At 49.4% G+C, this 239,018-nt stretch overlaps 7 protein-coding genes across 23 annotated transcripts; 3 read left to right on the forward strand and 4 right to left on the reverse strand.

Annotated features, from left to right (window-relative positions):
• Positions 1-11,641: 11,641 nt before the first annotated feature.
• Positions 11,642-13,646, reverse strand: LOC118906632 (cytochrome b-c1 complex subunit 9). The gene is made up of 2 exons (XM_036874142.1): positions 13,444-13,646; positions 11,642-11,907 (listed from the first exon to the last, which is right to left on the reverse strand). Exons 1-2 carry the CDS (start codon positions 13,591-13,593, stop codon positions 11,863-11,865), a joined length of 195 nt encoding a protein of 64 aa, XP_036730037.1. The 5' UTR covers positions 13,594-13,646; the 3' UTR covers positions 11,642-11,862.
• A 300-nt stretch (positions 13,647-13,946) lies between these two features.
• ZMAT5 (zinc finger matrin-type 5) lies at positions 13,947-39,809 on the forward strand. Of its 2 annotated transcripts, none has more exons than XM_036824105.1 (6): positions 13,947-14,036; positions 25,217-25,383; positions 30,182-30,244; positions 32,267-32,347; positions 33,636-33,747; positions 39,407-39,809. In XM_036824105.1, exons 2-6 carry the CDS (start codon positions 25,257-25,259, stop codon positions 39,534-39,536), a joined length of 513 nt encoding a protein of 170 aa, XP_036680000.1. In that variant the 5' UTR covers positions 13,947-14,036; positions 25,217-25,256; the 3' UTR covers positions 39,537-39,809. The 2 variants fall into 2 exon arrangements, with proteins under 2 accessions (XP_036680000.1, XP_036680001.1); XM_036824106.1 differs by having other exon boundaries at positions 13,992-14,035; positions 25,222-25,383.
• Positions 39,810-39,899: 90 nt separating this feature from the next.
• Positions 39,900-50,421, reverse strand: CABP7 (calcium binding protein 7). The gene is made up of 5 exons (XM_036824104.1): positions 50,261-50,421; positions 42,899-43,042; positions 41,968-42,080; positions 41,503-41,656; positions 39,900-41,278 (listed from the first exon to the last, which is right to left on the reverse strand). The coding sequence occupies exons 1-5, from the start codon at positions 50,367-50,369 to the stop codon at positions 41,151-41,153; spliced, it is 648 nt and encodes a 215-aa protein (XP_036679999.1). The 5' UTR covers positions 50,370-50,421; the 3' UTR covers positions 39,900-41,150.
• A 22,380-nt stretch (positions 50,422-72,801) lies between these two features.
• NF2 (neurofibromin 2) lies at positions 72,802-153,999 on the reverse strand. 4 transcript variants are annotated; one of them, XM_036822831.1, is made up of 17 exons: positions 153,406-153,998; positions 123,529-123,654; positions 121,474-121,596; positions 119,412-119,495; positions 110,257-110,325; positions 109,330-109,412; positions 101,446-101,521; positions 98,910-99,044; positions 93,919-93,993; positions 92,134-92,247; positions 89,454-89,576; positions 88,567-88,784; positions 87,262-87,367; positions 86,650-86,777; positions 84,746-84,911; positions 83,305-83,349; positions 72,802-73,113 (listed from the first exon to the last, which is right to left on the reverse strand). In XM_036822831.1, the coding sequence occupies exons 1-16, from the start codon at positions 153,517-153,519 to the stop codon at positions 83,314-83,316; spliced, it is 1,776 nt and encodes a 591-aa protein (XP_036678726.1). In that variant the 5' UTR covers positions 153,520-153,998; the 3' UTR covers positions 72,802-73,113; positions 83,305-83,313. The 4 variants fall into 4 exon arrangements, with proteins under 4 accessions (XP_036678726.1, XP_036678725.1, XP_036678727.1 ...); XM_036822832.1 differs by lacking the exon at positions 72,802-73,113 and adding an exon at positions 80,896-81,211; XM_036822830.1 differs by lacking the exon at positions 83,305-83,349.
• Positions 154,000-164,175: 10,176 nt separating this feature from the next.
• Positions 164,176-181,210, forward strand: NIPSNAP1 (nipsnap homolog 1). Its single transcript, XM_036874135.1, has 10 exons — positions 164,176-164,310; positions 172,521-172,648; positions 172,848-172,893; positions 173,145-173,239; positions 176,381-176,451; positions 176,597-176,737; positions 177,041-177,072; positions 177,424-177,518; positions 178,819-178,902; positions 180,874-181,210. The coding sequence occupies exons 1-10, from the start codon at positions 164,213-164,215 to the stop codon at positions 180,936-180,938; spliced, it is 855 nt and encodes a 284-aa protein (XP_036730030.1). The 5' UTR covers positions 164,176-164,212; the 3' UTR covers positions 180,939-181,210.
• Positions 181,211-182,836: 1,626 nt separating this feature from the next.
• On the forward strand, positions 182,837-216,743 carry THOC5 (THO complex 5). 7 transcript variants are annotated; one of them, XM_036823472.1, is made up of 24 exons: positions 182,837-182,920; positions 183,598-183,710; positions 184,914-185,045; positions 187,106-187,136; positions 187,405-187,548; positions 188,460-188,573; positions 188,722-188,819; positions 190,471-190,617; positions 192,018-192,132; positions 195,752-195,884; positions 196,607-196,639; positions 197,899-197,976; positions 198,650-198,690; positions 198,920-199,019; positions 202,341-202,449; positions 206,090-206,191; positions 206,747-206,843; positions 207,392-207,506; positions 209,518-209,621; positions 209,766-209,853; positions 210,173-210,391; positions 212,402-212,517; positions 213,525-213,715; positions 216,543-216,743. In XM_036823472.1, exons 3-24 carry the CDS (start codon positions 184,999-185,001, stop codon positions 216,604-216,606), a joined length of 2,286 nt encoding a protein of 761 aa, XP_036679367.1. In that variant the 5' UTR covers positions 182,837-182,920; positions 183,598-183,710; positions 184,914-184,998; the 3' UTR covers positions 216,607-216,743. The 7 variants fall into 7 exon arrangements, with proteins under 7 accessions (XP_036679367.1, XP_036679365.1, XP_036679368.1 ...); XM_036823470.1 differs by lacking the exon at positions 187,106-187,136; XM_036823471.1 differs by lacking the exon at positions 187,106-187,136 and having other exon boundaries at positions 182,884-182,920; positions 183,636-183,710.
• Positions 216,744-230,071: 13,328 nt separating this feature from the next.
• On the reverse strand, positions 230,072-238,439 carry NEFH (neurofilament heavy). 7 transcript variants are annotated; one of them, XM_036874164.1, is made up of 6 exons: positions 237,511-238,439; positions 235,420-235,619; positions 234,319-234,443; positions 231,825-232,695; positions 231,705-231,746; positions 230,072-231,662 (listed from the first exon to the last, which is right to left on the reverse strand). In XM_036874164.1, the coding sequence occupies exons 1-6, from the start codon at positions 238,385-238,387 to the stop codon at positions 230,655-230,657; spliced, it is 3,123 nt and encodes a 1,040-aa protein (XP_036730059.1). In that variant the 5' UTR covers positions 238,388-238,439; the 3' UTR covers positions 230,072-230,654. The 7 variants fall into 7 exon arrangements, with proteins under 7 accessions (XP_036730059.1, XP_036730061.1, XP_036730060.1 ...); XM_036874166.1 differs by having other exon boundaries at positions 230,072-231,986; positions 232,257-232,695; XM_036874165.1 differs by having other exon boundaries at positions 230,072-232,028; positions 232,215-232,695.
• Between the last annotated feature and the right edge of the window lie 579 nt (positions 238,440-239,018).

A 239,018-nucleotide genomic window follows, 5' to 3' on the forward strand; every position in this document is an offset into this window, starting at 1 on the left:
CCTTTCCTCTGTGTGTCCAGTCTGCCATTAAGCCCACTGAATGATTCTTCATTTTTGTGTCCAGTCTCTCTAAGGCTGGAGGCTAAGATGGGGCGAGCAGAGGCTGGGGAGCACTGAGACCTGGGAGGGGGCCAGGAGGTGGGAAAGTCAAGGGATCCAGGGTGAATGTGGAAGGGGGGCAGAGGAGAGAGAATGCAGTGTTAGGCCGCAGTCTAGAGGTCAAGCAGGCTAAGACAATGGGGCTCACTGCCCAGCTTTTCCAGGAAGTCGTGGGGAGATAGCCAGTGGGAAGAATGGGAAATGAGGAAGAGGAGGCAGGAGAGTGGGCCCACCTAAGAAGGAACTTGATATCAAAGAGAAGGAAGAGGGGGCTCAGAGGTGAGGAGAGTGTTGGCATCCAGAGCATGTTTATGGGATCTTTAGAAGGAGCGGGGGAGGTGCCTAGGGGACCCACCTTGGGGAGGCTAGTCCCCAGGGAGGGGAAGGGTGGAGCCAGGGCCCCCGTGGAGCTCTCAGGTCAGCCCAGTGGAGCGAGGGGCAGCCTGGCATCAGCTCTTACCTAGATCTCTGTGCCAGGGCAGCAGGGAGGGGCCTTGACCTCAGTCAGAAGCTATTGCAATTCTGCATGCTGAACCGAGATGAAAAATTCAGTCTAAAGGTTACCATCTCCAGCCCTATGTGTGTGTGTGATGAGGGGTGGAGGGATTGTAAAATGAGCATTAAATTCCAACTTCACATCATACTAGAAATTCTCTTTCAACAATCGATAATCATCAAGAGAATTTTACACAGACTGGCAGAACTGGAGAGCCTTAAAGGGCGTTTAGTCCAGAGTTTTTCAACCTATTTAAAACCCTAACCTGCCTCAATCTCAGGCCCTGGGATTTCAGATTCCACCTCCTCCCCCAGGGATGGGGAAGTTTGCCCTGCTTAAGAATTCACTGGGGTGCTGGGGGTCTCTCCCAGCCCTGGAGGTGGTGTGGAGCTTCACTTGCTTTGGTCTGAATTACAAAAACAACGGGTCCTTAATTCTAGTTCTCCACATATGAAAGTACGACATTGAATATGCTTTGTCTGGCTGCATGAGCCCACCCTCAGCAATCTGACATGTCCCTTAAGTGTTCTGCCATCCCGAGGGGGTAATTATGGTTTTCTCCTCCTTAAAGTAGTTTTCATAGAAGAGCCTGGCAGAAAAAGAGCCTCCAGTGGGATGAGCACCAATCATTCCTGTACACTTAGGAATTTTATTTACAGAGATTACACGCAGGCACCCACCCTGTCTCCCATCTCATGGTCTGATCTACTTAGCGTTCTTTCACATGCACGTTCCCAGGCCTCACGTGTCCATCCTTTTTATTTTTTTTATTTTTATTTTTTTTTAAATTAATTTATTTTTGGCTCACGGGCCCAGTTGCTCCCCGGCATGTGGGATCTTCCCCAACCAGGGCTCGAACCTGTGTCCCCTGCATTGGCAGGCAGATTCTCAACCACTGTGCCACCAGGGAAGCCCCCATCCTTTTTATTTTTAATTTGCTACTAAAGGTGGCCAGGGGTGGTGAAAAAAAGCACTGGATGGAGGGTCAGGAGGCTGGGGCCCAGGTTCTAGACTTTCAATAAGCTGTGTGACCTTATGTCAGTCACTCGGACTCTCTGGGCCTTGATTTCTTCTTGTGCGAAACAGGGATGATCATTCTCTAAGCCCTCTTGCATCGTGGGGACCAGTAACTGTGAGGGTCAGATGAGGTCACAACTGGGGGACACTCTGAGAGCCGTGAACTTGTTCAGTTGGGAGAGAAGAAAACTGGTGGGCAGCCCTGTCCACTCTGCATTTGTCCAGCCCTGCATTACTCTGCTCTCTTTTAATCACCCTGCCGCAAACCTCTTTGCACAAATCACCTGTTATTTCCAGGGGGGGCACATTTCTAAACGTGGGATTCTGGGGTCCCAGGGCCACGAACAGCTTTAGAGCTGCCTCTATCTGTATTTTTCCTGACAGCTCCCACCAGGAGGACAGAATCGGGGATGGCTTTTACCTCCGTGGGCAAGTTCTGTCATGAAACAGCCTTCCCCACAGGCCCCTGCCTCTAGGGAGCCTCGGGAACAGTCGAGCTGAGACCCCTTCGGATGGGAGTTTGATTAGTAGCAGGTGAGGCTGCCGTCTGTTCCTGTGACAGGCTCACCAGGTCCACATGACGATGGGCAGAGCCCCGCCCCCAGGTCCAGTCAGCCTGTTACAGGAGAGGCGCAACAGGTGAGGACAAGCTCGGTGACCTGCTAAAGGGGATGCATGTGGCTTGTTACACCTGGAAAACCAGACTCCCCCGCTCAGGAGGGGTCTGCACAAAAAGGCATTGGTTCCTCCCCGAGAGTCGTAACTCAGAGTAACATGCAATGGCCAGGCCAGAACTTTTCCTTGGGGATCTGGGGCTTCTGAATGGTCAGTGGCCTATTTCGCTTTTGCCATTCAGAGCAGGGGCCAGGCTCTGGGGTCAGAAGCCAGCTGGTCTCAGCCACTGTCTGTCTGTGTGACTCTGAGCAAGGTGGCCTCACCTCTCTGAGCCACAGTTGTCTTGTCTGTAAATTGGAGGTGCTGGCAGGATGGCTGGGATAAGGCGTGTACAGTCGTGGCCTGCTGTGAGGTGGCCAGTGAACTCGCAGGGCCTTGCTCACAGGGAGCCAGGTGAGGGGTGGCGGGTGCCTCCCACCAATGCTCCAGCCAGCTTTCTGGGCACCCCACGTCTCACCCCCTCAGCACAGCTGCCCTGACTCGTCCAGGGCAGTCTTCCCAGAGGCCTCTGGGCTCAGGATGACCTAGACACACAGGAGCCAGAGAGAGAAGAAGACAGGCACAAGTCAGCCTGGTAAGTATGTGCTGGGTGCCCTGGGAGCCCAGAGGAGGTGCCCAGGGGACTGTAAACTACCTTACTAAATCCTTGAAACAAAGCCAGTGATAGGTGTGATTATAAGCCTCATTTAGCAGGTTAGTCGCTTGATCATGGCTAAGTCAGGATTCAAACCCAGGTTTGCCAGCCTCCAAAGTCCCTATTTTCGGCCTCTTGGTTTTCCTACCTCTCTATAGCTTGGCACTTGAACCGGAAGCCACAATACTCTAAATGCGGTTGGCTTAGCATGAAAAAGAGGACCTATCACCTCCTTCGTTCTAAACACCATACTTCTGTTGATACAACCCCTCTAATAGAGCCATTCCATTGACAGAGGGGCAGGGGAAAGGAGAGGAGAGTAGAAAGCCGGGCAGGACCTATTTTCCAAATCCCCACTCTGCCACAGTCTCCCCTGTCTGCCAGTGGAAGGAAAGGATGATCATTGGAGGGCGCAGTTTGAAGGAGGGGTTTCATAAGGAAAGCTTAGTGAACCAAGGAGACAAGGCATCTCGTGGAATTTCAGCCCCAGGGCAGGAAGTGGCTTCTCTGTTGGAAGCCTATACAGGAGGGAGACAGAAGTCTGCTTCGACATCAGGAAGGAAGGAAGATGGACGGAAGCAGAAGACTCTGTTACACAGTGAAAGGTGTGGGGAAGAGATAAGGTCTGCCTGAGGAAGACACAAGGCCGCTGGGTTTACAACAGTGTTAGAGACACTGAAAACAAGATTGTCAAGGGACACAGAGGGGAACACAGAAAGCGATCCGTCCTCAGAGGGATGGAAAGGAGGTAGGGAACATGGTTTTAAAGCAGCTGGGACAACGGCGGTGTCAGGGAGGGCTCACTTCGATGATTCAGCTGTACAGTCATCCCCAAAGCTCTCAGCCATCATTTTGTGGACTGAATATGCTAATTAGGTCCTGGTCCCTGGAGACTGTGCAGGGAGCCTCCCCCCCCCCCCCCCCCCCCCCCCCCCCCCCCCCCCCCCGCCGTTAACTTGCTCGCTGAAGCAATGTAACAAAACTACCCCTGACAGGCCTGTGCTAAGCACAGCACAAGTCTTATCTCCCATGTCTTCCCAAGCACCCTGTGAGGTCTCATTATCGTTATCCCATTCTCCACATGAGGAAACTGAGGCTCACAGAGGAGAAGCAACCCACCCAAAGTCGCCTGGCTGTAGAGGCGCAGAGCTGGAGTTCAAACTCGGGCATGTTCTGTTTCCATAATCCATGTGTTTTTGTTGGTGGTGGTGGTGGTCATACCGCGCAGCTCGCGGGATCTTGGTTCCCCGACCAGGGATTGAACCCGTGCCCTCGGCAGTGAAAGCGCAAAGTCCTGGTTAGGACTAGACCACCAGAGAATCCCCATAATCCATGTTTAAGCACAAGATGAGAGAGCAAAGGGCCCTATTTGGAAGGTGTATTAAGTGAGGTTTGAAGTAGCCTGGATCTTAAATGTCAGGCTGAGGAATTTGAACTTGATCTTATAGGTAGTGGGGAGCTATTAAAGGCGTTTGAGCAGGGGAGTTGACCTGGCAGCCTTCTGAGGGTTCAGTGGAGAGGAAGTGTCCAGAGCAGTCGAGGAAGTTTCCATGCAGGAGTCCTGAAGGCAGGATAAGCCAGGAGCAGCAGGAAGGCGGTCAGCACCGTTGTACTCACAGACTGTCGATGGAAGAGCTCCCAGCCGACGCTCTCTGCATTCCATCATTGCCTTGTCCTTGATTCCGGCTGGAGCCTGCCCTTGGCTTTCAGTCTGTGCATAAATCCAAGCATATCAGGCCAAGGCCTCAGTGAAAAGAGAAAAATGATTTTTACACGGTGTGGAGTAGTGGATATGAGCTCTGGAGCCAACTGCCCTGTTTTTGAACCTCTGCTCCACTCTCACTAGCTGTGTTACCCTAGGCAAGACACTTAACCTCTCTGAGCCTCATTTTCCACCTGTAAAATGGGATGGAGAGCAGTGCCCACCTCGGACTGAGGATCCAGTGATACAGGGCATGTTAACGGCAGGGGGCCCAGGCCTGGTCCTGGGTGAATGCCTGGAAAAGGCAGCTTTGCGCGCGCGCGCGTGCGCGCGCGCGCATGTGTGTGTGTGTGTGTGTGTGTATGTTTGTGTGTGTGTTTGTGTGTGTGTGTGTGTGATCTTCCGAGTGGGCCAATGCCTGCCCCTGGTACAGAGTGTTGATCCTTTCCTAACACTCAAGAAGCTGCCATTACCTCCATCTTGCCTGGGGAATTTGTATTCCCTCCAACTTTGCACATTGCTCAGACATTTATTTTATTTTATTTATTTATTTATTTATTTATTTATTTATTTATTTATTAACATCTTTATTGGAGTATAATCACTTTACAATGTTGTGTTAGTTTCTGCTGTATAACAAAGTGAATCAGCTATATGTATACATATATCCCCATATCCCCTCACTCTTGCGTCTCCCTCCCACCCTCCCTATCCCACCCCTCTAGGTGGTCACAAAGCACAGAACTGATCTCTCCTCCCCGTGCAATACAGCTGCTTCCCACTAGCTATTTTACATTTGGTAGTGTATAGATGTCAATGCTACTCTCTCACTTCGTCCCAGCTTACCCTTCCCCCTCTCCATGTCCTCAAGTCCATTCTCTACGTGCTCAGACATTTTAAATTCATTGATTTCTGTCCCTTCCTCAGAAGACTTCAAGCTCATCTGTAGGACAGTTCTTGTTCCTTGTTGTTGCAAGGGCTGGCTGCGTTACTGGATGGAATCTATTTCTTTTTAGTAACTTACATTGGCCCCCCCTCTACCTTCTTACAAAAGCAGTAACATGCTTGGTGTGGGTCACACAAATAAGCAAAGAAAGAAAAACCAGCAGAAATAATCGCTGTTAGGATTTTAGTTCTCATCCTTCTAGCATTATTTTAGAAAAAGGAATATAAATATTGGTTTTCTACAAAAATGAGATCACTCGACACATGCTGTTCTCACCATTTTTTCAGTTAATAAGACATTGTGAACAGTTTTCCAGTTCTCGTCTGCATCCTTTAACAGGCAAAAAGCATGTCTAGTTATCTTTATTTTGCAAATTGGATCTTGCAGAGCCCCAGGGAGTGGATGCAGGTATACAGGGCCTGAGGCCACCATTAAGACAGCATTTACATCTGGCTTCTCCCTCTGGTGGCCCTATTTCCTATCCTTCCTTTGTCAACCTGAAGGATATTGACCCCAAGGGCACTCCTTAATAAACCTCCTGCACCCTAACTTCCAGCCCAGAGTCTGCTTCCCAGGGAACCCAGCCTGTGATAGGCGGCATTCTTGTGTTTACCGTGGACTAGCCTAGAATGTTCTGAGGGCTGGGCCTTCCTTCTTTCTTTGAGCTGCCAGGATAAATTGGACTCCAGCCAGAGCTGAAAAGTTTTGAGCCTTGGCAGGCTGCCCTGGAGTGCCAGAAGTTTCCAGGGTAGCCCCTAGCTGGGTTAATTAAGCAGACAGCTGGGTGAGGATTTACTGTACAGTAATCTTTACTCCCCTTGACACCCCTCCAAGATGACAACATCTCCAGAAATAATAAGAATCATAGCTATCATTGTGAATATCACGGTGAGTATTTTACAGATGAGGAAATGAACTCAGAGAGGGTGAGTAACTTGGCTGAGTTTACACAGCCAGTGAGTGGTGGGGCTTGAATTCTAACGCAGGACTGTCCATTCTAAAATTAGTGCTCTTTACACTTCACTAGAGCTATTCAATAGGAATAATATCAATAATATGACCTTTTGGATTGTTGTTATTGTTCAAATTAAATGACATGTGAACTGCTGAGCACTGAGTACAATGCCTGGCTCATAGTAAATGATTGATAAATGTAAATCATTAATCAGAACCCCACCCCCACCCCAGGGGCTTCCCTTTCTTCTTAGAATGAAATCCAGGATTTTCCTGGTGGCGCAGTGGTTAAGAATCTGCCTGCCAATGCAGGGAACACGGGTTCAAGCCCTGGTCCGGGAAGATCCCACATGCCGCGGAGCAACTAAGCCCGTGTTCCACAACTACTGAGCCTGCGCTCTAGAGCCCGTGAGCCACAACTACTGAAGCCCGCACGCCTAGAGCCCGTGCTCCACAACAAGAGAAGTCACGGCAATGAGAAGCCCGTGCACCGCAACGAAGAGTAGTCCCCGCTCTCTGCACTTAGAGAAAGCCCACGTGCACCAACAAAGACCCAATGCAGCCAAAAATAAACAAATAAATATATTTATTAAAGAAACAAACAAAAAAGAATGAAATCCAAACTCTTTTAGTGTGGCCTACAAGACCGCACAGCATCTGACCCTATCATTCCCTCTCTTCCTTCAGTACAGTGACTAAACCAAACTCACATCTACCTCAGGGCCTTCGCACTTGCTGTTCTCATTTACTGGAATGCTCTTACTCTGGGTCTTTACCTGACTGAGATTTCTATTCAAATCGCAGCTCAAATGTCATCTCCATAGAGAAGACTTCCTTGACCATTTAATGTTGCTCTTCAAACCTGAGTCACTCCCTATATGTTACCCAGTTTTATTTTCTTCATAGCCCTTAACATGAGCTATAATTCTTATTTACTTTCTTGTTTACTGTCTGTCTCACCTACTAGAATGCTTAAGCTCCAAGAGGGTAGGGGTCTTTCTGGTTCTCCACTATTTGCCCAAGGTCTAGGACAGTGCCAGGAAGAACAGGCACTCAACAGAGATGTATTGGTTGAATGAATGGTTTCTACCAGTTTGGAGAGATGTTTCCGAATGCAAGAGAGAAGCTAGAGGAATAGGACATCAGCATAAAACTCTTTGCCCAGAGAGCAGTCCTACTTGCTCAGAGCTATACCAGATGCTAACTTCTGAAGACAATTTCAGAGACCTTCTGGAACTTGCTTTATGAGGCACCTAAGCAATTAGCTTTTCCTGACGCCTGTGCAAGGGGACCAGGTGCAGAGTCCTTGGGGCTTTCTAACTGTAAAGACAGCTCTCGTCTCCAGAACACGCCTCCGGCTGAGCTTGGGACAGAGGTGAATTTTTTTCCAGCAATAAACAGCTTCTCTGTGTCAGTCTGAGGAGGGTGCTAATCCTCACTTCCCCCACCTGCTGGCAGACCCACCCAGCCCTGAGTAGGTCCAGCTCCCATTTGGCAGTGCCAGTCAAGGACAAGTGCCCACTGGGACCTCAGGAAGAGGAGCCCTGGGCCACCCAGCAGCCGGGTTCCAGGCCTGGAGCCAGGGTTGGGGGCTCACATTTTTCGTCTCTCTGTGATCAAGCTCTCTCCCCCTTTTACTTATACTCCCCCATTATGAAGAGAGTACATGCTTGATGCAGAAAACTTAGAAATCATGGGGAAATACAATGGAAAAGAAAATAGTTCAGCCAGTTCACCACTGTGAACAATTTGGTGTGAGCATTTCCTTTTTTTTTTGGCCACACCTCACTGCTTGAGGGATCTTAGTTCCCCAACCAGGGATTGAACCCAGGCCCACGGCAGTGAAAGCGCTGAGTCTTAAAAAATGTATCATGCTTGGGCTTCCCTGGTGGCGTAGTGGTTAAGAATCCGCCTGCCAATGCAGGGGACACGGGTTCGAGCCCTGGTCCGGGAAGATCCCACATGCTGCGGAGCAACTAAGCCCGTGCGCCACAACTACTGAGCCTGCACTCTGGAGCCTGCAAGCCACAACTACTGAGCCCGCGTGCCACAACTACTGAAGCCCGCGCGCCTAGAGCCCGTGCTCTGCAACAAGAGAAGCCACGACAATGAGAAGTCCACGCACTGCAACAAAGAGTAGCCCCCGTTCGTCACAACTAGAGAAAGCCCGCGCACAGCAACGAAGACCCAACGCAGCCAAAAATAAAAACAAATAAATTAATTTAAAAAATGTATCATGCTTTATAGGAATTTGTGACCTTTTTTTTACTCAGCTTTATATTTTGACTGTTTTATCTGAGCATTTGCCTTAAACATTTTTTACTGAATTGCTTTCTTTGCTATAAAATATTTTTATTAGAACATCAATATCTGCTTGTTGCAAGAAAAAGTCAATCACTGTTGCACAAAGTGAAGGTTGTTTGAAATCCTAGCCCTCAGGTGTGTGTTTTCCCAGGAAAATTTAGTGCACATCCTGCAGTACTCTGTGTGTACCCTTATCAATGTGCGTGTGTCTACATAAGTGATATCAAACTAAACAACTAAACATACCGTTTTGCAGCTTGATTTCGTTTTCACTTTATTTTTCTTTTCAACTACACGCTGAGTCACCTCAGTCTTTTTTTTTATTGTCTGCATAGATTTCTGTGGTATGAATCTACCTTGTATTTAACCACTCCCCTATTGAAGGGCGTTTTTCTTGTTTTTTAATTCCAAACAATGCTCCAATGACTTTTTGTGTGGGTTCATGTGCACATGGGATTCTGGAGATATTTTTCTAGATGTGGAAGATCAAGGTCAAAAGGAACAAATAAAATAAAATAGGAATAAATAAAATAGATATCGACAAAGTACCCTCCAAAATCACTGTCCCAATGCCTGTGGGCAGTGCCTGCTTCTTCACTAAACTACTGGTGCTGCTAATCTTTTCCATCTTTGTTCATCTGATGCGCAAAAAATGGTATTTCATTTTGTTTATTAGTGAAACTGGGCATCTTCTCATGTTTGTGGCCATTTGTATTCCTTAATTGCCTATTCCTGTCATTCACCCCAGCTTCTACTTAGTCTTATGGATTTGGAAGACTGCTTCATATTAGTGAGGTTGGATGTGCCATGTTTGTTGGATATTTCCTTCATATTGAGGTTGGATATGCCATGTTTGTTAGATATTGTCTCCCAGTTAAAACTTGGTTTCAAATGACTGCATATTTCACCTCAATAGTAATTCCTATTTGGATATTTCATCCCCCCCTCCCCGCCCATTATAAACAACATGATGAACATCTCTTGTGGACCTTCTTTTTTTTTTTTTTTAGGAAAAGTTACTAGAAGTGGAATTTATTGGATCAAGGGTATGTATATTAAGGATCTTAATACATATGTACAAAATAACCTCCAGGAAATGGTACCACTTCACACACTCTTTCCGGTAGTGCATCTGTATCAATTTTCCATATCATTTCTTTTGGCTGCGCCATGCAGCATATGGGATCTTAGTCCCCTCACCCAGGGATCGAACCCGTGCCCCCTGCAGTGGAAGCGCGGAGTCGTAACCACTGGACCGCCAGGGAATTCCCCCTCTGGTCTTTAGGGAAGAATCCTTCCTTGTCCCTTTCCTTGCTTCTGGTGGTTGCTGGCAATCTCTGGCACTCCTTGGCCTGTGAAAGCTCAACTCCAATCTCTGTTGCTGTCTTCACATGGCCTTCTTAAAAGGACACCAGTCATTGGATTTAGGGCCCACCCCAACCTATTACGACCTCATCTTAATTTAACTAATTACATCTGCAAAGACCCTAGTTCCAAATAAGGTCACATTCTGAGGTTCTGGGTGGAAAATATTCAATCCCCTAAAATAAGTAAAACGGCGCTTATTATTTTAATGTTTGGCTCTTATTGAAAGGAAATACACACACACACACAACCTCAACAGCCCAGAAATGCAGATGACAAATAATGGGGCATCTTTTTTTTTTTTGGCTGGGCCGCACTGCATGCAGGATCTTCCCCGACCAGGGATTGAACCCGCATCCCCTGCAGTGGGAGCACGGAGCCTTAACCACTGGACCACCAGGGAAGTCCAATAAAGGGGCATCTTAATGTAGAATGGCTTAGGAATACGCTTGCTGCTTGGGCTGAATGTGCCCCGAGACAAGTGATCAACTAAGTTCATTCTAACTCTGCTGCTCTGAGCTCGTCATCAGGTGCTCAAGAATAATGTAGAATAACTGTTCGAGAATGCTCCCTGCTTTATTGTTTTTCACCAGCACGTTGCCCCCAAATCGTTGGGAACAGTGTAAAGTAAGTGGCAATCTTCAACCCCCAGAGTGTTCCTCTATTAATGCTGAAATCATTCTTAGAATCAGTCTTAGAATGAACCTCTACTTTGGTTCAGGTCTTGATTTGGCCCCCAGAGCTGTACTACCTTTGGCAGGTCATGATTTCTCGAGGGCTTGACTTCATCTTCATTAAGATATGCCTCAGGTAGGGCAAACTGGGCAATTCCTAGGTTCTCTCCTACCCCTGTGTTTCCCGACCTGACTCTTCCCCATTAGTTGCTGGTGGTTGATCCAGCTCTGGCCCAATCATGCCAAGCTCCAGGTGAAATATGGCGGACAGGTGAGTCACTCATCTTCCCAGGCCAGTTACCAAACAGAACTGCTCTACTCCTGTTCAGCACATCCCAGTGCTCTCCATGGCTGCTCCCAGCCATGCTGCATGTTTTCCAACGTCCCTTACAGCCATCAGAAGATGAGCGGTGGCCCAGAGAGGTATGCCAGCTTACCCAAAGATACTCAGCAAGTTAAAGGCAGAATGGAGACTAAACCCTCAGGCCATGGTTTGTTCCCCCTCTGGATCCACAGCGCTTCCCTAGGGCCAAGCCAGTTAGCTATCCTCTGCCTGACTTAAGAATGGAGTTATTGGTTTAGAAGCCAAAGCTGAAGATAACATCACCAACTCTAGCTCATGGTTTGAAAACTAGAATTCTTCTTTGGAAGTTAATGGGAAACCCAAAATAATGGAATCTGCCCTTCAGATGTTCGCAGAGGACTTTGAAGTGGTGTCAAGTAACTGTTAAGTGAAGATCAGGTAGTTAAAAAGCACCCGATGCAGAAGCAGGTCTCAAGGACAATTTATATTTATTTGTTGATGACTCTGACTAAACATACTTCAAACATAGCAGAAGTTAAAGAGTCTGTCAGGTGACGTCATCTCCTGCCAACAGCTAAAGGTGGCCCGTGGAGAGTGACATGAGCTTCATCTTCAAGCTGAGGCCCTGACTCTGGGCAAACAGCTGGTGGGTGGACCTGGTCCTTCTGGCCTGGACTGGGGCCTCCGAGGAACTACTCCTTGTTCTCATACTTGTGCTTGATGTGTTTCCATAGCTTCTGTATTTTAAAGACAAGAACCACAAACTTAGTTTTGCCTCTCACATTTTATAACTCCTCCCACTGCCCTGGTCTCTATAACAAACCTGAGAGAAACATGTACCACATCCTGACAGTTTGCAGTGGGCAAACTGGAAGCAGTACTAGGCTTGATGTACATTCCTAACATTTACAGAATGTTCTGATGCTCTCAATCAGTGTGTGAAGTAAGTGGGAAGGCATGATCTCACTTTACAGGAAACTGAGGTAGAAAGACTGAGGGACCTACCCCCAGAGCACACAATTATTAAGGAACAGAGGCTGGAAAATGTCTCATTTCTTCAACTCCCAGGTATTACTCAAGAGGTCCTAAGTGCATGGTCCCCAAATACTTCACATTGAGCCATTTAAAAAATTTCCTCAGACCTATGATCCTTGGGTCAGGAACTAGCTGGATTCTCATTCCTAAAAGCACCAAAGATGGGTGGGTTATGACAACATCCTGAGATGCCTTCCCCACACACTGGAAACGGCCAGAGGAACTGCTTGAAGATGAACAGTAGCAGCACTTTCATAAGGGCAGAAAATTGCCCTGGCCACAGGCAGTACATCAGTGGACAGAGCCTGCCTGGGCTGTAGGCCCAGACAGCTTCAAGTTAAAAACAGAGTGAGTGGTGGCACAGGCCTTATTTGTCCAAGACCTTCCCCAGTATGAGCCACAATTTAACGACGGAAAGCAGGCAAGGCATCCAGCACAGTGCCTGGCACACAGTGAGTCTAAAAAGTGTTGTTATTCTCTATCTCATGCTTCCACTTTCTCATGAGGAATGTAACAAATGCCATTTTTTGAGAGTACCACCTACCAGGTACTGTGGCACCTTGCCTGCATCTCATATAATCCTCACAATAATTCCCTGAGATACTTACTATTATTATCATTTCAATTCCACAGATAAAAATGAAGCTCAGACAGGTTAAGAAACTCGCCCACCTTAATGCCACAGTTATTAATTGATAAGGCCCAGTGTTCCCATCCAGGGCTCTCTGATTTCATACCCACCCTACTCTTAACCATTATTAATACCACCGTTGACAGCATGGAAAGACTTTGGAACTGAAAAGTGCTATCTGAAAAGGCCAGTCACGGTATCTACAGAGTTGTTCTTTTCACGACCGTCGCCCACTCAAATCTGCCCTTGAAACCTTCAGACGAGATAGGGGGTCCCGGGTCCAGCCCTGACTTGCCTCTAACTCCCTGGTGATGTGGCCCTAACAAGTCCTTTGCTCTCAGTAGGTTAGTGTTCGCTTCTGCAAATGGACAAGTAGGTGTATGGGGCGGGAGACAGCAATATTTAAAACCCCTGCAAAGTGGGATCTATTGACCCCGTTTAACGTTTTAGGATTCACACCGGGCGGAGCGGACAGACGGCAGTCTGCAGACAGAAGACACCCAGGGATCCCCCCCTCCTCGTAAAGGTAGACTGAATCCCGCCCCACCTCCACTCTCACTGTCACCCCTCAGAGGGGCCCAAGGTCAGGGACGGCCCAGGCCCTCACCCCTTCGTTGATGTGTTCGTAGATCGCGTCCGCGCCTTGATCGAAGGCGCGCTCGAAGAACAGGGCGCCCACGGCTATGGTGAGGGCAAAGGTAGAGGTCCTGCGGAACAGCAGGGAGTACAATCTCGCAGTCAACGTTGGGCCCGCCATGTTTGTCCGCTGCCGAACTAGCGCCACCGCGCACGCACCGCGACCGAGCTTTCTCTCCAAAGGTCCTCAACGTGTAACGCTTTATGGGATTTGTAGTTCTTCTGGATCTCAGCGCTCGTCGTTTTGAACTATGGAAGTAACTGATGGCTTGCGCGTGATTCAGATCTCCTAAAATCCAGATCACGGCAGCCCAAATAGTTGGTAAAATGTATTACCGAATTTTTCTCCTCAATCATTTCTTGCTGATTGAATATTTTAAACTACGACACCCAGAAGCCCTCGCGCTTCCTCCACGTCCTCCTGCGCGGTCTCAGCTTTGATTCGCAAAGGTTTCTGGGAAGGGTGGACCGATACCCAAGGAAGGACTACGAATCCCAGCAAGCAGTTCGTGGCGTGAGGGCGCAGGAGGAGGAGCTCAGAGCCGTTGGGCCCCGCGGAGCCAGGTACTTTCTTTGGCGGGACGTCGAGGGCCAGTGTCCTTACCCCCACGGGAGGGCTTGGGCTCTTCCATCTAAGTCCGCGAGCCTCGCAGCGGACCACACTATTAAACGGAATGCGGAGTGGATAGGGGGGCGAGGCCTGGGTGCCCGGTCCCAGGCTTGTCCCCCATCCTGTCTCCTCTGTCAGCCCCAAGTCCAGGGCTAGAGTTGGAGCCTGTGGCACAAGTCGGGTCCTGGGGGCTGAATCCCTCTGCCCAGCCTCAGGGGAAGTGGCGATTCTGCCCATGCTTCATGTTCCCCTCATCCCTGGGTTTCACAGCTGACAATCCTGTCTTGGAAGGCAGGAGACCTAGATCCACTCATTCCTTCTTGGGAATAGAAATAGCAAGGACTTTGGAGGACTAGGGCCGTCCAGCACATGTTTTCTAAGTGCCTCTGGGCCTTGGGCTGGGGACCCAGCGGTGAACAAGTCCCTGCCTTCATGGAACGCCCATTCTACTGTGTATGGGTAGATGGGTAGGTGCAGTAATGACAAGTAATGCTTTGAAGAGCTGAAGAAAGGTTGATTGGTGAGGGGGTGGTGGTGGTAATATTTTAGACAAGGTGGGCCTCAGGGCGACACTTAACCCTAGACCTGAGTGAATAGTAGCCGTTCACACAGGAAAACGTTGGTGCAAAGGCCTTGAGGCTGCTCTATCCTGGGGTGTTTTAGGGGGAAAAAAGTAGAGTGGACTATGAAGTAGGCTCAGGTCAGCTCATATCTGGCCTTGTAACCCGTGGTAAAGAGTCTTATTTTTTTCTAATTGCACTAGGAAGCCAATGAAGGGTTTTAAGCTGGGGTGTGACATGATCTAATTTACATTTTAATGTCATTATTTCTGGCTGCTCTGGAGAGCAGACTGAAGAGGGGACGTTGCTGTGGTGGGTCAATTGAGGCAGGGTGGTAATTTAGATTAGGGTGTGGATTAGAGAAGTGATCAGATTTGGGATGTATTTTTGGAGGTGGGACAAACAGAACAAACTGACAGATGCGTGTAGGGCGTACAGGAAAGTGGACTCAAGAATGGCATCAAAGTTTTGACCTCAGCAACTTAAAATCAACAGGATGATCTTAAGTTCTGTTTGGCCACATTAAGTTTGAGCTGCCCCTTAGGCATCAAATGGAGAGGTCCAGAGGCTAATGGGGATTTGGATCTGGAGTTCAGAGGAGAGGCCTGAGCCAGAGATAAAAGTCATTGGCGTACGTGTGGCATTGAAAACCAGTGACTGGATTCGAGACCTGGATCTGCCTCTGACTTGTAAAGCAACAGTAATGCCTCGTTTGGGGACTGGGAGGAAAAACGTGAAATGCTCTATATCCACGATGCGGTTGTTTTCTATTTGCAAAGTGTCCTGGTAGCCCTTTCGGGCAGGAAGTTGTGAAGCTTCTGGGAAAGAATACTTATATCTTGCTGACAACTTCCCAGATGAGAAGTTCAGAGAAGGCAGGAATTATTTTAGGTGAGATGGGTAGGGAAGACCACAGGGAGTTAAGGTGGGGCTTGTTTTATTTTTTTTTGCCATTTTAGTTAATTCTCATTTTGGAGCAACAATTTTTTAAAAATCTAATTTTCTTTAGGCCATCGATTTCAACTTAGAAATTATTATTCTATACATAAATCTAGAAAAATAAGAAAAATGACCTTAACTTTCCCTTTGATTAATGTTTGAACTCCACTTGAACAAACTAAATTCCTTTAAACATTCAGCCCTATCTTCAGCTCAGTTATATTCCCTTACACATTTAATTCCACTTATACGTTTAATATATTTGATTTTCTTTTTAAGTACTTCAGATATATAACCTAACAAGCATAATTTCCCCAGAATACTTAAACAGTTACTAGAAAATCTAATAAAATTAACCTTATAAATGTAATAAATTTTAATACTTTTCAGTACTTTTAACAAACTTAGTCAAATTCTGTTTTGTCACTTGTTCTCAGTCGGGGGATTCAAAAAATACAGGCTCCATCTCTGACAAGAAATTAGGATATGGCGGGCACCCGTAGTAGCTTTTATAGCACCCCAGTGATTTTAATGTGCAGCAGTGTTTCCAACCATTGCTAACCCCTCAACTTAGAATCACAAGTCTCATATCAATTACTGACAGATACTTTATCAATTACCTAACTACATATTTTAACTTTTATATTTTAAATTGGAATCACAGTGCTTTTCTGTTACATACTCAACATGTCAAATTCTTTTCAATGTGATACTTTTAAGCACCAGGTAGACACTGATTATTAATAAACTTAGGACAGGAACATTAGTACAATAATTGATTTAGTCTACTACCTCTGTTTTCAATTTTAAGCTTTCCTGGAGTGTGACAGGATGCTTAGCCAGTAAGAAAACACTTTTATCCACTCTAACAAATTGTGCTTAGTGTTCTCATCAAGTTCCAGTTCACCTTACTGAGGTGGTTCATAGTCCGACCAGTTTCTGACTGGGACACAGATTTGCGGGCTGTGTCTACCCAGAGTGACTGCCTTCAGCAAAGGCTGCCTTTGGGATGCAGGGGATGAAGAGGTCAATGAACAGTGGAAGCTCAATTCTCCAGGCTTTTATTTCTTGGGGGTACCTACTGGGGGTGGATAGAGTCCCTGGTTAAAATGCAAATTTCTGGGCCCCTCTCCAGATCTGCTGAGTCAGAATTCCTGAGGATCTGATTCAGGAGACTTCATTTTTAATAAGCTCCTCACCAGGAGCAATGGAAAATTTTGAGGAGTTGTTTTGAGAGGGTTGATCTGATGCTGCCAAGGGTGGGCTGAACTAAGGAGGCTGGTCCAGATGTGAAGGGGTGAGACCTGACTTGGGCAGTGGTAACAGAGAGTCACATGGTATTTGGAGCCCAGACTTGGTGGTGGGGGGAGAAGGGAAAGGCAGAGGTGTTTATATGAGTCAGGGTATATGGTTCAAGAGCCTCTTTCAGACTATTTTTGCCTTTCCTATTTGGAAACTCTGGCCTCTTGGGACCTCTAACTGTCTGGTGAGAAACTGTCTCCATCCTGAAGCTCCTGGAGCCCAGATTTGGGTTCAGCTGACCTTCACTGGGCCAGGTCCACTTGGAATCAGGGCTTGTCCTACCAACCGTCAGCCTGGACTGAGGGAAATGTTTACGCTAGATCCTTTCAACACCACCCCTGGCCGGTTCATCCAGGTGAACTGGGTCACTGGAACCATCCATGGCAGCCTCCTAAGGAAGAAGGAATAGGGTTTATCCCTGCCTGACAAATTTCCCACTTTTTTGAAGGGAATTTTTTGGGAAAATTTTAAAACTATACATGCCAAAAGTCGAAACTTAGAAAAACAGAAAAACACAAAATGAAAAAAAAAAAAATCCCGCACATAGTAATTTTATTCTCTAGACATAACTACAGTAAATATTTTGTGTCTGCTCCAGTCTTTGTATGTGTGTCTGTGTGTATATGTGTGTGTTGAGGCGGGAGGTTCTTTCTCCTTAAAAAAGTGGTATCATTTTGTACATACTGTTGTGACAATGAGTCATTTTTCATTTACAATAGGGGATGAACATTTTATCCTTGTAGGGAATTGTTCCCTTTGACTGATTTTTCTTTAACTGAAGTATAGTTGATGTATTACTTTGACTTGATTTTTAATGGCACCATTGAATAGGTTGGCTCACACCCTACTCTTGCTCCTTGCCAGTTGTGGTCTCCCTCTACCCAAAGTTATTTTTAGGGTAAAATGAGGATGGTAGGTTTTGTGCATCATCATTGAACCCCTTCCCCCACTCTACACAGGACCCTGAGCAGTCTGCCTGGCATGTGGTGAGCAATGGATAACTGTCAGCTCTTTTTACTCTTGGACATTTGGAGTTTGGTTTCAGGACAAGCTACATTGCAGTGCTCACCTTGGTACCTAGATCTTCGAGATGATCTCTGATCATTTCCTTGGAGGAAGTCCCTGTTGGATGTAGGCGCCCCTCCTTGGGACCCCCGGCACAGAGCTTGTTACCTATGACTGTTACTGGGGGCACATCTGTCGGCCACCCATCCCCAGCACATACTCAGCTCACGTTCTCGTGAGAGCATGAAGCGTTCTCTGTGTCATGAAGTGTGAACCCGAGTCTGGCAGAGAGGAAGTGCTCAGTGTGTTTGGCTGGTGAATGAATGACTGAAAAGGGAACCGTGGAACTTTAGGGTTGTGCATATGCAAGTGGGAGGGGGACCCTCCTTTCACTTGACTCAGGAGAGTTTTGGGTTGTGGGGCACTTTGTACCTGTGGCCATCACAAATTGTAAAGTGATTTAGTTTCTCCATTCATTTATTTCACTGTATTAGTTAGCTGTTGCTGCATAACAAATTGTCCTAGAACTTAGTGACTTACCACAACAAACATTATCTGATACGGTTTCCGATGGTTGGGAACTTGGGAGTGGCGTAGCTGGGTGGTTCTGGCTCAGAGTCTCCCACAAGGTTGCAGTCAAGCTGTCAGCCAGGGCTGCCCTCCTCTGAAGGCTTGACTGGGGCTGGAGGGTCTGCTTCCAAGCTCACTCACTTGGCTGTTAGCAGGAGGTCTCAGTTCCTTGCCACATGGGCCTCCCTACCGGGCTGCTCACAGTATGGTAGCTGGCTTCCCCCCCCAGAACAAGTGATCAGAGAAAGGGAGACACCAGGATGGAAACCACGTTGTCTTATAACCTGATCTTGGGAGTGACATACCATCCCTCTGCTCTCTTCTCTTAGTCACAGAGACCAACCCTGATACGCTTTGGAACGGGAGACACAAAGTGCAGACACCAGGAGGTGGGGTCATTGGGTGCCACAGAAGCTGGCTGCCACGTCCACAGATGTGCATTGAGCAGCACTGGCTTGCCAGACACTCTGCCAAGCACCTAGCATGCATGACTCAATCCTCACAGTACTCTTGTGAAAAGTATTATTACCCCCGACTTCCAGATGAGGCTCAGGGGTAGGTAGTTTGACGAGAGTATCACAGCCCATGGGTGGCAGGGTTGGGATTCAGGCCTGGGTGGGTGGCTACAGTAAGGACTGGCTTGTGTGGCCTGTGTGACTTCAGGCAAACTCCCTCCTTCTCTGTTCCTCAGTCCGTCATCTCCCACCTTAGACCAGCATTTCTCCAAGTGTGGTCTGTGGACTCTGCATCAGGACCTCCTTAGACCCTACCCCTGTCCCAGACCTGCTGAGTTAAGAAATCGCTGTGGGTGGAGTCCCCACTGCCTTATATTGGTGGGAGTGGATGATACACTTTACTTCAAGAAGTAAACACGTGAACGAGGTCAGGATGAGAAAGCTGAGTGGTTGCTACAAAACCCTGGGGCATCTGAGGGAGACCCTTTACATATCAGGGCTCCTATCAGGGGAGACATCTGGATCTTCTTGGCACTTCTGTTGGAGCTGGGTCCTGAGCAGGCAGCCTGCAGGCCACCTGCATGGGCCGGGTCCAGTGCCGCCGACTCCAGACGGCGGGCATATGTGGCACTGGGACATTGCCATGCTCCTAGTGGGCGTGCAGTAAAGCCATCCTCTGGCTGAGGTTTGCTCTTCACCTGGGGTCTGGTGGTGCCATAATTAGAAGAAATGACAGGTAAGCTCGAGGGCAGCATGTGGTGAGCACAAGTCCTGGATAATTACAGCGTGCATCCCAGCCCCTGGCCACGGCCGAGCTGTTGGCTTATTTTAGCCTTGTGCCAAAGCCAGCTCTGTACCTGAGACACACGTGATGAAAGCAACCAAGAATATCAGTGAAGCACAGATGTCTGCCTTGAGCCAGCCTCACGGTGGAGCGGTGGGGTGGGGAGAGAATGGGTCCCGGGTCAGCCAGGCCCCAGTGTGAATGCTGGCTCCGGTGTGCCTTGGCACGCCTGGTGAGGGCTCCACAGGAGGTGCACGGGGGCCCTCAGCACCGCTGGCCCACCCGCAGCACTCAGGTTGATGAGAAATCTTCCTTATCAGTGTCTCTCCCAGTCGTGGCTTTGAGCAAAATAGGAGTGAGTGTTTCTGAACCTGTTTCCTCATCTGCGAAATGGATGCCTTGATATCTACTCCAAGGGTCTGTGAGGATTAAATAAGAGAATGCCTAGCACACAGGAGTCAAATCTGATTCTCCTTTCTTCCTTCTTCCACCCCACAGCGTCTCAACTCGTTGGTCATCTTTTCCTTGAGCCCGGAGGCCTGCAGTCAGGTTCCGTGGGCTCGCCGGGTGTGGTCTAAGTCGGTAGTGGGGGCCCTGCTGGAGACAGGAGCCCTGCAGGGAGGGCGGGGGTGGCAGAGACCTGCTTTTGGGGGCCTTACATGTCTCTCTTCTCATCCTCGTCCCTGTCCCCAGATTCAAGCTTGTGGAGAAGAGGGTTGGTGAGCAAAGGGCGGGAGGCCTTGGGCTCCGCGGGTGGCTCCCTCGCTCGTTCCAACAGCAGTTCTGCGTTTGATCCTCTGTTCCGGGTGCCACAGTTGGACAGACGGACAGAACTCTCTGCCCTTGTGGAGCCTGTATTCTAGTGGGGAGGCAGCTCTTGTGACAGTAAATCACTGTGTGAGACGAGCTATGGAAAACAGAGCAGGTGGTGAGGGGGCAGACGTGTTTGCCGCTGTGACTTTGGCTGCAATTTTTAAAATTTATTTATTTTTATTATTTATTTTTCGCTGTATTGGGTCTTCGTTTCTGTGTGAAGGCTTTCTCTAGATGCGGCAAGTGGGGGCCACTCTTCATCGCGATGCGCGGGCCTCTCACTATCGCGGCCTCTCTTGTTGCGGAGCACAGGCTCCAGACGCGCAGGCTCAGTAGTTGTGGCTCACGGGCCTAGCTGCTCCGCGGCATGTGGGATCTTCCCAGACCAGGGCTCGAACCCGTGTGCCCTGCATTGGCAGGCAGATTCTCAACGACTGCGCCACCAGGGAAGCCCCTTTGGCTGCAATTTTAAATGAAGTGGTCAGGACATGCTGGGGGTAGGAGGGGAGTGAGCCTCCTGGGGGATGATGGCAACAGCAGTAACAGCCTCCGTTCTCTACGGTGGTAAATTCACAGCAGCGACGGGGTCCCTGTTTTATAGCTAAGGACAGACTCCGGGAGATGAAATAACTTTCTAGTGGTGGAGCTAGTATTTGAACCCAGGCCTGTGTGACCTCAGAGAGTGGTCCCACTAGCCTTGCCCTCTGTCCCATGCCCATGAGGAGCCACCCTGTCACCTGGCAAAGCTCCAGGGATCCAGCAGATGCTGTCGCCACCGTGGACCTGGTCTCTGGGAGTGGGTGGGTGGCACTGCCTGTGTTCCTGGTGAGGGGGTGGGGCCGGATGGTCCTGTGTTCCGGACAGGACCTCGCTCACACACTGCAGAGCGCGCCAGCCTCAGAGGACGAGGATGAATCACGGCAGAGAGGGCCAGCTTAGTCAGCACCCCATGCTGGTGTCTGGGCGCCGTAGAGACGTCCGGCTGTCCCCATTCCCCCTTCCCTGACCTCCCACTCAGGGCTGCCAAGTGCGGTGGTGCAGGTTGTGCCTTGTGCAAGGACACCTGGCTGCGAGGTGAGGCAGAGTGAAATACACTCTGCTTGCCAAGTTGTGTGTCTGGCCCGGCGCTGTATCTGTCCAGAGGATTCTGCAGCCGCATCTTTTGCTAATGTGCGCCAGGGCACTGGAGCGGGAGGGAGTTGGGTCAGGAGCTCTGGAACTTCACACCTGGGCGATGCCTGGGTGAGGTCACCTTGCTGGAGGCCAGCTCCTAACCAGGGACAGGGCCTCTGCTTCCATGGGGTCAGGCGTGTGAAGGAGGCAGGAAGCGCTGGCCCCTCTAAAGCCGCTCTGCTCCCTTGACACTGTTCCCGGGCAGTGGGGGCTCTGCAGAGCTGCTGTGCGGACAGAGGTCTTAGCCTGCCAAAGGGGCTGAGGTTCAGTCCCACCCCTGCCTTGTGCTGTGTGCTTTGGACAACTCAGTTCCCCTTTCCTGGCCTCCCTTGCCTCATCTGTAATATGGAGCAGATGACCACAGAGGTCACTTGGGCACTGATATCCTGTTCCTTGTTCTGAGTCTCAGTTTTCTGAAATACAGGCTTTTGGAGGCTAATAATAATGATGGTGATGACAGCCAACGTTTCTGGAGGGCCTCCTGTGGGCCAGGCTCTGTGCTAAGTGACACACGTGTGTGTGTGTGCCCTTAGAGATCACCTGGTCTAGCTGCCTGCTTCCCACTTCATATGTGGGGAAACCGAGGCCTAGAGAGGGCAAGTGACAGAGCCACATCCTCACCTGGCAGAGCTGAGACTAGACACAAGGTCCATTGACCTGTCCCGGACGGCTGAGCACTTCCCTTGTGCCAGATGAGGGGTGGCCAGGGTGGGCAGAGGGAGACATGGGTGGGCCGCGCTGCCACGATGGCCCTCAGCGGAGGCTGGTGTGCCCCCCATGGTTTGTGCATGTGAGAGAGAGGGGAAAACACGAATACACACGCTCACACAGACACACACAGCCCAGCCCCGAGGGGCTCATCATTTGAATCAGTGTTGCTGAGCAGGTTGGGAGAGGGGCATGTGATCTTCATTTCCTGGTGGTTTGGTGGGAGACCTGCTTTGCCCTTCCTGGATGTGTGATCTGGGGCACCTCACAGCACCTCTCTGGGCCTGAGTTTCCTCAATCGTAAATGAGGTTGTAATACATACCTCTTGGGGTTTGAAGGGGCTGTGTGGTCCTGGGGGTGTAGTGAGTAAAGGAAAGCTGTCAACAGTATGATTTGTTGGGAGGTGACTTTCATAAGTGATTAGGAGTGTGGGCTCTAGAGCCATCCTGCCTGTGTTCTAAGCCCAGCTCGGCTGCTTTCTAGCAGCATGATCTTGGCTAAGTCACTTCACTTCTTGGAGCCTCAGTGCCCTCATCTGAAACCTCACAGGTTGTCCTGAGGATTAAGTGAGGTGATGCATTATAAAGCTTTTAGCCCAGTGCTGGCACATAGTAGGTGCTTAGTGCATCAAATATTACATAACATTTATTGTACACTTGCTCAATGCCAGACATTATTAGTGTCATTTGTATTGCTGTTACTCTTTTATTAATAATTCATTTGGATTCAAACTTCTGTGTGCTGCTCCCTAAGCAATCAGCCAACCCGTTGAACCCACTGCCCCATATTCCTACAGTGAAAGTAGAGGCCTGGAGAGGTCCAAGGTCACACAGCTGGCTTCCCAGTGCCCTGTGTGGTTTTGCCCAGCTAAGTCTGCCGCAGAGCCACTGTTCCTTATCTGTCTCCTGGAGGAACGCCCCTCCCACTGCCCCTCCCCTCCCCTCCCCTCCCCTCCCCTTTATGCTCCAGAGCCAGCGGCTCCTCTGAGCTTCAGCCTTCGTGAATGGCTTAGTTAAGCACTAGGCCGTTAAACGTTCATCTCTTACAATTTCAGTCCAATTCCTATAAGTTTATTGGCAAGACGGGGTGTATTAGAGCTGCCAAATTTAATATATCAAGTCCGCGTGTCTGGGATGCGGTTTCTCAGCAGTAATGGGAGAAGAGAGGTTTTATACGTTTTCATTTTGAATGACTGTTCCTGATCCCATTACAGCCCTTGACTTAATGGCTGCTGTCTCTGCCGCAGGAGCGTCTTTCTCCATCCCTCGCCTGGCTGCCTGGACTGTCCAGGGGCTTGTTTGTCTCTGTGTCTCTCCCCGTTTTCTTTTTCCCAACATGTATTCCCCCATCTATCTGCCCTGTGGGTCAGGTCTCAGCTTTAACTTTATTTGCCAGATTCTGAGAGTCTGGGGCTTTTGCAGCTGGCCTGGGCTGCTACCTCTTGACCTTGGGGAAGTCACTTTTCTTCCTCCTCTTGGCCTCAGGAACCTGCTCTGGGAAATGAGGGGTCAGACTATAGGACCTGAAAGGTGAGAGGCTATTCTGGGCTCAGCCTTTGCAGATCCCACCTGGTGGCCCTGAGTGGACCCATTTGTCCTCTGGTCTTGTGACACCAAATGGGGACCCAAGGGCTGGCCTTGAGTCATGGCTGCAGATCTCCTGGGTCAGGAGTGGCAGCTGTGGTCACCAGGGCTGAGGGATCTTAAGTGTCTGAAGACCCTGAAACGTTCTCATTTCCCTCTGTGATTGCCACCTAAGTGTTTAGCTGATCTCCTTGGGAAGCTGTGTGCATTTCTGCCTGAGCCCTCTGGCTTCTCTAAGCCTTAAGCTGGCTGTGGAAGAGAGGACACCAGCAGCGGGATCTTAGGGCACCTGGGTTTGCCTTCTGCTTACCAGCTGTGTGACCTTGGGCAAATCGCTTCCTCTCTCTGAACCCCAGTTGTCCCATAAGGAAAATGGGAATTAACTCATTGCTGAATAACAAATATTTGGTTGCCTGCTCTGTACTGTGCACCACTTTGGGGGCTGGGCCTTTATAAATTTTATGTAGAAAAACAAAGTGTGAGTGTCCTAAAAACAACAACAACAACAAAAGAAACACAAAAATATCCCAGCCCACATGGATTTATATTCCTGTTGAAGGAAAGAAAAATATAATAAACATAACAAGTAACTTATTACTTCAAAGGTGATAAAAGTGAAGCAGGGAATGGGGAAAGCTAAGTGGAGCGTTCTGCAATTTTAAATAAAGTGGTCATGGGAGATTACTGAGAAGGTAGTATTTGAGCAAAGATCCAAGGAGTCAAGTGAGCAAGAGGGGCAGGTGTGCGGGGGGAGCAGAGGGAACAGCAGGTGCAAACAGCGGGAGGTGGGCGTGTGCCTGGCGTTGCCTGGAGCGTGTGAGGCGCAGAGAGGGGGGCTGTGCGGCCAGCATGGAGGAACAGGAGAGGGGAGGTGAGAGGTGGGGGGTGGGTGCTGTCCAGAGTGGGTGAGGTGGTGGTTCTCCAGCCTGGCTGCAGATGAGAATTCCCTGGGGCGCATTAAAACACGCTGACGCCCAGGCCTCACCCACTGTGTTTCTGCTTTAACCGACCTGGGGTGGAAGCTGGGCGTCAGAACTGTTAAAAGACCCCTCTGGAATGAGGCCTCTCGGGCCATAAGCATCTGCCCGGGTAGCCCCTCACGGGCTGTTGCGGAGTTCATACAAGCTGGTGTGGGTAAGTAGAGCCTTCCCGACGGGGCGCAGGCCTGGCCCCCGGGGCGTGCTCAGGCAGGGTGGTGGCGTTTCCTCTGCGCTCTGACCCAGCGCTCTGCGACTTCCCAGGCGGCGGCGGCGGCAGCGGCAGCACCCGGCGGGGGTGACCATGGGGAAGCGTTACTTCTGCGACTACTGCGACCGCTCCTTCCAGGACAACCTCCACAACCGCAAGAAGCACCTGAACGGGCTGCAGCACCTCAAGGCCAAGAAGCTCTGGTACGACATGTTCCGAGGTGGGTGCTGCCGGCCTGGCGGCCGGGCTGATGGAGCCCTGTTCTCCAGTCTTTCTTATCATCAGACAGGGAAACGCTGCGGGCCAGTGACAGTGCTGGTCTGGGCTCTTTGAGGAGCAAAAGAGAGGAGGCCTGGGTTGCTGGCCCCTGGGGCAGACGGGCCCTCAGAGGGGCAGGTGGAAGGCGAGCTCCTTTCCCCGCAATCCTGACTGAGGGCTCCATTCTCAGACGCCTTGCCAGGCTCTGGGGACACTGTGGCCACGAAGAAGGCCTCTCTAAGGAGCTAATGTCTGGGCCCACAGCTGAAAGGTAGGGAAAAGCCAGTGCTCCATCCTGGGCAGAGGGCAAAGCGCCAGCTGCTCTCGGAGCCGAAGAGAGGATGAGAAGGAGCATGGTAAGGGTCGAGGCTGGCCACAGGGCCGGGGCCAGATCGTGCAGGCCTGCGGAGGCCACGGTAAGGGGGATGGGCAGAGGGCAGCCTTTGAAGGGCTGTGGGCAATAGCCACCATGACCGGAGCTACATTTGATGGCGATGGCCGACTGCTGCCTGAGCAGGGGGCGCAGTAAATGGCTGTCGAATGACTGAGCTGCTTCTGGGAAAGGCTTATGGGGCAAGGGAATTAAGGCCATAAGCACCTGGCACCCAGGAGCATTCGCTGGAGGGGAGCTGCTGCCGCTCTGCTGTCTTTAGACACACACTGAGCAGTAGTGAGAGAGGCGCCAGGAGCTGGACAAATGGAGGGGGACTGTGGCAGTGGGGTGGGGTGACCAGGAGCTCCTGGAATGAGCCGGGGCAGGGCCGGTGCTCCATGAGCTGGGGAGCAGGATTCCAGGACAGGGCCCAGAGGCTGGAAGGAAGGAGCTGAGTCCCAGCAGCTCAGAAGGGGAGACAGAGAGAGTTCCCTGGTCTGTGACTCAGATTCAGGTCACTCACATTTTACTGAGTGCCTGCTGTATGCCAGGTGCCTTCCATGGTTTGTCATTTGCTTTTCTCAGTAACTCTGTAAGGCAGCAGATCTAATCCCTTTGAGTTAGGATCACCTAGAGACTTTAAAATAAAAAACACTGATCCCCTGACCCCCATCCCCAGAGGCAGGTTTGGGCTGGGGTCTAGGCTTGGGTGAGGGAGGGTGGCCAAGCCACTCAGCAGACCAGGCGTGGCTATGGTTGCAAGGGGCTGGGAGTGGGGGCAGAGGGGAATTCAGGGGCGGAGGGGTCTCTCAGGTGCCTCAGAGGCCTCTGAACCTGGTGTCAGGCAGAGGCTCCCTATACCCCAAATCCAGTAGGGGCTGTGATCTGGCGTGGAGCTAGGCCTCAAGGTTATCCTGGTGTTTGCTCCTAGTCCCAGACTTTCAGCCAAGAACAGCTGGGCCCGTGGGTACAGGGTTGATTGGAAGAGAGCTATAGAAAAGATGAAACAGTGGGTGCCACGAGCCCCTTCTCAGGGTTCCCAGCATTCGCTCACATCCCCAGCTACATCCAGTCCTTAAAACAGCACTTCGAGGGAAGCTGGGCAGGCCAGGGAGCCCCATTTACAGGTGGTGACTTAGAAATCCAGAGCAGTGGATCACCTCACCCTGGTCCCCAAGCTGACATATGAGCTCTTTCCCCTTCCTTGGGAGGCTTCCCCAGGGCTCCATCTCACCTGCGCAACTGCACAGCATAGTCTCTGCAAGGGCACAGGGTACCCCGCCTCAGCTAGGACTCGAGACCTGCTCTGCTCCCAGCTTCATGGCCTTGGACAAGTCCCTTAACCCTCAGAGGGATGATGATCCATCTGCCTTGGTCAGGACAGGCGTGGGCCCTGGAGCTGGGCTGCCTGATGTCAGTCCCAACGTGTCACTCACTAGCACTGTAGCCCTAATTTTGCCATGTGTAAAACAGCTGTAATAGCCATACTCCCCCTTCCAGGGATGTGACAGGGCTCAGTAATCTCCTGATGACTGTATGGCACGTAAGGACTTACTAAGTAAGAACGATGCTTATGGGTCCACAAAAGGATTGGCCTTGGACCCTTTATCTCATGGCTCATTCATTCAGCCAACACTTGGTGAGCACTTAGCGTGTCCTTGGCTCCCAGAGAGGCTCTGAAGACTTAAAGGTGAATAAAACAGGGCCCCTCTCCTGTGTAACCTCACACCCCATTACAACAGTGTGTTCTGGGTGGAAACCCTGTCCCACCCAGGCCCCCAAGCCCTGCTGACCTGTTCCTCCAAGCTCCAGCCACACTGACCACCACAAGTACTGTCCCCTCTGCAGGCATGCCTTTCCTGCTGTCCTCCCCACCCCAGACAGTCCTCCGGGACGCCCTCTCCAACCCCTGGGCCAGGTCAGGTCATTTGGCTGCGTGCTGGCTGTTTACCCCGTTTATATCCACATGGATTAGTGTGACTATTGGAGTGGAAGGAAGGACCAGGTCTGACTTGTTCTCCACTAAATCCTCATCCTGGCGTGGCGCCTGGCACACAGGATGTGCTCAGTAAATGTTTGTTAGATGAATATCTCAATGAACGAGCAAACAAACCCAGGGCAGCAGGGCAGTTGTTAATTTGGGGAGCTGAAGCGAGAAGGACCAATGGGGTCAGATCATGAGGAGCCTTGAACGCCAGGTGGAGGAGCAGGGCCTGCAGCTGGGGGTTCTCAATCCTGGGTGCACTTCAGAATCACTAAGGAGCTTTTAACAATTCTCATGCCCTCCCCTTAGATGAATTACAACAGAACCTGAGAAAGATGGGCTTGGGCTGTGTATACTTTAAAGGCTGCCTAGTGATTTGCCGTGTGGCTAGAGTTGAGAACCACCAGCCAGATGCTGGGCAGCCTGGAACTCTTCTCCCATACTGAGTCACCCCACCAGGGCCCCTTGTCTAAGACTCAGACTCAGCCCCATTTCCAGTTTAGCGGTCCTACCCCAGGAGGGCCCTGGGCAATGTCCACATGCCCTCCACCAGCCCTCCTCCCCAGGGAAAGCCTCTGGCACCAGCTGGGTGGGCTGAGTCTGACAAGTCCAGTGCTGACCCCCTCCCCACGCTGCTGGCCCCACCCACGCTCCTGCAGGCCGCCCCGGGAGTGAGTCCTCTGATAGCTAACTCTCGATCCCAGCAGCCCAGCCCTGAGAAAGTGAGGAGACCCCCTCAGAGTCGGCTACTAACCAGCCACCAGGAAATCAGCAACCACACAGGAAAGGATGGGGGCTTGAGACGCACAGGCCAGGGTTCAAACCTGGCACTGCCACTTCCTATGTGTGTGCCCCCTTTCCCTGTGTGAACCTCAGTTTTTCCGTCTGCTAAATGGGGATGTTCATGTAAATGGTGGGTTTATGAGGAGGAAATGGAGTAAGAACTGCTCCCGTTTGTTGAGTATCCACTTCAGAGGCTCTCAGCCCTGGCTGCACGTTAGCATCACCCGGGGACCGTGGTGCTGAAGCCGTTCCCAGCCCCACTTTCCCACAATTCTAACGTGGGACATCCTCTGCCCAGTGCTCTCCCCATCCATTATCTTATTAAATGTTGACAGCAGCCCTACCAGGTGAGAATTTTCCTCCCATTTTACGTATGGGGAAACTGAGACTTGGAGAGAGTTCACCTACCAGTCAGGGCTCGTTAATGGGAAGCCCACCTAACCCCTCACTCCATTTGGACGTGGCCTGGAGAGTATTCAATTGGAAATGCTTGGCACCTGCCCCAGCTGGGAAGTCTGATTTGAGGGCTAAGTAGGAATTTAGTGGTGAGGTCTCCATCTTGGAGTAACCAGCAGAGATGTGTTTGATTTCCGAATAAATTTAGGAGAGAAACAAGAAAGTGTAACAGAAAATCTAAACAAAGAAGAGCAGAGGACCCAGGGGGCTCTTAGAGTGAAGGTCAGAAACACCAGGGGAACTATTTTGACTCGGTGACTTTGGAATCCAGTGAAAAGGAATGGCTAACACCATGAAATGAAACATAGAAGTCAGAAGTCAGGTGGGATAAGGCTTCCAACAGCCATTAGACTTCTGAGGTGGAGGTCATGGTGACATTTGGAGGATGTGGTCCTGTGTACCTGGACTCAGAAGCCCATGGTCTTTCCTTTACCCCAGCTGCCTCTAGAAAAGGCAACAGATGGATGGGGAAAGTGCACAGCCCAGACCTGGCCTCTCCTTCCTCCAGGACGACATGAGGGCCTCTGAGTCAGGGCACCTTCCTCACTCGTCTCATTCACTTACAGATTTTGACTGATTGATTCCTTGCCTACCAAGGAGCATACAAGATTTAAACTGTACCTATATGATGAAAATAAAAGTAGAAAAAATCGGAGGAAACCGGGGTTAAGGTTCATATCCAGAAAGATTGCCGGGAAGTCCTGTTGAGGCCGGTGGCTAGTGTGAGAGGGGAACGGAGGGAGGTGGGGTACAGCCTTGGCCATGGAGCGATGCCTGGGCCCTGGGGTTTACTGGTGGGCTTTTTAGGTTTTTATTTTGAAATAATTAGAGAGTCTCAGGAAGTTGCAAAGACACTACAGAGAAGTCTTCTTCTGGTACCAGGACTTAAAAAAAAAAAACCACAAAAAAACCTCCCAATATGATCCACTGTGCAAAGTTGAGAGTCTCTGACCTCAAACCTGGTCCTGGCCTTTGGCTGGGTCTGGGTGGGGTGGGTGGGGCTGAGGTCACCTGAAGCTCAGATCCCTCTGCCCAGCATCCCTACCTGTGGTCATCCCCTCTTACACTCCTCCGTGGATGAGGAGCTCTTTCCTTCCCTGATCTCGGTGGTAGGAAGTGCCTGTGTGCAGCTAAAGTCTGAACCCGGCTCCTCTCTCCTCGCAGATGCAGCTGCCATCTTGCTGGATGAACAGAACAAGCGGCCCTGCAGGAAGTTTCTACTGACAGGTAAAGTGTTCTGCTCCGTTCAGGTCCCCCTAGGGACCAGCATGCCCTGTCTGGTCTGCTTGGACTTCTGCACAGCCTCCCCCCACCCTCCCGCCTGAGCCCGCTTTGTGGCCTTGGTGCGTCAGCTGACTTGACACAGTCAACAGGGGCTTCCCAGGGGTTGTGCCTTATGACATCCAGGGCTTGGTCCTCAGCTCTTCAGACCTAGAATGTGATTTTATCAGCTTACCCAGAACAAGCAAGGGCTGGGAGATTGCAAGTAAATCCAGGAGATACTAACGGGTGTAATAGACTGGCTGATTAAGTTAGCCTGGGAGCCTGACCTCCACTGTGTCCTCCCTCCCAGCAGGCAGGGCTGGAGACAGGAACAGGCCTGACAATGCAGAGAAGCTTCAGGGTTAGAACAAAGGACGCTGGATGTTGATTTCACTGCTCAGTACCCAGCTAATAAAGATGCATACAGTTCAAAGAGACAAAAACCTCAGTAAGTGAAGGAGCCAAAGGCAGATGAAAATAAGGGTAGGAAAAATAAGACAAGGCCAGGAGAATGCTTAGTCTCCTCCATGCTTGCCTTGAGGTCCTGTGTACTCTAAGGGTTTGGCCTTGAGTTTCCTAGCAGCTAAGGCAAAGAGGAAAACCATGATGATTAACATGGTGTAAAAGGGAGCTTAGCACCAGGGAGAGGTACTGCTGTTGGCCTAGGAGAGCGGGGTGAATGGCTGTGCTCCCCTCAGGAGACCATGCTGCCCCTAGAATGGGCACCAGGCCTGCGAATCAGGGGCTGCCATTCCCCATGGGCTGCACCTTGATGTGAACATGCTGCTGGTAGGCAAGGCTGTCTTAGGACACCTCTAGTCTCCTATTATTTTTTTTTTTTAATTAATTAATTAATTTATTTTTGGCTGCTTTGGGTCTTTGTTGCTGTGCGTGGGCTTTCTCTAGTTGCGGCGAGCGGGGGCTACTCTTTCATTGTGGTGCGCAGGCTTCTCATTGCGGTGGCTTCTCTTGTTGCAGAGCACGGGCTGTAGGCACACGGGCTTCAGTAGTTGTGGCATGTGGGCTCAGTAGTTGTGGCTCACGGGCTCTAGAGCGCAGGCTCAGTAGTTGTGGCGCACGGGATTAGTTGCTCTGCGGCATGTGGGATCTTCCCGGACCAGGGCTTGAACCCATGTCCCCTGCACTGGCAGGCGGATTCTTAACCACTGCACCACCAGGGAAGCCCTATTTTTTTTGTAATTTTTATTGGAGTGTAGTTGATTTACAGTGTTGTGTTAGTCCAGGTGTACAACAAAGTGAATCAGTTACACATATACATATATCCACTCTTTTTTTTTTTTTAGATTCTTTTCCCATATAGGCCATTACAGAGTATTGAGTAGAGTTCCCTGTGCTATACAGCAGGTTCTTATTAGTTATTTATTTTATATATAGTAGTGTGTATATGTCAGTCCCAATCTCCCAATTTATCCCTCCTCCGCCTAGTCTCCTGTTATTTTGAGAAACATTTTGGTTTCACCAGTTGAGATTTGGAAAGCCAACCTGGACTTTGGTACCTCCTTGACAAAGCTGCCAGTAAAGCCTTTCTGGGGCACAGTCCAGCTACTTGTGCCCTCCCCCCCTCCCCCCACTATGGGCAGTGGACACCAAGGGGAGGGCGTGAGGAAGCAGAACCCTCTCAGGGACCCACCCATAGTTAGTCGGGGCTGCAGGCCAGGGCAAGGGGAGGTAACAGGAGACAAACCTGCAGAGGCTTATGGAACCCAATCATGAAAGGCTTCAGTGGACTTTGGTCCCCGGTCAGGGAAGGGCTGTGAGCAGGGCCTAGTGGACCAGACAGGCCGCGCCGGCTGCTCTTATGGCTGGGCCAGAGAGAGTCCAGCTTCTTCCTCAGGGCTGGAGTTGCTACTCCTTAGTCCCTAACACCCTGCCCCTAAAACTCTGGTGGCCCCTCATCAGGCTGCCCCTCAGCTCAATGGTAGGAGTCCATCCCAGGCAGCAAGTGACTCTCTCCTCCCGTTGCAGGCCAGTGCGACTTTGGCTCCAACTGCAGATTTTCCCACATGTCAGAGCGAGACCTGCAGGAGCTGAGTATGCAGGTGGAGGGTGCGTTTCACTGGGACCCTGGGCTGGGCAGGGGTGGGTGCTGGGGGGATGTAGGGGTGAGTGCTGGGGGGATGTAGGGGAATGCTGCCCTGTGTCTTCCCCCTTCCCCCTCTTTTGTGGCTGCCATGTTGGGTAGGCTGAGGGCTATCCAGGGTGTCAGGAACTGCCTTCAGACCACCCCAGGCATGAGTGGGGAAGGAGCCAGGGAGCCCCCATCCATGTGTCCGGCTGGGTTTAAAGTGACATGCATGGCTTCCTGTCCAGGAGTCCCGAGGGTGTGCCTCAGCCCCACCTGGGCCCTGCTAGCCTGGCATTCATTCATGTACACCCACCCGCCCTTCCTCAATCAGGCAACGTGTTTGGAGCCCCTATTCGGCCCCTGGCAGATCCCCCACTGCGCTCTGGGGACAAGGGGATAAAGAGAGCACCTTCCCTGCCCTCAGGATGCTCAGGCCTGAGGACAACAGGGAAGGGCAAGTTCAGCTTCCGTCTGGAAACTGGCATGTCTGCCTTTGGGAAATTCACTTCTTACTGCTCCAATTAGAGATAAGGAAATTCTCACTTAGATGGTCTTTATCAATCTTCGCATGCAGCCCCTCGTTGAATGGATGGAGACACTGAGCCTCACGTGAGCCCCCGTCCAGTGCGGCTTCTCTGTCCACGTGGCCTCGGGCAGCCAGTGAGCGTCTGGGGTGGCCTGGCCTTGGCCCTCATCCACCAGTAGGCCTCACTCCCCTCCGACCAGTCAGACCCTGTGGGCAGTGCCCTGCCCTGGGGATCTGATGACAGTGTAGCCGCAGCCCTGCCACAAACACAGGTTTCTAGGAGCTTTCCCAGGGCGGAAGTGAGGCCTTATGGGCCAGGCCAGCGAGTCCTGGTGGCAGCTGTATCTCCAGCTCTTCACCAGCCATGGTCTCTCAGAGCCGTTGGCCCGTGGCGGGAGAGCGCAGGCTTTGCCCTGTTCTGCAGCCCACGCTGCCTCCCTGACCCCAGGTTTGGACCCCTCCTGAGGACCAGGCTCTCAACCTGCACTGTCCTGTGTCCCACTCCAAAAACCTTGGGAGGCAGCCAGTGTTTTGTCTTCACTTCATGGGGAAGCAGAGTGAGGCCCAGAGGGGCTACCTGGGGAGGTGGCTGCAGGATGGGGACAGGCCAGAGGCCCTGCTCCTGGCCTCCCAGCCTGTGCCCTCCCCCCCCGCCTCTGGAAGGTTCCAGCTGCTTTGTGAGAGTGTGGGGTTCAGATGGGGGTGAGTATGCCCCTCAGTTGCCTGTCTCTCTACCCCCACAGAGGAGAGGCGGGCCAGGGAGTGGCCACTAGACGTCACCGAGCTCCCTGAGGTCCACGTGGAGGACTGGCTGGAGAAGAGAGCCCAGCGGCTGAGCTCGGCCCCAAGCAGCAGGTACAGGCCCTGTGGGTCCCCTCCTCCCCCCAGCCAGCTTGCCTTTGTCTCCACGAACTGCCCAGGGACCAGACACGGGCGCCCCCAAAGGACTCCTCAGGTGGAGGCCACATCGGGGGCTCTTGGGTCCCCAGGCCCTGGCCAGAGGCTGAAGGGCACTTGCCTGAAGGTTCCTGTGCCTAGGCCTCATCCCCTGCCTTAGTGGAGTCTGCAGTGGCTGAAGGGGGCAGGTGGCCAAGCCAGCTTGACTCCACATCACCAAGTCCATTGCCAGAGGGAGAGGCCTGACTGTCGTTACTGAGGCCCCAGAAAGCCAGTCACCACACTGTCCCCTCTAGGCCCTGCCAGATAGGCATGGTTGCTCCGACCCTGCAGAAGGGGAAGTGAGGCTCATGGGATGGTGTGACTTGTCCAAGGGCACACAGCTCAGAGCAGGCACAGCTGGGATTGCACAGGTGTGTGACAGGCTCTTTGTCATTGTCCCACTACCTCCTCGAGGAGGGGGCTGGGGTGGGGCTGGCCCAGCTGCTGCCTGGGCCCAGCACTCAGGATGCTCAGAAGTGGACGGGGTGCCCTTTACCCCTTGTATGGGGAGCACCCTGGGTCAGGAGCCCGCAGGTGTGTGCTGCATGCCGTCCCAGGTTCTCCTCTTCAAGGTCACAGCCAAGACCAAAGCCAGGGCTCCTGGGGTCTTCTACCAGGTATTGAAAGAGAGAGAAGGGAGGAAAAGGGCTAAAGGATGTGCCTGTGAGCTGCCTGATTTGGTAAAGTCACCCCGTGCCGGGCTGCCTCCCTTCCCGTCCTGCACTGGGGCTTCGGACCCGGTGATCTCTGTGGTGTGGCCTAGTGGGACAGCAGCCTGGCTGGGACAGTCTGTGGGGTGAGGCCTTCCCTTGAGGCTCCGCCAGGAGATGAGGGCCAAGCTTCTTGCCTTCTCCGTGCCTCAGTGAGGAGAGCTCGTTAAGCTATTTTAAAATTAACTTTAATTGTTTTTAAATCTGTGCCCAGTTTGTCCTCCAACCTTGAAAATATATAGTACAGTCATGACTCCTGTGTTAGAGTGTGACGTCCCTTCCGTCTGGTCCTGTCAGAAGTGATTGTGATCTTGGTAGTGTGGGCGCCCCCCTCGGGACTGGTCCAGGGACCCATGTCCTGCACCCCAGGCTTGGGGCTGAGGCCACTCAGAGAACTCTGGGGGCTTCCCCGCTCCCCCGCTCCCTGGACCCAGCCGCCTCCCCGCTCCGCCTCCGTGGTTCCTCTGCTGGGAGTGAGCCCCAGAGGCCTGAGCACCCCCTGGGCTTGTGCTGAGGGCTCAGGGAGACCCTGTGGCTGGGCTGAGGGGGCGTGGGGCTGGGTAGAGATGGGTGCCCTGAAGTCCCTTCCTAGGAACAGATGTGTCCCTGTGCTAAGGCAGCGTGCCTGTGACCATGAGACTCAGAGGACTAGGGGACAAGATGGAGAAACTGAGACTGAATGACGGGCCCAGAGTCGCAGGAAGTGTGGTGACCACATGATAATCAGGTGTGTTGGTGCCGTGGTGTGTCCGGCATTCAGCCCCGGCCTTTAGGAGGATTGGTCCCCCCAGTTTGTAGCTGAGGAATCTCTACCCCTCCAGGAGGTTGTGACTGCCTTGGTCACACACCTGCTACCCTTAGCAGCACTCAGCTGTCACTTGAGAGAGAGCTTAGGTCCCTGCCCTGGCTTTGGACCCTGGGCCACTTCTGTTACCAGGTCTAGGGCTGGCCAAGGGCCAGTGCAGTGGTTGGCCACTGCATCCGGAAGTCTGCAGTGGTAGTGGCAGTAGCCGGCTGCTGGGATGGCAGTGACTGTTTCTGGAATAGAGCCTGCCGCTGGGGACCACCCTAGGCTGAACCCTATCCCCCGGGCTCCCCTCCCACTGACCACCCAACCTGGCCCCTTCCAGGGGACCTGCTTTTCCACTTGTTCTCTGTGCCTTTGCACCTGTCCACCTGCCTCCTGAGGGCTTGGAGCCAAAATGAATTACTCTCTGGGCAGAGCAGGCCAGTCCAGCCTTGAGAAAAGGAGGTTGTTAGGAGGGAGGTGACCATTTATCATTGCTTTTGCCATCACAGCCTTGGTCTTCCTCAGCCCTCTCCCCTCAGGTTGGTCTCATGAAAAATGATACCCACACCCTGAGGCCCACAGGCTTTGGGCTCTGCCCTTGCGTCCCTGGCCCCCACTCTGCGGGGTCAGGGAGGTGGATTCCAGCCAGCAGGCTGCCTCTCTCTGTTCCCTGCGTATCCTACCATCAAGGCAGCCCTGTGGCAACAGTGCCCTCTCTGCCCTTCGCCCGCCCTGGCTCTCCTAGACATCACGGCAGCCCCTCCTGGTCTCCTACCCGCCTCTGCTCCTCCAGTGCATCCTCCACACAACAGCCCCAACCAGCTTCTATTAAATTGTATTTGTTTATTTATTTTTGGCTGAGTTGGGTCTTTGTTGCTGGGTGCCGTCTTTCTCTGGTTGCCGCGAGCGGGGGGCTACTCTTGTTGCGGTGCGCGGGCTTCTCATTGTGGTGTCTTCTCTTGTTGCGGAGCACGGGGCTCTAGGCGCACGAGTTTCAGTAGTTGTGGCACGTGGGCTCCAGAGCGCAGGCTAAGTAGTTGTGGCACACAGGCTTAGTTGCTCCACGTTATGTGGGATCTTCCCGGACCAGGGATCGAACCCGTGTCCCCTGCATTGGCAGGCGGATTCTCAACCACTGCGCCACCAGGGAAGTCCCCAACCAGATTCTAAAACACTCCTTGGCCCCGGCCCTGCTGAAACCCTCCTGGGCTTCCTCCCCGTCGGGGGGACCCGGACTCTGCAGCCCAGCTTGCAGGCCCCGGAGAACTTCCCTGCCACCTCCACGGCCCTTGGGGGTCACCTTCTCACCTCTCCCATCTGGCCTCTTTGTCAATCCCGCCGGACGCTTGGCAGCTGGTTAGGTGTGGTGGGCGTTTCTGATTTCGGGGCACCTTGTACACACTATTTCCTCTGCCTGGAACTGCCCCCCCACCATGTCTGCCTGGCAAAGTCAGACTCATCCTTCAAGCTTTAGCTGAGACATCTCCCCTTTCTCCCCTTCCACCCCCGGGCCTCCCCCTCACGGCCCTGAGCTCACACTGTCATCAGCCTGGCGCAGACCCAGGACATGTGGGCTGCATGAGAGAGCATTTGGGGGAGCAGGGTCCCGGCCTGGAGGACTATTCCTGAGTATTAGTGCCATGGGCGCCTCGTGGGGACGGGTCTGGTGGCTCCTCTTCCTCTCTGGGTGTCTGTGTCCTCCCCCCAGGACACAGGGTAGAGATGGCTGCCTGGCCCACCTGGGGCCACCCAGACCCGAGGGCTCTGACCTCACAGGCTGAGTGGAGCCCTCAAGGTGAGCCGGGCCAACCGTCCTTGTAAAGGGGAGATGGAGGCTGGATGGGGCCCCAGCCTGGTGCATTGTCCCACCCCCGTGCCCCAGCAGACTGACCCTGAGGCACCTGCTGGGAGCAGACAGTAGGGGGAGGGATGGTCCAGCCTCAGGTGAGCAGGCTGATCCCCGCGAGGCCAGTGCTCGCCCCTGCTTTCCACTGTTGGCTCTTCAGATTGTGACTTTATCCGTCTTAATCTTCCCCTTTGCACCCCTCTCAGGGCTGGTGCTACTGTTCTGGCCCAGGCGCCTCCCTAAGACTCTCCTTCTAATTAGGACCATGGCTGGGGACAGGTGAAAGAGAGCTGCCCTGTCCCTGTGGCGGGGCAGACAGGCCGAGAGAGAAGCCACGAGCAGAGTCCTGTGCACCTGTGTCCCCGTCTGCTCTGTGCAGGCTGGAGGGGTGTGCTCCAGGGGCTCGGGGCCCGCGTGTCTGAGGCCCGGGGAACGCGCCCTTCTCCTGGCGGGAGGCCTCAGCTGCCCAGGAGTCTGCCTCGTGTCCTAGAGGAAGGGCCTGAGGCTCACAAGAAGGGGCTCCCCGATGGATCACACCCTCTCTGAGGAGAACTGCGGTCACCCCAGCCCCACAGGGAGCCAGGGCTTGGCTGGCAGCCGGGGCTCTCCCTTCCAGCAACTGCGGAGCCTCCTCCATTCCCACCCTTCTCTGCGCCTGGTGGAGTTTATAAAATCTCCCTGGCACCATAAATCATGCTGGGAGCCGCTTTCTGTGCTTTCCAGTGGGCAGCAAGCAGCCGAGCAGGGATTCCCCTGTCCTCACGCTACGGGAGGCCCCAGAGGCTGCACCAGGGCTGCCTGAAGCCCTTGCTCTGAGTCCGACAGCAGGTCAGGCCCAGGAGGGGTGGCTGGTCAAGCCTTCAAACCTCTCTCAGCGGGCCTGGGACGCTCCCTTCCTGCAGAGGCCTGGCCACTGGGCCCCTGAGCCTGCCAGGGCCTCACCTTCACTGAAAGTGGGGCCTGGGGGTGGGCTGGGCTGGGGGCAGAAGCATGAGGGGCCAACATCTGGGGCCCACGTGTAGGTGGCATTCCGGCCTCTCACCCCCCATTCTAGACTGTGTCACTTGGGCCCATGACTGATTCCATGCACCTCAGTTGCCTCATCTATAAAATGGGGTTCAGTAAGGATTCTTGAGGTTCCTCTCAGCCGTGGTGTCTGGCCCAGAGTAGTGTCCAGGCAGTAATAGCGCTCAGCATGGCTGTTTTCATCAGCAAACGTTCACTGGGTGGCTCCCTGTGCCAGGCCCGGCTCTGGGCACTGCGGGAGCAGATGGACGCCACCCCATCCCCTGGTCTCTCCCCCTTGGAGAGCTCCAGCCCTACAGGGGCGACGTGAGCTCCCAAGTGAGTTCAAGGTAGCCTGAGGGGCAGAGCAGCCCTGGAGCAGCAGTCTGAGTGGGGGTCGAGTCCAGAAGGATCGGAATGTGGAGCAGTTGGTGGGGAGGCTGCCTTTGTGCCTCAGTGGCTCCCTTAGGACAGGGCCACCCCGGGCTGAGCACACAGGGTGGGTGCTTCAGATAGGCCCCGGGTCTTAGGAGGTGGCTCCAGGGGCGGTGGACCTTAAGGGGAAGGGGAATGAGTAGCATGAGAAATGAGGCTTTTAAAAAAATTTTAGACAATATTTTTTTCTCATTTCAAAGGCTTGCGTGCTTGAAAAACTTTCTTGAAAAGTATAAAGAAGTAAAAAAAAATCACCCATAATTGCACCACTCAGATAGAACCACTGTTAACATTTTGCTGTGTCTTCCAGGTTTTTTTTTATGCATTTATATATGCTATATATCTTTAAACAAAAATAGTATCATGCTATATACATTATTTTATAAGCTGCTTTTTCTCCCTACTCACACAGTAGTACATCATGACACCTTTCCTCGTCAGTGCATATAAGTTTGCCTTAATTCTCACGCAGGCTGCATAGCATTCTCTGCTGTGGACGTGCATATATATTTAATCAGTCCCCCACAGGTGGACACTTAGGTTATTTCCATTTCTTATAGCTCAGTCTCTGCCCACAGCCCCCCTATTTCCTTGGGCTCAATCCTAGAGGTGAGGTGGCTGGCTCAAAGGGTCTGCGTGTTTCTGAGACTCTGCCTTCCAGAAAGGTGATACAGGCAGCTGCCCCTGCCCACAGCTTGGGTGGTGGGGAGGGTGAGCTGGAGGCGGGTGCCCCCACCTGGGCCTGGGCTGTGCTCCACACTAATTCTCTGTTCTTCTCTTTCCCTCTAGGGCTGAACCCATCAGAGCCACTGTCTTCCAGTACCCAGTGGGCTGGCCACCAGTCCAGGAGCTTCCTCCATCCCTGCGGGCACCCCCACCTGGGGGCTGGCCCCTGCAGCCCAGCGTCCAGTGGGGCTGAGTCCCTTATCCCTGCCTAGTCAGCCCTCCAATCAGCCACAATCAAGATAAGGGCTTGTACGGGGGACACCCAGGCCCCCTCCTGCTGCACCCCATGGAGCATCTGAAACTAAAGACTGGGCCTGGCCTGGCCTCTCTGAGGCCTAAGCTTCCTCCCCAACCAGGTGCAGCCCTGGTCCTGGCTCTGAGCCAGGCAGCTCCACCACCCCCACCCCAACAGGACATCTTGAGAAGACTTCCTTCCAGATGTTTATAAAGAAAGTCTGTCACCACCGTTGTGCGGCTGCTCTTGCCCCTTGCCTGGCGCCCTCAGCTCTGTGCTCTGGCCCTGGGTCAGATGATGGGCAGGGCTGGAGTGAGGTGAGGTCCTCTCTAGGGTGACCGGTGCTTGCTGCCCTTCTCCCTTGGGGGCCGGCAGAGGCTCAGCACAGCTGGGCAGGGGGCAGCCAGCGTGGCTGTGACTTGCCCAGGCGAGCAGTAGCCCCGGATCTGGGGAGGGGAACTGAGGACTCAGTCTGCCGTCCTGGCCCCCACATCAGCCCGTGCTGAGCTGGTGCCCGACCGTGAGATGGCACAGCTTGGCCAGGGATGGGAGCTGGGTCTCCGGCCTGGATGGTGTGGAGAAGTGGGCGACCCAGGAGGACGGGCCCTGAGCTTGGGAGAGTGGCCTGGCTGAGCTTCCTGGCACTGACACCAGGGGTGGCTTCTGCCCTGGAGGAGCCCCCCAGTCGGTAGGGAGACCACATGGGCTGCTCAGGGGATTCGCAGCCTCTGGGCCCCAGCTCTGCTTCCTGCCTCCACTGCACTCCACTGTGCTGGGGTGCTGGTGGGCGATGTGGCCCTCAGGTCACTGGGCCTCTGGTGGGGGGCCCAATGGGTGAGGTGGCAGCTGGGCCACCTCAGATGCTCCATCTTCCGTGAGCTTCTGCCCTGCTTAAAAATCACCATTGATGGGGGAACTGAGGCCAAATCTGAGAGCCCTCTGAGCCTCAGGGTCCTCATCTTTGAAATGGGCTGATTCTCTAGCCCTAGTGGGTGTGTGGAGGAGGGCTGGGTTTGAGTCTAAGGAAGGTCAGAGGAAGGGACTCAGCAGAAGCCCAGGGGCTTCCTCAGGCCATGCCAGGGAGAAGGGCCCAGGAGACCCCAGCCTCATGTTGCCCTCCAGGAGGAGGCTTTCTGTCCCCTGCACTCCCCTCCATGGCCCTGGGCAGACCTGAGGGACCAGGGTTGGGTTGGCTGTGTGACCCTGGGCACACAGTGCCTCCTCCTGCCCAAGGGACCTGCAGCTACTGGGCCCTGTATAAATTCCTCCTTAATTTCCCAGGAGCCCCTGCACAGCGGGAAAAGTTAGTGCTACATACAGGCCAGGGTGGGGCACGGGCAGGGTGCAGGCAGGGCCAGGGCCATCCTCAGAGCCACCACCAGGCCCTCTGCAGCTGGGCCACAGCTCCATGCAAGGCCTGTGGGGCGGGCGGGGTGGTGCCGCTGGACGCCCAGGCCCTGAAGTACACGCGGTGGTGGCCCAGGGAGTCGGTGGAGGGAGAGGACTGCGGGCGGCGGTGGGTGTGGAGGGGGCTCCACGCACCGTGCGCCCCACAGGGCACCCAGGTGGCGCCTATTTCATGCCGCTGCGCAGCACCTGGTTGGCTGCGATGAGCATGACGCTGATGATGAAGGCGATGGCGAAGGCGCAGATCAGGCTCTTGCGCACGCACGTCTGACGGATCTGCTGGTTGGAGCAGGCTGTGGCCGCCCGCCGCCGGGGAGCACCAGAGAGAGAAGGGGACAGCCAAGCGATGGACTCAGGAGCCGCCTGCACTTCTGCACATGGGCTCGTCCCGCGGGGCACACGGGGACGCAAGGTTTGGGGCAGGCAAGGAGGCCCCCAGCTCCCCTCTGCAAGCCCCTGGTTCCTCCCCTGCCCGAGCAGTCGGCCCGCCCGTGGGGTCCCGGGGTGGGTCACTCACTCTCCACGTCCACGGGGCACTCCTCCGCCGTGCCTAGGTGGCTCTCCTCCTCCGTCATGATGATGTTCTCGATGTCCTTCATGGACAGGTGCTCACAGAAGGTGTCGTAGAGCAGCCGCTTCAGCTCGTCCACGGTCAGCTTTTGCATGTCACACTTGGATTGGGGGAGACACAGCGCTCTGGCCACCAGCACCACCACGGTCCCCACCCAGCACCTGCAGCCACACAAGCCAGCGACAAGCCTCCAGATTCTGGAGGGCTGGGAACCACTCACTCCATTCTCTGAGTCCTCGACCAACACCAGCCTCCCCAGGGAACCCCATGGCCCGCTGGGAGACAAGACGTCCAGTGGACAGAGCCTGGGGGTGTCATCCCCCCCTTTATGGTGTGGGCCTGACCCTTCGCTGGCCCAGTACAGCCCTTCACTGTGCACACAGCCCTGGGTCCCAGTCAGCCAGGGAGTACCTTCCAGAAGACGGTGTCGAAGTCAGTGCCGTGGAATTTCTCTGGGATCCCCGAGGTGGAGAGCTTGGGTCCCAGGAGGGTCACAAACTCCTCGAAGTCCACTTGGCCATCACCTAGAGCGGGCACAGTTCCAGTCAGCTGGTGAGGCTGCACCTGGGCACCTTGGGCCACCATGGGACCTCAGGCAGGTCCTCTCCTCAGAGCCTGATGTGCCAGTCTCTGGGCTGATGCTGAAGCCACCGAGTGTGCTGAGGCCCCACCTGACAAGGTTGGGGGTGGTGGTGGCACGCAGCAGGTGGGCCCTGAGCAGGCCTTGCGTGTGGGAGACACATTTCCCTCTGAACCCTACATGGCTTCGCAGCACCCTGCTGCTGTCCCGGAGCAGGTGTGGGGCCGGACTTCCTCCCCACCACACAGACAGGAAATGAAGCTCAGGATGGGGGACTGCCTGCCCAGGTCATCACCTGCTCTCTGGGTGGAGATGAGGTGGGGGAGGCAGCCAGAGGAGGATGAGCGGAGGGCACTGGGCATTACTGGTTCTTATGAGTCTTTCCTTGATTAAATGCCAGGTGGCAAATATTTACAACTAAATTGATTTTTTATTTTTGGTGATGGGAAGTGGGGTATTTAGTATATCCGTTTTACTTTAAAAATTTGTACTTTAAAAATTTCTTGGAACACAGAGTGAGAGGGGCAGAATCTCCAACCTTTGGGTATGGCTGGGGCTGTCATACTCTCTCTAGCCTCAATTCTCCAGGCTGAGAAATGGGGCCAGACCTGGCTGCAAACCCAAGCCATGGGCTTGGAAGGCTGGCTGGGAGTGGGGAGAGTGAGAGGCCCCCCATGGGCTCAGTCTCGGTGGCTCAGGCCCCAGACTTGGCCCCCCCCCACCAGGTGAGGGGTGAGGAAACAGGCAGGGGGCAGGGCTCACCGTCCATGTCCAGCCGCTGGATGATAACCTCCAGCTCCACCTCGTTGGGCATGTATCCCAGGGAGCGCATGGCCGTGCCCAGCTCCTGCTTGGAGATGAAGCCATTGCCATCGCGGTCGAAGACTTTGAAGGCCTCTCGGATCTCTGTGGGAAGAGCAGAGCAGGTCAAGACCTCTCTCCTGTCCCCGACAGCCCACTCCCCAGACCTCCAGGATCCCAGACGCCACAGCCTGAGCCCGGGATGGAGAATCCCCCCTTCCCCTCTAGAGCCCGAAGGTCTGGTCAGAGACAATTGGCAGGTGGCTCAAGAGTCCACTACAGCGCTGCCTCCCTGGAGCTCAGGGCAGGCCAAGCAGGCAGCAAAGGTGCCCAGGCCCCGCGGCAGTGACAAGACGGCCCGGGGGTCTCCGGCTCCGCGCGCCAGGCTCCCAACAGCCTCTCCAGGCGTGCTCACGACGACCCCGTGTGGCCGGTACCACGGGTCCCACGGTGCAGGGGAGGACGCCGGGCTAGGCAGCCGGTCCTCTGTGATCAGCCAAAGGCTTCCCTGCCCACCCCCCCTTCCATCCCCCGTCCCTTCATCCCCATTGCACTTCCTCCCCAGGCTCAGCTCCTTAACACTGGCCAACACTCATTAATGGCGGCCACGTGAGGCAGCCGCGGCTCCGAGCTAATGGGCTGACAGCTCAGTGCAGACTGCCTCCCAGACGGAGCCCAAGGTTTGGGGGAAGACAGAGGATGGATGGAGCAGCCCCAGGCCAGCTCAGGTGCGGGGGGGGTCACTCCCCCCACCCATTGTATGGAGGGGGAGACAGGCCTGAGGACCTGGGTGACTCAGGGGTGGGGAGCAAGGCACTGGGCTGGGAGCCTGGGAACAAGCAACCCCGTGAGTGGCCTTGGGCCAGCCTCAGTCTTACCCACAGTAAAATGGGCGGTAACGGTGTAAGGATGAAAGGGTTTTACCAAGGACATCCAGGAACTGTTGAGGGTTGAAGGGTCCTAACCTCTCCCCGTTCACCCTTTTTTTTAACCTCTGTTTCTCTGTTTGCTGTCCCTTCATTGTTACTCAGCCCAAGAAGGGTCCTACAGAACATTTCCCGTTGGTGGGGAGTGAATCTCAATCCACTCCCACCCTCTCTGCTCCAGCTCCCCGGGGGTCTCCTTGTTCAATTCGCGGGCAGAGGTGAGCTCATGTGCGTGCGTGCGAGTGTGCGTGTGTGCATGCGAGCGTGCATTTGGAAGGAGAGACAGATGAGATGCTCCACACTGCCCGCCTGGAAAGTGAGGCTGAGAGGCTAGGTGGCCGGTGTGGGGTCAGGGCTGTTTCTGGTGAGGGCAGGAGTTAGGCTGGCCCAGGCCTGGCCTAGAGGGTCTGTGAGCCCCTGAAACTGTGGGATCCTGCACCTTGGGGTCATCCCCTGATTCTGCTGGACCCACTGTAGCCCAGAGAGGGTGGCCATGTGTCCCAAGCCACACGGCAAGGTGGCTTGGGCTGAAGCCACAAACTTCATCAGGCTCCTCCCACCTGGCATCTACAGCCAATGCCTGGAGGTTCCAGTTGACATGCAGGCCAAGACAGAGTCAGTGAGCCACACCTGAGCTGCCTAGGCCCCCAGACCCTCTGATTCTGGACCACCCCCTACCCATCCCAGGCAGGGCCTGAGAACCTGGTCTCCTAACCAGTGGCCCCTTGGCCAGGAGAGCAGCTGGGAAGGGAGATCTGGGCCAGGCCCAGGGGCTTCTGTAAACCCTGGACTCTGGGAACTCCAGGCCAACTCCCACCTGAATTTTCCAGGGCCACGGAGGAGGTAGTGAGCTCCCCATCCCCAGAGGTGTGTGAGCAGAGGCCCAGCAGTTAAGGAGGCTGCTAAGGGAATTCCAATCACCTGGGAGTCTTTGGGTTCAGAGGAAGGCACTGACCATGCAGCCAGGCACACCCTCTGCCCAGCCCTCCACACACACACATGTTTCTGGCTGGCACTGTTGGCCTCCTGACCCAGCCACGGGCTCTGCCCACCTCAGGTGTCCTGAACTCCAGCCCTAGGGGCCCTTTCAGTCATGGTGGGCACCAGGGCTGCTCCACCTCCAGGCCTTTGAATATGAGGCTCCTTTTGCTTGGAATGCTCTTCCCCTCACCATGGTGAATTCTGATACATCCCTGGTTCCCAGCGTGGATGGCATCACCTCCCTGGAGCCCTCCCTGCCCCCCCAGCTGACTCTGGCCCTCCTCTGGGCTCCCACAGACCCCACTCTTCCCCCAAGGATTCCTTCCTGACCACACCAGATTGTGAACTATGAGGCGCCATGAGAGCAGGAGCCAGGTCAGTCTTGTTCACCGCTGTGTCCCCGCTACCTGGAACAGTGCCTGTCATTCAAGCATAACCATTTGCTAATAAGTGGTTAAGTGAATGAATGACTGATTCAGGGAGCCCACCCATCTGGAGCACACACACAAAGGAGCTGACCAGAAGTTCATGCTCCACTTGGTGTGGGGTCATCACTCAGAGCCCATTTACTCTTAGTTTACAAATGATGCTAGTAAGGGCAAGCGTTTGCTTTCTACTCCCCAAGCAGGCAAGAAGCAGGAAGGGAGGCTGAGGATGCTGCTTGTCCCCTTGTGCAGTCCCTAAGGACCCCCTCACTCCATGGGCCACCCAGAGGAGGGGGATCAAGCCGAAGTCAGGGGTGGGGGAACCATCCTCAGACCCCCCGAGGTCAGGGGCTGGTTTGGGGAGCCCAAGGCAGGCACCCCATCCTTCTGGGTCCTTGGTCGGGAGAGCTCAGGGTGGGATGGCAAAACCCTGGACCCACAGTGGGGCTGCAGTGGGTGCTGGCTCTCTCCCCTGCAATGAATTGGGGTCCAGGCTGTCCCTCCCACACTGACAGGGGCCAAGTGTGGCTCCCAGAGCCCAGGGCTGCTCCAATTGGAGCCCCTGATCTCCTTCTAAAAGTCCTGAGAAAACGCACAGGAGACAGTGGAGGGCAGGTGAATCTTGGGGTCCGCGGGCAAGCGACAGGCCCAGGGTCAGCCCTTTCTCAGGCAGGACTAACCTTCCAAGACCACTAGATCAATCCAAAGACCGCCACCTCCTCATTCAAGTGTCGCCTCAGCCACTCCTCCCTGGCACGCCTGGCTCACACCTCAGTCTTACTCTGTGTCCTCGCCCTTGCTCAGAGCTGTGACCCAGCACCAGCTGATTTCTGAGGCCAAGTTCAGGGATTACCTTCTCGGCCAGAGAATCAGCACTAAGTCACACAGATTCAGGGTCAGATCCCAGCTCTCCCGCATCCTGGTCTGGTGCCCTTGAGTGGGTGTTTGCTCACCTGTACAATGGGGCTGCGGAAATGACTAAATAAGAAAATCAAGCATGTAAGTGCTTGGCTGGGGCTGGGCCTGGCTCAGAACAGGATGCTATAAATCAGAACATCCCAGACGTTCTGGCAGAGCCGGAAGGAGAGGGAGGACTAGAGGAGCTTCAAGCACCAGGCCGGCCTTCCTGGTTGCTTGTGCCAGGACTTGGGGGCCCGGGCTTGGAGTCTGGCTTTGCCACTCAGCAGCCGAGTGACCTGGGCAAGGCACCTCCCTCTCTGAACCTCAAGAGCCTCGCCTTTGAGATGGGAACGTGACTCTTGCCCCATCTCTGAAGGCTGGACTCTGCTGGGGGCTCCCAGAGTGGGGTGGGTGTCATGGCTTTCCTGTTGCTGCTGCCGCCATCGGCACATCCCAGCTGGGCATGTTTTCCCGAAAGCCTCGCTCTGTTCGCTCCCCATGAGGCCAGGGGAAGCCTGCTGTGCTCCATCTTGGCATGGGGAAGCCTGGCCCAGGGAAGGGCTGGCAGGGCCTCTGGGTTTCCGGGCCGACACTGGTCCCTACCTGCCACCTCCAGCCTGACGCCCTCAATCCCCTCCCCGGTCGGAGGAGCTGCGTCAGGGCCTGAGTCCCCAACCGCCCCCAAGGGATGCCAGCACTGTCAGGGAGCCAGAGTCCAGAGAGGGAGTGCGTGGGCTGGAGGTCACTTTGAGGGGGGCAGTGTCTGTCCTCTGCAGCGACGGCCACTCTCCGCGGCATTGGCCCCGCGCCCCAGCACTTTGGCCTCCCCGAGATTCCAGCCTGACAGAGGCGGCTGCTGGGCTTGCAGAGAAGAGGGGCAGGAAAAGGGACTCCTCTGCACCCCCGTACCCCGAACGCCCCCGTTTGGCCACTCTCATTGCAGGCTCCACCATCTGACTGAGCAGGTCAAGTGCCAAGCCCAGACCTCTGCCCTGGTGGTTGTCTGCCTGTCTGTCTGTCTTCCTTCTCCTCTCTCAGAGGGAGGGCCAGGCTAGGGCTTGCAGCTGCCCCAATTCCCACCCTCAGGTGCTCAAGCCTGTCGACGCCACTGGGGTCAGCCTCAGCACTGCCACAGGCCAGGGGGGCTCTGTTGTGTGCATCTCAGGGAGAATCTGGGAGATCCTGTACCTCCGCCTCAAGGGAGGCTGGGGGACCCAGACCAGCTCTGCCCAGCCACGTCTACCCGGCCAACTGCCATCCAGGGGTCCCCAGGTGCCTCTGCCAGAACTTCAAGGCTCTTTCCACCCACCCTCTCCCCCAGCCTGCCTTTCTGGCCTGGCCCCCCTGCATACCCTGTGTTCCTTCCTCACGGGCCTTCCCCGACCCCCACCCCTCAGCCTCCCTGCTGCTGCGTCCCAGTCCCCGAGTCCCCACTGCATGCCAGCCCCTGTGCTGAGCACTTCCATCACATCCTCTGTCACTGGCAGCCCTGGGGAGGGGCAATGTCAACCCCCTTTTACAGATGGGGAAACCGAGGCAAGAAAGGCAAGTGGTTGCCCAAGGTCACTCCATAAATTGAAGGAGCAGAGAACTTGAATCCACCGCTGCTTGGCTAGGAAGCCCTCACCTTAACCCGGTGCTCTCCACCTCCCTTCCTAGTCCTCCTCCCCCTCGGACTAACCACCCCCTGGATTTCTGCAGGCAGGCACGTACTGTCTGTAGCATTTCATCCCAAGCTGCCGGGCTCCCTCTCCTCGGCACGTGTGGCTCACCCAGTGATGGGCATCCTCCCAGCAAAGAGCCTGGGTCTTACCCACACTACCCTGGGGCAGGAGCACTGATGAGGCACTGGGGAGGTGGAGGGGGCAGAGGGGGATCTGTGCCATGGATGGTCACCCTTCCCACCCAGCCCTGGCACTCAAGGCCCACTGGGGCCTGCAGAGACTTGGTCTCCTAGGAGAAGGGCTTCCAGAGTGCCTGCAGCCAAGAAGGGGGCCGATCACAGAGGACTTCCTGTCCTCATCCATGGCTGCCCGCAGGCCAGGAGATGGGCTGGGGCCACCAGGCATCTGTTGGCTCCATGATGCCCCATCCCGCCCACCCCAGGGAGGGCTCTGCCCTTCAGATGCCCCCTGTGCCAGGTCCTCCTGCTTCACAGGGCCCAGGAGAAGTGGACAGGAGAGAAGCAGGGAGAGCGTTTTGGTGTGGCTGGTGACTAACGTTCCTGGGCTCCTGCCAGCATGTCCGCCATGCGATCCAACGGGAGCCTGCGGCCTCTTTGCCCCTGCACTGCCCGCCCTGTGCCCTGCTCACCCCTGCACCCCAGCCTCCTCAGCTTCTCCCCTTCTTTGAGGTCTGCACTCCAGAGCTGGGAGATCAGGAGAGGAGGGACCAGTGAGGCCCATAGCAGGGCTGCCAGGGTCATGGTGGGGTGCTGGGAGCAAGAGGAGGGAATGAGGGGAAAGCTGCCTGGTGTAGGGGGACAATGTTTACCCCTGCCCGCGTGGCCAGGAGGAAGGTGTGGATGAGGGTCTGTGGAGGGGAAACTGGTTAAGAGGTTTGCAGTGGCCCAGGGCAGGAGAAGACAGTGTTAGGGAAGAGACAGCCTATGCCCCATCCCCTGCCCTCTTGTCCCTCATCATACTCCCTCCTTTTCCCAGGCCCTGGATGAGACTTTTTGTTCCTGGGCTTCGGCCCAGACAGGGCAGGGACTTGGGCTTTGGAATTCAAGGCCAGAGACCCAGTAGCGGCACTCATCCATCTGTCCTGCCCGCCTCAAACATCAGGCTCCATTTCCATGGCTCTCCCAACCTCTGGAGGCTTTTGGGGGGACTTGGTGAGAAGCAGGCGGCTCACAGTCTGTGGTGCAGTGCGGGGGTGGGGGTGGGGTGGGGGTAGCTGCCTTCTCCCCTTGATCTTCCCCCTGATCCCGTCTGACTCCCCCAGGATCTGCTCCCTCCAGCGCTGGGGGATGAGGCTGGATCTCTCTCCATGGCTGGTGCTCCCATCATCCCTGACTGCGCTGGTGTCTCAGCTGCACCTCCTAAAGGCCCTGTTGAGCCCCAGATCGCAGAGACCCCTGGACCTAAAGTACCTGAAGAGAGGCCCAGCTTCAGGGTGATCGCAGCCCCTCCCCCAACAGCAGACAAGCAGATCCCAGGGGGCCAAGACTCCCATCAGCCCAGAGCCCCTCACTCCACTCCATATGGGACCCCAGGAGGTCTGGGGGGAGGGAAAACCTGAGCACCTGTCCCCAGCCCAGAAGGGAAAGAACTCGCAGGCCCCAGGGGTCTCATCGCTCCTCAGAAGCCTCTGTCCAGGGACCCTGGCCTCTGCCATCTGCTCTGATCTCGCCTAGCCTGCTGCCTAAGGTCCCCATTCATGTCCAGAGGTGGAGGGACTCCAGGGGGACAGATTTAGGTCCCGGCCTCTCTGCCTGTCCCTACCAGGCTTGGTTATCTCAACCAAGCCGCCCAATCTGGCCACTTGTTGTCGCCACCACCTCCCGGGCCGCCTTTCTGGCGCTCCAGGCTGGGGGTCCCCGCAGGGCTGTGGGGAAGGGGCTATGGCCGCAAGAGGGGCTGCGGGCAGCCCCGGAGCCGGCAGGAGCAGGGCAGTCGCCCTCTCCCCTTCTCTCGCTGCCCGAGCAGATTGGATTTTAAAAGCGACACGAGCGGAATGTCAATGCCAGCGCAGAGCCGCGGGCGGGCGCCACGAAGGGGATCAAGATGCGGGTGCTCTGGCCGGGCCGGCGGAGGGGGCACAGCTCGGACCCCCAACCCAATCCGCCGCGTTGCCGCACCGTCACCGCGGATTGCGCGGCCCCGTGACCCCGCTGCGGGGCCCGGCAAGTTTCCGCAGCGCGGGGGACCAGGCGGGCAGGGGCTGGGCCGCCCCTCCGCCTTGGCGACCCCCACCGCGGCGCCCAGGGGTGCGAACTCGTCCTGCCTCCCCGCGCAGCCGTTCGCTGGAGTGCCCACCTGGCAGGCGGCACCTGCAGACAGCCCCCAGCCCCTGCGCCCCTAGACCGCGCTTCACCTGGGCGCACAGGTAGGAGGGCCGGCGGGCGGGGGTCCCGGCGGGGCACTCACCCTCGAGCTCGTCCTCAGGGATGTCCACGGGGCGCTGCTCCGACAGCAGGTTGGGCACGGTGTAGATGCCCCGGTACATCAACGCCGCCGTCACCGGGTGGAACGGCATCTTGGAGGCTCCGCGCCCGCCCGCCCGCCGCAAACTTTGAGGTCGGGGCTCATGGGCCGGCGGCGGCCCCGGGGGCGGCTGGAGCGGGCAGGGCGCGCGGCTGCGGAGGGCGGCCCGGCGGCGGCAGTGGCGGCGAGGCGGGGGGCGCCCCTCCGGGGGCCTAGCGCCCCCGCGCCCCGGGCCGCCGGTCCATGCCGTCCCCTCCCTCGTCGGGCTCCCGGCGGGGGCCCCGCAGGGGCCGCGGGGGCGGCGCCGCTCGGGCCTCTCCGCTCGGGCCGCTGCGCGCTGCGCCCGCCGCTCCCGCTCCTCGGTGCTCCGCGCGCTCCGCGCTGCGCGCTGCTCGCCGCCCGCTGGTCCGCTCGCCGGCGCGGCCGCCCGGCCCGCCGCTCCGGTTCTCGCCGCCTCCCCTGCTCGCTCGCTCGCTCTGTGCCGCGCTGGCTGCGCTCCCCGCCTCCCCCGCCCGCCTCCCGCCCCCTTCACGCTCCCCCCCCACCCCGCCCGCCCCTTCCCGCCGCCGGCCCCTGTGCGGCCGCCCCTCGCCCGCCGAGGGTTCCTTCTCCCCTTTGCCCCGGGCTCCCCTTTCTCCCTGAGGAGGATCACTCTCCCCCCCAACGCCCATACAAACCAAGTCCGCAGCCACCAGGATTACATTAAGGTGGGGGTGGGGCCCTTCCTTCCAGCCCCTTGGCTGGCCCCCACCCCCATGAACAGAGAGCCAGGAACTGAGGACCAGATACCTGGCAGCGAGGGGAGGTCTGCCCCAGGCACCTGGGTCCTCGAAGAGAATCACCGAGTGTTGGTGCCAGGAGAGGCTCCAAAGTGGGGAAACTGAGGCTGAGAGAGAAGGGCGTTGACCAAGGTCATGGGGCAGGGCCGGCAGGCAGGAGCTGAGGACAGCTCTGGGGCAGGCTTCCCTGCCCTGTGGCTGAGACCTCGCACCTGACCTTGCCTCCAACAGTGGAGCCTCCTTCCCAAGCCCTCACCACCGCTCAGCCTGCAGAGAGGGAGCCAGGCCCCAGAGGCAGTGGGGGACAGAGAGGTGGCTGGGTGCCTGTAGGGACTGGTGTGAGGCTTTGTCAGTTCACGTAGCTCCAGATTAGACCCAATACTTGTGCAGGGCTCTCCCAGGCCCCAGAGCATGTGTGCGCGTGGAGTGAGGGGGCAGGTGTTCGTGGGAGCAGTATGCGTGTGCATGTATCCGTTATCCATGAGGGTGCGTACATGTGTTTTCGAGTCCACACGCAGATGAACGCATGTTGGGAGTGTGTGTGGACACCTGTGTGTGCCAAGGTTGTAAGCTGGGAGGGGAGGGCAGAAACCCGTGGGCGGGTGGGGGGCAGCGTGCAGCCCCTAGGTGTGGGCCTGTGTTCGCAGACGTCCATGCATATTTATGGAGGAGGGATTGACCCTCTGGCCTCGCCATGGCCCCAGCTGCGGACCCCGCCCCTTGAGGCCCCATCGGAACCACCTCCCTGCCCCCTTTGGTCCAATCAGCCCTTGGCCCCAGGGGGACAGCTGATTGCCACGGCCCTCCACGGCCCTGCCCTTCCCAGGCTGATTACATTTTTCTGCTTTTGTCGCTGATTAATCACAGCCCTGTCTCATGGCCTGGGGAGAGGGGCTCAGGGAGAGATGCCAGCCTTGGCTGAGCTGGGCTGGGCCAGGCCTGGGCCCCAGCACTTCTTGGACTTGGCTGTGGACACGGCTCCCAGCAGCATCTACAACCTGCAGAGAAGCCAGGAAGGACCCCAGCTGTTTGTCTGTCTGTCTCCCCAGCCTCTATGGGCCAGCTGGGTGCCCATTAGGACCTGGGGCTGGGGGCTGTGTGAGGCCCCAGAAAAGCCCCTCCCGAAGCCCTCCTAGTCCACCTGTCCCGGGTCTGACATTCCACCCTTAGAGCTGAGTGCTTTGAGCTCCCTCGGGTCTTCTGCTGGAGCAGAGGAATGGGGAAGAAAGAACCTGGACCTCAGAGCCAGACAGACCTGGGGCTGCTGCCGTGGGACCTTAGTCACCTCCCTTAACCTCCTGGGCCCTCGGTTTCCCTCATGAAGTGAGGGTGGCAGTGCTACCTCCCGGGCAGTGTGAAGATGAAGAGATGTAACATATGAGAGGTGCCTGGCAGGGCCTCCCTGTGTCTCTTGGGAGTTTACTATTAGCATGAAAATCCCCCCCCCCCGAGGAATATGCAATAATAATAATTATAGCTGCAACGTACTGATGGGGAGCGTGAATGACAGCAGCTCAATCCTTTGGTGTTTACTGAGTGGCTAGCCAGTTCTAAATCAGGACCCCCACGTCTGGGGAAGGTGGGCTGGAACCTGCTGAGGGGCTGGTGGGAAACCCAGCTCCTGGTGACTTTCCAAGAGGCTGCCACACAACATGTTGGCGCTCGCCAGACGGAGCTCCCACTGCATCACCTGTGGCTCCCGGCCGTGCTGTCCAGGCAGAGAATCTTCAAAGGACGGGCAGAAACAGTCCCCGAGTAAATCAAGCAAAAATCAATTGTGTGGGTCTGACTAGCACTACCTGCAGGTCTGTGCTGAGGGAAGGTGTGGGTGTCTGCTAAGACATGGGCCCTCCTCCTGGCCTCAGCCTTGGTCTGTGACCATCTTGTGACCAGGCTGCTCCTTGGGACAGGTTCCCACCAGGCCAAAGGGACAGGACCCTCCAGGTTTACAGCACCAAGGGATTATAGCACCAAGGTCATGGTGCACCCCACCGCTTGGGTCATTCTTGACCTCAGGCCAGTTGCTCTCATCTCCCCTGGTGCAAAGTCATGGCCCATGGAGCTGGCTGTGTCCAGGGAGCTTCCACATGCCACCAGGGCTACACCTGGGCTGTGCACATGACCTGCACAGAGTCCCCTAAGACTCTGAAGGCAGTTTGGCCACACCCCACTCATGGTCAAGGGCACCCCCATTCAGGGAGCTGAAGGGACCAGGTTGTGTCATGCAGCGTTATGAGATAGAGCTGGGGTTCAAGCTCAAGGCAGGAGCTGGGTAGAGATGGGACGGGAATCCAGGCTCTGGGCCATGCTGCTCTCTCCCTGTCCTTTCAGGGTCAGAGGAACACCGCCTCCTCTGGGAACTTCATCGACCTCCTCGGCCCTCCGGTGGGCAGCCCCTGGGTGCCAGGTCCTGCGAGCAAGCCAGGCTGGGAGTCAGAGGATAAGGGGGAGCTGCTTGTACCTGGGGCTCACAGAGCAAGCACCAGAGGGCTGGGCAGCATGGCTAAGGCCGAAGCTCATTGCCTGCTGAAGGGCAGGTGGCGGGGGGGGGGCAGTTTTTACAGAGGAAGGACATGGAAACAGGGCTTTCGGTTGAGGAGGCAGTGCCATGAGCAGTAAGAGTTCTGCATGGAGAACACAGAGCTGGACATGTGCCTTTGGGTGTCTCTGAACCTCAGTTTACTCACCTGTTAAATAGGAACACAGCCAGCCCCCAGAGTGAATGCTTAGTTCCTGCACGCGAAGTGCTCAGGCACGGAACATGGTGGCTCTTACTGTGAGTCAAGGGAACTCCAGGAGGAGGAGCAAGGGTGGGCAAAAGCTCAGAGGTGTGCGAGGACCTCACTCAGCTCTGGAGGCCAGGGTCCGGGTCCGCACCCCCCAGATCCGAGTGCCTGGCACAGGACTGGGCTGGGCTTGGGAAAGTGGCAGGGGCTGGATGAACATCTGCTGAAAGAATGAATGAGAGAATGAATGGATGAATGAAGGATCACACACCAGCCCACCCGCCCTTCGGCGTTGCAGCCCCGTCCTCTCCTCTGCACGTCACAGGGGAGCAGATGGTGAGATCACAGGGTGTGAATTATGTCTGTCACTCCCCCATCTGGGGAAGGTGCCGCTGCCATCACACTGCACTCCCTGGGGTGCCACCAGGAGACTCGTGGGCCCTCCAGAGAGGGGTCTCCACAGACTTCCCCCACTAGTCCTTGGCTCAGGGTGCTGGAAACCTGGGGAGAGGTGACCCATCTGTGACTCTGGGAGAATCCACCAAGTGGTAGGGAGGCAAGAGGAGAGGAGTGGGGACTACCCTGTCCAGAGGCTGGCTGCCTCCCTGCCAGAGACTGGAGCCCTCTCCTCTCAAAACCAGCATGTTCCCCAGCATCCTGTCACCACCCACATTCAGCACCAGGGAGAGCTACTGGCAGAGCCCAGGGCCAGGCCATACCGGGTAAAGTTGTGGAAGGATCCAGGAGGGCCTGACAGGCAATACATGAACCCATTATCCGGAAGAGGATATCAAAATGGCGGGAGGGCAAGCACCAAGCTCAAGGTTTTGCCGGGGCTGCTGACCGCAGCCCTGCCCAAACTTGGGGACTGCTGGGGGAGGCAGGGAGGTGCTGGTGGGGGAAGGGCACATCCAGGGAGGGCAGAGGCTCTGGCCTCTGCTCCTTGGCTAGGGAACAATATTGTTCCAAGAACCCTCTGGGGACAGTGTGTGGAGATGAATAAAATATTCATCGTCCGGGAAAACTCACACAGTCACTTGATGAATAATGGAATTTATAGACCCGCAGAGGCAGACCCAGCCGTGAGGGGTGCGGGCCAGGACCCAGAGGCCCCTGTCTGCTCTGATCTTGCCTTGCCCTGAGCACCCTCTCTGAGCCCTTAGATGCCCAGCTCCCACAGGTGACAGGGGTAGACAGGACAGAGCAGGAGGCAGAGTCCATTAGAGGGAAACAGGGTGAAAGGGACAAGTCCTTGAATTTGTTACTCCTTGAGAATCAGCTTGGTGGTAGAAAAAGAGCACTGAACTTGGAGTCCATTGTGGCTGGGATGAAACCTGGCTGCTGTTACCAGTTCTGTGCCCTGGGTGTGACACCCAGTCCTGCCTCAGTTTCCTCCTCTGTAAGATAGGGTTGACACTGCCACTACCCAACCAGGGTTGCTGGGATCTGATGAGATGACAAAGGTGACAGTGCCTGGTACCTCTGTCCCTGGCACACACAGTGCTGGGACACGTTGCTGAGAGGCTGGACCTTTAGAGCCTCCCTTTCTGGCTCTCACACTACCCTGAGCCCAGAAATGGTCTGGAAGGCAGAGGGAGGCATGGCCATAGGAGCAGAGAAGCTTCTAGTCCTCGGGGCAGGGTTTGATGTCAATAAGTGCAAAAAACCTGGCCTGGGAGAGACAGACACAGGCACTCACCCAGGCCCCCCCACCCCAGAGAGTCGGCTTGGCTGCGGCCTGGGCAAGGGCACTTTTAAAAAGCTTCCCAGGAGCTTCCAAGGGTTAGAACCACTGCTCCAGGGAAGAAGGCTTGGTCGGGGAAACTGAGTCTGGGCAGGGGCGAGAAGAACTTGGTGGTGTCCCACCCAGGAAATGACAGTGATCCCTGCCCCTGGTCCCGTTTGGGCCTCGGTCTCCCCCTTTGGGCAGGCTGCTGACTGGCTGGGGCATCAGGGGCCCAGCCCCTGCTCCAGGCCCACTTCCTGAGTGACAGCTGTGGCAGCTGGCAGGAGACAGGCGCGAGGCAGCTCCTAATTGCTCTGGGCTCCCAGATCCCTGCCTCAGTCTGTCGCCTCTGATGAGATGCTTGACCGATTTGCCCAGGGCAGCCGCTCCTCCAGAAGAGGCCCCAAGTCCTGCCGGCCCGGGCATCGGCCAAGGGTGGGGGTGGGAGGAAGTTGCCTCTCCTTGCGGGCTCTGGCCATCTCTGGAGTGGGACGAGAGTGCCTCTCCTCTCTGCATTTCTTTGTGTGACATAAAGAGCTTGTGCATAAACTTCCATTTGAACAAGGAGCTGCACAGGTGCTGAAATGTGCAGACCTTGCGGGTGGGCTCTGCAGCCTCATCTGGCACACGGCATGTCCTCTGGGATCAGACCTGACAGAGAAACAGTGTGACCTCGGGCAAGTTGTTGGACTTCAGAGTCTTGGTGCCTCACCTGGGAATAAGTGTACCCATTTCTCAGGATGAGCACAGGAGGAGGATGACAGGGAAGGCACTGAGCCCGGGGTCCAGGGCAGAGCACAAACGTTCACCGTCACTGCTCCTGTGGTGTCTCAGAGGGGTCCTTGTGATGCCGGGGACCGGCAGCCTTTAGCACACCAGGCTGAGTTCTCAGGCTGGTGCCTACCTCCCTGTCTCCAGCTTCCCCGGGCCCTTCCCTCCCGCCCCCTCCCCTGCCCCTGCCCCTCCCCTGTTGTGGAAGCACCTCCAGGGCAAGGGCTGGAGATCAGACAACTGAACCCTCTGGCCCTCCCAAAGGGGTTCTCAGATCCTGACATCTCAAATTCTTTCTCAGGAGAAGCAAATTACTTACCTGGCTTCAATCATCCAGCCCAACATTTACCTATCTCCATGTGTGAGCTTCTGCCTCCACCTGCCACCATGCGGCCTGGGTGCTGCTTGTGTTTGCACACCTCCAGGGATGGGGAGCTCACTCCCCCCACCGCCAGGCAGGGCAAGCACTTGCTTATTCCCTGGCCTCTGGCTTTGTGCTCCAAGATCTCCCCTGTGCTGAGACAAGGCACTGAGGGCCCCCCAAAGGAGCACCTGCTTGTCACCTGGGAGATGGACAGTGCTGACCTGTGAGTAGCTCATCAGAGTGGTGCCCCCAGCACAGTGGGGATAGCGTGTAAGGATGGCACCTCGAGGCTGTGGGCAGAGGGCACTGTGGTAGCAGAGAGAGGGGGCAGGGGATGTGGGGGCCAGGCTTTTAGATGAGTGCTTACGGCCCCTAGTCCTGGGACTCAGCTGTGCAGGTTGGCCTGGCACTGAAACACGGGGCCATGAAACAGTGAGTCTGACGAGGGGAACGTGGGGGAGGTCCAGACTGGAGGCGCTGCCCAGGTAGAGGCTGGTTTTGCCGAAGTCCCTCCTCCCCTGCCCGCTTCCGATTCCGTAGGGAACAGGGCTATGATCTTTTGGAGTCCCTGATGTTGGGGACAGCGCACTAGGACGCCAGGGGTGGTGGGTGGAGGGACTTCCTTCTGAGCTGCTGAGTTAGGCCCCCAGCCCTGGCCCTGGTCAGACCCCACTCAAGGGGCCGCTAATGGGCCTCTGTGGCCTGAAGTGCCCTGGTCGTGTCGAGCCTAAGTGATGATAAAATCGACAGCAGTTTAATTGGTAATTTTAATCCTGGACAGAGCAGTAATGGCGTTACTAATTGGATTGTTAGAGATTTGTGCTTTATGGCTATGTAATTAGAAGAGCTATGGAGGGCCAGGGTGAACTGGGGGGCCATGCAGGGCCAGGGGCAGGGAGCAGCAGGTGGGGGGCACCCTTCCCTGGCTGGCGTTGGGTCACCACTGGGACCTCCTGCTCTTCTGCCGCTCCTTCCAAGCAGGGCTCCTGGGGCAGCTGAGTGGGGCGGGGGCAGCCAGGGTCTACACATGCCCCTCTCAGACCTGGGGTTCCATCGTGTCAAGAGGAGAGGAGGAGGCCTTGGCGAGCACGACACGAGGGGACCTATAAGTTCAAAGCTCAGTTCCCTATAGAACGGGGTAGAGGGGCTCCCTCAAGCCCAGCCCCTCCCTGTGCTCCCAGGGCTCTGGGGAATCAGAAAGAGGTCTTAGGTCCTCTCTCCCTGTTCAGTTCCCAGATGGGGAAACTGAGGCCCAGGGAGGGGAGGGGACAGCCTGTGTGTGCTCCACGCTGGCCTCATATGTGTGTCTGAGACTCACCAGCCCTGGAAACCGGCATTTGGTGGCTTTTCTGCACACACATCGCTGCCATTCTGCACCTGTGTGAGGGACACACGGGCTGACATCTGGAGCATGGAGAGGGGCGGAGGGGGGTCCAGCCCCACCCCAGGCATATGGGGCAGATGTTGTGAGGTGTCTTGTCAGGGGGGCAGGGTGGAGAATCCTTTGGATTGAGTTCACAAGAGGCTACAACGATTTCTGGCACTCAATAAACATTTGCTGGATTAATTAAGGAAATGAAGGGAAAAAAAGAAAAAAGAAAAGGGAGGGAGGGAGGACAGACAGACCATGGACAGAGGGCCTCTGTCCAATGTTAGGCCCTCCCATTGGTCCGCTAAACTACCACTGGTCACTTTCCTAACCTAGGCGTGGTTCCCTCCACCTTCTTCCAAAGGAGCACAATGTACCTCTCTCCTCACCTCTCTGCCCTCGACTCTTCCCCTTGCTTACCTGCTCCAGCTGCCTCACCTGGCAGAGTGCCAGGCACACTCCTGCCCCAGGGCCTTTGCACTTGCTGTGTTGTCTGCTAGAAATGCTCTCCCCCTAGACATCTTCATCGCTCACTCCTTCAGGTCTTTACTCAAAAGTCACCTTCCTGATGGGCTTTCCTTGGCCACACACTTGCTTAAAAAAACAAAGCAAAACACAAAGACAAACCACACCTATTCTCCCACTGCCCTGCTTTATTGTCCTGGCTTGCATTTACCACAACGTAACACACCGTGGACTTTCTTTTCTTGCCTGTTGCTGGATTTTGTTCACGGCTGCATCCCTAGTGTTGTGACATAGAGCAGATGCTCATACATAGTTGTTGAATGAATGAATAAATGAATGAATGAATGCAAAGTTGGAGGCTCCCTACTGAGGCAGCCCTGGGAGGTGAGGGCAGGTTGTGTGGGGGTGTGTTGTGCAGGTTGAGGGGGGCAGGAGGCTGACGTGGGGTGGGGTGGTGACTGAGACCTCCCAACTGTGAGCCTTCCCTCTGGCTCCCCACCCCCCAGCATGGCTCCATAAGGAGCAGTGCCCCAGCGACCTACATCAGCAAATTACTCGGCAGATGGGGGCTGGGGAGATAAAAATCTCCATCCTCCTGCCAAGTGCTCCACCTTGGTTCCCTCCACTTGCACGGCCATCAGCCTGACCCACACTCCCTTTCGGGTCACCCCATGGCCTCCAGCTGCCACTTTCGTGCTCCTCCCACTGGAATCGGCTACCTCTGGGGTGGGCTTTGGGACTCCAAGGAGACCCCTCCTCTGCTGGCCGCAGCTCCCTGTTCACAGGCAAGAGTCAGTGCCTGAAACCCCACCATCAGCACCAGGGTGGGTCCCTCCAGGGCGAGCGCCAGCCCACCTGCCTGGCCAGGCTGCCTCAGGCTTCTTCGTTGGGTGATGTATGGCTCAGTGGCCCTGCCAGGAAGCGACAGCAGATGGATGGGCAGTGCCGAGGGGTGGGCTCAGAGCCAGGAGTGGAGCGGGCAGTGGGGAGGCGCCTGGCTCTGGAGAAAGCCATTCCCGGAATGCCACCCTCCCTGACCTCGGGCAGGACAGGGAGTGCGGAGGGAGTTGTCTCCCGCCTGACTCACACTGTGGCCCTCGGTGTGGGGAAGTGCAGAGAGCTGGGGGGCCCTTGGCTCCTCCTGGCATCTCTCCAGGCCTCAGTTTCCTCCTCTGTAAAATGGCAATGAAGCACCCACTCGGAGGTTGCAGGGAGGATTACCTGAGAGAATGCTCCACGCACAGCCCCCGGACTCAGGGGCGCTCCCACTCCCAACCCTGTTAGGCCTGGTGCTGGGCCAGGAGGGGTTATCCCTAAAAGTCTGCTTCCTCCTCCCTGTGTCTCCCCCGACCCCCTCCCCCACCTTCCCTCTCCTGGCCTTTGGGAGAATTGCACAGCCAGAGATGTACAAGACCTTGGCAAATGTCTAGTTCAACCTCCCTCCAATTTTCCAGAGGGGAAAACTGAGGTCTTGAAGGAGGCAGGACCTGCCCAAGGTCAGGTGGGAGGGCTTGGGAGACCCCCTCATGAGGCAGGACCTGCCCAAGGTCAGGTGGGAGGGCTTGGGAGACCCCTCGTGGTGATTCCTGAAAGAAGTCGCCTCTCCACCCCGGGAGGGTGGGGCGCGAGGGGCTGGTGCCACTGCCCAGCAGGTGGGGAAGGACGGGCAGGACAGCGCTGGGCACAGGGAAGGGGGCCGGGAGGGCTGGTGCAGTTGCTGCGGCCGAGTCAGGATGCGCCAGACACCTCCGTGGGATCTGTCTGCATCCAAGGAGACCAGGACACTGGGCGGACGGACGGCGCGTCCTTGCTGGCTGGGCCTGGAGGAGGGCTGGGGAGTGGGGGGGTCATTCTGGGAACCAGGCTGCCTGTGGAGCCAGGTGGCATCTCCCGGCATCTGTTCACCTGCCCCGCTCCCCAGAGGAGCCCGGACTCCACGTGGGGCTCCTGACGGCTGTGGGTACGTGACATAGATGTACGTGGACAGGTCTGCTGGACGCATGAGGGATGTGGGCCTGCGCATGTGCGTCTGTAGCCAAGTGTGTGTGCACACGTGTGTGCCAGGGTGGATAGGCACGTGCAGGGGTCTGAGCACCTGGGCCCCTAGAAGCCAGGGCTGGGGCCCACATCACACGCGTCTGGGTGTGCAATGCACTTTGCATGTGTGGGCCTCTCTGGACACGCAAGCATGGATGAGGTGTGGGAGTACACAGGTGGGCGTGGGGAGAGACAGGTGTTCACTCGGCACCCACCAGGCCCCGCACAATTCGGCCTCAGCTTTGGTCCAAAGGAATTGTCAAATGGGGAAACTGAGGGCAGCAGCCTGCCTAAGGCCCCCAGGATTCCTGCCTGTAAATCCAGGAGAACCACCCGTGCCCCATCCTCCTCACAAGATGGGGCTCAGACAAGAAAGTGCACCCCCCAAGGTGAGAGATGGGAAAGGCTCTGCAGCAGATCATGGCAGCACTCTGGAATGTGACTCTTACTTTGGACTTGTTCTTCTGAGCAGAACCCCAGGGTTGGATGTGGCCTTTGAGGTCACCTGGGGAGCCCCTGCTGTTAAGTCGGGGGGGGTGGGGGGGCTGACAGCCGGGACCCTTGCAGAGGAGGGAGCCCCTGCTGGAGGGTCTCGTCCCCTCTCCGAGCCTCTATTTCCCCACTTGTAGAATGGAGAGGACCCCTCCTCCCGGGTCCCTGCTGGAGGGCTGGAGACCCAAGTCATCTCAGGGGCGAGGCAGTGGTCCTGCCATGCTCTCCTGCCGGTCTGGGAGGGGTGATGAGCCCAGGGTGGGGGAGGAGGGGGCTGAGGGATATGAGGCAGGGAGGCAGGCCTTCCAGTTCAGTTAGTGAAGGGATTTGTCATTTTAATGATGCGATATTTCTTGCCTGGCTCCTGTCTGTGGCAGCACGAAGGGGACAGCTGCCTCCCTGAATAAGTTGGTGTCCGTGCCAGTGGGGGCTGCCCTCGGACTCCCTCACCAAGCCAGGCTGAGGCTGGGGTCGAGGCTCAGATGCCAAGGTTCAAGGGGCCAGTGGCTCCCACACAACCTCGCCCCCAGCCCAGCTCTGCTTCTCCCTCTCTGTGTGACCTTGGGCAGGTCCTGTCCCGTCTCCAAGGCTTGGTTTCCTCATCTATAAAATGGAGCTAACGCGATCACCCCCCTGGCTTCTGCCACTGACCACTATTGGCTCCAGAATCTTTCACTCCCTCCCCTTTGCTGCCCCCTCCAGTCCCACCTGCCAGGGCCTGCTTCTGCTCCTGAATTTCTACAGACCCTCGGCAGGCCGCCCTCCCCCAGGAGCAGCGGGGTCTTTTTGAAGCGCCAACCTGGCTCTGGCTCCCCCTCATCCAGAGGCGAGCCCAAGCTGGCCTCGCCCCAGTCCCCAGCCTCCCTGGGCCCCCGCCCCATCCCGTCACCACGCCTGTCATTCTGAACCTGTCACAGCTGTGGGACCATCCCTTGCTTTTCTCACTTCTGGCCCTTTGTACAAGTTGCTCCTTCTGCCCTAGTCAGACCCATCACCCTGGTCCCTCGGGTCAGAGGCCTCCTCTGGCTTTCACAACTGCCCTCTATTTGCCCTGTGACCACACTTGTTACACTGGAGGGTGACAACTGGTTTCCTAATCTGTCTTGCCTGCTCTGTGTTCCAGCACATAGTAGGCCCTTGATAAACATGTGTTTGTTGAATGACTGAATGAGGGGCTGCGGAGCTGCCCTCCTGACCCTGGAGCACAGCTACAAGGATGTGGGTGGCAGCCACAGCGAGGGTGGCCCGGTGGGCGGCCCATCCATCAGGCTGGCGCGGTGCCTGACCAGATGGAGCCGAGCCCCTGGGGAGGGGAGAGGAGGAAGAGATCCATCACCCAACGGTCAGCCCGCGGGTGTGTGGGCGTGTTGCACCTGCCCCTCCACGGGACCCTCATCCATCACGCTGTCCCTGGGATGCTGGGATGGGGTGAGCAGGCTTGGCGGGGCTGGAGCCTGCAGGAAGTCTGCAGCTCTCTTAGCACTGGGGAGACGCCTGGATAAGGGCGGCAGAAGTAAAAAGTGGGGACCCTGGAGCCAGACCAATCTGCGTTTGAGTGACAGCTCCGGGCCTCACTTGTATGACCTTGGGCAAGTCTCTGGCCTCTGGGAGCCAATGTCCTCATCTGTAAAATGGGGACACAGCAGTGCCCCCTGACCCAGAAGAGGAGAGGATTCACAGAGATGAGGCACCGTGCTTGCCTCGCACCCCCCAGTCCTACCCCCGACCCCCAGCCCGGCCCCTGGCGGAGGAGGGGCAAAGCAGTGGTGGTGGCTTTGAGTGGCAGGGCCATCAGATTCAGGCAGAACTGGCTAACTGTCTGGGCCATCAGGGCGAAGGAGACGTTGATGGATGCTCCTCTGGGACAGAAGGGCTGGGGGTGGGGGTGGCTGAGTGACGACCAGGCCCCACAGTAAGTACAGCTCAGTTGACCCAACCAGCTGGCCGGGGGACATCGTGGCCTGGACTCTCCCAGCCCTCACCCGGTTTGCTGGGAGGTCACTGCCTCCCTCCCCCTCCTCCTCAGCATATTAATTATCAAAACAAATGCTTTCTGAGCCGTCATTTCACCTGAATTGCACAACGGCCTAGGGAGTGGGGCGAGATCCTTGGGCATTAAGAGCCTCATTCTAGGGACTTTCCTGGTGATCCAGTGGGTAAGACTCCACACTCCCAATACAGGGGTCCTGGGTGCGATCCCTGGTTGGGGAACTAGATCCCGCATGCATGTAGCAGCTAAGAGTTTGCATGCTGCAACTAAGACCCAGCGCAGCCTAAATAAATAAATAAATATTTGAAAAAAGAAAAGATCTTCATTTCACAGATGGGGGTGCCTGAGACCCATTCACCCAGCAGTTAAGTACTGAGCACCCACTCTGGGCCAGGCTCTGTGCTGGGCGCCAGGGAATCAGACAAGAAGGCTTCGGCCACATGCTTGCCCCACGCACCCTGGAAGTTACAGGACTGGGTTTTGCATCCCTCATGCTAGATACTGGGAATGCGGCAGACAGCATTCCGCTGTGGCGTGTGCTCCCTGGCAGCGATGGCACCCTCGGTGCCAGGCACAGTCTGCACTTAAAGTGCGTTCTCATTTAGTCATCCAAGGCAGACATCGGTGACCCTGTTTTCCAGCTTCGAAAACTGGAGCTCAGAGGGGTGACCTGACTTGCCTAGGCCCCCCCAGCTGGGAGGAGGAGGAGGGAGGCGCCCACATCTGCGCCTCAGACCTGCACTCACTCCATGTGGCCAGGGCCACACCGCGGCCCAGGGACAGGCTCAACGAGGAGAGCCTGGCGGGGGGGGCTCGTGAAAGAACCCGTGCCCCCCAACAGCACCGAGCTCAACCCTGCATCCCCAGCTCCTCCCCTGCTGTGGGGGTGAGGGCCAGCACCAGGACCCCCCTCCCAGAATCCAGCCCCAACCCGACAGCCCCTCCCAAAACGTTCCTGCCCCCGGGGCTTGTCCCCCTGCTGAGCCCCCTCAGGGGCTGGTGGCCACACCCAGGTCACATGAGGGCAGGACTTCTGTCCCACCCGCCTCTGGGCTGGGCCCGAGGGAGAGCCTCTCCTGGGAAGCTGAGCAGAACAGCCCAGGCGGAGGTAGAACGGGGTTTGCACCCCAGCTCCAAGTCACGTGGCCTCTCCGAGCCTCACTCTCCTACTGTCCCACAGGGGAGCGATGGTGACAGCACAGGGCTCTCATGCGGCCTCAAGACGCAGCCAGGACCGAAGCGGGAGCTGCTGCCATGAACTGGGCCTGGTGTGTAGGGTGGTGAACGTGTCCCTGCTGGGACGGCTGAGGATTAGAGACAGGCCAGGTGTGCCAAGGCCAACACGGATCACTGTTGTAGTAAATCTCATCTTCCTCGGGGCCTGGCCAGAGCAGACAGGGTCGGTGCTGGGGCGGGGGGGTGGGCCGGGCCTGCTCCCCTGACCCAGGCAGTGGGGCTGGACCGGCTGGGAGGAGCTGGAGGGCTGGGGAGGCGGGGCTGTGCTTGGCTTGTGCCGACCTACCCAGTGGAGCAGAGCCGGCTCTAATGAAGTGGGCCAGCCCCAGGCCGGCCCTGATTTCATGTCTCAGTGGCCACTTCCCAGCTGGTAAATGTCACTGGAGAGAGTAGATGTGGCACCTGGCATGGACCCAGTCTTGGGTGGGGGCGGGCAGTCTGCCGGAGGGGCCAGGGATGCCCATGGAATGCTGATGCTGGCCCAGGGCTCCCAGACCCTCCAGGCTCCCCCAAGTCCCAAAGGCTGTGCCCAGGCAGCTGCAGCTGTCACCCACTCAAGGATATTTGCAACCACCAGCCCCTCTCCTGCTGTCAACCCGTGAGGGCCCCAGCTTCAGGGCAGGGAGGGTTCTCTGTGGCTGGTCACACCCTGCCCCTCTCTTCATGGGAGGGGGGCAGTTCAGGGTGGTCTGGAGAGGGGCACAGCTGCCCAGGGCTCAGGAGTGGGAGCAGAGCTGTGGGAGAAGCCCTCCCTGCCCACAACAGCCCCTGCTGCCCTGAGCTGTCTCCTTTGATACCTGAATTAGGACGAGCTAATAGTGAAGAGCTATAACCACACAGCGGCAGGCCTTGTTTAATAAACTCTCGCTGTGGCAGGTGCTGGCTCAGAACCTGCTACCCATGATGACCCTGTGGTGGGCTGGGAACTGAATCGATCCTGCGGAAGAGGAATGTGGAGCTCGAAAGGCCAAGCCCTCTCCTCCGAGCAGCACTGTCCCCCACCAGCCCTGAGGTGCCACCCCCGGTCCTCGTGGGACCCTCTCTCTGCCCTGCTCCCCAACCCAGAGGGGATGGGGCCTGGCCCCCCCACCCCCCATCTGCCCTACATCCTCCTCCCCTCCCCATCGCCTGGGATCGCCAGGAGGCGGGAGGTGGGGTGGGGGTGGCCTGGGGTCAGGGGGTGTTGCTTTTCCCCTGTTCATCATGGGACTCTCAGCCCCCCTCAGCTTCCCGGCCCATGGGAGCCAGAGTGGGGGAGACGGGGGCGCACATCCTCTCCAGGTTTGGGAGGAGGAGCTGGGCCTCTTGGAGGACTGGAAAGCACGAGGGGCCGAGGGCGGGTGTTTCCCTGTGCACCGTTCCCTCCCCTGCCCTCCTCCCTTTTCTCTCCTTTTAGATCCTCCATCTCCAGGTCTGAGACCTGATAACCATGCCCAACCACCCCCCGCCTAGACCCCATAGTTCCTGGGTGCGAACACTCTTAAGTTGCCTCCGTGACAGGACGGGAGAGTGGGCTGGCGCCGGTTCTGCCACCGGAGGGTCAGACCCACCTGGAATGCTGTGACTTCCACGTCGTCGTCACTGCCGGGGGCCCCTCCGCCCAGCGGGAGCCACCCCTGAGTTATCCGCATCACCCGGCCCCCTTCCCTGACGAAGGACACCTCGGGGTGGGGCTCTGGCTCCCAGACTGCTGCCTTGCTGGGCCTCTCTACCCGACGCCCAGTACGAACTGGTTACAGCAGAGCTTGGCAAATGAGGGCACTGGGGTGGGGGCGACCCCTGGAGCCTAACGGCTTCCTGGAGGGGGGGAGCGGGGGGGGGCACAGCTCACGAATGCACCTCAAGGGGAGCACGCCTGCGCCCCCTGAGAGCTGCTCCCTGCTCCCCCTTCTCGCGTTTCCGGGGACCTTCCTACGTGGAGCGGGGAGCCTTGGCATCCCCAGCCACTCTCCCCTTTCCAGGGGAAAAAAGGGGGGGAGGAGAAAAAGCTGTATGGATACTTCGCCGCGTGTGCAGCTCAGAATAGTAATGTGCTTTCTCAAGGCAAACAGAACTCCCCAGGTGTTAATGCAAATTCACTCCAGTTAAGATGAAAGAGGGCCATTTCCCCCTTTGCCGGCTAATATGAAGGACTTAATAGATTCTGCCTCAGGAGCTCGGCTGGGAGCGGAAGGCTGGGGGAGGGGTGTGGGCGTGGACAAAGAAGGCGGGGTCCCCGTGGGTTTTAGAGCAGAGCACCTGTCACAGCAGGCCTGGCCGACGCTCACTCGGCTGCCCCAGCCACCACCTGGGCTGTCAGGAGCTGGACCTGCTGCCGGGCAGGAGGCTGCGGGGAAGCCCAGGTGGCAGTGCCAGGCCCCTGCAATGGTGCCCACTGCCCTTCACATTAACTCGGGGGCTGGCACCAGAACTGCCACTCCCCAGTTTGTGCCAGAGGAGACTGGAGCTGGGAGAGAGGATGGGGTGAGGCTGGCTGGCCCTGCAGGGTGCCTGGTTCAAGACCCGCTGCGCCGCGGGCTGTCCCTGTGGTATCCTGGGTCTGTCTTTTTTCAGCTCCCTGGAGGGTGAAACAGACCAGCCTGAGGAATTCTTTTAGAAATATGACATTCGTAGATGGCTGGAACTGGAAGGGGTCTGGGTTCCTCTGGTCCAAACTTGACCTACAGCCGAGGACAAGAGCGGAAGGGACCTTCTCAAGGCCACACGGCTGGAAGCAGGGAGCTGCTCTCCTGAAGCGCAGACTGGACCCCGACAGGCCAGGGTGGGACAATCAGTCTGGGTGGCTCTGCCAGCCACGGGCCCCTTCCTCCCATGGAGGGGAGCCCTTCTCCAGCCCAGACAATCCCAGACCACTCCAATTCTGCACACGCATTTCCCTCGGAATCACCCTCCCCTGGAAACTATGCAGGGCCAAGCTGGGCTGTTGCTGGGGAGGGTGGGGGGACTGGAAGGTGTCTCTGGATGAAGGGAGCTCCAAGGGGAGGGTGGGCGGCAGAGAGGCTGTCCCCACCAGTCCACTTCACTTGTTCTGGATTTAACTCCAATCCACTCTCGGGTAAATGGCACAGCAGGTGCCTACAAGGAGACACCTCCGCAGCCTTCTTCACTTTCGTTTACTGACTTAATTCCTTTGGATCAAAGGCTGCCCCTTCCTCCCTGAGCAGGCAGGCGGGGGAATTACATTATTTATATTGAAAATGGGCAAGATTCCATGGGGACTTCTTCCTTATGCCTGATAAGAGAAAATTAGGTCACCGCCGTGCCTGTCGCCGCCCCCGCCAACCCCGGCCCCAACCCCCGGCGTCTGCAGTGGGTTTTTATGGTCCAGGTGCCCACGGGCTCAGGGAGCTGCTCCAGGTGCAGGGCCAAGGGCTGCCCACCCAGCCACTCTCCCACCCTGAGCCTCCAGTAAATTATTGACCTGAGCAGCAGGTATTAATGTGACAAAGCCAGAACATCCTTTCCAGGCAGCCCCAGCCTGGGTTATCTATCATCTCCTGGGCTTTGCAGCTGGCACTGGGCAAACACAGTGAGGACAAATAGGCCAGATGCAGGTAATTAAGCTCCTGGTACAGGTGGAGGGATGGGGCCCATGTGGGGGCCACAGGTGGGCCTTGTCCCTCTTGACCTGGGGCTTCCTCTGGGTGTCCACTTGCTCTTTTTTCTGCTTCCTCCTGTAAGCCCCCCACCCCTCCAAAGGAAGCATCCAGAGAAAGAGTCACCTTCCCCTTGTGGCACTAGGCTTAGAGATTCCCAGGCATGATCGATCCCCACAAAACCCTATAAAACTCCCCTTTTAGATGAAGAGATTGCAGTGCCCAAAACTTAGGTAATTTGCCTAGACCACATGGCCGCTAAGTGACTGAAACCAGGTCTTTCTGAGTTCCAAGCTGGGGGCCCTGAGCCCCTCAGCTGTGTAGTTTCCTTAGCCCTCTGCATGGCTGGGTGTAAAGAAAAGATTTCATGTTTCTTTGTGTGTCCTGCTTCTGTTACTTGTAAATAACGGTGGTACTGCTACACATCCTCATCTCTTTTTCCTTAGAAATCTGAGTGTTTTTTGTGTCTGTTCTTCACGTTATCCTGACAACATCTCAGAGGTACCCAGAGGCGTCACTGCCAACCCTCGTTACAGAGGGGGAGCCAGGAGGCACAGAGCAAGCGTGCAGCTCCGGCTGCGGACCTCTCCAGGAGATGTCTTGATTTCTTTGGCTCAGAGGCAACATGCCAGGTGCTATTCTGGGGCTACTACCCCAGTGGGAAATGGGCATCAAGTGGGAACTGGGAGGGGACCCGGTGGGGGTTCCTCTGAGTCACAGCTCAGGTCCTGGCAGTGCTGAACGGCCCTGAGCCTTCTCCGTGTAAGCGAGCTCTGGACTCCCTACCAGCGCCGGGACTGTGGCCGCAGCATCCTGCTGTAATGCAGTAATGACAGGCTGCCAGGGAGTCCCGCCGCGGCCCAGGAGGGGAGAGGAGCCCTTGGCCTCTCTCAGCTGCCTGGGCTGTCTGAGACGGAGACGGAGAACACACAGACGGCTCGACTCTCTTCTCCAGACGCTCAAGAGATTAGATTAGACATGGTTGCAGCAATCTTCTCACCGATACCTTTCCCCCCAGAGCCTGGCTGCCAACTCGTCGTTATACGTGGGTGGCTCCCGACCCGCTCCTCCAAAGCGAAGGCTTCTGCGGTGGGCAGCCCTGGGGACGTCTGCCAGGTGCTCAGCTCAGGCAAGGACGACAGAAAAGGATGAAGTGCTGGCAGGAATGCCACTAAGGGACCCCATGGGGCTGGGCTGCAAATGCCACAATTAAATACCCAGGTCCGGCCTGCAGCTTTGGGTTTACAGCATGGTCAAAACAAACTAAAAACAAACCAAAAAAAGCAGAGGAGAATTCAACCTGTCTCCCCAATACCCAAATATCAGTATTATTAATTCTAACCCCACTGAATGGAGCCCTTGGGATCTGTGAGAGCCTTACTATCTTTTGGGGGTCAGGAGTTGGCTTTTTAAAAAAAAGTCAGGTAAAAATATTGTCTGGACAGCTTCAAATGACCAGTATTTATACAGTATTTTCTCTAGCTTGGACTACGTAGGAAATAAAACTATTTCCAATCACTGAAAATAACATAACCTACATTTAAGAAATGCAGCAGTTTCTGCACACCTGAAACTAACACAACATTGTAAATCAACAATACTTCAACTGAAAAAAATAATAAACGCAGCAGTTTCATATTATTCATCTAACAAAAAGTTGAATTAGTTACTAATTCTATACATTTAAAACAAAACATTGTTTAAAAACTTCAAAATTCTCTAGTTTTACAACTTCATATCTTTCCAAAATATATAAAAAGCTGGTTATATTTTACTCAAACTCTTGGAAAATTTTGTGTACTTTGATAGGCAGCCCTGTGGACCCTCAGAAGTCCTGAGAACACATTGTGCCACCTGAATCTCTATTTTAGGCTGCGTGATTTGGGATAGAATTATCCTATAGTAGTTTTGGTCTTAATAAAGGACTTTTGTTGACTAAAACAATAAAACCAGCAAAAAACCCCCAAAGCTCTGCAGTGGTAGTTCCCAACTCCAAGTGTGAATGGCATGTGGCCCTGTGACCACAGCGGGGCCTCATCTGTCCTGCAGGCTGTGCCTGGGCCCCCAGTGGCTCTGCATGCTGCCCAGCCCCCCTTCCAGAGCGGGAGTGCCTGGAGCGATTGCCCAGTGCGGCGCCCTAGTTTTCAGGTCTAGAATTGAGGACAGGCGAGGGGTGTGGGAAGGACATGGAGAGACTGGGACCCAGTACAGGGCCTGCCTCACGGGAAGCACGAGGGGTGCCCTGGCGAAGGCACAGTCGGGGTGCTGTCGTCAGCCCAGAAAAGGGGACCCTTTCACCACCAAAGACGTGGGGCTGAGCTGAGGTCCCGGACATCAGGGAGCCGCCACCCCCCAGCCCCAGTCACCACTTCAATGGCCAGAGCAACAAGCAAACTGAGGGAGCCCAAGACGAACTTTTTACAACTTAGAATTTTTATTAAAACAATCATTTAAATTACAACAATCCCCCAGAATAGAAAATAGCCTTCCCTGGTCTGGCCCTGACAGGAGGCCCCATAGGAAGAAGGGTGGTTTGACGTCTTTGAAAACGGGTGGATGGAGCTTCCCTGGAAGCCCAGAGGGGCCAGCCTGGCCCCCGGGCGGCTGGGAGAGGCCATCTCCCTGCCAAGGCCGCCCCCTCCAGGGGCCTGCAGGCCCCAGCCCGGTCAGCGGGCGAAGCTTAGCCAGTTGCAGGTTGTTAGCCTCAGGACTTGCGGTTTTGATTTGAAAGAGAAAAGAAAGGGAGAGAGAAACCTGTCCCCAAGACTACAGAACGCAATCACTCAGGAAGCGTTATGTAATGCCGCGGGGTGCTGTCCAGCAGGGCCCGGTGGGTGCGCGAATAACTGAATAACTGTGAGGACAGCACAGGGCAGAGCCGCTGGGGCTGAGGTGGAGCCTCAATCAGATCAACGAGGTGCCCTGTGCGGACCGGCCAGGGGCTGCCAGCGCAGCCTCGCTGAGTGTTACCAGCACGGTGCTTCTGCCCAAGGACCATCAGGAGCACTTCTAACGAAACAATCCGGGCAGGGCCCTGCTCTCAATGGAGGTCAGGGGCTTCCTTACTTAATAAGACCTAAGCCCGTTCACTTACAAATCACACAGTCACCTCGGCCATTGGCACACGCCCTGAAAACCAAGCTCTGCTTTCATTCCTTCTTCCACTGGGGCTCAAGATATTTCTGAGGGCCGCCATCCTCTCCGCCTGTTCATCTCTGGGAGGTACCTGCCAGCTCTCATCCCCAAGGAGAGCTGCCTTGTCCCTGCTGGAGCCCGGCTCCGCTGGCCCTCCAGAGTCGGCTCCCTCCACAGCTCAGATCCCAGCCGGCTGCCCTGTGGCTGCATGGCTCGGCATTCCCCAGACTTCAGACGTACACACAGCAGTTAAATAATAAAAAAACAAAGCCTGACAACATTGTTATAAATGACCACCATGCTCTGTGCCCACAGCCACTGTTACAGACTAAATGTGCGGGTCAGGGATGGGTGGTGAGCCTGAGGAAACAGCCTCACAACTGTCAGACCTTACGTTACAAACGTGGCCGGAGGACCCCCGCCAGGACCGTGTCTCAGGGGAAGAGGCCTCGGAGGGACAGAGAGACACAAGGGAACCTTCCAGCCACAGCCATTCATGCTTAGTGTCCTGATTCGGAGTCCCACCCTGCATGTCCTGAGGGGCCAGGGGGACACATAGGGCTGGCTTCCTCCGTGCAAGGTGACCCAAGAAGGTGGCGGCCAGCCCAGGACACCACTAGGTCAGCTTGACCATGGAATTTGGCAGGATCTCTGCGAGCGTCTCAGTTTCTCAAAACCACACAGGATTGCCAGAGGCCACCTCTGCCCTCGGGAAATCTCCAGGCCCTCCCACGCCTTCATTTAATACACATCTTCTCACTGGTTAGCACTTATCCCCGGCTCAGCACAGCAGCCTCATCAGAAGGATGTGAATGGCCTGGTGGGTCACAGCAGCACCACCAGCCATGGAGGAAGAAAGGGCAGGAAAGCGGCCCCAAACCAAGGAGTGAGTATGGGCCGTGGGGTGGCTTTGTGACCTGCTGCCACCCGGCATGGCCGGGGGTCGCGTGTCAGCGGGTGCAGAGCACTGACTGTGAGGGGTCACCTGCATCCCCACCCTCACACGGCCCAGGGGAGAACATAAAGCGAAGGGCTCTCAAGGAGACGAGGGCAACAGCCAAGGAGGCCCAGGTAGAGCCATGGGTGGGAGGGCCTTGCTGGCGTGTGGTCGGGAGGAAAGACGATTCAGATCAACGAGGCAGACTGGGGCCAGTGGAACTGGGTGTCGGGGCCTCAGAGCCCTACAGAGACCCCGGTCACGGCTGGGCTGCCAGGTGCTGACTAGAGTGACGGGGAGCCCCCCACCCCGCCTGCCGCCTGCAAGAGAGGCTATGGTTGCAGAGGGCCCCGCCTGCCTCCTGGACCCTGGCCTGAGGCGGCAGGAGAAAGGCAGCGAGCGTTCTGTAGGGTGCAGGTCCCTGCGCGGCTCTGCTGGCCTCCCAGGCCCTCTGCTGGCAGCCAGCCCTCCACCACAGCTTCTGCCGGGTCTTCCCCCAGGCACAGCTGCCTTTCCCATTCCCCACCAGCTGGCAGCCAGAGCGCTATCTCAGGGGTGCCTAGGCCGAGGAGCCGTCGCCTGGCTCGCTCTCCAATGACGTGTAGCAGGCAGGTTGCTGTAGGCCTGGGCTTGGGCGGCCATGCTTCTTCCCATGCCAGTTCCTCACCAGTGAAGGAGATGAATGTTCTGGAACCTCGAGGGGGTGAGGGAGGGATGGCACCAGCCTCCCGGTCTCCAGGGGGCCTGTGTACTTCACTTCCTACAGCCACTTCCCAGACAGGGCTGGGAGGTCAGCAGTGGACAGTAAGACACACACCCCAGGGCGCTTTGGACGAAGGAAGCACGGAATCCCACATTAGATAAGGAAAGACAAATACTCAAAAAACTTTAAAGACTCAGGTCAGGAGAACTAGAACCCCAAGAGAGATACTTCTGCAGGGTCATAGTTCAAGGCAATTGCACGTGAAGGGGGCTGGGCTCTCCGCTCAGCCAGGAAAAGCTCCAGAGAGCTCCCGAGGAAGCCCCCATCCAGCCTGCCTACGGACGGCTCCCTCGGTGTCAGGCCCATCCCATCGGTGCCGCGAGCAGAAGGGGCCAATCCTCGGGTGGCTGGGTCACCTGCTAGAGCTCTTCAAAGAAGGCCACTCGGGACTTGGCACTCTGCAGGGTGAGCTGCAAGGAAGCAGAGAAGAAGGTGAAAGGGGGGCTGGCTTTCAGCTCTTTCACAACAGGATGACCTCCTGCCTCCCGGACTAAACTCAAAGGTGGCTGGGAGTGAAAGGGAAGACAGTTCAAGTAGATGTTCAAGAAGCTGGTGGTCAATCCCAAGTAAGTTTCCAGATTTGCCCAGGAACTCAAATTAGGAGGTGACAAATGAGGACATGCCAGGAGGGATGGCTGGTGGGCAGAAGCATGTCAGCAGGAAAATGTCATCAATGTCGCCTTTTCACAGAGGGCAGGGGAACCCTGGGCATTTTAATAGATTCTCACATCCCCGTCTACAAAGGAGTCTCTACGATGCCTCTTGGTGTGCTGTCCGCGCTGGTGCCAGCCTGGGTGCTCATCCGCTCCAGGGCTCGAGGGCCAGCTCAGCGATGCAAGCGTCTCAGTCCTCATGCCCTGGGCACGCTGCTGGGGCAAGGAGACATGGCCTCGGGCAGGGCAGGCCTGTGTCAGGTGAGGAAGAGCTCGTCCTTTCCACTCCTGGCTCCCCAGGTGGCCCCAAAGCAGACTTGCCCGTGACCTGGCAGCTGAGGGGGGGTTTCCATCCACAAACTGGGAGGCAACGGGCTTTCCAGGTAGGGCTGGTTTAGGCAGGGAGGGCGCAGCACATGGGGCGGTGCTCTGGGCAGAAACTGTGAGGCCTTCCCAGGAATGCTGTCCTGAGCGGCACAAGCTTGAGAAGACGTGGAAGGGAGAGGGAGGATCGGCGGTGGAGCTCTCGGTTTGGCAGATAAAGCGACCTCCCAGGCTGCCAAACCCCAATCCCCCAACTCGGGAGGCCCCTTCCCAGGATCTCCCCAGACAGAAGCATCTGGCATGGGCGCCCCCCCAGTGCCCTGCTTCCTGCTCTACTCCCGAAATCAGTTACTTAGGTGAGACTGTGTGCTCCATATCCAGCTCTGGGATTTTGCTAAGGAGTGTTTTCAGGGAGGGGGGACACAGAGTGCGTACTGTTCATCTTCATACCCTCAAACCACTTAGCTTAGTGCTTTGCACATAGCAGGAGCTCAGTTTGTTGAGTGAATAAGATGTAGGTGATAATGATAACGAAATGGTGAGATGCATGGGAAAGTCGAGAACTCCACCTGGGGCTGAGAAGGCCCAGGCGCTAATTCCCCGTCACCAGCTCGCTGTGTAGCCTCAGTGGACACCCTTGACCTCTCTGAGCTGCTTTTCTCTGGAGTTAAACCATGGGGGCAGGCTGGATGGTCCGGCCCATTCCCTCGACCTCTGGCAGTCCCTGAATCCAAAGAGAGCTTGGCTCTCCAAAGGGTGGGGGAAGAAGACTCCAAACCAACCACTTCACCATCAAAGACACACAGCATCAGTACACTCAAAATGAGACAGCTTGAGAGCCAGCTCTTTAAATCCTGCCAAATCTTTTGGCCTTGAAGTTCCTGACTAACAAGCTAAATGCAGGGAGACATCTGAGCTCTTTTTTTCAGTGGAACCAATTTCAGAAACCCTTTGGAAAGCCCAGCTCCAACGGGAATGGAGAGAGCTTTCATTTCTTTGGTGAAAAGGAACTCCCTCTAGAAGGATGGGTTTCTCCCTAAACACAAGCAGAGGAGACGGGCCGGGAGTTACGTGCTCTGTGATAATGGGAACAAGGATGGTAATGGGAAGAAAGAAAGAGAGCCAGAGAGCCGCTGGGACAAAAAGGCTCTTGGGGGAGCGTGAATCAAAAGGCGTGAAACCCCGTGTCTCCACTCGGGTTCCTCGCACACTCCCGGGGAGACCTCAGGCTGGCTCCTCAGGGTACAGGGGACCTGCAGGGGATGGGGGCTCTGCCACAGCCCTTCCTTCCATACACTGAATCACTCACAGGCACAGCCAGACTGCCCGACCCAAAGCCCATCTGGGCGGTTGGGTGGTCCTGGGCAGGTCACTGACTCCCTCTGGTCTCAGTTCCCACCGAGAAGCAGGGGTGGTGGCAGCCCCTTCCTCACAGGGTGACGTGCGGGGGGACAGAAACTCTGTGGAGCGCTCGGTGCCGTGCCTGGCGCGCGGTGAAACGCTACAGCTGCTGTTACTAATAGCAGTGTCACGTCCCCCCTCCCCCAGCTCCGGCTCCTCTCCTTCCGGGGGGAGCAGGGCAGAGGGCAGGTTCGGAGGGGTGAGGGCGAAGGCAGGGTTCACAGCCTCTGAGGCAGGGAGAGCAGATGCCCCCGAGAGGCCTGGCCTCTTCCCCAGGCGCAGAGCCTGGGCTGTGGGGGCCTCCGAGAGCCTCCTGCCCGTGTGTGCAATGATGGCTCCAAGAATTCCTGGATCCTCCTACCGGAGCTGCGTGCTGGCTGTCCCCTCGAGGTGCCAGTGGAGGGTTTTGGCAGCTCTGGCAGCGCCAGACTCCAGTCACTTGAGCGTGTGCTTGTCGGGAGGCAAAGCCCTCTTCGGGTGGGCAACACACTGCCCTGGATCCCAGCCCACACTGACCTCTTATCTCGCAAGAGCAGCAGTCGCACCCCAGCCCAAGGAGAGGTGCGGCGCGAGATCGAACACTGGCCGTGCAGAGGCAGGAGAGCACCCTGGACGCGCAGCCTCGGCCAGAAGGCAGTACCGTGGTCTCCAGGCTGTTGGAGGGAAGGGCAGAGCCACCGGACAGAGGTGGCTGACGTGGCTGCTGACACCAAGGGCACTGGAGCATCCCACCTCGGCCCACAGGCAGACCTGGCTGCCCCGCTCCTGCCTTTCACCCTTTCTCTACAGTTTGTGGTGGTTCCAATTCCAACAGGAAGCCCGTCGTCAGAGGATAATCCCGCATGAGCTGACTGGCGCGCCTGCCCCACCTCCGCAGCGTCCCTCATCTCAGGCATCAGGACCTGCTCGTGCTGGAGCGCAGGTGGGGGAGCTGGGCAGTGAGGACGGTCCGTGGGGAGAAGCCTGGGCTTCTTTCTTCCACGTGGGGACTCAAGCCCAGGGGCAGGGAGGTTCCCCCTCAGGCACTGCCAGCTGCGCTCCCGGCCCGGCTCCGCCCCACACCCCAGCCCTCCCCTCACCTGTGGGATCCCTCACCACCTGCTCTTTCTAGAAAGCTCACTGACTGTCACATTGACCGTGTAGTCTCAGGCAGGAGGTATCCCTAAAGGAGGAGGGGAAGACTTAGAGGAAACGGCACAAAGCTAGCCCTTCATAAAGGGAACTGCCTCTGCAGGTCGTCTTCATAGACTCCTGGAAATCAGCTCACAAGCATCCTGGATTCCCGCCACCCTCTCCTACCCCAAGGTGTACAAGCCACGTCAGCGTTTGGTCCGTCTTCCTGCTCAGGGACGGGCCTGTCTCTCCGCACAGCGCAGCAAAGGGACCACAAAGATGACCCGCCACCCTGGGCCTCACATCCTGCGGTGTCACATGGTGAGAGCCGGAGTCAGCCGCGAGGGCCACCCACCACCCTGCAGCCCCTTCGGTGATCCAGCAACACCCATCATCACCCCAGACCCACTGCTCGGGGGGCAGCACCTCCAGGACTGGGGCGGTGCCGGGGGTGGGGGGACTCCCCAGGTGCACAGAACGTGGTTCTACGACCACGCTGCCATGCTGGGCAGACTCCGAATTTCAGTAGGTGGTGAAGCAGAAAGGCCTCAGAACGCGGACAGACAAGCAGGGCCTCTTCTGCTGCCTCATTCTGGGACCTGGCAAGTCTGGTCCACCTTCTCTGAATCCTTCTGAGGACACGCGGGTAGAGTTCTGCCCGAGCATGACTGGTGGCCACGTCTGCCCCTCACCGTCCAAAACTCCCCCTGGGTCCAGACAGGGGCGGCCAGGGAGTCCTGGCGGCCGCGTCCAGCCCCTCCGGGAGCTCTGCACCCCATGTTCCTCTCACCAGTTCCCTGAAGATGACAAAAGAACATGAAGTTTCCTCACCAGGCACGGGACTGACCCGCTTCTCTCTTGCAGCTGTCTCCTCACATCTGATTAAAATCCGCCGTGTGAATAATACAGGAGGAATTAAGTTCTCTCTTGACTGAACCGGCTGTTCAAGTCTGTCACTAATCCAGCTCCATTCTGAGGAGACAAACTTCCTTTCCTTTCTCGGCTGCATATCTGTATGGTGTGGTTTTCGTCTTCGGGGGGCTCTGGTCCACCTGTGGCCTGGCCCCTTCTTCCTGCCCAGCCTTGATAGACACAGCCTGGCAGAGTTCCCCCACAGCCACCTCCCCATCACACTGCCCGTTGTCTGTGACGGCCACCAGGCTGTGCAAGGGCAGGACGGGGAGCCTCCTGGCAGGGCGAGACCTCTTCACACCACCCGAGCTGTGTGCGGTATCACCGAACAGACACCTCCGCCAGCTAATGAATCAGATTCGGGAGACACTTCTGTCTCCTTAAAAAGACAGGAGGCTGGCTCCCCCAACCCTAGGGAAGGACTTGGTACCCAGCAGCCTCTCCTAAACCCGGGCATGCATGCAATATGCAGACTCATGGGCTCCCACTCACTGGGCGAGGGTTTCAGGCAGCCCATCTAGATACGAGGACCTGGCCTGCCCTTGAGAGAGGGCCCCAGGGTCTAGAGACAGCAAGCCTGGAAGCACCGAGACCAGCACCAGGCTCGCCGATCCTTCCTGGCCTGCTCTGCAGTGAAGGCTTCCAGCTACGAAGCTCCTCCAGCCTCACTCCCAGGAGTGCCCCCTGCTGGAAAACCACAGCCCCAGGCTGGCTGCCAGCTCCCTCCTTCCAGCTCTCCTCCAAAAGTCCTTTTGAGGGGGATTGCTTCCCAAAGTGAAGAGAGAAGAACTAAATGTATTCCGGCACAGAGCCTGCAGCAGCAAGGCTGTTTGATTAAGAATGAATTACACTTTCATCAGCACAGAGAAATTGATTCACAAGGCCGCACTGTGATAATCTTGTTCCTAAAGCAAAAGGGGGTGGGCGGGACACAGAGCCACTTCGGCTATCAATGATGAGAGAGAAGAAGCTCTACAATTAAGCTGGGAGAAGAAAACTAATCAGAGCGCCAGGATTCCTCCAACTAGTCTCTGGGGGACTCACCTCAATCCACTCATCCCGGGGGGAGAAGAGAAGAAGGGGTGGGGGAGTGTCTAATTCATTTTAAACAAAAAGACCCACAACGCTGAACCCATTTTAGATACTAACCTAATAACTCTAGGCGCTGAGACTCTGCTTGTCCCATAAAAATGCAGTGGAATTGAAATGCAAGCCCTAAAATCATGTTACACTTCCTCTCCACCACTACATATTGAGAACGAAGGAGCGGGGGAGGGCGCAGATACAAAAGGACAGGCAGATTCTCCACCAGGAGCAGGAAGGTGACAGCCAAATCCAGCAGCAGCAAATTCTAACATAATCTCTGGTTTGGGGTGTGATAAACATTCTCCTTCCAAATCAAAGCTGAGGGGGCAGGGCCGGTGAGGGGGGATGGCTGCTATAAACTGGTCAGATTAAGCTATTCTGCTGTCTTGCTAGTTGACAGCTTGTACCCAAATGCCATCTGGTGATGCGCATGGGGAGAGAGCTGTCCACACACTTATCCCTAAGCAGAGGTGGGATGAAGGGCCGAGTCCACCACAATTAACAAATCCAATTTGGTATCAGCTACTGTATCTGCTCTAGAGAGAAATATGCCTGGGAAAACCCAGAGGGTGCCTTTGGTTTATTAATCCTTTAGGGACCTAAAGTGGCAGAATGATGTCTGGAAACCGGTATCTGCCCATGTCTCAAGCTGCCCGTGTGATGCTGGCAGGGCCTCACTTCATTCTTCCACCTGGAAAATGGACGAATCGGCCTGATTCACCTCGCTGGGCAGGGGGAGGCTAACTGATGGGCACAGAGCACTGCACGAGCACTTCCGGGGAACGGGGCAGATAGACCGATGTCATTTCAAATTGCCAATATCAGAAGGGAAATCACAGCAAGGATCATAAGAATAGAACCTCGAGCCCGCAGAATGAGTTTGCATCCCGACCCTTCCCTCCCGCTGTTGCAGTGACAAATCAGGTACTGGAGGAAAGCTGCACTGAAACGTATCTTCAGTGCTGAGGGACCAAATGAGATGTCTTACTGCATCCAATAAGGCCCACTAATGTCCTCAGACACTTCCAAATGGTGGTAAAATACCCTAGAAAGGAGAGGCAGGTTTTGCACGCTCCTCAACGCCTCCCAAAGGGCAACTTCTTGACCAGGTAAAGCCCACCAACCAAAGGGAGGGACTGGATCGTGGTCTTTTGGCAAAGAGGCTGGTAGAATCTTCTACCTAGGGAGCTACCAGGAACAAGCAAGGAAACTGGAAGCGCTCGACAGTTAAGAGACGCGTGGACATTCAGTCTGCGTGAGGTGGGAGTGGCCTTCAAAGATGAGCCCAGGCGTCACGTCCAGGAGGAGGGCGCCCCGAGACCAGCCCATGCCCGCGACACCTCCCCCGAGCTTCCCACGGAGCCAGTGCCCTCTCTGCTGTGTTCTGCATCCACACCCGGTGCCTCTGCTGACCTCTGCTCCCCACTCCACTCCTGCTCCCCTTTCTTCTCCACCCCGCCCCCCACCTCTGCCCTGTTCTCACAAAGGGAAAGTTCTGGAGCCAGGGAGCCAAGGCAGGGGACGCTCCACCAGACACGCAGGGTTTCCGAAGCAGGCAGAGCCATGTGGGTCCCTGAGCGGGGTCTGGTGGTGCTGAACGTATTCACCACACGGGCAGCGCAGCCTGTGGAGCTGCCCCCGTCCAGGCAGGCGATGCTGATGGAGGTCACAAGGGAGGCCTGGCTGGTTGCTTTAACTGTGGGAGACGCCTTTCACGCATATTCACCCTCGCCCTGTGATTTATCACTTCCCTGGTGTTTTAAGTGCTCCACTTGACTGGGCCAGCCCTGCATCTCCAAAGGGAGTCCGTGTAAATTGAAGATGACATTGGACTTTTATGTCTTCCTGATCTGAGAGAGGCGCCTGGAGCTTCAGATAAATGTCGAGGCTCCTCATTCCTGCTCCTCCACCAGTGGAAACCACAGCTAGACCTCGATGGTTCACACCATTTACGAAAAAAATAAGCTTTCTAAGCTCTATGACCCCCAGGATTTCTCATTTGTCAACTGCCTTTGAAATCCTCTGCTTCTTCAGAGACCATGGGCACAAAAAACAAAGACAAGTTTCCCGGCGCTCAGACCAGCCCAGAATTGGGGAGTGAAGCTGTCCCTTGAGAGGGGATGAAGGGTGCGAACGTGTTGTCACCTCCAGAATGTGCTGCCCAGCTAAGTCACACCTGGCCACCACTCACTTCATCAGTGCAGTGGCTCTGAAGGCAAGAGGTTCAAGCCCAAGACACCGTGTCCCCCTCCCCCAGCCTCACTGCCAGACCCCACGCCCTCGCTCACAAGACCCAGAGTCCAGGAATACATGTCACGGTCACTCCCCCCAAGAATGCCACAAATCTACGTTCCCAAGCTTCTGATCACTAGCACTGCTCGGGACTCAGATGCGAATGCCAAACCAGTTGTACTGATTATCGATTGGGAGAAAATTGAAATGTGGAGTTAAGATTAGCAGGAGGAGAAAAATACACCCTTGCAAGTCCAAATCAGATAGTACAGTCAGCGGAGTTCATTCTGGCTTTTTAAAAGTTTCTACCTCTAAACACACGGAAACTAAAACACTTACTGGACACGCGTGTCACAAGTTGTGCACGTAACTGTGGTTCGGCCCAGGCTCACAAGCAGATTTGTTTCTTTATATAATTTTAAGCACTTGCTGAGTCCTTACAGTGAACTCACTAAATTCTCATAACAATCCTGAGGGGGAACGAACTGTTTTATTCCCTTTTTACAGGTGAGGACACTGACCCTTAACAGAAGGTAAGAATTTTAGAGATAGTAAGTGGCAGAGCAGCGGCAACCCCGGTGAAGCAAACTGGACTGCCTCTCAGCATTCCCATGGTAACCCGTGGGTAAACCCTTGTAATTATCTTAAGCGTCACCAGCCCCGGAGGGTCCTGCTGAGTCAGGGTCAGACACCGGCCTCGAGGTGAGGCAGGAGAGGACAGACAGCAAGGGGGAGGAGTACACCTGGATCGCGGGAGGTAGGAGAACCAGTCTTTCCTTGAAGAAATCTATGATCAAAAGATATGAAAAACAAAACAAAAATCAATGCAGGCTGGTTTGAACCAAGATTAATGACAAGTTTCAGGACAATGGAAACTCTCCAGTTCACCACCGGTCTGCATTTCTCATCCTGGACTTTCTAGATGGAGCTGTGCCCTTGACATTCTAGGTGCCCACACTTCAAAGCCCGCCGTGGTATTTCTCGTCAGCTAGGCTCACTTCAGCCCAGACCACAGCAGGCACAAGGCCAGAGCCGCCCCAGCACAACAGGTGACTGGCTGTCAGGCTTGGTCACTGGCCACAGGGACAACCAAAGTCTAGAAAGTGGAAAGTGCATCCAACTTCACATGTAGCAAAAGCTGCCACTATTTAATCTGGTGATACTAAGTCCGGCTGTATTAAGAGCCAACTCCATTTTATTAACCCTTGATTAATCAGAATTCTTGATTAACTGGAGCTTGGCAGCATACTTTGAAAACAAGTTCACATCAAGACACTAAAAAAAAAAGAAAAAAAAAAGGCTTCTGTGCATGTCCTAGGAGCGGTACACATTTGACTACAAATCAAACATCATTTGTCTATAATCACAGCTCAGTGGGAACGGACGGTCAGAACTGGGTCTCTGAAGAATTTAAGCGTTCTGAATCATTACAGAAAGAAGAGAGATGAAATCATATCAAGGTAGAACAGGACAGTCACATGCAGAGAATATCTGACAGAATAGACTAAAACAAAAAGGGACTTCCTGCGTGCCCCTGTGCTTGCCACGGGGTCCAGGAAGCCACAGTGGAGCCTCCCCGGGGTCCTCTGGGTGCCACGGGGTGATCCCTTGAGCAGAGGTGCCACCCTGCCGGCCCACTCCGTGCTCTTCACACTTGCCCGATGCGGAGCATGCGCCGCTCGGTGCTGGCGTGTTCAGCGCCAGCGTGTGGTATGAAAGCTGAAGAAACAGGAGCCCGCTAAACAAAAGTGTCACACACAAATTGTGGTTCACGCCACGGGTTCCTGGAACCACTGACAGATCGAATCCATCTTCTAATGAGATCCATCTGGGACTTTAATAGCAACCACAAATAGGATCTATCCTATGCCAGATCGCACTTTTTGGTACAGAGCTTCCAATGGGCTTATTTTATTCTAGGAGCAGAAAGCACGGTGAGGACACCAAAGGACACATCCCATGTGACTGTCAGGTGTCGGTGGGCTCGCTGGCGGGGGTACTACTGGGGAGCAGGCGAGGAGCAGAGGCAGGATGTTATTATTGCACGTAATAAATTCTCTCCACTGCCTAGGCCTGTTGGGAGAATAATGAACTGTTGCAGAAGGAAAGCAGCAATTATTCAATTAATTCACTCCACGAGCACTGACTGCCCGTCTGCTGGGTGCCCGGACTGCTCTGTCCCGACATGAGTTCACGGCGACTGCGACCGCGCCCCAGACTGCGGAGAAGCCCAGGCAGAGGTGGCCGTTAGCACGCCAGCGGACAGACAGTCCGCTTAGCCCGACTGCATATCAGACCCCTGTGCTATTGGTTTGCTGTACTTGAAAAGAGAATAGATGTGTACAGAAAGGGAGGCTCTAGAGGAAAATGAGGGAACACGGGCAGCCCCTTCATCCCACGACCAGAAGCTACCAGGTATGACTGCGGGTCTTCAGAGGCTGTCACCACATGAAAGGTCTTGATCTCGTGTTAAAGGCACCAGTCTTAAGAACGCCCAAATTGACCCCGTTTCCATGCTAGGGTTATTTATCTAAGGAGTACGCCACCAAGACAAAGGACTTTAGACAGACCTGACCGGACAAGAAGCCATGACCTTCCCCAGCCCGACAACAACACAAGATGTGAAGGACGGCCGTTCCTACAGCCCCAGGACATGCTCTTCAGAACGAGGCAGCCTTCTGGACCCTGGAGGCTGTCCTGGCCCCACAGGGCGGATGCCTGCTCTCAGACTCGAAGCATGCTGCGGCCAGTCCCCAGGCGCCACCTGCCCTCGGGAGGGCTCGGCACGGCCCGGGGACAGAGACAGGCAAGCTCATGCAGGGGTTAGTATCACAGAGGGCAGTCCCATCACCACATACAGAGTACCTGGGAATAACCTACTTTGAGGGCTCAAATGCAGATAGGTCTTCTGCCTTGGGCTTGAGGCTAAACCAGCAAAATAAAATGAAGAAAAACAAAAACATACCCTGTGATATCAACAATGCCACATGTGCCATTTGCAAAATGCTCAGACAGGCCTGAAATTGTGACAAGTGACTTCATTTGTGTGTTTTTATAGCTTGGAAACGGGTCTCCCCAGCTTTCAGCACCCCAGGGCCCTGTGGTCGAGGGTCCAGATCACGGCAGCAGTGGCAAAGATGAGCCTGCGCCCGGCGCCGGGGGAGGGAGTGGGGCAGGGAGGGGTCCGAGGCAGCTCCTGTGAGGCCCGACTGGCTCACTGGCCCAGTCATCCTTCTTCCTCTCTGCTCACTGGCTGAGGCCTCACTCCAGCTCCCCTTTGCTAACTGTTTCAGAATTTGGTTTGGAAGGGAAACCCGGTAAGTTACAGAAGCTGGAGGAAAGAAGAACGTGGACTGTGGAAAGGTCTCTCCCTCCAGGTCACCCTATTAAAAGGAATTCTCTACTCGGTGCCAATACTAACTGGAGTCAAGAGGGAGGATTCAGGGCTCCCGACTGTACCCCTCAACGATGGCAGGTAGATACGGATCTCTTGAAAACAAACAGCTCTCAAACCGGGAGACCAATATAAAGACTACGCTAAAGCGTACAAAGTGAAACACATCTAACTATCACCATCTAAACTCAATGAAGAGCCTTGTCTTACTGACCCCCATTTTACAGGTGTTAGCCTGGTCCTGGGGGAAGAGACAGGAGCTGACATCACCTGGCAGGAGAGGACCTTTCCGCTTTGCCCAGCATAAGAGATGTACACTCTTGGGCTGATAGTTAGCATGGAATTTAACTTCCTCCAAAATGCTGAAAGCTCAAAATATCCGTAGAGAAAGACATGAAACTGTTAGCAACATAAATGAAGTCTCATCTTTTAAAACATTAAGGTTCTTCTAGATACTCCCTTTCAAGTCTGAAAAAAGTTAAAACTTCAGAATTTGGTTTCTAAATCAAGAACGGAATTTTACAGTCTTTGCCATTTAAAAACACAAAAAGACGAGAGGGAGAGTCCATTCTCAACAGCCTCCCTTTCATTTTGCTTTCTCATTAAGTAAGGCAGCTCCCTGGGCAGAACTCCCCTCGGCTTAAAAGACAGAACTGCTTTACTGCTAAATGATGGATCAAAACCTGTCCTTTAACCGTGATTCATTTCATCAGAGCTTTTAACACAAGCTCCCCTTCCATCGAGCCAATGGGTTCACAGTCATTGGCAGATTAAATTCCCTTTCTGGCGTGAGTCAAAAAATTTCCTCAACTAAGTACATATAAAAAATGACAACAGTCTAATGACTCGGCTACTGAGGAAACCAGATGCCAACCTCACATTTCATTAACGACTGTCCTAATCAGCAAAAGACAAGAGACTCGGTACCTTTTTAATGGTATTGTGTTTGCTGCTGGTGCCGCCCTGATCAGAGTTCTCATTGTGCAGAATATCCAAGGCCGTCTCCCTCTCTTTGAGTTTCAAGGCCTCGATCTCTGTCTTGAGTTCGTTGAGCTGCTCCTGCAGGTGCTTGCTCTTCTCCATATACTCCACCCTGCCAGAGAGAGGACAGAGTATCAGGGGGTCTGGCAAACAGTGAGGTACCGTGACCAAGAGGCTCCAGGCCCACACGCTGCTTGGCCTGGGACCCAGGGTCTGAGCCTGGGGTTCACATCTCTCCTCGGCCACTCGCGGGCCGTGGGAGCTTGGGCCAGTCACTAAACTGCTCTGCATCTGTTTCCTCATCCATAACATAGGGATAACGATCACAGGGTTGTGGTCAGGATTAAACAGAAGGAAGTGTAGGAAAGCCTCAGTAAACTCTCATACCAGTTGTAATGGATAACAGATAGTTTTTAGTTCTATACAGAAAACAACACAAGAAACAAGCCTCCTGGCATCCAAAACAATCTTGTCTCAACACTTCTCGGAGAAGTAATTCCATTCTAGTGACCTCTTCTGATAGGCCATGGCCACATCCCTACTTGTTTTGGGACATAATCTCCTAAAGATGACCGAAGCTCACTCAGCAAACACCAGGGATAGAAAGATGCCCACCACCACCTGCAAGCACACATGGTTATCTATGAAGGAAGCCATCCTCAGGGTGTCCAGCTACATGGGCACAGCCAGGCAAACCGGGCATCACAGACACAAGGGACATTCTGCAGTGATTCCCACGCACGGGTGGTGCCTGGTGCGCACAGCTAATGAGTAAGAAAACATAAACTGTAAAAAAGCAGTACCCTGATCACACAACCATGTACTGCTGAGCATGCCTAGAAAACAGTGAAGGGTAGAGGGAAACTCCACCACGGGTGGAGGGGACTGCAGGTGCCACAGACAGAGACGCTGGGTCCCTCTATCCTCAGGACACGAGCCCAGAGAGACTTACTGCCCGGCTTGTGGCTGCCCATGCTGGACACGGAGAGGGTTACCTGAGGACACCAAACAAGGTGAAAGCGCATGGGCCGCAAAGTCAGACGGACGAAGCGCTGCACCCCGGATCTGTCCCTCATCAGCTGTGGGGTGCTGGGTGAGCTCCTTAAATGCTCTAAATCTGGGTTCTCATTTATAAATGGGAACACTAAACCTACCTTTGAAGTCAGTTGCTGGGAATGAAATGAGATAAAAGATAAAGGACCCTGTCACCCAGGCACCCCGTGCCTGGCAGCTACTGTGACATTTCCCTGGCCAGCCATGGCACAGATGGCCGATTTACCGACGGCTCTGATTAGGGGACCTCAGTTAGATGCCCTCTGCAGTGGGGCTCCCTTCCATCTCAGAGCCACGTCCCCGACCATAAAGTGAAGGAGGAGGACAGCTCAGGGCACGCTGGGCTCAATGTGTGGCTCCCACGGCAGGGCCGTTCAAGCTGACTGTAGCCCCAGCCGTTTGCCCTCCTCAGCCTTGAGCTTGAGTTTCTTCTCTCTCGCCCTTGTTCTAGACATGGGACCCGCCACAGAGCTCAGCCGCCAGAGAACACAACTAGGAAACGTGTCGCATCACCAGGTTAGAACACGACCACCACGGACCACCACGTGAACAGCGGTCTGACTGGCTTGGAGACCTCTGACAACCAGTCCTAGACTTCAGGTGAGCTCTGGAGCCACTATAAACTCCGGGTCACCAATCAAGTGTCATTTTTATCCTGGAAGATGAATGCTGGTCTGTCGCCCTTCATTTCCAATTAGGAAATTCCTCTCCCGGTGGGTGAGGACAGAACAAACCTTTGTAGGAGTTAGTGCCAGGCTGCCCACGCGGGGCATGGGGGAGGGGAGGGGGCTCCGTACTTTTCTTTCTCTATCTCCATGGAAAGCCGCTTCATGTCAGTATCCTTGAAGTCGAAAGACAGGCTGTCACCAATGAGGTTGAAGCTTGGTATGTCAGGAGGCAGCGGGGCTGGGAGTGGGTTCATGGGCTACGAAGGAGAAATCAGATTAGGAGGTTCGGTTCCACAAGAACAGAGGGCACTGCTGCGTCAACCACCCACCCCTCCAGAGGCCACAAAGGCTCTGGGCCCAGCGTGCCCACCCCTGAAGCAGAGGGTGAGGCAGTTAGATTTGTTTTGAGGACTTTCTCCTCCCAGATCAGAGGGTCGTCTAAAATATGGCCCCAATCTACTTCTCCCACCATCTGCCCTATAAGATCGTCAATGGTATCATTTATTACCCCTTGGACCACTTTGCTTCCCACCTCTGTTACTTTGCTTAAACCAAGTCACCTCCCTACGTCCCATCTCTCTTTCAAGGCCCTAGAACATTCTGCACCATTCGCTCCACCATGCGTTTGCTTAACAGTCGCCCTGAAGGCCCCACCAGGGGAACCGGAGGGCTGGGAGGGAAGGGACCGCTACGAGGGAAGGGACCGCTGAGAAGCAGCGCGGCTGGCAGCCCCAGGCTCACCGGGTACGTGGGCTTGGTGGTGATTTCCAGGAGCTTCTGCTTGGCTCTTCGCTCTGCCTCGCGGGCTTCCTGCAGGTCCTGCTTCAGCTGATCTGCCTCCTTGGCCCTGCAAGGAGAGAAGGGACCCTCAGCTCCACAGAAGATGACAGGAGGAGGAAAGAGACCCCTCTTCCCCCTTGACCCCCGGAGACGAGGGAGCTGGGTTAACCCTGAGGATGGCACCAGACCAGGCAAACAAGCACGGGGGTGGGGGGGTGGGGGAGGATTTACATGAAATCAGAACTTCCGAAGCAGGAACAACATTCCCAGGTATTGTTCATTTCAACTGATTTCCAGTTTAAATCAAAACTGGGAGAGCAGTGAAGCAGGTGGCCAGAAGAGTCAAGGATGAACCTTTGCAACTGGGGGAGGGGGAGGGAAATCGGGGGAGGGGCTAGAAGCTTCCTCTGCTTCTTTCTGGGTGAGAGTGGGCTGGGCAAAGGTGTCATACTGGATCACAAAGGGCAGGATGTGAAAGAACTGATTCTTCAGGACCCCCAAAGTGAAACAACCTCCTCGGGCAGGAAGATAAGCACATAGCTGAGGGCCTCGTGCCTCGTCAGGACACTGGACCCAGGGGACCCAGCCCAACACACATCACTCGCGGGGAAGTGACGGCACATGGAAAGAAAGGAGCCTAGAGCAGGGTGGGAAACACGGAACCGTATTCCCAGAATGACACGCAAAGAGTGGAGAGGAAACTGTAGCGACTGCACCCTGGCAGTGAAAAGCCAAATTCAGGTGTTCTAAACCCACAGACCAAGTGCCGCGAGGAATGAGCCAGGGTTATCTGACGGCTGTGGAACCAGCACAGCCCAGAGCCTCCAATTGTCTTTGAAAAGCACAGACTACAGTCCCATCCTTCGACCTGGTCGTGAGCCAGGGCACCCTGCCCTCCCCTCCCATCTTCAGGGAAGCGTTAAAGGTGAATAGCTGCTGTCTCCCCACACGCCCCTCAAACCAAAAGGGAAAAGAAGCACGTTCTGTAAATGTCAGAAGAGCCTCCTCATGTCTCCTCAGCTAACAGCAGCCTGTGGACAAGCTCGATGGTTTTCCTGCAAACACAAGCATCACAGAGACGGGGGCTCATCGCAAAGGCACAGCCCGACCAGAGTCCACCGGACAAGAGAACTACGTTCCTGCGCCCGTCCAGCTCCAGCCCCACCGGCCTGTGCGGGAAGGAGCCTCTGCCCCTGCCCGGGAGACGGGTCAGCAGCTGCCAGCAGGCTCTGCCCCAGCGCAGGGCCTCCCCGCCCCCATGCTGACCTCCTCTCGGACTCCTCAGCCATCTTCAGCGCCAGCACCTCGGCCTCCAGCACCTTCTGCTCCATAAGGCGCTTCTCTTCCTCCGTCCGGATGGCCGTGGCCTTGATGCGCTGCATCTCCTGTTCGGCCTCTGCCGCCTTCTGTGCCAGGAGCTTCGCCTCCTCCTCAGTGATTTGGGCCTTTTCGGCCAACAGGTCGGCTGTCTCCTCGGACCGCATCTGGAGAAAAGAGCGTGGTCAGTGGGAACAGGAGTCCTGTGCCTGTCATCCCACCCCGATCAGGCCTCAGACACTCAGGTCAGCAAGGACCAAGGTCTTGGACTCCTTGGGGCCCTGCCACGGAGTGTCCCCAAGCCACACCCTTCAACTTCTCAGAAGGCCCTTCAGGGTCCCTCCATGGGGACCCACTTGAGCTGAGGCTACACTTTATGAGGGAGAAACCCAACTTAACTCTGTCCTTCTTTCTCTTTAAATAAGTGCTTCAAAAGCACGGGAGACCGTGCCCTCTGGGGACACGTCACAATGTCTAGAGACATTTTTGATTGTCACAAATGGGGGAATCTAGTGGGCAGAGGCCAGGGACACAGCCAATCAGCCCTCAACACACAGGATGGCCCCCACCAGGGGATGACCTGGCCCCGAGGTAGGGCGGGCCAGGGCTGAGACACCCTGCGGGAAAGGTGACCCACGGTGAGTGGAGTCTGCCTGCACTTGGAGGTTGAACTCAATCTAAATCTGCTCCTGGAAACACAGGCGGAGAGAAAGACAATAATTTTTTTAAGCCAAAATGTCAAGGTAAATGTGGCTAATCCGTGGTCCTTGGGGGCCTAACTCCAGAGCCAGAGGGAGTCCGAGTAGCCTCCCAGGACCCAGCCCCTTGGAAGTCACCAGGGCTTCGTTGGCCATCGTCGCCTCTTCCTTCATCTGCAGCAGCCTCCTCTCCAGCTCGTCCCTCGTGCGTTCAGCCTCCTCCCTCATCTGCTTCTCTCGAGCGAGGCGCTGCCTCTCCATCTGGGGGGAATGAGCGGTCGCTGGTCACAGGGCCCATGACCTGCTGTGCCACAGATCCGAGGACGGCCAGTGCCCAGGGTCTCCCCTCTGGGGACCCTTTTCTTCCCTGGACTTTAGGTACCAGTGTCGTTCTCCTCGCCCACCACCCTCCATCCTTCTAAACCAGTCGTAGAGTGGAAAGCCATGCTCCTTGAAAAATCATCTAGTGGTAAATGAACAAACGGCAGAACACGGAGCCAGTCTCCACCTGGATGTACGGGTACATCCGTACACGCTGGGTACGGAAACAGCTACCTGGCCAACGTGCCTGAGACCCCAGTGGCTCTGCCCTGCAGCTGACAGGACACAATGCAGGCTCCTTCTCCCCAAGGGGCAGCTCCAGAGATAGACCACGTGTCCCTCTCCACCACCATGAGCCACTGTGCTGCTTCTTACCCACACGGACCCCTCCCACACCTCTAATCTCATCAACAGGAGCTCCACTCTTGCCTCTGACCCTCGGAGAAGATGGAATCATCCGTGTGATGCATCAATAGCTCACACATTGTATTTCACAGCGGGAGGCGGCAGCAGCCAGGCGCAGACCCCCACAGCCTCAAGCGGAAGCAACTCCTGAGCCAGGCCTGCGACAGGAGGGAGCCCGGGGGGAGGAGTGGGGACGCGGCCCTGATCCCTGATCCTTACGGCACCAGCACTAAGCTGCTGCCGCCTCCCTTGCCTTCTGGATCACTGTATTAATTGGGCCACATGCCGAGCTTAATAAGGGGAACAAGCAGAGGACAAGTGCTATTCTCTGTGATCCTAGGGCTCTAGCTGAGTTCAGAAAGCAGGAGCCAGAAATGACCACTGCACTATTTTCTTCCTTAAATAATTAAAGCACATTTAATTACTTACTTCTTGCTTCAATCTTCTCCCAAACACAAGATTTTTAAGATTGCTGCTTTTTCTAAATAGTAAGTCAAAAAAATGCATTGGGCCTCAAAGGAATAATGCAAAGACAAGCAATAAAATACAGTAAATTTTTCTCCAGTTTTCCTCTTGCAGGTCAATGAAAAGCTTGGCCGATTTGTTCTCTAATTTCCATCATATTACCATTCCCATTAGGTGGATGACTAGATCCCCATTATCCTCCACTTGAAAAAAGTCTACAATCCCCTTCTGCTCTCAGCATTGCACCCTCCCTGAGACCTCCACCCCAATCATAAGGGACCTCCTGTTTGCAAAGCAGTTTCAGCTCACAAAGACCTTTAGGTACAGTGTGTCCTCTGATCTGAGACACAGAAGAGAGATCCTTAGCTCCACTTGACAGATAAGAAAACCGAGATCTGGAAGGTAGGTCAATCACTAGGGTCACATACTAAGTTTCACATCTGGCTCCAAGGTCAATGTCTGTACTGCTGGGCCAGGAAGCCCCTGACCTGAGGTTGCCAGATGCCAGGAATGTGCATCTGCCATCCTACAGGCAGTGCAGGTCCAGGGTTGTGTTCAAGCTACTCTCTGCACAGCCTGGAGGCTTACACTCTCCTTGCCGTGATCAGATCTCTCACTTCTAAGCTTTCCTCTGCTGATAAAGAGGTCAGAGAGGGCTCTTCTTGAAGTTGCCACTATGACCCTGTGCTGGCCCAGGAGCATTTCTTTGTCCAGCAAAACCCATTCCACTGTCCCCCACCCCACCCCAAAGCATCCCAAAGAGTACATCTGTGGCCCGCCAACTCAGAGAGCAAAGAGACGGAGCCGAGAGCACAGAGACGGAGCCGAGAGCACAATGGATCAAACTGGGCATTTCATTCTAAATCTCAGGGCCGGGAGCCAGCTTCATCGGAGGACCCAAATTAGAGAGCTGCACACAGACTAATTATTACCCCTCCAAGCCTGCAAGTCCTAAGGGCAGCTGATTGCAGCTGCTGCTACTTTGTCTAGTAGTTCATCCAAAGCCACGATTGATATTCTCAGCAGCGGGGCTCAGATTAGCTGTGTGGATTGCGGTGAGTCAAAAAGGTCTAAGAGTAGAAAACAGTGATGCAGATCGTCCAGGCTGCTGATAACGTGCTCCTGGCACCTCTCGCTGTGGGCGATGTGCCGCCTGGGCTGACCTGCAATGGGGAAGTGCGGCCGGAGTCTAATTCCAGCAGTGGGCGCAGAGATGCCGCCCTGCATTCCATCACCATCTAATTAGAAAAGGAGAAGTCTGGGCACAGGAGACAGGCAGGCAGAAAGAATGAAAGCTTAGCTGCATGGACGATGGATGGATGGATGGATGGGTGGACAGGTGGGTGGATACATGTGGGCTTGGCTATCTCTGCCCACAATGTGCATTAATCACACTTCACTCACTTCACTGGAGAAATAACTAGGGATGTGTCTTTGAGATATACTGTTAGAGTTTATTCCTCATTTCCAGAGCTGACGTCCCACCATCATTTATTCATCAGCCAAAAAGACCCAACAGGAATAAAATAAGAGTAGGCAGATCCATGCTCAAAGGACTCCTGTGAGCCCACTCCTTACCTCCGGGCCAAGACCACCACCAGGAGACAGCGGCAGTTCACCTGCTCACCTGCTTTCTGGCCTTCTCCTCCCTGGCCTGAGCTTTCATCTGCTGAACTTCCAAAGAATCAGCCTTCCTCCTCCTCATGAACAGGTCGTGGTTCCCGATACACAGCTGGAGAATCTGTGCGATGAAAGCAGGAGAAATGTTATACCCACACGTTGACTCCACTGAGACAGCACAGCAGCTACAGCATCTTGGTCCAAGGGCTCTTGTGGGGAACCTGAGAGAAGGTATGGAGGGAAACAACCAACGTCCTCCCTGTGGCCTCCAGACCTCAGCTCTGGAGACAATCACAGTGAAGAGAGGAAGGGGTGCCATTTAGCTTGTCTTCTGATGCCCTTCACTCTGCGGAGTCAGCGCGTGGCTCTGCATACCAGGGGAGATGACGGCAAAGCGTGTTCAACAGGCAGGGCTGGGACGACAGGTCATTCGTGGGAAAAAAGTAAGTTGGGTTCCCCCACCTCCACCACATGCAAAACTTGACTCCAGAGGGATTAATGCCTTAAGTGCAAAGATCAAGCCCTGGAAATTCTTAGAAGAGAACATAGAAGAATATCTTGATGGTCACAGGATAAGGAAAGATGTCAAGCAAGCCACAAAAAGCACAAATAGTTAAGGAAAAGATGTATACGTTTATCTACATTAAAATTTGTTAAGGCATAAAAAAAAAAAGGAAAAATAAGACACAAACTGGAAGAAGAGATAACCAATAAAGAAAACAAACAACCCAAAAGAAAAACAGCCAAAAGACAAGAAACAAGTTTGACAAAAGAGACAATGAGACTGGCCAATAAATATACAAAAAGATATTCAACCTCATTAGCAAACATAAAGATGCAAATTAATATGACACTGAGATACCATTTTAAATGCACAAGATTGGCAAAAATTTTTAAAGGCTAATAACACAATTGCTGAGGATATAGGATATAAGGCAAAAGGAAGTCTCACCCAGTGTTGTTGATTCTGTACATTAATTCACCTTCTTTGGAAAACAACGTGACATAACCTTGAATTTGGACATATACCACATGCAGGGCTATGTGAAGACACTCTCTAGACTCCAGGGAAGCGATTGCCCACGCGCACCAGCGGGCAGATACAAGATGCAGAAAGCACTTAATTGTCCATTAACAGGAGAATGGAGAAAAAAATATATATATATATATATTTTTTAACAGAATATATAATGGAATACTATACAGCAGTGAAATGAAAGGACCATATCTTTGAGCATCAACATAGATAAATCTCAAAAAATAATGTGTAAAAAAGGCATGTGACAGAAGAACACAGTTGATAGCACATATATAAATTTCAAAAACATACATAACTTGCCGTATACAAACTAAAGTTCTGATGAAAAGCAGGGGGATATTAAGCACACAGCTGAGAATGGTGGTCACCCTCAGGGAGAGGGGGGACAGCAAGGTGCTAATGCGGGGGTGGTTCCACAGTGTTGAGAGTGAGCTATTTCTTAAAGCTTGGTGGTGGGTAAGTAGCTGTTTATTTCTGTTGTTCTTTATAGCCCATGTATACATTATACATATCCTTTCATATGTATGAAGTACTTCAATAAAAATAACTTTTAGAAATTCCTCATCACAAAATGTAGGTTTGACTCTTCAGGTTAAGCTAAAGAGAAATCTTTCAAGGCTGATCAGAGAAGCACGTACCAAGTGAGTGATCATTCTACACCTCACAACATGTCACTCTGATACTGGTTCAAAACGGGCTTTCAATTTCACAGAAAAACTACAGTCTGTAACAAAAACCAGGATCTCAACTTACCAGCTTATTAACACGAAGCTTTGAGGAGTTAAATTTGAAGACATCAATTTTCTTATCCAATGGCTTAATAGTAAACTGAAAGGAAAAAGCAGAAAACAGTTTCAGTCTGATAGCCTAGAACATTGCCACCAACTGGGAAATTCCACAAAAACAGCAAATCCCCTGGCAAAGATCCAGCACAAGGTCATGCCTTCCATGGTGCCCAGGAAGTTCAGGATCCTGGAAGCTGGGTTCTCGGCACCATCTTAGGCTTGGAAATCTGAAATACAAACCCTTGACGGGCCCAACCTTGAGGCCAACACTGGGAGGACCACCGCAGAGGCAGCCCTGCCTACAGGAGGCTCACCACCTGGCTGGAACTAGACCAACAAGAGTCAACTACTCAAGAGATTACATCACGTGTTAGTGCCTCATTGGGTGGCACAAATCACAAATCCTCAGGGTAGGATGGACATAAGCTGGTCTTGGACAAAGAATATGACAGAGGAGCTAAAAGGTAGGATGGAGGGGCATTCTGGACAGGGCAAGCAATAGAGATAAGGCAGAGATGGGGAAATGAGCAGTGTTAGCGTGTGTGTGTGTGTGTCTGTGTGTGTGTGTGTGTGTGTGTGGCATTATTAACTCTTTGATGACTAAGATAAAACCATGGGTTTAGACTGGGAGGAAGGCAGGAGTGGGGGCTGGTGAGGTAGGCTGGGGATGGACAGTCAGAAGGGCTTAGATTTGACGTGACAGCATACGGGGCGTCACCCCAGATTTCCAAACATGGGAATGGTTTGATGAAAGCTGTTAATAGAAAGAATACGGTTAAAGAGTGACAAAGAATGGACTGTAGTAGAAAAGGAAAATACTACAAAAATCAAAGGGGAGAGAAAGAGGAATGCTACGGATGGGCGGGTGGGTAGCTTAGTAGGAGAACCCAGGGCCAGACTACCAGGCAGGGTCAAATATAAAGAAAAAATGGCAACTGTTGTTCTCACTCATTCCTGATGAGACTGGACAGATCTTAGATTTCAAAGATGCACTTTATTTTTTTTATTTTATTTTTTTATTTTTAACGTCTTTATTGGAGTATAATTGCTTTACAATGGTGTGTTAGTTTCTGCTTTATAACAAAGTGAATCAGCTATACATATACATATATCCCCATATCTCCTCCCTCTTGCGTCTCCCTCCCACCTTCCCTATCCCACCCCTCTAGGTGGTCACAAAGCACCGAGCTGATCTCCCTGTGCTATGCAGCTGCTTCCCACTAGCTATCTATTTTACATTTGGTAGTGTATATATGTCCATGCCACTCTCTCACTTCGTCCCGGCTTACCCTTCCCCCTCCCCGTGTCCTCAAGTCCATTCTTTACGTCTGCGTCTTTATTCCTGTCCTGCCCCTAGGCTCTTCAGAACCTTTTTTTTTTTCTTTTTTAGATTCCATATATATGTGTTAGCATACAGTATTTGTTTTTCTCTTTCTGACTTACTTCACTCTGTATGACAGACTCTAGGTCCATCCACCACACTACAAATAACTCAATTTCGTTTCTTTTTATGGCTGAGTAATATTCCATTGTACATATGTGCCACATCTTCTTTATCCATTCATCTATCGATGGACACTTCGGTTGCTTCCATGTCCTGGCTATTGTAAATAGAGCTGCAATGAACATTGTGGCACATGACTCTTTGAATTATGGTTTTCTCAGTGTATATGCCCAGTAGTGGGATTGCTGGGTCGTATGGTAGTTCTATTTTTAGTTTTTTAAGGAACCTCCATACTGTTCTCCATAGTGGCTGTATCAATTTACATTCCCACCAATAGTGCAAGAGGGTTCCCTTTCCTCCACACCCTCTCCAGCATTTATTGTTTGTAGATTTTTTGATGATGGCCATTCTAACTGGTGTGAGGTGATACCTCATTGTAGTTTTGACTTGCATTTCTCTAATGATTAGTGATGTTGAGCATCCTTTCATGTGTTTGTTGGCAATGTGTATATCTTCTTTGGAGAAATGTCTATTTAGGTCTTCTGCCCATTTTTGGATTGGGTTGTTTGTTTTTTTGATACTGAGCTGCTTGTAAATTTTGGAGATTAATCCTTTATCAGTTGCTTCATTTGCAAATATTTTCTCCCATTCTGAGGGTTGTCTTTTCGTCTTATGTTTTCTTTTGCTTGGCAAAAGCTTTTAAGTTTCATTAGGTCCCATTTGTTTATTTTTGGTTTTATTTCCATTTCTCTAGGAGGTGGGTCAAAAAGGATCTTGCTGCGATTTATGTCATAGACAAAGATGCACTTTAAACATGAATATCCACTCCCAAGAAAGACTTGCTAAGCAGATGAAGTCGTTTAAGAAGATCTATTCTTGGGTATTTCTTTCACATGCTATATTGTCCAACAAGGGCTTAGCACACGGAGGACAGAAAAATGGTCCTTTGTTTCGCTTTTGGTCAAGTGAACTTAGAAGCAGTATTGCTCTTGTGTAGGCTGCTATTTATGAATTTTGTGAGCTTATTTTTGGCCTTGCTATCAAAGCCCAGAGCTGTCAGTGGGAAACCTCAAGGAGTGGGGAAACCACAAGCTCTGTGCCACGCCAGGGCATGCACACAGAATCAATGGCTCACTTAAAATAAACCAGCACTTCTGTTGTGACAGCACAGTCGCTGTATATAACGACCAAGACTACTTCTCATCATGTCAAGTCAGCTTGGGGCCCTTGCACTGTGCGAGTTACTGACGTGACGGAACTCGGGGGCGCCTTGCCCCGGGAGAGGGAATATTAGTTTACTGTGTCGAGCCATCGCACTAGGGGAGACTTCACTCCTTGGCTTCCATGAAAGATGAGTGTTTTGGGAGCCTTTAGCATGCGAAGTTGTGGATGTGCAGTAAATAGACTTTATGAAATTAGAGATGAAAAACTACCAGCACACCTACTGCTTTAAGTCACATAGAACTTTCAGTTTAAGTGCTTTAAAAGAGAAATACCTAAATGCTCATCTCCTGGGCTACTTACAGAAATCTGAGAAGCCAAAATGTCTTGAATTAAGAAGCTCAATCTGTCTCATCAAGCATGGACGAGTAGATCTCAACCACATACTGGCAACCAGGGGCCTGGTGCTCCTTTCCTCGAGTTGCTACACGAGGAAAGAGAAAGCAGGAAACCTGCACGGGGTTGGGGCTCTGCAGGCAGCCACGTGGGCCGTCTCTGTTACTCACTCCACGCCCGGGCCTGCCTTCCTCAGCCCGGTGCAGTGCGTCTCAGGGCCCGTCCTCTGTGCTTCCCTGGAAACTCAGGGGATGTGGCTTCTGCTATTCCTCTCACCAGACACAGGTCACCTGATCCCTCTGCATCTCCGCTTCCTGAGGTGACACAGAGCAACCAGAACACAGTCTCTACTCTCACAGCAGTGTTCTTGTGAAGACTGAATCAGAGCCAGGGCAAAGCTGCTGGCAGGCTGAAAAGTACCATATCGTCACCACCTCTGTCACCAGCCGCTCACACTGAGGTTATGGATCACGGCAGTTGAGTCACTACTTGACTATAACTTCCCTGAGGGCTGAGACTGCATTCTCTACATCTTTGTTTCTCCCACAAAACCTAACACAAAGGAGATGCTCAAAAACTCCCTTAAAATTAATAATGAATGTGGTTACCAAGGGGGAAAGGGTGGGGGAGGGGATAAATTGGGAGACTGGGACTGACATATACACACTACTATATATAAAATAGATAACTAATAAGAACCTACTGTATAGCACAGGGAACTCTACTCAATACTCTGTAATGACCTATATGGGAAAAGAATCTAAAAAAGAGTGGATATATGTATATGTTTAACTGATTCACTTTGCTGTACAGTAGAAACTAACACAACATTGTAAAGCAACTATACTCCAATAAAAATTAATTTTAAAAATTAACAAAGAATGAATGAATGAATGAATACAGGATTACAGCATTAGGGAAAAGTCACAATCCTATATAGTAATATTTGAATTCTAAGTTAGAGTGCTCATTTGAGTTATTCAAACTTAATTTTTCTTTAATTCTTGTAAGCAAGTTGGCCTGATATCCTTCTTTATATCACTGCTGATATGTATATATTATATATACTATATATATATATATGTATATATAATACATATACATTCACATACATGTTATGGAGAGGTGTGTGTGTGTGTGTGTGTGTGTGTGTGTATATATATATATATATATATATATATATATATACACACACACATATCTCTGCATCCCATAAATCAAGCACTGGACACAGAGAGAGGGTTTAATATACACCACACTTAAAATACAAAGAGAGGGGCTTCCCTGGTGGTGCAGTGGTTAAGAATCCGCCTGCCAATGCAGGCAACATGGGTTTGATCCCTGGTCCGGGAAAATCCCACATGCCGCAGAGCAACTAAGCCCGTGTGCCACAGCTACTGAGCCTGCGCTCTGGAGTCCGCAAGCCACAACTACTGAGCCCACGTGCCACAACTACTGAAGCCCGTGCGCCTAGAGCCCGTGCTCCACAACAGGAGAAGCCACCGCAATGAGAAGCCTGCGCACCGCAACGAACAGTAGCCCCCTCTCGCCGCAACTAGAGAAAGCCCGCGCACAGCAACTAAGACCCACACAGCCAAAAATAAAAATAAATAAAATACATAAATTTATTTAAAAAAAAAAACAAAGAGAATTCCCACCAGAAATAGAAAGCCAAGTAATAAGAAAGGGTTACTTTCTGGTTTGTTTACTATTCTCCAGGGTTTAGTCCTGACAGTTGAGCTTCCTAGTCTCTCATTAGTCAGCAGAGGGGTTTAGTTATGCTGTTTGAAAACAGGATGCCAGTACTGTTCTGTAAATACTATAAAAATCAACAAGTAAAAACCCAAAGCCTGGGAATTAAAGGATCTTGCTGCTAACAAGGAGCGGCCGCTCCAGAAGGAGAGATGGGGAAAAACCTGCTGGGCCGCCAGGGCATCTACAGTGCAGACGGGTCCTACCTCCTTGTCGCTGTATGAGATGTTTCGGATTTCGTTCCACGGGAAGGAGATCTTGGGGGTCAATCTGTTCTCAGGGTCATAAATGTGAAGCCCCAAAGCATCCACTCCGAGCAGCAGCTCTGTGCCCTTTTTATTCTGTAGATTTGACAAAGAACAGCCACCGTCAGCTCCAGCTGAGGCTCAAGATTTTATTCAACTTCCCAAAGAACCTGGCATAGACTGTTACATGTGACAAGTTTCAACAGGTCCCAACAGAAGTCACTGCTGTCTTAGAACCCAGGGGGCCTCCAGCTTCCTGAACTGGGGCAGGTGGAGGCAAAATGATACCATTCTTGTGAGTCATGTGTCCCACGGAAGGACACTGGGGGCTCCTGTCACTGGCTCCATGGCTAAAGTAGAGGTAATCGAAACATTGTTACTGCTAATTAAATAACTGGCTTATCATAGATGTAGAATAAAAACTTGTAGGATTAAACACCTCTTATGTTAAAAGAAAAGGTTATTGTACTACCAGAAAGAAAACTCTAAGTGCTGGGATCAGATGGCCTTATTTTACACTAAAATGTAGTTTCAATGTGATAAAGCAAGTATAAAGTGTTAACTGTAGAATCCAGGCTGTGGGTATACATAGGTATGCACTGTAAAAGTCTTCCAACTTTCCTGCACGTTGGAAACTTTTTACTACAATATATCAGAAAAATATATCAAAATGAATTATATATAAATTGTACCCTAATAAAGCTGTGTAAAGATTTAATTGATAGACTGTACGCAGGCTGTACCTCTGACGGCAGTCCGGCCAGCAGCCAGGGCACCCGTAGGGCAAGCGTCCTGGGCCCCCATGTCACTGACCAGTGTGCACCTGGAGGCCACCTCTTCGGGCTGCAGGCCCATCCCCCTGTGCTGCAGTCTGGTCCTTGTACAGCAGTGGGGGGAATCTCCCCACACCTGACCCCTTGCTGACAACAAGGAAACGGACCCAAGACTCCAGGGCAGGAAAACAGGTCTGCAAACTGAGAAGGTGCGGGGACTGTGATGAGAAGTACAAGGCTAACAGCAGGCGTCAGGAGGAGGAGCGAGCACTCTGAGATAAATCTTCTACTCCAGCTGACACCTGAAGTCAGATGTGATCACCAAACCATGAGGGAGAGTCGTCTGCTCGTCTGCAGAGCTCTTAAAACCACTGCGTTAACACAAGTGAGGCTTTGTGCTTTAAAAATCTATAGTACGTTTTGGAAAACAAGACGTTTCATTATGTTTCTAGCTTAAGTTTTTTAAAAGAATGGATTGCACCCTCTGCCTCCTATCATGAGGCTCCAACTGTTCTAGAGAATAAACAGAAAAGTGGGGACTCAAGCAGCCCCTTTTAAATTGTTTTAAGCACACGTCTTCCTTAGGTGATGGTGAAATTTCAGGAACTTTAACACAAAGACACTAAAATATCCATTAGCCTCATCTATCGCACAATACAAGACACACACGCACAAAATAGTATAATTTAGTCTGACTGCTGTAGAAATATTCCCTTATAAGAAGCTGTTTTTGAAGGGTTATAAAACACTAGTTTTCTACAATGTAGGTGGTGGGGCAAGAGGAGTCATATGGACAAAACCACAGAAATGTGTCAAATGAGTCTGACATTAAAGAAACCAAACAATTAACAAATACAAATTAATAAAACTTTAGAAAACAACCTTTGGCGTTATTAGGGAAAATCTTTTAGGCATTTGTATACTATACAAAAATGACAATTTGTCAGTGTGCCTTATTTTATGCAAATGATCCATTAAAAATATGTATTTAGAAAACAAAGTAGAAAGCTATCCCTAGGATATTTTAAATGTGTTTCAATTTACCTAAATTTAATACAAAATTTATGGAAACCCTGAAAAGGAAAGCAAGCCTTAACTATGATAGCTGTTTTACTGTCTACTCATCTACAGTTTGGAACCGGCAATGAAATACTTCAGCAAATCGCATGAACTCCTTTGGGAGGAGCTGCGTCCAGCAGCAGAGCCTCAGGAGAAAGATGCTTGAAAGGCGGGACAGGGGCTGAAAACAAACGCTTCTCGGGTGCAGGAGCAGCAGGTTCCCAGAGGACAGCGGACTATTAATGGTCTGCAAAGAAAATCAATTAGCCTGCCAGGGAGAGTCCCCACCCAAACAAATCAGTAATCTGTAAAAGCAGCTTTACTCTCCTTGTGTCCTGGGGGAAGAAAATATTTACAGGTGTTCCCTGTGGACCCGGATCTCACAGAGCCAGAGATAATCAAATGTTACACCAGAGCATTCAGACAGGTTTCTGCCCAGGCAGGACCAGGCCCTCCCAGGCTCCACTGATACTTAATTACCTAGGATCTAACTTAAGTCCCAATATAGAAAATGAGGCTCTTACACCCGCCCCTTCCTCTTCCCCTGTTCACCACTGAACTGTCGAAGTGTCGACCGCCCTGGGATGGGGAGGGACCCATTTTAACAGTCTGCCCTCATTCAGTCTCCACCCACACACGGAGAACTCGCAGAGGCTTCCACACACCCGGATTGTAAAGTAGTTCACACCGTACATCTCCAGGTCCTGAGCTATCTTCAAATATTCCATTTCAGCTTCGTCCCTGCGAGGAGAATGAAAGACACCGTCACTGGCGCGGAAATGAGAAATCTGGAGGGCGGCGCACACCGAGCTGAGCTTCGAACCTGCGGGAAAACGCGAGCCAGGCAGCTACCCGCCAAGCTCTGCCCGGTCCCAAGTCTATTAACCACACCACACAGAGGTGAAGCAGAATTTCCCATCCCCGTGAAAACAAGAGAATAGATTCATTACAGTGTCTCTTGGCTTCAATTTCATGCTTAACCCTTGGTAAACAGTGACACCTGGCTTGAGTAATTCAAGACAAGCACGTGGTACATCTGCTCCCTCAAATGGATTTGGATGTTCGAATTTTACATAAGCTGTTGCTGTATCTAATTGCGTACTTTCTTCACCTAGAAGGTTTTGGTAATGATGTATCTCTCTCTGCAAGCTACCTGAGAGCTGCCTTTCTGATTTTATTCCTTTGGGTGTTATTGGAGGTTAAGGCACCTTCCTGATTTTAATCCTTTGGATGTTGCGGGAGGTTAGGGCAAGAGCTATCCAGGCTGTCAAACGCAAGCCTGGTCACCCACTTCTAAGTTGTGAGTCAGACTTAAAGGAAGCTCTTGAAGTAGCAATGACTTGCAGAAAACTCCCAGATAGGTACAGTGTTGAAATATCTTAACTCAAGTCTCCCTATGACCTTGCCTTCTTCCCCCTCTCCCATCTCAAAATGGTCTCAAATGAATTTTAAAAATTCAACCTGAGAGGAGGAGCAGTGGCAAGCAGGTGGAGCAATTCAAAATCACACACGTTGTTGATGTAAATTGATACAACTGCTTTGGAAAATTGTTTGATGTTATTTGTAACAGCAAAAACCAGGGGACAACGGGACAACCTAAATGTCCATCAGTAGTGGAATGGATAAATAATGTGTGGTCTATGAATACAGCGGAATTCTACACAGCAATGAAAATGGAAAAAAACACCGTTACAAGCCACAAACCCAAATCTCACAATATCATGCTGCATAAAAGAAGTGAGGCACAAATAACAGAAACTGTCTGATTGCACTTATACAATATTTAAAACAGGCAACACTAATCCATGGAGTTGGATTCAGAAGAGTGGTTACCTCTGGGGAGGAGTGATCGGGGGCACATGCTTTCTTGTCACCTGGTGTTACCTGGTGTTTTCACTTTGTAAGAATCCATCAAGTGGTATATTTACGACTTGTCCACTTTTCGGTATACTTTTTTAAGAGTTAAAAACAACATGTGACAGGAAGTTGATTTGAAGAAGAGAAAACAAATATTAAAGGCTAATGAAAAGATGATCAATTCCTAAAGTGATAGGGGAAATGCTAATTAATACTTAAGATACAAAATTTCATCTTTTAGATCACAAAGATTAGATTGGTTAAAAACCAGTGTTGGGGAGAGAATGGGGGGGAACACTTTCACACACTGCCGATGGGCTTGTAAATAGGTACAACCTTTTCGGAGGGCAATTTGGAGGCACCTGTCAAGACGCAAAATGCTCACATCCTTTTGCCTCAGCAACTCCTCTAAAGGATCTATCCTCAGAACTACTCATACAATTACATAATGATATCAGATTGTACACTGCAGAACATTCTGTAAAAGTGAAAGACCTATAGCTACTCCAAATACCATCAACAGAGGAATGGACGCCAAAGCTATGGGATATGCATATAATAGAACTTTTCTTTCTGAATTTTATTTTATTTATTTTTTTATACAGCAGGTTCTTATTAGTTATTTTATACATATTAGTGAATGTATGTCAATCCCAAACTCCCAATTCATCCCACCACCACGCCCCCGCCACTTTCCCCCCTTGGTGTCCATACATTTGTTCTCTACATCTGTGTCTCTATTTCTGCCCTGCAAACCGGTTCATCTGTACCATTTTTCTAGGTTCCACATATATGCGTTAATATACGATATTTGTTTTTCTCTTTCTGACTTACTTCACTCTGTATGACAATCTCTAGATCCATCCAGGTCTCTACAAATGACCCAATTTCGTTCCTTTTTATGGCTGAGTAATATTCCACTGTATATATGTACCACATCTTCTTTATCCATTCATCTGTCGATGGGCATTTAGGTTGCTTCCATGACCTGGCTATTGTAAATAGTGCTGCAATGAACATTGGACATTGGGGTGCATGTGTCTTTTTTTTTTTTTAATTTTTATTTATTTATTTATTTATTTAATTTTATTTTTTGGCTGCATTGGGTCCTCCTTGCTGCGTGCGGGCTTTCTCTAGTTGCGGCGAGAGGGGGCTACTCTTCATTGCAGTGCACAGGCATCTCATTAGGGTGGCTTCTCTTGTTGCGGAGCACGGGCTCTAGGCGCACGGGCTTCAGTAGTTGTGGCACGCGGGCTCAGCAGTTGTGGCTTGTGGGCTCTAGAGCTTGGACTCAGCAGTTGTGGCGCACAGGCTTAGTTGCTCCGCGGCATGTGGGACCTTCTTGGACCAGGGATTGAATCCGTGTCCCCTGCATTGGCAGGCAGATTAACCACTGAGCCACCAGGGAAGTCCCTGCATGTGTCTTTTTGAATTATGGTTTTCTCTGGGTATATGCCCAGTAGTGGGTTTGCTGGGTCATATGATAATTCTATTTTGAGTTTTTTAAGGAACCTCCATACTGTTCTCCATAGCGGCTGTATAAATTTACATTCCCACCAACAGTGCAAGAGGGTTCCCTTTCCTCCACACCCTCTCCAGCATTTGTTGTTTATAGATTTTCTGATGATGCCCATTCTAACTGGTGTGAGGTGATACCTCATTGTAGTTTTGATTTGCATTTCTCTAATAATTAGTGATGTTGAGCAGCTTTTCATGTGCTTCTTAGCCATCTATATCTCTTCTTTGGAGAAATGTCTATTTAGGCCTTCTGCCCATTTTTGATTGGGTTGTTTGTTTTTTTAATATTGAGCTGCATGAGCTGTTTATATATCTTGGAGATTAATCCTTCGTCCGTTGATTCGTTTGCAAATATTTTCTCCATTCTGAGGGTTGTCTTTTTGTCTTGTTTATAGTTTCCTTTGCTTGGCAAAAGCTTTTAACTTTCCTTAGGTCCCATTTGTTTATTTTTGTTTTTATTTCCATTACTCTAGGAGGTGGATCAAAAATATCTTGCTGTGATTTATGTCAAAGAGTGTTCTTCCTATGTTTTCCTCTAAGAGTTTTACAGTGTCCGGTCTTACATTTAGGTCTCTAATCCATTTTGAGTTTATTTTTGCGTATGGTGTTAGAGAGTGTTCTAATTTCATTCTTCTACATGTAGCTGTCCAGTTTTCTCAGCACCACTTATTGAAGAGACTGTCTTTTCCCCATTGTATATCCTTGCCTCCTTTGTCATAGATTAGTTGACCATAGGTGCGTGGGTTTATCTCTGGGCTTTCTATCCTGTTCCATTGATCTATATTTCTGTTTTTGTGCCAGTACCATATTGTCTTGATTACTGTACCTTTGTAGTACAGTCTGAAGTCAGGGAGTCTGATCCTTCCAGCTCCGTTTTTTCCCCTCAAGACTGCTTTGGCTATTTGGGGTCTTTTGTGTCGCCATACAAATTTTAAGATTTTTTGTTCTAGTTCTCTAAAAAATGCCACTGGTAATTTGATAGGGATTGCATTGAATCTGTAGATTGCTTTGGGTAGTATAGACATTTTCACAATATTGATTCTTCCAATCCAAGAACATTGTACATCTCTCCATCTGTCTGTGTCATCTTTGGTTTCTTTCATCAGTGTCTTATAGTTTTCTGAGTACAGGTCTTTACCTCCTTAGGTAGGTTTATTCCTAGGTATTTTATTCTTTTTGTTGCAGTGGTGAATGGGATTGTTTCTTTAATTTCTCTTTCTGATCTTTCGTTGTTAGTGTATAGGAATGCAAGAGATATCTGTGCATTAATTTTGTATCCTGCAAATTTACCAGATTCATTGATTAGCTCTAGTAGTTTTCTGGTGGCATCTTTAGGATTCTCTATGTATAGTGTCATGTCATCTGCAAACAGTGACAGTTTTACTTCTTCTTTTCTAATTTGTATTCCTTTTATTTCTTTTTCTTCTCTGATTGTCGTGGCTAGGACTTCCAAAACTATGCTGAATAACAGTGGCAAGAGTGGATATCCTTGCCTTGTTCCTGATCTTAGAGAAAATGCTTTCAGTTTTTCACCATTGAGAATGATGTTTGCTGTGGGTTTGTCGTATATGGCCTTTATTATGTTGAAGTAGGTTCCCTCTATGCCCACTTTCTGGAGTTTTTATCATAAATGGGTGTTGAATTTTGTCAAAAGCTTTTCCTGCATCTATTGAGATGATCATATGGTTTTTCTTCTTCAATTTGTTAATATGGTGTATCACATTGATTGATTTGTGTATATTGAAAAATCCTTGCATCCCTGGGATAAATCCCACTTGATCATGGTGTATGATCCTTTTAATGTGTTGTTGGATTCTGTTTGCTAGTATTGTGTTGAGGATTTTTGCATCTATATTCATCAGTGATATTGGTCTGTAATTTTCTTTTTTTGTAGTATCTTTGTCTGGTTTTGGTATCAGCGTGATGGTGGCCTCACAGAATGAGTTTGGGAGTGTTCCTTCCTCTGCAATTTCTTGGAAGAGCTTGAGAAGGATGGGTGTTAGCTCTTCTCTAAATGTTTGATAGAATTCACCTGTGAAGCCATCTGGTCCTGGACTTTTGTTTGCTGGAAGATTTTTAATCACAGTTCCAATTTCATTACTTGTGATTGGTCTGTTCATATTTTCTATTTCTTCCCGGTTCAGTCTTGGAAGCTTATACCTTTTTAAGAATTTGTCCATTTCTTCCAGGTTGTCCATTTTATTGGCGTAGAGTTGCTTGTAGTAGTCTCTTAGGATGCTTTGTATATCTGCGGTGTCTGTTGTAACTTCTCCTTTTTCATTTCTAATTTTATTGATTTGAGTCCTCTCCCTCTTTTTCTTGATGAGTCTGGCTAAAGGTTTATCAATTTTGTTTATCTTCTCAAAGAACCAGCTTTAAGTTTTATTGATCTTTGCTATTGTTTTCTTTGTTTCTATTTCATTTATTTCTGCTCTGATCTTTATGATTTCTTTCCTTCTACTAACTTTGGGTTTTGTTTGTTCTTCTTTCTCTAATTGCTTTAGGTGTAAGGTTAGATTGTATATTTGAGATGTTTCTTGTTTCTTGAGGTAGGCTTGTATTGCTATAAACTTCCCCCTTAGAACTGCTTTTGCTGCGTCCCATAGGTTTTGGATCATCGTGTTTTCATTGTAATTTGTCTCTAGGTATTTTTTGATTTCCTCTTTGATTTCTTCAGTGATCTCTTGGTTATTTAGAAACGTATTGTTTACCCTGTATGTGTTTGTGTTTTTTTCCCTGTAATTGATTTCTAATCTCATAGTGTTGTGGTCAGAAAAGATGCTTGATATGATTTCAATTTTCTTAAATTTACCAAGGCTTGATTTGTGACCCAAGATGTGATCTATCCTGGAGAATGTTACATGAGCACTTGAGAAGAAAGTGTAATCTGCTGTTTTTGGATGGAATGTCCTATAAATATCAATTAAATCTATCTGGTCTATTGTGTCATTTAAAGCTTGTGTTTCCTTATTACTTTTCTGTCTGGATGATCTGTCCATTGGTGTAAGTGAGGTGTTAAAGTCCCCCACTATAATTGTGTTACTGTCGATTTCCTCTTTTATAGCTGTTAGTAGTTGCCTTATGTATTGAGGTGCTCCTATGTTGGGTGCCTATATATTTGTAATTGTGATATCTTCTACTTGGATTGATCCCTTGATCATTATGTAGTGTCCTTCCTTGTCTCTTGTAACAGTCTTTATTTTAAAGTCTATTTTATCTGATATGAGTATTGCTACTCCAGCTTTCTATTGATTTCCATTTGCATGGAATATCTTTTTCCATCCCCTCCCTTTCAGTCTGTATGTGTCCCTAGGTCTGAAGTGGGTCTCTTGTAGACAGTATATATATGGGTCTTGTTTTTGTATCCATTCAGCGAGCCTGTGTCTTTTGGTTGGAGCATTTAATCCAGTCACGTTTAAAGTAATTATCGATATGTATGTTCCTAGTACCATTTTCTTAATTGTTATGGGTTTGTTTTTGTAGGTCCTTTTCTTCTCTTGTGTTTCCCACTTAGAGAAGTTCCTTTAGCATTTGTTGTAGAGCTGGTTTGGTGGTGCTGAATTCTCTTAGCTTTTGCTTGTCTGTAAAGCTTTTGATTTCTCCGTCGAATCTGAACGAGATCCTTGCCGGGTAGAGTACTCTTGGTTGTAGGTTCTTCCCTTTCATCATTTTAAATATATTGTGCCACTCCCTTCTGGCTTGTAGAGTTTGTGCTGAGAAATCAGCTGTTAGCCTTATGCGAGTTCCCTTGTATGTTATTTGTCGTTTTTCCCTTGTTGCTTTCAATAATTTTTCTTTGTCTTTAATTTTTGTCAATTTGATTACTATGTGTCTCGGCATGTTTCTCCTTGGGTTTATCCTGCCTGGGACTCTCTGCGCTTCCTAGACTTGGGTGGCTATTTCCTTTCCCATGTTAGGGAAGTTTTTGACTATAATCTCTTCAAATATTTTCTCGGGTCCTTTCACTCTCTCTTCTCCTTCTGGGACCCCTATAATGCGAATGTTGTTGCATTTAATGTTGTCCCAGAGGTCTCTTAGGCTGTCTTCATGTCTTTCTTTTTTAAAAAATTATTTATTTATTTATTTAATGTATTTACTTTTGGCTGCATTGGATCTTTGTTGCTGCACATGGGCTTTCTCTAGTTGCAGTGAGTGGGGGCTACTCTTCGTTGCGGTGCGCAGGCTTCTCATTGTTGTGGCTTCTCCTGTTGTAGAGCGCAGCCTTCAGTAGTTGTGGCTTGTGGGCTCTAGAGCGCAGGCTCAGTAGTTGTGGTGCATGGGCTTAGTTGCTCTGCGGCATGTGGGATCTTCGCAGACCAGGGCTCGAACCCGTGTCCCCTGCATTGGCAGGTGGATTCTTAACCACTGCGCCACCAGGGAAGCCTTGTCTTCATTTCTTTTCATTCTTTTTTCTTTATTCTGTTCCACGGCAGTGAATTCCACCCTTCTGTCTACCAGGTCACTTATCCATTCTTCTGCCTCAGTTATTCTGCTATTGATTCCTTCTAGTGTATTTTTCATTTCAGTTATTGTATTCATCTCTCTTTGTTCTTTAACTCATCTAGGTGTTTGTTCTTTAATTCTTCTAGGTCTTTGTTAAACATTTCTTGCATCTTCTTGATCTTTGTCTCCATTCTTTTTCCGAGGTCCTGGATCATCTTCACTGTCATTATTCTGAATTCTTTTTCTGGAAAGTTGCCTATCTCCACTTCATTTAGTTGTTTTTCTGGGGTTTTATGTTGTTCCTTCATCTGGTACATAGTCCTCTGCCTTTTCATTTTGTCTGTCTTTCTGTGAATGTGGTTTTCCTTCCACAGGCTGCAGAATTGTAGTTCTTCTTGCTTCTGCTGTCTGCCCTCTGGTGGATGAGGCTATCTAAGAGGTTTGCGCAAGCTTCCTGATGGGAGGGACTCAACAGAATTCTTAAAATGAACATAAATTAGCACTGAATGCAGTAGGTCTGTACATCCTGACAGGCAGTACATACCCACGCCCCCATGCACCAGAAAAGGACACACACAATACTGAAGACCAGCACTGCTGCCAGCTCTCCCTTTTTCTTCTATATACTTCGGTACTGCATTTTGTTCAACAAACACATCCCAGTTTTGTAGTTCCTTAAAAAAGAAGAAAGGCCCATAAGGTAATATAAATCAGTGATGAAGCAGCCTCACCTGGCTCGGCCTCGGTGCTCTGCGTACCAGGCTGTGATTCTTTCCTCCCACATTTCTGGAGTCATTTGATACAGATTTATTACCTAGCAAAAAAGAGAGCAAAATAAAAAATCCACACACAAAGAAAGTTCTGGTATTGTTTGGTATTTTTATAATTATGCATCATTTTTACAAAACAGCAAAGCTATTTTTAAAAAGCCACATACAGGGAGCCAGTCACGTGCAGAGGTGGGTGTGTAAATAAGCACCGTTCAACCTGAGTCACAACTCGGAAAGCTGCACCATTTCTCAGGCTGCGGGGCACCCCTCGCCTGGCAGCACCCCTCTTTCCTGGGCCACAGATCCCAGAGAGAGGACCTCGTTCAGGAGCAGAGCTCACTAATTTCGGGCCGGCCGCGGGCCAGGCTGTACGCGCTGCTGCCTTTGCCGCTGCAGAAACCATCAGAGGAGCAGGTAAAGTCAGGGGAAGGTGAGGAGCAGACCTTTATCACACATGACAGGGGAGTGGAGCTATAAAATCAGAAGCAGCAAAAGGTAGGGAAGGCCTGATTCTGAGGCTAATGAACAAGACGAACACCACCAAGGATTAAAAGCTATAATGCCCACCTCCGACTCATCCCGTCTATCTGCCCTGCCCCGCGCAGCTGCAAACAGCTCATTTCCCCAGGCTGAACTCAGGCTGCTCCACGCCCCTCCCTAGGAATCACTGACGCTCCCCCACCTTTAAAGAAAGGACCATCCGCAGGCCATGCCTGTCCTGGCAACCCCAAACGAATCCCACGAACCTTTGCTTTTTAATGTTCTTAACAGAGACCATTACTTGAGATTGATTACAAAACATTTATAAAAATGTTCTTGCCACCTACGTCCAATATTCCTTCCGGTCCTTTGGTTATGTCTTCCCAAACAGGGAATTTGACTTCTTACCCTTTTTGGAAGCAATTCCTCTTGGGCCAAAAATCCCCGCTTGTGAACAGAGGGGTCGTAGTCACCGTACTGGAAGGAGAGGAAAAGGAGAGCGTGGGATTGAGATTCTAAAGACAACTGCGTTTCTGAACAGGTCGACTCAGCCTCTGTCCCTCCCAGCTCCAGGGAGCAATTTAATTCTGATGACAAGTCAAGATTGCAACCTTGCTAGTTTGTTATCCTTGGATGAAAATACAAAACTGATTATATCTGTGAACAGAGTCGCATAATCCCGTAAGGGATGGATGGGTGACATGCTAATAAGAATGTGACATTTGTAGAGAAATGTGGCCGAGTTTTCTAACTCCTGAAGGAAGCCGTCACTACCAAAACAGCTTTTGAAAGGAGACAACAAAACACAACTGTGTAAATTGTGATTAGCAACCAGTGATAAGAGTCTTACCTATAAATGCTTGTAAGTGGCTGGTAATTGGAGCCAACTGATAGGTGGGAGCTGGGGATAATGCCGGCAATATTTTTAATACCTTTCAATCAAGGCTCTGAAAAATGCTTTGGAAAAATCTGATGCCAACACTGTCATTTCTATCGTACAGACAAAGAAATGAGTAAAATGTTAACAGATTTTCCTGAAGCTGTAGAGCAAATCACTCTGGGGCCTGCATTTTAATGTACTCACCAGGGACAATAACTTGAAGTTTATTTTCTGATTTCAAAACAAATACCCCTCCCTGCTCTGCAGCAGGAAGGCCACCGCAATGAGAAATCCGCGCACCTCGCTGCAACTAGGGAGGGCCTGCGCGCAGCAATGAAGACCCAACATAGCCAAAAATAAATAGGATGGATAAATTTATAAAAAAACAAACAAACAAACAAATACCCCTTTCTTTCCTAGAAAGTTAGTCTGACCAGGAAATAATCAGAAATGAAGGAATTTTTTAAAAGAAACTAACCATAAAATATATAGAAGATCAAAGCCTGTCTCTTGTCAATCAGCATTCAGTGGCTTTTCTTTTGACCCAAAACAACAAAGCTCAGTATTTTAGTATTATCTTCTATAAACATTTATCCTTTTTGCCACCAACATTGGAAAAACAAAAGAAAGGTCTGGCACAAGGCTGTTGGCTCTACATCCCACCAAATCGGGTGAGGACATGGCCCACCCTCATTCCCAAAGAACCTTAAGTTAGATTTCTGGTGAGTTTTCCAACAGACACTCATGAGATTGAAGAGATGTTCATCATCAACTGTAAATCATGACTTCTTCCCATACTACCCTTCTATAAAAGCCCCGAGGATTAATATCTCTTATGAATCTCATAATTACCTTGCAAATAACAGAATTGTATTGCATTGTTTTTTCAGTTTAAAAAATTAACTGGTCAAACTTAAATACTTAACCCTGTCTATGCATTTCTTCATTTAAAAAACTTGAGGGCTTCCCTGGTGGCGCAGTGGTTGGGAGTCTGCCTGCCGATGCAGGGGACACGGGTTCGGGCCCTGGTCTGGGAAGATCCCACATGCCGCGAAGCAACTGGGCCCGTGAGCCACAACTACTGAGCCTGCGCGTCTGGAGCCTGTGCTCCTCAACAAGAGAGGCCGTGATGGTGAGAGGCCCGCGCACCGCGATGAGGAGTGGCCCCCACTTGCCACAACTGGAGAAGGCCCTCGCACAGAAACGAAGACCCACCCAACACAGCCATAAATAAATAAATAAATACTTTAAAAAAAAAAAAAAAAAAAAAAAAAAACTTGAAGGAGGGACTTCCCTGGTGGTCCAGTGGTTAAGACTACATGCTTTCAATGCAGGGGGCATGGGTTTGATTCCTGGTTAGGGAACTAAGCTCCTGCATGCTGTTCGGTGCAGCCAAAAAAATTAAAAAAAAAAAAAAATGAAGGAAACTGGTTTCTCTGGATCTCTGAAAGGCCAGGGGGGTGTAATAAGTCAGGAACTGTATGAGCTTTAACAGTACTCTCTGCGGAGAGTGCAGGTAGGAGCCTGAAATTGGGGGGGAGGGGGAGGGGGCAGGGGGAGGGGGAGGGGGTATGGGAGGCAGGCTGCTTAAAGTTCAATTCCAGCTCCTTCACTTATTAGCTGTGACCTTAGAAATTTTGTGTCTCAGTTTTCTCATCTGTAAAATGGGAATAAGAAAAGTATTTATCTTATAGGATTCTTGTGGGGATTAAATGAAATACTCAGAATTTTTTTTTTTTTTTTAATTTTTTTGGCTGCACCATAAGGCATGCAGGATCTTAGTTCCCTAACCAGGGATCAAACCCTTGCCCCCTGCATTGGGATCGTGGAGTCTTAACCACTGGACCACCAGGGAAGTCCCGACCCATAAAAATTTTAAAACTATGATTAACACACAGCATTCAATACAACCTGATGTCAAAAGATTAAAAACTCAGGTCATGTCACCTCTCCAAGTCTGTTTCCTAATTTGTCAAACGAGAGCATTTGTCTTGGAGGATTTTGAAGGGGAGGTGGCTCTGCAGCATCCCCTGAGGCCCCGAGTGAGGCACCCTCTCTCTAAACCTCAGCTTCCCCATCTGGAAAGCAAGGGTCAGAACAGTGCCTGCCTCCTGGGGGGTGACGAGGATGAAGACAGTCAGGTAAGCATTTTGCACGGTGCCCAGCTCATAATGAGTCAGGTATTATTATCATCAGCTGCGTTATTTATGATGACACTGGTTACTCTTTGCCTGTCAGATTCTTAAACGGGGAGGATGATAAAGAAAGCCCTGTGAGTTGTACTTGCAAAACTCTCAACAGTGCTGACCAAACTTTAGTGCTTTTGCAAGCAGATATGCAAAGTGAAAGCTGTAAATTCAGGCTCCAAAGGCTTGCAAGATTAATGATCCACATTGTCATACTGAGCTCCCAGCTACTCCATTGATCAAATGCTACATCTGAGCACTGGGGAGGTGGCAAAGACACTGCTGAAGGAACTTCTCCACTGGACTAATTCCACTTATAACATTAAAGCCACCTTGAGGTATGTGTCTGCTCTTAAATGTCTTTTTAAAAAACAAAAGAAGAAGAAAATCCTCAAGTTGTGGTGGCTGGTGAATATAAAAGAAAGTCAGACCACTCCATGGATGGAGATGGCTGTTCCTCCTCATTTTATGTACAGAGGCATCCCAATAACATAAGCAGGAGTGAATTTGCTGGGAAGCTAATGAGGCTTGGGTTTCAGGTCTCTGCACCTGGATGGGCCTGTACCTAATTTTATATTCATAATTTGGTGTTCTTGCATTAAAAGAACACCCTATATTATATAAGCTTCAGGGCCCACAAAACCTGGTTCCACCCCTGATATAAACCAATTGAATTTAAATTCAAGAAGGGAGTTCACCTTTTAAAGGGCTCTCAGAGTCACTTCTTAAACAGAGACAAATACTTTCCTCTGCTTATATGTATGAAAAATTAGACCAAATGCTCTGAATAGGATTTCACAAAACATAAAGGTCTAATCAATACATATATAGAATAAACAGTTAGATCCCAACCACACACCAGTCACTAAATTCCAGATGGATTAAAGACTTAAACCTATAAATGAAAATCCATAAAATTACCAGAATAAAATATAGAAGAACATGTGTATATTAAGTTGGTGAAGTCATTCCAAAAGTCACTCAAAACATGAAAAGGATTGACATGTAAAAAAAGATAAAAGATTAATATTCATAATATATAGAGTTCCTATAACTCAATTAGAAAAAGACAAACAATAAAGTGGAAAAAACAGGCAAGTCATAAACACTTGATTCACAGAGGAAAGAAATACAAATGGCCAATAAGTCTATGAAAATGATGCCCCAGTGGTAATCAAGGAAATGAAAACTTTTAAAAAATCTACTTTTTTGTCAAATTAGCAAAAATTTAAAAGGCTGATAGCAACCACCGTTGATGAGGATATGGAAAAACAGATATTCTCACCACTATTGGTAGAAGTTAAATTAGGAACTTTTGGAGAGCAATTTGGTCATAACTATTTAAATTTTTTTTGAGATAAAATTTACATACATAAAATTCACAATTTTAAGCATATAATTCAGTGGTTTTTAGTACATTCAAAATGTTGTACAACCATCACCACTGTCTAATTCCAGAATATTTCCATCACCTCAAAAAGAAATCCCTTACCCATTAGCAGTAAGTCCTAATTTCCTCCTCCTGTCCCCTGACAACCACTCAACCTACCTTCTGTCTCCATGAATTTGCCTCATCTGGACATTTCATACAAATGGAATCATATAATATGTGGCCTTTCCTGTCTGCTTCTTTCACTTAGCACTATTTAAATTTTAAATGTTCCTATCCTTCAACCCATTTATGCCATTTCTTTGATATCTATCATAGACAAATATTGTTCGTATGTGCCCAAACAGGCGTACTCAAGGATGTTCACTGCACCCATTTAAGTAGAAAAGTAATAGAAAGAAAAACAAGCCTAAGTATCTACCAATAAAGATATATTTAAATAAACAACAAGGACCTACTGTATAGCACAGGGAACTATACTCAATATCTTGTAATAACCTATAATGGAAAAGAATCTGAAAAAGAATATATACATATATGTATAACTGAATCACTTTGCTGGACACTTGAAACCAACACAACATTGTAAATTAACCATACTTCAATTAAAAAAAAGAAAACAAAAACAAAACAACAAAAAAAGATATTTAAATAAACCACAGCCCCTCTGTTCTATGAAATACAGTTCAATAGTTTAAAAAACTGAGTACTTTAAGAACTCTCTTCTGACAGTTTTAAGTGAAAAGGGTGCACTATGCAGGACTTCCTCTAGAGTGGCGGCCTAGGAGTGGGATTTCGGGGACTCGGGGAGGGGGTGTCTCCTCACTGACAGGCCCCTACCATACCCATCACCCCACAGAGCTTATGCCAATTCACAGTCTCTTCCTGCATGGAAATGAGCTCAGAGCTTCTATTCAATTTATTTATTTATTTTACTTTTTTTTTTTTAATTGAGGTATAGTTGATTTACAATGTTGTGTCAATTTCTTCTGTACAGCAAAGTGACTCAGTTATACATATATGTATATTCTTTTTCATATTCTTTTCCATTATGGTTTGTCACAGGATATTGAATATAGTTCCCTGTGCTATACAGTAGGACCTTGTTCTTTATCCATCCTATATTAATCCTTGTCAATCTCATGGGTTTGAAATGTTTCCTTATTGTTGCTTTAATTCTTCTTTTTCTTGATTACTAATAAGATTGAGCATCTTTTTGTATTTACAGATTCTTCTCATAGTCTATAAATTGCCTGATATTCATACCCTTTGCTCCCATTTTTCTGCTTTTTTCTTAGAAACTTAAGAGTTCTTTATCTTCAGGGATATATCTGCAATGTTACTTCTAGAAATCTACCTTAAGGGGAAAAAGCTTTTGCACATGTACACAAGGAAGCATATAAAAGAGTTCTCAGTAAAGCGCTGCTTATAATAGGGAAACAGCAGAAACTAAACCTACCTCCTCCTCAGGAGGATAGAAAAATAAATTAGGCTTATTCATCAATGGCTACCATACAGCAGTTAGAATCAATGAGCTACATCGACTCGTACAACACGATACATCGCAAAATTGACAATGAGTGAGAGAAAATACCCATTTGTAAAAGGATAAGCCCCCCAGAAAGGGGGACATGCAAAGGATAGTACCATTTATATCAACTTTTACCTCCTGGGTATTTTTTTCCCCTGGATTATTTTAAAGTTAGTCTCCTCCCATCCAACTGACCACTGCCCAAGTTGGGAACCCCATAGTCTCAGCCAGATGACCACCACAGCCTTCTAACAGGTCTCCCTGTTTCCAAACTGGTCTTACTCTAATCTGTCCTTCACACAGCCACCAAAGGATCTGTCTAAAATATAAACCCTTCACTGGCTCTGCAACCCCCACAGGATAAAGTTAAGACCCTTTATGATCTGACCCCCAGCAGACCTCTCCAGCCTCAACTCTTGCCACTCTACCTATACTTTACATATACCCAACTTCTTAGTTGCCTTTTGGCACTCTGCCCCTAATTAGCATCAAAGAGCAATAGGAAACAACAAGCCTCCTCTCCCACCAGTCTTTTCTCTCTCTGAACACTAGGAATCTGCTGGCCAGCCCTGCAAGATTGGGGAATTACATACCATTCTCTCCCAAAGTCATTTTTAATAAGAACACATTTCAAACACCAAATTGTCAATATAAAATCCAACAGGTGGCTTAAGATGTTGCAAGATGGTTTGGAGTGTCACATGACTGGGCCAAAAAAACCAGCCTATATTTCTGATTCAAAAATAACCTAAACTCCTCCTAAGAAATATGGCTCTTGTTAACTGAACCATGTGATTAATATTTGTATTTATGCTTTAAGGGTAATTGTTTCTTTATGCTTTGGAATGAACTGTCTATATCAGTTGAACAGCTGAAATACTGTAATGAATACATTTGTGCGTAATTACATCCCATGTGTTCATGAGCTCAATTCACTTTCCCCACCACACTTTTACATTTCCTATCTGTCTCAGAAAGGTTGTGGAAGAAAAGAAATGGAATATAATGGAAGGAACCAGGATGATTTACTGAAAAGTTTGGACTGATGTGACCATACAAATGAACCTGGAATTTAGTGAAAGGTAGTGTGTGATACCCAGAGACCCCTCTCACAGTGAGGGCAAGTGCAAGTGCTAAATTACGCAATCCAGACACTAGGGTTCTCACCCCTGCTCCATCCTGCAGCTCCATTCTGCTTCAAATCCTGTCCATCAAGAAGTGGGCTACAAACTCCATTTAAAAAAGGATTTACATCGGGCTTCCCTGGTGGTGCAGTGGTTGAGAATCCGCCTGCCGATGCAGGGGACACGGGTTCGAGCCCTGGTTTGGGAAAATCCCACATGCCGCGGAGCAACTAAGCCCATGCATCACAACTACTGAGCCTGCGCTCTAGAGCCCACGAGCCACAACTACTGAAACCTGCGCACCTAGAGCCTGTGCTCTGCAACAAGAGAAGCCACCGTAATGAGAAGCCTGCGCACCGCAACGAAGAGTAGCCCCTGCTCACTGCAACTAGAGAAAAGCCCGTGCGCAGCAACTAAGACCCATCACGGCCAAAAATAAATAAATAAATAAATTTATTTAAAAAAAAAAAATTAACATCAAGTATTGTGACTTTAGACAAATTATTAGTCCTTTCTGAGCCTTAAATTCTTTGGTTTACAGAAAAGACTCCATTGAGGATCGCAAGAAATATTCATGTTATAACACTTTGTAAAACTGTAAAACACTACAGGCGTGTAAGATCTGATCAATATTGTAATCAGAGACACCCTATTAATATTAACAGCTGTCCTAGAAACTGGAAGCATGTTATAATAATCCTTAGTTTCCCAAATGCAGACTTGAAGCCATAGATTACCTTTATTTGTAGGTTCCTGACAATTTACACCGGGAAAAACAGTTAAAGCACGCTCCTCCATATGAACCCCATATGCTGTCTGTGAATCACTTTCATCTCTAAATTAGCAGGATCCAAATTAGGAGGGCTTTCCTACAGTGAAATCTGTTTAAGCAAACATCTGCTGGTTCCCTGAAAAGTTTTTTTTTCTACAGGTGGCCTTTGAATTTGTGGCCCAAAATTTATGCAAAGAAAATGTAGCCTTTGAGACTAAAGTCCTTCAGAGAGAGGTAGTATCTTTGAGAATCTGGGCCTCCTCTCAGCCGGGGAGAAGGCGTGCTAGAGAGAAGCTCAGTTCCGGGCGAGGAAGTGCTCAGATTTAATGAAAGTGACAACAACTGCTTCATCACTGTCAGGGCGATACTGATTGAAAGGACACATTTTTCCTGTTATTAATATTCTTAATCAAAGCATAAAAGGAAGCATATGTTTTAGTTGAATCAAGGCCCATTTTCTGTTTTCTCAATTACTCATTTGTCAGGACAGTGGAATAGGGGAGGCACAAAATGCATGAATTCCCAAAGCCATGAATTCTGCCCTTAGCTTTACCCAAGATTGCCCAAATGACCTTGGGCAAATCACTGAGGGCAGATACTCACTTCGTGTCTGTATCAGTAACAGAGTCAACAACCTCCCCTCAGGCCAGTGAATACTCAGCAAATATTAGACAAGTCATCAAATGACCCTGATGCTTCTGTTAGTGTGACGAGCACGTACAGACCCTATTTTCCTCCAAATGATAGGCCAGTTACTTCCTGGCTTTGATTTGAGATTATCTTAAGCTACTCCAAAAAGTGGGCTAAGAAGTTGAGGGTCTTATTAATTTCTCTAACATTTCAGGGAAATTGCTTTATGGATACCTCTAACTAAAAAGGAAAATAATAACTGAAAAGATTATGCAAAAATCACAAAAGTAACCCAGGTGTCCCAATTCTGAGGTCATCTTATGCTGCAGTGAAAGGTAGTAAGCAGAGGGATCAGGAGAAAGTGGCATGTGATTGAAGTCGGAAATCTGAGGGGCATGAAGCACCCTGGGCAGACCCTGTAGTGAGTCTTATAAAAACAGAGAGGACAGAAGCACAAGACCAGTGGTCTCCCTCTCCCACCACTCCCAGTCTGCAGCGATTTCTCTGTGAAAGACTCTCAGGTCACCAGACAGCTCAGCTGGGCTTGGTGGGGCCGAGAGCCCGCAGTGCCCGACCGTAAGCACAGCCAGCACGCCATCCAGGTGGATGAAGCAGGACATTCCCCAGGGTGTGACATGGTCCCGAGGCATAGGGCCGCTGGTCCTCAGAAGATGAGTTCGCAATGAGGACCTGGGCCTTTCTGACCCCAAGGCCATGTTTGGCCAAAACTGGAGACGATAAACTCATTCTTCCTGGTTAATAAAAAGAGAGGTTGGCTGGGTGAATGTAATTAACCACATGTGCATAGTGAGATTACACAGATAATTCATCGAGCTGTACACTTATTGTTTGTACACACACAGACACTCTCACAAGATGATACAGCAGTGGAACAGTGAGAGTGGTCCCCCAAGTCCACAAGTGCCATAGCACCCCACTTTCTGGGGAAAGTCTCTGAAGCCTAGAAGATCCAAAGAAACAGTTGACTGGTGTGATCCTGTGACATGCATTAATGCCCAGGAAGAATGCGTTTTCCTTCTTTGAGCCTACCTTGGCCTGGACGGCGTAAGAAGCCAGGAGCACAGAAGCCTCGGGAGGGCAGTAGATCTTTTCATCTAAAATCTGCTTCTTTACCTGAAAGGGGCAACAGGGGAGACATGATACCATGTGCGTGGACAGGAGCCGTGCAGGCTGGTCACAGCAAGACACTGCAGCATGTTCTAATGAGGCCTGTCAACCCAGCCTGCTAATGATTTTCTGACAAAGGGCACGATTTTTTCTTTTTACTGCTGCCGACAGGTTGGGAGCTCGGTCCCCGAGAAGTTATTGGTAAGATGGCTACGCAGAAAAAAACCCTTAATCTCTTCTGTTCGTGATCAAATGCCGAAGAGGAAAAACAATCTTCGTAGTTAAAAAAAGAGACTGACATCTGGGTTGTGACAGAGGAGAGCTGTGAACTCGGGAAATGTCAGGAGCGGCTCTGGTGGTGATTGCAGCCTCGGCCCCAGCTGAGCACACGCAGAATCAGAGGAAATGGAGTCTGCTTTTAAGTCTTAACACAAGACCAAAGTCAGTGAGGCCACTGAGTTATGACTGCAGGAAAAAACCCCATCACTTTCAATATGCCTGCTCTAAGGAAAAAGGAAGCAATAAAGTTTGATCGATTAAACCTTTAAGTCCACTTGAGGTCCGGGAAATATAATTCTTAAGCCATAATGTTGAATTAACATATCTCATTGCATTTAATTTCTTAGACTGGTACGGTGGGTGATGTTCCAGACGCAGAGGCAAGACAGCCTCCTGAAGTGAGGGCATGCTGAAAAAAACACAACGGGAAAGCCAGCTCTCTTTCACAGACGTCAGCAGTCACCAGATTCATAAAAGTAGTAAATTTTGCCTTGCTCAGCCGTGAAAGCGCTCCAACATTTCAGTAGGAGGGGAAATTAGGCCAAAGTCAAATGGAGAATGGGCACTGCTTCCAAGCACTTACAAGAAAGCCATCTCTATACGGCTAGGACATTCTGGGGCCTAGGAGGTCACTTTGTGGTTTCATTCAAAGCAGGGCAACTTTCTAATCCTTCGGTTTTAAGCCGCACTGCAGAAAAACTGAAAGGGCTTCCCTTTGACATGAAAATATTGGAGAGGGAATATACAAACACACACACTTTTTTGGCAAACTTTTTTTTGCAAGAGAAATTATTGGAGGGGGTTATTACATTTAACTTAATATTTACTTAATGCAATAATCTGAGGCTCAAACTAATTATAGGAGGCCAGGCTATACGTGTACATCTGGGCAATCATGTAATTAACACCCCGCTGGGGTCTTTTCTGTCACCGATGGCGGACACACCAGCCGTTCCAGCGCCAAGCACCATAACTAACCGTGAAACTCGGGAAGTGCTCTGAGCGAGCAGTAGGAACACAAGCAAAACTGCCAAGGTTCTCATCCTCACACCAGTCCCCCTAGCTGCACCTCTAGACGGTCAACTAGCTGTCTTTGAACCTATAATTATGGATCTCCTAATTTCTTCAATTCGGTGGAACATTTACTTACGGGGTGCCCACTGTGCACTCAGTGAGCCTTGCCTTAAAGGGGCTTACAGTCTAATGAGGGAGTAAGTGGAAAATAAGACAATTATAGACAAAGAGTGGCATGAAACATGATGTTTGAAGTACCACGTGTGTGGGATTTACCAAGTGTCACTGGAGTTCTGAAGTCCCGCCTTCATGAGAGCAGATTTTAAATTTCTGGAAGAACTACTCTTTGCAAGGCTCTCTTTTTAGACTTCCTGGGCAACTATTGAGTACTTTTAAGTTAGTGAGGAGCCATCTTCAAAGATGTTTCTAGTTAGGGAGCTACTTGTATGTGTTCTTTCGCCATCACACTTTTGCAATTTCATCTGACACCAATTCTCATCACTCAAGTATAGTTCTGTCCTGAAGACTGTTTTTCATTACAGAACCAAAGGGACTGGCTTTCCAGAGGGAGAACATTTTCACAATGTGGAGGCATTTGTGGTCAAATCCGAGGGGTTGGCCCAGGCTGCCTCTGCCGTTACCCCTGGGGGCGGTTCTCTCAAGATCAGGGGGGTAGCATGGAAAGGGGTACCTGCAAGAAGAATAAATGCTGCGTGATCTCCTGAACCAGCTCCTCCTCGGCATTCTCAGGATAAAATTTGGCCAGGAAGTGAAAGGTGACTGGCTCTTCCTTTGAAACGTCATGATCCAGCACCTGCGGAATTGCAGAGCAAAAGAAAAACAAGCTAGTTTCGCCCCTCTCCCTCCCGGGCCACCATCAAAGGACCTTCTGCAGGGAGTATATAAATATTTTTCTCCCTTCTAAATTTATCACATTTCCCAAAGGTTGTGATTCTACAGTTTGAAGCATTCACAAAGCCATCTATAACAGGAGGTAATATTCACTTCACATGGTGAATTAATCAAATTAATCAATATCCCCAAGTGGTGAGTGGAGCTAAGATGATTCAGGCACAAATGTTTTCAAGGCCACAGAGATAGCTAAAAACTAGAAATTTATAACTCAAAGGCCTTGGGCACTATCCTTTACAGTAGGCTGAAGGTTTTTTAATTTTCTCAAGTAGTGGAATCTTCCTTTATTCTTTTGTCTTGCTGACTACCTCCAACATTTAGGTCCATACTGGAATGGAGCTTAGAGATGATGAACTAGATATCTGTGAAATCATCTAAACATTAACTGAGCAACAAAAGTGAAACACGTCCATCATGGCAACCCTTTGTTTCAAGGAACCTCTAGAGATGCCCCACGAAATACTTGAGCACAGCCAGTAAACCACTCTGCCTTTAATCTTCTAACAATTTCATCCACCCACTGGAAAGCTTGAGCCATCTGCTCTCCAGAATGAATTTCATCTCAGGGCATAAACATGCCATGTGACAGGCTACAAGTCTCCATTAACATGTGTCATAATTTATTTCCTTTGAGCAGCAGGCTCCATGGCTCCTGAGGCCCCCAATCTAACATCCATTTGGCCAACACTCAGGTACGATTTCAAATTTACTTTGCCGAGAGTCACAAAATGATACTGAAGGTTTTGCTGTCTTTGATAGATAACTCTCCAGGCTCCTGCCCAAATTCCTGGTCGTGGTGCCCAAGAGATTCAAAATAAACCTGATCTAGGACGCTCTTCTTGGCATGGCAGCACTTGGACATTCATGATCGTTGGGAATTACCATGTGAAATTTATAACCAGCAGGGACCCCAACATGAAGATTCAGATTACTGCGTACATATGTAAACACAATTTGAACACCTGAGTTTAGAGTCAAACTGGTAGAAGACGGCAGGCTTTCACTGTTTATCATGCCAAGTAGTAGATAATAGAATGAGGTAGGCAATTGCAGGGGGTAATTTGGGGTAAAAATGAGACACTGACTTACTCGGAGATTCAGGGGTCTTTTAGGAGTTACTGACTAAAACATACGGCCCTGCTCTCAGAGCCTCCATGGATAGGTTGGCAGGTAAGTAGGTGACAGCATCTTTGTGAGCACATACAAACCCACGCAGAGGGCAGTTCCCTGAGGCAATATCCATTTCTAAGCCACATTAGAACTGCTGGGAGTCCAGACTTGTCCACCAGGCCTCAGAAGCCCCAGAATATCATGAGAACAAAATAGACATTCTTCCTTCACTGCGGGAACCAGGGCACTCTTTATTCCTTAGATCATGTTAATGAATAAATTGAGTTGGGCCATGGTGTTTCTCAAAAAGACTCTTAAAAATTCCCTAAAGAACAGGAGCCCCAAGAAAATCTTTCAAAGACATAAATTGTGCGAAAAAAACCCAAAACGATAATACAATAGTAATTTTTATCCACAAAGCCTGACTCATGGCTCAGTCAACAGAACGGCATTAAGCCTGAAGCAATCAGGTGACACCCGGTGACAACAAGGAAGAAGCCAGGGATGGCGGCAGGTCAGTCCTGGGTGGTTCTGCAGGCCCGGGGTAGCCGGTGAGGAACAGGGGCGGGGCCTCCCCAGGGCCGCATCATGTCCCGTATAACTTCCTCCGCAACCCGCCCCTCTCTCTGCTGTGTACCATAATGCCCCATGATGCTAGACACATGCTCAGGGGAAATCCAGAGCCCATGCCAGCCCCACTGGTGTCATCAGGGTCTGGACCCACCTTCTTGTCCATCTTGAGCCAGGCCACGGTGTCCTTGATTGTATACTGCAGGCCAAAGAACCAGGTTTCCCGAAGCCCCAGGGTCCGGCACACCAAGTCAAACAGGTCCTTCCCCTTCCACTTCATCTGCAAGGGAACAAACCAACAGGGGAAGACAGCTGAGCCCAAGTGGTAAGCAGCCCGCAGGAAAACCTTTTCTCTGCTCCCCCCACCTCAGGTTCTGAAAGGTGGGGATGACGCTAAGATGGCCGAGGAGCAAAGAATTCCTAAATAATTGTAAACCTTCCTACACAAAACCATGAGTGGGAAAATAATAATTAGAGCTTAATGGCTTAATCACTGCATAGCATACACAATACCTCCCTTGGACAGTTCCTTACAGATCTTAATATGCCCAAAGCTGCTAATTTAGGAAAGCTGCTAAATAACGTCCACATTTAGGAGAGTCAAGCTTCTCCCGTTAATCCAAGGTTAGCTTCTAGAGACAGTCGTTTCCTCAAGATTTTGTCGTTGATTTTCTTTTTAATCGTGACTCTGCCCTTTAATAAAAGGCTAGCTTTTTAAAATGTAAAGACTAGTTTTACTTGATTTTTTTAAAAACACAACATAGGGTAAGATGTTGTAACTGACGTCACAAATCATGGGGAAAGAGAAACACTAGAGACCAGCCAGTCCAATCACGGGTCTCTCCCCGTCATGATGTGTAACCCAGGCCAAAGAGGAGGTGTCCACCCACGGCCACACGCAGCAACTTCAAACTCTTGTATCGAAACCCAGGGGACAAACAGACAGGAATATACTGTAGTGTGCTAATCCCGTAGCCTCATTTTCAAAAGGACCTGAAGCAATGGCTGCTAAACCCATTTCTCAGCTCTTCAATCTTGTGGCCAGAAAAGCAGGTTCAATATCATAATAGGGGAATAAAATACCCAGGAGCTTAGTAAATGTTGCCACCCGTGGCTTTTAAGTTAAATCACCCAGGATGTTCCCATAGTACCCATAGCGGCTGCTCGCCTCGACCCCAGTCAGTGGCCCCCAAGTATCAGGTGGACATTCAAATGGACACCTGTGTACAGGGATGAGCACGAGACACATCATGGAGATGGTGGTCACAGATGGTGGATTCAAATACAAGGTCGCCAGACATCGGAAGAGGAAGACCACCCGACTGCAGGGGCGTCTGTCCTTCTCCTGCTCTCATTAGAAATTTCCACCCAAGGTCCTGGTACACTGAAGATGCACAATGAAAAGGAACTGGGGAAGTTCAGGGTTCAGAGACTTCTTATAAAAGCAAGTAGGAAAAAAAAATAAGTTAGACCTCTAAAATCTGATTGGTGTTTGCTAAAACCTGATTCTAGAGGATTTTTCAAGCAGGCCTTCTATTTTTAATATATGTGAATGGACGGCGTGTTCCCTACGAGGAACTCAACAGGAAAGCCCATCCTTCTCCATGTGTATAGTCAAAGTCAAAGAGCAAAGGAGCAGCCTAGATGGAAGGACACCAAAACTGCAGCAGACATGGGGTGGAGATATGGATTAGCTTTTGTCCTTCTCCAAAAGACGCTCTAGCTCTGCCCCAGTCCCCTCTCTGTGACTTCAGTGGGGCCCCTGCAACACTACAAAGGTTGAGTTCTTTAGAAATTATTTTGAGTAGAATAAAATAAAATGTTTTATTTTTAAAAAATGATCTCCTTCCCCTTTTATAAGGCTTAATAATGCTTGTTGGCACACCTATGTCCCAGTCTGACACTGGGACAAAGGGTTTTTTAATTCACGGTAGGTTTTAATTCCTACAGGCAGACTTCTCTGAAGAAATGTTATTTTGGAAAACTAGGAGCTTCAGGATGCTGATTATCTTCTTGTTTCTATTTTAAGCCAGTACATAGTATATAAATTATAAATGACTACTTTGCTACAAGATAATGTAACACTTAAGAGCACACATTAACTTGGAGAAGTGAAATACCCAAAGGCCAAGAAGATCAAGGTAATGATCCCCAATCCGCCATAACTCACGGCCACTGCAGGGCAGGCTCTGGCACGAAGGGGCTGTCTGCAAGTGGGTGTGTGGTGCATCTAAACGAGAGCTACCAAGAGAATGCTGAGTGGATTTCCTGACTTGGGAGCTTAAATTCTCAAACATAATCTCGTATTAATGCAGTTTTCTACTTCCTTGTTTCTAAAATGCAAAATTATCTCTGTTGAATGCAGAGACAATGTCTTTGCTACTATGGAGCTTGCAATAAAGTGAAGAGAGGGGAAAAATTCTCACACCGATTCAGAATGCCTGGCTTAGATTTTCAACTTTAAGAATTGTAGAGTGTCAAATTGGAAATGAGTCTGAGTAATTAATTACCTACAGTAGACCTGTCCCCTTCTTGTATAAGGAAACATTCTTTGGCAGCCTGCTACAGCAGACACTGGCCTTTTTCTTGGTGGTCTAAGGTAGGCAACCCCCCAGATCGCCTCTTTTTCTGCTCTGTGGGGTTCCTTTCATCTTGCTCTCCTCCAGCACTCCCCAGCCACCTTTTCCAGTAAGTAACTGGTATCTTAACACTCTTCTCCCACCTTAAAACAAAACCCATTTTCAGAAGAGCCAGGTATTTATTGCTCCTTTACAGCTCAATGTGAATTAAAGCCTCTGCTTCCACTCATCTAATCCTTTTTTTGGCTGCACCTCGAGGCTTGTGGGATCTCAGTTCCCCGACCAGGGACTGAACACTGTCCACAGCAGTGAAAGCCTGGAATCTTAACCACTAGGCCACCAGGGAACTCCCCATCCTCTCAGCTAATCTTTCAGCAAGCATTACACAGCACATCCTATGTGCCCAGCAATATTAGATACTGAGGATGTGAAATTCTGGAAGAATGTTCCCTGCCGAAGACTCAAGTAACGACCCAGGTTAGAAAAAGCTTTAAAGAACAAGGGAGAATTAGTTAAAGGAGAAAAGGAAATAAGTCTAAAAACAAACATCATGATCTCTACAGGGAACTGCATGTCATCTGGCAGAGGTGACACAGACAGCCTGAACTCAGTGGGCGTGGTGGGGATGGACCAGGACTCTCCATATACCCTGAGGCAGAGGAATGATGGGACCAGACCTGCATTCTAGAATGTGCACTAACAACAGGGTGGAGAATGGGTTGGAGGAAAGGAGCCTGGAATCAAGAAGGGCAGAAGGGAGGCCAACTCCTGCCTTGATGAAGGCAGTGGGAAGGAGAGAAAGCCTGAGAACTGGAAAAGCATCAAGAGAAACACCTGAATTTCTGGCTTGAGCATCAGGTGGTTCCAGTAAAGGAGGGATGGAAGACAGGAGAAGCAGGAGCAGCAAGTTTTGACGGAAACAGATGAGTAATTAAGTTCTAGACAAAGTAAGATAGGGTGCCTGAGGAAACCAAGTAGAGATGTCCCAAATACACCTGATTTTAAGTCTTAGCTCTATTTACAAAATAAAGTGTTCTAGTTTTAAGTCATTAAGTTTTTCTCTTGGGCTAAATCTAACCTCCAATGTGTTGTTACCTAGATGAGGGTGCACTTTTCAGCATGCTTTCCCCAAATGTATGAGGCTTGCTTAGTCTTCCTAATTTGGGTTTCTACTTCTTCACAAACAAGAACCACCGGTCACAGTTGCTCCTGGTGGTTCTTGGGACACCCTGCGGACAGGAGGTCTTGGGTTGCGATGGGGCTTCCTTGGTGCTGCCGACTCGCGAGAGCATGAGCACGCCCGCCTCCAGTTCTATCACTGGTCCACCGCGCGGTGCTGATGTGGGAAGGTGATGTGACCACCTAAGCATCTCCCTAGATCGTAGGCACCTCAGAACAAGAGCAACGCAGGTCATCTCTCTACTCCCCACGGCACCCGCCGAGTGTGTACACACAAGACGTGGCAAACAATGGCTGTGCGACAGAACAGACTTGACCACTTCAAAAACCCGAGGCTCAAAAGTGTAAAGCAAAATGAACCCCCATTCATCCACTCCTTCGACAAACATTTAGTGAACACACGCTGTGTCCGAGCACCAGCTGAGGTGCAGGGGATAAATGGGGGGCTGAAGACAACAGGCCCAGAGTGTGAAACTGTCAGGAACAGATAATCATTCCCCTCGCCCCACACACAAATCAACTCCAGGTGTGGTAGTCAGCACTATAGCACCCAGTGCCACAACAGGGACATCAGGGACTGGAGGGACCCTCTATCTTGAAGGGGTGGGCAATGGCATCTGAACTGGTGGGAAAGAGAAGCCAAGTGAAGACCAGCCTTGGGGAAGGAGGAGAGAGCAGGGAAGTGTGTTACAGCAGAGGGAAGAGCATATGCGAAGGTCTAGAGGTCTAGATGGTTCTTGTAGGAAATGACAGTATTGTAGTTCAGTCTGGCTGGAGAACAGAGGCTGGGGAACACTTGCTGTGCTTCCAACTACCGTCTAAAATCAATTCTTGGGAATTCTCTGGCAGTCCAGTGGTTAGGACTCCACGCTTCCACTGCAGGGGGCACAGCTGGGGAACTAAGATCCCGAAAGCCATATGGCATGGCCAAAAAAAATAAAAAATAAAAATAAAATAAAAATAAAACCAATTCTTTGTCTCCTAACCCTGACGTGTCGTGTGAACCACAGAAAGCTGTCTGAGTGGCTGTTTTCTCCTTTTTCCCTAGGATGGAACAAAACTCATAACATTCTAGATGTACAGGAGAGAAGCTAAATCATTACATAAGATGGATGTTTCCGAAGATTAGGGCTTAATTCCTTCCAGGAACCAGTCTAAAAGGCAGAGAGAAACAGTGGTTATCCAACATCGGTATGAATCTCAGTGCTGCCACTGTGTGACCTTGGGCAAGTTATTGAACTTCCTTGTGCTTTGCAACAGGGATAATAAACAGAACCTGTTTTAGCAGATTGATCTCAGGATTAAGTGCACTGATACATTTGAAAAGCCTAAGAAGGTGCCACAGTAAATACTCAATAAAAGGTGGTGATTACTCATTCTAACCCCGCCTCTTCTTACATTCTCAAGTGGCATGGTTTAAAGCCTCCAGTTGTGTTCCACTCCTCGCATGATGGATGGCAGATCAGAAAGGGCACCATCAATTCTCATCGTGCTAACCATACCATCACTCACTTGACAAATATTTATTGAGCACCCACTACATCCTAGTCACTGCACTCGGTCCCAGAGATGAATGATGAATCTGGGACAAGACGCTGTCCCTATTCACGGCTGATGGGGAAGACAGGTGAACGGATAAGGAAAGTGCAACCTGGCAAATGCTCACAGAACAGAGGACTGAGGGAACACAGCTCGGGCCTGGGGGTCTGTGGGGTGAGTGGCTTCCCTGGGGAGATGCTGTCTGAGATGGGTCTCGAAAGCCAGGCAGCAGTTGGTCCTCTGGTGAAGGGGCTGAAGGAAGAGAGGTCACTCCAGCCGGAGGGAACAGCATGTCTGCCGCTTGGGTCCAGGCTGTTGTCAAGTGAAGGAACGTTCTTTGCACTCTTCTGGTATCTGACAAGCAGCGTGACTGTCCTATCTGCAGTACTGAATGTTCAGTGCGGTACTGAGTACATGGCTTCAGCCCCACGCGTGTGACAGCTCGCACCCACCACGGCCACTCAGGGCCTGGGTCATTCAGTCCCTGCTCTGAGCACCCAGGCCCCCCTGAACAATACCTGCCACGTCTCTAAGGAGCCACGACCAGTGGGATGAGTCTCGTGTTTCTTTTTTTATTAAAACATTTTCTCTTCTGACACCTGCTAGCACATAAGCCATTCAGGCTTTGCACTTATGCTACTTACAGGCCTTTTTGGAGGGTTTGTCATTTTTCCTGAACAGATTGCCAAAAAGAGAACAGCCCCTGGTGCTGATGAAATGTTCACCTGAACTCATCTCTTCTGCCCTGGGGGAAGTGTTCCACTGCTCCACATACCCCCTCACCCCCCGCCCCCCGCCTCCGCTCAGCCCAGCGAAGGGAGGAAGGCGACGAGGCAGGGGCTCATCTTGCAGGCAGAAAAGGAGCGGTGGAGGGAGGGAGAAAGGAGATTTGCAGGAAGGAGCCGGACTCCATGGCGTGTGGGCTCCGGCTCCGTGGGCCTCAGCCTCCAGATGCCCTTGAAGCGCAGGGCAAATGGCAGGGAGTCTGGGCGCACGGCGCGTCTTGCATCGTGGCTGTGTTCTTGCATTACTTTAACGGGCTGCGGTGCTATTTCCCAGATCCATCCCGTGCCTCTATCACAGACGGATGTGTATGAACTTTATAAACAGGACTAAGTGCTGTCAGCTTGTTATCTTTTGTAGGGGCTGGATTTATGAGCTTTACCCAGAGTGAAGTGCTTGTCATTTATCAACCTCGAATGTTTTAAGGAAATAGCACTAAGCACTTACGCTCTGCAGCAGGAACGTAGCTGGAATGCAGCACTTTTCTGTTGTTGGAAACAACTGGCACCAATAACCTACAGGACTGATCAGGGTCTATTAACCGGGGAAGCATTTTGAATAACGTCTGCGACATCTTCTTACAACAGGCCACGTTTAGACTCACAACCCTAAAACTACCACTTGTTTTTTTGGCTTTGGCAGCCTTCGCATTGCATTTCTCGCACTGCTTTCTCTGGGCCGTGCAGAGAACCGAATGTGGCTGCCATGTGTGAAATGCCTGAGAATCAGAAGCCCCAGAGAAACTTCAGCTTTGCAGAGAAGACTCAAACCTGGAGAAGCTAGCAGTGAAGCGACATCCCATTTCATAGATGTTGGGGGACAGGATTATCAGCCACACAAGAGATGCTATTTGACTGGCTGTCTACTCCACAGAAGAGGAAAGAGAACCGACGGACAGACCCGGCATTCACTTATCAGGGTTTCTTCTAATTAGTTCACAAGCTGCCCCAGCATTTTCCATAAAAACTATTGAAAGGTTAGCTCCCTTACAGACAGAGCAATAGAAGGAACCGTGCCTCCCCGGACTCAGGACACATGTAGCATGTTTACCATGATTTCGGGAATGCAAGAGCAAGGAGGGCTGTGATCTCCCCTCTCCACGTTCACCCCTAATTGACTTTTGCAGTCGTGGCTGCCCTACGAGAACCGATTTCAGAGAAGAGTTGAGAATTTAAGATGCTGATGTGCCAGATCCAAACCTAAATACAACTTTTATTGGTCTGTTTTGAAAAAACAGATGCCAAACACCTCCATTTACAAGGTAAACACAATGGAAAGAGTTATAAAAATGATTTTGCCGTGTAGTAGTGAATAATGAGTCCCATTAAAATCTATTCCAGTTAATCAAAGAGGATAAAAGAGTGCAGTAATGGGGGTGTAAAACCGACCCTCCCCGACTCATACCATGGAAGCAGGTTCTGTGTCTCATGTCTGTGTTTCCTGTCGTGGTTAAGGACACACACACACCACTCCTAATCAGCCATTATTTCTGAGGGAAAAGGAGACCCTCCAAATAGAAACAATATTTTAGCCAAAAAAAGAGACTCGTCTCTTTGCTCTACCAATCATGACCCCCGAATCCCTTAGCTCAATCTGCACAAAATCTTACAAACCTGAAACCTCCTTTTTGCAAAAACAAAACAAAACAAAACAAGACAAAAAACTCAGGTCCAATCTTGCCCTGTCAGTTTCTGCCATAATCAACCACAGCAAGTAATTCTCCTCTCCCAGCCCTCCAATCATCGCTGTTAGTATGCTGAATCTATTTAAATCATTGGTTTCAAGGCCCTCCACCAATCACTTCCTCTCCCCTCCAACCAACTGCTCTGCCTTGCTACAAGGCAGCCTGTGCCCTTCCTGGTCAGCAAACCTACATGCTTCTAGTTACCCACAACCAGACCTTTCTAAGATCCCTTCTTTACCTCACCACTGTCTCCCTCCCCCGCATACAATACCAGATATGTGAGTTAGTATGTACTTTACATACACGGAAAAATGAGGTGCCTGTCTTTCCCCAAGATTCCTGTCCTTCCTGCAATTCTGCAGATCATAAACTCCTTGAAGGCAAGGGCTAACACACACACACACACACACACACACACACACACACACACACACACTCTCTCTCTCTCTCTCTCCCTTTCTCTCTTCCTCTTTCTCTCTCTCTCTCTCTCTCTCTCTAAGTCTCCCAGGACCCGCGCAAGTGCTGCATAATCTGTGGCCACTTCACAAATGCTTGTGGTTGGCTGATGATGATGATAATGATGATGATACCTAAGCTGAGCCTTCTGAGTAGAACAGTCTTCTAGGTAATGATTGCAATGAAGCAAGAATTTATGACACTCCTCATTAAAATTCTAATTGCATAATTGGGCCTGAAGGTATATATCCCCCCCCTCTTTGGGGACACATACTGATCTCCACTCTCTAAAAATACCTTGGCAAGGAAATCTAAATCTCAAAGAGCCAACCAAGAAAAATTTCCACAGAACAAGAGACCAGTAAGAAACAGATCACAGCGCCTCAGCAAGCCACAAAACGGAGGTTTTAAACTCTGAGAAGTCTTTCAAGACAAAATGAATTATAGATTTTTTGGGGGGGAGAAAAGTCCTTATGTTTGCAGCTCCTGGCACGTTGCCTGCTTTAGTGGAGACAGGTTCTGGCAGCGGCCATGAGCCCAGAGAGGGGATCTGCGTCCTAAACTCCCCCCTCCACCACGCACAACCTTGGGTGAGCCACGCAGCTCAACTGCGCCTCAGTTTCTTCACCTGTCAATCAATTGTGCCCCCGTGCAAGGCCCAAATTTTATAATGCTGTGAAAAAAGATGAGAGGCTTGAAGCTTTGAAAGTCGGCTGACAGATGACAAAGCAAAAAGAAACAATAGTTATATGCTATAAAAGCAATGCAATCCCTCCAAAGTAAAGAAGACAATCTCTATCTTTGGAATTTAACTCACAACATGAGGGCAATCATGGCCTTGTCAAATAGCTATAAAACACCCAAACCCGCTGTGTTGGGAAAGTCGCTTAACCTCTCTGGGTCTCAGCTTCCACACTCATCAAGTGGGCTTTCAGGATTAATACCCTCTGAGTCTATGAGCTTGAGATGGTTTTGTATAAACCGTGGAGTACTTTTTTCACTGCTATATCATTTTCTTTTAATCCTTTAACATCCCATTCTATATCTTAAAATCATTTTGGGGGGTGTCAATGACCCTTAACACTTAATTTCTGTGTGCTTTCTACTTTCCTTTACTCAGGTACTGCCACTGCGATCATGTTCCTTACTACTAATAATCAGGAGTTGACTTACAATAATGAACTCTCTAATGCAACAAAAATGGTGATTGTCATGCTAATGAAAAATACAAGTTTTTTAGCACCAAGCATGCTGTTGATATTCAGCAATTACCAATGATTACAAATGTTTCAAGTACTGAGAATAAGAACTCTGCGGAGAGCTATGAATAGGAAACAATAGTAAATTCAGTGCTGGCAGCACAAAGCTCAATTTCAAATGCCTAAACATGAAGTAAAATGAACAGACTCTGAAACACCACCTATGACTAAGTGTTACCCAGCGGATTAACTCCTCCTGACCTGGACTCTGTGAAAATTGTAATTTATATTTAAAAGTACTTCAAAAAAAGGAGAGGAAAAAGGCCAATTCCTTTAGAAATGATGTGCTCTGACCCCACCTAGTGGTGTCGGAGTGATTCCTGAACTAGGACAAGTGCCTCAACTCAGCACAGGTGACTGAAGATTTGATTAAAGATCTTTTCCCGAGGCCAGCACTAAGTTGGTAATAAATTTTTGCTTGTCAAAAATGTACTAAAGCGGGCTTCCCTGGTGGCGCAGTGGCTAAGAATCCACCTGCCAATGCAGGGGACATGGGTTCGAGCCCTGGGCCTGGAAGATCCTACATGCCACGGAGCAACGAAGCCCATGAGCCACAACTACTGAGCCTGCGCTCTAGAACCTGCGAGCCACAACAACTGAAGCCCGTGCACCTAGAGCCTGCGTTCCGCAACAAGAGAAGCCACCGCAATGAGAAGCCCGCGCGCCACAATGAAGAGCAGCCCCTGCGCGCCACAACTAGAGAAAGCCACTCACAGCAACGAAGACCCAACGCAGCCAAAAATTTAAAAATTGTTTTTAAAAAGTACTAAAACATGTGGACTTAGAATCTAAATCAGACAAAGCACAGACAGGAGGATGGAACACATCATCCTGTCACAAACCAGAGAAGCCTTGTCATCAGCTGGCTAAAATGATTACCGGCTCTGAGAAAACTCAATTCTGGGTTTTTAAGACCGCAAATGCTTTTTTAACTTCTGAAATTAAGAATAAACAAGCACCAAAAATGTTCTTGGAGAAGAATGCAAAACTAGCATGAATAATTGGAGAAGTCATCAAAAACAAAAGAGAAAAATTTCAAAATGACACATGGAGGACAAAGGAATGGAGAATAATTAAGCATGGTGAAATCAGAAAAGAATCCTGCTATCACAGTGGACATCAAGCTAAATAGAGACCAGTTATAGAGCACATTACAAAAAAGATCCTTAAGTATATGACATAAGGTAAAGCTCATTATATTTAGACTAATTGTGGAGTCTAGAGGGTCTACAATTACAAAGCCATGGATAACCTGAAGAAGATTCAAAGAAAATGAAGGAGATGATTAAAGGAGAAAATTTACAGTGCCTCTAGCATGAGACCTTTCCTCTTTATTCTCACACTCCCAACTCATGATACGAAGCTAATGTTTACCAAGTGCTTACTATGGTCGGGCCCTGGGCTAAGTACCTGTAAAGGTCTACCTCGTTCATGCCTTAAAACAATCCTATAAGAAAATACTATTATTCTCATTTAGAATAATAGTATTTAGGTTTAGAGAGGTAAGCCTAAGATCAATCAGGGAGACGGGGGCAGTGGCGGGTCTTCCTTCCACCTAAGCCAACTTACCCCTTCTATCAGGATGCTGGCTCTTTTCCCTAAGCAATATTTGTTCTGTCCTCTAGCAGATTTTCTCATACCTTCATGCTCAAACCCTGAAATGACTTCCTACCTAAGAAGGAACTACAAAACAGAAAGTTGCACACCGAGCTTCTTCCGCCCAGATCACCTAAAATAGGATGCGAAGCTGAGAGCCTTTGAAATCAAGTTCTTCTCCCTGTTTTACAGTGGAAGAACTGAGGCCTGGGAGAAAAAAGAGATTTGCCCAAGGTCACAGAAGAGCTCCACGGAGAAGCCAGGGTTCAAACACCAGTCTGAACTCCCTCCTGGAGTTTACATCCTGGAAGGGAATCATTTGCCTCGATCTTGGGGTGTCTAGGATTTAACATCTTACTGAAATCACCAGAGTTGTTCTTTCTGTCTTCTCCTTTTGAAAGTTCTGCCCGTCATGGACCACTGTATGTCCACTTGTATGCTGGAATGATCTGTAATGTTGGTATTTAATCCAATCGTAATTCTGCTTGGGTATGTGAAAATGTTTGGGATGCCAACAAACAGGAGAAGGAGGCTTTGGTTTTGATATAAGATGGTATTAGGATCTCTCACAACTCAATTCCGAGAAATTTTTCATATTTGGCTCTTCTTACTGATAGATTGAATTATTAGAGTAAAATTGCTGCCTAGAAAAGAAATAACAGAACCGTTTAGCCTCCTGGCAAATTACGTTCAGCACCCACTTTCTCAAAATGACAACTATCAAATCTTTCAAGTGGAAAAATCCTCCAAAGCATCAAGCCAATTGTGCAATGCAGTAAGTGGTGCAAGAAAGAGATTTTTCCCCCTATCTCTGCAGCAAAAAAGTCTGAAATGATTAGTATCATTAACATGATTCATATGTTAACTACCACTGGTTCTGAAATTGAGTCCTTCTTAGAAAGCCACCTACATTTGACCTCAATAAAACCAAGAATTCCTCAAGTACCATCTCTCTTTTTTTTCAAAATGCATCTTTGCATTAGCATCTTGCTCAGTTAATGTACAACATAAAAATAGAGCAGGAGAGCAAGACCAGTGGCTTCTCAGAGTTCTCTCCATCATCATAAATCAAACTACCGTTACTTTCGACAGAATATTTGAACATGGTTTACAAAGAGGTATTTTCACTGGAAATTTGAGGTTTGATGAGATACAATGGCTGGACAAATCACAACAGGGCAGTCAGTGCCCATGGTGACCCAAGCCTCCTGCTTTAGGCTGACTATAGTCCCTTCCTTTCTGCCCAGCACTAAGCATTCCATGAGTCCTTAGAACAACCTTGCAGGATCAGTAATAGTAGTTCCATTTTACTGATGTGCATACTGAGGTTCAGAGAGCTTGAGTATCTTATCCAAGCTTTCAGTAGTTTAGCTGGAATTCAAGCCCAGGTCTGTCTTATTTCAAAGCCTGTGCACTTTCTACTACTACTTTTTTTATTTTTATAAATTTATTTATTTTATTTTTGGCTGCGTTGGGTCTTTGTTTCTGCGCGCGGGCTTTCTCTAGTTGCATTGAGCGGGGGCTACTCTTTGTTGCGGTGCGCGGGCTTCTCATCGCAGTGGCTTCTCTGGCTGTGGGGCACAGGCTCTAGGCATGCGGGCTTCAGTAGTTGTGGCACGTGGGCTCAGTAGCTGTGGCTTGTGGCCTCTAGAGCGCAGGCTCAGTACTTGTGGCTCATGGGCTTAGTTGCTCCACGGCATGTGGGATCTTCCCGGACCAGGGCTCGAACCCGTGACCCCTGCACTGGCAGGCGGATTCTTAACCACTGCGCCACCAGGGAGGCCCTCTGCTACTACTTTTTACTACTACTACTGCTTTGCTACTTTAGTGTGGTCCCTGGACCAGTAGCATTGGCATCACTCGAGAATTTGTTAGAAATGCAGAATTCTCAGTCAACCGCAGAACTACAGAATCAGAATCTGCATTTTACCAAGATCCTCAGGTCATTTATGTGTACATTAAAGCTTGACAGGCTGTATGCTGTAACAGTCTGTCTCTCTGAATATCACTACTATTATTCCTTCCACTGGTTCTCAATGTGGTGGAGGATAGGGTGGAGGGAAAAGGAGGGTGTTTTGCCTTCAGGGATAGTTGACGGTGTCTGAAGACATTTTTTAGTAGTCACAACTGGGGCAAGGTAGGAGGTGCTCCTGTAATCTAATGGGTGGAGGCCAGAGATGCTGCTACACATCCTACGGTGCACAGGGCAGTCCCCACCACAAAGAACCCTCCAGCCAAAATGTCAATAGTGCCAAGGTTGAGGAATCCCGACATTGCTGATAATAGTGTCTATCCTCTTTGGGCATGGGGTCTGTTTAAAGAAGAAAAACTAAGAGTTTTTCATTGCAAAATTATGGCCGAACAAATGTCACAAAAAATTCCTTTCCCTGTGGGTCAGTCTCTCACAACATGTATCAAATAGTAACTTCGATCAGGGGTCAGTAAACTGGTCCACAAGACAAGTCCAACCCACTGCAGTTTGAGAACTAAGAATGAGTTTTACATTTTTAAATGATTGAAAAAAACTTTTTTTAATTTTTTAAAATTTTTTATTTTATTTTATTTTTTGGCATGCTGTGCGGCTTGTGGGATTGTAGTTCCCTGACCAGGGATCGAACCCGGGCCCTCGGCAGTGAAAGCATGGAGTCCTAACCACTGGACTGCCAGGGAATTCCCCCCCCAAAAATTTTAATAACATTTCCTCACTTGTGAAAATTACATGAAATTCAAATTTCAATGTCCATAAAGAAAGTTTTATTGGAACAAAGTCATGTCTATTATTTTTTAATTTTATCAAAGGCTGCTTTTTAAAAAACAGCTCTACTGAGATATAATTCACATACCTTAAAATTCACCTATTTAAAGTGTACAGGTAAATGGTTTTTAGCATAGTCACCGAGCTGTGCAGCCATTAGAGTCAAGTTTAGAACATTTTCATCACCTTAAAAAGAAACCTCGTACTCTTTAGCTATAGTGCCCCTATCCCCGCACCTAATTTCCCAGCCCTAAGCAATCACAAATCTACTTTCATTATAGATATCCCTATAATAGACTTGTATATGAATGGAATCATATAATATATGATCTTTTGTGACTGGCTTCTTCCACTTATAATGTTTTCAAGGTTCATCCATGTTGTAGCATGTATTGTTACCTCCTTCCTTTTTATTGCTAAATAATATCTCATTGTACAGACAGACCACATTTTGTTTATCCATTCATCATCTGATGGACATCTGGGTTGTTTCCACCTTTTGGCTTTTACAAATAATGCTGCTATAAACATTCATGTACCAGCTTCTCTATAGACATGTTTTCACTTTTGAGTAGCTAGCTACAAGTAAAATTGCTGGACCATATGGTAACTCTATGTTCAACTGTTTAAGGAACTGCCAGACTCTTCCAAAGTCGCTGCACCATTTTACATCACCACCAGCGGTATATGAGGATTCCAATTTCTTCATATTCTCACCAACACTTGTTATTATATGTCTTTTTTTTAAAATTTATTTTATTTATTTATTTTTGGCTGCATTGGGCTTCGTTGCTGTGCACGGGCTTTCTCTAGTTGTGGTGAGCGGGGGCTACTCTTCATTGCGGTGCGCGGGCTTCTCGTTGCGGTGGCTTCTCTTGTTGCGGAGCATGGGCTCTAGGTGCGTGGGCTTCTCTTGTTGCGGAGCATGGGCTCTAGGTGCGTGGGCTTCAGTAGTTGTAGCACATGGGCTCAGTAGTTGTGCCTCGCGGGCTCTAGAGCGCAGGCTCAGTAGGTGTGGCGCATGGGCTTAGTTGCTCCATGGCATGTGGGATCTTCCCGGACCAGGGTTCGAACCCGTGTCACCTGCATTGGCAGGCGGATTCTTAACCACTGCGCCACCAGGGAAGTTCCTATATGTCTTTTTGATTCTAGTCATACAACTGGTTGGCTCTCATTATGGTAAAATGGTATTTCGTTGTTTTGTTTGTTTGCTTGTTTTGTTTTTAAAATTTATTTAGGCTGCGCCGAGTCTTAATTGCAGCACGCGGGATTTTCGTTGCTGCATGCAGGCTCTTTTGTTGCAGCTTGAGAACTCTTAGTTGCGGCATGCATGTAGGATCTAGTTCCCTGACCAGGGATCGAACCCAGCCCCCCTGCATTGGGAGCACAGAGTCTTAGCCACTGGACCACCAGGGAAATGCCCTCTGTTGTTTTTGATTTGTATTTCCCTGATGACTGATTGATGATGTTGAGCATCTTTTCATGTACTTATTGGCCATTTCTACATCTTCCTTAGAGAAATGTCTATTCAGATCCTTTGTTCATTCCTTAATTGGGTTATTTGCCTGTTTATTACTGAGCTATGAGTTCTGCGTATATATTAGACATAACAGCCTTATCAGATACATGATTTGCCAATATTTTTTTCTTTTCACTTTCTTGATGTCCTTCAAAACACAGTCTTGATGAAGTCCAGTTTATGTATTTTATTCTTTTGTTGCTCATGCTTTTTGTGTTGTCATACTTAAGAATCCTATGCCAAATCCTAAGTCATGAAGATTTATCCCTATGTTTTCTTCTGAGAGTGTTATAGTTTTAGTTCTTACATTTAGCTCTTTAATCCATTTTGAGTTAATTTTTGTATATGGTGTAAAGTACAGGTTCAACTTAATTCTTTTGCATGCAGCTATTCAACTGTCTTAGCACCATTTGTTGAAAAGACTATTCATTCCCCCAATGAATGGTACTGGCACCCTTGTCAAAAATCAGTTAATCAAAGATGTATAGGTTTATGTCTGGACTCTCAATTCTATTCCATTGATCTATATGTCTATCTTTATGCCAGTACCACACAATCATGATTATGGTTGTTTTGTAGTATTTTTTTGAAGTGAGGAAGGGCGAATCTTCCTATTTTGTTCTTCTTTTTCAAGACTGTTTCAGCTATTCTGGTCCCTGGCAATTCCATATGAATTTTAGAATCAGCTTGTCAATTTCTACACAGGAGTAAACTGGGATTCTGATACGGATTGTATTGAATGTGTAGATTAATTTGGGGACTATTGCCTCTTAACAATGTTAAGTCTTCTGATCCATGAACAAGGAATGTTTTTCCATTTATTTAGATCATCTTTAATTTCTTTCAACAATGTTTTACAATTTTCCAGAGTATAAATTTTGCACTTCTTTTGTTAAATTTATTCCTAAATATTTTATACTTTTTGATGCTATTATAAATAGAATTTCTTAATTTTTCAGATTGTTCATTGCAGATATATAGAATTACAATTAATTTAATTAATTAATTTATTTATTTTTGGCTGCGTTGGGTCTTCATTGCTGTGTGCAGGCTTTCTCTAGTTGCGACGAGCGGGGGCTACTCTTTGTTGCGGTGTGCGGGCTTCTCATTGCGGTGGCTCCTCTTGTTGCGGAGCAGGGGCTCTAGGGCACGCAGGCTTCAGGAGTTGTGTCTCGTGGGCTCAGGAGTTGTGTCTCGCGGGCTCTAGAGCACAGGCTCAGTAGTTGTGGAGCACGGGCTTAGCTGCTCCACAGCATGTGGGATCTTCCTGGACCACGGCTCGAACCTGTGTCCCCTGCATCGGCAGGTAGATTCTTAACCACTGCACCAGCAGGTAAGTCCTTACAATTAATTTTTGTATATTGATCTTGTATCCTGCAACCCTGCTAAACTCATTTATTAGTTCTAATAGTTTACTGGATTCTTTTTTTTTTAAATTTATTTTTTAGGCTGTGCCATGTGGCATTCAGGAACTGAGTTCCCTGACCAGGGATTGAACCTGTGCCCTCTGCATTGGCAGCACAAAGTCTTAACCACTGGATTGCCAGGGAAGTCCCTAGATTCTTTAAAATCTGTACACAACGGGGCGCCTTCAAGATGGTGGAGGAGTAAGACATGGAGATCACCTTCCTCCCCACAAATACATCAGAACTACATCTACATGTGGAACAACTCCTACAGAACACCTACTGAACGCTGGCAGAAGACCTCAGACTTCCCAAAAGGCAAGAAACTCCCCATGTACCTGGGTAGGGCAAAAGAAAACAGGAAAAACAGAGACAAAAGAACAGGGACGGCACCTGCACCTCGGGGAGGGAGCTGTAAAGGAGGAAATGTTTCCACACACTAGGAAGCCCCTTCACTGATGGAGACAGGGGGTCGGTGGGGGGGGGGAAGCTTCAGAGCCACAGAGGAGAACACAGCAACAGGGGTGCAGAGGGCAAAGTGGAGAGATTCCCGCACAGAGGATCGGTGCCGACCAGCACTCACCAGCCTGAGAGGCTTGTCTGCTCCCCGGCTGGGGCAGGCAGGGGCTGGGAGCTGAGGCTCGGGCTTCGGAGGTCAGATCCCAGGGAGAGGACTGGGGTTGGCTGCGTAAACACAGCCTGAAGGGGGCTAGTGTGCCACAGCTAGCCAGGAGGGAGTCCAGGAAAAAGTCTGGAACTGCCTAAGAGGCAAGAGAACATTGTTTCGGGGTGCATGAGGAGAGGGGATTCAGAGCACTGTCTAAACGAGCTCCAGAGACAGGCGTGAGCCGCAGCTATCAGTGCAGACATCAGAGACGGGCATGAAACACTAAGGCTGCTGCTACAGCCACCAAGAAGCTTGTGTGCAAGCACAGGTCACTATCCACACCTCCCCTCCCGGGAGCCTGTGCAGCCCGCCACTGCCAGGGTCCCATGATCCAGGGACAACTTCCCCGGGGGAACACACAGCATGCCTCAGGCTGTTGCAATCGGCCTCTGTCGCTGCTGCTGCAGGCTCGGCCTCCATTCCGTGCCCCTCCTTCCCCCTGGCCTGAGTGAGTCAGAGCCCCCTAATCAGCGCTCCTTTAACCCCATCCTGTATGGGTGGGGAAGAGATGCCTCACGCGACCTACACGCAGAGGCGGGGCCAAGTCCAAAGCTGAACCCCAGGAGCTGGGCGAACAAAGAAGAGAAAGGGAAGTCTCTCCCAGCAGCCTCAGGAGCAGTGGATTAAATCTCCACAATCAACTCAATGTACCCTGCATCTCTGGAATACCTGAATAGACAACAAATCACCACAAAATTGAGACAGTGGACTTTGGGAGCAACTGTAGACTTGGGGTTTGCTTTCTGCATCTAATTTGTTTCTGTTTTACGTTTATCTTACTTTAGTATTTAGAGCTTATTATCATTGGTAAATTTGTTTATTGATTTGGTTGCTCTCTTCCTTTTTTATACATATATATTTTTTACATTTTTCTATTTTTCTGAGTGTGTATGTGTATGCTTCTTTGTGTGATTTTCTCTGTATAGCTTTGCTTTTGCCATTTGTCCTAGGATTCTGTTTTTTTTTGTTTTTTTTGTGTTTTTTTTAAGTATAGTTTTTAGCACTTGTTATCATTGCAGAATTTGTTTTTTGGTTTGGTTGCTCTCTTCTTTCTTTCTCTCTTTCTTTTTTTAGTACTTTTTAATTTGTAATTTTTAATAATTTTTTTCTATTTTAATAACTTTATTTTATTTTATTTATTTATTTATTTTTCTTTCCTTCTTTCTTTTTCTCCCTTTTCTTCTGAGCCATGTGGCTGACAGGGTCTTGATGCTCTGGCCGGGTGTCAGGCCTGAGCCTCTGAGGTGGGAGAGCCGAGTTCAGGACATTGGTCCACCAGAGACCTCCCGGCCCCATGTAATATCAACCAGCAAAAGCTCTCCCAGAGATCTCCATCTTAACGCTAAGACCCAGCTCCACTCAACGACCAGCAAGCTACAGTGCTGGACATCCTATGCCAAACAACTAGCAAGACAGGAACACAACCCCACCCATTAGAAGAGAGGCTGCCTAAAATCATAATAAGTTCACAGACACCCCAAAACACACCACCGGACATGGTCCTGTCCACCAGAAAGACAAGATCCAGCCTTACCCACCAGAACACAGGCACCAATACCCTCCACCAGGAAGCCTACACAACCCACTGAACCAATGTTACCCACTGGGAGCAGACACCAAAAACAATGGGAACTACAAACCTGCAGCCTGCAAAATGGAAATCTCAAACACAGTAAGTTAAGCAAAATGAGAAGACAGAGAAATACACAGCAGATGAAGCAGCAAGGTAAAAACCCACCTGACCAAACAAATGAAGAGGAAGTAGGCAGTCTACCTGAAACAGAATTCAGAGTAATGATGGTAAAGATGATCCAAAACCTTGGAAATAGAATGGAGAAAATACAAGAAATGTTTAACAAGGACCAAGAAGAACTAAAGAGCAAACAAACAATGATGAACAACACAATAAATGAAATTAAAAATTCTCTAGAAGGAATCAATAGTAGAATAACTCAGGTAGAAGAAGAGATAAGTGACCTGGAAGATAAAATAGTGGAAATAACTACCACAGAGCAGAATAAATAAAAAAGAATGAAAAGAATTGAGGACAGTCTCAGAGACATCTGGGACAACATTAAACTCACCAACATTCGAATTATAGGGGTCCCAGAAGAAGAAGAGGAAAAAAAATGGGACTGAGAAAATATTTTAAGAGATTACAGTTGAAAACTTGCCTAATATGGGTAAGAAAATAGTAAGTCAAGTCCAGGAAGGGCAGAGAGCCCCATACAGGATAAATCCAAGGAGAAACACACCAAGACACATATTAATCAAACTATCAAAAATTAAATACAAAGAAAAAATATTAAAAGCAGCAAGGGAAAGGCAACAATTAACATACAAGGGAATCCCCATAAGATTAACAGCTGATCTTTCACCAGAAACTCTGCAAGCCAGAAGGGAGGGGCAGGACATACTTAAAGTGATGAAAGGGAAAAACCTACAACCAAGATTACTCTACCTAGCAAGGATCTCATTCAGATTCAATGGAGAAATCAAAAGCTTTACAGACAAGCAAAAGCTAAGAGAATTCAGCACCACCAAACCAGCTCTACAACAAATGCTAAAGGAACTTCTCTAAGTGGGAAACACAAGAGAAGAAAAGGACCTACAAAAACAAACCCATAACAATTAAGAAAATGGTACTAGGAACATACATATCGATAATTACTTTAAACATGACTGGATTAAATGCTCCAACCAAAAGACACAGGCTCGCTGAATGGATACAAAAACAAGACCCATATATATACTGTCTACAAGAGACCCACTTCAGACCTAGGGACACATACAGACTGAAAGGGAGGGGATGGAAAAAGATATTCCATGCAAATGGAAATCAATAGAAAGCTGGAGTAGCAATACTCATATCAGATAAAATAGACTTTAAAATAAAGAATGTTACAAGAGACAAGGAAGGACACTACATAATGATCAAGGGATCAATCCAAGTAGAAGATATAACAATTACAAATATATAGGCACCCAACATAGGAGCACCTCAATACATAAGGCAACTACTAACAGCTATAAAAGAGGAAATCGACAGTAACACAATAATAGTGGGGGACTTTAACACCTCACTTACACCAATGGACAGATCATCCAGACAGAAAAGTAATAAGGAAACACAAGCTTTAAATGACACAATAGACCAGATAGATTTAATTGATATTTATAGGACATTCCATCCAAAAACAGCAGATTACACTTTCTTCTCAAGTGCTCATGTAACATTCTCCAAGATGGATCACATCTTGAATCACAAATCAAGCCTTGGTAAATTTAAGAAAATTAAAATCATATCAACTATCTTTTCCAACCACAACGCTATGAGACTAGATATCAATTACAGGAAAAAAATCTGTAAAAAAATACAAACACATGGAAGCTAAACAATACACTACTAAATAACCAACAGATCACTGAAGAAATAAAAGAGGAAATCAAAAAATACTTAGAAACAAATGACAATCAAAACACAACGACCTGGACTTCCCTGGTGGCACAGTGGTTAAAAATCCACCTGCCAATGCAGGGGACACAGGTTCGAGCCTTGGTCCGGGAAGATGCCACATGCCGTGGAGCAACTAAGCCTGTGTGCCACAATTACTGAGCCTGGGCTCTAGAGCCTGCGAGCCACAACTACTGAAGCCCGTGTGCCTAGAGCCCATTCTCTGCAACAAGAGACGTCATTGCAGTGAGAAGCCCATGCACAGAAAAGAAGAGTAGCCCCAGCTCACCACAACTAGAGAAAGCCAGCGCACAGCAACAAAGACCCAACACAGACAAAATAAATAACTAAACAAACAAATTTTAAAACAAACAAACACGAAGACCCAAAACCTATGGGATGCAGCAAAAGCAGTTCTAAGAGGGAAGTTTAAAGCAATACAAGAAACAAGTAACATCTACCTACCTCAAGAAACAAGAAACATCTCAAATAAACAACCTAACCTTACACCTAAAGCAATTAGAGAAAGAAGAACAAAAAACCCCCAAAGTTAGCAGAAGGAAAGAAATCATAAAGATCAGATCAGAAACAAATGAAAAAGAAATGAAGGAAACAATAGCAAAGATCAATAGAACTAAAAGCTGGTTCTTTGAGAATATAAACAAAGTTGATAAACCATTAGCCAGACTCAACAAGAAAAAAAGCGAGAAGACTCAAATCAATAGAATTAGAAATGAAAAAGAAGTAACAACTGACACTGCAGAAATACAAAGGATCATGAGAGATTACTACAGCAACTATATGCCAATAAAATGGACAACCTGGAAGAAATGGACAAATTCTTAGAAAAGCACAACCTTCCGAGACTGAATGAGGAAGAAATAGAAAATATAAACAGACCAATCAGAAGCACTGAAATTGAAACTGTGAATAAAAATCTTGCAACAAATAAAAGCCCAGGACCAGATGGCTTCATAGACTAATTCTATCAAACATTTAGAGAAGAGCTAACACCCATCCTTCTCAAACTCTTCCAAAATATTGCAGAGGGAGGAACACTCCCAAACTCATTCTACGAGGCCACCATCACCCTGATACCAAAACCAGACAAAGATGCCACAAAAAAAGAAAACTACAGACCAATATCACTGATGAACATAGATGCAAAAATCCTCAACAAAATACTAGCAAACAGAATCCAACAGCACATTAAAAGGATCATACACCATGATCAAGTGGGGTTTATCCCAGGAATGCTAGGATTCTTCAACATAAGCAAATCAATCAATGTGATAAACCATATTAACAAACTGAAGGAGAAAAACCATATGATCATCTCAAAGATGCAGAAAAAGCTTTCAACAAAATTCAACATCCATTTATGATAAAAACCCTCCAGAAAGTAGGCATAGAGGGAGCTTACCTCAACATAATGAAGGCCATATGTGACAAACCCACGGCCAACATCGTTCCCAATGGTGAAAAACTGAAACCATTTCCTCTAAGATCAAGAACAAGACAAGGTTGCCCACTCTCACCACTATTGTTCAACATAGTTTTGAAAGTTTTAGCCACAGCAATCAGAGAAGAAAAAGAAATAAAAGGAATCCAAATCAGAAAAGAAGAAGTAAAACAGTCAGTCACTGTTTGCAGATGACATGATACTATACATAGAGAATCCTAAAGATACTACCAGAAAACTACTAGAGCTAATCAATGAATTTGGTAGAGTAGTAGGATACAAAATTAATGCACAGAAATCTCTTGCATTCCTATATACTAATGATGAAAAATCTGAAAGAGAAATTAAGGAAACACTACCATTTACCATTGCAACAAAAAGAATAAAATATCTAGGAATAAACCTACCTAAGGAGACAAAAGACCTGTATGTAGAAAACAATAAGACACTGATGAAAGAAATTAAAGATGATACAAACAGATGGAGAGATATACCATGTTCTTGGATTGGAAGAATCAACATTGTGAAAATGACTATACTACCGAAAGCAATCTACAGATTCAATGCAATCCCTATCAAACTACCAAAGGCATTTTTCACAGAACTAGAACAAAAAATTTCACAATTTGTATGGAAACACAAAAGACCCCAAATAGCCAAAGCAATCTTGAGAAAGAAAAACGGAGCTGGAGGAATCAGACACCCTGACTTCAGACTATACTACAAAGCTACAGTAATCAAGACAGTATGGTCCTGGCACAAAAACAGAAATATAGATCAATGGAACAGGATAGAAAGCCCAGAGATAAACCCACGCACATATGGTCACCTTATCTTTGATAAAGGAGGCAAGAATATACAATGGAGAAAAGACAGCCTCTTCAATAAGTGGTGCTGGGAAAACTGGACAGCTACATGTAAAAGAATGAAATTAGAACACTCCCTAACACCATACACAAAAATAAACTCAAAATGGATTAATGACCTAAATGTAAGGCCAGACACTATAAAACTCTTAGAGGAAAACATAGGCAGAACAATCCATGAAATAAATCACAGCAAGATCCTTTTTGACCCACCTCCTAGAGAAATGGAAATAAAAACAAAAATAAACAAATGGGACCTAATGAAACTTAAAAGCTTTTGCCAAGCAAAGGAAAACATAAACAGGATGAAAAGACAACCCTCAGAATGGTAGAAAATATTTGCAAACGAAGCAACTGACAAAGGATTAATCTCCAAAATATACAAGCAGCTCATGCAGCTCAATATCAAAAAAACAAACAACCCAATCCAAAAATGGGCAGAGGACCTAAACTGACATTTCTCCAAAGAAGATATACAGATTGCCAACAAACACATGAAAGGATGCTCAACATCACTAATCATTAGAGAAATGCAAATCAAAACTACAATGAGGTATCACCACACACCAGTTAGAATGGCCATCATCAAAAAAATCTACAAACAATAAATGCTGGAGAGGGTGTGGAGAAAAGGGAACCCTCTTGCACTGTTGGTGGGAATGTAAATTGATACAGCCACTATGGAGAACAGTATGGAGGTTCCTTAAAAAACTAAAAATAGAACTACCATACGACCCAGCAAACCCACTACTGAGCATATACCCTGAGAAAACCATAATTCAAAGAGTCATGTACCATAATGTTCACTGCAGCTCTATTTACAATAGTCAGGACATGGAAGCAACCGAAGTGTCCATCGACAGATGAATGGATAAAGAAGATGTGGCACATATATACAATGGAATATTACTCAGCCATAAAAAGAAATGAAACTGAGTTATTTGCAGCGAGGTGGATGGACCTAGAGACTGTCAAACAGAGTGAAGTAAGTCAGAAAGAGAAAAACAAATACCATATGCTAACACATATATATGGAGTCTAAAAAGAAAAGGTTCTGAAGAACCTAGGGGCAGGACAGGAATAAAGACGCAGACGTAGAGAATGGACTTGAGGACACGGGGAGGGGGAAGGGTAAGCTGGGACGAAGTGAGAGAGTGGCATGGACATATATACACTGCCAAATGTAAAATAGATAGCTAGTGAGAAGCAGCCGCATAGCACAGGGATATCAGTTCGGTGCTTTGTGTCCACCTAAAGGGGTGGGATAGGGAGGGTGGGAGGGAGACGCAAGAGGGAGGAGATATGGGGATGTATGTATATGTATAGCTGATTCACTTTGTTATACAGCAGAAACTAACACACCATTGTAAAGCAATTATACTCCAATAAAGACGTTAAATAAATAAATAAATAAAAATTTTAAATATCTGTATACAAGATAATATTATGTATAAATAGACATAGGTTTACTTCTTCCTTTCCAATATAGATGCCTTTTATTTCATGTCTTGCCTAATTGTCCTGGCTAGCACCAGCAGTACAATGTTGAATAGAAGTGGTGAGAGTGGACATCCTTGTCTTATTCCTGATCTTAAAGAGTAAGATCCAGTCTTTCACCATTAAGTGTGATATTGGGCTGTTCTCTTCTATTCCTATTTTGTTGGGTGCTTTTATCATGAAATGCTGTTGGACTTTGTCAAGTGCTTTTTCTGCATCTATTGAGATAATCTTGTAATTTCTGCTTTTTGTTCTATTGATATTATATATTACATTAATTGATTTTTGGATGTTAAACCAACCTTGCATTCCTGGGATAAATCTCACTTGGTTATGGAGTATAGTTTTTTTAATATGTTGCTGGGTTCCTAATATTTTTGTTAAGGATTGTGGCTTCCATACTCATAAGAGATATTGACCTCTAGTTTTCTTGTGTTATCTTTGTCTTGTTTCGGTATCAGGATAATGATGGCCTCATAAAATGAGGTGGGACGTGGTCCCTCCTCTTCTAGTTTTTTGGAAACGTTTGTGAAGAATTGGTATTTATTGATCTTGAAATGTTTGGTAGAATTCAGTGGTGAAGCCACCTGGGCCACTAGTGGGTAGAACATGGGTTTTTCACCGTGAGTAGTATTTTTATTGCTAATTTACTCTTTCAGTTGTTATAGGTCTATTCAGATTATCTCTTTCTTCTTGAGTCACTTTTGGTAGCTGGTTTCATTTTAGGAATTTGTCCATTTCATTTAAGTTATCTAATTATTTGGGATACAACAGCCATTTTATTTTTTGTTTTCTATGTTTTTCTTGTCTTTTTTACTTCTCTATTCCTCCTTTATTACTTGATTTGCATTAAGTGAATAGTTTCTAATGAAGCATTTAAATTTCTTTAATGATTTTTCCACTATTTATTTATTTATTTATTTTTCCACTGTATTTTTAAAGATTTTTTTTAAGTGGTTACTCTAGGGTTTAACCACATAATCCCAACTTATCAGAATCAGCTTCAGAGGGACTTCCCTGGTGGTCCAGTGGTTAAGACTTCACCTTCCAATGCAGGTTCAACCCCTGGCTGGGGAGCTAAGATCCCACGTGCCTTGGGGCCAAAAACAGAAGCAACACTGTAACAAACTCCATAAAAACTTTAAAAATGGTTCACATCAAAAAATATATATATTGGACTTCCCTGGTGGCGCAGTGGTTAAGAATGCGCTTGCCAATGCAGGGGACACGGGTTCAAGCCCTGGTCCCAGAAGATCCCACATGCTGCAGAGCAACTAAGCCCATGCACCACAACTACTGAGCCTGCGCTCTAGAGCCCACGAGCCACAACTACTGAGCCCACGTGCCGCAACTACTGAAGCCTGCATGCCTAGATCCCATGCTCCACAACAAGAGAAACCACCGCAATGAGAAGCCCGCGCACCTCAATGAAGAGTAGCCCCCGCTCGCTGCAAGTAGAGAAAGCCTGCGCGCAGCAATGAAAATCAAACGCAGCCAAAAAATAAATAATTAAACAAATTTTAAATATATATATATATATATATATATATATATATATATATTAAAAAAAAGAATCAGCTTCAGATTTATACTAGCTTAACTGCAGCGATTATATAGAAATGTTATTCTACATAGTTCTGTTCCCTTCCCCCTTTTTTATAGTATTATAATTATTGTATACTATATCTATTAAAGTTACAAACCCAGCAATACATTGTTGTAGTTATTACTTTACCATCTGTAGTCATTTCCTTAGCCTATTACAGCTTGGTTTTCACCCACCTCCTTTGTACTGTTATTGGCACAGCTATTAAACATATATTACGTTTCCATGTTATAGGCCCAACAATACAGTATATACAAATATTGTATATTATATACAAATTATTTTATATAATTGCATTTTAAATCAGTTAAAAGAAGGAGGAAAATATACATTTATACTGACTTTTATAATTATATAATTACATTTACTGGTGCTCTTTGATTTTTTTCACGTGGATTTGAATTACTATCTGGGGTCACTTGCTTTAGGCCTGAAAAGCTTCCTTTAATATTTCTTGTAAGGTGGGTCTTTAAACAGCAAAGTCTGTTTTTGTTTATCTGGAAAAGTCTTTATTTAACTTTGTTTTTGAAATGTCCTTTTCATTTATATCCAGCTATGTTGGATATAGGTTTCCTAGTTGATAAGTTTTTTCTTTGAGCACTTTGAATATTATCCCACTGCCTCTGGCCTCCACAGCTTCTGCTGAGAAGTTAGCTGTTAATCTTATTGGGGTTCCCTCATAAGTGTCAAGTCATTTTTCTCTTGTTGCTTTCCAGATTTTCTCCCTGTCTGATTTTCAGCATTTTTACTATGATGTGTCTGTGAATCTCTTTGTGTTTATCCTCCTTGGAGTTCATTGAGCTTCCTGAATATACAGGTTATTGTTTTTCAATTAATTTAGGAAGTTTCAGCCAATTTTTTTGGAATATTTTTTCTCTCTCCTCTCCTCTGGTAGTCCCGTTACACATGTTGGTGCACTGAATGATCCTCACATTTCTCTGAGGCTCTGTACATTTTTCTTCATTCTTTTTCTCTCTACTCTTCACCTTACATAATCTCTATCAATCTATCTTCAAGTAATACTAATTATTTCTTCTGCCTGTTGGAATCTACCTTGAGCCCCTCTAGTGAATTTTTTATTTCAGTCATTGTATTTTCTAATTCCAGAATTTTTTAAAATTAATTTATTTAATTTATTTTATTATTTTGGCTGCGTTGGGTCTTTGTTGCTGTGCACGGGCTTTCTCTAGTTGCAGTGAGAGGGGGCTACTCTTTGTTATGGTGTGCAGGCTTCTCATTGCGGTGGCTTCTCTTGTTGCAGAGCACGGGCTCTAGGCACCCGGGCTTCAGGAGTTGTGGCGCACAGGCTTAGTTGCTCCACGGCATGTGGGATCTTCCCAGACCAGGGCTCAAACCCATGTCCCCTGCATTGGCAGGTGGATTCTTAACCACTGCGCCACCAGGGAAGCCCCAGTTCCAGGATTTTAATTCGGTTCTTTTTATAATTCATATCTCTTTACTGATACTATCTAGTTGATGCAAAAATGTCATTATACCTTCCTTTACTTCTTAATCATGCTTTCTTTCAGTTCTGTGAACATATTTACAGCAACTCTAGGGAGTGCTTCCCCCCCACCCAACCCGGCTGGTTACTGTTATTTGCTTGCTTATTTGTTTAGTGACTGGCTGGACTGTTTTAGTGAAATCTATTTCCCTTCTCACAGTGTTATGGCCTATGATGTTGCTCCTCAGGAAGACATATCTTTGGATTTGCCCAAAGTCACCCAAGATGACAGTGGTCTTAGTAGGACTCTCCCTCTCTTTCCCTGGTCACACCCAACTGTTAAACTCCACTAATTGTGGTATATTGTTCTATTATTTTCAACAATGCCCTGGGGCATAACTTGTTCTACAAAGTAATCCAATCAAAAGGTGGCTCTTTTGAGATTAGGGTTTGATATTTGTTCTGACCCCAGGAAAGCTCTTCCCAGCTGTCTTATTCTCTCCTGCAAACTAGCTGGCTTACAGTCTAGGCTGTATCTTTATTAAATCCACAGATCTCCTCCCAATTGCCTTTCACTAAAACCTCCACAGTTCTTGAAAGCACCCTTAGGCATAAATTTCTCCACACTCTACTGCAAATGAAGCCACTACTTTTTGGGAGGAGATTAGGAGCCTGCTTCTCCCTCCAGACAAAATCTCTGAGCAGATGACAGAAGGGGGGAGGGGGAGACACACTAGCCTGAGGTCTTCTCAGTTTGCCTCTCCTGGCTGGTACCACCATCTCACAAACTGAGGGTGGGGATAGAGCAACTGGGACCCCAGTACTCTCAGTGGGCCATGCCCAGAGTACAGCTCCCATTCCATAAGTAGAAGCTGGGTGAAGGAAGGAAGCCCCATCTTTCAGCTTCACTCACCCAGGATTTAGCCTCAGCCTTGGGCAGGAGAAGCCCTAAAGTCATGCTCCTCCTGGGAAGAAAGCTGTCTGACTGGGAGCTAGGGGGAGAGTGAGCCCAGTGTACTGGGTTGCAGCCTGCAGCCGTTGTCGAGAGCTGGGAGCAGGGACAGTAGTAGTGGTCTTGGTTCAAATACCACAAACTCTCGGGACTTCCCTGGCAGTCCAGTGGTTAAGACTCCACGCTTCCACTGCAGGGGGCGTGGGTTCGATCCCCGGTCAGGGAACTAAGATCCCTTATGCCTCTCTGCCAAAACAAAAACAAATACCACAAACTCTTACCTTTCTTACCGAATTTTCATAGATTTTCTTGAGTAGCTGTTTCTTCACTTGATGTTTGCCCTTAGGGCAATTTCCAGAGGGTTTAAACTGTTTTTTTTTTAATGTTTTACCAGTTTACAGGGAACCAGGTCAGTGGAGTTCCTCACCCTGTCATGCTGGAAGTTGATCCTGTCTAAGGCTGCTTTTGTGCTACCATGGTAGAGCTGAGTTGAGTAGTTGCAACCGAGACCCTAAAGTCTGCAAAGCTGAAAATATTTACTATGTGGGCCTTTACAGAAAAAGTTTGCCAACCCCTGACTTAGGTTACTGCTGCCAATGCTGCTGGTCCACAGGCCACACTTTGAGTAGCAAGGACTTAAACTACTTGAGAGGCAGTACTGTATTGGCTAAGATCTTGAATCAAAACCCCCCTTCGCCATTTACTAGATATATGGTTTGGGGTACCTACCTCATTGAGTTGTTTTGAGAATTAAGTGTATGAATATCTGGCATTTAGGAAGTATTCAATAAATGATAACTGTTACCATCATGATAGAAACTGTATGGAAAGTTTAAGACACCGTCTCTTTCCTCAAAGTTTTTTTGTTTTTCCCCAGAAAATTTAAACTGTGAAAAAGGGAAACAAGTACTATAGACTTTCCAATAAAACGAGATGCAACTTATAATATCTGGGGTACATAATATTATCTAATAAAGTTTAAACTCTATAGAACTGGAGCTTAAGCGTGACACTGAAAACTAGAATTCGCTACCACGAATGCTTTCAGACTCTTGCAGTAACAATGAATGAAAACCTGCAGGAAGTGCTTCCAAACCCGAAAGCCCCATTGAAAAAAAGCAGCGATTATCTTTAACATGAGGATTTGGGCCTAGATGGCCCCTTCCAGTTCTGGTTGACTCTATCTTTGCCCAGAGATGATATAAACAGAATCCCGAAGCTTCCACCTCCACTGTCACCGCGGCAAGGGCGCCCGCGTCGGTGCCGGACCAGCACCCGGCCCGATCCCGCCGCGCTCCCCTTCGCCGCAGCCCGTTGCAGCCAGTTACCTCGCAATTGAACTCCATCTCCGCGTCCATGGTGACGATCCGCACTGTGAACGTCTTGGGCTGCTTCCTCTTGAGCGAGCTGAAGCTCATTCGGGAAGCGATGGCCCCGGCCATGGCGCGGGGCTCAGGTTCGGGACCCTCGCGCCCCGAGGCCTGCGCTCTGGACCTTTTAGCCTCCCTGGAGGAGCCTCACAGGCCTCAGGGCCACCATGGTGGCCGGCCGGCCGGCCCGGGAGCTGACTGAGCGGCGCGGGCCCCCAGCGGCCAGCATGGACCGCGAGGACCCTGCCCCGGGAACCGAAATGGGAGTTGGGGGGCGGACCCTGACGGCCACAGGGAGGGATCGCGATCGGGGACCGACGGGGTGGGCACGGTCCGGCTCTCCGGGACTCGGGCCGGGGACGCTGGTGACGCCCGGGGACGGGGCCCCTAGACGCCGGCGGCCCAGACCCCGCGCGCTTCTCAGCGGCCAAGGGAGGTGTCGGGGCCGCGCTGCAGCCGGGCACGCACGTGCGCGCGTGGCTGTCACCGTCTTCACTCCGCGCGCCCGCGGGAAGCGTCCCCTCCCCGCAGCCCCCGGCCTGCTCCCCGCCCCGCCCTCGAGCCCCCTAGATCACTACACGCGGCGCAACCTAACTCGGCGGCTGCCGCCCCGACGCCGCGGTTGGCTGAGACCTCCGAGGGAGGAGGAACTTTCCCGCTCTGTCCCACCGTCTTCAACAACACTTCACCAATTGGAAGTTCAGATCTAATTGGAGGCGCCGGCCTGGGCTCGGCGTTGAGTGGCTGAGGCGGCAGTCTCTCCGAATGCTTTTGTTCGCAGGGGTAAGCCTACTCTAGCAAGACTGGTTGAGGCGGCGGAGCCCGGCTCGCCTTTCCCGGGAAAACACGTAGAGGCTCGTGCAGGGGCGAGAGAGACGGGTCACCCCTGGTACCGCGAGGGACTGCCCTTCGGACCAAGTCTGCGCCGCGTGTGGCGCCCCAGAGGATCGTGTTTCGGACACCAGGCGGATAATCCTGTTTAGCACTTAATTAATTACATGTACTGACCTCTGTTTCTCAAACTTTCAAATCACTTGTGGAGGCCGTTTAGGTAGCCGGCACTTTCCTCCCAAGTCCTTCTGCTTCTCTTTAGGAGAAATTCTAATTATTACCGAGGGAGAGGGTAATAGTTGTTCCTACTTCATGGGGTTGTTGAGGACTATAAAGCTTTAGAACGGTGGCTGGTCATATTAGGTTGAATCCTATGAAATTGCTCTTTTTGTAGTTTTTTTTTTTTTTTTAATGAAAGTATTTTGGGGGAATTCCCTGGCGGTCCAGTGGTTAGGACTCTGCACTTTTACGTTGGAGGGCCCGGGTTCAATACCTGGTTGGGGAATTAAGATCCCTCAAGCCACTGCCCAGACCAAAAAAAAAAGCATTTTTCATTTTATACTGTGTGATTTCCAATTTATTTCGGATCATATACGTGTATTATTTATTTTTTTAATGTCATCAAGGGTTATATGGATATGTGTGTGTGTGTGTGTGTGTGTGTGTGTGTGAGGTGGGGAAGTATAACTTTGTGTATTAAAAAAAAAAAATCCTATTTTTGAATAACTCTTAATGGTTGAATACCTGAATGGTTGATCAAGAAGCATTCCACAAATAACTATCATTAGCATCACCCCAACCCTACAGGTGGAGAAATAGAAGCTCAGCATGACAGAGCTACTTGCTGGCTATCACCCAACTAGTGAGGGGCAAAGCTGGAACTCAAACCCAGGCCTATCTCACCCGGAGGCTGTTGGTATTACCTCTACTCTGCTCTGCTTCCCTGGTGGTGGCTTCTAAATTGCTCCTCCCTGTTCTGGCCCCAAGACCATGAACTACAGTTTTGGAACACTCAGCAGACACTGTTGCTGTAACTATACTAACAGCATAAATTAGCTCTTTTCCATGGGCCCCGGCGGTGCCCGTGAAGCACCAGCCAGGCCCCAGGAATCATTTGCTGGCACACTCAGCAAGGCTGCCAGGCTGCCGTGGGGGAACTTTATGTCTTGCCTACTGCTAGCAAATTCTCCCCACCAAACTGGTTGTTTAGGGCACTCTGATTAGCGTGGGAGTGTCTTTATTTTCATTGCTTCAGTTCTTCCCTGCAGGTGGGAAAACCAGGCTGGATTCTCCTATGGGCTCCCCACAGGGACAACAAATCAGGGCTTTAACCCAGGGCCAAGACTGCTGATAGAAAATAAGTGACCCTGAGAACCCACTGAGGAGTAGCAAGAGGAGGTGGATCAGCAGGGGCTAAAAATGACACTGATGGCCAGTAATAGCTCATTTTTATGGAGGGCTTGCTAGGTGCCAGGCACTGGGCTAATTGGCCAAACATGCTGTTAACATTCCTGGGGGACATCCAGGTAGATGTATGGGTCTGGACCTCAGAAAGGAGGCCAGGGCCAGGAATCAAAATAGACATGATGGAATATTATGCTGGCATTAAAAGTGCTGTTCACACAGAATAAATAGAGATGGTAATAGTACATACCAGATAAGGTTTTGAGAAAGAAAAATTCAGGTAGGGCTTACTAAGAAAGACCTGGCACACAGACACCAGTTACTGAACATTTGTTGCATGAATAAGTGAAGGACATGAGGAAATACAGTCTCAACTATGGGAACAATGTTAATAGCTGCCATATATTAAGTGCTTACCATATAAGGTACTCTGCAAAGTGCCTGGCATGCTTCTTCTGATCTTTTTCAAAACCCTATTTGGTAGGTATATATCCCTTGTTTATACATGGGGAAACTGGATAAGGCTGAAATGAAGTAATTTACCCAAAATCATAATTGGTAGAGTTGCAATTTGCATATAGGACTGTTTAAATCCAGATCTCACCTGACATATTTTGTTCCTTCATTCTTCCAGAAGATCAGAGTTTCTCCAAGTGACATCCTTTCCCTCCAGGGGGGCATTTGGCAATGTCTGGAGATTATTTTGTTTTTTGTTTGTCACAACCAGAGGGTGCCCCTCTCCCATCTATGGGAAGATGAAGGATGTGCGACCTGGTACCTAAGACTTCTGAGGCCATAGCCTTTTTAATTAATTTATTTATTTTTTTAAGGCCACACCAGCAGCTTGCTGGATCTCAGTTCCCGACCAGGGATTGAACCCAGGCCTCGGCAGTGAAGGCATGGAGTCCTAATCACTGGACTGCCAGGGAATTCGCCTGAGGCCATAGCTAGGATTCTCCAAGGCGCTATCCTGAAGCACTGAGCCTGGATGAAAGTAGTTGCAGATAACAGCTCCTACCTGAATAACAGTGAGTAAGAACCTACAAGGACTGGGACTTCTCTGGTGGTCCAGTGGTTAAGAATCCACCTTCCAAAGCAGGGAACTATGGGTTCAATCCCTGGTCGGGGAACTAAGATCCCAAATGCCGCAGGGCAACTAAGCCCAGGTGCTGCAACTAGAGAGCTCATGCACTCTGGAGCCTGCGTGCCGCAACTAAGACTCAACGCAGCCATAAATAAATACTTTTTTAAAAAAAAAGAAGCTACAAGGCCTTAGGAAATCACTGGTGCTCACCCTCTTCCCTTCAGGCCCAGGACTGAAGATTCTTTTTTTTTTTTTTCTTTTTTTTTTTATAAATAATGTTTTTTTTTTAATTTTTATTTATTTATTTATTTATTTATTATTTTTGGCTGTGTTGGGTCTTCATTTCTATGCGAGGGCTTTCTCCAGTTGCGGCAAGTGGGGGCCACTCTTCATCGCGGTGCGCGGGCCTCTCACTATCGCGGCCTTTCCCGTTGCGGAGCACAGGCTCCAGATGCGCAGGCTCAGTAGTTGTGGCTCACGGGCCTATTTGCTCCACGGCATGTGGGATCTTCCCAGACCAGGGCTCGAACCCGTGTGCCCTGCATTGGCAGGCAGATTCTCAACCACTGAGCCACCAGGGAAGCCCCTGAAGATTCTTGAATTTGCCCAGACTGTCACCTGCAGTGTTGGAAGCAGGCAGATCTGAGTAGGAATTTCTACTTTTCTGTGACCTTGGGCATAACTTAGCTTCTCTGAGCCTCAGTTACCTCATCTGTAAAAATGGGCATAATAATAAATGATATGACATGTTTAAGAGTCACTCTTAAATAGGAATTAATATTTATTGAGCACTCTAAGGTGCTGTGTAACCTAAAAAAGTTATTTTTTATTTTTAACTATTTCTGGACCTCCGTTTCATCATCACTTAAAATGGGGAGAATAGGAAATGGGATTGCAAATACCAAAGCCTAAGAGCACATATAGATAGAACTTTAACTGGTGCTCATTTTCATATGCATGCATTTGCATTTAATTCTCATGATTAAGTAGATTATTATACCCATTTGACAGTTAAAAAACAGAGACTCCCAAAGCTAAGTTACTGGCCAAAGACCATACAGCCTAATAGAAATACAGCCTGGATCCCAAACCCAGGTCTCTAACCCGGGGCCCATGGCCTTCCAAGGACAGCATGCTGCAGGTTGCAAGGGGCCTTGTCTACAGCAGGCACTGAAAAATGACTGTTTTCTGGCCTAAAATTCATGCTCATGCCTAATTCGAAATTTTCTGCTATTTCTGTGCTCCTTATTGTGGTAGATAATTTTGAGTCTCAAGCTGACAGTCTGTATTAGTTTCCAAGGCTGCTGTAGCAAAATCACACAAACTGGGTGGCCCAGAACAACAGAAATGTATTGTCTCACAGCTCTGGAGGCTAGAAGTCTGAGATCAAGGTGTCAGCAGGGCCCTGCTCCTTCTGTAACCTGTAGGGGAGGATCTTTCCTTGACTCTTGCAGCTTCTGGAATCTCCAGATGTTCTCTGGCTTGTGGCTGCATCACTCCAGTTTTCCCATGGTGTTCTCCCTGTGTCTCTTCACATCCTCTTCCCTCTGTGCATGGCTGTCTACGTGTCTGTTTCCCCTTTTTATAAGGACACCAGTCAGACTGGGTTAGAGGCCACCCTAATGACCTCATTATAACTTGATTACCTCTGTAAAGACCCTGTTTCCAAATAATGTCACATTCTGAGGTGCTGAGCTTAGGACTTCAATATCTTTTTTAGGGGACACATGTGAGAAAAACACTCCTGTGTTTCTCCTTTACTCTCATACCCACAATACTTCTGACACCAAATGCATGGGTTTTCCACACTAAGCAATTCTCTGGGACACCAGCTGCATGTCGTATAATTTAATCCAATTCTGACACTAACTAGAGTTAGTACAGACCCCACAGGTTAAGGGCTCAGTCCCACGAGACTGCTCCCCACCCTCGCCCCTGGCTTCAGATGCCAATCAGAATTCCAGGTTGTAATCTAAACTTCTGGAGGACTGGTTATAAATCAGGTATCCTGTGACCTCCTCCTTGGGTTTGATAATTTGCTTGAATGGCTCATAGAGCTCAAGGAAACACTTAGGTTAACCGGTTTTTTATTTAATAAAGGATACAGATGAACAGCCAGATGAAGAGACACGTAGGATGAGGTTTGCAGTGGTCCAGGGAGCAGGAACTTCTGTTCCCGTGGCATTGGGGTGCACCACCTTCCAAGCACATGCATGTGTTCACCAACCTGGAAACTCTCTGAACCCCATACTTTTGGGATTTTTATGGAGGCTTCCTCATGTAGGCATGATCCATCATCAACTCAACCTCTAGCCTTTCTTCCCTTCCAGGAGGATGGGGGCTGGGGCTAAAAGCTCCAGGCTTCTAATGATGGCTTAATCTTTCTAGTAACCAGCCCCCATCCAGGAGCCCATCAAGCATTGCCTCATTAGAGCAAAAGATGTTCCCATCACCCAGGAAATTCCAAGGGATTTAGGAGCTCTGTGTTAAGAACCAGGATCAAAGACAAATAATTTGAACACACAGGGCTCCTGGTGCTTTTATCACTTAGGAAATTACAAGAGTTTTAGGAGCTCAGGTGCCAGGAACTGGGGTCAGAGATCACATAAAGATTTTCTATTATTTCACAGGACACAATTCAACCTATAACATTCCCCTTTGAGCAGTGGGCTCCAGGAGCCATATTTCTACCAGGGTATCTGGGGAGGTCCAGGGAAGTCCCACTTTTTTCAGGAAGGATGCCTTCTGTAAACTTCACATGATTCAAAACGTTGCATACCAAGACCCATGTTTCCCCATAGGAACGAATGTGAAGGAGGCGATGAAACGCGCTCGCACAGCTCGTAAATCTATAACCATCTTACCATATTTTTGCTTTTGATGCTGCTTCGTGTCTTTGCTGCGTTATCTCTATCCGCTGGCACTCTCCCAAATTTTCTGCACCGCCTGTCACGGAGTTCTATCACATCCAATAGCCGCTCCAAAGTATTGATTTGGGGGCGTGGTTTTCAGCATTGACCTCTCTACTTCGTGAACGACGTTGTTGAATGACGTTGTTATAGCTTTTTAAAAGTTGTTTATAATGACAGTGAGTGGCAAAATAACAGCTCAGTAGTCACAAAGAGGCAGTTGCTGGAGTCCAAAGCATGCTAACAACTGTGTGATTTGCTCCATAGTGACACAGAAAGTGGTCGTTTTCGGCTGTAGTGGCGCCGCCTTGTGGCATCAGTGTAAACACAATTTATAATTTATTCCAACCCAACAGTTTTGAAATTGCTCAGTATTTAACCGGTTAAAATGTTCTCTTTCTCTGGCATTTGTATGATTTCCAGTTTACACATGGGGTGGCACTTTGATCATGTTTTTATGTGGCACTGTGTCAAAGTCACAAAATTCATATACGTATATGATGCATACTACAGAAAGGCTGGAACTTGGCAGTGTGGCTCATGCCCCAGCCGAGACATAAAAGCTTTCTTGTCTTTCCTGTCACTCCTGTTCGGGGTCTCATGGGAGCAGGAGATGCAATTCTCAGAGAGCAGTTGGGCCCGAGCATAAAAGCCCATCAATAAGGAGCAGGTGACACTGCCACAGCTGGGTAATTTGTCTCTTTGCTCTTCTGCAGCCCATTCAGTGATGATCTATTTGTCCCAGGGAATAGATGATGGCAGGTTTGTCCATATTTTACACTTATGAACCTGCCTGCTCCTCTTCGCCTGGCTCTGCCCATCTGTCTTTGTCCCTGCTCCTCTCATTTCATTTCACAGATTGGGCAGTAGGTCTTGGCAATGAGTTATGAAGGTAGATTCCATGAGGGCATCTTTGAGAAAGGAGGGAGGGAGAAGAAGAAATGGGTCAGCTCCCTGCAGAGAGGGGAGGATGAACAGGTTCAGGAGAAAGAGATGTCACAGACTCAGTGGTGAGCAGGAAGGGACATCAGAGAGGAAGGGGAAGGGGAGATCCTAGAACAGAAGACAATGATGCTGGGGAGGCCTGCTCGCAGAAGATGGCTTGAAGAGCTGAGTCCAATCCCAATAATTAAGTTGGGCCTAGTGCAGAACATAATTGTGGTAGCCAGCCTCCAAGAATCTCACTTGTTGATATTCACACCCTTGTAATGTCCCCTCCCACACTGAGCAGGGCTGACAGGTGTAACCAATGGGATATTCAGAAATGACAGAGTGTGATTTCCAAGGCCAATTCATAAAAGTCCTTGGGGGACTTCCCTGGCAGTCCAGTGGTTACGACTACGCACTTCCACTGCAGGGGGCACGGGTTTGATCCCCGTTCGGTGGAACTAAGATCCCACATGCTGCACGGCCTGGCCGAACTAAAAAAAAAAAAAAAAGAAAAGTCCTTGAAGGTTCCACCTTACTCTCTCTTGGATCACTCGCTCTCGGGGAAGCCACCTGCCATGGGGTGAAGACACCCAAGCAGCACCTGGAGAAGCACACATGGCAAGGAACTGAGGCACCTGGCTGACAACCAGCACTGACTTGCCAGGTGTGTGAGCGGCCCACCTTGGAAGCAGATCCCACAGCCTCTGTCAGGCCTTCAGATGACCACAGCCCAAGACAATATCTTGACTGCAAAATTGTGGGAGACCCTGAGCCAGAAACAGCCCAGCTAATCACTCATTCCTGAATTCCTGACCCATTTGGAACCGTGTGAGATCATAAATGTTTATTGTTTCAAGCTGCTAAATTTGGGGGTAATTTATTCTGCAGTAACTGGAAATGGTCTAATTATATAACTCCTTATTTGCAGAATTGTCATCCAACATCCATCTGATTACTGCCCAGAATGCATGGTCCATGGGGCAGGGACCCATTCATACCAGGTGCTCAGTTAACGAGCATTGCATGTCACTGAGTGCCACAAAGACAGCCCCCCTGCCCTGCCACTTCAAGCAGGGTAAATGGGGTTAGTTAAGCAAGGAAACGATTCTGGGATGGAGTGGATGTGTGTCCCGGGGAGAGGGAAAGGGCCACAATTAGGATAACCATACATCCCAGTTTGCCCAGGATAGAGGGGTTTCCTGAGATAGGGGACATCTAGTGCCCAAACTGGGAAAGTCTGGGGTAAACTGGAATGAGCTGATCACCCTAGCTGGGGTGGGGGTGGAGATCTCGAAGCTGAATTTCCAGTGTGCCAGCCACACTGGTTCACATGGCCTGGGTATGCAGACTCATCTCCCATCTCTCCCGGTCAGGGGTGAGACCGTGCTCCCGGAGGACCTAGTTTGATCCTCCTATCCCACTCGAATAGGGGGAGATGGGAAGACCATCTTAGAAATGCCTAGACCAGCGTGAGGAGGCTGCAGGTCAGCCCTCCCTTGTTTTCTCCAGCAGAGGTGGCCAGAAACACCAAGAATTTGGTGAGGACTCTCACCCTAGACCAGGAGGGCCAGCCCTTCCCTGTCCAGGGTCCTGGCTTCCTGTGGCTTGATTGCCAAATGCCCTCCACCACATGGCCAATAAGTTGCTGTGCAGCCTCTGTTGGCACAATCCAGTGACAGGTCACCAAGGCTGCCCACTCCATTGTTAGGAAAGTATTCCTTGTACTGAGAGAGAAGATGCCTCCACATCATCTCCACCCTCTGATGACATTCGATGGTGCTGAACAATCCGAACCCATTCCTTCCTGGGGGCCCTTTCGCGTACTGTGCACACATTGCTTCCTCTGCCTGAGACTCTCCTTGCCCTGCTCCCTTATGGCTGACTCTCCCTGCTTAGCCTTTAAAGCTTAGGTCTAAAATCAGGCCACCTGTGAGGCCCGATCAAAATGGTCACACCCACCTCTACACGCCTGCCACACCTGGTTCCTCCACCGCATGACACCAGTGACACGTTACTTGCTACACCTCCATCTACCCATCAGGGCTTTTCCTGAGTGGCTGTGTCTGGGAACCCTCCAATCATGCTGACTACCAGAATGAGGAGCTCACTCTCTTTTTGTCCCTCTGATAAACCCAAGGAGCAACTGGGCCCAGCTGTGTCTTCTTTGTTAACACAGAGAGCAGGCCCCAGGCTCATGGCCCTCTGCCTTAGCTACAAGGTACCGGCGATACTGTTATCTTTTGCAGTATCTGTTGCAAATACTTTTGCATTTATTTTGATGGTTCTGCCTGTGTGTAACAGTTGATTTCGGTTTTTCATTTATCATGATGATATACAGTATCCTTTTAAAATAAATCATGCAAAGAATACATGTTCATTGTAGCAACTCTAGAAAACACAAGAAAAAAAAATCATAGTTCAAGCCTCACTTCCTTATAGAAGTTATCATTGACCCTCAAAGTCTATATAGGACCTCGAATTTTCTCTTTCCTGCTCTCCATTGTAAGTCCTCATAGCTCCACATACTTCTTCATAGCCTCTATCACAGTTGGCAAAAAATATTTTTGTGTATATTTTTCACTCATTCAGTAAATATTTAGTATGTCAGGCAGGAGAGGGGAGGGGAGGGGTAGGCCTAAGGCCTCTGCCCAGGAGGTTAGTACCAGTTTGATTTTGTCTCCCTGGCCAGGCCTTAAGTTCCAAGAGGGCTGGGGGCTTGTTGTTCTGGCTGCCTTTGGTGTCTCAGAGCTAACCACATGGCCTAGCCACGTGGACTCAATATTTGCTGAAGGAATCACAAAATCAAAGCCTGTCCTCACTCCTCCACCCCAGGCACACCACGCTGACCGTCAGCGTCAGCCTCAGCGGGTGGACATTCTTTTAGGCACACATCCAGTCTCTCTGGAAGCTATTAGGCTCCTGGGCCCCCCTGTGGGGTCTGCAGGCCCTCTGCTCCTGCTGAGGTCTGTGATCTGGGGGATTGTGGGCCGAGAGGAGACTAGTTTGGAAGTTAGGCACAAGACCTGGGCAGAGCAGGAGAAGGGCGTGGGGCCCCAGGAGACCCAGGCAGCGATGGTAGGGGGGGATGGAAAGGGAAAAGGAGATGATGGAGAGAAAGTGCCCCTGCAACCCAGAGCCTTGTCCATCTGTCTTAAATTGTTAGGGGGTTTTCCTTTCATAATGTGATAAACGCTATCTGTGCCGGCCCCCCCCACCCCCTCCACCCCCGCCCAGGAACGCACAGGCGCACATAACTATAGATTTCAGGGGGCTTACTCGCCCTCTGCCGCTCATCCTTGAGTGCCCCGTTAAGAACCCCTGGTATTATTGTTCAATGCTCCCATTTTACCGGGGTGGACACTGAGGCCCAGAGTGGGCAAAGGGTTTGCTCCAGGTCACAGAGCAAGTCTGTAGCAGAGATGCAGAGGCTCAGAGGACAAGAATAAGGACTTCTGCCCAGCATCTAAGTTGCTGAATGCACAGGGACTACGCCCACCTGTCTGGGTGGAGAGGGGGCGGGCGACCAGGTGGGGCGGGGCTTACTCGCGTTCCGCCTCCGCTGCCGGGTTCGGGGGCGGGGCCTTCCTCCAACCAGCAGCGCTCCAACATGGCTCCGCGTCTGTGCAGCATCTCTGCGGCGGCTCGGCGGCTGCTGGGGCGCCCGGGGCCCGGGGGCCGGGACGTTGCGGCTGTGGCTGCAGCGCGGTATGAGCCGGACCGGGCCAGGCGGGGACGGCGCGCGTGGGGGGTGCACGCGTGGGGGCCAGGGTCTGGGCTTGGGGGATGGGCAGAGACTCGGGCTTGTAATCTAGTGGTTAGTGGCGGAGCCATGGGGAGGAGGTCTGTTCAAAGAACGGGGGAGGTGGGAAAGGTATGCGCAGGGTCTTTGTCCTACTGGATGCCTGGCTCTGGGCTGAGAATGAAGGGTAGGGTGAATGAGAGGGGCAGGTCCTGGGCCCTGGGGAGTGGGAGCTGTCAGAGGGCAGGAGGAGTGGCCCCTTCCCAGGCCTTTGCGGTGATTGTGAGATAGTCCCCCTGGGGGCTTCTAGGAGAGGCAGCACCTCCTTCTGGAAGTTCTGGGAGTAAGAGATATGGGGAGCAATGGGAGATCCCTAAAGGCCGTGGCTGAACAGATCCTTTGCTCCCCAACCTTGAACAGTAGAAGTGGGGCAAAGGAGGCCTGAGAAAGGATGGGAGTTGCCCAGGGTCACTCCCCCTGCCATCCTGTGGCGGCACTGGGTCTGGACCCAGGCCTCCTGACACCCCTGTGCTCTTTGCACCACAACTGGTGGCCTCCTGGGAGAGGGAGGCTGGCTGGGCCATGGGCTTTTGTTTGGTCCCTGCTCTGGGCTGAGGCAGGGCTGGGCCTCCCTGACTGGCCCTGGGTGGCCCCTCCCTTCTCCGTCTCTAGCACCCTGTACTTCCCCCGTCTCTGCTCTTACCACCCTGTACACACTTGCCTGTCCCTGCCACTAGAGCATCACCTCATATTTCTGTTTACCCAGCCCCTGGCACAGGGCTCACAACAGTGTATGCTCAAGAACATTGGCCAAAGAAGTGAGGACACCTGTCCCCCCACCTGTGGAAGGGAGGGGTCTGTCCTGCCCAACAGCCCAGGCATGAAGCTGCAGAGTTCTGTTAGGCTTTGCTGTGAGATCTTCTAGAGTGCTGTGCAGTGGGGGTCAGGGGAGGCTGGGAAAGAGGAGCCAGGCATGTGCCCCCAACCTGACTGCCCAGTAATTGGGGAGAAAGCTGATAACATGGAGAGAGCCTAGAGTTTGCTTGGCACCAGCACATCTAACTCAGCCTTTTTCAGTGGGGTGACCTTGCATGAGTCATTTGGCCTCTTGAAGTCTCAGATTCCTAATCTGTAAAATGGGGTTGATAAAGTAGGATGTATTTCATAGAGTTGTTGAGGATTAACAAGGCCATGTGTGCAAAGTACCCAGCCCCTGGTGAATTTGCTGCAAATGTTGCCCCTCGCCCAAACCTGTGTCTCAAGAAATTTTTTCATGAGCCCCCAAGATGTCAGGGCTGAAGGGGCTTTGGGGAGATCACCTTCTGTGAGCCCCTTGTTTTCTAGATAAGGAAATGGAAGCTGGGGGCGGGACCACACTTCCCCAGGGTTACAAAATTGGTTGGTGGTAAAGCCATCTGTGTGGCGAATAGCCAGAGGCCACAAAAGGAGCATGGGACATAAAGGCAGCCTGCTGCTCCTCACTTATCCACTCCTTAACCTTGGATGGGGCACTGAACCTCTGTGATCCTTGGTTTCCTTCTCTCTAAAGTGGGGATGGGGATCCCTGCCTGGTGTTTTTCGTAGGATTGCTGTGCAGGTACTTGGATTAATACTTATCAAGTCCCTAAAGGACTGCTTCGAAGTTACTTACTCTCTGGTCCCACCTTACTCCCTGGTCCCACCGTACCTGGGAATCCTGCCGACCCTCCATCTGCCCCGTATCTCTCTGGAGTCACTAGAGGGGCCCTCTGGCCTCTGAGCTTTGGGGGCCGCTTGGGTACAGACCCAGTGTGGGCTTTGAAATCGGATAGACCTGGATTGGAATCCTCTTGGCCATTGATTAATTGTTTTCGAATAAGGCCTGGTACATCTCTGAGCCTCATTTTTCTCAATTTTTTTTTTTTTAAGAAATCTTTTTTTTTTTTTAAACGCATTGTTTACTTTGTTTATTTATTTTATTTATTTTTGGCTGTGTTGGGTCTTCGTTTCTGTGCGAGGGCTTTCTCTAGTTGTGGCAAGCGGGGGCCACTCTTCATCGCGGCCTCTCTTGTTGCGGAGCACAGGCTCCAGACGCGCGGGCTCAGTAATTGTGGCTCACGGGCCTAGTTGCTCCGCGGCATGTGGGATCTTCCCAGACCAGGGCTCGAACCCGTGTCCCCTGCGTTGGCAGGCAGATTCTCAACCACTGCGCCACCAGGGAAGCCCTCTATTTTGTTTTTGAGCCTCATTTTTCTCAAGAACATATTGTGAGGATCAGTTCTCAGCGCATAGAAAGTGCTCAGTACACAGCAGTTGCTACCGCTGCATCAGTAATGCTCTCGTTAACAGAACTTTAGTTCTTCCGGTTTGTCTTCCAAAGACAGACTTCAGGAACAATAAGCAGAAATGTGGCCCCTTTCTTTTTTTTTTTTAAATTTTATTTATTATTTTTGGCTGCATTGGGTCTTCGTTGCTGCGCACGGGCTTTCTCTAGTTGTGGGGAGCGGGGGCTGCTCTTCGTTTCAGTGCGCAGACTTCTCATTGCCATGGCTTCTCTTGTTGTGGAGCACGCGCTCTAGGCACACGGGCTTCAGTAGTTGCAGCATGTGGGCTCAGTAGTTGCGGCGCACAGGCTCTAGGGCACATGGGCTTCAGTAGTTGTGGCACGCGGGCTCAGTAGTTGTGGTACACAGGCTTAGTTGCTCTGCGGCATGTGGAATCTTCCCGGATCAGGGCTCGAACCCGTGTCCCCTACATTGGCAGGCGGATTCTTTTTTTTTTTTTTTTGGCTGTGTTGGGTCTTCGTTGCTGCATGTGGGCCCTCTCTAGTTGCGGCGAGCAGGGGCTACTCTTCATTGTGGTGCGTGGGCTTCTTATTGCCGTGGCTTCTCTTGTTGTGGAGCACGAGCTTTAGGCATGTGGGCCTCAGTAGTTGTGGCATGTGAGCTCAGTAGTTGTGGCTCGCAGGCTCAGTGGTTGTGGCGCACGGGCTTAATTGCTCCACGGCATGTGGGATCTTCCTGGACCAGGGATCGAACCCGTGTCCCCTGCATTGGCAGGCAGATTCTTAACCAGTGTGCCACCAGGAAAGTCCTGTGACCCCTTTCAGCCAACTCAAAACAGAAGAGTGTTTCAGGAATGTGCACAGAGCTGAACTTCCTAGCATATCAATCTAGAGCATTCCAGAGCATTTTCATGTGGTGAGGCACCAGACCGTTGATCCCTATTGAGAGTGCAAATGTGTCTCAAAAGTTCTCATCTGGGACAGATATTTACTGAGCAACTCCCATGCTAAAAGCATTGTGCTGGTACCCTGAAGGATGGAGAACGTCAGCTCTAGGCTTCCGGTGTGGCTGGGGAGACGAGACGTATTCACATGAAAATGATGGAGGGGCTGAGGGCGAAATAGGAGAGGTTTTTTTTTTTTTTTTTTTTTGGCCGTGCCCCACATGTGGGATTTTAGTCCCCCTGACCAGGGATCTAACCTGTGCCCCCTGCAGTGGAAGCACAAAGTCTTTTTTTTTTTTTTAATTGGAGTATAATTGCTTTACAATATTGTGTTAGTTTCTACTGTACAATGAAGTGAATCAGCTATATGTATACATATATCCCCTCCCTCTTGGACCTCCCTCCCTGCCCCCCCTCCAGCCCCCCAGTCCCCGAGCCCCCCAGCCTCCCAGCCCCCCAGCGCCCCAGCCATCCCACCCATCTAGGTCATCACAGAGCACCGAGCTGAGCTCCCTGAAGCACAGAGTCTTAACCACTGGACCACCAGGGAAGTCCCAGGAGAGATGTGTTTATGGAAGGGGTTGAACTGGTTTTTCTAGGCCTAAGGGGCATTCTTCTTTTTTTTTTTTTTAAATTTATTTAATTTATTTTATTTTTTGGCTGCATTGGGTCTTCATTGTTGTGCGCAGGCTTTCTCTACTTGCAGCGAGCGGGGGCTACTCTTCATTGCGGTGCGCGGGCTTCTCATTGCGGTGGCTTCTCTTTGTTGCAGAGCTCGGGCTCTAGGCGCACAGGCTTCAGTAGTTGTGGCATGAGGGCTCAGTAGTTGTGGCTCGCGGGCTCTAGAGCACAGGCTCAGTAGTTGTGGCGCACGGGCTTAGTTGCTCCGCGGCACGTGGGATCTTCCTGGACCAGGGCTCAAACCCGTGTCCTCTGCATTGGCAGGCGGGTTCTTAATCACTGCGCCACCAGGGAAGCCCCACCCTTGGGGCTTAATACATTCTTAATATAGTTTAGATACTAGAATCTTTGGTGTTTCTGGGATGATTTACTGAGATTACATGAAAAAAAGAAAGAAAGTAAGTTGGGACTGCCTTAGAGCAGTGATTCTCAGGTCTGAGTGTGCATCAGAATCCCTTGGCAGGCTTGTTAAAACCCAGATTGCTAGGCCCACCCCCAGAGTTTCTGTTGCAGTGGGTCTGGGATGGGGCCTCAAAACTTCTAACACGTTCTCAGGTGTTGCTAACGATAGGGAATCTTGGCTCTGTCGTCACCAAATTTAAGAGGGAATTGGGGACTTGCCCGGCAGTCCAGTGGTTAAGACTCTGCACTTCCACCGCTGGGGGCATGGGTTCAGTCCCTGGTCGGGGAACTAAGATCCCACATGCTGCGTGGGGCGGCCAAAAAAATAAATAAATAAAAATTAAAAATTAAGAAAAGGGGGGGGCTTCCCTGGTGGCGCAGTGGTTGAGAATCTGCCTGCCAATGCAGGGGACACGGGTTCGAGCCCTGGTCTGGGAAGATCCCACATGCCGCAGAGCAACTAGGCCCGTGAGCCACTATTACTGAGCCTGCACGTCTGGAGCCTGTGCTCCGCAACAAGAGAGGCCACAATAGTGAGAGGCCCGCGCACCGCGATGAAGAGTGGCCCCCACTTGCCACAACTAGAGAACGCCCTAGCACAGAAACAAAGACCCAACATAGCAATCAATCAATCAATAAATCTTTAAAAAAAAAAAAAGAAAAAGAAAAAAGGGGAATTGACTCTGGAAAGCTTGGCAAAATAGATTACAGCTAGAATCCCAAGTGGAGACATCCAGCCTTGTTTTATGGGCAGTAGGGATCCATAGAAGATTTTCAAGTGGAGGAATAGCATCACAACCATGGTGCATTACAAAATTGATGGGCAGGTTAGGACAAAAGGGAAAGAATGGGAGCCAGGAGTTCAGTTAGGAAGTTAGGTAGGAAGAGTGATATTAGCTGCACTGCCGTGTCTGCCCCATTCTCTACAAGGCGATCCTATTGCTCTTATTTTATGGATGAGGTAAATGAGGCTCATGAGAGATGACACTGGGCTGGGATTAGTGCTGGATTTGTCCAGAACCTGTGTTCTTAAGCACTAATTCTGCTGGTGGTGGTGGGGATGGAAAGGGCCCCTGACTCCCAAGTCCACACTCGGAGCCAAGGTCCACACTTTCGCTCCTTTCTTACCTCTCAGATTTCATCATTTTCATGCACCTGTGTCTTAGCTCCCCCCACACGCCTGCACTCGTTCCCCAAACGTGGTCTGAGCATGTGCCATGTCCCAGCACTGTTCCAGGCACTGGGGATACAGCAGGGATACACGAGACAGACGAGATCCCTATCCTCCTGGGGCTCTGCTTCTAGTGGGAGACAATAAACAAGGCACATAATAAACAAAAAAATTCTATAACGTGTTAGAAGGAGCTACAGAAAAATAGAGAGCAGGGTGAGAAGAGTTGGGGAGTTCAGGGACAGGAGAATGTTGTGATTTCATTGAGAAAGTGAAATTTGAACTCTTGAAAATGTGAACCCTCGGATGCTAGCTTCAAGTTCAGACCCTGCCCTGGGATATTCTTGGGACCTGTAGAAAAGATCTTTAGAGACAGGCTGCTCTACCCTGCTCTTTTGACACGTGGGGAAACAGAGACCCAGAGGCAGGAAAAATTAGACAGTGGTGGGAGGAGATGGGAGCCCATCAGAGCTCCTGGACCCCCTCACTCCCCAGCCCCTGGGGTCCCAGGCTGTCTCTTCAGGGCTGGCCACTTGGCTGTTTATCTTGGTCAGTGCTGATGTTAATAAATTACTCAAAGCCCAGTCCTGGAGCAAAGGTCTTTGTTGACAAATAGTAGGAGTGGCTGCCCTCCCTGTCACCACCCCTTCCAGCAGAAGCAGCCTCTCTGCATTCAAACCAAGGGTCAGGTCCCTCTGCCAGTGGCTTTGTTAAAAACACCTGGTTCTTCACAGTATCTACCTGATGCTAGTTCCCCATGTTGGTGCCAGATCTGAGGTGGGGCTGACTTTAGAGGAAAGAGCTCTGGGTTTTTTCCTGAGCTCTCTGCCCCTGATTTGCTATGTGACCTGGGGACAAGTTTCTTAACCCTCCCACCTCCGACCTTCTATTTTCTCATCTCGAAAATGGGGGCATTAATAGTATCAACATTATGATATCATTACATAGATTCAGCGGGATCATGTTAAGCTGATCACAGGTCCCTGGCACAGAGGATATCCTTAGCCAACATTAGCCATAGTGAGGCTCCCTTATTCTGGTCCCAAATTTTTCACAGACTACATCGACCATCTGATGATAACTGTCTTTGTTTTTTGTTAATGAAGCAAATACACACAAAATGATAGAAAGCCTATGAATTTGGAAATACTTTAAACAGTTTTTTTCACCTTTACAAAAAATTATAATGAGTAACGAAAAGTTTAACCATCTTCCTCTTCCCTCTCCTAGGTAAGCAGTATTAACAGTTTGGGACTGGGAGTTCCCGGGCAGTTCAGTGGTTGGAACTCGGCACTTTCACTGCTGTGGCCCGGGTTCAGTCCCTGGTCAGGGAACTAGGATCCTGCAGGCTGCTTGGCGTGGCCAAAAACCAACCAACCAACCAACCAACCAACAAAAAGCAGTCTGGGACAAATTGTTACTTATCTTTCTCTATGATTATACAAATATGTCACCACTTTAGGATGCTTTTTAAATTTTATCAGTCCCAGTACTTGCTCCATATTTTGGAGAAAAGCAATACTTTGATTTGCAAAACGTTTATCCTAGCCACAGAAAAGGCTTGAAAAAGGAGAGGACTTGCTGATGGGGCCCCCACTGCCAGGCTCCTTGGCTAGAAATCATCCAGCGGGAGGCTAGTGTTTCAGGCCTGGCTACAAGCTGCACCACTGCTGTTAAGTAAGATGATTTACCACCTCTGGCAGCCTAAAAGTAATCCCCACCCCTGCTGGGACCTTGTGTGGGGAGTGCAGTTATGATCTGGCAGGACCTGGTGGTTGGTCCCCCTGCTCTGAACAAGGCATGTCATTCATTCATTCATTCTCACAGCAACATAGCAATGTGCACAGGGCAGATATTTGTCAATTAAGTGTTGGCTGGATGAGTGAATGAATCTTGCCTTGTGATGCCTTTGACCCCCTCTACCTGCCTTTATCTGCCAAATCAGCCCTGGAGATTTGGAGACTGGCCAGATCACCTCCTCTGGAGAGCCAACCCAGACTTCCAGAGGCCAAGTTCAGGCTCACACATCTGGGCTCTCCCAGAGACCTCTGGCTGTAACTGTGTTCCAAGGTCCACTTCTCCCAGCAGACTGTGACCTCCTCAAGGACAAAGTGTGCTTGTCTTGGGCTCTCCATTTGTGGGGCTGGGATTGGGCACAGGCCAGGTGTAGTGTGAGCACCAGGGAGGACGGTGAGTGCAGCCCTCTCGTCAGAGGGGACATAAATTGCAAAGAGAGCACAGAGTGAAAGAGCCTGGTGTGTTCAGGGAGAAGCATAGCTGGAGAGCGGGATACACAGGTGGGGGATGGACAGGATGGGAGGCTGCCAAGGTAGGTTGGGCTGTCATGGGCTTTGGACATCAGGCAAGATGGGTGCGGGGTTGATCCTCTTGTCAGGGGATGCAGTTGTGTGGTCCAAGTGGAGGACCTCTTGGAAAGGGGTGAAGTGGAGGCAGGGAAGCTGGAGAGAGAGGTGGGAGGTGGGGCTGCCTCTCCTGGCCTCCTGAGGCTCCGCAGAGCTTCAAGAAGCGAACTGGACAGCCAGGATCTCTGTAGAAAGGACCAGGTGTGCTCAGCCGGCTCCAATGACATGACATCTTCTGGAGCTGCCATGGGATTCTGTGGCTGCATTCCCAGAAATGTGTGTCACTAGCCTTGGGGAGCAAGGCGTCTGAGCAGATGTAAGCAGGTCCCCCCTGAACTCCTCTGTCCCGCAGCTTCTATTCCAAGGACAATGAAGGCAGCTGGTTCCGTTCTCTGTTCGTACACAAGGTGGATCCCCGGAAGGACGCCCACTCCACCCTGCTGTCCAAGAAGGAGACCAGCAACCTCTACAAGATCCAGTGTGAGTGGCTGCTGAGTTGGCCAGCCCGCCCTCCCAGGGCCTCTGGGGGCCTGCAAGGCTCCGGCTGGGACTTGAGAGGGTCTGGGACATCCCGAGCTGTCCTGGGAGCCCAGGCCCTGTGGGGCTACCCCCAGCACAGCTCCCCACAGACACCCCGCTCCCCCTCGCTTCACCTCCTGTTATCTGTCCTCTGTTGCAGTTCACAACGTGAAGCCCGAGTGTCTGGATGCCTACAACAGCCTGACGTGAGCTGACCCTAACCCTAACCCTCCTGTCCCAGTCCCTGCTTGGGTGGGGGCCTCTATCCCAGCGCTGTTCTCCGTGCAGAAATCCAGGGGGGGTGTAGATTTCAGAGCCACAAGTCCTCTCGTGCAGACTCTGCATCTTAGAGATGGGGAGACTGAGGCCCAACTCTGCGGGCCTGAGTTGGAAGCCTCATCTCAGGGGCTCTGGTGGCTGGTGTGAGCCCTCTCCCTTCTCTGTGCCCCTCCCGCAGGGAGGCTGTGCTGCCCAAGCTGCACCTGGATGAGGACTATCCCTGCTCGCTCGTGGGCAACTGGAACACATGGTACGGGGAGCAGGACCAGGCAGGTGAGCTGCCCACCCCCCAGCGCCACTGCTGCCCAGCCCAGGTGGCTGCCCTCCACTCCCTCTGCAGCGGCACCCAGAGGGGTCTTTCTAAGTACAGCCCCCGTCAGCTCACTCCCCTGCCCAAACATCTGTGGTGGCTCCCTCTGCCCTTGGGGTGCCCCACGAGGCTCTCGGGCCCTTCCCTGCCCAGCGTCAAGCCTTGTCTCGCCACGTCCTCCTGCTCACTGCACCATCCCACCCAGGACTTCTTTCTGTTCTTCAGATGGATAGTTTTTCCCTCTAGTTCCACGCTCTTGTTCATGCTGTTTCATCAGCCTGAAGCATTCTTTCTCCCTTGCCTCCTCTACTTGGCTCACTCCTCTACTCACCTTTTATTTTGGTGTAGACATCACCTCCTCCTGGAGGCCTCCCCTGATTCCCTCCACCGCAGCTGGGTGAGGCACCTCTCCTGGCTCCCCAGCCCCCAGGACTTGCCTCTTCACAGCCCTGATCATGTGCCCTGTTCTGTCTGTCTCCCTGTGGAGGTGGTGAGTTCCGGGAGGGCGGGGCCCCTGCCTTTCTTCACCACTGAACCCCCGGTATGCCGTATGTGTTTGTGGAATAAAAGGGACTCTTGTCTGAGCTGGTTCCTTACAGCTTCCCAGCGGTACCCCCAGCACGCCCCATCCCACCCCAACATGCCCACCTCGGTTGGCACCAGCTGTGAGGACCCACACATGAATTTGGTTCACTCACAGCATCCCAGCCACTTAGAGGGGCCTTGGCATTTAGATCTGCACTGTTCAGGAAAGTAACCACTAACCACGTGTAGCTATTTCAATTTAAATTGGGTAAAGTTAAATAAAATGAAAAATTCAGTTCCTCAGTCACACTAGTCACATTTCAAGTGCCCAGTGATAGAAATATGTGGCTCGTGGCTACCATCTTGGATGGCACAGCTGTAGAACTTTTCCATCATAGTAGAAAGTCCTTTTGGACAGTGCTGATTAGACTGCGTACAGCACAGGGAGCTCCTCTGGTGCAGCTCTGATAGAGGGTCCTCTATGCTTCCCTTGAACACTCACAGCTATGGGGAGCTCACTACTGCGTAAGCCAACTTACCTCATCCTTCAACTGCCCTGATAATTGTATGTGTTTTTTTTTGTTTGTTTTTTAAATCTGTGATCTGCAGTTAGGTAGATTCTCTTAATCATTTATTCTGTTTCAGTAACAGTCACTGACACATTAATAGTGGGGTAAGAGAAAAGCTGTCTTCCGTTCCAGCCCCTACAGTTTTCCCGTTTTAGGTACAACCTAATCAGTTCCAGCAGTACTTCTTGTATTCTTCTAAGTATCTGCTAATTGAGAAATGACGTTTGAGGAATGGGAGCGTGAATTTTAAAGCATGTCCTATATTTTGTGTATCTTGAGGGGTTGTCCCCTATGTAGAATCATCTGGGGAGCAGATCCACTGAGCCACCCCCTGGGAGTAGGGCTCAGGAATCTACATTTTAATGAATTTAATGAATTCGGTTTTTTGTAAAAAACCTCCAATCCATCTTCTAGATGGAACACTATCATTGTTAGAAAATTCTTTCTTCTCATGGGCCTTGGATGCCCTCCTTGTAACTTTTACCTCTTGGCCCCTAGAATTAGGCTAATGCCTCTTCCACAGGTCAGCATTCCTGGTCTTAATAGACTGCCATCCATACAGTACTTTTGCTGTTTCCCTTGGAAAGAGGCCTTTAAACCATAGGCTCAGACCATTTTGCAGATGGGAAAATCAAGGCAGAGATGGAGTCAAAAGGCAGGTGAGCGACCAGCTGGGGATAAGTAACAAGAGTCTGAAATGCCAAGCCACTGGCCAGCCAAATGCTCTCAGCCTTAGCCTGCCCGATTGACCTTTTGGGGACCTTGCTCCCTTGGCCCCAGCCATGCTCCCAAGCATGACAAGACTGTTCCTTCTCTTGCACACAAACTAGGTTTCTTTATTACTGGAAGATGTATCAGGGTTTTCCTAGGGCTGCTGTAAAAAGTACCAACTACTGGTGGGCTTAAAACAACAGAAATCTATTCCCTCTAGTTCTGGAGTCCCGAAGTCTGAAATCAAGGTGTTGGTAGGGGCGTGCTCCCTCCAAAGGCTCTAGGGGAGAATCTTTTCTTGCCTTTTCCAGCTTCTAGCGGTGGCCGGAAATCCTTGGCACTCCTTGGCTCACAGATGCATTGCTCCAACCTCTGCCTCCTCAGTCACGTGGTGTTCTCCCTGGGTGTCTGTCTTCACATGGTGTTGCCCTCTGTGTCCAAGTCTCCCTCTTCTTATAAGGACATCAGTCATTGAATTTAGGGCCCACCCAATATGACCTCACCTTAGCTTGACTATCACTAGAAAGACCCTATTTCAAATAAGGTCACATTCTGAGGTTCTAGGTTGGCATGAATTTGGGGGTGGGGGTGGAGGACACTATTTAAGCCAGTACAGAGACTGTGATAAAAAATGCAAACGGTACAAAGAGTTTGCAATGAAAAGTAAACCTCCCTCCTGCCTGTGAACCCCAGGCCTCAGTTCTTTGCCGCAAGGGTATCTCCTGTCACAATCTCGATAGCTCTCCATCGAGAGGTGGTACATAGACCAGCATCTCTGGATATGTTCCTCCCCCTCTAAACACACGTGGTACCATACCTCACATGCTGTTCTGTTTCTTAGTTTTTTTCCTTTAATTCAGTGTTTTGGAGTCATCCATCTCTGCCCATCAGACCTACCCCTTCCTTTGGCCCAGCCTGTCCCTCACAGGCCTGGTGGTCTGCTTTACGCATGCGCAGCTCCTAGGGTACAAGTTCACGTCCGATCCTCTTGTTGCTATTTAAAGAAGTTTGGGTGGGAGCGTTATTCTCATTTTCAAGATGAGGACATTGAGGCCTAGAGGGTTCAAAGGCCACCTGGCAGAGCTGCAGCTTAAACCTAGGTCTCCGGGGCTTGTGTCTGGCGTTCTCCCCTGCCTAGTGCTGCCCCCACCAAGGCAGAGGGAACTCAGAGAGTCCTGGTGCTACAGGGAACCAGGCTGGAGCCTCCCCTTTTACATACACACCTAACCAGCCTCGGGGTAAGCAGGGCAGGGTCCCCGCAGCCCCCTGACCTGTACCCTCCTCCCTGCCCCCCAACAGTGCACCTGTGGCGATTCTCAGGTGGCTACCCAGCCCTCATGGACTGCATGAACAAGCTCAAAAACAACAAGGTATGTTGGCGTCCACTCGGCAAAGCTCTCCGGATGCTGGTTCTGGCTCAGCCCTGTGCTGGGGGCTGCCTCCGTCAGCCTGTGGGACACACCGATGGGGCCAGGGCACTTCCTGGCTGCCGTGCCCAAACCACCATGCCCGCAGGAGTACCTGGAGTTCCGAAAGGAGCGGAGCCAGATGCTGCTGTCCAGGAGGAACCAGCTGCTCCTCGAGTTCAGCTTCTGGAACGAGCCACAGCCTAGAGCCGGCCCCAACATCTACGAGCTGAGGACGTACAAGCTCAAGGTGCCTCCCCCGCCAGGTCCCCGCCTGTCTCCCACCCTTCCTGCAGCAGCGCTGCTTTCCTGGTACCCTGAGGTGGGCGGGCCTGGTGCCCCAGCATCTAGATTGGGGCTTCTGGCCCCAGAACAGAGGTGTGTGTGCATGTGTGCACACGTGCACACCCAGGTGTGAGTCAGGGCCCCGTGAATAAGGTGAAGCGGCCCCAGGAGCTGCAGAGACATGACAGTTTCCCATCCCCACCCAACAGTGGTGCTTGAAATACCAGAAGGGGGCTCATTCGCCTCTTCTGCTTTGGTTCTCTTTCAGCCGGGAACCATGATCGAATGGGGGAACAACTGGTGAGTGGTGGTGCTGGGGAGTTGGGGGTACCCTGCGCACCTGCCCCACCAAGGCCCCTGGTGGGGCACCTTTCCCAGGGCCCTGTAGCAGGGAACCCGTCATCCTCCATGCCATCTCCAGGAGATGGTGATGATCCAACCAGCGGGGTGAGGATCCTCTAGACCACTGTGGTAGTACACCCAGCCAGCGGCTGCACCTCCATCACCCTGGTCCCTGATCATTTCTGAGAGCCAAGGGCCCTACCTCAGGCTCCTCCCTTGATGTGTAACTGAGAAACCAGCCTGGGAACACCCCGGAGGGCCCTTTGCACCGGCCCTGGCCTCTGCCCCACACTTTTCTGCCATCCCCAGGGCTCGGGCCATCAAGTACCGGCAGGAGAACCAGGAGGCAGTGGGCGGCTTCTTCTCGCAGATAGGAGAGCTCTACGTTGTGCACCATCTCTGGGGTAGGCTGGGGACCCTCCAGGACCCTCTGTGGCCCCCTTTCTCCACTCTCAGTCCATGTCAACAATGCGAATACATTAGTGCCCTTGTGGAGCTTACATTCCAGCAGAGGGAGACACCACCTCAGACATAAAGTAACAGAAAAGATAATTTCGGATTATTACAAATCATAAAGAGAGAGGGAGAAATAATGAAGAAAAATATGGGAAGCTTCATTGGCTTAGATAGACTAGAACGCCTCTCTAAGGAGGTGAAATGTAAGCTCAGCTAAAGGATGAGGAGTCAGCTGTGAATTGCCAGGGAAGGGTATTCCAAGTAGAGGGAACAACACGTGCAAAGGCCCTGCGGCGGGGAAAGGCCTTCAGGGTTTTGAGGCATGCAAAGGAGGCCTGTGTGGAGGGAGTGGGAAAGAGAGTGGGAAGATGTGGATGGGCCAGGTTAGACTGGGTCTTGCAGGCCATGGGGATGAGATGAGTTGGGATTTATTCTTTTTCTTTTTCTCTTTTTTTTTTTTTCGGCTGCACCGCGAGGCTTGAGGGATCTTAGTTCCCCGACCAGAGATCGAACCCAATCCCCCTGCACTGGAAGTGCAGAGTCCTAACCACTGGACCATCAGGGAATTCCTGGGATTTATTCTAACTGCAGCGGGCGACTGCTGCAGCGTTTCAAGCAGCATGAAATGACCTGATTTGTGTTCTAATGATTCCTCTGGCTGCCATGTGCTTTGTTGGGAGCACTTTGTAGGGGAGCAAGAGAGGATGTGGGGCATCAGGAGGTGGTTATAGTAGCTCAGGAGGGAGAGGATGGTGGCCTGGCCTAAGGTGGTGACAGTGAGGATGCTGAGAATTCCACAGATTCATTGGTCTGGAACCAACGGGACTGGTGGACGAATTGTCTGTCTGGGGTGGGGGAGGGAGAGAGGACCCCAGGACTCCAAGACTCCTGTTTGAGCAGCTCTGTGTTGCTTACTGAGACCCTTGGAGGAGCAGGTTGGAGAGTCAGGAGTGTACTTTTGGTCCTTAGAAGTGTTACCTTTGAGACACTGACACATCTGAGTGGAAATGTCAAGTGGACACTGGATAGTCAAGTCTAGAGCCCAGGGGAGAGTTTTGGGCTGGAAATACACAAGAAATGTACCAACTGGATGAGATTGTCAAAGCAGACAGTGTTTGCTAACAGTTGGAGGCATCAGGGGAGGAAGAGACAGCAGGGCAGGGTTTGGGATAACGGAAGGAGGGCCTTGTGCTGGGTACAGGCTCAGATCCTCTGTGCCTCAGGAATGAGCCTGTGCCTTCCCCACAGCCTATAAAGACCTGCAGTCTCGGGAGGAGACCAGAAATGCTGCCTGGAGGAAGAGGGGCTGGGATGAAAATGTCTACTACACAGGTGAGCACCTCCTCTGAGGTCATCTGCCAAGAGCCCTATCTGAGGATGGAACCCCTCTGCAAGTAGATCTGACCTCATTTGATTACCTCTCGTGATGGAGAACTCACTTTCAGGACAATGAGTTAGTAGGTTCCTGTCCTGGTGGCATGCTCCCCGGGATGCAGGCTGTCCTGGGTGAGTGCTCCAAGGGGCAATAACACAGCCAGGTGGTCCCTGCCTCAGAGAAGTGTTGTAGTTGAGCACACAGTGTGACCTTGGGCCTGGTTCTTCACCTCACTGATGCTGTTTTCCATCTGTAAGGTGGCAATGGTGAGAATGCCTCCCTCAGAGGGCTGGAGGGAGGGTTCCAGGAGCTAATTTATGAAAAGTGCTTGGCCTAGACTCTGGCGCAGAGGAGGCGCACAGTCAATTTTTTCGAGCAAGTTTTTTGCGTACAGCATTTGCCACTTTGCCGGGACCCCTGGGAACCACCTGGAGTCAGTAGGTGCTGATTGAGCACTCACTGTGTACCAGGGACTGTGGTGGGCGGGAGTTGGGAGGCAGAGAATGCCCTGCCCTTAAGGAACTTACAGCTGAGCTTCCACACTTACCAGCTGGTGTGCGGGAGAATGCATCTCCTGAAGGAGTTAGCGTGGTCCCAAATGACAGTGTCAGCATCCCCTGGAAGCTTGTTAGAAATGCCCAATCTCAACCCCCTCCCTCCCCGCACTGAATCAAGATCTGCCCTTGGGCTTCCCTGGTGGCGCAGTGGTTGAGAATCTGCCTGCTAATGCAGGGGACACGGGTTCGAGCCCTGGTCTGGGAAGATCCCACATGCTGCGGAGCAACTAGGCCCATGAGCCACAACTACTGAGCCTGCGCGTCTGGAGCCTGTGCTCCACAACAAGAGAGGCCACGATAGTGAGAGGCCTGCGCACTGCAATGAAGAGTGGCCCCCGCTTGCCGCAACTAGAGAAAGCCCTAGCACAGAAACGAAGACCCAACTTGGCAATCAATCAATCAATCAATAAATAAATCTTAAAAAAAAAAAAAAGATCTGCCCTTGAACGAGAACTGTAGGTAATTTGTAAGCACGGTAAAGTTTACCTTCACTGGGCAGGAGGAAAGAGTCTGACCTTCTGGGTGACCTTGGGCTGACCCGCTCTGGGCTGCAGCGTCCCCACCTGTAAAATGAGTCAGTTGAACTAAATCAGTGTTTTTCAAACCTTAGCCCTTTGAGGACACCCTCACAGCTTTTGTCCTGCCAGTTTTCTTCTGCTACAATTATTTTCTTGATCTCTTCCTTTAAATCCCCCTGCCTTGTTCTTCACCTAGCTTTGTCCTAAGCAATAATATCTGTGAAATCACTTTTAAACTGTGATGGTTATTTTTTCACATACATAGGAAATAAATATATAATTATGAAAATTTTTAAAAATTTATTTATTTATTTATTTATTTATTTATTTATTTATTTATTTATTTTTGGCTGTGTTGGGTCTTTGTTGCTGCGCTTAGGCTTTCTCTAGTTGCGGCGAGCGGGGGCTACTCTTTGTTGCGGTGCGCGGGCTTCTTATTGCGGTGGCTTCTCTTGTTGTGGAGGACAGGCTCTAGGCATGTGGGCTTCAGTAGTTGCAGCATGCAGGCTCAGTAGTTGCGGCGCACGGGCTTAGTTGCTCCATGGCATGTGGGATCTTCCCGGACCAGGGCTCCAACCCGTGTCCCCTGCATTGGCAGGTGGATTCTTAACTACTGCACCACCAGGGAAGTCCCAATTATGAAAAATTTTAAAAGCTGCCTTTCATCACAGCCTAAGTCCCCTCGTATCCCACAGTTTGGGAGATGTGGCGCTCTCCATGGGCCATTCCAGGAGAGCAGTGGGGTTTCCCTGTCTCAGCATCCCGGGTCTCCTCCTCCTTCAGGGGCTAGTTTTGGGGGGTTGGCTCACCTCAGCCCCCTCTGCCTCAGTGACCTCTGCCTCTCTCTCTGCAGTCCCCCTGGTTCGACACATGGAGTCTCGGATCATGATCCCTTTGAAGATCTCACCTCTCCAGTGATGCTGCCGCTGCCTCCACCTCCTCCCACCTCTCCCTCAGGGTAGCCATGGACAGAGGAGATCCCAGCCCTGATGTCTTGGTTTTCTCTCAGACTCTGTGGACTCTGGGGGTAGTGCTCAGCTCAGAGAAGGGGGAGCTGAAGGATGATGGGGTTCTGAGAACTCGCAGCCCTGTCCAGACCCTTCCCACCTTCCCTGCCCACCTGTTCCCCTGTGCTGGAAGCAGTTGTTAATTTCTCTGAATGAAGAACAGCAACCTTTTGTGTCTTTTCACATTTTCCCCTAAGATTCCTCATCTCAAGGCCACCAGTCCATAATCATCACCATGGAAATCCTCAGCTTTGCTTAAGTTGCACAAAAGGTAGTGTGTCCAGTGGTTAGAGGTGGGGTGGGAAGGGAGGAGGTCAGACCAGGCCAGGCTCTCAGGAATTCCCTGGTCTCTACTGGGCCACCCACTTGCTGGACAGTCTGAGCCAAGTCCCTTCTACTGGAGAAAAGCCTAGAACTGCCTCAAGAAGCAAAAGGGAAAACCCTCAAGTTAGCTAAGTCAGTAGGACATCCACATATTCCACTCAGAAAGCCTGGGAAAAGGGATGGGAGCTGGGAAGGACCTGGGGGAGGGAAACAATGGAACAGGAACCCAGAAGGTGGAACTTAGAACTCAGAACTTGGGTTTGAACTGAAGAATTTGGAATACAGAATTGGGGAGATAGAACAGAGATGACAGAAGACCACTTGGGGAGGGGTTCCTAATACAAGACAGTTGGAGAGAGGTGCATCTCTTTCTTCCCACATAATGAGGTTGAGAACTTGAACAAGTTGTTCCAGCCCTTCTGTGCAGGGAGTGTCTTCTGCCCTCCTGCAGGCAGAGCTACGGGCTAGGTCCCGTATTTCCCTCACCCCGCATTCCTTTTCTCCCTCTTCACATTCTCTCAGCCCAACCCTCATTCCACTGGGCCATCAGGTGTGTTGAGTGGGGTCAGTGACTTTGGGGACCTCCTCAGTGACCCCCACACCTCATGAACTTCTGAGTAGCTTGATTCTGCCTCCGTTTCAGGAAAACTTGTGCTAGAGTCACTGATGGAACCAGTTAAATATTTACTGTAACCACGGTGTCTTTTCTTCATCTGCAAGGAAATTTGGTAGGTGCCCCAGGCAGGGCCAGCTTCGCAGGTCCACCTGGCTGATCTATCCCACTGGAGGTTATTGCGTTCCCTGAGCTACTTTTGGGGAGGGCCTCCTTCTATGGCAGAAGGAAATACACTTCATAACCAGGGATTCAGGACATCAGTGTTTCTACCTTCAGATGAGTAGGATTTACTGAACCCCATCAGTACGATACGTACCAGCGGTAGAAAATACTTGAAGCTGTCAAATGCTGCATTAGATTTGTGACTCTGCCCTAGGGCAAATCGGGCCTAAAATGGGGATGAACTTGTGGGGGAAAAGAGGCGGGGTAAGATGGGATTAATGCCCACCTTGACTTGCTGCTCTCGCTAGCGTGGGATGTTCGGGTGAGTATGACAGTGGTTAAGAACCCAGGTTATGGAAGCAAATTCACAAGTGTCCAAATCATGGCACTACTACATTGTTGCGTTATCTCGGGCTCTCGACAAATTCATTCAACAAATACTTGGCCGAGCACCTACTAGTTGCTGGACATTGCTTTAGGCGCTGGGGAAAGAATGAACGAGGCACATAGTCTTTGCCCTTGCAACCTCGGTTTCCTGGTTTCAGAGGGCAGCGTGAGGCTGCTGGCCGGCTGGGACCCCCCCCCGCCCCAGACAACCCAGGTGCCACCATCTTGTCCCCTCGCAGCCCAGCCGCCGCCCGCACCGCTTGGTGGCCGCGTCGGGACCCTTCGCGCTCCGCTTCCGGCCTCCGCGCCTCACTTCCGGTCGACCGCTCCTTCCTTCCGCTTCTCTATGGTGCGCGAGCCGCCGGAAGTGGCTCGCTGGCCGGGACAGGTCGGGGTGCAGTGTGGTGAGGAGAGAACGGGGGTGGGGCTGGGCGGGCTGGGACTGGTGTGCGGACCTCCCGAGGGCGTCCCCGGGCTGGGGTCTGACCCGGGTTCTCCGTCCTCATTCTCCGGGGACCCCGGCCGCTCGGCGCCGCACTCTCAATTTCCTGCTGTGGAAAATGATGGCTGCAGCCTCGTCAGGCCTTACAGGGCAGCTTCTAGATAACGACCACCACGGTGGTGGTGATATCAGCTCACATTTATTATGCGCTTGTCTGGGCCAGGCACTGTCTACTGTCTTGCCAAAGTCAGGATTTCCCACACTTAACGCTTTTCGGGTCCCTCTGTGAAAAATCAACTTACCTTGTACGATTGTTTACTAAAGGGTTTTAATTGAGTCACTTTTAAAAATTAAATTTACTTTAAAAGAAAAATTTAAATCTTTACCGTAAATAGAAAACTTTTCTCACTTGTCCTATGCAGAAGGTAGTGATAAAAATTAATGTATTCAATATGTAAAGGTTATCGTTAATAATTGTGGCTAGATTTCATTGTCTAAGGATCTGAGATAGAGCCCTTTTGTTAACAAAAGGACGTTGGCATTCATAGATGTTAAAGACTAACTAGGGAAATGACACGTTCTCCTTGAAGCAATCAGAAGTTTCTAAAAAGAATTGAAAGGGATTAACTTTCTCCGTAGGTGCTTAACATTATTAAGCACTCGTGTACCATCTAAAGCCCTGCTCTCAGATCATCTTCGTCGCCTGCCCCAGTGGAGCGCCTCCTGCATTAATGTCCACAACCACCTCTGAGGTAGGGGTGGCTATTTTCATTTGATCTGGGAGGAATCAGATGCAGAGGAAAGTGAAGTGACTTGTCCCAGGACTCATAGCCATGAAATAGAGGACTGGAGACTCCAGCCCAGGGTTTCTCTGACTCGACTCTGTTGAGGCATTGGCTCCCTCAGTAAGTGTTGGTGACAGATTCACTGGGGTAGGGGGGTTAGTGCTGCCCACCTTGGGCTGCTGGTGACAGTCAGTAGAGGTAGCAGAGAGAGGATGCTTTGTGACGCTAGAGGCCCATGAATGTATATTCTGTTCTTTTAAATTTTTTATTTTCTATTTTATTTTATTTTATTTTTATTATTTTTTTGGCTGCATTGGGTCTTCGTTGCTGCGCGCCGGCTTTCTCTAGTTGCGGTGAGCAGGGGCTACTCTTCGTGGCTTCTCTTGTTGTGGAGTATGAGCTCTAGGCACGTGGGCTCAGTAGTTGTGGCTCATGGGCTCTAGAGCTCAGGCTCAGTAGTTGTGGCGCCTGGGCTTAGTTGCTGCGCGGCATGTGGGATCTTCCCGGACCAGGGCTCAAACCCGTGTCCCTTGCACTGGCAGGCAGATTCTTAACCACCGTGCCACCAGGGAAGTCCCTGTTCTGTTCTTTTAAATTTTCGCGTCAACCAGGGAGTTGATGGCATCGCCAGATGACATGGTGGCAACACTACAAGATACAGTAATGTAGTTGTCAGGAGCACTGCTGTGGCATGTGTTGGACCCTAGCTTTAGCACACTAGCTGTGTGACCTTGGGCAAGTCATTCACCTTCCTGACCCTCAGTGTTCTCACTTGTAAAATGGTGCTTGTTCATATCTGAGAGGATCCTTGTTATAAGAACCAAATGAGAACATACCCTTAAAGTGCTTAGATCAAGGTGCAGCACACAATGATCAATCAGTAGTGTTGAGAATGGGCTTATGTGCCTGGCTGAGGAGTTTGGTCAGTGGGGTGGTGGTGGTGCCTTTAAAGAAGGTGGAGTTGGGGAAGATGAGTTCATTTTGAACAGGCTGAGGGATGATTCCACTTTTTACAGAGGATTAAATTGAGGCTTTGGAGGGTTGATGACTTTTCTTGAGTTACCAAGAGTGTAAGCAGGCACAACTGCTAGTCAGACTTCAGTATTCTGACTCTAGGAAAATCTCCAGTTCCAACTCTGGAAAAGCTCAGAAGCTTTCTCCTCTTAACAGGTCTCTGCTGTTTCCTCCTGACCTCACCAAACAACCATGTCATCGGAATCGAGCAAAAAACGAAAGCCCAAAGTGATCCGAAGTGATGGAGCTCCAGCTGAAGGGAAGCGTAATCGTTCTGACACTGAACAGGTGAGATCAGCCAGGGCTGCTGTGCTGCTGAGAAATTGCAGCTCGTGGCCAAGCACCTGGCTGTGGGTTTGCAGCAGCCGAGGGTCATAGGCACAACCTCCCAGGTGGCCTCTGTTTGACCAGGTGCCTGGAATTCCCTTGGCTCTTCAAGACCTGAATATCCACATCAGATTTAGCTGCAGCATCCCAAGAACCAACAAGCCTGTATTAGACATGATTAGTGCCTGAACAGAGAATGCATTCTAGTATGGTGTGTCTCCAGCTTTCCTGATGGTCAGAAGAAGGCAGTCCATCCGCAGCAGGCCACTAAGGCTTTGGAGATGTGACATCCCTGGTCTGCTACCGAGACAGTACCAGAACCATGTAGCTAAAGAACGTCTCCTGAGGCCTGAGTGCTCTCGTAGTCAGCAGGTTCTTCTTTTGCTGTTTCTCTGTCCTTGAATCTGTCAAGCTAATTTATGACTTAACTGTTTTTTTCTTCTCCATTATGGTTTATTACAGAATCTTGAATATAGTTCCTTGTGCAATGCAGTAGAACATTGTTCTTTATCCATTCTATATATAATAGTTTGCATCTGCTAGTCCCAAACTCCCAATCCATCCTTCCCCTTGGCAACCACAAATCTGTTCTCTGTGTCTGTGAACCTGTTTTGTAAGTAAGTTAATTTGTGTCATATTTTAGATTCCACATGTAAGTGGTATCATATGATATTTGTCTTTCTCTTTATGACTGACTTCACATTGTACCTAATCTCTAGGTCCATCCATGTTGCTGCAAATGGTATTATTTCATTCTTTCTTACGGCTGAGTAGTATTCCATTGTCTATGTATACACCACATCTTCTTTATCCATTCATCTGTCGATGGACAGTTAGGTTGCTTCTATGTCTTGGCTATTGTGAATAGTGCTGCTATGAATGTTGAGGTGCATGTATCTTTTCTAATTAGAGTTTTGTCCGGATATGCCCAGGAATGGGATTGCTGGATCATATGGCAACTCTAGTTTTAGTTTTTTGAGGAACCTCCATACTGTTTTACATAGTGGCTGCACCAGTTTACTTCCCACCAACGGTGTAGGAGGGTTCCCTTTTCTTCACTCCCTCTCCAGCATTTATTTGTAGACTTTAATGATGGCCATTCTGACTGGCGTGAGGTGGTACCTCATTGTAGTTTTGATTTGCATTTCTCTAATAATTAGCGATGTGGAGCATCTTTTCATGTGCCTCTTGGCCATCTGTATGTCTTCTTTGGAGAAATGTCTATTTACTCTTCTGCCCACTTTTTGATTGGGTTGTTTGGTTTCTTGTTATTGAGTTGTATGAGCTGTTTGTATATTTTGGAAATTAAGCCCTTGTTGGTCGCATCGTTTGCAAATATTTTCTCCCAGTCCATAGGTTGTATGACTTAACTGTATTGATTTTTTTGGTTGGTTGTGGTTTTTGTTTGTTTTTTAACTAGGCTAGAGAAACATACCAGCTTCAATTTAAATGGAAGATGATGCTTTCCTCAGATTTAGGAAATTAAAATTAATGAAGAACCTTATCCTTTGGGAGGTATTGATTCTGACTCTTTTTTAAAAAAATTAAATTGAGGTATAATTGGTATATAACATTATATTAATTTCAGGTGTACAACATAATGATTGATATTTGTTTATTTTGTGAAATGATCACCAAAATAAATCTAGTTAACATCCGACACGTTACATAGTTGTTACAAAAATTTTTTTCTTGTGATGAGAACTTTTAAGATCTGCTCTCTTAGCAACTTTCAAATATGCAATACAATATTTTTAATTGTAACTGACTCTCTCTTAAAGAGATGTGTTTGTTTATTCCAAAGTCTGGGAGACCAGTTAGGATATTTTAGTTTCTGCTAAAGCTTGATTTGACCATCTAAACACCCATCAGTAGAAATTTGGTTAAATGAATTCTGGTTCATCTATATGTAGCCATTTTGATGGAGATTTATATTTATTATGATGGGAAATTGCACTAAATAGCATGAACAATATGATCCCATTTTATTTTATTTATTTTTTTAATGTGTTTATCCACAGTACTAACAATGGAGTTACTTCAGGCTGGGAGGTGAGATTATAGGCGAGTTTTCATTTTGTTTTTGATACTCCTCAGTATGTTCTGAATCTCTGACACCAAGCATGCATTACTTTATAATCAGAAAGAGGAAAAGAGGAATTCTTTTCCATTTTGAAAAGAAGAAAAACATTTGATTTGCAGACCAGATCCTTTAGAGACCTGATTTGGGGCTTCATTGTTACTTATCTCAGCCAAGTGTCCCTGTTCCAACAGAGAGACTTTTACTCTCCACCCAAGGCCTGTATCCTTGCCTCCACAGGAAGGTAAATACTACAGCGAGGAGGCTGAGGTGGACCTGCGGGACCCTGGCAGAGACTATGAGCTGTACAAGTACACGTGCCAAGAGTTGCAGAGGCTCATGGCCGAGATCCAGGACCTGAAGAGCAGGGGAGGCAAGGATGCGGTAAGGAGTGGGACTGGGAGGACACGGACCTGGTGGGTCTGCATGGATGGACCTGTTTCGCACCTATCAGAGCCCTTCTTTATATTGGTCTTACGTCCTGCCATCATCAGGGGGTTAGAGCCTGAGGGCTCCAGATACCTGCCTATTAATTTATTGTAACATCACCACCCAGTCATCAATTACAGTCATGGAAGTACAGGATAATTAATTTTTTCCATAACTGTAATTTGATAATTCATCCAAATGGTATTTATTAAGTGCTGGGTGTGGAGAAATTATGGTACATGTCAATCACCATTGCTATTGTAAGGCTAGACATGTACAAAAAAATCGTAGAGACCAAAAATTAAAGTATTAATATTAAATGAAAAAAAAAGTTTCAGGGCAGAGAAGCAAAACAGTGTGACTGAAAACTAAATGGGTAAGTTCAAAACAAAACAATCCATATTTTTCCAGGAATCTCACTTATTTGTGCTTATACTGGCCAATATTGTTAAGATTATTACATTCTATCTATTTTACTGTAGTCAAGTTTTACAGCTGTACTTCTGCTATTTTCATTTACATTATTCTGTAATGTTGTTTACAGAGGTCAAGTTGTATGGCATGATGTTGCCGTTGTTAGGATCTCTGTGTACATTGTGTAGAGACAGCTATTGTTTGCATTGGCTGCCTTTGCTCCATCTTTGATTCCTGTTACTTTGGTCCAAGCAGGAATTAGTTTTTTATGCCTGGGAACCTTAAGCATTCCCTTATACAGTCATCCTTCCATTTCCCCCTGACACTTCTTATGGTTCTGAGCTCCTTCCAGTGTCTGTTTTTGATTCTGGATGAGGATGAGCAGTGAGGGGCTGAAGGAAGCTGAGCCAGCTCCTGTTGTCAAGGTCTTTACCAGTTTTTTTGGCCTGTAGGCAGTTGAGATCGAAGATCGGAGGATCCAGAGCTGTGTGCATTTCATGACTCTAAAAAAGCTTAACCGATTAGCCCACATCAGGTTGAAGAAAGGAAGAGATCAGACTCATGAGGTAGGAGCTGAGAGATTTAACCCTCCTCTTCCTCCTTCTCATCCCCTCTTTAATTTCCTTTACCCCTTTTCTGAGTTTGCTGCTTCTCTGCTTTGCCCCACCCCACCCCGACTTGCCCCACTCACCTCTGACCTTGTCCTCCTTTCAGGCCAAGCAGAAAGTGGACGCCTATCACCTGCAGCTCCAGAACCTGTTGTATGAGGTGATGCACCTGCAGAAGGAGATCACCAAATGTCTGGAGTTTAAGTGAGTTTTGGAGCACAGGGCTTTGGCAAGATGGTCTGTTGGTAACTGCTTTTTCCTGCATAGCTCAGTGTGAGCCAGTTTCTTTAAAAAGAAGTCAGATGCACTTGGAGACTACAGGATCTGGGGGAAGGGTGAATAGATCACTTTGAGTGGGAGAATTGGAAGCAGTAGTTCCAGGCTGCACAAAGAACCTCAAAAGCCTGTCTGACCCTTTTGAATTTTGCGCTCTGAACCTGGTGAAAAACAGTTGTCTCTCCCCAGCAGGCAGAGCCTTTGCGTTACCAGTTTGATTCCTGAGCACCCTGTATGGGAGCAGCTCACTTCAGTTACATCTTTTTAACCTTTTGGCCCAGCTTTCCTCTCTAAAGTTCCAGCAATTCATTTTTGCAAATGGATTTCATTATTTGGAACCTGAACTTCTTGCTGCCTAGCTGCCTTTAGGTGAACAAACTACAGTTTGTCAGTGTCCTTAAACTGTGATGCCCCTTGGCAAATCCAAGCTGAGAGATGTGAAAGAGGAAGGAATAGACAAAATAAGAGAAGGGAATGTGTTCTTGCCTCGTCAGATCTATTTGTGTAAACTGAAAGGAGTCAGGTTTTATTTGTAATAAACTTGGGATGAGGGGGACCACGTTAGGCATTGGGTTTGATGTATGCTGATTTTTGAGAGGTGTCTTTATCTGCTTCACAAATCCATCCACATAATAATATTTAAATACTAATAGAAGTGAAATCCACATCAGGTACCTGAGTTAATAGTATTGTACAATTGTCAGTTTCCTAGTTTTGACAATGTATTATGCTTAGATAAGATATTATCATTGGGGGAACCTGGGAGAAGGGTTCATGGAGGAAATAAACTCTCAGTTTAAGACTTACAAGAAGTTTCAAAAATAGTACTATTTAAAAAGAAGGAATATATGATGCTCCACCTGTAACCATTGTTCAGATGAAAGCCAGCAAACCCTGTAGCGAGGCAGGTGGCCATGTGGAAGGATCAGGGGCCCTGGAATCAGACAGCCTGGGTTCAAATCCCAGCTCTGCCTCTCCCTAGCTGTGTGACCTTGGGCAAGCTGCTTACTGATGGAAGCCTCCATCTCATTTGAAAAATGGAGATAAAAATCCCCATCTCAGTTACTGTGTATCACTGTACATGAACAGCTAAAGCCTCTAGATCTTTTCACATCTGGTCATACTATGTTGGATCTTCCCCATGCTATATTTAGGCAGTTAATAATTTGAACTTAAGTGTAGACTCTTATGTTTATTCCTGTTAAATGGCATTTCTTGGTTTCAGCCTGACAGTCTAGACCTAGACCATGGTGTTTTTATTTGATTCTTTAAGCTCTTAGCTCTCTTGCACAGCTTGGAGAGGTCTGTAAATTTCATAAGTGTATTTTTAGGTCTTCAGCTAAATCATGGATATAAAGCTTGGGCAACATGGATAAGGATCCTGTGGCATGTCACCAACTACCTCTCTTCACATTGAAACACCTGCTAATGAGCATTTGCTGAGAAGACTGGATTCTAGGTTCCTAGGTAGCTGTAGACCAGGGCTGAGTTGACATACACGGAGTGGAACTCTGGGCCTGTTTAAGCCACAGTTTGGGTTTCTGAGGGCAGCAGCTTGACATTGAGTTTTTGACTGCAGGTCAAAGCACGAAGAAATCGATCTGGTCAGCTTAGAGGAGTTTTATAAGGAGGCTCCTCCAGATATCAGCAAGGCGGAAGTCACAATGGGAGACCCTCACCAGCAAACCCTTGCACGTCTGGACTGGGAGCTGGAGCAGCGGAAAAGGTAGCGTTTCCTCCTTCCTGATCTTGTTCACCTGTGCAGACACCGACCTTTATCCATGAGGAACAGTGCTTTACCCTGACCCAGGATCAGATAGCAAAGCACTGTGGAACCAGCAGAATTGTCTCTAAGACCAGATCCCGTTTTGTGATTAATTCACACTTAGCAGTTCACACTTGACCAACTGTATCATAAGTGGGGTTGGAATTGCTTAACGCCGTTATGAGAAAGAGTAACCTTTCCTTTAAAATTTTAGTGCCTAAGATCTAAGTACCTTCTGTATTATTAATCTGATTTTTTTTTTTTTTGCCTTTTCCCCCACCTGTAAGCATATTTGTGTGGTATTGCAAAGCTTTGCAAACATTATTTTAGAAGGTTGTACAACATTCCAGGGTAAATTGTAAATCACATAATTGTTCCCATATTGAATTGGACTTTTAGGTTGTTTGCATTTTTTTGATATCATAAATAATGCTTTGAGGCACCCCTTTACATATAAAACTTTTTGTACTAATAAAGAGCTTTTATTTATTAACTGTAAGTAGAATGTCTATACTGTGTAATTTAATCTAGATCTTCCTTAGAATATGGTATGTATATTTTTTTCATACTGGACTTTTTATGGTTGCATCCCTTCCATCATGGTGACCTTTTTCCCTTTCATGTTTGTACACGAGTTCCAGGGCTTTTGGTTGGCACATTTGTTCTATTTTCTGTCAGAGAAGCTGCTGTTTTTAATTCCTTGCCTTTTTCTGTTGTTGAGTGTATTTTGTGCCTTTGGTCTGCATAATGAATTTAATAAGTACTGAGTCTGGATCTTAGGGACTTGGTGTCAGTTTTTTAGCAGATGGGGCTGGCCTGTCACACCCCTGTCCAGTACATCACTTGCCCTTGGCTAAGCCATAAGTGTTCCATTCCTTTGGCTCTGGTCTGGAATCTATCCCCACTCTGCCCCACTCAGGTCCATGGGCCTCATTTGTGTCCTATAGCTGCTGAGTCCATATATTTGTGAAAGTTCTGGGTCTAGCCTCTGAGGCAAGAAACGGAGCAGTAGGTGACACCAGTGGTCACGGGCACGGCCTCTGGAGCAGACAGGCATGGGTTCAGAGCTCAGCTCTGTGCTTGCTCTTACTGGATGACCTTGGGCAAGTTATCTACCTCCCTGAGCCTTCGTTTCCTCCTTTGGGGATAAAAAAAAGTCCCTATCTTCCAGGGTTTTTATAAGGATTAAATGCCATAATGCTTGTAAACCATTCTCCAAAGTGCCTGGCACATAGTAAGTGCTAGGTAAACATTAGCAGATAATCGTGACTGCTGTCATTAGGTAGAGTCTGATAGTGAACAGGTGTGTTGGGATGTCCCTGGAGAGCATCAGGCGACAGTGCTCTGTCTTCCCCCAACAGGCTGGCGGAGAAGTACCGAGAGTGCCTGTCCAACAAGGAGAAGATCCTTAAGGAGATTGAAGTAAAGAAGGAGTACCTGAGTAGCCTCCAGCCTCGTCTCAACAGCATCATGCAGGTGAGGGTCTCCCCACACCCCGCCACCTCCTTGGCTTTTGCTTTGCCTTCACCACTCAGTGACACATTGCTGACCTGAGGCCACCAGCAGCCACATCACCCTGTGGGTTTTGTCGGGTCTGTTAACCCTAATCAGTGTTAGAGCACAGTGCAAGGATGGTCCCGTCTGCATGCCCACAGCAGGTGTGATAAGGTTGTGTCCTGTGTGGAGGAATAGCTGGCAGGATTGGCTCTGGAACGTATACACACACGTACCTCGGCGTTTTCTTTTCACCCAGCGCCTATTCCGGGTAAAACGCTTTCACAAACTGTAAGTTTAGTTTACACCTTGCATGATCTCCACCAGCCCACAGTCCCCGGGTATCTAAGCATTCTTCCACAGATGTCTATTAGATCCCTCTGACTGCACCTCAGGGGCCAGCTGCTGAGCAAATCTACTCGCTCTGAAAATAACTTTACTCATATTTGAAAACCGTTAGGTACCTTAGGAGGAAAAGTCCCCACTTTACCTGTAAAATGTAATTTCTTTCTGTATAGGTGACCTGATTTTTGTTTGCTTTGTGAAGCCAGATTTGATCTAAATCTTTATAGTTTTATAAAGCAGGGTAAATGGCTAATATGGAGGAACTTTGTAAAAGGACCCTAGTGAAATTGAAAATTCACTTTTGTAGGATTTGGCAAGATCTACATTTCTTCTCTTCAACTCTAGGCATAGAATTAGAGTTAACAAATATGTTCAGTAACACTTCATATAGGACAAAAATCAGAAACTAAAAATTTTGGTTGTACTTAAATTTTTCCTGTTAACTGGAAACACTCTGAATGCTCCTAAATAGGGTACAGGTTAAATAAATAGGGTACAGGTTAAATAAATTCTTGTGTGGTTCAGTCTTACACCTATAATGGAAGTATGGAGCATCCTGTTACAGAATAACTGGACAGAAAGATCTATTAAATTATGAAATCAAAAACTGCAAGTTGTAGAACATGTTGTATAATCCCATTTGTATACCTTCATTTACAAAGTATTCGAATGGCTGTATATATGTGTAAGTCATGTATGTGCTTAGAAAAGTATGTTTTCATACCAAACCATTAAGTTACCTTTGGTGGTTGGGAACTGGGAATTTTTGCCTTATAAACTCGAATACAACTTAAAAAAAAATGTACATATACTACGTAAAAAAAATAATTTTATATAAAGAAAAGCATACAACTCGTAAGCATACTCACAGTTCAGTGGATATTCACTGTGTACACATTTGTGAACACATCTGTGTAATCAGCACCCAAATCAAGAACATTAGCAATTTTCCAGAAGTTACTTTATTCCCCTCCCAGTCACTGTCCCCCCACCCCATAACATTAATCTTGACTTCTAACATCACAGGTTAGCTTGGCCTGTTTTTGTTGGTTTGTTTTGTTTTTTAAATTAATTTATTTTTGACTGCTACGGGTCTTTGTTGCTGTGCGCGGGCTTTCTCTAGTTGCAGCGAGCAGGGGCTACTCTGTTGTGGTGTGCGGGCTTCTCATTGTGGTGGCTTGTTGCGGAGCATGGGCTCTAGGCACACGGGCTTCAGTAGTTGTGGCACACGGGTTCAGTAGTTGTGGCTCATGGGCTCTAGAGCGGAGGCTCAGTAGTTGTGGTGCATGGGCTTAGTTGCTCCACGGCACGTGGGATCTTCCCAGACCAGCGCTCGAACCCATGTCCCCTGCATTGGCAGGCGGATTCTTAACCACTGCGCCACCAGGGAAGTCCTCGCCTGTTTTTTAACTTATATAGATGGAATGATATAGTACATATTCTTTTGTGTCTGGCTTCTTTGATTCAAAGTTTGTGAGTTTCATCTAGGTTGTTGTGAGTACCAGGAGTTCATTTATTCTCATTGATGTTTAGTGTTTGATCTGGGGTGTTTCCAGTTTGGGGCTGTTGTGAATAATGCCACTAGGAGCCTTCTTATACATGTCCTTTGGTGTACATGTGTACACATTTCTTTTGAATATATATCCAGGAATGAAATTGTTGGATCATAGTATGCTATGCATATATTTAGCTTTGGTATTCAGTGAAACAATTTTCTAAAGTGATTGTGCTGATTTTTGAAATTCCCACCATCACCATGTGAAAGTTCTAATTTTCCACATCCTTGTCAACACTTGATGTTGTCATTTTTCTTGATTATAGCCATTCTGGAGGGTATCTTTTATGGTTTAAATTTCCATTTCCCTGGGGACCAGTGACATTGAGCACAGCACGTTTTATATACTAATTGGCTTTTGGAGTACCTCATTTGTGAAGGGCCTGTTAAAGTCTTTTGCTCATTTTTCTGTTGGGTTGCCCGGAATTCTTTATATTTTCTGGAGATGAGTCTTCTGCAGATATCTTTCCTTTTCACTTTCATAATAGTATCCTTTAATGAGCAGATGTTCTTAATTTTAATACGATCTAGTTATCAGTCTTTTCCTTTCTCTGTCCCAAGGTCATGGAAATATTCTCGTATTTTCTTATAGAGCCTTATTGTTTAACCTTCCACATTCAAATCTATAGTCTTCCTGGAAGTGAATTTTGTATATAGTGTGAGGTGAAGGTCAGATTCTTTCCCCACAGGTATTCAGCTGATTCATTTATTGAAAAGACCATTCTTTCCCCCACTGTTCTGCAGTGCCATTTTTGTCATAAATCAGATATCTGTATATGTTTGGGTTTGTGTGTGCGTGATCTAGTTGTCTGTGCACCAATATCACACTGACTTATTACTCTAGCTCTATCAGAAGTCTTGATGCTCAATAATGTAAGTCCTACGGGGCTTCCCTGGTGGCGCAGTGATTGAGAGTCTGCCTGCCAATGCAGGGGACACGGGTTCGAGCCCTGGTCTGGGAAGATCCCACATGCCCCGGAGCGGCTAGGCCCGTGAGCCACGATTACTGAGCCTGCGCGTCTGGAGCCTGTGCTCCGCAACGAGAGGCCGCGACAGTGAGAGGCCCGCGCACCGCGATGAAGAGGGGCCCCCGCTTGCTGCAACTGGAGAAAGCCCTCGTACAGAAACGAAGACCCAACACAGCCATAAATAAATAAATAAATAAATAAATAGATATATATAAAAAAAAAAAAAAAAAGAATGACTGCATTCCACCAGAATGGACACATTGTAGTATGCAGTAACATTTAAATAATGTAAGTCCTCCAACTTAATTTTTCAGGATTATCTTTGTTATTCTTGGCCTCTTTTATTTACATGTAAGTTTTAGAATCAGCTAGTCTATTTTCATCTGCTGGGATTTAGATTGGATTGCATTGAATCCATAGATACTTTGGGGAGAATTGACATCTGGGCAGTATTAAGCCTTGGAGGCCATTAACATGGCATATATCTCCATTCATTTAGATCTTTCATTTCTCAGGTGTTTATGTAGAGGTTGACACACTTTTGACATTTAGGTATTTGATGTTTTCTTGATGCTAGGCGGATAGTATCTTTTTTTAAAGTTCATTTTCTTACTGTTTTTTGCTGCTATCACTTTCATAAATAAAAAACTGTAACTAAGTAACTAAGAAGCCACATGTTCCTGTGTGGACTGCCTATAAAAGAAAAACAAAATCCCTTCTTCCCTGCTTGCAGGCTTCCCTACCGGTGCAGGAGTACCTGTTTATGCCCTTCGACCAAGCTCACAAGCAGTATGAGACAGCCCGACACCTACCACCTCCCCTCTATGTCCTCTTTGTCCAGACCACTGCGTATGGGCAAGCCTGTGGTGAGTATGGGGGCTGGGCAGGGAGGGGCTGTGGGAGCAGCAGCTGTGGCCAGTTGAGTCATTTGGAAGCAACTCCTGCTGAGGAAAGCTCCTGGCCCTACTCAGAAGCCCTCGGGTGATAGATGCTGCCTCCCCTCTGCACTGCCCAGCATGGCTGCTTTGACCAGCTGGCCTGAGGCTGGACTAACCTGATGGGCATTTCAGAATGGATGGCTTTGAATCTTTGATGAGCCTGACTGGTCGGCTGTTGTGTTCAGTGCCCAGGCAGCCTATCTGGCCTCCCAAGCGCTCACCCCATCAAGGCACGCTTGGCAGGTGGATCAGTGCCTCCTGCTCGCTTCAGAGAGAGGGTTTGGTGAACACAGGTCCCAGCCAGCTGTCTCAGGCTTTCACCAAGCCCTGGAACAGGCTGTATGTCGTAACAGTGAATTACGGAAGGAGAGGAGGTGTCCTCATTAAGCTTGAAGGCAGCCCATGACTCCACTAGGATTTTGAGAAGCTTTTAGAGATCCTACCTTTTGCCCTACTGCAAGCTTTCACCCAGCACCTAAATTTTTCTTCCCTACGCCCACCCCACTGCATCAGACAGACACACGTTGCGCCAGTGCATGCCTCTCCTCCCAGCCATGGGCATCAACACATTACTGTCTCTCTTCTTGTGTCTTCCTGGTCCTTTTCATCCTCTCCCTCCCCATTCTTCTCCCTCCTGTTTTCATCATCAGCTCATATGAAATCCTCCCAGCCCCCTAGACAGGGTGAGTAATTTTCTTTTCTTTTGTGTTTAAAACCCAGCATGTTTCCATTCCCATTTTACTGTAGAATTCCAGGAACTAGTCAGAAGAACAGTCTAGCATTTGCCAGTGTTAATGGGGGCAGCTAGCTTGTTTGGGATGAGGTGTGATGGTTCATGAGGGTTGTCAGAGATAAGCAGTGGTCAGCCACTTAGGAATATCTCAGTGGCCTGCCACTTGGGGGAAGTTTGTCATCCCTCTTTATGCACTTGAACAAACCCTTTCAGGCTCCTGTGACTCTCTGCGTCTCTGTATACCCTTTTGAATGGAGAAGGAAGGATGATGGCCTATCTGATCTCTCAGCGCTAGACCCACGGAGTTGCACAGAGGCAGGCCCAGGCATCGCTCATTGAGGTGTCAGGCCTGGTGCAGGGAGCAGGCCACTTAGCTTTGTGTTTGAGACACCAAGCTCAAGTTGAATAGACTTGGTCTTGAATCCTAGCTTATTTACCTCTTGGCTGTTGTATCTAACTTCCCTGAGCCTTAATTTTCTCATCTGTATATGGCTAGAGTAATAGTATTGCTCCTATAGGATTGCTGTGAGGATTAAAAATTAATTTTTAAAAGTAATCTTATAATTAAAATTCAGTCCTCCTAGCCCAACTGGGCAGCCACCATTTGTCAAGTCCCTGTTTCATAGGTGCAGAAACTGAGGCTCAGAGCAGTGACATAACTTTCCAGGTTGTAAGTTTGGGAGTTGGTTGAGCAGAGACTCAGGCCGGGACTGGACTGCAGGTTCCAGGTTCCTGCCCACTGTCCTGCTGCATCCCAGTTAAATGTTACGGTACCAGGTGCTTGGTGTAGTGCAGAATAGAGAATAAGAACTGAGGGGAGAGCTGTCGTTTCCAGAATGTGGACAGTTACAGGTTCTGGATGAGAACCTTTAAGACAGTTGGTAGAGTTGTGCCGTGTGGCTTTAGGCCATCGGTTTGGATTTCTGTGCCTTGGTGTAAGCCTGAAAAGAGAGGCATTCACCCCTAGTCTCAGGTGATGCTTGGCCAGGAATCTGCATTTTGGGTTCCTTGTTTTCAGTAAATAATGGGAAAAAGACTTAGGTTTCCCACCTTGCTCCTCTTCATCTGGAGAAAGGACTTTTGCCCTCCAGCCCCGGTCAGTAAGAAGCTGTGACAGAGGCAGAGGAAGTGCAGCCCCAGGGCGGGCCTACTCGTGTAGCCTAGCTCCTTCTCTAGCAGCTTTCACAGGAAGCTGTTTCTTGCTCTTAGATAAGACGCTGTCTGTGGCGATTGAAGGCAGCGTGGATGAGGCCAAGGCTCTGTTCAAGCCTCCCGAGGACTCCCAAGGTAAGTGGTGGTCAGGATCCTCCCCCACGTCTACCGTAGCTGGTTCCAGGGATGCCAGGTCACCACCCAGGGCCAGTGCTGGTCCTTTGGTAATTAGCCGTACTTGTTCTGTGTGGCAGGGAGCTTAGCTTTAATGTCTTAGTGCTCGGGGTAGACAGGGAAAAGCACTGCCTTTGGATTTCAGCCTGCCTCTCACTAGCTCACTGATCCTACGGAAGTTCTTTAACGTTTTGGAGCCTCAGTTTACTCTCCTGTCAAAACAAGATAGTAATACCTCATGTAGAATTATTATGTGGATTAAATGAGGTCATGCATGCAGAGCCCTTAGCATCGTCCTCAGCACACAGTAACCCCTCAAATTATATGAGCTTCTGTTATTGTTGTTTATACTACTGTTACTACTGCCACCACCACCACCAGTGGAGGAGCTTGTGGTCCATAGGATGACATTAAAAATCACTAAAGAAAACCAGGGGTGATGGGATTGTAGGTCATTTTTCTTTTCCTTGCATCACTCTGTTTTCTATACTGAATAAGAAGCAGCAAATTTATTATTTATTCTAAAGAAACCCATTTACAAAAGCCTGGGCCCTATTACGCGCCCTGGGTTGAGGTGCTCTCAGGAGAATTGGGAGCCCCCTCACCTCGAGCTGCCTTCTCTCTGTCGCTGCAGATGACGAGAGTGACTCGGATGCTGAGGAGGAGCAGACCACGGTGAGAGTGTGGGGAGTGCTGAGCGGCTGCCCTAGGGGCCCACTAGTTGGCGGGTGCCATCCTCCCTAGAAGCAGAAGAAAGAGGTTTAAAAGAAAGGGAGGCTGGGATCCTGGCAGCTGGAGAGCTGAAGCACGGGTCTCGGTGGTGAGGCCTTGGCCAGCAGGGAGAGGGGGATGGAGGAGATTCCCATGAGCAGTGCTTACCAGCTCGACCCTTTCCTCTGTCCAGAAACGCCGGCGACCCACACTGGGAGTTCAGCTGGACGACAAGCGCAAGGAGATGCTGAAGAGGCACCCGCTGTCCGTCATGCTGGACCTGAAGTGCAAAGGTCTGGCTCCCCTTGGTCTGGGGGATCTCATAGCGCCTAGGAGTGCAGCCAGCTGCCGCTCTGCGGGGTCCAGCAAGCTGATGCCTCCTTGCCCAGGAAAAGATTCTGGTTTCATATTTCGGTTTTCCTGTGGTGTTCTTCATGGAGTTTGATTTTTTTCCCCCTCCTAAGCCATAACTCTGAAAACATAGCAAAAACATCAGACACATTAGGGATGCTTGATGGAACTACACCTCTTTCTGAACTTGACAGGTTAGATACACAGAACAAGTTGCCAAGAGTATGCAGGCTTTGAGTAAGATGACCAACCTGCTTAATTTAATAAATATAAGTAGAACTTTGTATTTTGCAGAGACGATGGGTTTTGAAACTGGCTTCATATGGGTAAAGGAGCACATGGTAAAGCATCCCAGCAGGATAAGAGTTAGCAGTCAGCAGCCTTTAAAACAAACTAGAATTTGGTCACTAACTTCCTTATCCCATAGAACATTGAAGAACGTTTTTAAAAAGTCTTAAATTCAACTAAGGAGATAAAGCAATGCGATGTTTTGGTAGGAGGTTGTGTTTTATTTTGTTATGTTGTTTCTTTGTTTATTTTTAACTTCTAGAACTACCCTAATGTTTTCCAGGATCCCCCCCAGCCCACACACCACACACACACACGTGATGGTGGCTTTTTCTTTTTTTTGGCCACGCAGCTTACGGGATCCCAGTTCCCTGACTAGGGATTGAACCCAGGCCACAGCAGTGAAAGCGCCAAATCCTAACCACTAGACCACCAGGGAACTCCCAAAGGTGGCTTTTTTAACCATCCTTTTGTAACTGAGCAATTTATTGACACATTAGTTAATTAATTAAAATTTAATTTTTATTTTATATTGAAGTATAGTTGATTTACAATGTTGTGTTAGTTTCAGGTGTACAGCTAAGTGATTCAGTTATACATATACATATATCCGTTCTTTTTCAGACCCTTTTCCCATATAGGTTATTACAGAATATTGAGTACAGTTCCCTGTGCTATCAGTGGGTCCTTGTTGATTATCTATATTATATATAGTAGGGTGTATATGTTAATCCCAAACTCCCAATTTATCCCCCCTCCACGTTTCCCCTTTAGTAACCGTAAGTTTGTTTCCGAAGTCTGTGAGTCTGTTTCTGTTTTGTAAATAAGTTCATTTGTATCATTTTTTTTTTAGATTCCACATATAAGTGATATCATGTGATATTTGTCTTTCTCTGACTGACTTACTTCACTTAGTATGATAATCTCTGGGTCTATCCGTGTTGCTGCAAATGGCATTATTTCATTGTTTTTTATCCATTCTTCTGTTGATGGACATTTGGGCTGCTTCCATGTCTTGGTTATTGTGAATGGTGTTGCAGTGAACTTTGGGGTGCACGTATCTTTTCGAATTATGGTTTTCTCTGGATGTATGCCCAGGAGTGGGATTGCTGGATCATATGGTAGTTGACACATTAATTTATGTACTGCTTTGTATCTTATCTGATTTTTATGTTGTGGACTTATTAGAAAGATAACTGAACTGCTAAGACAACATTCTTCTTGCTTCTATTAAATCCAGCCAGGTTCTGTGTTCTGTGTTCTGAGTTCCAGTCTCTAGGCCCCAAAGAGAGGTGCGGGCTTCTGTGTTTCATTCATTCAGAACCTTTTGCTCTACTCCAGACCTACTCGGTCAGAATCTGCATTTTAAAAAGACCTCCAGATAATTCCTATGCACATGAAGGTTTGAGAAGCATTGGTCTAGGTGACTCAGTATAATATGACAAAACTACTCAAGATAAAGCAAGTTGCTTTTGTGAAATAGGAACACATTGGCATCAGTACTCATAAGCACAGAAAATGACAAGCCCAAATGTAAGAGTAGCAGGCAAAAATCAGAAATCTTTGAAAGGTTGTAACGTGAGCATAGTGCAATAGATAGATAGGAAGAAAAGAGATTATTTTGGGGGTCAGGTTTAAGTGAGATGAGACATAACTGATGACCATTGTACCACACCCTACCATCATATTTATGATTACAGTTAGTAATATTAAGTTCCTTACAACACATAAAAGCACCAGTTAATGAGCCTTCATTGGCAAAGATGGAATAATCAAGCATTCAAACTGATTAAGCCTTAAGATGAGTATGGCGTTGCTAGTGATATCTAACATCAGATAAGTTAGATAAATTGGTGTAAGCCTACCTCAGAAATCCAAAATTTCCTTTCTGTAAGATTTTGATCTTTATTGAAACACTTTGTAGTGGGTGAAAATAAAATTTTCTGTTCATCCTGTAAAAAAAAAAAAAAAAAAAAAAAAAAAAAAAAAAAAAGAGTTAGCAGTCAGATGTAAGTTTCCTTCTCACCCCAGACTTCCAGACCCTGGTCCTGGTCATTACCTCCAAGGGCAACCATTGTGACAGTTTCCTATGTATTTTCAAGAAATAAACTATGCATTTAGAAGCTTTTACGCAAGTATATACTTATCCCCTTCGCCTTTTATTTTTTACATAAATGGAAACACTCTACACATTTGTCCTCTCTTTGCCTTTTCATAAAAAATTTTTTGAGATAATTTTAGACTCAAGAGTTTCAGTGATAATACAAAGATTTCGCACCTCCTTTTCACCCCAGTATCAACATCTTAACCACAGTACAGTTATCAAAATCAGTGTCAATTTCATTGGTACAATACTATTAACTACCAAACTTATTCACATTCCCCTGGTTTTTCCACCAGTGTCCTTTTTCTCTTCCAGGATCCAATCCAGGATCTCACGTTGCATTTAGTCGTCATGCCCCTTAGTCTCCTCCAGTCTTTGCTTGTCTTTCGTGACCTTGACACTTTGGAAGATGAGGTTTATGTATTATGTAGAAAGACTCTCAATTTGGGCTTGTCTGTTGTCTTCTCCTGATTAGACTGAGGTTGTGGGTTTTGGGGAAGGAATACCACAGATGGCAGTGTTCACCGTCACGTCTTATCAGGGGTCGGAGGTATCACTTCGTCTTGTTACTAGTGATGTTAACCCAGATCACTTGGTGATCCCTTGATCGCTTCCTTTCCATGTTGTATTAGAAGCAGAGTCTCTAAGTCCAGTCCACACTCAAGGGAGGGAAATGAAGCTCCACCTCTTGGAGGGAGGAGTAGCAAAGAATTTGTAGAGACTCTTTTTTTACTCAATGTTAAGTTGCCATCAAGTTGTTTTTGTAGTGAAAGATCTTAAAAGTCTTGTTGACTTTCCTTTCTATAATACTCTTGACGCTCTTCTAGTGTTGAACTCATAAATGATGTCTTCTTTTCCTCCTCCCCTCCAGATGACAGTGTACTGCACCTGACTTTCTACTACCTCATGAACCTCAACATCATGACGGTAAAAGCCAAAGTGACAACCGCCACAGAACTGATCACCCCCATCAGTGCAGGGTATTGGACAGGTGCTGCGGGGGGTGGGGCGTGGGAGGGGGTGTGGTGGGAGCCTTGGTGCTGGGCTCCTCTCGGATCCTCCCTCATCTGGCTCTGAGTGGAGTTCACGGCCACACTGGCTTCTGTTGTCACGTCCACACAGCCCCGAAGTCCTGGTACATCACAGGTATTTAGAAAGCACTCACTGACTTGAATTGGTGAAGTCCTCTTACTACACAGCAGATGCTAGAAGTGACTACAGCCTGTTGTAAATTGAGTGGGCAGGGCACCAGCTTTTACACCAGTGGAAAGAGTGTGAATGTGAAAGTGAGATTTGGCAGACCTTACCAGGTTGACAAATTTAGGCCTCTCTTTTCTTGTCTCTTTCTGTCCCAAGGTGCTGGGATTTCACTTTGTAGCTCAGCTCAGTCCCAGGTTGTCCCTACCTGGGCAGCGGGAGGAAGACTGGCGGGTCCCTGTGGGGGTCTTGAGGAGGGTGAGCAGAGGCACGTAGTGGCAGCCACAGGTGGAGCATCCCCAGAAAGGCCCTGACTGTGGCTGCTTGTTCCACAGCCAGCGTGGGAGGAAGGGAGGATGACCGAGAGGGCCTGGGGGTGAAATAGGCTCACCTGGCCTGGCACGCCTCCCGGCCCTGCCCCACCTGCTTCCAGTGAGTCCTCACGTCAGGTGTAGAAAGACCAGTGAGGGAGGCGTGGGTCTGGTACCTGGTGGGGTGGGACTCTTCCCAGGCCTGCCTGATGGTGGCGTTTCCCCTGGGTTTTCAACCCTGCACTTAGAGTCCACACCCCCTTCAGGCTGCATCCTTGGTCCCTGTGCTTGAGAGTGTTGCTGGACCACCCCGAGCACTCTGGATGGAGTTGACCTTGTTCCCATCTCACCCCAGCAGAGGGAGCCCAGGACTGGCTTCTTCAGAGTGCCCGGTTGCAGTGCTGGTCCAGTGAGCAGCTCGAGGGCCCCATGATGGCCCTGGCCACAGTGGAGCTCTTTGTCGTGATCGTTCTTCCTGCTCACTTCTCAGATGTCCTATCTGCTATGTCACGGGGCTGCAGGCTGGCCCCAGTGTGCGCTGAAGCCCACTCCCCTGCGGGGCGCTGCACATAACTGTGATAGGGGCAGGACTGCAGACTGACTATGAGCTCTGCGAGTGCCGGGTCTCCCCTCACAGCTGTGTGTGCACCTTTAGCCAGATTACCTGGCCTCTGAGTCTGTTTCCTCACTCTGGTCATTAATTAGATCCCCTCCCAGGGTGGCTGTGCCAGTCAGGTAAAATGCTTAGCATAGGTGAAACACTTGGTAAATGACAGCCGTGTTTGTCATCATCACATTTAACTCTCACAGTAGCTCTACAAGGTGAAGAAACTGAGGCTCTGCAGAGTTAAGAGGCTGCCCCAAGGTCATGGGTAGTGCGTGGAGAGTGATGATTCAAAGCCATCCGGGCCTGTGTACCATGGTACTACGCTACTGTCATTGCCCTGGTCCCCAAAGAGGGAGGAAACCCAAAAGGAAACACCACCCTGAAGCCAGGATTAGCTCTTTAAGGGCCTTCAGGTGTTGTCTAGCTCATCCCCCTATTTTACAGTTGGAGAAACTGAGTTCAGGGGCATATATCCAATTATGGAAGTTCTGGGCCTAGACTTCAGACTCCCAGCCTAGAGGCCTTTGCTCAAGGCTGCTTTGGCCCCATGGAGACACCATGGTGTGTGGTTTTATTTATTTATCAACTAAAACAGGGATACTTTTAAAAAATTTCAGTTTAATCACGATATGACACTAATTCCTTAATATCAATTATCTAGTCAGAGTTCAGATTTCCCTGATTTTCTCATAAGTGTTCTTTGTTAGTTTTGTTCTTACAGTTTGGGTTTTGAATCTGGATCTTTTTAAGGTCCATGTTTTGTAGTTGGATGAAGCTTCTTTCAAGTGTCTTTCCATCTGAATGTCCTGCCATCTTTTATTTGTTGAGGAAAGTAAGTTGTTTGCTCTGTAGGTTTCCCCCAGGCTGCATTTTGATGATTGCATCCCTGTGGTACAATTGAACGTGTTACTCCCTCCCCCTGTATTTCCTGTAAATTGTAGGTAGAGTTAGAGACCTGATCAGATTCCATTTTTAGCGGGGGAGGTGGGTGTGCAGCACTGTGTCAGAGACGTTGCGTGATTTTATCAGGAGGCACAGGCTGTCTCTATTTTTGAGATGTTAGCAGCATTGACGACTGATGCCAGGATCTCTTAATTCATTAGGAAATTCATGTTTTTATTATAAACATTTTATTCAGAATTATATGAACCTTGCTGAATTTTCCTCAGGAAATTGTTTTCCAGAATGATCTCCATTAGGCCACTTTAATTCATTAATCAGTTTTTCATTAAGGCATTGAATTATTTTTAATTATTTTCCATTTCCACTTTACAAAGATTTTAAAAATCTCTTCTTTTAAAACTTTATAACAAAGACGAGTAACTGAATAGTTTTTTGAATAGTCATATTTTTATGAGTATATAGCCTTCTCTTTAATGGCCATTATTTTTACCAGATTCAGTTGTCCTGAGCCACATATTGCAGATGGAAATTTTGTCGAGAAGATTTGATTCTTCCATCAGGTTTCGTCCATTTAAAATCCTAATCTTGTGCATTTTTATCTGTTCTGTTTCATTTTGGCTGATTCTGTATATAAGTAACAGTCACTAAACATTGGCTAAAAGACTGACAATTATTCATTTTCTAGCTGGTTCTCTGTGTGAAGCAGCGAAGGGGACAGAGACCCTCGGGGGTCGTGGTGGTGCAGGGAGACGCTGTCAGGAGAGAGAGCAGGGCAGAGCCAGAAGCTGCCACCCTCCCGGTGCTAAGTTCCTGGAGGCCTGCTGGCTCAGAGCAGCAGTTTCCGCCTGAGTCACTCCTGATGCTGTCCCTGGAAGGCGAAGGGGAGCTCCCATTGGTGAAGGGAAAGGATGGGCTTCATTGACCTTTGTGATCAAATTACTCCATTCTGTCCCCATCTCCTCTGATTGCCACGTTTAATTACATGTTCAACCATTGTGAGTAGGTGGCTGTGGCATCACCGTGTCTCTCTGCTTACAGCACTAGGTCACCTTGTCTCCAGTCTATGTGATATATCTTTTTCTGGGAATTTTAAAGGGGACCTATTTCTGTGATAGCATGAGATTTGGTAAAAAGTGAGATAGGCACAATATCAAAGCTTCACATTGGATCTCTCTGGGGTAGAAGGAATCTGTTTTGCTCCTATGAAAATTCTGATTATTCCTATTGTGTCACAGGGCTTTGCTCCCCTGAGGAAAAGGCTCTGGTCACCATGTAACTCTTGAAGGGACAGGTTTCTTAAAAAATTGATGGTTAAGAGTATTACTGTCTTTGATGGAATAGAATAAATCCTGGCTCCAGCACTTACTAGCAGTGTGATCTTGGACAAGCCATATCTTTTAAAGCCTTGATCTTCTCCTCTGTAGAATGGAAATGATGATACTCCCTACCTCATAGGGTTATGAGTATCTGATGACCTCAGGCATATAAAGGGTCTGGCTTTGATCATCAGTGAGAGGGGACGTTATCACCGCCAAATGCCCACGTCTGCATCAAAGCAATGGGTTGGCCGGCGTTCTCACTGCAGTCTTTTCCCTCTTCCAGTGACTTGCTGTCTCCTGACTCAGTCCTGAGCTGTTTGTATCCTGGGGATCATGGAAAGAAAACTCCAAATCCAGCCAATCAGTATCAGTTTGATAAAGTTGGGTGAGTCAGCAGCATTTCCTCCTCTCCCAGCCTCTCTGCTTCTGAGTTTCTCCTGTGGCTCAAACCCAAAGCTGGAGACCTGTTAGGGCCAGAGGCCTCCCAGGGGGCAGGGGAGGTGGCGGGGCAGGAGGGAGTGCTCTATCCAGAGAAGAGAACACATGCCTTTTCCTGCTTATGAGGCCATGGAGGGTGGGGAAGGGTGGAAGGATCAAAACTCTGGGAACGTGATAATAGATGTATTTAACATTTTAATTTTCTGAGGATTAAAATTTTTAAAATATTTTATAAATTGGTGGACTGATGAAGAGATCAAGTACACTGCCTTTTTATTGAGATTTGCTAATGAGTTGAAGGCTGCCAAGGGAAAAAGAGAAAAGTGACTAGGAGAGATGAAATTCGCAGTAGGAAACTGATGAAGTTAAGAGGCTTTGCTGGCAGCTGAGCCTGTGGGACCGTTCTGTTTTGGGGGGATGAGAAGGTGGGAGGAGGGATATATCCGGGGACCACTGCAGAAATGACTTATAGAATCATTTCATTCTGTGTTCTTTCCTGCAGCATCCTGACTTTGAGGGACTACGTACTTGACTTAGGGCATCCCTATTTGTGGGTGCAGAAGCTGGGTGGCCTCCACTTCCCCAAAGAGCAACCCCAGGTGTGTCCACTGATCCGGTCCCCTTGGCTGAGGACCTCTATTTCTCTCCTCCCATACAGACTCCAGAAGGGCTTTGGGACTTTGAACTAGCAGAATGCTATCCCTCTGGGCTATGATCTATCTTCCCTCCACTCGGGATACTAAAATGTCCAAGGCCTACAAGTGTTTAGGTACCTTTTGCCTTTGCCATGAGCCTGTTAGCCCTCTAGGTCAAAGTAACTTGGATCCTTGCCCTGCGTGCAGTGCGGCTCCAGGTGCTTTCACCCCTTGGTCTTATGTACGAAGGTGCCAGAAATGAACCCCAGGGGACCTGGCACCTTAGCAGAAGCCTTCCTTTTCCACAGCCTCTCAAGATCTCAGCAGCTTGTATCGTTCCTGTTGGGACTCAGCCTCTGGCCTGTCACAGCAGGGAAACCCGGCTGTCCCCAGAAGGCATCTCAGGACGTGGGTGGTCCAGGCTGCCACAGGCAGGCAGGTCCTAGGAGAGGGGGGTGCCTGGAGGAAGGGATGGGGAGCTACTAACGCGTGCCGCTCGCTGTCCTCCACAGCACACTGTGATCGCTGACCACTCGCTGAGCGCCAGCCACATGGAGACCACCATGAAGCTGCTGAAGACCAGGGTGCAGTCCCGCCTGGCCCTCCACAAGCAGTTTGCCTCCCTGGGTAAGCTGGTGCTAGTTAGGGCTGTGGCCTGAGAGCCACTCAGACAACGCAGGGACAAAGACCACGGAGCCCTGCACTCAGATTTCTTGAATCCTGATGACAAATCAAAGCGGGCTGGCTTTCTGGCTCTTGTTGAGCAGAGGTGTTAGCTGGGCCACTGGGGAGAGCTGTAGGCCGCCAAGCAGAGGTCTGAGCTCCCCTCAGGGCCACCAGGGCTGTGTCAGCCCAAAGCCTTTTGGGGGCCCAGGTTAGCAGATTGGTCAGGAGCATCATGCTAGGTCAGTGCACGTCAGACTTTGATGTGCGTTTTATTTTTTTAAAAAATATTTTTTTTTATTTATTTATTTTTGGCTGTGTTGGGTCTTCGTTGCTACGTGCGGGCTTTCTCTAGTTGTGGCAAGCGGGAGCTACTCTTCGTTGCGGTGCACGGGCTTCTCATTGCAGTGGCTTCTCTTGTTGCAGAGCACGGGCTCTAGGCACGCGGGCTTCAGTAGTTGTGGCTCGCGGGCTCTAGAGCACAGGCTCAATAGTTGTGGCACACGGGCTTCGTTCCTCTGCGGCATGTGAGATCTTCCTAGACCAGGGTTCGAACCCGTGTCCTCTGCATTGGCAGGCGGATTCTTTTTTTTTTTAATATAAATTAATTTAATTTAATTTATTTATTTATTATTTGTGGCTGCATTGGGTCTTTGTTGCTGCGCGCGGGCTTTCTCTAGTTGCAGCGAGCAGGGGCTACTCTTTTGTTGCGGTGTGCAGGCTTCTCATTGCGGTGGCTTCTCTTGTGGAGCACGGGCTCTAGGCGTGCGGGCTTCAGTAGTTGTGGCACGCGAGCTCAGTAGTTGTGGCTCGCGGGCTCTAGATCACAGGCTCAGTAGTTGTGGTGCACGGGCTTAGTTGCTTCACGGCATGTGGGATCTTCCTGGGCCAGGGCTCGAACCCGTGTCCCCTGCACTGGCAGGCGGATTCTCAACCACTGCACCACCAGGGAAGCCCCAGCAGGCGGATTCTTAACCACCGTGCCACCAGGGAAGTCCTGATGTGCGTTTTAATAGGAGCCTAATTCATTCCAGGCAGCCAGAATCGTGCTGGGAGAAGAGCCATGAGCACAAGACAGAGCCCTGCTTTTGTGGAGCTTATGCTCAGCTTACTTGAATACAGCTGTCCAGGGATCCACACCTCATCCCTCCCCTGACACCTGAGCTGACATCCTCCAGGGTGGGGCTGAGCCCCTGTGTTTTCCATAATGTCCCAGGTGATTCTGATGAGCCCTTGACCAAGATGGTGGCCACGTGGGGCTTTTCATTTGTTCATTCTGTAAATACTTGTAACAGCCTACCATGTACAAGGGACTTGTAAGGAGTGAGGGTTAAGATCTTTCTGATCTAAAAGAGCCACTATCAGGAAAGGCTTTGAGTTCCCAGGACCCGTCTGGAGGCCTCACGTGGACCCTGTTTTCTCCAGGGCAGCACTGCTTGCTCCCCATCAGCATTGCTTAGTTTGTTTTGTCCCAGGGTTGGGTGCTTGTCATCCTGGACAGCGTTTACCGTGTTGTCACATTTGCTTATTGAAACGCCAGCAGGAATTCACCCTGGAGCAGTCCTCCTGCTCTTTTCCCTTAGAGGAACCAACACAGAACACTTCAGTCCTTCCTCCATCAAGGTCAGCTGTGAGAACAGCCCTCTTGGCTATTTGGTCTAATTAACAGTCACTGCTGCAGAGACACTGTACATCTCTGATTCTGGCTGCAGGGGGTTTTTTTGTTTGGCAGGCCATCATTTGCATTAAGGATAAAGTGCTGCGAATGCTGGTGCTGGGTCCGGCCTCAAGCACAAGCACTGGGTAAAGGTCAGGTTGGTGTGCCTTCGTTTCTGGCACGTGTTGGCCTGGGCACCTGAGTACCGAGTGTACCTGGACAGCTGGCAGGGCCATCGGAGCCCTGCAGAGGATGCTAGTTACCCAGCTGTGACAGCTGATTTCTACCTGTGACACCACCTGTCCTGCTCTCTTTTAGAACATGGCATTGTGCCAGTTACCAGCGACTGCCAGTACCTCTTCCCTGCAAAGGTTGTCTCTCGTCTGGTGAAGTGGGTGACGATTGCCCATGAGGATTATACGGTAGGTGGAGGGGTGACAGGCCACTGTTGCTGTCCTGGGGACTGCAGGCCCACGCCACCGTTCAGCTCCTGCTCCTCTACCAGAAGGGCAGGGGATTTGACTAGAGGAGCCACCAGTTCACCCCTTGTCCTTGGTGACTTCTAGGAGCTGCATTTTACCAAAGACATCGTGGAGGCAGGACTGGCTGGGGACACCAATCTCTACTATATGGCACTCGTGGAAAGGGGTACAGGTAATTGCTCTGCTGATCACAGTTGCTCTAGGCAAGGGGAGCCGCTGAGAATAAAACATTCCTGGGAGTTGCCCAAAGGAAGCGAAAGATCCTGGAATCCTGCAGTGGGGACTTAGCAAACAGTCATGGTTGTGAGAGGCAGCATTCAGCCAGGACTTGTTCTGCAACAGTCATGTCCGTGCTTTATCAGCTAATCCTCAGGACAGTCCTGGGGCTGGTGATATTCCTGCTTTGTAGGTGAGGAAAGTAGGGCTTAGTCACAAACCCAGTCTGACCTCTGAGCCTGAGCTCTTAGCCCCTTTGTTTCATTGCATTTTAGAATCAGATGCCTGCTCGTCCCCCTCTTCAGGGAAGGGCTGTCACTCTCAGGATGTGAAGTACAGGACCCTCCTCCCTCTCTGCAGTCCCTGCACTCACTTGGGAGGCATCGAGAGCTGTGATTCCTCACAGCTGTCCTGGCATCTGATCGGCCAGGGCTTCCTGCTGGAGCCACCCCAATGCTGGCTGTGGTGCTGTCATCCGGCCCCAGCCTTGGCAGGTCTGGCACAGCCTGCAGGATCCCACCCCAGGGGCTCAGTGCTGAGGCCACAGGGCGGAGGAAGTTGTCTGTAGTTCCAAGACAGTACGAGACATGTCAGGAAAGGTTGCACTCTTTGATGTTCAAGTTTCTCTATTTCTTCCCTTCTCCTTTTCTTTTCTTTGCATGTTTTTAGAAATATTCTGAGGAAATTAAATAATTTCAGATACAGTTGAGGCTCCTTGATCCCATTTCATTCTCACCCTGACGATAGGTGACTGCTATTTGGAATTTTGCATTTGCTTTCCATCCTCTCCCCTTTTTTTTTTTTTTTTGGGTGAAGCGAGTTCATCCTGATCCTTTCAACCAAATTAGCTCTGCTTTTAGCTGTTTTGCTTCTGAGTTTGTTTGTTTGTTTGTTTGTTTGTTTATTTTTGGCTGTGTTCGGTCTTCGTTTCTGTGCGAGGGCTTCCTCTAATTGCGGCAAGTGGGGGCCACTCTTCATCGCGGTGCACGGACCTCTCACTATCATGGCCTCTCTTGTTGCGGAGCACAGGCTCCAGACGCACAGGCTCAGTAGTTGTGGCTCACGGGCCTAGTTGCTCCGCGGCATGTGGGATCTTACCAGACCAGGGCTCGAACCCGTGTCCCCTGCATTAGCAGGCAGATCCTCAACCACTGCACCACCAGGGGAGCCCCATTCTCTCCCCTTTTAAAAAATACTTTAACCTCATCCCTAAACAACAGAGTGCTATTTTGAAAGGGCACAAAATATGCATCCAGTAAATTTACAAAGCCCCAGGGGTGGGAAGTCATTGGAAGACATCACTTCTGCTTCTTGGTTGAGCGGAAGAAAGCTTGGAAAGATGATAAGTATTCTAGATTCGTACATGGAATGAATGTGATCATTTAAATTTTCATTAGATGCATTATAGAATTTGAAAAATTAAGAGTGAAATTTAAATGAATAAGTGGACAACAATTACATGGTATGGGTTAAAAACAAAAAATTAGTGAACAGAGATAAACCCCGAAATATGTGCAAACTATTATGGCAGAAACAACAGGAAAGTGTCACTTTTTAATAAATGTTGTTGCGACTGTCAGGGAAGAATTGTCTTAACCTACACTCTCTTGTTCTCTGTTATTTATTTGAATTACTGGTGGGTCAGAGAGCTCCTTTTTTCCTCCATAAATAATGAAAAAGGAGTGGCTAAATGCTTAGCCCATTGATGGAGAGGATAAATGTCATCCTATTGAAAAAGGCAAAGGCTATCACCAGAGAAAAAATGAAAAAGTTAAAAAATGCAAATATTTCATTTAATGATTATGAACACAGCTTTGGCATCAGGTAGTTCTGATTAAACTCAGCATTGCTGCTTTGCAACTGCTTGATGATCTTAAGGAAGTTTCTGTCAGAGCTTCAGTTTTTTTATATGTAAAATGGGATGATAATAATGGTACCCACCTCAGAATCGTTATTAGGTTGAAATAAAATGTGTGCAAAGGGCTTAGCACAGTGCTTGGAAAGCAGTAGGTAGTCATTAAATGTTAGCTATGAAAAAGCTGCACATAACAAAATAGATAAAAATAAAGAACAGAATAGAAAAAAATATATTTGACTAATGTAACAGCTAATACCCAATATTGTTGAAAAGGAAAAACAGATAGGAAACCTTCACATGGGAAAATCCTTAACTTGCGGCAAATAAATGCCAATGAAAACAAACTTCTGTCAAAGGAGTAAATAGAACTCTTGGGCAAACTCATTGTGGACCAGACTCTGGGGAGTCCACACAGCTCTGTGTCCTTGGAGGGACCAGAGTCACAGGACCTCACATTCTGCAACCTGGCAGTTCCACCTGGGAGATTCTAGAACAAAAGTAAAAGTCAGTTAGTGCCAGAATGTGCTCTGAGCACTTGGATTAATGTGAGACACAGAGCTAGCCTCAGGGGTCCAGCGGGGAGGGTGCCTTGGCTAACAAGCCAGGTCTCAGAACTGAGTTTTCCTCCTTTCCCCTTCCTTCCCAGCTAAGCTCCAGGCTGCCGTGGTGCTGAACCCTGGCTACTCCTCCATCCCACCCATTTTCCAGCTCTGTCTGAACTGGAAAGGGGAGAAAACCAACAACAACGACGACAATATTCGGGTAAGGACCTGCTGGGGGTGGTGGGAGGAGCAGGGAGAGCCTCCTTGGGGAGGTTGGCAGTGGCAGAACCTGCCGCAGCTGAGGGCTTGGGCACTGACACAATTCCCGGCGCAGAGGGGCCTGCCGGGGTTTGTAGAATTTGCTGGAGGGTGCATGACGTAGCAGAAAGAGCTCAGACCCATCTCAACCCCTTATCTAGCTTGGGGTCCACAGGTTCACCCTATTTATGAAATGGGGATAATATAAATACCTGCCGTGAAAGGTTGTTGTTTGGGCTTCTCTGGAAATGAGAATAAACTCAGATGCACAGAAAGTGCTGGAATGAGATGATGTCCAAGATCATTGCACCTGTTAATTATTGTTATACCTGTGGATTTGATTCAGTAGTCATGGAGCACGTTTTTTTTTTTTTTTTTTTAATTATTTATTTATTTATTTATTTATTTATTTATTTATTTATTTATTTTTGGCTGTGTTGGGTCTTCGTTTCTGTGCAAGGGCTTCCTCTAGCTGCGGCAAGTGGGGGCCACTCTTCATCACGGTGCGCGGGCCTCACTATCGTGGCCTTTCGTTGCGGAGCACAGGCTCCAAACGTGCAGGCTCAGTAGTTGTGGCTCACGGGCCTAGTTGCTCTGCGGCATGTGGGATCTTCCCAGGCCAGGGCTCGAACCCGTGTCCCCTGCATTAGCAGGCAGATTCTCAACCACTGCGCCACCAGGGAAGCCCCATGGAGCACGTTTTTAACCCTAACACTTGATTTGGATCTTATCATGAGATTCCTCTTCTACACATCTTTGTCTCTGTCTGTGGACGTGCAAGGCAGGGAAAGTTCTGAGTCAGGATCAGGAAGACCCCATTGTCTTGAGGAGAGGGAGCCTCAGGACAAGTCGGTCCGGCTTGATGTGCAGAGGCCCAGCTCCTGCGGAGGCCCGGGTGCAGTTCTTGTGAAACCATCAGACCCAGCTGGCCTGAAAGTGGTGCTGAGTTTCTGGTTTTCCCACCCATAGGCCATGGAGAGTGAGGTCAACGTGTGCTACAAGGAGCTGTGCGGCCCCCAGCCCAGCCACCAGCTCTTGACGAACCAGCTGCAGCGCCTGTGCGTGCTGCTGGACGTCTACCTGGAGACGGAGAGCCACGATGACAGCGTGGAGGGGCCCAAGGAATTTCCCCAGGAGAAAATGTGTCTGCGGCTTTTCAGGTGAGGGGAGGGGCGCGGGTGCCGGGCCCAGGGACCTCCAGCCCTGCCTCTCACAGGGACCTGGGGCAGAGGTGAGCCTGGCGTGGAAGGCACGCACGTTTCCTGGTGCACTAGCCTCCATTCACCGTGGAAATTAAAATCCTGCTGCCAGATTTCCTGGGGAGAACTTGCTCCCTTCTTCCTAAAACTTTCCCTGTGGCCCCCATCCTACCAGCCTGGTCCAGTTGTTCATCATGAACACCCCCCAGAGGTAGGTCACACGCCAAGTGAGCAAGAGGATTTGACTGAACTTTCCTTTCTCTACTTTCTGTGGAAAACAGTAGGTTTGCTTTTCATAGTCCAAATGAACCTTTTAAACAATATGCATCCCACCAGTCCCCAGAGTCTGCTCTACTTCCTAAGGTACTCACACATCTAGGGGGATCACAGCTATAGGCAGTCAGGCGTCACAGAAGGAACCAGCTTTGAAGTAACACAAACACAAGTGCAGATCTCTGCTTTCCTGCTCACCAGCTGTGTGACTTTGGAAGAGTCACTTCAGCTCAGCTCTGAAGCTTTCCCAAAGGTGTTACCTTCTAACTCATGATGAAGTAGAGAGAGTTCATGTAAAGCTTCCAGAATGGATCCCGGCACAGGCGGAGGCTCAGAAAACGCCAGCAGGTCCTGATATTGGTATTTAGCGTGTCTGCACGCACAGCACTGCGAGCTGCTTTTCTTTCGCCTTGGTGTTGGGTCCTTTCTTTCCCTTTCATCCCTTAACTAGTGTTCTTAGAGCCAGTTTCAGAACTCCAGAGTCCACACTGCTCAGGCATCCCTTCCCTTTTGGGCAAGGGGTTGGGGAGGAATGGTGTCTGCGAAGGGCTAGCATCTGTACCTAATCAGGACATCCCTTTGTTCTCTGTCAGTCTAAAAGGTGCCTTACCTGCCCCTTACCTTCTTCTCACACAGCCAGCTTCAGCTCCTGGAAGCTGCCCCAGCATCTTCCCACCTCCGTCTGGCACCTCCACCTGGCCTGGTTTGTCATGCTAGCTGATAATAACCAGCTGCAGCCCCGGAGTGGCTGCTGACAGGCAGAGCTGGCGGCTAGATGTTGGTGCCTTCTAGGACTTGCTTTCCCTGGTGTGTCTGCGTGAGAACTCAGCTCTTACCCCCGCTCCCAGCCTGCTGTAGCACATTTCCAGGGTGGGAGTTCTCACACGGCCAGTGTTTATATTCTGTTATCGAATGGTTCCCGAAGGACCCATTTTCTGAAGTGGTTGGTATGTCTCCCAGGCTGAGCTCCTCCGGCAGGACATTCTGGGAAGGTGCTCCTTTGGCTACTCAGATCCAATTAATTCCATGACTGATGAGATGTGGGATGTGAGGTTCTTGGCCTGGAATTCAGCTGACCACTGGAATCAGGCCAAGGGGCTGGGCTGCAAAGGGCTGGCCTGGGCCGCAGGAAACGCAAGGTCTGGCTCTGCCCGTGGCTGGGTACCTTCAGGCTATGGGGTCTCCATCAGCTGTATGCCTAGACTAACCTGTATGACTGCACCCTTCTGATGTTGGGGAGGTACATGACGTCGTGACTAGGAGCAAAGGCTTTGGGGGACTTGCCCTGGTGGTCCAGTGGTTAAGACTCCGTGCTTCCAACGCAGGGGGCTTGGGTTCAATCCCTGGTCAGGGAACTGAGATCCCACATGCTGTGGGGCACGGCCAAAAAAAAAAAAAAAGAGCAAAGCCTTTGGGGCCAGAAAGGCCTAGGTTCAAATTGCAGCTCCAGCCTATGTGATTAGGGTCTGTACTTAACCCCTCTGAGATTCAGATTCCTTATCCCTAAAATGGCATCCACTTCAGGTGTTGTTGGGAGGATGAAATTAAACCAGGCGGAGCATGTAAAGTGCCAAGCACAGTGCAGGCAGAGTAAGCCCTCCCTTAAGTAAGTGATTGCACAGCCCTACACACACACACCACACACTGCCTCTCACCCTCCCTCAGACCAAGATCCAAGGTGTCACCTCCTGGTTACCATTGAATGTCAGTCATAGGCAGATAAACGAGAGGCCCTTTAGCTGGATGTCATTCACTGTGGAGTTGTATGGAAAAGAACCCTGTGTGAAGTTTTTTGTTTTTGTTTTTTTTTTCCTTCCCTGTGTGAAGTTTTGCTTGGGGGGCTCAGGATTGGAGCTGAAGCACCTAAGCTTCGCAGGGTCCAGGCTTTGGCTGTGATTGTCAGCCTGCCTGTGGCCAGCAGGCTTTGGCATCAGACCTGGTTTTGAATTTGTGCTGTGCTGCTTTCTGACCATATAATGTTGGGCAGACAGTTTACGTCCCTAAGCCTGTTTCTTCATCTTTAGAATCTATAAAATGATAGAAATAGCGTCTAAGAAGTAGTGAGTATAAAGCACGTGGCTCTTGGCAGGAACTTTGTACAGATTCGTTTCACACACAGACTCCTACCTGCATGGGACTCTCTCTGCAAAGGAGGATTTTATGGGTTTTTTTTAATCATAGAAATAAAACATGTTTGTTGTTAAATATAACAAACAACAGTGAGCAGTTTTGTAAAACACTAAAAAGTGAGGGTGCCCAAGCCCTGTCCCCCAAAGTGCACGTCGTCAATGAGGGCCCTTCCAGGTTTGTGTTCATGCCTTTGCAGGCGCATAAAGACATTTTTTCAGAAGTGCGTCACACCTGTCATATTGTTCTGCAGTCTGCTTTTCTTACAACATTCCTTTTTTTTTCCTTAACAGCTAATAGTAGTCCCTTGTGTGGATGAATTGTAATTTATTTTATCAGCCCAAAGCGTATGGTATTAAAACTATTCTCCCTTCTCCTGTTTCTCTAGGGGCCCCAGCAGGATGAAGCCGTTTAAATATAACCATCCGCAAGGATTCTTCAGCCATCGCTGACCTCCCACTCGGCCTGTTGTTTCCCCCCAGACCCAACTGCTGCGCCTCTGCTTTCTGCTCCGGCGCACATGTAGCTCTTGATAGTCTCCAAAGACAGGTTTTCTATTTCTAGCCTATTAAAGTGTCACCTGACCATGTGGCCTTTGTCTGTGTCTCCTTAGGGAAGAAGGGGTGGCTTTGCAGTCTGGATGGGCAGGTGGGAGCTGTGGCACAATGTGAAAGAGCATGTGTGGATAGGCTTTCCCTAGGTGGCCAAGAAAAGCAGAGTGAGAACAATTCACCTTGCTTTGGCAGGTCCTCATTATCTTGGTATTTGTTATGCTAAGTCCCTGCTGTTAGCAGGTGGCAGGGGAAGCCAAAGTCGCATAGCACAAAAAGCAAAAGCTCTTTTTCCCCCTTCCCCTCACTCTTTCCACTAGACCTTGTCACTGTCTCTGATGGCCAAATTCTCCTGACTGGTGGCTGTCATAAACATCTGACAATGCAACGGAAACAGACAAATACATCCCAAAGAATAATTGTAAATCTTGCAGGATTTCATGAAGTTGATGAGAGTGATGTTGGAAAATCACATGCAGAGCTACTGTCCAGTGATGCTGTGGCAGAGTGAGACCAGGTGACATCTGAGGAGAGACTTCATGGTGATGACATGATAGGTACCTCAAAAAATAATGGTTTGACTCTCAAAGGATTAAGAGAAGTCCTGTATCCAAATGTAAAATAGATAGCTAGTGGGAAGCAGCTGCATAGCACAGGGAGATCAGCTCGGTGCTTTGTGACCACCTGGAGGGATGGGACAGGGAGGATGGGAGGGAGACGCAAGAGGGAGGAGATATGGGAATATGTGTATATGTATAGCTGATTCACTTTGTTGTGAAGCAGAAACTAACACAGCACTGTAAAGCAGTTACACTCCAATAAAGACGTTAAAAAAAAAGTCCTGTGGAAATAGGTAACAGCCTTTAAAATGTTTGAAAAATTATCTTCTTTATAATTCTGCAAAAGTCAAACAAAATGAAGGATAGCACAGAATGTTCTTGGACAGTTTTGTCAGAAAAATTATACCCCGTCCCCCACCAAAAAGTCAATCCTCAACTCTTAATTCATTTTAAGAAATAAGATATAAAGATGTGAAAATATTGAAGAATTATTACACAGTTGCAAGTATAATCTAAAGTTTGCTAATTACAAAATGAAATAAATTTTATTTTTCCAGCTCTGTTGAAATATAATTGACATATAACATTGTGTAAGTTTAAGGTGTACAAAGGGATGATTTGATATATGATGTATTGTGAAATGATTACCATAATAAGGTTAGTTAACACATCCATCACCTCACATAGATATGGGGGGGATGGGCATGGGGGTAAGAACTTTGAAGATCTATTCTCTTAGCAGCTTTCAATATACATAAATTTTGTTTTCTGTGACAGTCCCAATCAAATGGATTTTTTTCCTCCCAAAACATGCTTTGAAGTTTGGTTCCCAATGTACGTGTATTCACTCTAAATGGAATTTTAATGGTTACCCTTGGATAACGTGGACCTCTGGTATGAAAGCCGTTTCTTCCTGTCCTCTGAGCTGACCACTGAGCATCTCTGTGGCAAGGATCTTCTGAGGCAGAACTAAGAGATTCCTAGTTCTGCCAGGATCCTGCACTTTATAGGTGGAAGCCTGAGCCCAGTGAGGAAAGGAGAATGGCACCTCTGGGGGTTGTTAAATAACCACCACCACCTGTGCCTTTCCTTCCCCTCAGTCTGGATCATTCGTTTGAATTCTAGAGGTAGATACTGTCCAGCCCTCAGGTCCTTGAACTTCATTTTGTGTGAGAGTCACCTACCCTGGGAGTAGGTTGGAAACACACATCCCCACTCTAATATTCGGACTCAGATGACCTAAGGTGGGCCAGGGAGGTATATTTTTAATGAGCTCCCCAGGTGCATGTTGCCCTAGTCTCTTTCTGGACGTCGCTGTACTTCCCTCATTTTTCTTGGTGACTCCTCAGGTAATGCAGGAGGGCTGATTCTCTGTGAAAAGCTCCCTTCTTCTGTCTCCTGCACCTTGGACAGCAACATGAACCTCTGGGAGCTTCTTTCTCTCACATAGTGAGATTTCTTTGTCTTTTCCCTGACCTACTTGCCTGAGACTCTGTCTCTGCCAGCATCCCCTTGGTCTAGCCACTTTCAAGCCTAGCATCTCACGGCCTGTACTGAATAAGATTGAAATGGAGCCTAAAAATAGTTCCTTTAATGGCCCCTGCATTGCAGCCTCCACTGTCTTCTTGGCTGGAAGGCGGCCAAACTGACTCAGCACACAAGCTCATCTCTGAGAGCTGGGACAAGGTTGCAAAGACAGCTTGTGAGGGCTGGGAGGAGGCTCTGCTTCCTGGGCAGAGGATATCAGGGCCTGTCGCCCTCCAGAAGAGATTTTCCCTCTTGAAAGGAACAAGCTGAACAAAAGAATCCTTTGGCCTTAAGGAGTAAGGTTTTAAAACTAGTGAGAAGCCCAAGACAATCCAGCCCCTTTGAGCTCCTGAACTGAGCCTTTTGTGTCTCCAGTGGGCAGATTAGGGGGAAGGGGCCTGGCTTGGGAGGACCTCAAAGCTTCCTCTTCAGCCTTGGCCTTGGCCTTGGCCTTGGCTGGGGCACATCCCAGATGGCAGCCCCCTTCTGTCATTCTCCCACACCTGGGACTCAGCCCAGGTTCCTTGCCTATTTAAAGCTACTACCCATATTCTTGATTGCTCTGTGTCTCCTAGTCTCTCCCTTTTTCCAATCTTGCCCTCCCCTAATTGTTTTCTCTGCAAATAAATCCAAAGACCCCTTTTATTTTAAGGGCATTCCTGATGATCACTCTGGGGAGACAAAGCTAAAAGCCCTATCCATGGGACGGAGCAGAGCTGCCAGGCTTCCAAAGGAACTTTCTCCCTGTCTCTGTAGCCCCAACTCTGGCCTTTCCATGGTGTTCAGCAGCCTCTCTGTTGAGCTCAGATGTCAAGCATTGACTTTGGGTCAGGCCCTGTGCTAGTCATGATTTTACATTCACTGTCCTATTTAATTACAGCAGGCTGCCAAGGGTACACATTCCCTTCATGTTTGCAGATGAGGAAACTGAGATTCAGAGGGTTAAATGACTTGTCCGTTGCTCACAGGGTTCTTGAGCTGCCCACCCAGGATGCGAGCCCAGCGAGGTCTGTCTGCCTCCAAGGCTTACCTTTCCACAAGAGTAGCTTCAGGCTCAATGTAGCTTCAGGCTGGCACTCTTTCTGGGCCATTTATTCATTTCAGCAACACAAGTACACCAAGAGTACTGTGGTGGTCAAGAGTTACAGCCTGATGTCAGACTGACCAGCTGGGCCCTGTCCCACCCCTGAGCAGCTGTGTACCTTGGGCAGATTGCATGAATCACTCGAAGCCTCAGGGGTCCTCATCTGCAACTAGAGGTGACAGTCAACCTTTCTCCCAGGGTGGTTGTGGGAATTAAGAATCAACTCAGCACCGTGTCCAACACCAAGCACCGCTCAGTAAAGGGGAGCGATTCTTGTCTGCCTCCAGGTTTCCGCCTGGAGAAGAGGCCTCCTGAGTGAGGAAGGCCTTACCTTCCTGATGCCCTTTCCCCTGCTGGAGGGTTCCCAGGCTCTGGAAGCCTCGCCCTCTCTGGCCCTGTCCCTCCTTTCCAGCCGCATGTCCACCAGTCAGTGGCCAAGCTGGGCTCTGTCCTCAGCTGGAGTCAGGCTCTCATTACCCGTCACACTAGGCCAACCACAGCCCGTTAGCCACGCATCTGTTCCCTGCTGTCTGTGGGCCTGTGTCCTGGTCCCCACCAGAGGATCACCTCAACTTCCTGGGCTCTCACCACATCTTGTTCTAACTTGGCTTTCCCCCACCTCCGCAGATGACCTAAGGTGGGAAAGGAAACCCCAGCACTCCCCAGTGGGGCTGGTGGAGAAGGATCCTCAGAGTATTTGTGAAATGAGTGAATGGATGGGGGTCCCAAAATATTTCAAAGATGGACCCAGTCTAACAAGTTAAAATGTAAAGTCCTACAGAAAGACCTAAAATCCAACCACTCACCCATGTGCTGGGATGTAACAACAGCTTGAGTTAAAATATGTGATAGTTTGGGTGAGCAACTGGTTTAAAATGCCTGATGGGGCACCTGTCCTGGCAATGCAGAGAGTCGGTAGACACTGTAATTATGCTATTCCTTCCCTTATTCCACAGAACCAGTACAATATTTACTTCCCACTGTATCCAGAATAACCACTTATAGGCTAGATGTCTTCTATTTTCTGATTTCATACACATTTATTTATTTTCTTACTAAACTTGGATCACAGTGTACAAATTGGGTTTTTTTAATTTAATTTTTAGAATAAGTAATACATTCACAAGCTTCAAAAACCAGAAAGCATAAGAAGTGAAATACGGTGAAAGGTTTCACTACCAATCTTATCCCCCACCTGCCTAGTTCCCATCTCCCTCACAAATAGGCAACCAAGTTGCTTAGTTTCTTTTGTATCCTTTCAAATTCTTTAAGCAAACACAATTATTTTTGCACACAAATATCATACTATATGCATCTTGATTTTTTTTCATACCTTGGATATCTTTCCTTATCAGTACAGAGATACAAAGTTTCCTTGTTCTTTTTTATAGCTGCATAATATTCCATTGAATGGATGTATTATAATTTATTTAGTCTTATTAATGGATATTTGGTTACCAATCTTTGCTTTAGTAAATAACCTGTGCACAGAGCCATTTCACCCATATGCTAATACATCTGTAGGTTAAACTTTCAAAAGTAGAAATACCAGAGTAGAGGGTCTACGTTTTCATAATTTGGAAGGATACTTCCCAATTCTCCTCCATGAGAGATATACCAGCTTATGTTCCCACCAGCAACCTATGAGAGGACTAGTTTCTCCACAGCCTCACCAAAATATTATTAAACTTTTGGATTTTTGCTGATACAATAACTAAAAAATTGCATTCATTATAGTTGTTTTTTTGTTTGTTTTTTTATTTTTAAGCAAAAGAGAGAATTCATTGACCCAGGTAACTAAGAAGTCCCGCAGAGGAAGACTTCAGGCATGGCTCGATTCAGCTGTTCAAACCGTGTCACTGTCACTTGAACACTGGCAGTAATTCCAAGGTGCTGTCTTCTCTGCTGCTATTTGTTCTCGGGGTAGCCTTTGGTAAGGCTTCTCTGCACCAACAGCTCCCACAATATCATTGGAATTGGCTCTCATTGGATAAACTTGCATCACATGTGAATCTGTGAACTAATCACAGAGGCCAGGGGATAGCGTATGATCCGCAATGCCTGGAACATGTGCATCTCTGAGTTCTGGGTACATGGGGTCACCCAAACCACGTGGCCTATATTAGGTTTCTGTGGCTGCTGTAACAAATTACCACTAACTTGGTGGCCTAAAAACAACACCGATTTATTCTCTTACTATTTTGGAAGCCAGAAGTGCAAAATCGATTTCACTGGGCTAAAGTCAAGATTTTGGCAGGGCTGGGGGCTCCAGGAGGGAATCTATTTCCTTGCTTTTTCCAGTTTCTAAAGCTAGCTTCCTGTTTTACTTGGCCTGTGGTCCCTTCCTCCATCTTCAAAGTGCATCACTCCAATCTCTGCTTCCATCATCACATCACTTTCTCCTCTGACTCCTGCTCCCTCTAATAAGGAGCCTTGTGATGACATTGGGCCCATCCAGGTAATCCAGGGTAATCTCCCATCTCAAAATCCTTGACTTAATCACATATGCAAAGTCCAGGGATTAGGACTTAGACCTCTTTGGGGGATCATTATTCACCCTACTACATGGCCTGAGAGTGGGGACGTGTGGTTTCTCTTTTTATCAGTAAAAGAGAAAATGGAAGCTAGAGTGGCAAAAGCCAACAGAGACCCACAAGAATGGAACATACAACCAATTTTATTACATAACCCTTTGTGTTTTACTCTTCTATATTTGTTCTCCTACCAGACTGCAGGCTCCAGAAAAGGCAGAACACACTTCTATTTTGCTCACCTCTATATCTCCAGGATCTTGCACAAGGTGGGTACAGTAGGAGATCAATAAATATCCCTTGGGGGCTTCCCTGGTGGCACAGTGGTTAAGAATCCGCCTGCCAATGCAGGGGACACGGGTTCGAGCCCTGGTCCGGGAAGATCCCACGTGCCACGGAGCAACTAAGCCCATGCGCCACAACTACTGAGCCTGCTCTCTAGAGCCCACGAGCCACAACTACTGAAGCCCGTGTGCCTAGAGCCTGTGCTCCGCAATAAGAGAAGCCACTGCAATGAGAAGCCCGTGCACCGCAATGAAGAGTAGCCCCCGCTAGCCGCAACTAGAGAAAGCCCGTGCGCAGCAACGAAGACCCAATGCAGCCAAAAATAATTAATTAAAAAACATATATCTCTTGAATGAATTAACACATAAAGCTTATAGTCTGTAAGGAGAAGATTAAGGTAAAATGGTGTTAAATTTAATGAGTAAACTCAGATTTGGGATAGCAAGAAAGGCAGCAAATTATTTTTATAATCATTAATGTACTATTTTTTTTTTATTAATGTACTATTTAAGGCTGACATTCATATATATATAACTGTTAAAGAATCTCCAGGCGTTAGCAAAAACCATAGCAGCAACAAAAATCCCTCCCTCCCTGTATCTCCCTCATCTGGGTATTACAAACTGCAGGATAGACTTCTCAGAAAGAAGCCAGACACCAGAGGTCACGTATGATTCTATTTATAGGAAATGTCCAGAATATATAAATCCATAGAGACAGAAAGCAGATTAGTGGTTTCCAGGGGCTGGGGGGAGGGGGAAATGGGAAAGACTGCTTAATGGGTAAGAGGTATCCTTTTGGAATATTGAAAAGTTCTGGAACTAGATAGTAGTAATAATTGTACAACATTGTGAATATACTAAATGTCACTAATGGTGAATTTTATGTGTATTTTCCTACAATAAAATTTTTTTAAAAAATCTACTGAGGTGAAATTCACGTAACATAAATTAACCACTTTAAAGCGAACCATCCAGTGGCATTTAGTACATTCACAATGTTGTGCAACCATCACCTCTACCTATCCCAAAACATTTTCATCACCCAAAGAGGAAACCCTGTACCCAATAGGCAGTCAGTCCCTATTTCTCCCTATCTCCAGTTCCTGGCAACCACCAGTCTGCTTTCTATTTATTTAGCCATTGATGGGAATTTAGGCTGTTTCTACCTTTTGGCTGTTGTGAATAGTTCTGCTATGAACATGTGTGTATATTTTTGTTTGAGTATCTGTTTTCAATTCTTTTGAGTATATAGCTAGGAGTGAAATTGCTTGGTTACATAGTAATTCTGTTTATCTTTTTGAGGACCCACCAAACTGCTTTCCACAGCAGCTACACCATTTCACATTCCTACCAGCAATGTATGATACAAGGTTTCCATTTTCTCCACATTCTCAGGAACACTTGTTATCTCCCATTTTTATTTTATTATTATTTTTTAAAATACTTATTTATTTATTTTGCTGTGTCGGGCCTTAGTTGCTGCATGCAGGATCTTCATTGCGGCATGCGGGTTCTTTAGCTGCGGCATGTGGGATCTAGGTCCCTGACCAGGGATCGAACCTGGGTCCCCTGCATTGGGAGCTCAGAGTCTTAACCACTGGACCACCAGGGAAGTCCCTCCATTTTCAATCCTTTTAAATTTATTGAGGCTTGTTTATGGCCTAAGATATATGATCTGTCCTGGAGAATGTTCCATGTGCACTGGAGAAGAAATCTGTATTCTACTGTTGTTGCATGCAGTGTTCTATAGATATCTGTTAGGTCTCATTGATATAAATTACTTTTAAAATTAAAAACTTGTTTCTTTTTTGCAGCAACATGTTTACTAATATAGAGGTAATTTAGGGACTTCCCTGGTGGTCCAGTGGGTAAGACTCCATGCTCCCAATGCAGGGGGCCAGGGTTTGATCCCTGGTTGGGGAACTAGATCCCACATGCATGCTACAACTAAGAAGTCTGCATGCCGCAACTAAAAGAACCTGCATGCTGCAACTAAGACCCAGCACAGCCAAAATAAACAATAAATAAATAAATATTTTTTAAAATAGAGGTAATTTAATTTATTTAGCCAATCTCCTATTGTATATTCAGAGTATTTTCCATTTTTCCAAAACATAAAGCGAAGTAAATATATTTTGTATTTGAATATTTCTGTACAGACCTGATTATTTAGGATATATTCCTAAAAGTGGCATACTTTGGTTAGTGTCTAAGCTTTTAAGGCTTTTGATATGTCTCATTATGTTGCCTTCCAGGAAGGTTGTGTCAATTTTCATTCCAATCATTAGTGTCAGAAAGTTCAAGTTTCTCTGCACACCCACAAACACTGGTATTACTGCCTATTTGGATCTTCTGCTACAAGCACTCAAGCCACTGTGGACAGTTATCATTGTTGCTGCCCAGCATCCACTCTTTTTTCTTCTGCTAACCATCCTCTAATTTTCTTTTGGAACCACACCTCACAAACTCTCAGTTTCAGTTTGAGGGGCCCAACGAGAATCAACCCCTGGACTTTTCCTGGAATATTGAAAAAGAGTTCTTTTTTCCCCCCAAGTTTCCTAAACAGGTGGGATGTAAGCCTGAAGCTTCTGGAGACCACATGGAGAGGTCCTGCCTGAGAATGAAGCCTACACAAAAGGAAACAGCTGAGAGATGAAGAAACAAGTGACAGGATCTTGGGGAACATCATTTGAGAATTCCCCTGGCTCTAGCTGTATCTGAAGCAAGTCAACCTTCTTGAACTCCTTGGTTATGTAAGCTAATATGTTATATCAATCATTATTATCAATAGCAAGTATTTTGCTTAAACTAGTTTGATTCTGTTTGATTCCCCCTAAAAGAGTCCCTACTCTCCTCCCTCCAGGCACTTGGTAGGACTGCTCTGACCATCCCCTCTAATGTTAGATATAACTGTGTGGATTGCTTTGGCCGATGAAATGTTGTCAGAAGAGACCTGTGTCACTTCTAGGTAGAAGTTTTAAGAGCCTGTGCGTGGTTTGCCACATCCTCTCGCCCCTGCCTTTGTGAACTTGGAAGCCTGGGTCTAGATGGATCCCCTATTAGCTTGGTCTTTGAGTGACCATTATGAACAGAGACCCCTGCCGACCTACCCAGAGTGTATAGCATAAGTGAGAAAGATGCTTTCTTTGTGTTAAGCCACCGAGATGTAGTTGTTTATTGTTATAGACAGAACCTAACCTCTTCTTTCTGAAACAATCCCCCTGGGAAAAAAATGAAGGATGGTTTTCATCAGCTCAGCTGTATCTGTAGAGCCAACAGCTAACCAGCAGGAAGGGCACATCCTAAAGCAGTCAGCTCCTTCCACATTTCGTCTCTGTCCCCCAGGCCTCTAACATCTGACAAGCAATTCCATAGCAAATTGACTCTATTGGTTTTTCCTAAGGTTTGTTATCCTCCCAGAGGGAGGATGATTTTGTTTGGCAGATGGTTAAAGTCAGTCTGGTTGGTATCTGGCCAGCGAATCCTGCCTACAGCATTGGGTGCACGTCCAGTTAGGGCAAAAAAGGAGGGGCATCCTGGTCAGATCCTTCTGCCCTGCCTGTGCCACCTAGGGCCACCATGAGAATGATATCATCAAGGAGGGCTGGAGCTTTTGACATTCTAAATACCTTCAGCATCTGGTTTAGGGGTGGCCATGTAATATGTCCCTGGGGAGGATGGAGGCAGGATGGCAGAGTAAGGACGAGCCTGGGTTCTGTGGTCAGACAGGCCTGGATTTAAATCCACGCTCCACCTCTTCCTGGCTCTGGACTTTGGGCAAGGTCTGCTTCTCTGAGCCTCAGTTTCCTCAACTGAGAAATGTAGGTTCAATAGTGCTCACTTCATTGGGCTGTTTTAGACTGTGGACATAAAGTGTATAGTCCAGGGCCCAGTCCTTGGGGATGCTCAATAAGTGGTGACCATGGATTCTAGTCTGGACAAGTCCCATCTTTTCTTCTGTGGACATCAGCTGGGACGATGATTCATGAGAGCCCTTGTAGCTCTAATACCTTTCATGTCTTCCCTGTGGTTTCAAAACTGAGAAAATGTAGATTTTCTAAGTAAGGGTCACTGAGGATAATTTATAAAAAAATCAGATTCTTAAGAAAATTAATATCCGTGTAATTCATGTTTTCTCTATAGAACAAATACGAAAATGTAGCTCTGCTACCAACTGGCTGTTGGGCCTTAGGCAGGCTCCTGTCTCTCTGGCCTCAGTTTCCTCATCTGTATAACGGGACTGGACTAGATGCTATTTGGGTCCCTGTTTGCTTTGACTGGTTATGATTTACTTATAGTAATATACAGGGGCCTTTGCCTTCTCTTCCCAACCCCCATCTATTCTTATTTTCTTTTTTTCTTTTTTTTTTAAGTCTTTATTGAATTTGTTACAATATTGCTTCTGTTTTATGTTTCAGTTTATTGGCGGGGAGACATGTGGGATCTTAGCTCCCTGACCAGGGATCAATCCACACCCCCTGCATTGGAAGGCGAAGTCTTAACCACTGGGCCGCCAGGGAAGTCCCTATTCTTATTTTCAACCATAGGTCTTAGGTTTTGGTATTTACCTCCATGTTTTTAATCATATACAATTTATTGATATATCAGTTTTCTTAAACTTTTTATTTTGAAGTAATTTTAAATTTACTGAAAAGTTGCAAAGACAGCATAGAGAGCTCCTGAACGTCCTCACCCAGCTCCATCTCATGTTAACATCTTACATGATCATGGTACATTTGTCAAAACTAAAATTAAAATTAATGTTGGTACATTACTATTAACTGAATTACAAACTTTATTTGGAGGTCACCGTGTTTTCTACGAATGTTCCAGGATCCAGTCCAGGGTTCCACATTGCCCTGTGTCATTATGTCATCTTAGTCTCCTCTAGTCTGTGATAGTTTCTCAGTCTTTCTTTTCATTTATCAATATTAAGCATTTTCTCCAGAGGAGTATAAGAGATGAGTATTTTTGTCAATTATACACTCCATTTTCCCTTTCCCATTTTTTATCTTGATTTTTGGTATAATCCATATTCATTGCTTTTGTTATTTTTATGTAAATATTGTTACCTGTTGATTTGACTAATGTGTTATAATTACACTTCCTCTTATACATAATTTTTTTGTTTGTCTTGGAGTTATTTTGTTTTCTTTGAAATTGACTAAATCTTCCCACACTCTCCAGTAGTTCAGTAAAGGGCTTTCAATTCAATTTTAGACATGGTGGATCATGTCAAATAATTTATCAGTTTAATTTTTTTCTTGGAACCCCCCCTTCTCTCCCCAGACCCACTCTAGTCTAGATAGGGCTGCACAGCTCTTGTCCGTCAACTCTTCTTTGTCATCATCCTGGGGATTCCCTTCTTGTCTCTTCTTTGTTATAGTCCCTGTTTTCTGTATTCTTAGATTTTCTGTTTCTTGGTTTATAGTCTCCTGTTGTTGGAGCATGTCCCCCTAGTGATTTCAGAGAAAGGATTTACGGGAAGTAACTTTTTGGGACTTTGTATGCTTTAAATTGCCCTTTATCTACCCTCACACTTGATTTATCAGTATAGACTTCTAGGCATTTCCCATCATTGAGAAGTTTGGGACCATTCTTGTTCTTGTTCCTTTTTTTTTTTTCCTCCTCTCTCTCTCTCTAGAAGATTTTAGAATCCTATCCCTGGGTTCTGAAATGTCAGGTCCAGTTTATATAATTCAGATGGCTGACTCCACCCTGGATCTAGAGTTTGACATGTGACCCAGCAGGTCCAATTAGTATGTTCCATTAATTTCAGGATGGGCACATAACCTGACCATGTAATGAGACTCAGTTCTCAGACTTTGGTTGAACTGGTGGGGACACAATCTCTCTGTCCCTGATTTGCACCTGGAAGTGTACAAGCCCATAGCTACTTAGAATCTCCGTGAAAAGAAGGCCTTCCTGAGAGAAAAGCTGTATTAGTTATCTATTTTATTTTATTTTTATTTTTTGGCTGCGCTGGGTCTTCGTTGCTGCAAGCAGGGGCTACACTTTGTTGTGGTGCACGGACTTCTCATTGTGGTGGCTTCTCTTGTTGCGGAGCACAGGCTCTAGGCACGTGGGCTTCAGTGGTTGCAGCACGCGGGCTCAGTGGTTGCGGTTCGCGGGCTCTAGAGCACAGGCTCAGTAGTTGTGGCACACAGGCTTAGTTGCTCCATGGCATGTGGGATCTTCCTGGACCAGGACTCGAACCCGTGTCCCCTGCATTGGCAGGCGGATTCTTAACCACTGTGCCACCAGGGAAGTCCAGTCATCTATTTCTATGTAACATATTACCCCAAAACTTAGTGGCTTAAAACAACAAACATCTATCATCCAGGTGCAGTTTAGCTGGGTGCTTCTTCCTTAAGGTCTCTCAGAAGGCTGCAGCCAGGGTGTTGTCTGGGGCTGAAGGCTCAGCAGGGGAGGATCTGCGTCTGTGCTCAACAGTGTGGTTGTTGGCAGGATTTGGTTTCTTGTTGTACTGAGGACCGCAGTTCCTCACTGGCTGTTGGCCAGGGGCCTCTTTCAGTTCCTGGCCATGTGGGCTTCTCCTTCTTCCATTGGAATGAGCAAGTAGAATGAGCAAGAGAGAACAAGCAAAACAGAAGCCAGAATCTTTTTGTAATCTACTCTCAGAAATGACATCCCATCACTTTGCCATATTCTAGTCATTACAAGTAAGTCATGAGGTCAAAATTTTACAGTAAGGACCCCACATAAATCCACAAGAGCACCACAGCTTTCAAAATCATGTCCGGAGAAGCATGTTGGAGTCCAATTAAGTGACTATTGACCAATTGTTCCCAATAGTTGGTGACTATAGTCTTCACTACAGGTGAATTAGCTACATATGGCCCCTCATTCAGAAAGCTCATCCCTCCTTACAAAAAAGGACACATGCAGAGCTCTTAAATAGATGGCTCAGCGTCCTCAGGACCTCACCTGTTCCCAGACTTCAGCGTGCGTTAGAATCAAGTGGGACTTGGTGAAGCATTCACTTCACCAAGTGAGCAATCACCTCATTTTCTGATTCAGTGGTCTAGGGTGGAATCAAGGAATCTGCATATTTATAAGGCTCCCAGATGATGCTTATGTAGGTGGTCCATGGACCTCACTGAGAAACCACACACCAGGCCACCTGTCTACAAGATTTTAAAGATAAAGCACCGAGCACATTGCCTGGCACATGGTTTGTGCCCAGTAAATAGCCCAAGAGAGGCCTTGTAACTGGTCCCAGACCCGCACAAGACATCTGATTCCCATTCAGTCCTGTGCATTAAGAGTGAGATCAAGACCTCCCTTGCCCATCCCCCAGCCTGCCCACGGGAAAAGAATAACAACAGCAGCATTTTCATTTTATAAGCACTTGGTTTTATTGCACAGAAGCAATTGAAAGTGGACTCCAGTGGAAAAGTGCTCCCTGGCATGGTTCAGTGGCCAGCGCCCAGCCCCACCTGCTCCAGCTCTTCCAGGATAGAGAGCTTTGGGCAAGGGCTCGACCACTCCTTTGGAAAACAGAAGGCATTCAGGAATAGGTTAAGACATCTCAAGCATAATGTGTTTCTAACTGCTCATTCATTATTGCGGTCATCGGTCAGTTGCACATACAGGAAATAAATGCACTTATTGGAGAGGAGGGGGGCAGTTTTTATAGTCAAGTGTTTACATGTGGCATTCGGCATATTATCACATTCGGCTACATAAGCTATCATAACATAATTGTCCATCGCCTAGGGAGGGTTTGGGGCGTGGGGCCGGGGGTTGGGAGGACCCTCTCTTGCTAACACATTGCTAATAGAAATTCCTGTTTGGTGAAGGAGGGCCTAAGGAGGTTCTAAGCAGAGTTTCTTCTTAAAGAAAAAGGAGAAAAAATGAAAATTCGTTACACCGACCCTTGAGCTCCCAGACCCTCCTGAGTTTCTTTGGCTGCTCTGGATGTTCCTTTCTCCCTGCCTTACTTCTCTCCCTTGGTGGCCTTGTCTTCTGTGGCCTTCTCTGGAGGCCTGCTGTCTTTCTGGTCTGTGCTAGAGGATTTCTCAGCCTTTTCTGCCTTGGCTTTGCCTGGTGTGGAGGCCTCCTTGCTGGGCTCCTCCTTGGCTTGGGCCTCTGCTTTGGGTTTCTCCTCAGGCTTCTTGGCCTCTGTGGCCTTCCCCTCCTTGGCGTCTTTTTTCTCAGGTGCCGCTGGCGTCTCTTCCTTCTTTGGCTTTTCCGGCTCTTTCTCTGCTGCTTTGCTGGGTTCTTTGGCCTTGGCATCATCTGGTTCCTTCTTGGCCACCTCAGTCTTCTCTTTGGGTTTGGCCTCTTCCTTCCCCTTGGCAGCAGCCTCCTTCTCTGGGGTGGTTGCTTTTTTCTTATCTTCAGCCTCTTCCTTCTTGGCTTCAGCTTTGGGTTCTTTGGGCTTTTCCACAGCAGGGTCCTTCTTCTCCTGGACCTCGGGCTTTGGAGCCTCCTTCTTGGGCACCTCATCTTTTTTGCTGTCCTTCTTCTCCTCAGTTTTCAGTGTGGCTGGAGTTTTCTCTTCCTCTGTCTTCTTTGGGGGCTCTTTGACTTTCACCTCCTGGGGTTTCTCTTCCTCTTTCATGGGGGACTTTGCCTCCTCCTTCTTTGGGACCTCCTTCTCAGGAGCCTTGGCCTCCTCCTTCACAGGAGACTTGACCTTCTCTGGGGATTTGGCCTCCTCCTTGACAGGGCTTTTGGCCTTCTCTGGGGACTTTGCTTCTTCCTTCATGGGAGACTTGGCCTTCTCGGGGGACTTCACCTCAGCTGGGGACTTGGCCTCTTCTTTAACTGGGGATTTGGCCTTCTCTGGGGATTTGGCCTCTTCCTTCACAGGGGACTTGGCCTTCTCTGGGGATTTGGCCTCTTCCTTCACAGGGGACTTGGCCTTCTCTGGGGATTTGGCCTCTTCCTTCACAGGGGATTTGGCCTTCTCTGGGGACTTCACCTCCACTGGGGACTTGGCCTTCTCTGGAGATTTGGCATCTTCCTTCACAGGGGACTTGGCCTTCTCTGGGGATTTGGCCTCTTCCTTCACAGGGGACTTGGCCTTCTCTGGGGGCTTCACCTCCACTGGGGACTTGGCCTTCTCTGGGGATTTGGCCTCTTCCTTCACCGGGGACTTGGCCTTCTCTGGGGATTTGGCCTCTTCCTTCACAGGGGACTTGGCCTTCTCTGGGGACTTCACCTCCACTGGGGACTTGGCCTTCTCTGGGGATTTGGCCTCTTCCTTCACCGGGGACTTGGCCTTCTCTGGGGATTTGGCCTCTTCCTTCACAGGGGACTTGGCCTTCTCTGGGGATTTGGCCTCTTCCTTCACAGGGGACTTGGCCTTCTCTGGGGACTTCACCTCCACTGGGGACTTGGCCTTCCCTGGAGATTTGGCCTCTTCCTTCACCGGGGACTTGGCCTTCTCTGGGGACTTGGCCTTCTCTGGGGACTTCACCTCCACTGGGGACTTGGCCTTCTCTGGGGACTTGGCCTTCTCTGGGGACTTGGCCTCCACTGGGGACTTGGCCTTCTCTGGGGATTTGGCCTCTTCCTTCACAGGGGACTTGGCCTTCTCTGGAGACTTCACTCCTGGGGACTTGGCCTTCTCAGGAGACTTGGCCTCAGCTGGTGATTTTGCTTCTTCTTTCACAGGGGACTCAGCCTTTTCTGGGGACTTGCCTTCTTCCTTCACTGGGGACTTGGCCTCCTCTTTCTCTGGAGATGCGGCCTCTTCTGCTGGGGGAGATTTTGCTGCTTCTTCTCCCCCTTCCTCCTCCTCTTTGGCCTCTTTCTCTTCTTCTTCAGTCACTTCCTCAGTCAGTTGGACCTCCTCTGTCTGTTCCTGCACAATCACAGTTTCCTTCTCTAACTTTTCTACCACCTTGATCTTCTCTTCGCTTTTGACTTTTATATGAGTGGATATGGTGGGGATTTTGGGGAGTCCTTCTAGAAGGGAGAAAGGACTCGGGCCAAAGCCAATCCGACACTCTTCACCCTCCAGGAGTTTTCTGCAGAATGGATAATGGAACACGTTACTATTAACTCAGAGCCGATCAATGAGTTAGGGGGCTTCCTGAGTTACTCTGAAGGTCCACCGCATCCAGTGATATGCACTTTGGTGGAGGAAGGGATGTGAATGGTGGGCACTTTGAGACTGGAGAAGGTCACTTAGCAGATCATCCCAGGGACCACCCAGAATCCACACCCCAATGGCACTGCTCTTGTTTAATGCAGCTAAGGTTGCAACTTATAAAACTTTTTTCTCCTGAAAAAATGGCCCTCAAGAGAAAACACCTATATTAACAACATTTATACTTATTGTCCCTCAACTAAAATGTTATTCAAGAGAAAGGTGGGAGTATGAGCAAGGAATTCCACATGTATAAACCTGGGTTTAAGAGGTCTTAGAATGTTCCCATTTGAATTTCAAGGGTCTACTGTTACCTTATATTCTCATCCTTTGGGTTTTAGGAACATGGTGGGGGAAGTTTCCACTCTTTTCTACTCACTAGATGTGTGACTTTAGCTAAGCCACTCAAGCTCTTTCATCCTCGGTCTCCTCATTGGTAAAAACAGGGTCATTAAGAGTCCTAACCTCAGAGGGCTGTTTCAGTGAAATAATAAATAAAAAGAACCTGGCAATACCTGCCTCAGAGTAAGTGTAGTGGTTACCCATACAGACCAGTGCTCTGCAAATTTAATGGCATGCAAATCACCCAGGGACCTGATTAAAATGCAGATTTTGATTCAACAGGTCTGGGGTGCCTTTCTAACCAGCTTTCAGATAATGCTGATTGTGCTACTCCATGGACAACACTTTGAGTAGCAAGACTAGAGATTAGAGCCAAGATGTGGGAAGTGAAGGGTCACTAGCCAACAACTGGGACAGGCCTTCACAGGGTCAGCCCTGTTCCTTAGCAGGAAACTGCTAAGCTGGGAGGTCTCTTGGCTTTCTCATGGCTACTTTTTACTGAGGGCTTTCTCTGTGGCAGCCCAGTGGTACCTGTGTTACCTGGATTAGCTCAGGAACAGGATTAGCACCTCCTCCCAACAATCCCAGGACGTGGGTACTGTTATTATCACCCCTATTTTATTTCCCCAGGAAACAACTGCTCAGAGAGCTAGGAATCTCTAAGAGGTAGAGTTGTGAAGGCCCTTGACAACTCAAGTACCTCCTTTCCCTCCAAGACAACCTCTAGCTGGCTGGATTTGGGAAGAGGGTGAGGAGGTTTAACCCTCTGATTCACCATCAGAATGAAACTACGTCACTCTCAAGATATTTGTCTCTCAAAAGGTAGAATGGTGGTTGCCAGGGCTGGGGGGAGGGAAGGGAAGGGAGTGGAGAGTTACTGTTTAATGAGCACTGAATTTCAGTTTGGGAAGATGAAAAACGGTCTGGACATACATGATGGTGATGATTGCACAATAATGTAAATATTTTTAATGCCCCTGAACTGTATACTTAAAAACGGTTAAATGGTAAATTTTCTGTTATATACATTTCACCACAATAAGAAAAAAAAATTTTTTTTTTTTTTCTCTAAGACTGGCAGGCTACCTCACTGTGGGGCTTAAAATCCAAGGCTTCTCCTTCTAAGAACCACCACCCAAAGGCCCCCTGGCCCCCTGACCTGTAAGCAGCAATCTCAATATCCAGAGCCATCTTGACATTGAGCAGGTCCTGGTACTCTCGGAGCTGTGCTGCCATCTCCCACTTGGTGTTCCTGAGCTCAGCATCCAGCTGCTGGATGGCTTCCTGGGGAGGAGAAGTCACATACATGTCACGCGCCAGTCAGCATTCTGGCCCTCAGCACCGGAGGAGCTGCGGCAGGCTATGTAAACCCAACGTAGTCCTGTTCAGCCAGGCTTGCTGGGGCCAACCCCCACCCGGTGAAAGCTACGGATCTCATTCATGGACATGAAAGTCACCTGGAACAAAACTCCTGCTGTGTGTATAACCTCAGCCTGGGAAGTGGTCTGGAACGAAACACACCAGACACCAACAATGGTCATCACAGGTCAGTGGGATGATCGGTGAATTTTTACAGATCTTAAGCTTAGAAAGGGCTCAGTGGGAACAGGGCCTTGTCTGCTTTGGCTCCCTATTGTTTCCCCAGTGCTCCAAAGTGCCTGCCTCACAGTACAGGCTCGGGAGGCATCTGTTGACCGAGACAATACACAGAAGCACGCTCAATACGAGCTGAAGCTTCTCCCCTGACCCCAAGCCCACTTAGCCACTGCTTGAAGTGAATCAGTATGGCTGATTTTTATTGCCTCCTTTTTCTACAATCACCATATATTACTTGGATAATAAGCTCTTTAAAAGCGATATTTTCTTTTGGCAGTTGTCTTTAATGGGAGGTATCTGCCAAGGCCTTCCCCAGGCTACCCTCACTCATAGACACTGGTTATTGTTTACTGAATGCCCACTATGACCAAGACCCTGCTGAGCACACTCACTCCTTGCATGAAAAGTTCGTCTCTCTCTTTAATCTTCATAGCTCTGCAAAGGAGGCTTTTTTTTCCCCATTGCATTGAGGGAATTCAGAGTCAGAGAGGCAGATACTTTCCTGGGGTCACACGGCTAGAAAGACATACTGGTACCCCTGGTATGTCTGACTCCAAGGCCCATGGTCTTAACTACAATGACCCCACTCAAAGAGGGGCAATGACTTGTCCAGAGTCACCCAACCAGGTGAGACAGTCTGGCTCTCTGCCCCACCCCTGCCCACCTGGTAGGATGCGATGTCAGCCTGATGACGGTCCTCCAGCTCAGAGCGCTGCCTCTCCAGTGAGTCCTTGGTGCTTTTGAGCGCCTCCAGCTCTGTGGTCCTGGCCTGCAGCTGCCGCCGGTACTCAGTTATCTCCTCCTGTGCCAAGCGCATGGCGTCTGTGTTCACCTTGGCTGCCTCTGACAGTCGGTCCAGTCTCACTGGGAGAGAAGGGAGTAGGGCACAGGGTTAGACACAACTGGATTTGGATTCTACTGCCCAGATCTGGAAGGTGACACACATGTGTTGAGGACCTACTGAGTGCCGGTGCCATCTTGGATGCTTAACTCACCCTATCCTTTGTGATAGGCAAATGACGACTGTCCAAGGCCAGTAGGCCAGTTTGAGTAGCAGAGCTGGGATTCAAATCTAGTGTCTATCTGGCTCCAAAGATCACACTGTCTCCCCAAACTCAGGATCTGGAAACTCTGCAGGGCAAAGGAAGCCCACATTTCTGGTCCTCCTGGTTCAGCTCCCCAGCAAAGGCTGGCAGTGCTGAGGGTTCGTATGTGAAACCTGACCCATGGGGCTTAACTCTGAGCTTGTGGTTGAACAAGTTAATGAGTCTGTGACCTTTAGAGGCACGAGGACGCTGTGAGCCACCATGTAGCCATAGCCCCTTCCTTGCAGGTTTCTGCTTTGCAGAGCCCAAGGTCACTGCAGAGCCTGGGGCCTGCGTGCCAGCTCCTCTGTCCCCTCCTCCCCCTTGCTGCGCATTCTCTAGCACAGGAGCCCCTGTGCCAATGGCAGCCACACCCTGGCCCCTGTGAGCAATGGGCTGCAGGTTCCCAGAAGACTTTTCAGGGGCCAGTGGGGGTCTGGAGGCTAGTCTGAACCTCCTGAATGTGGACATCCTGAATCCTGAGATAATGACACTCAGGACCTGAGTCTTGGGAGTGGGGGAGGAAGAAGGGATGCCAGCTGGGTGGTCCAGAAGTCCTGAGATGGATGAAGGGCAACGCCCAAGAGAGCAGAGAGGTTTGCTCTGGGAGGAGCCTTGCTGCAGAGATGGGGGAGGGGATGGTTCTGCCACTGCAGAGGAGAGGAAGGAACTGGTAAAGCAAGGCATCAAAATCCCAGCTTTTCTGGTTTTTCTCTGCTAGTACTGGCAAAGACTTAGAAACCATCCAAGTGGGTGAGGATTCTTACGCACTGTGGATCACAGACCTGTCTGAAAATCACTGAAGCCTCTGTACCCTCTCCCAAGAACAATGCAGTTTTACAGACAGTTTCAGGAAGGCTCATGGAGCTCCCCAGGGTAAGAAGCCCAGTTAGTCGACCCCCCTTTCAACCCCAAAAGAAATGAAAACCAGAGAGGGCAAGTGTTGGTCAAAGTCACCCTGCAGGTGCTGGGCACAGCTTCAAAGCTGCTGCAGCTGCAACCTAGCTGACTCAGGGTGGCACGGAGTTGGGGGAGGGAGATGGGTTTGGGAGGCTCCCGGCTTTTCTGAAGGGGAGCAAGGACATTAAAGGGCCCACAAACCACTTCGGCTTCAGGCACCAATTGTTTGTAATGGTGGTCCCCCTGGGGAGAAAGAATGCGAGAATGACCCACCCTCCCCAACTGTAGTGGGGAAGAGCCCGACAGGTGTCAGAATAGGGTTCTCTGCAGTGTGCAAGAAAGTGGGTGGGCAGCATTGGACAGGGAAGCCATGTTACTTTGAAGGGCAAAGAGCACCCCAGCGACTAGAAGCCGGCACCGCTTTGGAGCAGTAGAGGGAACCTGATGAAGAGGGGCCTCACAGTGCGGTTACCAAAACTCGGGAGAAGGAGCAGAGAGGACCCAGAGTTGAAGGACAGATATAAGGACCCTGGAGAAGGCCAAAGGAGAACCTAGAGTTGGGGGGAATGGGGGGGTGTCCCACAAGAGACCTAGAGTAAAACTGTTTAACTAAGGGCATGCACTCTGCAGGAGAAAGCTGAGCAGCGCACCATCCAGTCCAGCCACCTCTACGCAGAGTCCACCAGCACCCTAAGTCATGCCACCCTTCCCCTCACTGACCGACCAACAGAGGGCGCCCCCATCCTCCCTGTCCCCGCTCGCCTGCGAACCTCGGAACCACTCCTCGGACTGTAGCGTGCTCTGCACTGCGTGGCCTTCCAGCTGCGCGCGGATCTCGCGCAGTGCCGACGTCACGTCGCACTTGAGGGCGTCGCGCGCCTCGGCCTGCGCCTGAGTCTGCGCGGCGCTGCTGCCCTGGATCTGGCCGAGCAACTCGCCCACCTCCTGCTGGTGGTGACGCCGCAGGTAGCCGCACTCTTCCTGCAGGGCCAGAGCCTTTTTCTGCAGCTCGACGCGCGCCGCTTCGGCCTCCTGCGCAAAGCGCGCAAGTGCGCGCGCCGCCGCCTCAGCCTCCTCGCGCTGCCGGGCCTCGTCGTCTAGGCGCTGGCGCACGTGCGCGATGTCCTCCAGCAGGTGCTCTTGCTCCAGGCGCAGCTGGCCGCGGGCCGCGCCCAAGTGCAGCACAGCGCCGCGCATCTCGCGCATCTCGCGCTCGTATAGCTCGCCCATGGCGGCGCGGCCCGCCTGCTGCTGCCGCAGCGCCTCCGCCTCTCCCTCCAGGCTGCGGTTATGCGCCTCGAGCTGCCGCACCTTGTCGATGTAGCCCGCGAAGCGGTCGTTCAGCACCTGCAGCTGTTCCTTCTCGCTGCGCGCCGCCGCCGCCACCACCACGCAGCCCTCCGGTCCGTTGCTCAGCGTGTCTAGCGAGTCGATGCTGGAGGCGGCTCCCGCGCCGCGGAAGCGGCTCGGCGAGGCCGACACGGAGCTCACGGACGTCCGCGCCCATGAGTGGAAGCCGCTGGAGGAGCCGGCTGCAGAGCGCGCTCCACCCGCGCCGCCCTTGCGAGCCAGCCCGTAGTGCAGACTGCCGCCTCCGTGGAGCGGCGCGAAGGCGCCCAGCAGCGCCTCAGCGCCGCTGAAGCTCATCTTGGCTGGAGCAGGTGCGGCTGCCGGCGGAGCGGGAACCCGAAGCCGGGACGGGGCGGGCGGCACTGCGGTAGCACCCGGACGGCCGGCCCTTTTATAGCAGCACGGTGGGGTCCAGCCCCTCAGCAGTTGCTGGGGGGGTGAGCGGGGGAGGAGGGCCCCGCCCTCTCCGCCTCCTCCCGCAGCGGCCCGGGGCCGGCTGGCTCCGCCGCAGTGAGAGGGGCGGGGCAGGGAAACCAAGGAGTGAAGGGAATCGACGACGCAGCGTCAGAGAAGCACCCCCGAAGCAGAGTCAGGCGGTAGAGGACTCCCGGAGCGCACCGAAGGGGAGCCCTCTGGTGCGGGTCGGGAGACCCTGCTACAATGTTAGGAATTAAAGAAGGAGCCTGAAATGGGGGGGCGGGCAAAGAGACCTGATGGGAATAGGGGCAGGATGCCTTCGGGCTGGAGCGATAGAAGACTCAGTAGGATGAGAGGACCCCCGAACGAGAGGGAGCACAGGTTTTTCCTCATAGTTAGACCCTCAGGATAGGGGATGCAGAGTGTCTGCAGCCGGCCCGGAATAGGGGAGGGAGAAAAGTAATCCTGAATGGAGGCATAGTGGGCACTACAGAGGGTAGAGGTAGAAAAC

Source organism: Balaenoptera musculus, chromosome 14 (assembly GCF_009873245.2).
Source record: "Balaenoptera musculus isolate JJ_BM4_2016_0621 chromosome 14, mBalMus1.pri.v3, whole genome shotgun sequence".
In the NCBI taxonomy this organism is placed as follows: Eukaryota; Metazoa; Chordata; class Mammalia; order Artiodactyla; family Balaenopteridae; genus Balaenoptera; species Balaenoptera musculus.

Excerpts from the sequence above, each read along its gene's own strand:
- LOC118906632 (XM_036874142.1), bottom strand. The coding sequence starts at position 13,593 with ATGGCGGGCCCAACGTTGACTGCGAGATTGTACTCCCTGCTGTTCCGC. Across the intron at positions 11,908-13,443 it reads ACGAACACATCAACGAAGGG|AAGCTATGGAAACACATCAA; the intron begins GTGAGGGCCTGG and ends TTTAAAATACAG.
- ZMAT5 (XM_036824105.1), top strand. The coding sequence starts at position 25,257 with ATGGGGAAGCGTTACTTCTGCGACTACTGCGACCGCTCCTTCCAGGAC. Across the intron at positions 32,348-33,635 it reads GCTGAGTATGCAGGTGGAGG|AGGAGAGGCGGGCCAGGGAG; the intron begins GTGCGTTTCACT and ends CTACCCCCACAG. Across the intron at positions 33,748-39,406 it reads AGCTCGGCCCCAAGCAGCAG|GGCTGAACCCATCAGAGCCA; the intron begins GTACAGGCCCTG and ends CTTTCCCTCTAG.
- CABP7 (XM_036824104.1), bottom strand. The coding sequence starts at position 50,369 with ATGCCGTTCCACCCGGTGACGGCGGCGTTGATGTACCGGGGCATCTAC. Across the intron at positions 42,081-42,898 it reads CCAGCGGCTGGACATGGACG|GTGATGGCCAAGTGGACTTC; the intron begins GTGAGCCCTGCC and ends TGCCCGCTCTAG. Across the intron at positions 41,279-41,502 it reads GTGCCCCGTGGACGTGGAGA|CCTGCTCCAACCAGCAGATC; the intron begins GTGAGTGACCCA and ends GGGCGGCCACAG.
- NF2 (XM_036822833.1), bottom strand. The coding sequence starts at position 153,519 with ATGGCCGGGGCCATCGCTTCCCGAATGAGCTTCAGCTCGCTCAAGAGG. Across the intron at positions 109,413-110,256 it reads AGGAATTGCTTCCAAAAAGG|GTAATAAATCTGTATCAAAT; the intron begins GTAAGAAGTCAA and ends CTTTTTTGCTAG. Across the intron at positions 93,994-98,909 it reads TCTCATACAGCGACAAGGAG|TTTACTATTAAGCCATTGGA; the intron begins GTAGGACCCGTC and ends TTTTCCTTTCAG.
- NIPSNAP1 (XM_036874135.1), top strand. The coding sequence starts at position 164,213 with ATGGCTCCGCGTCTGTGCAGCATCTCTGCGGCGGCTCGGCGGCTGCTG. Across the intron at positions 172,894-173,144 it reads GATGCCTACAACAGCCTGAC|GGAGGCTGTGCTGCCCAAGC; the intron begins GTGAGCTGACCC and ends CCCCTCCCGCAG. Across the intron at positions 173,240-176,380 it reads CGGGGAGCAGGACCAGGCAG|TGCACCTGTGGCGATTCTCA; the intron begins GTGAGCTGCCCA and ends GCCCCCCAACAG.
- THOC5 (XM_036823470.1), top strand. The coding sequence starts at position 184,950 with ATGTCATCGGAATCGAGCAAAAAACGAAAGCCCAAAGTGATCCGAAGT. Across the intron at positions 206,844-207,391 it reads TCCCCAAAGAGCAACCCCAG|CACACTGTGATCGCTGACCA; the intron begins GTGTGTCCACTG and ends TGTCCTCCACAG. Across the intron at positions 209,854-210,172 it reads ACTCGTGGAAAGGGGTACAG|AATCAGATGCCTGCTCGTCC; the intron begins GTAATTGCTCTG and ends ATTGCATTTTAG.
- NEFH (XM_036874159.1), bottom strand. The coding sequence starts at position 238,387 with ATGAGCTTCAGCGGCGCTGAGGCGCTGCTGGGCGCCTTCGCGCCGCTC. Across the intron at positions 234,444-235,419 it reads CTGACATCGCATCCTACCAG|GAAGCCATCCAGCAGCTGGA; the intron begins GTGGGCAGGGGT and ends TCTCCTCCCCAG. Across the intron at positions 232,696-234,318 it reads ATTGAGATTGCTGCTTACAG|AAAACTCCTGGAGGGTGAAG; the intron begins GTCAGGGGGCCA and ends TCCATTCTGCAG.